The sequence below is a fragment of the Populus alba genome, chromosome 2, assembly GCF_005239225.2.
Source record: "Populus alba chromosome 2, ASM523922v2, whole genome shotgun sequence".
Taxonomy (NCBI): domain Eukaryota; kingdom Viridiplantae; phylum Streptophyta; class Magnoliopsida; order Malpighiales; family Salicaceae; genus Populus; species Populus alba.
Window position 1 is genome coordinate 6,086,716 of NC_133285.1, and position 280,303 is coordinate 6,367,018.

Below are 280,303 nucleotides of genomic sequence, written 5' to 3' on the forward strand. Positions count from 1 at the left end.
AACTACTGCTAAAGGAAGTTGTTGAAATGCAATAATTGACAAATTATGCTTACCCATTTTCAGAAATATAGCCGACCCAGAGCTCTGTTTTATCCCATGGCATATTAGGGTGGCCCCATTCTATCCACGCTATCCGTTCGCCTTTGGGGTCTATGCGTGGGAATGCATAGAAATCATTGCCACTTACTAATACTTTTGGCTCTGAAGTCAAAATATCCAAAAAAAGGTCATTTCCTCAACATACGGCCAAGAATCAAATAGTAAAACAGCTAATATTTCGAGAACAAAAGCATTTGGATAATTCTGAAAAACCAAGTTAAAAAAACAGAAAATTCTTACTCGAAGTCCATAAATCTTATTCCAACAAGTTTATACCTTGGATACTCTTGTCACTAAGGCCTACAGCAACAATTGTTGTGGTTGAATTTGTACTACTGACGCGACGATCTATCAAGAAAATCATAAATTAATCACAAAAATTATTTCCAATCCAAACCCTAAATAAACAGAGTTCATGAGGATCTATCTACCTTCCATCACAGTAACAAAACGATTGAAGCGTAAATCAAAGACCCCGTCAGCATAAGAAACCACGGGACCGCCATAGTCCGGTGTAAGCGGTACAGGAGAAGAATCTACTGCATGGACTATCAACAAATTGAAATAAAAAAAAAATGTGAAAAGTAGTAGTTGATGAGTAAGTAATAGCTCATTCGACCTTTGGATTTGATAGACTGCTTGTAAAGCCGTTGATCCTTGTAATTAGAGTAAATGACAGTATCTCCTGATATCGTGAATGCGCCGCCACCATACTCTTGAGCCGTTGTTCTCACCGCAAATTCTTTCGGTGTAATATCGGTGGGTTCTTCTCCCGGTTTGTCGGCTTCTCTCACAAGAACCGCTCGCCTGATCAATTACCATAATACCATCCAAAATCAAGTCACGAGACGAGAGAACTGAAAACAGTTAAGTATATTTTGTGTAAGGGTTACTAGTGTACCCAGATTCAGAGGGGCGGGATTCGACCCAGAAGAGGTGACCGTGGTCGTCAACGGCGATTCCGCCGAGTCGTTTGGAAGCGCCAGAGACGACGTCTGCGGTGATTGGGGACTTCCATGAGCCGTAAGGGGCAGTGATTTTGTCTTGTTTGGCTGTTGCATCAGCTACTTGTGTCGAAGAAGCCATGGTTTTGAAAGTAGGCCGCTGTAGCTGTCTTTTAGGAGAGAAGTTAGTGATGACTCTCCTTTGTGTGTAGTTTCTGTTGAAGAGGCTGAAAGAGTGAAAAGATGAAGAAGATAAACGAGTAAGAGTGAGTGACGACAGCTGAGAAAACCATTGACTAGCGAATGTCAAGCCCATAAATAAATAAATAAATAAATTGGACTCCTAGAAGTATACAGACTACAGAGGTTAGTATTATTTATAGCAATAAGTGGTTGGTTTACTTGATTGAGATTGGATCTCTCTTCCAACTTTTCCGTCATTCGTTCACCCTCTTGCTTCAATTCGCTGATAATAAAGTGGAGTCAGTCCCATTAGAGAAGCATTTCGAACTCGTCTCTTGCTTCCTTGCTGTGGACGCCATTTCTCTAATCAATCAAATCTCAGAAACAACAGTTGTGTGATCAGCCGAAACCACCATTTCTATTTCTCGTCACAGTCATAGCAGCGTCACCATTCAGTAAAGGGGTTTCAATCAAGTTGTGCCTATCATGGAACCGTGAGAAGAAAATGATCATTTCTCCCCTTCATTAAAATTAACTACAACAGGGAGATGCCCAGCCTAGCCATATGATGCATCCACTTAGGGTGTTCCATTTTTGTAATTCTCGATTAATTTTCTAAAAATGAGGGATAGCTTCTGGACCGCTATGGAGAGGTCAATAAATGTGTGGAAGCAATATGGAGACAAAAGTCTAGACAGAACTGGTTCAAAGTAAAATATAGAAACACTAGATTTTTGCATCTTGCAGCAAGCATTAGGAAAGGTCGAAATACCATTACAAGGATTAATCGTGATGGAATCAATCACTCTTCTCCACATGATATTGAAGTTGCTGCTGTTTCCTTTTTCTCAAGACTCTTCCCCAAAGCTCATGCTGAGAGGGTTATATAGGAGTTACGAGTTTCAAGTATCTTTCTTCAGATGAATCTAATTGGCTAGAACATGATGTTTGAAATTTGAATGGAGGAAGTAAGGCAAGCAGTGTGCGATTGCAATGGGTCTCTCCAGCACTTTTTACAGGAAAACTTGGAACTTCACATATTTGAGATGATCAGTGAACTCTCCAGAATGAGCAAACTTCTAAAAGGGGTCGATACTTATCATGTGGCGTTAGTTCCCGAAATCAAAACACCCAGCTAGATCTTCATAATATAGGTCAATTAAGTTTAGTACATGGCATACATAAGAGTGTTATTAAATTTGCTCTCCACTGTTAAAAGGCTGGACATGTCAAGTGTGATTATTATTAATCAAATAGTATTTTTAGTAAGAAGATGGTTTTATGATTGCCATTGAAGTGGTTCATGCGAGTAAAGAGAGGTGGTAGTGACGGGTACATTATGAAAGTTGAGGCTTTTGATTCTGTCATACAGAAATACTTTGAAAAAATGATGCCATGCATGGGTTTTGGCACAAAAAAACAGAGATGTCTTATACATGAATGCATTTGATTCTGTCATATCTTTCCATTTCCATTAATGGCTCTCCAGGTCACGAATTTGGAGTTGAGCATGAATTACATCAAGATGTTCACCCTCTCTATTTGATATAGCAGCAGAAGGATTGTTATTTCAAGGGCATTGATTATGGTAATAGAGACTATCTCACCCATTTACAATACACAAATGATACTCTTGTTTTTGTTCCAAATGACTGCAAATCTTTGATCCATATAGAGAGGATTTTGAGATGGTTTGAGCTAGCATCGAGGTTGCAAGTAAACTTCTCTAAAAGCTCCCTTGTAGGAATTAACCTGGATGATGATTTTACAACGGTATGGCTAATACAGTCTACTGTAAAAAGGGAGTATCAGGTAAATTACACATTCTTTTAGGAGCCAACCCCAGAAGAATATCCACCTGACAACCAGTGATCTCATGGATCCATGCAAGGCTAGGATTATGGAAAGAAAGGTTGATTGCGTATGAATTATATTCGTGACGAATTGTAACAAGTTTAGTGCTACAATAAAATTAATATTCTAATTCGGATGATTGGTTACAATGTATTAATAATAATGAAATGGATGTTAATGTAATTGTGAAATCAAAAATTAATATATGTTTTTTTTTGTCATTTTATTATAAATATTAATTTTAACCAAACACTTGGATATGTATTTTACTAAACAATAACTTTAATTATAATTTTAATCAAATATATATTTTAATAACATAAACTATAATTAAAAATCTTTTTTTAAAACTACAATAATACCAAACACGTTATAAGGAAACAGTAGTAAAATGGGGGCGGATCCCATAAGTTATATGACTTTACTGTTCTCCCAATTAAAAGAATAGCCCATCACTTCAAGCAAGGCTAAAGGGGAAACAACATGAGCCCGGGCCTCTACATTCCACACCTCCTCAAAGAAAAAGAAATTATTAACAAAATAAAATAAAATAAAATAAAAGCTCCATTCCAATTTCCATTGGGTCAGGCCGGGTTTCTCACCTTCTTCATCCCAGCCCACCTTGGACTGGGTCCGATTCAACTTTTGACAGGACAAGCTTTCTATTCTTCCTAGCACTCTAATATATTTATGTATAGTCAAATAGTTATCTACTATTGAATATAATAATTTAATGCTATATATATATATATAAAAGAAAAAAAATTATTTATGACAGACTGGGATTGATTAGGAAAAAACAAAGCTGAGAAAAAAAAACAGAGAGAAATAGTAAAAGAAGTGTGTTCTTGTTTTAGGATGTACGTGATTTAAAAAAAAAAATACATCAATATTACAACTATTTTTCATAAAATATTAAAACCATAATTTATAATAATTATTTTTATATTTAGTATCCGTAATAGCCTAATTATATAATATTAAATTTTATTTCATTTCATTTGAGTTAAAAAATATTATTATAAATTTACATAGTTAATTAAAAAAATCTTTATATTAAATTTATAAAAAAAAATTATAAAAATGTAAAAAAATATATAATCTTTTACATGGTTATAAAATACTTGTATATAAAATAAATAAAAAATGACATTATTCTGTCTTTTATTTTTTAAAAAAACAATAGCAAAACTTCTAAGTGAAAATTACAAAGAAGCTTTAAAGTATGTTTTATGAACAGGGTACAAATCTGAAAAATTAAAAAAATAATTTTTAAATTTTTTAAATAGAAAAATATTGTATTTGAACACATAGTTTAAAATTTTTAAAATTTAATTTCTTTAAAAAAATTAATCTCTTTTTAAATAGCCCCATAATTTGACCCTTGAATATAATGTTGTTTGAAAAAAATTATAAGTCTCCCATTAAAGCACGGCATCAGTGTTTCATGACCTCTTTTTATAAACAACGAGCAAGGGCCTCGTATGCTGCCAAGGTTCTACTCATAAATTATGTTTTTACTATTTGATTAATTTTAATTAAATTGTAAATGAATTAAAACTCAATTACATTTTTATTGATTGTGTTATGAGAAAAAAAAAAATTGTAAATTAAGTAAAAAAATATATAACTAATATGTACTATCAGCACCTTTTTAAAATTGCGACATGTATTAGAGGGCAATCGAAAAAAAAAATTATTAGGCTCTTCTTTTTTTTAAAAAAAAAATGAAGCATCCCTATCTTTTAACTGAAGTATAAACCTATCTTTCTACACTTGGATGGCCCATGGCTACTTGCAGATTGCATTTACGCACTGATTAGGCTCTTCTTTCTTGTTCAACGAACTTCAGATAATCACCACATACACTTTTATTACATGACAAACAAGAATTTTGGTGTTGACTTATTTGATTATGAGCTAGTTTAAAAACACGGGTCAAATTATATTTTTAATTTAATAAAAAAAAATTTAAAATTTAAATATTTTATAAGTTTTTGATTGTTTTGATATACTAATTTTAAAAATAAAAATAATATTATTTTAATATATTTTAATATAAAAATTATTTTATAAAACAATTATAACTGCAAGATCCAAACAAGCTTGAAGGGCTGAAGGGGCTCGAAGATAAGATGGAAAATCAATCACGCAATATCTTTATCTGTGCCACAATAATTAGAAGGCAACGACAAAGGCAGCTTAGATTGTACAACACTTCAATTAATTTCGAAGCTCTTTCTGTAACATGCATTTTCGAAAAAAAATAAAAATGATAGACTAAAAAGTTTCTAAAATTGATTATAAAAGATTTTCCAAGCCAAAAGCATCCAGTCCATCCCTTAGGGTTACGCACTGAATAGTTTTTAATAGTATTAAAGTCATCTTGATGGATGATCTGTACCATAAGATAAGTTAGGCTCATCAATGGAATTTTGACCTCTCCTTGATCCTTGCGCAATAATATGGACATGTAAGCCTACTTTGCTGGCTGCTCTTAATGTTGAGGATTTTTGTACTTTTGTCCAATCTGCTCATTGGATTGAAAATCCCAATTATGGGACCTATTTCAAAAATTACTTACAAAAACAATAAAATAAGCGCAAAAAAAAAAAGATAGACTTCTATTTTAAATTTTTTATTTTAATATATTTTTAAATAAAAAACATTTTAAATTGTCACTGTTATCACAATTCTAAACACACCCTTGATAATAAAACAGGATAAAAGTTTAGACTCTAAATTTTCAATTTATTATTCTCAATATGAAATCTAATAATATATGCATTCTAAAAAAGTTTACAGTGCTTTTTAACATGTTAAAAAATTACATATACCAAGTAATAATAGTAGAATCCTAAAATATTAAGAAAAATAAAATAATAAATCCAAAAAAAATAGCAAAACAAGATTTTTCAAGCCTAATTTTAAAAAAATTATATAAAGAATAATCAGTAAAGAAGGTTTCTCAATGCACTAGGCTTGAGAAATCTCCTACAAAACTTTTAACTTAAACTAATGATCAAATAAAAAATTATAACATCTTTTAACCACCATGTTAGTATAGCGCGACCAACTTTTTTTTTTATTTTAGACCTAGTCTTGTGTTACTAATCCATAAAATCATTTGCTAAGCCATTCATATAATTTATTTGCAATAGATCTTTATCTAGCCACAACAAATCTTTACCCAACTCCTTAAAACCTTCTATTTCAAGTAATTTGATTGCATTAATAAGTGTAAATAATGTTACGATAAATTTTATTGGAATAAACAAAATTAAGAATTTATCCATCCTAAAATAAAATCAAAATTCTCATCTAATTCATATTAACTCAAAAATCAAAACACATAAAATCAACATGTGCATAGTGTCAACCTCTAATTCTCACAAATTAAATAATAGTTGGATTTAATATAGGCAAATGATCAAAAGATTTTTTTAATAGCAAAATAAATATAATTAATTTTTAATTAAATAATTTTCTTTAGCTTATATTGGATGGATGGAAACCAATATTTATTTATAGAAAAGACCTGATTAAATCAAGATTTTTTACTTAATTAATATATTTTGAAGTTTACTTTCTCCATACCTCTGGGTGTAAAAAAAATATCTCCCATGCCCATAGGTTTATTTTCCTTTTCTTTTAATCCTTGAAATTCGGTTAACTGTTAACCTTAAAAGTGTTATCTCCCAAAATCAATTTTCATTTATTTTAGATTTAAGAATGTGATTGTGATTGTTTTTTAAAGTATTTTTTATTTAAAAATATATTTTAAAATATTACTTTTTAATTTTTAATATCAAAACATTAAAATAATCTAAAAACATAAAAAATATATTAATTTTAAATTTTTTAAAAAACATTTTAAAATACAAAAAAAAAAACCCGTTTTTTTTTTCCCGATCATTTCAAAGGACCCATCTAAGACACTAACTGGTACATATGGACAGTCCTGTTCATTAAAGATATACATGTACTTTAAAATTATATTATTTTCTATTAACTTTCTTGAAACTGTGTTTGTTTTTTTCTTAAAAAAAAAAAAAATCTTTAGCAAAGCTTGAAGAAGTGATGTTGATGCTATCAGAGAGGCACATGATTGAGCCACCATTACCAGAGTCCCTTTTATCATCTTTTGGGTTCTTTTCTTCTTCCCTTCCCGAACATTATGTGGTCCGATTTCTCTTATCTTATCGCATTCAATCCCCTTCTTCTTCTTCTTTTTCATCACTAAACCTGGTCACATCAAAGCTTTAATACTCATTTTCCCTTCTCTCTCAACTAACTTGGAGGTTCTCTGTTTTCCCTTCCCCACCTCGAAAAGATTCCAAGGACAATCCAGCCAAAGTGACCAACCACCTTCCTAACTCTTCTTTTTAGTTCCTACACCTCCCTCTATATGTATCTTGTAGTTTGTCAGTAGCTCAAAGCCCCAAACTCACCATCACCCTTTATTTTTCCTGAATTTTATAGCATATGCTATAGTAAGTCCAACGATGCCGCCAGTACATTCTAGCCCCTACTTCCAAATGGACAATCAAACCATATCATCATTGCTCCGGCACACTGCAGGCGAGAAACGATCAAAATCTAGTAGCAGGGGGCTTCTTAAAATGTTCAAGCTCTTCCCCATGTTAACCTCAGGCTGCAAGATGGTTGCACTATTAGGCAGACCTCGTAAAGCTTTACTCAAGGACAACGCCACGACAGGTACCATTTTTGGTTATCGTAAGGGTAGAGTTAGTCTAGCCATACAGGAAGATCCTCATTGTGTGCCGAGGTTTGTTATAGAGCTACCGATGCACTCAAGTCTATTTCACAAAGAAATGGCATCGGATATTGTAAGAATCGCTTTAGAGAGCGAGACCAGGATACATAAAAAGAAACTAATGGAGGAGTTTGTTTGGGCTGTGTACTGTAATGGAAGAAAGGTTGGGTACTCTATTAGGAGGAAGCAAATGTCTGATGATGAGCTTCATGTTATGCAACTTCTGAGAGGTGTTTCTATGGGTGCTGGTGTGCTTCCTTGCCCTAATAATGTGAAGGAATCAGCTGATGGGGAAATGACATACATAAGAGCCAGATTTGAGAGAGTGGTTGGATCTAAAGACTCTGAAGCTCTGTACATGATCAATCCTGATGGTGCAGCAGGACCAGAATTGAGTATTTTCTTTGTAAGGGCTCGTTAGAGAATTCGTTTGTGTGACATTCTAGCTAGGTGTTGTTTGTAAACTTAATTTTTCTAATCATAAGCACCACAAAATATATATATCCTGTTGATCTCTTTCCCTGTTCTATGCCTAGAGCATGCATATTGTTGTGGTCATGCAGTTTGATGGAGTTGAAAATCTAGATGAAAATTAACCACTCTGCCTGGAAATTTTTATATTTTGTCCGCATGCCTGCAGAGCCAATTTCACAGGCTCTCTGTTACTAGCGAATGTTCTGATACAACATGCCATGATTAAATTTCTACCTTGTAAAGTCTTAGAATTTGCCAGAACATAATGATGTATCTGAGGTATAGGTCTATCAAAAAAGGACCCACTTGATTCTATAAAACATGACAAGACATCCGAAGTACTTTCCACCCGGAGGTAGTGAGACCCAAGGAAGAGAATGGGTGCCTCTTCTCGGCCGGTCGGAGAAAACCAGTACAGGGGTGGAGTTGGACACGCTAGGTCAACTCAACCTCCCCCCAACAACCGCAAGGATAAATCGTATTAGTATTAAATGCACGCATGATTTTAGAGCACATAGAATCCATTGAACGAGGTGAAGAGTTGGTCTTGTCAAGTGGATGATGCCTTCGAGCATAGCATTTCACCTCAACAATGATCCACCGACTTTTAGAAGTCTCAATGATGATCTCTAATAATATGATGCAAGTAAATGGATCCTTGTTGCACTCGTCTCAATGCAAGTTGTGATGTTCAATCGTTATATAAACAGTTATGAACTCATAGGTAAGAGATTCCAAATCTTTGCAATATTTCTTCGACCTCTTCCTTCACATATAAGCTCTCTACAACTCCAAGCACAACCACGTTCAGCTTTTAAACCCTCATCCTCATACAAACTTAATCATTGGAGGGTCTCTCAATTCTTCAAGAAAGACTAGTTTTGCAGGCATGCCAATGCTTCAGGCATCTTTTCAGCAAAGGAATCTCCATATTAACTATGATGCGGAAGCTTACTCATGTATCTGAAATCCATAACCTCATCAAAGTAAAGCCTTGTAGACTTGTGGCAGTAGCTCCTTCAATAGAGAGATTAAATTATCAGAAACATTTCAGTTAGCTAGCTTGACAGGAAAAAAAAAAAAAAAAAAAACACAGAGTGAGAGACCAGAAAGGTGACTTTTCAGTTTTTACTCTTGGGATTTCAACATGAAAATTTTTCAATAACTCATGCAATAAGACTTCATGTCAAAACATAAATCTTCTTACTGCCATGCATATCTTTGAGGAAAGGTTATCCTTTTCATATCTTCAATCAAATATTCGTATCAGTAGAATTTAAAAAATGCCCCTTTCATGTTGTTGAGCTACAAAAGATAAAGAAATGCCTCTTAAACAAAATCTCACTTCGGCTAGCCGAGCAGGAAGACAATCAAATGAAGGAGGTTGCAGCAGTTAATTAGTTGCCCTGAAAAACTAGCCCTTTGGGCCTCTATCATTCTCACTTCCAGTACTGCTGAGGCCCATTTTCTCAAATTAGCTGGTGCCAGATGAAAGGGCCCGAATGAAGTCACCGACGAGCCCAATTATAAATGTTCTAGTTGTACCACACCTTATCCAACCATGCAAACGAATGGACCTCCCAGACCCCACCAGAACAAAATCCAGCCGTGCAGACGCCTTCCTTAATCTTCTTTTCCTGATTTCTTTTCTTGTTCAGGTAAAAATAATACACAAAGCGCCGACAATTTTACGGTGATAGGAAATAATTCGTAATATTTTACTAGGTATTCTTCTGAAAATAGGATTGATAAAATGAGATCAGAAAACTTGTAAAGATATTCTTCTTATTTTTTATAAGTCATTTATTTTTTTCTTTTTATATTTGTTTTATTTTAAATGAATCTAAAAAATTAATTAATATAATATCACTAATTATTTCATGATGATCATACAAATTTTAGAGTGACAACATGAAAATACAATAAAACAACCCTTTTCATTAAATTATAATTAAATAAAATTAAAGAGATTCATAACCGGGATACTCAATTGTTGAGCTATGTTCACTTATATTAATATATTGATAAAAGAAATTTTATTGTGATCAGGAATAGCTAGAGCCTAGTTGCATTCAATTGATTATTCTTCAGGCTCCCTTTAAAGAAAAAATAAATAAACTAGAAGAGATAAATTCTAGGTGGATATATTTTTATCACATTTAATGAATCATAAGTTTTATCCTCTCTTTCTTTAATATTTGTTTTTTTTTTCTCAAAATAAATCCATAAAGTAATTAATAATATGTCACTAATTAATTTCTAAATACCATAAAATTTTTTAATTAATGGTATTTTTCTAAAAAAAATTATTCTATAGTTTTAGGTTTTTCACCAAGTGAATAATCCTGGATGATTTAAAAACCACCAGAGCACATTAATCTAATATATTTATTTAGATGACTCTAATAAACAAAATTTAATACTTCCCTCAAAGTTTGAATCCTTCAAACTATATAACGAAGTATATGTTTTTATTCATTACATCAACCTTTTGAGATTTTACTTATTTTATCATGCTTATGACTTGTTTTAATACAAAATTTAAAATCCACTTATTACAATAACGAGTGTTGCTGAAATGAGTACGCGTCGATTAATGGTACCACATGCTAATTAATGTTGTTCACTTGTGCTGGGGCTCTATCATTTTATGTCGTATGTCGTGCGTGGATGCATTATGTACATCCCATGATATAGAGATAATTATTTTTGTTTAGTTTAATTTTTATTAAAAAAAATTAATTAAATTAAAATTTTTTTTTTTAAATCTAAAATAGTTCGAACCAACAGTTTTGATTCAGTTTTTAGGATAAAAACCAAGTTTAAACTGGTTTGGTTCAGTTTTTTTAGTTTTTTCCGAGTTTGGCTCGTTTTTTTCATGTTTGGGTTCGGTTTGATTTTTTTAGTTTCAGTTTATAAAACTGAAATTAAACCGGTTATTTTTTTTAAAATTTTAATTGATTTTTTTTTACGGTTTTTTTTTTTTCAGTATTCTTGATTTAGTCGGTTTTTTTTACTTTTCCCTTCTTTAATAAATAGTGATGAACATGTGCCTGTCTCAATGAAAAAAAGACAAGAAATCTAAAAAAAATAAAAAAAACGTTAATTGTTGTCTCTGAGGAACAAGAACTGTATCTTTATATAAAATTTCCTGATGCATAATAAACCTCCGTGAAAACAAAGAATTTAAGTATAAAATATAAGCAGCGAGATAAGGTAAGAGCATAAGGATGGCAACCTCATCAGTCATCTCATTATAATACTTATCATTCTAATTAATGTTTAACTCGTGCGAATGGATAACGACTAAATTATCGGCCCTCGGTTGGGTTTTTTTGTTTTTTGTTTTTCCAGTGTAAAAAATATTTCATTATAATATTTATCATTCTAACTAATGTTTAACTCATGTGAATGGAAGTACATGTAACCCAGGTACATAATAAATGATTCGAATGAATATGAAAAACAAGATAAAAAAAAAAAAAAAAACTTTCACAAGGCAAGGAACTTAGGCTAGCTTGACTTTGTCTCGTCTTCTCGGCTTGATTCTACATAGAGTAAGGGATTAAAAAAGTCCAAAAAAAAAAAAAATTAAAATTAAAATTCGAAGGAAAGCGGATTGAGCGAAGCAAACAAGAAGGAAGATCAACAAACTATAGGCAACGGCAATAGCTGACCAGTTTAAGGCCATGTTTGTTTTTCAAAAAGTAATTTTTAAAAAATTATTTTTCAAATTTTCCTGTGTTTGTTTGTTATTAGAAAAGTTAGTCAACAAAAAACACTTTTTAGTCAATGGAAAATACTTTCCGGTCAACGGAAAACACTTTTCAATCAATTTCAGTCAAAGAAAAATTTGACTTGGTTTTCAGGAAAGTGTTTTCCCTTTAGCTGTGTTTGTTTTCCGGAAATTGGTTTCCGGAAAATCACTTTCCAAACTTTCTTGTGTTTGTTTGCTAGTAGAAAAGTTGGTCAACGGAAAATACTTTCCAGTAAAAGAAAAATTTGGGGGGAAAACACTTTCCGGAAATTGTGAAAAAGTTAGAAATATCATTATTTGCTGATTATATTAAATTTAATCCTCAAACTTTTGATTGGTATATATATTTTGTTTTGAATATTTATTTTTCAATTTCATCTCTTAAAATTTTATTTTTATATTAACTTTGGTTCTTATTTTTATAATTGCTATTTGCTTTTTCCATATCATATTTTTATTAAAAAAATTATCTATCAAATTTAGTCCTCATTCTTTTGATTTTTACTTATTTTATTTGAAATAATTTATGAAATGTTGATTATTATTATTTTAATTTCTTCATCTTTCATTTTTTTAAAAAAAATTTAGATTTGATCTCTATTATTTTTATTATTATTTATTTTATTTGAGATAATTTATGAAATTATTTTTTTTTTTTTCAATTTCATTCTCATTCAACTTTTTAATTTGTAAGATTTGTTCCTCATTATTTTAATAAGCTATGTATGAATATAGGATATAATAAAAAAAATCATCATTATAAATACTTTTTAGATTTCATTTTTTTTATTGTAAGTGATTAAATATTTTATATATATTAGATAAACTTGAAAAAAAAATTAATTTCATTAATAAATTATTTTCCAGTTCATTTTCCATAACACAGTCAAACACTGGAAAGTGTTTTTCAATTTATTTTCCATAACACTGTCAAACATCAAAAAATACTTTTCCAGAATTCACTTTTCCAAAAAAAAATCATTTTCTTGCAAATAAACAGAGACTAAAAAAAGCACAAACTACCCCATCCAACTTGGTTTTGGGAATAAAAAACAAAATAAAAAAAACAATGACAATGCTAAACCGACCAAGAAATGGATTGGAAGGGAACATGTTGGACACCGCTGCCGTCAACAGATCAAGTGGCTCAGTTTTTTTCCTGATCAGATTGAAAATATGTCTTAACAAAAAATAAAAGCAGTCCACTTGCTAGTAGACAATTATAGAAGCGATGCGTCCGTCCTTGTTTTGTGATTTGCTGCTTGTAAACTATGGAAAGCAGTCGGTGAATGGGTATGATGCCAGCTGGAGTTTTTTTTATTAGGTTTAAAAGTATTTTTAAAAAAAATTAATTTTTTATATTTACTTCAAATTAATATATTTTAGTGTTTTTAAAATATTTTAATATATTAATATTAAAAATAATTTTTAAAAAATAAAAAAATATCATTAATATATATTAAATTGCTCAACTGCTTCTTCGTGAAATTAGATATCAGGTCCACTATTAAACTCCAAAATCCATTAATATTAACACATCGGTAGCTAGTTCTCGTCATGATTGTGACTCATTTCATATTTTGTGGTGGTAGTTTTAAATTAAATTTGTTTTTATGTTTAAAATTTATTTTTTAAAAATAATTTTTTATATTTTTAAATTATTTTAATACATTAATTTTTTCTTTAGGAGTAATTATAAAAGTTTCCATAATCATTTGAGAAGTTTGGTGCATGGAGTTCAGGGGTATCAACCCTTTTTGTTTCCAAAGTAAAACTACTGCATGCATTTAATAGTCACATAGTTTTTTTAGTATTTTAGTAGTTTGTTGCAAAATGTTATGGAAGTGGATTAAAAGTAGTTATAAGGGTTTGTTGTTTTGCCTAATAGAAAATATTCTACATGTAAAATGTTTTCTCATAAAAGTATTTTACATGTGAAATATTTTTTAGTATTTTTCAATGAAGTATTCTACATGTAAAATATTTTTTAGTGGTGATAGTAATGATAAATAAGATGGTGTTGAGATAATAATGATGGTGGAGAGATGACGGTGGTGATAATGGAAGAAGTACTGGTGAAAGTGGATGTTGTAATGGGAGAGGAGCTGGGGGCGAAATGAAGATAATGGTTGAAATAATCTGATAATATTGTAAGTGAATTATTATTAGTAGAATATTTTACGGAACTTTATATACTAAAAATATTCTTCATTGATTAGTTTTTTTGTAAAATATTTTACGAGAACTAAACATAAGAAAATACCTTATGAAAATATTTTATAAAAAAAACATAAAAAATACTGGAAATATTAACTTGTAAAATATTTTACACAAAATAAATGGACTCTAAATGTTGCAAATTCAAGTTTAAGTTTCCTTAAAAAGACAAATAATGTCTTGCAATTATATATGCTCTTTCAAATGAAACTGGCTCTTGTAAATAATAGAAGCCTTTGTTAAACTGGTATTATGACATTAAACAAAAGAAAAGTAAAAATTATTAATATGATCAGATAATTGATATATTTTCTCAAATATAAAGATGTTAAAATAATAAATAATTAGGAAAGATTAGAGTCAATTCATAAGAAAATTAATGATACAAAACCACAAATAATAAAAAGAAACAAAGTTAAAGAGATCTAAAAACATGATATTAATGTAAATATTTACTAGATATAAAATAATTGTTAAAATTAGAGGATCCATCATTGATATTTCAAATAAAGTATAGTCAAAACTCTTTCTATTAACTCAATTAGAAACCATGCATAAAAAAAGATTACAATCGAACGATTTATCATTAATAATTCATTTTAAATTATTAACATAATCATGTTAATTATCAATATAGTCTTCTAAAAACCTCTATTTGTATGAATAATTTTGAACTGACTCCTCTCTCTCTTTTTAAATAAAAATATCTATTTGAAAATTAATTTTTTATCTCTATCATTATGTTTAGTAGTATTAAAAAAATAATAGTGAATGGAATTCATTTTTTAATTAAAGAAAAAAAATTAACCTCTTGAAAACAGAATTTTTGTTTCAATTTAAAAGAGGGAAAAACACTTGTTGTAAATTATTTTTAAAAAATAAAAATATATTATTTTAAAATAAAAAATATATAAAAAAACCGTTAAACTCTGAAAAGTCAATATATTCGAACTTCAGTTCACATTGTGAAAAGGAAAACACTAACAATCGACATATTTTCAGCACGATCGATCTGGTGTTATATAACTATGATGAAAAAAAAAACACTGACAATAGAAAGGCACGGGGGAGAGAGCAAATAATGTGGCTGTGAGTGAGATACACGATGAAAGAGGGAAGAGTGGAGTTAGTAGCTTTTGTTGAATAAACAACAAAGTCAAAGGGATTCAACTGGAATCACGTGAGATTCGTACAGGCTGGTTGTGGGACCTTCCTACGTGGAAGTCATCTCTCGAAAACAAACCTCTATAATTTAGTCCTTGGTTGTAACACTAGCTCTTTTTGAGCGGTTCTCTTTATTCCAGTTACTGAGGTTACGGATTTGTACTTCGAGCGCGTTGGATTGTTTTTGTGTCTAAAAAAAAAAATATATATATATATATATATATATATTTTTTTTTTAAAAAATTTTTTAGATAGTTTAGTATATTAATATTAAAAATAAAATTTTAAAAATAATAAAATATTATTTTAATATATTTTTAAATAAAAAACAACAGCTGTCGTGATTACAATCCCTATTTTATCAGCTGTAAATGAAGCCACCTAGTCAAAAAGGTTTCGCCCCCACTTCCGTTTTAAAACGTTTGAATTGTGTTAAACAGCTCTGTCCTTCCTGTCATGTTCTAAACGCTCGCCTCTCTCTCTCTCTCTCTCTCTCTCAAATAATGCTGGTAAAGGAAAGGCATTGTGACTGAAAAACTGTCGAGTACGAGGCTGATTTTCTTAATTTTCCTTTTCTACACCGATAAAATATTGCCATGTCTCGCCCGAATCCCGAAACTGCCCCTCTACCTTCACCCTGAACTTATTTCGAATGGTGATTCTTACGTTTGAGGGTAAGAGGCAGTTTGGAAACGTGATTCACCTCTATTTTTAAAAAGTTTTAATTTATTTTTTGTTAAAATTAAGTGTGGTTTGTACCTTTTAAATCGTCTTGATGTGCTGATTTTTAAAATAATTTTTTAAAAATAAAAAAAATCATTGACATATATTTCGACACGAAAAATTATTTGAAAAACAACTATTATCATAGTGTTAAACACACTCTAACTCTAAACCCTGGATACAGTTATTGAAAGCTTTGGCATGGCGCGTGCTTACTACATTCACTCAAGATTACTGAATATTGTGGCATGTAGTTCAAGCATGAGTTTTAAAACCACTTGATTATTTTACTTTAAGTATTCTTTTTAATTTTTATTGTATATATATTAGTGTCTTGTTCTTTTTCTAATGCACATTTTGCAACTATAAAAGCTACTATAATATTGTTTAGAGTATTTTATAAAAAAATATTTTTTTATATATATTTTTAATTTTTTTTAATATAATATATCAAAAATAATTTTTAAAAATAAAAAAATATCTTTTAATAAAAGAAACACTTTAAAAAATCAAACTCCCGAGTACAATCCCCTACAAAAATTATAATCATGTGCTAGGAGTCCTTATTTTCTTGATTGACACCTGACTAATCCTTTGGAAGCCCAAAATGGTCAAATGACAGGGGGCAGACTACCCAGAATCGGACCTGCAACAAAATTTGGTCGAAGAAAGGAATTCTCGAAAACAAAATAAAAAAAGTAAAGCGCGCGCGACCGAGGGAACGCACTTGTCCCCGTCTAGAGTCCCCCCATCAACTTTACAAAGGCCAGTTTCCTGGAAGAACCCTCTCTACCTATTTCTATTTCTATTAAAAAAGGAAGCTAGCCCATTGGGCACCGGACCAAGTTCATTCATCTCTCTCTCTCTCCATTCCACCTTCTTTCCCACTCCATATATAAATGTCCTTATCCAACTCTCAAGACCAAGCCCTTAACCCAAACTCTCTCCTTTTCTTTGAAGCTCACTCTTTGTGATTTTAATCGATATGGAAACAATGAACATGTGCTCTACTTCTTCTTCAGACTCTTCCGCTTCGGAGTCTTCTTTCAATGGCAGTAAAGCACCAAGAAGTACCGATAAATCTGCTAGAATTAAAGGTCCATGGAGCGCAGAGGAAGACAGGATTTTGACTGGGCTTGTTGAGCGACATGGACCAAGAAACTGGTCCTTGATAAGCCGTTACATAAAGGGCAGGTCCGGGAAATCATGCAGGCTCCGGTGGTGCAATCAGCTAAGCCCAAATGTGGAGCACCGTCCATTCTCTCCAGCTGAAGATGAAGCAATCCTGGATGCTCATGCCAGATATGGTAACCGATGGGCCACTATTGCCAGGTTGCTTCCGGGTCGTACTGATAATGCGGTCAAGAACCACTGGAATTCCACGCTGAAGAGAAGGGCAAGACAACGCCAAAGTCAAATGAATTTGGAAGGCAACTTTGATAGTAATTATGGCAACAATAACGAATGCATTGATATTAATATGACATCAGGATCTATGGCAGATGGCATGGTGAGAGAGGAGGAGGATGCGCTGACCGCGTTGACTCTTGCGCCACCGGGGATTGGTGGTGAAGTTTGTGGTAGCAATGGTGGAATGGTGGTGGAGAGGATGGCGGAGAGTTTGCCGGCTGGATTTTGGGATGTGATGAGGGATGTTATTGCAAGGGAAGTGAGGGAGTATGTGAGTTCTACACTATAAATGTGAGAGTCCTTCAGGGTTTCATTGATTAGGAGTAAATTAATTAGAGAAGAGGTGAAACAATGCCTGCTGTTGTTATTTTGGTTAATTTACTCAACCATTAAGAGTTTACCACTATGGGTTTTTTCATGTAAAACTCTTGGATTAGATTACCTTCATAGATCTTTTGTCTGCCAAATCTTGGAATAAAATTGACCCCCTCCGTTCTCCGGTCATTATCGATGTTTTTTATATGTATCCAAGATTTCATTATTTTTTTTAATTCTTTTTTCCCCCCCGCGCTCTTCTCCTTGAAATTAATTTAATATATCTGTTCATCTTAAAAATTGTTTGTGCTAGTTTTCAATTTTTTTTAAAAAAATGTACTAATTTACAAAAAAAACATTCTTGTTTGCATATAAATTATTTATTTATTTGATTAAACACAACTAGAAACCGAATTGCAATGATAAAACTAAGAATATATTTTTTAGAAGGGATTGAAACTCAGAATCGCAATGATAAGTGTAGAGGACATTTGTAACTGCATTCGAGATGGTGTTTTTTATTTTAAAAAAATTATTATTATTATTTTAATGTATTGATTTTAAAAATCATTTTTAAACAATTTAAAAATTATTTAAATATATTTTTAAATAAAAAATAATTTAAAAAACAACAAAAAACACACTCTTATAAACTATAAGTCTCAGCCTCAGACGTTATTCGTTTTTGCTGATATTAAGCGTTAATGCTTTCTTGCTGGCAGATACATATACATACACAATTGCAAATTCAGCCTAGTCCATCACGAGAAATTCAAAATTGGAGAACAAACACATTAAAATTATACTATTTGCTCAGTGCAAGATCATTTCATAACCTTGATTATCACTGAAGGAGAATTAATTATTCCAGAAAAACTTGATAATTAAGGTAGATTTGGCTAATATATGCCTTGTTAGTAGTGTTCATGAACCTTGACAAACAGCTGGCCAGATATCTATCATCATTAATGGTCGCCACCATGCATCTTGTTTACTGTCGCAAGATATCTATCATCAAATTTATCGATTGTGGCATGCTCGTTTATTCTTTTATCTGATTAAGAAATATAATTAGTGCTCCAAATTGAAAGAAAATTACTCTCAAGGCTCAAGATCCAAGAGAATATTAGTAATGGCGCTGCTGCTTAGACATGGCATGACGAAAACGGGAGCATTGCTCTCATCCAAGTGTGAAAACTTCACAGGGTTGCTGTCCCACTTTATAGCAGCAACACTCTTGGATTTTTTATATTTGATCAGGGCTGCAAAGGCGTGCATGTTCTAAATGTGCAAAATACTAAACGACACTCCATAATCGATGCATGGTCCTTGGTCACATTACATCCCCTTCCTACGACCACTCGACTGGTCTTTCTCATGGAGCCCAGCCCTGGCCCTCTTATTTGGAGTGTGAATTATCAACTTGTATCTATGCATTGAATATGTACGTACTGGGGTCAAAAGAATGTTTCAGGACAATACCAAAACACCGACAAAATATCTCTTCAGTTTTTAAAGCCTGATTTTGTTAGAAATGCAATTATAGATGATATAGCAGACAAAAAAAAATTGTAGGTGATTTCTATTCCGTTAGTAATATAATCATTAATGAATTTACAAACAAAATTATCACATCAAGCAAAAAAATCTAACGACAATAATTCCCTCGATGAAGTCATTGATGATTATAGCATATTACCGACATAATAAACTTATAGTAAATTTATTGGTGATTATATTCATATTATCAACAAATTAATCCATTGGAGAATTAAATCTAATAGTGAAAAGCCCTGTAATTCTCTCCAACCCTTTGAGGGACTAAGTTTGTCGGTAATTTTATTGGTATTTAATATTTATTTGGTATTAAATCTAATTATTTAAAAAAAAAACAATACAATTACAAAGAATAAAACATAATTAAATTAAATTAAAAAAGTAAATTTTTATTATTAATTTAAAAAATAGTATTAAATATAATTTATCCATCTAGGTAATAGAAGTTAGAAGAGGAGAAAGAGGTGTATCTTCATCGAAACTAGAAGGGCTATGAGGTGGAGCACAAGTACCAGTGAGAGATGCCAACATCTACTCAACAACATTCAATTTATCCATAAGTTGGGTTGTCTTGCCCTAAGTAGAGTTGTCTTAGCACTAAGTTGGGTTGTCGTATCTTGAACATATTCTTGTATGATCACTTGGACGGTCAGTGATTCCTGGCTCGATCTGGATCGCAAGGCCTCAACAATTGAGACACTATGATTTGCTCGCACATCCTCAATCGTAGTTTTAGAGAAATTATAAACCTGATTTCTATCGGATCCACCTGTAAATCCAACCTCCAACTACAAATCTAGATTAAGTTCTGAATAAGTCGAAAGATCATCTTCGTATCTCTTATGTAATTAGATATTATATGTTTCTTGAAAAAAAAATCAGCAAATATAAAAAAGAATGATAACATAGAAAAATGTTTGAATCCAACTTACCATGAAACTTTTGGGTTTGGCTTTCCACAAGCTGCTACACAATAGCTTATAAAAAGAAGCTACTGTTAGTTAAACATTTTCGTATAATATAACAATTTTAAAAAAAATTATTATATAAAACAAAATTTTACCATCTGTTTTGCATGTGAAACAAATGGAATGGATCCATCGGTGTGTGGTTATAGAACCATGAATCTCCTTGGTCCAATTCTTTGAAGTGGATTGTGACAATCTCAAGAAATGTTTTGACATCACGTATTGGAGATAAGCATTCTTGATAACCTCTAAGATGTGCAGAGGTTTGAAATCACTAGTCAATTCCTTTCTCACATACTTACAATATATAACTCAACACTAATATCAAAATAATCTAGATAACCTCTAAGATGTGCAAACATTTAAAATTTAGTTTTTTTATTCAACTCAAGTATAGTGAATTAACCTCTTCGAATGATGTTGGTCTTACATGTATAAAATCGATAAGTCATCTAGCACTGTATCCACAACCAAGTGGTTCTATCTGTCAACATAGCTAGAAGCAAATGAATCTTTTCAAGTTTGAACTATGTCTGTTGTTAAACTTTTTTTTTTTTTTTAATAAAACCATTGGTTTTCCTGGGCCCAAACCCCATTTTCAAGCCATTTTTTGCTAAAAATAAAATAAAATAACACCCTTATAATATATATAAAAAAACTAATTTATCAAACTAAAAAACTCAAAAAAATCCATGAATACAAAATCAAACTAGTCAAGAATTTTCTTTTTTGGCTTCAATATGTTTTTTGAGGCAATATTGAGATTCAAAACAACCACTATCAAACTTTTATTGTCGAATGAAACTCGTTAACACCAAAATATATATTTTTTTGTGCCCTAAATTGATGGAAACCAATGACTTTATCTCTTTTCTCCGACATCTGGCGACTTTCTCTCATATCTCAAATTCAAGGACTAAAAAATAAGAAAAATAATTTTTTGGATCAAAATTGAGTTTTTAAAAATTATAGGAACTATGAAGGTTGAAAAGAGAAAGTAGAAGGATACAAATGAATTTTTAAATCAAAATTTAGATTGGTGATGAAATTTTTCAATAGTCTACACTTTGGTCACGTATGTTTTAATTTGTCCTAAACTCAACAAATGATACCTCAATTTAGACATAGAAGAGCACAATAAAAAAAATTAAGGAGTAGAAAATTTACTCCAATTAATGTTCGAGACGTTTCAATGTATGTGAGCGTGTGTATATCACAAACGACCAATCTAGAATCCATTTACGAAGAAACCCGATCTTATTAGAAATTCTTCCTCGTGCAAAAGTGAAAACATGAATAAGGTATCAAAATAATAATAATTCATAATATTAAGTTACCTTTTCTCGAATGCCATTTGTGCTCGCTAATAGAAAGGCCTTAGGAGGGAGCAGACCCCATTGGTGAATAGAGCTGGGCAATACAACCCTAGAAACTTGTATCTTACTAAGATTATTATAAAACCCAATATGGTTTGCCTATTCAAACCAGTGATGTATGATCAAATTAAACATATCAAATTTGATGGACTTGATAAATTAATTTTTAATTTGATATACCAAATCTAGATCTGATTTGATTTCAAAAAATTTCATTACTTTGAAATGATATATACTCATCCAAAAGTAATTTAGATATTATTCCAACTATTCAAACCAGTGCTATAACTATGCTCGGTAATTACTCCTGTGAAGAACGAGGAACAAAATGGATCTGATTGCACCTTGTTCGCCACCACTAGTGCGATTGCAAGTTAACCTTATTTGTTTTTGCATTTTAAAACCGTTTTTAAAAAAGTTTAAAAATTTTATTTTGCTTCAAATTAATATTTTTTTGGTGTTTTTAAATCATTTTGATGCACTGATGTCAAAAATAATTTTAAAAAAATAATAAAAAAAATATTATTTTAATACATTTATAAGTAAAAAGCACTTTACAAAGCAATCACAACTACACTTTCAAATACGCTAACAAAACACTTTCCTTTTTAGCATATGCACAAGCCTGGCTATTCTAGGATATGTCTAGGAACCCTCCATATGCTAGATCAATTAAACGTGTTTGAAAGTGTGGTTGCAATTGTTTTACTCGGAAATATATTAAAATAATATTTTTTTATTTTTTAAAATTAATGTATCAAAATGATCTAAAAATATATAAAAAATATTAATTTAAAAAAAATAAAAAAAAATAAATGTTTTTAAAAGCACTTTTAAAATACAAAAACAAACAGGATTTAAACCCTGCATTTTGATCAAAGGACATGATGCCAAACACACCCTTAACAACCCATGCACCATATTCTCTCTCGAGTGCCCGTTTGTCACATCGACAAGACACAATTTGACTCAAAACTGACCAGTCCCAACTGTTCCATCCACCTCATAGAAACCTGCAATCCTTGCGTGTAGTTGAGTTATGCATGTAAATTTCACCAGTTTTTACACGGTGTCCAAAACAGACACCACTGACTAAAGTTATCCACAGAAAATCATATAAGAAATTACATCGCATATGGGTACCAGCACAGTAAATTTCACTTTGTGTTATGAGGATCCATTCCTTGGTCGGATTGAAAGTCCATTGTTATAAGACTCGCAAAAAAAAGAAGTTTTTCAAGATTTTAAAAAAAGGTAATGATGTCATTTTGGAAAAAAAATCAAAACTACGTTTTTTACTTGGTTGACCTGTCAACTTCTGTGACAAGATTACAAGTAGCTTGAGATGTCGAAAAAGCAAGCACGGGCTAACTTAAAAACATTGTTGGAGTTCATGACCCCATCATCAGGCAAACCAAGAAAAGATACATGCTTTGAAAAGAGTACATGATACAATACAGCATGTATATGCTCAGAAGGCTTATATGAGGTTTCTTAAAATGTCTTTCGTATATACAAACTCCTAGGTCGATCATTATGTTGTATCTGGAATTTGATTACAGAATCTTATCGAATGTGGAAGAGGAGATTCTATGCTTGGGTACAGAATGATATGCTTGGGTCAATAAATCATATACCTACAATAATAGCAGTAAATCCCAGAATGCCACTGTAGGTAAGACAACAGGTACACAAACACATGGCAAAAAGGTCCCCGGACTCGCAGGATTATGCTGCCTGGCCCCTACAACACAACTAAGGAGCAGAACTAGCAAGGAAGTCGCTTCACATCCAGGAAATATCAGCGGTACAAGAAACAAACGTTTACCTTCTTAGCTGTTCTTGAACCATGTTCCAGGCCTCGGTACGAGTATCCGTGTAACAAACTTCCCTAGCCCATACATTCTGCATGGGATGCGGGGCCATCTCCATTTGCATAAGGTGCTCCTTTTCCAACTGATTAACAGCATTCAACTCCATCGCACTTGCTGTAACAGTCTGTCAATAGCAAAAGATGTGTTACAGTGTTATGGGAGCTCAAACCAAAATTTTTTAGAATCTTGCTCATATGACAATGTGAAGCCATCTTGTTTTTCTATATCCTATGAAACCATTGGAAAACTCCATATTTCAGGTTACTTTTGCCATATCCCATGGAAATATTGGAGAACTCAATATTTCAGGTTACTGGACAGCGATTAGATTGACATAGAACTAAACCAAAATTATTTAGTTCCGGATGATTCACTGTCCTGAACTCGAGATACAAAATATTTATTGTACTTTGGTGGTTTAATTTCTCCATGAATTCGTTTCAGATTCGGTTTAAACTTACCCAAAATGTTCCAAAGCAAGCATGGAAGATTATGAATTTCAGGAGGTTGTCATCTGAGCTGCTAAGGTCATCATCTGAACTGACAGAAACATTAAGATCTTGATATGAAGAATCTACCATTGAACCATGGTTTTTCACGACAATCCTGTGATGCTTCTTTAACATCTTTTCAAGATGATACATAGTGGTTTTCCAGGAACTGTTGGTAATCCCTACCCACTTTAATGTGCAGCCACTGCTTTCAAAAGCTCTCATCGGAAGTTCTTCATGCAGCCTTAACAAAGTTGCTGCTCTTTCAGCATTAGCCCAGCAATAACATGATGATGATCCATCATCTATACATGCAAAGAGAGGATAATATGATTGCATAGGAATTAGAAAGAAAAATGTCCAATGAAAAGACAAAAGACAGCTTGTAAATGATATCTTTTTGTATTCCATTGTGCATCTTTCACAAGTGCCTCAATATACACGCAGGGGGCTGTCTAATTCATGATAAATTAAAGCCCGACTACAATTAATTTAATAAACCATTTAGCCATCACATAGTTTTACAATTAACAATAGCTTTAATTCAATAATGCAAAAGGTGCTGCATAACAAGGCACATTGTGGATCCATTTAGTATGTGCTCTATTTTCTTGTTTCACAATAAAGAACTCCCAATTGAGGTTTGATTAAAGCTGTTTACAACACTGCAAACACAAATACAATGTTTTGACTTTTCAAGGTAGAGAGATGGCACAAGTTGTCCGCCCAAAGTGAGAGAAAAGTGATTAATACCATATAGTCATGATATAAATGCTTTATAAAGATGAGAAATAACTTACCCAACACAAAAGAAGCAAGTGGAATGTCAAGAAAATGTTGTGTGGAGTTAACTTTTGATGCCAAATATTTTCTGTTCTCCAGAACCAGGACATGAACAGCAACAACCTATCATAAACATGAGCAAATAAATCATGGTTACAAGTATTTCACACAATTAATGTTCACTTCTTCCTATCTGGCAATAACAAATTACAAAGGAAGGATGCAACAGATAAATTCATGAATCTAACAAAAATTACCCTGCAATAGAACTTCACAGGCTTGCTCTCTGTGCATTGATTCAATTCTGAAATCATAACAAACGAAACTTTGTCCAAAGAGGCAGCTGATGATCTGTACAACCACAAATCAGAAGAATTTTCCTGGGATGCTTCATTTGCAACCCTTATGGAATTGATCACTATAAATGAAGCAGGAGTCAGCATCAATCTATTTGTTCCCCTGAAAAAACAAGAAACAACAATTGATAATATGCTAACTTCTTACTGAACCATAAAGGACTGGTTTAGGAGCAGGTTTCGCAAAGAAGCTTAACATGAAGGGGAGACACGGTTCATAAATAACATTATTAAAGGGAAGAGCAAAGGATACTGAAGGATAGATCAGCCACTATGCAAACAACAGATCATACATGTCAAGTATAACAATAGCACAACTTTAAACATAATAACGTGAGTATGAACACAAATTGGTGTATGCATTATCATTATTACTCATGCAAGATCTGAAACTAATAACAATATACACATAGCCAAGAACTCTAATAAATACAGCTTTCAACAAAACTCCCTGACTGTAGATTGTAAAAACAGATATCTCAGGAACCCTATATTGCTCCATACCACATTGTACTGTAAAAAATGAGCCAATAATGTCATTTTGGACACTGAGCAAGCAATTATTCCCGGCCCCCAAACTAGGGCCCAGTTTGCAATTATACCTCTCTTTTCAAACCAGTAACTGCAAATGCTACTCTTTTACAGTTTTACACAAAGCGGTGAAACTTTCCCCTTGCCATCAACTTTAGATGCAATATCCAGTGCTTATCTGCACTTATTTTCTTATCACAGCACTTAAAATCTTAATCTTTTCGGTTTTTGACACAGAAGGATATGGAATGAAAATAGATACTCAAGAGGACTTTGAAGAAACTACGTTCTTACAACTACCCCTAAAGCAAAATTGTATAACAACCTCTTCCGATACCTGGAAGGTCCTTTTCTTTTCTTTTTTTCTTTTTTGGTAAAGCTATTATAACATCCTCCGATATACAAAGTTCAAGAAGCACTAGTTCAATGTTGAGAGCTGATGAGATCCATATTCCAAAAATTAAAAAAGAAATGTTACAAAAGTATTGCAATAACATCCGAATGAGGTACTATAAAATAGACCAATATAATTCAAGCATTACAGCTCATGACTTTTTTGGATTCCATACCTCAATTTAAGAACTCGATGAAATGTAGCATTTACACCAGCTCCAAATCCAACAGCATATGCATGTTTGCTCAAAGAACCAAAAATTCTCACCTATTACATGAATCCCATCATTAATAAAAAAATCTCTAATAGAAAAAAAAATAATACAGCAAGATGAAGCAGTTATATATAAATGAAAATTAAAAGTGGAGAATTAAATCAGAATACACAACTTCCAGGTTACGGAGACAGTCTGAAAGGAAATTACCATTTGCTTGTCTACTAAAACATGAACACAACAACTGCTTGGAATCCCCTGAAAGCATCCCATATGAGGAATGTCACTCACGGTTTCACAGCTTGAATGAGCATTGGCCAAATTGGAGTTTAAAGAATGAAGGGCAACAACATTGCCAAGCACAGATATTAAATTTCCTTCAGGGAAAACACAACAGGAATTGGAAGATGAGAAGGGTGTACTAGATGCAGACATTTTGGTCATAAAGTGAGGAGATCTACTAAAAGCCTCTTCTGGCATCACAACTGGCATGAAGCCTTCTTTCATTTTGTTAAGCTTCAGTACCAAAAGATGCATTGTATCAGCAGAGAGATGAAGCTGGACATCTGAGCATTCTGGAGAATTTCCAGTAGACCTCCTGAGAAGTAGCTCAACTTGATTTTTCATCAGAAACTCTTCATTGCTTAGAGAAGAATCACCAGGAGGAGCATCATCTAATGATTTATCATTTATAACATCATCAGAAGAGAATGAAAGGCTCCACAGACACATTCTGGAAGAGACACAAATTTTACCACCACCAGTATTGTTGTAGTCCTTAAGACAGCAAAAAGATTCTTCTTTATGGTGCTTTATTACATAGTAACCCCCAATCTGCAGCATCTGCAATTTAGATGAAAGTCAATGTAAATTGTCCTATATGGTAAGTAAAATAGCAAAACTATTTTATCATCCCTGCACTGGATGAATACCAAACACTGAAAATTTAGGGAAATGAAGAAAACAGAGGGGATCTGACACACCTGATACCTGAAAAAACTGTCAGAACTGAACTCCAGCAATATCTTCCTGCCACTTGGTTTATAATCAGCACCAATCTTTACCTTGCAATCTGTGCAGCACAACTTCCCTGAACTAACCAAGTTGTGACTGTTGGCATTTCTAGCAATGGCCAAACATGGAATTTCAGGACAACTCGGTTCTCCACATTTCCACTTAGTTGATTCCCTAAGAGAACCAGAGCAAGCGCTCAGCTCACTGCCAACATAGTTCTGATCATCAGCCAAAACTGAAACAAAAGCCTGGCTGGGCATGCAATCCATCTTACACTTCTTATTGGGTAAATATTCTTCGTTGTTTTCACCAATGTAATGTCTCCCGGCTTTGTTCAACCAAATCCTTGAAATCTCACCAGAATGTGCAATTGGATCCATGCCTGCAATAGACAGGTCCCAAGGCAGGACAACGGCCTCAACAAACACATTGGCCCTGTTTGGTATCACTGGATCACCTTGTAACTGTGGACATGAATGTAGAAAGATCAGAATTCTGTAACTGAACAAAGCAATGTAGTTATTAAACAAGCAAACAGAAACTCTTTTTTCTTTTTTACTTTTTTAACTTCTTGGACTCATACAGTGGAGGGAAAATTACTTGGAGCATGTTTTATAAGCCTTGATAATACTCTATTTCGCATATGCAGGCGTACCTTATGTAGAAAAGGATATTTGTGTGAGATCCAAATCAAGTGAAATCTTCCACTTTGAAGTTCCTGAAGATCTTCATTAAAGGGCATGGAAGGATAAAAGCAAAGATTTTTGCAGGTTGCATGGCTTAAGTGAAAATAGGAATATATTGCCAAGTTCATCTCTGTTGCCCGTGGCACATAATGAAAGATATGGCTGCATGAGAGAGACTCGTTGTTGAGCAACCCCAAATGATCCACAACTTTAGGCATGCCTTCCATAATGAGACTATAGTCAACAACCTGTAAAATGAAGCCAAAACAAAGTGACAAAAGATACTTGAAAAATCTATTTGAAAGACGAGTGCATATAATCTATAAACTTCAAATACATTAAGCGGACAAGATGATGGGAAAAGGTTTTGGAATCATCATTAGCTACACCTCATAGATGTTGTTGGTCTTCCAAGTGGATGGAAGGTCGGGTACCAGAACATCGATGCTTCCAGTCGCATCAACTAACTGCAACCTTCCAGAAGATTGAGAGATCTGGAGGATCAGTAAAAATATTTATAAAATCAAAAGGAGCTTATAACTTCATCCATATCAACTTGACAAAATTAGAAAAGATTGAGAAGAGCCCAAAAAGTGCAAGGGACAGCATCTAGACAAACAATGATGCACCTATAAACAAACACACATACACACTCAAACTGCATGTATAATTTAAAAACAAATACAAGAAGCTCATTTTGTGCACTCATCCACTTATTAAGATAACTTATTTTCTGTATAAATCTAATTGGCACTTATGGACAGCAGTGTTTTACTAGTCAATCTATATCAAAGACCACTTTTGCATATCCATCATCATTAAGCTAAGTTTTACAAAGTTAAGTTTAACCCTTTGTTTTCTCTAAACAAGCCTTTTGAACCTAGGTTGAGAATTGCAAAAATATCCAGCACCCATGCTACAATTTATCATAATTTGCTGGTTCTACCCTCACAATTATTATAAGTACCCTTTTTACAATATTGAAATAATAAAATCAACATAATATTGCCTAATCTTAAGTACATTCTTCTCCTATTTCTTACCAATCACCCATGCATCCTCTTCTTCATCAATAACCTGAACAATTACACTACAGATGTCCACCCATGCCTCATTTACATGTTTATCCATTAATATGTTAATACAGTGGGGGGGAAATGCCGTCCATGCTTGCTTCTGCATGTCAAAGCTGAATATTTGACCAGAATAGCACAAACAGTTGCACTAGTAAAGTCTACTACATGCTCTACATTGAAGTTACATCTCTAACCTTCAGACTTCCAAGTAAAAGAATGCCTATATCTTCACTCGAAAAATTCCTCCTCAATGGCAAACAATAAGATGTCCTTTCATGTGACACTAAGTTAAAGCGAGATTTTTCCTGTGAAGTATGACAGTCCTTTGATACTGTCCTCATCCACATGTTATCACAATGACTGAGCAAAATAGAGACAGGTGCCACCTGAAAAAAGTAGAAGGAAAATGAACCTTTGCTTTCATATGACCATGTTGGCTAAAAAATAATATGACCACTTCATACAGTCAGATCAAATCAGCCCTCAGATGAGCTGATGCAAGCTGTTGCAAAGATGTTTTGAATGGGGCTCAAAACTAAAAGCTTACCAATTTCAGGTTACCATGATATGGCTCACTACCACAGCCACATGATTCATGCCTGCATAATTCTGTCAGTACTCCAAGCTGCCAAGTTGAAAGGAAAAAAAACACTCATTACAAGGTAATATATGTATATATGTATGTATGTATAACAAAAAAGACTGGTATCAGTTTCATCTAACTGTGGATTTACCAATTTACCCGAGCTCGAAAAATTGATTCAGGTAAATGTGATCTAGCAAACATCTGAGCTAGCCCTTCCTTCTAATAACACCTTGCACCCATCCATGTCAAGTTAGCATATGATATCAAGGCTTATAAGCATGGATGTTAAAAGGAATGCACATGCACAGGAAACTCCAACCAGTTCTTTGACAGAAGCAAAACCTAGAGAGAGTAAATTACATGTTTTGATCCCAGAATCTCCTTTTCAGATAACATCCCAGCAAACTTCTTTCGAAAGCATGAAATAACAAGCAGTGTCCTGAAACTCAGCCATCATATGTAAAGTAAATCAATAAAAAATTTAATGCATTCCAATCATCCTGTAAAATATTGAATTTCCCAGGACCACGCTCAGATTCCATACCATAGTCTGGCAGAAAATGTCAAGGACTCAATGAACTTCCCCAGCTGACTCTGTGACTGGGCCACCATATGGCATCTGCAGTATACAATTGAATCGGTAACATAACATGTGGGCCAGGTTATAATGTTCTAAAGAAGTTACTACATGTTTTTCTACCACTCAGCGAGACAAACTTTCAAATATCAGGGCACATGCCAAAATTAATACAGAATCAGTTTCGGTCCATTATCAGAAATGGTACCGCTCAATTTCCATGAGAAGTAAGCATAAGCCCACAATAATCGTTAAGAGAAGTTCAAGAGACATAATTTAGTAGCCCATACCCAGTTTCCAATGGGGAGAACGATTCCACAGTAATGCTAGTTTTGAAGCAAGCCCCAAGTACGAGCATTTTTGTCCAAGAAAATTTTGGATTCACGAAATGGACATTCCTCGCTGATATCTAAAACAAAAACTAATGATGAGAAAAAAACCGGGTTGCCACTCTCATCAGTTAAAGTGATCAAACTTTAATTGTACTAAGTGAATTATTTTAGATAAAAAAAAAGGTAGAAAGTTTAGTTCACTTACAATCGCACCCTCTCTAAGACTATGTGGTGCAGTAACTAGCTGATCCGTTAATAAAAGCCACACTTCCTTGTCCAATTCAACAACCATCCCTTGCATATACACACCTCTAACAACTCCGGTATAAACACCACATTCCCCATTCCCTTGGATAGCATTTCTCGAGAACGGTGGCCATTTCTTCAACACTTTTGGCAATTGCAAAACAGAATATTCAGTAGTCACAAACATCAATTGAGACTCCTCTTTTCCTATAAAAACTAACTTCTTTTTCAACCCAGATAGCATAATCACAATACCTACAAGCTTCGTAATCACAGGATGCCAACACCACGAAGCACCACAAAAATACACAAAGGAAGGTTTTGTAAAAGAATGAGAATCGTTTCCTTGATCTATGCTATGCGAAAACTTAATTGATTCTGGAGAATTACATGTTTTACACTGACAAACCATAATTCGCGCAACAAACCCTCGAAGATTTTGTGATTTACCATCACCAATTGAACAAGGAACAATAAAAACAGGACTTATCGATTCAATTGGACCGTTAACGCTATAACGTGCCTTGGATTGATCTTCTTCATTGGAAGGCGAACCTGAAACTAATGGAAATAAATCGAAGGAACTCGAACTGCGAGATATTACACTGCTGGATGAATCTACAAAACTCCATTTGATAATCTCTAAGAAGCCACCATCACAGAAATGTTTCAAAGGAATGAAATTCCAAGCGAGAACTCGAATCCTCTTCCCGACTATATTGACACGGAAATCGAGAATATCACAGCAGACTGTGGATGAATCATCGGAAAATCGAAAGCAATTCCTGATTGGACATTTTAGGGTTTCGGTCGGGAGAGTTAAGGTTCCGAGTAAGATCACTGAGTGGTTCAAAGGAGTAAGAATTTTAGGGTTAGGGTTTGTGGAAGGTGGTGGCGGTTGAGATTGGGGTTTTTGGTTTGTTGAGTTTAGTTTGGATTTGAGAGAAGATGTAGCGGTGAATGGCTGAGCACGGAGAACTAGCTCTTTGACTGTGAGCACTGCAGCTGTTTCTTCCATGAATTTGCAATCGATTGATGAGTCAGGTTGAGTGAAGCTTAGCTGAGTGTGAGCGAAAAGGGGAATGTGAAGAACAGAGCGGGAACCAGAAAATCTTTTAAAAGGCTTTTCTTTTGCTGTCCGCTGAGATGGGGCCAGCAATGGGTTTGACTTTAGGGCCTATTGATATTGCTTTTGGTCACACCTTTTGGGCTCGTGAAAGAAGATACCTTTATGGCCCTGCAGATTTATTTAAGAATTTAAGCTGTTGATCCCTTTTTTTTTTTTTTTTCCTGTGATTCTGACTTACTATCCAAAATATTTTAATCTAAAAAAATATTAAAATTTTTATGTAGTTTTTTATAATTTTAATATAATGGTATTAAAAATAAAAAAATATTAGTTATTATTTAATATATTTTCAATAGAAAAAATAATTTTATACCACGTTATCGTACTAGGTGTCGCCTGTTTTTATTTAGGCACCCTTTCTTTAGCGTCCCTAGTGTTCCAAACAAAAGCTGAATTTAACTCGTGGGGTTTTTAATTTTTTCTTCTTTTTTTCCCTTTTCCTTCTTATTTTTAGCACTAAACTTGCAAAAAATAAAAGTTTTCAATCACCTTATTATTTTTTTATATCTGGTCCTTATATTGTTTTTTATGCATTTTATTTTAGATGATTTATAAAATTGAATATTTTTCAAGTTTATCCATTCAATTTTTTATCTTTTATATTTGGTCTTCATTTTCTTAATTGATATTTATTTTATTTGATATGATTTTTAAAAGTTTATTCTTTTTACTGTTTCATTATTTTTAGGGTTTTTTCTACCAATTTGATCCTCATTACTTAATTGCTATTTTTTTCCTTGAAAAATTTCTTAGATTAATTTTTTATTTATTTCATGCTCCAACGTTTAATTTGTTAGAAGTTAAGCTTTTAGATTGAACCCGGAACAAGGATTTCATGGGTTACGAGTTTTGAAGATTAGTCTAGTTTTAGAAAATAACTCAGGTTTACTTGGTTTTTTTTCTTCTTTTTTTCAAGATCATATTTTTTTAAAAAAAATTTCATCACTCCATGTTGACATAATTTAAGATTGAATTTTGTTATTTTCTTTATATTGGATTTTTCATTAATTTTGATAATAACCTGTGTTATCTTGAATCTTGTTATTTATCATTCTATGTTCAATTTATCTTCTTTTTTTTTAAATTTTGTTTTAAAATTAAATTATATTAATTTATTAAATATAAAAATGAGATGCCTATCTCATAATATTTTGATTAGTTTGCTTTCTAGTTCGTTAATCTAATGGCACGTGCGACCTCTCTTAGTATCAATATGAAGCCTTTTGCAATAGCCTTTAAATCGTCTTGATAATCTATTTCTAGTGGTTGAGCAATGTCCACATCAAAGCAATGGTAGGTCTTCAATGAGATTTTCTTTCTTCTCCTCTCAAGAATCATTGTTTATTACCTTTTCTGTTTGTGTTATTTACGATGTTTTTTAAAAAATCATATTATTAAAATAACCATGCTTATTAAACTGTATTAAGTCAATAATTTAGATCTCATCTTTTTTTACTTCTTTAAAAACACTAGCATGAACTTAATTTTTGTTCCTATTATGAAAAAAATTGATCCACCCACGGCGTAGCGATATCCACCTATCTAGTTAATAGAAAACTAAAAAGGGAATGTGTTTTTACTATGCACCACCTCACAAAATACTATTCATTGTAATAGTTTTTTTTTTTTGCCTTTGTTTTTTTTTCTTTCTAAATCTATGTTTTTCTTTAATTTATCCTTCAACATGTGATTTATTAAAAATCAAGCTTTATGATTTGTTTTTCATGTGGTTATTCTAATCTCATGATTCATGTTGTGAGTTTGGTAGGTTAACTCGATTAACTTTAGTTTTTTTTAAGTAGCCTTGTTTTCAATTTTATTTTTCAACACTGAGCTAATTGAAAATTTGATTTCATGATTTGTTTTATTTTGCTTGTTATAAGGTTATTCCAATCTCATGACTTGGTTCACAGGTTTTCCAGTTAACTAGAGTAGATTTTAATCATTTTATTGTGTTTTTTTTATTGATTTTTTTCCATATTCATCCTTAAACAATGAGTTTATTAATAATTAAATTTTATAATTTATCTTGTCTTGCTTCATGTGGGGTTATCATATTCTTATAACTCTGATCGCTAATTTGGCATGTAAACTTGTGTTGACTTAAGTCATTTTATTTTGTGGACTTTTTATAAGATTATACTGGTTTTATGATCTATTTTCTAAGTTTGGTTGGTTAACTTGCTTAACTCGAGATTTGTTTTTAATTAGTATTTTTCTTTTCAATTTCATCATTCAATATATGGTTGATTGAGAATTCAACTTCATGATTTGTTTTAATTTGCTTTCTATAGTGTTATCTTGGTTTCATAACTTGGATTGTGAGTTTGATAGGTTAATCTTGGTTGACTCAGGTCGTTTTTTTGTCCTTTTTTAAATTGAATTTCTTTCAGTTTTATCCTTAAACAACTGGTTTATTAGAAATTGAGCTTTATAATTTATTTCAATTTACTTTTTATGAGGTTATCTCAGTCTCATGATCCTGATCGCAAATTTGATAGGTTGACCTAGATTATTTTTTTGTTTATTTTCTATGAGGTTATTATAATTTCATGACCTAAGTTCTAGGTTTTGGTAGGTTTACCCGAGTTCATTCGGGTTGTTTTTTATGTTTTTTTTTCTTGATTTTTTTTTTCAATTTCATCATTCAACATTGAGTCGATTGAGAATTAAGCTTCTTAATTTATTTTAATTTACTTTATATAATATTATTCTGGTTTCATGACCTGAATTGTGAATTTTGCAAGTTAACTCAGGTTATCTTGAGTCTTTTTTTTTTTTAATTTTATCATTCAATATTTAGTTTATTGAGAATTTAACTTCATAATTTTTTTTATATAGGGTTATCACAGTTTTATAACTCAAATCAAGGATTTGACATGTTAATCATAGTCGATCCAATATGTTGTCATCTCAATATTGTTTTTAAAAAGTATCGTCTTAAATTCTTTTTATTCAAACTATTTTTTTACTGATTATCCAAGTTATTTTTAGACCTACAAAGCTAGGTAGTGTTTAAGATTATGATAATGATTATTTTTAAAATATTTGTCATTTGAAAATACATCAAAATAATATTTTTTTATTTTTAAAATTTATATTTGATAACGAACATAAAACGATTCAAAATCATTAAAAAAAAATTAATTTGAAGCTAAAATATTTTTTTTAAAAAAAAACACACAATTTTTAAACACAAAAAAACAAGTAACTTCAAAACAACCACACTTGATTTATTTATTTACTTTACTAGAAAAACATTAAGAATGACTCGATGTTTCTTTCTAGGTAAAAAAAAGAAAAAGAAAATCTATTTTTCCTTGTATTTAATTTCACACAAATAATTAATACATTTCGAGACCGTTTGTCTCTGCGTTGCTAACTGCGTTTTGGCAAATTTCAAACTTTTTTTTTTTTTTTACTAAAATTGAGTTCGGTTTGTACTTTTTAGATCGTTTTGATGTGCTGATGTCAAAAATGATTTTTAAAAAATGAAAAAAAATCATTGGCATGCTTTTCGGCACGAAAAGCTATTTGAAAAGCAACCGCTACCACACTGCCAAACACGCTCTTCATCTACACTTTGCCTTTTCTGTTACACTGTTGTACACTATTTCTACACACACCAGTTACCCTCTCTATTTATACACCACTAATTCTAACCATGAATGAGGAAAAAATTTCTTGGAGGTAAAATAATTAATTGAATCTCCAATCAAATCAAATGCCCAAATGACAATTTGAGTATCTATGGAGGACCCCTGCAGTCTTGCTTCCATGTCTCATGACAATCACCACTGCATAGTTCAGACGTTGGATTTCCCTTCCATGACTCCTTAAAAGCGCCAGAGGATGGTTGCTTGCTGCAACAGGTGCCGGATCGGCAGAAACACTAGAAGAAGAGATGAAATTATGTGAACCATGAACTAGTTGTGCTGTTGAGATGCAAGGGCGGGCTTCGAGTGCTGAACAAGGTGGGTGATGAGAAGTTGAAGCCCAGCTGAACGTGTACACATGGCTTTATTGACTGTTCTCTCTGTGGGTGTAAGATCACAGAAACAAAAATAATTATTAATCAATGAAAATAGCAACTAAAATTAGACAAATAAAACATCTTGCAAGTAGCAGTCGCAAGTTAACATACAACCTACTTCTTGGCCGTTGATGGTTCCTCATCCGCATGCCTGGGGAGGTTTGCAGCACGTCATTTTCTGCGGTGCGATCTCTCAAATTCTGTGAATAATCCTATGAAAGCACCACCCCAAACAATTAGCTTGAAAACTAATTATATGCACGCTTTTTGGGTACAATAAAATGCTCTTAGCTCCATTGATTAAAGAACAGGAGTTTGATACTCACCGTGAGGTTCACTGCAGGTGCTGCTGCTTCTGTGCTTGCCGGCACATTAAGATCACCTGAACCTGATCTGCACACGAAAGGATGCTCAAGTAGCGTCATGGCGGAGGGACGCTCTGCTGGATTTCTTCGAAAGCAACGACGAAGGAAGTCTTTTCCCTCTGGTGACAAGGTTTCTGGCATAGGTGGATCTTTATGCAAAATCTTGAACATAGCTTGAGCCTGATATTTTGCATTCATTGCATCAAAATTCTTAATCAGAACATTATGAAATCCTGGGTTGAACTTACATCTAACCAATCAAGAACTAACACGCAAACTAGAGAAACCATAATGTTTTGTGTGGTCTGATAAAAAAAACTCGGTCGATACCACCAAGGAAACAGAGGTGTTCTGGTCAAAGATTGAATACTGGGCATTTATTATTTGCAACTGGGCTTCTATTACCAGGCTCTCCTATGTATCTCGTCAAATCATGACATTAATGATGAAATATCTTATTCTTCAAAAAAGGATAGCTATTCTTCACTCCAAGCCATGTCAACCTTAGCAAGGAGAAACAGTGATGAGTGGTTTTCAGAGCCAATCCTTTCTCTCTGGATTACTTGAGAAATTAGTAGTCTTTTACTGAAGGTCACTTTAAAAGAGCAATGACAAAACAAAAGGCTTTGGAAGGTAATGCAACCCCGTCAATAGATCAAGCAATTGCTCTCCCAAGGCATAGGGCCAAATGCTGCAAGATCAAGTACCTTAAACGCATGCTCAAAAATGAGCGCAGATGGAAACATTCTTCAAAAACACTTAGCAATATTGAATAGAAAAGGAAATTTTAACCACAAAAGATTTTGTGATGAAAATGTTCTCTCCTTGTATTCCAAATTAAAAAAATAATAATAAAATAAATGAATATACACTTTGCGATATGACACTAGGTATCCGTCTAATTTTCAACAACCTAGGCAGTGAATAATAAGGGGGGAAAGGTGTAGTTATGAACTCACCCCCTGAAGGTCACCCCATGGAGGTTTGCCGGTAAACATCTCAATGATTGCGCAACCCAGACTCCATATATCAACAGCCAAAGCAAGTTCCGGGTTGCAATTTCGCATCATCACAGCTTTTATGACCTGAATAAAAGAATGAATTTGAAGAAAATGCATTGATAAGCCACACAAGCGCACACGGGTTGTGTATCTATAATAATTTCAACATGAAGTACCTCTGGAGCCATCCAGTGTGGACTGCCCTTTAAGGACAATTCATATGATAGTCCTGCGAGCTGTGCAACAACAAGAAGAGACAAAAACCCCATAATGAGAAAAGTACAGAGTTCGTAATAGAACCAAACAAAGTGTTCAAAGTTAATTCAGAACTCACATGTTTTGCCATCCCAAAATCTGTGAGCTTAACAACACCCGATGCATCAACAAGCAAATTTGCACCTTTAATGTCCCTGTAGAGCATAATTGTTCAAATCACTAAAGCTGCCCAGCAGAGAAAAGCCTCAACTTTATGACAGATACACATCATGCTTCCATACAATGTCCTTAATCCAACTATCACGTGCCATTTCTACTCTTTATAACGGTGTTGCTCTTTACAAGATTCTATTTTTTTTCACAATTTACTGAAAGACATTTGGCATAGTACGATACTGACGGTTAAAAGAGTTCATTTTTCCTCTTTGTCAAACATGAATCACCCACCTGTGGACCGTCTTTGTACTGTGCAAATAAGCCAGCCCGGAGAGAATATGGCGGGTGAAATTGCGGACTATGGATTCTGTCATGTGTCCACAGTGTTCATGGACATACTTATTGATCGATCCAGGATTAATATACTCCAAATATATGTAAAAATTATCATCAACCTGTGCACAGCAAAATGCTCTCCTTCAGTCATCAAACAAGAAGAAACTTTAAACTGATACATTATTACTGGGAACAAAGGAATACTCACGATCTCACTGCCATAATATTGCACTATATTTGGATGCTTTAGATCACGGAGAATTCTAATCTCCTGCAACACATGGCAATAGAATCCACCAATCAACTTGATTAAATTTCGTTTCTGCATTTGTCCTCAATATTTGCAATTATAAGGATGGATATGGTGAATTGAAATCGTTAAAATGCCTATAAGGAACACTAAGATAACCTGCTCCAACTGTTTTACACATTCAGCAGATTTTGGATCTTCAGGGATGATATTAACTTCCTTCATTGCACATGAGGCTCCAGTCACTCTGTCAAATAAAAGCAAGCAATTAACGCTCCACTGAAGAAGAAAGTCAAGAAACAAGCACAAAAGCTTCAAAACTACTAGCTTACCTGTTGGTTCCAATATAAACTCTTCCGTATGTACCAGATCCAATAAGTTTTCCTTTCACCCATTGATTTTTATTGAAAGGTTCATTTAGTTTTTCTAAGGTGTTATGGATGACAGTCGGTGGGGACGGAATGGAAAATTGTAGTGGTGCAGCTTTAGGAGGAAGAGGCAACGGATGAGCACTTGCATGACTGCTTTCAGGCCACTCATTGGAACTTCCCTGAAACAATTTATGATTTGATAGAAATGAACAAATATTTTTGGGGTTAAGGTAGGAACTTTGCAATGTTGGGCTATGAAATGGAGAACGTTCAGGACTAAAAACAGTTTTAACTGGTGGCACTTGTGAAGAATGGCTTGCAAGCCTACCGATGTCTGGAATCTCCAAAGTTGACTGAACCTGGTTTTCTCGACGAGCCACTAAAGTAGGTAAAGAGTCTCCGGTGTATGATCTTTGTGGGCTAACAGTCGCGGGACTTGGGAGTCCACTTGTCGGGGCACTTCTAGGAGAAGTAACCCCCCTGAACTTGTATTTAGCACCTTCAACGTTTACATCACTTGACAGTACCCTATTACAATCGCCTGAAGATTTAGTCGACTCGGTGGCAACACGAGAAGCAAAAAGATCCCTGGCATTCAATCTTAGTGGACTGGCAGAAGGACTTGAGAAACCACTTGTTGGGGCACTTCTGGCAGGGATTTTCAGTCTTATGTCACGATTAGTGCTTTCAACATTTGCGTGCCAAGAGAACCTCTGACGAAAATTGCTTGAACGTTTGGCAGACTTTATAGCAATGTGATCAGTGCTATTCCTGATGGTGTTCATAGCCAAATCAATAGGGAAGATCAACATAGTGAAATGCTTTTATATACGAAAAAGTTGCAATTCGACAATCAAACAACGTCACAATATTTAGGTTTCTAAAGATTGCCTCCAAATCCTAACCTCATCGCAAATATATAGATTACCCTACTGACATCATGCAGGGAACACAGAAACAGAACTTGATCACGTTACCTTGAAGTGATTTGATACCGTGCAAGTGAATTTTGACTTGCTATAGGAAATATATCATACCAAATGCACCCATTACATTCGATTTCATCTATCTCAATATCCATCTTTATATCATTTACTCAAATTTGTTGTCATGGATGAGCACATATTCAAAGGGCTGCTTAGCCTTATCCTTGCAGTCATGATCTGTAGTTTCATCACTTGTTTTGCGTTCTTGATTACAAGGGGGTGACTTGAATCCAAGATCTTTAGCTACAGGCTCATTATCAATCACTAAAAAATAAAAACAAAAGAAAGAGAACAGAGAACACAAATGTTTATCCTGCTTGTAACTGACGCAACTGCCTACAAGTGTTCATAATAAAAAAAAAAAACTGGCATCCAATTTAGAAATGAAAAAAAACATGTACAAAATGATCTTACCTCCCTAACACATGGCCCGGGCCTTCTTCCGATGCTCCGGGATGACCCAGGGTCAAAACCGAACCCAACGACTCCCGTTTCCTAGTGAAAAGGGATTCAGGTACTGGCAATGGATGCGGGACGGCCACCGAAGACCAGTGGTCCGCCCCGCCCGGAGACCACGACTTTTTGGCGGAATCAGGGTCAGCAGGCGGAGAATTTGGTCGGTTCGTGAGATTGAGATTCAAGCCAAGCTCCTGATCACTGACATGCCTAAGCTTCCTCTGCCGCTCAAGCTTCTTCTGCGTAAAAGATTGGCCACGGGTATTCCAGGAATTACCAGCAGTGCCATGGAAGTTGTTGCTGTCATCCTTTGGGGAAGAAACAGAGGGGTATGATGGCATTGAAGAAGAGGAGGAACAAGTTTTTGAAAAGAAATGCATTTCGGGGGTTTGGAGAGAAAGGAAATGAAAGTGTTTGAAAGCTTCATGTGAACGTACGGTTGTGGTAGTAATCGTCGCTAGCTGCAAGCCTTGGAAAGAGAGGAACTACTTAGGTTGTTTCGTTGTTGTTGCGACGCTTACTTCTTTGTTTTTTGGGTCAAGTTCTGCACTTGTTTTTTCAGTCAACTGCGAATATGAACGAGGATTTTGGAGGAGCGGAAATCTAAGCATCTGACTGATTTGCCGAGCTTCAAACTTCCTTTTGGCTTTTAAAGGTCAATTTGCTCCTTCTGTGTGCTTGGATTAAATCTTTTCTTTCCTTCCTTTTTTATCCACTTTGCAACAAGTTTTAACAGAACAACCTTCATACTGATATCGATATTTTCATAGCCAATTCCACGGTAAATAACCCAACTCATGTTTGTCAATGGTAATTGAGTTGAAGAAATGGGAGTGGTAAACACGAAATCTATGCAGGCGCGAAGGTCAATCTACGTGACTCTCGAAATGGACCATGAGAGAGATTGACCGGCTAGCGTTGATGGAGAGGAGAGATGGACTTCAAATTTATTTTACCTTATGAGAGTATTTCTTTCTTTCTTTAATTAAATTAAGGGTGACAACTTGCTATTTTTATCGTTATTTAATAAGATGAACTTGAGCCAAAAAATCTAGATGGTTGACAATATCTAGGATGCACCGTGAGCGTACGGCAAAATCACAAAGTTATTTTTCCAGGATTTGATTTTGTTAGTTCTACGAGTCATTGCTTTGCATTTCTTGGCAAACTACATATACGCCCTAAATTATTTGTGAGTTTTCGCTTTAGTTTCTTCAACCTACAACGATTATGGAAAAAAAAAATTGCTTTAGTTTTTGAAATAAATGGTCGCGTGACCATTTTCTTGGAATCCATTTGCGCTATTATTGTGGAGCTGGTAACAGCTAAGGCATTGGGCGTTTTGCATTGTAAAATTCTTGTTTTTTTTTTTTTTTTTTTATAATAAGAAATAAACAGCTCCTTTCTTCTCTTCGTAGGCAGAGACACAGACAAAATTGTAGATAAAACTTAACTTTGCACCGTCATTCCATCCGTTCTGCCTATTAAATGGAGGTTGTATTTGGAATAATAATTGTTTTTTAAAGTATTTTTTTATTTTGAAATATATTAAAATAATAGTATTTATTTATTTTTAAATTTTTATTTTTAACATTAATATCTAAAAACAACATAAGATTTTTTAAATAAAAAATATAATTTTTTAATAAAACGGATCTTATTCCAAACAGTACCTTGTAAAATGGAAGCCGGGATGCCAATTTATTGATTGCTTATGACGAGATATTGTTCCTTCCGACAACCTTAATCACGACGATTTTGCAGTTTTGGATATGTTAACGACAGCTTCCATAAAACAAGTGATCTGTGTGAGATTAATGGCAAACACAGTCAAAACTCAAAATTGAAAACGTATACCGAAGGGTCGAATTGCTGAAAGTTTCGGTGGTTGACCTGTGTCTCTGCCAAACCGTGTCAGTGGTTTACTAATTTTACGAGGAATTCTTTTGCCTCACGCAGCGGCAATTTCCTCTCGTACTAGTAGGGATGGTCAGATTCAGAGCTGTTCCAGGGGAGAGATAATTTTATCTTTACTTGTTTGGGTCCTTTACCAAACTAGCATAGTTTGGTAAAAGAATATAGCATAAGATAGGAAAGTATAGGATAAATAACATATTTTACTAAACCTTTAAGGAAAATCAAAGTTTTATTAATCAACCGATAATATAAATTATAGTTGTTTTGCAGCACATGCCTTATAGTACAGAATTTTTAACTTTTAGTGTAATTTAATTTCTTTTGCATGCCATAAACAGTATAAACAAGATTATTTTAAATAAGATTGAAACCGCTAATATAATATATTTTATATCAAGCTGAGGGTAGTGTGTGTATTTGAGATAGTAAATGATTAATTGAGAAATTAACTTTAATATTTTTCTAGATTTGATATTTTGAGTCTAATGAGTCAGATTACGAATTTAAAATGTTAATGTAATTTTTTTATTAAAAAACAAAACCTTATAATTCTCTTTAATTTTCTTATCAAGTTATTTAAATTACATGATTTAAGCTCAGGTACGATGGAATATCTCGAGTTAGCTCAATTCTAATTATCATGGTTAAATATTTATCATTATTGGTTTTTTATGTTTTTTTGTTTTACTTCATTTTAGAATCTAAACATTAAGTTTTACGTTCAACTCCGCTGTGAAGGGCACATGATCGAGGCTAGTTAATTACCTTTATAAAAGTACTGTAAATGTAATTATTAATTTAAAGTTACTGCAAAAAAAGTCTGGTTTCAAATATCAATAGTTTAGCTCTTGACATTATATTTGTAGTTGGTTGAATTTAAGTCGTTATATTTATCATTGAATAAGTGATGAAACAGTGATTCTTACTCTCTAGTAGGAAATCGGAGGCACCCAACTTCAATTTTGTGTAGTCGATATTGTCTTCTTCGAAAATTGATAAAATATTCCCTTGAAACAAGTTTGGATTGAGAAGAAGTAAAAGAGTTAAAGTTGAAAAGGACTTTGGCCCCGATTTTTATGTTTTTTAGCGGTGAGAAAAAAAAATAAAATTCCTATAACCTTACAAGAATCCTTCTCTTCACCTAAGACTATTCTTTGAAAAGAGACTGAAAATGATGAGACCGAGTCACTAGTTTTCAATAAAACTTAAAAGCTAGTGGATTTACTATTAGGTTATAAAACTATTGGATGTAAATGAATCTTTTAAAAGAAACTCAAATAAAATGGAGCCACATAAAGATACAAAGTTAGGCTTATAATTAAAGATTTAAGTATTATTTGCACAATGTTTTCTAAAAATTTATTTTTTTTTGTTAACAATTAATATTTTTGTATGTTTTGAATTGTTTAAGGCCCCGTATGTTTGCTTGAAGTAGTTTTCTTTTTGGAAAGTGAATTCTAGAAAAAATATTTTTCGATGTTTGGTATTGTAATGGAAAATAAATTGAAAAACACTTTCTAGTGTCTGGTTATATTATGGAAAAAAAGCTGGAAAATAATTTATTAATATTTTATTTTTCTCAAGTTTATTAAAATAATGAGGAACAAACCTTACAAATTAAAAAGTTGAATAAGAATGAAATTGAAAAAAATATAATTTCATAAATTATCTCAAATAAAATAAATAATAATCAAAATAATAGAGATCAAATCTAAAAAATTAAAAAAAATAAAAGATGAAGAAATTAAAATAATAATAATCAAAATTTCATAAATTATTTTAAATAAAATAAATAACAATCAAAAGAATGAGAACCAAATTTGATAGATAAAAAATTTCAATAAAAAAATGATAAGAAAAAAGCAAATAAAAATTATAAAAATAAGACTAAAGTTAACATAAAAATAAAATTTTAAGAAATGAAATTGAAAAATAAATATTCAAAACAAAATATATATATAGCAATCAAAAGTTCTGAGGATCAAATTTGATATAATCAACAAATAATGATATTTCTAAATTTTTCACAATTTCCGGAAAGTGTTTTCCGCCCAAATTTTTCAGGAAAACACTTTTCTGAAAACCAAGCCAAATTTTTCTTTTACTGGAAAGTGTTTTTTCGTTGACCAACTTTCCTAATGGTAAACAAACACAAGAAAGTTTAGAAAGTGATTTCCCGGAAACCATTTTCTGGAAAACAAACACAACTAAAAAAGAAAATATTTTCCTGAAAACCAAGCCAAATTTTTCTTTGACTGAAAAGTGTTTTCCATTAGCTAACTTTTCTAATGGCAAACAAACATAGGAAAGTTTGGAAAATGGTTTATGAAAAACTACTTTCCGGAAAACAAACATGGTCTTAATATGCTGATTTTAAAAATAATTTTAAAAAAATAAAAAAAATTATTTTAATATATTTTAACATAAAAAATACTTTAAAAAATAATTATAAATAAACTTTTAAATAAGCTAATGCTTATCTCAACTATTTTTACGAATTCTCTTAACTTACAAAAGTTGCATCCATAAGTTGACTGACAATGCCCACTGTTTGAGTTAATATATAATTTACATTCAAAGAAAATTTAAATCTTTTTTAAGAAAACGAGGTATTCGTACTTGTGTGTAAAAAAAATATATAAAAATAATATTTTTTCTGCAAGAAATTTATTATATTAGCATCAAAATATATTAACTGTAAAACGTGCTTCTGGTTTGACTATTATTCTGCGTGTTAAGGTTTTGGCAGCTAAAATTTCAAAGTTAGGTTTGAAATATATAATTAAATATAACACATTGTTTGGGTTTAAATGACTAGAATCGCGGTATAGTTAGAAATATAGTTATTATTATTTTTTAAAATATTTTTTATTTAGAAATATATTAAAATAACATATTTTTTATTTTTTAAAAAAATATTTTTAGCATCAACACATTAAAATAATTAAAAAATATATAAAAATATTAATTTAAAAAAAAAAATTAAATTTTTTTAAAAACACTTTTAAAATATAAAAACATGTAAGTTGACTTGGAACACGGTTGATTTGGGATTGAAATTAGACTGGTTAAAGAAAAAACAGGGGAAGAAAAATCCTAGAATGACCTGGTTGACTTGACAAGATCCAATTATAACCCGTAGATTTTTTTTTATTGTTATTAAAACAACATCATTTTAATTTTTTATAAAACAAATTAATCTAAATAATCTGATCAAAATCTGAAACTCAAATCTTAAACCAGACCGGGTCTAAAAATTATAATCTCATGCGTAGGAGGCACAAACCTCAGAATCAAAGCCAGGAGAAAAAAATTGTAGAAACTTATTTACACAGCGATTCCAGCCGTCCTGCCAAAATGTTGATTATATTTAAACTAAATAGAATATATAAAATGGTAGGATAATGTACTGATTGCTTCTAGTGAGACGAAACATTGTTCCTCTCAACAATCTTAATCTTAGTTATTTTATCTTTGACGATTTTCCAAACTATGTTAAATTGTTTGTTTACATATTTTGTGGATTTTGTACAACAAATTTCTAATTGTGCCTGGTGCAATTTTTTACTTTAACGTAGTTAAAATTTACTTATTTTTTTGGTTTTGAACATTCAACAAACTGTTTCTTTATTACAAATCATTAAATTTTATATAGAATTATTTAGATTTCAAAGATCAAACATTTTAATTTAATACATATTCAAGTTTATTCATTTACATTTTTTTTCCCCAAAACAATCCATTAGAATACATAGAAATACTGCAAGGTTATTTTATAGTACACGTGAAGAATAATCAATAAAAAAAAATGTCTCCATTAAAATCTATTTTCAAAATATTTTCCGTAGACATAAATAAATAAAACAAAGAGAGAAAAGAAAAGGAGGAAAGAACAACAGAACTGGGTTTAACCGAAAGCAACTTAAATTACGGTCTCGTGCAGGCCTACAATTGCCCATCAGTTCTCGCTAAATTAGGCCTTCAGCAAACCGGCCTTTAACCCCAAACCTCCAAAGGCCCTAAACCCTAGCCCGCCCTCTTTCTCCTCAAATTATAGGGTTTTGCAACCAGACTCTCCTCCTTCCAAACCCCTCCAAACTCCTCCCTCCAAGCCCCGCCAGAAAATCCTCTATTCACCGCCAAAAAAACCCCCATCTAGCAACAATACATCACCTAATACCTATAACCACACTCTGAATGCATGATTAAGCCGTGCCGTATCTGATTTTTAATAGGAACCTGTCCTGTCATTTCAAGTACTGTGGATCGGTACCCGATAATGGACACCGAATTTGGTTAGTTTTATCAGTACTGTGGATCGGTACCCGATAATTCTCAGAAATATGGGCGGTGACTTTGTCTGTTACACTCTGCTCTATGCAAGAAATCCACATGATTCAAATCGCTGGTTCAGGTCAGCTTAAAGAAGGCTCGTTATTAAGCATTTTTTTGCGTCCCTGCCACTAAGAGTTTTAGGTGTTTTTGAACAGGATTCAAGTGGAGACGTGGGACGATATGGCGAAATTGTGCTTTCAACATCTAAAGCCAAATGATCACACATATGTCTCGGGCCATTTGGAGTCTTACTTCAAGGTTAGCAATGGAAATCCAAGGTCCAGTTATAAGGTTCCCCATTTGAATTATAATAGTTTGCTTGGATATGTCATCTCAATTTTTGAAAACTGCGTGGAATTATTAATGATCTATCATCTATGCTTACTTATAGAAATAGAGGCTAGAGGCAGCTAGGTATTGATCGCGCTCAAGTAGCGGCTTGAAAAAAAAAAGACTTAAAAATGTAATATCTAAATTCTTGAAAACTTTTTAGCATTATTATAACACTTTATTTTTAGTTCAGATTTTAAATTAAATTACGTAATAATTGTTTTAATATGATTTTGTTCACTGGATATGTTAAAAATAATCAATCTAATATTAAAAAAAAATTAAAAAAAAAAAACACAATGGAATTAAAAACATTATATTAAGGAATAGACTTAAAAGAAAAACCAAAAGATAAAAAAAGAAAAGATAAAAAGCTTTTATTATATAATAAAAAATACAAAAATAATTTACCGTTAACACAATATTGAAAGATAAAATTAAAAAAAATCCAAAAAAAAATAAAATCCTTATATTAAAAAATAAAATATATAAAAAAACGGAAAAAAAACCTAAATAATTAGTAAAAAAAGTCACAAATTAAAAAAAAAAAACCCAAACAAGAAAGCCTAATGGAAGCTCGCGCACCGAACCCATGTCTTCTAGTTGTATTAAACTACTAATAATAAGGTAAAGATTGAGTAATGTACACTTAGATTTTTAAAAGGAACAACCATTATTAATTATTTTTTTTAATGATGATTATCATTTCTGGAAGATGGATATGTTTCGGATTGCTTCTCAAAGAATTAGTTTGAGATACTCTGTGCTCTTTTGCTCACTAATACTGAATTGATTTTATTAGCCATTATTGGAAACGTTTGTAAGTTTCTGAACCATACCAATAGGTTTTCTATTCTAAACACATTGACAAATCCACAGAGACACAAGCAAGCACAGTCACACACGTGTGCACTTGCTCACTCATTCCTACATGTGTGCGTGTAGAATGATTTAGTTTGCTTCTATAGATAATTGCGAATGGATTGCATTACATTGCACAACATGATCATCGGCCAGGCTACCAAAGCCCTGAGTAATCAAGGTTTGAAACGTGCCAAAACCAGGAGGAATCAGAGTCGGAAGCCTGTCGAAACCCTCCCTGAGGAATCAGAGTCAGGGAGAATCAGGTGCCTGCCAAAAATCCATGGAGCCACATTCAGGAGGTATCTGTTTTTTTTTTTTTAGTTTAACGTGGGTGTTTGAGCTAACTTGTGCGTACTTCGACTAATCCCACGGGCCCTGAAGTTAACGACCATGTAAGTCTCTAATGACTATTATATAAGCAACTACAGGGTTCGAACTTGAGACCATAGAGAAAGCAAACCTCTTGATTCCAAGTTCTTACCACTGGCCACCATCTAGATGGTTGGAGGTATCCGTTTTGCTGTTACCTGTTGAAGTTTATTTTCAATTAAGTGCCCATCTCTCGTTCACCTGGCTCCTGGACAATACGCTGTGTTGTAGGTGATGAATGGCTCATAGTTCAATTAACATAAGAGATGGTTTAGGTGGTTGTTTCTCAATATAGGACTTCCAAATCTTTGAAAGAGGAATGGGTATGGGGATGGAGACCCACTGCGGGAGAGCTCCGTGCTTGCATATTCCTTATACCTCTTGCCTCCTGATGTATATTAGGTAGGTACAAGGTTTTATGGTGGATAACATCAACCGACCATACTTACGAAGTCAACTTGAATTTCACTCGGTTTTCTATTTCACCGAACGTGGCTTTTTTCATATATGCCAGACACAACGGTCCCATCTAAATGGCTGTCTGCATTGTAATTAACGATTGATTAATAAAAGGTATTTGAGAGTACTATAATAGTTATTTTTTTTTTAAAATAATATATATTTTTATTTTTAAAAAAATAATTTCTGATATAAACATCAAAATATTACAAAATATTAAAAAAATTAAAAATCTCATTTAGAACATAATTCGAAACGACCTTCAATATAAGTTTGCTTGTACATGCTGCCATGAGAATTTTACAGTGTCAACCACACCGATTTGTCAAGGACTACCTAATTTGTGCCCTCTCCAAATATGAAGGCATTGATTGATTCATTGACTGTAAATTGTATCCAAACGAGAAAGCTCAACGAGGTGATGCAATGACTTGCCGGAGCCAGTGTGAAAATCCTTGCTCTGGTTTAGAATGCATGCACTCAAAGTCTCCGATCCCAAGCGGCGCTCAATGCTCTCAATCAAGTCATGGATCCTCCAGCCATGACTGGTAACTGCTAGTAATGGTTCTTTTGTAGTCTCTGGCCCCATAATTGAGAGTTTAATGCTTCTCAAGTTGACGAGGGCACAACAATCGTTTTCTGAGTCAAAAAAGCTTTTCACGTGGACTGGATTATTTGAACAATACCACGTATCTTGCACTTGTCAATTAATTTGATGATGATTTGCCTTTCAAAGCCTTCATTTCTATCCTGAAACCAATCGTCTTCTTGTTGGAATGAATGAGAGTCCATCTCACTTACGTGTCTTTTCTTGTTAGAATCACGTAGTTGGGTAAAGAAAATCATGGCATATCCTATAATTATTCTCTCCCATATTTCTTTTAAATAAAAATATTTTAAGCTTGGAACTTGTATATATCAATATTATATTGTGTTTAATTTTTATCAAATAAATAAAACTAATAAGATTCAAATTCGTAACCGCTTATTTATAAAACCTACTATACCATGTGAAATAAATAATTCAGTATAAAATTTAAATTTTAAATATAATTTATATTATTATTTAACCGGTGATATATACGTATACGAAGGAAAAATAAAATTTCACCTCAGCAGAACATGATGTAAGTTTGAAAACTTTCAATTCTAATTTCAAGCACACCCCATTATGACGACTCCGTCTTTAAGACGCAATAAATCTTGTAGTGGATAGAGAGAGAATGTATCAAGTATATAACACAACTCTGATTAAAACTAAAAGACTAAAACTAAAACTAAAATCACTCATTGTTTTACTGTGCATTATGAGAAAAATCACCGTTTATTCACACAATGATATCTTTTTTTATCTTTCAATTTTTTTTCAATCATTTTTTTCTCAATTAAATCATTTTATATTTTGTTAATTTCAAATTAGATTTTATGGTTTTTTTTGTGTTTTTTTTTTCAATTTTTCATGATCTTAAAAAAATCTCAGTATTAAATTTATTTTTCATTTTGCCAATAATAATTTGGTTTGATTATTTGTGAAGAGTTAAAAATAAAGGGATTAAAATTGAAAGTGTGGTAAAATGACAACTCTTTGTTTTAAAATATGACAGTTCTATTTTTTGGGTCCTTAATTTCTTCTCTTTTTTCGCTTTTTCTCTCTCAAAATTCATTCTTTTATATTGCGTTGATTGGTGATTCGACTTTATAATTTGGTTTGTATTGCTTTCTTTCAGGTTATTGCATTCTTTAAAAAAAAAATATTAATATTGGGTTGGATTTTTATTTTACAAAAAAGAATTTAATTTTATTGTTCGGGAAAAATAAAAAACGAAAGGACCAAAATTAAAAACTTGGTGAAATGACATGACTTTTTAAAAAATAATTATTGTATCGGCGCATTTAAGCTCAATATTCTTTCCAAAATCAAATTTGATCTTTTTAGTTTGAAAATCATAGGATTTGATCTAGAACTACATTTAAATTTCATTTTAGTCTCTATATGAGAGAAAAAGTCATTGGACTATAACAAATGAGATAAAAAGAGTTGGCTGTTTTGATTCTATTCATGAAAATGGTCAAATTTAGTATCAAAATGTTTCTCTTACTAGATGAGTGCTATTAAAATGTTTTTGTATTGTTTGAAAACATAGATCGAGGTTTAGAGAGGGTTTTTTTTGGTATGATTTTGTATTTTTAAGGAAACAATGAAGGGTTTTTTTATAAAAAAAATTAGGAGATTAGTTTCTTAAGGTTGTAAGAGTATTTGTTTTAGGTGCTTTTATATAAAAATATGTTATAGATTAGGTTTTAGAGAAAAAAAAAATGGCATAACCTAATTTTCCAACCACCTATATGATATTTGGATTATGGATAACATTGTTCACCTATTTTGAAACCTATTTTGAAACGGAAAAGAAAATTAATAGCTCACATGCATAGGTTTTGGTTGTCAAGCCCATATATTTGGGCTTATTTTTAAAGACCCATGCGCACTAGGCCCCATAGACTTAGACTTCTGGTTTTTTATTCCTTTTATTTAATTTCTTGTGAATTAAATAATTTTAATAAACACGTACACATAATTACTTATAAATTCTTAATTAGATTAATTAAGAATTTTTTAGATATTATTTTGTTGAATTTCATTTAATTTTTACAACTCATCATAATAAAAAAAATATTATTTTATTTGGGTTCTTTGCAAGGCCACTAATTTTTGTTCTTATATAATTAAATAAAAAATATTGTTAAAAAATAAACTTATTGAACTCAATCAATTTTAGAATCTAAAATATTGGTTTGACAAGTTAATCCTAATAGAACTGATATGTCTCCACTTCAATATTAAGAGAGAAAAAAATGATGTCTTGATTTTTTGTTTTGAAATCAAGTTATGTTGTTTTTAATATTTTAGGTTATTTTTAAATTTTTCAAGTCAGTTTAATCACATGAGGCCAACTTCTTTATAATTTAATTTGAAATCTAATCTATACATAGATTTGGGTTATAAAGTTTTAAGAATGACCAATCAATTAAGGTTAAATAACATTTCCAAATAGTTCCTTGCATTAACACTCAAGTGTTGTATTACTATCATGTTTTTTCTCTACGCTCGCAAGAAAATTATTAGGGTGATATTTTCTTTGAATAGAAACTTGTTTTTGGAATAACGAGAGAATGTTGTCCAAGGAAAAAGATGTTTTGGTGAAAGTTTTTTTTATAAAAAAAAACACAATAACGAGATAAAAAGATTTTAATTAGAGAGATATCTTTTTATTTTTATTTTAGATCATCTTGATTTTTTTTATATGTATTCTAGATGCCTTTTTTTTTTATTAAATACACGACATAGAAAAAAATGTTATATATATATATTATATTTAAAATTAAATATATAAATAACAAAAATAAGACTTTTACTAAAAAAATTATTTAATTTCAATATAATTTAAATCATTACTCTTCTTATAAAAATATTTGTGTTATTTGATTAAGTTAGAAAAATTAACGGACTTCTCATTGCCCATGGTTAAATATTTTTGTCTATGTCTATTTTTTAAATTCATAATTTAGTCTTTAGATACCATTAAAATCTATTTTTTAGCATTTATTGATGAGTAATTTTGTTAGATGTATGGATTAAATTTAAAGTTAATGATTAAGATTTTAATTGTTGTTTGAAAATATATTAACAATGATTAAATATATTTTTTTTATGTTAAAAGAATTTAACCTGAGTCGCAATGTATCACTACTCAATTATCTAGTGCACACTAGAACGAATCACTATAAAAAGTCCTTATTAAAGATTGATTAAATCCCTTTACTAAATAAACTTTCTTTTTTCTGTTCGGCAATATTGAGTTTCTTGGACCATCTAGTACATTCAGAGGAATTTGATAAATTTCTCTTAATTCTGGTTTTAAAGTTTGAACCTAGAAAATTAATGAATAAAACATGTTCATTTTCTTAAGATTCCCAACAATGTTTTTTAATATTGTCCCTTCTCGTGATAACATTAAGGAAAAATCACGAAGAACATTCTAGATTTATTGAGTTTTGATCCATTCTATTAATTTTCTTGTTAAATATTGACATGTGTAAAAAGTATAGAATTTTGTGCTAAAAGTTTTTTCAAAATAAAAGAAAATAATAAACAATTATAAAAAGGGGAAATATAAGGAAGAAACAAGAAAAATTGAAAATTCCTAACAATTCTCAAAACAAAATATTAGATTGAAAAATGAAAAAAGGAAATAGAAAAAGCTTTAGAAAAAAAAAGAAATTAATTATTTCAAGTAAAAAATTCTATATTTTTTATGGAACTCAGTTAGATTTTTACAGTATTTGTTAGGAAACTTCGCTATTCGGTTATTATTAGTTTTTATTTATTGAAAAACCTAACAAGTACAGAACTACATACTAGCGTAGAGTACTTTCCACTACAAGGCATCCGTGCTTTCATTGTTGACCAGTAAGTGAAAACATTGTGAACTCACATGGTGTTTATGTTTTTTTAGTCATTAAATTTTTTTATTTTAGTCATTAATTTTTTTTTAAAAAAATTATCATTTAATATTATATTAATTAATTAATTAGTAATTGTACTTGATGATTTGTTTTGTGTTATTTTTATTAAGTTTTTGTGATCTAAAAAAAACATAGCATTGAGTAGTTTTTTATTTTGCAAAGGACATTTGGTTTAGTTGTTTGCAAAAAAATAAAAAATGAGACCGCCAAAATTAAAAATGAGGTGTAATGGAAGCCTTTTATTTAAAAATAAAAAAACTTTTTGGTCCTTTATTTTTTTAGTCCAACCTTCAAGTGTGTTTTTTTAGTTTCATCCTTTTATATTACATTGATTAATATTTTTAGTTTGATGATTTGTTTTATATTGTTTTCTTTGGAGTAGTTGTTGTCTTACAAAAAAATATAATAACTTTGGGTTGATTCTCAATTTTACAAATAAGAATTCAGTTTTTTTGTTTGAGAGAAATAAAAATAAAGAGGCCAAATTAAAAGTTTGCTGAAATATATCCTTTTTCTAAAACAAATATTGTTGTCAGCACCTTTTATCCTTAATATATTGTGACCAAATTATTTTTAGATCCTTTTATTATGAAAATTATACAATTTTGTCTAAAATTTTATTTTATTCAAATTTTAATCTTTGGGTTCAAGAAAGGAAAGAAAAAGTTGCTAACAATGAAGGAGGAAGAAAATTGTTGGATGGCCATTAAAATAATGATCTTGGAGCTAACAAGTTTTACTTGACGAAATCTCATTAAAATCTTTTTTAATATTTATCTTGTTTGCATAGATAGATCAAGATAGAGAAATAATTTTGCCTTTTAATTATTTTTTTGAGTTTTTGAGTTAATAAATTAATTTTTAATGTCATAAAGGTGTTTATAAATAAAAATAAATTAAAAAATAGAATTTTAAGTCAGAAAAACAGGCTCTCAATTTTTACAATACTTTTATGTTAAATATTTTATTTTTAAGAAACATGTTTTTTTTAACATTTTTTTTTTGGAGAAAAGCTCAAGATCACTTTTAAGATATGGTATTTGGTATTGAAATTTCTAGTTTTAAATTATTTTTAATTTTTTTTGATGTATTATATTAAAAATAAAAAATTATTTTAATTTATTTTTAAATAAAAAATATTTTTAAAAACACTCTCTCCTCTCGTGTATTCTCAAGCAGTAAATCGCACGTAATAATAATCTGGCTGCCCTGCACTGACCCAGTCCTTCTCACATAAACAAACTTCTCAGTTCTCCCAGCGCAACCACAACTACAACCAGTGGCCATGGTGGTCACAGATCTCTTTTTAGGGGAGATAGCCACCGAACTCCTCAAACAGCTACTAACAATATCAAAAAAAGCCAGCCTATGCAAATCAAGTGCAGAATCTTTAATGGCAGGCATAAACGAACTCATCCCTATGATTCAAGAAATCAAATTATCCGGTGTTGAACTCCCTTCGAACCGCCAATTCCAACTCGACCATCTCTCTCGCACGCTCCATGAAGGCCTCGATCTCTCCAAGAAAGTCCTCAAATCAAACCGCTGGAACGTCTACAAAAACCTCCAGTTAGCAAGAAAGATGGAAAAGATGGAAAAGAAAATATACATGTTTATCAATGGACCTTTACAGGTTCATTTATTAGCTGACGTGCATCACATGAGGTTTGAAACAACAGAGAGGTTTGATAAGTTGGAGTGGTCAGCCAAGAAGTTAGAGGAGAGTATAGGGAATTTGAAGATCGGGGTGGGAGGTGGTGGTGGTGGTGGCTGGATGGAGGAAGCGGTGAAGAGATTGGAGGAGGAAGAGATGAAGTGGGAAGGTAGTTTTGGGAATAATTCCTTTTCGGGGTTAGGTGTTGAAGAAGGGAAGAGGAAGGTGAAAGAAATGGTCATCGTGAGGGAGAATTTAAATATTGTTGGGATTTGTGGGATTGGCGGGTCTGGAAAAACTACTTTGGCTAATGAAATCTGTAGAGATGATCAAGTTAGATGTAAGTTTTAATTAAAGAATCTCTCTTTCCTTTACTGTTTTATTTTATATTTTTCTTTTTCTTTCTTGCCGTTATCTGCTTGATTCGATCTGTATAGAGGTAAAAGGAAACACAGACTTCACAGAAAGGATACCTTTTCTTTGTTTTTACTTCCTTGTTTTAGTTTCTTTTGCTACTGGCTGCAGGAATTGGTGATTAGCATATGATCATTCTTTTATATTTAGACAAGAGGGGTTTTAGTTGACTTTGTCGATCTTGATTTCTTTCAGGTCACTTTGAGAACAGGATTTTGTTCTTGACAGTATCACAGTCTCCGAATGTGGAGAACCTGAGGGCGAAAATCTGGGGATTTATTACAGGGAATGATGGAATGGGTGGTATGGGCTATGATTCGGTCCCAAAATGGGATTTGCAATTTGAATGGAGAATCGGAGCCCCAATGTTGATTGTTCTTGATGATGTGTGGTCGCTCCCGGTGCTTGAGCAGCTCATTTTTAAAGTAGCTGGATGCAAAACTCTAGTGGTTTCTCGTTTCAAATTCCCGAAAGTTTGTAATGCTACTTACAACGTAGAATTATTGAGGAGAGAACAAGCAATCTCATTGTTCTGCCACTCTGCTTTTGGAAAGACATCTATTCCTCCTGCTGCTGATTCAAATTTGGTCAAGCAGGTAATATTCAATTCACCGTCTCCATTAGATACAACACAAGGTTTAGATTGAGTGACGGATCTTGAAATTGAGCAGTCGGTTACTTTCTTTGCCAATACTAATGAAAATTTGTTTGCTAGATTGTCGATGAGTGTAAAGGCCTGCCCTTGGCTCTCAAAGTGATTGGAGCTTCGTTAAGGGACCAACCTGAAATGTACTGGGAAAGTGCGAGGAAGAGGCTGTCAAGAGGGGAACCTATTTGCGAGTCTCATGAAAGCCAGTTGCTTGATAGGATGGCAATTAGTACCCAGTTCTTGTCTAAAAACGTCAGGGAATGTTTCTTGGATCTGGGATCCTTCCCCGAAGACAAGAAGATCCCTCTTGATGTTCTCATCAACATGTGGGTTGAGATTCATGATATCGACCCGGAAGAAGCATTTGCTATCCTTGTCGAGCTTTCGGATAAGAATCTTCTCACTCTGGTGAAGGATGCACGGTATGTTCATAAAGCCAGGTTCCTAAATTGATCTCTCATTTTAGAAGGGATGATCCTTCTTTCTAAACACCTTGATCGGTTAATATGCAGGGCTGGGGATTTGTATAGCAGTTACTATGAGATTTGTATTATGCAACATGATGTGTTACGGGACCTTGCTATTCATTTGAGCACTTGTGGAGACATGAATGAGCGCAAGCGATTACTGATGCCAAGAAGAGAAGCACAGCTTCCAAAAGAATGGGAGAGAAATGCGGACCGGCCATTCAATGCTCAAATTGTTTCGATCCATACAGGTATCTCCATTACTTTTCTGGGTTGCTTTGCTTTGTGTAAGGTGGTTAACCTATGCAACCTTAATTGAGATTGTGGTTTTAGTTTCATGTTTCCAATGCTTACTTCTATCTTGATTATGTTAAATAGGTGAAATGAAAGAAATGGATTGGTTCCGCATGGATTTTCCCAAGGCTGAAGTGCTCATCCTGAACTTTTCGGCAAATGACTTCTTCTTGCCTCCCTTCATCGATGACATGCCAAAGCTCAGGGCATTGGTAATGATAAATTACAGTACAAGCAATGCAACCATTGGCAACTTCTCCATTTTTTCAAGTTTAGCTCATTTGAGGAGCCTTTGGCTCGAGAAAGTATCCATCGGTAGATTATCTGAATCTACTGTTCCCTTGAAAAATTTGCAAAAAATATCTCTAATCCTGTGCAAGATAAACAAGAGCCTTGACGATTCTGTCATAGACTTATCCCAAATCTTCCCATCTCTCTCAGAGCTTACAATCGATCACTGTGAAGATTTAATCCAGTTGCCTTCCAGCATTTGTAGGATTCACACGCTCAAGAGTCTGAGCATCACCAATTGCCACAACCTAGAGAAATTACCTCCCAATCTGGGAAACTTAAAATCTCTACAAATTCTAAGGTTGTATGCTTGTCCAACACTGAAAATGCTTCCACCATGTGTATGTGACCTAATTTGGTTGAAGTTCTTGGACATCTCGCAATGTGTCAATCTTAAAGGTCTTCCTGAGTGGATCGGTAAGCTATCGAGGTTAGAGAAGATTGACATGAGAGAGTGCTCGCTAGTGAGGCTGCCAAATTCTGTTGCATCATTGGAGTCTCTGCGTAAAGTAATCTGCGAAGAAGATGTTTCTTGGTTGTGGAAGGAGATGAAGAAAGTGAATCTTGATGTCCAAGTTGCAGAAAAATGCTACAGTCTGGACTGGCTTGATGATTATTAATCAATTCCAAGTCATGCATTATGTGTATAGTTCTTTCTTTCAAGTATAAATCAATCATAGCTTTTGGTCGCTGGGGTTCTTTCTTTCAAGTATGAACGCTCTGCACATTGAGCACTACTTCCTTGTTGGAAAAGCGTTTACCATTCTTCAATCAATCGGCAATCAAGGACTGGTGGAGGCCCAGAAAAAAAAAAAGAAAAAGAAAAGTTAGGTCCCATGTCACCCAGCAACCTTTGCGATTGGTTGCTGGGGAGCACAAGTGGACAAGATGTACGAAGCAACTTTTCCACGTTAGGAGGATCATATCATTGGATTACCGAAAAACAATTGTACTCTGGGTCCCACTGGCTTAGGTGGAAAACGCGGGAAGAGATAGATAGATAAATGGTCTGAGTGCCGTGTGGACCCCATCAAAGCACTTGTATGGTCAAACAGCCACTTGGCCAATTTCTTGGCTTTCTTGCGACGTAGCTTCCTAGAACTTTACCTGATGATGGAGGCTACTATTTAAATTTAAGAAAATTTAAAATAAAAACAATTTCTTGACAACTGTCATCGACAGCAGCCACGATACAGCCACTATTCTTTTCTGCTTTAATAATATCATATTATCATTTTGTACGGCGGTTCAACTGGTTTTTTTTTATTAAATTAAAATATTTTTTTTTTAAATTAATTTTTTAGTATTTTTAAATTATTTTGATGTGTTTATATAAAAATTAAATATTTAAAAATAAAAAATATTTTAATGCATTTTCAAGCAAAAAATATTTTAAAAAATACTATCTGCTATACTCCAAAACAAGCATGAAAAATTAAAATGTAGGAATACTACAATTCATAAAAAGGAAAAAAATTTAGAAATGCTACACAAGCCTCAATTTTTTTGTACAGAAATTGTTTTTTTTTTTTTTTTTTTATTTTTCAAGTTAGGCTATACTGGAACAAATATATATCACAATTACATTACAAAATATACTAAAATTACTAGGAAAAATATTAGTTTATGGTAACATATTTTTTTTTCATTTTCATTCACAAACTTTTTCTCAATTATAACTTTATATGTCGAATTTTATGATAAACTTGTCAATTTATTTGGGGTAAGCAAAAGTGGATCAAAGTGTAAAATAAAGAGAACAAACATGGCCAATCAAATTCTTGAAATTGTTTTTAGTCCTCATACCTTTCCCTTTCCCTTTCTTTGTAGTCCCTATATTTTTTTAAAATTTTAATTTTGATTCAAAAAATTTATTTTCTTTATATTTCAATCCATGAGTTAGAGAATAAAGATACAAAGTCTCCTAAAACTGGAAAATAGAGAAAGTAATTAATGTGGCGAGTTTTAAAAGATAAAAGTCATTGTTTTCGGAGTCAACTAATTGCATTCAATGAGAATAATTTGATGGTGGCTGTTTTTATTTTTAAACATTCATAAAAAAAAAAAAAAGAGATCAAGTTCGGTTTGGATTTTTCTTATTCAGTTGGTTTTGGTTATTTTTTTAGTGTGTTTTGGTTTTTTTAGAGTCATTAGGCAGTTTAAAAAGGGTTTATGGTGTTTTTTTTTTTTTTATGTGTGTTTTGTAGGTTAATATCACTTGAAAAATAAAAGTTTTGTCTAAATTCTAGACAACAAACGACATATTTTCTGTTTATATTTTTTTGTCAAAAAAAGATTGTTCACCTCCTGAAAAAGAAAAAAAAGATACCCCTAGCATGCGAGCTTTAGATATGAGGCCCCTGCGCCAAGGTTTTTCTCTTTATTTTTTTATTGACGTATTTTTTTTTTTTTTTAATTTTTATAAGGTTTTCAAGCTTCTTATTTTTTTTAATGATTTGACAGATATTTTTATATAAAAAATGACATATAAGAGAAAATAAGGACAAAAGAATTTAAAATTTTATTTTATTTTATTAGATATTTGAATTTCTAATCAAGATTTATTTTTGGTTTTCTTTTTAAAAAAAGTTATAACAATACACAACCTAAAACATGTGCAATCAAATTAATAATGAAAGATATATTCAAATGATTAAAATATAATTATTTGTTTTAAAAAATAATGTTATAATATAGTAGTCAATATAGTCACTACATGAAATGCATTAGCAAAAGACTATTTAAAGTCATTTAAGAGTTTCAAAGACTTATAAAAATTAAATTATAAATAACTCTTAAGTCCATATTATTAAAAAAAAAAACCTTTTTCATTTGCTATTTATATAATATATTTTGATATTTAATGAATAATTAAAATTTTTTTTTTTCACATACATGTGTATCATGACTTTTTTTCCCTCTAATTTTAACATTTAATATTAAATTTTTATTGAGTTTTTTTTTTTAATTTTATCTTTCAATATTTATTTAATTTTAAATTGGTTTTTATAATTTTTATTACATAAACAAATAAAAACAAAATTATTGGAGCTTGTTGAGTGTATAATCTAAATTATAAATTTAACTTATTAACCTAAATTAATCTGAATTAACTTCATACATCCTAGTCTCAATTTTTTTTTTTTAAAGGTTCATATTTAACTCTTTTTAAATAAATTTTTTTGAGTTCAACCAGTAACCTCCTACATTCCTTTTTCTTCATTTTTTGGCATGTGTTAGTAAAATGGAGGGCTAAAATGACACACGGCCCTCCACCACCTAAGCTTGTTCGAATTACTTTCAAAGGAAGGGGATAAAATCTCAGATTGCCTTTTTATTGAAATTAAAAGGGTTGATTTGAACCAGAGGAATTACTCTGATGAGATGACAGACAGAGTCTGCTCCAATTAAACGCCTAAGCCTAAAAAGGAGATGTTAACATTATGAAAATGAAATAAGAGAAATAACAGGCAAATACTCAACAAGGCACCTGTGATCATGGCCAAGGATGAGAGAATTTTATGATGATGACAGTAACAAAATCAATGATCATCTTCACCAGTATAGGTATAATTCAACATAGTTTACAAGCACTTCTCTTCGTTCGTCGCAAGACTTTTTATCCACTGAAAATTTCGCTTCTACACTGCACAGACAATCCGTCTAGATTTCACAATGCTCCTTCCTCTAGGCTAGTAACCTGAGACGAAAACAAAACCTTGTCGTATCGAGATTAACGAAGAGAAAAGGAAAACTACTCCTCGATGGGTAATGTTTACAGTTCTTTGCAACAACTTAAAAGCCTCACCTCACCATGTATGCTAACACGGAATTTGCTTATGGTATATCTAATATACAAGGAAGCGAAGTTTATTCAGAGAAATCTGGTGGGCATCCACTCATTTATCCGAAGGGGCATACTGTAGAACTCGTCAGTTCTAACATCACCCTTTCTGCTCTGGAAAGGTTTCCACCATGGAATTCCTCGGTCATTGATGGTCTGCCTTGCTTCCAGTGTGCTATCGAGCAATGTCCCAACAATCATTGCTACCGTTGGAGGGGATGAGAAAAGTGTGTTCAATATGTCATTGAACTGCAAAATCAGTAAGAATTACATGTTATTCAGCCACTGTGAGTGAAGTCATGAAGCTCATCCTAATTACCCCCATTCATAAAGTCTGAAAGCATCCACAAACATGTTCCTTGTTGCATGCTGGTGGTATCCACTCCCCTTTATTACACACAGAATGCCCAGAAAACGTAGGAGACCGAAAGGAAAAGGCTTGTAGTGTTTTTATGTGACTTACCCATCCACCACCTGTTCTAACTGGTCCATGTCCATCCCCAGTGGTGTTACTGATAAAATATTGTGGTATCGATATCCCGAGGAACAAAGCCAGACCCAAAACGTAGTGGTTTCTCATGGAGTTATTGTTCGAAAACTGTATAAATGAAATACCGATTGCAGCTGCAGAGAAGAAAACCGGGAAGAAAAAAGTCCTCTCATCAAAGATAATATATGATGACAACAAACTAAAATTTCTAGACAGATAAGATCACTCACCAACAATCCCAAATAAAACACAGTATATAGCAGCAAATATCGGCAGAGGAATAGAAGCAAACAAGGCACCAAATTTGCCTGGGAGATGCAAGGTGTCAGAATAAACATGAATTAGGACGATTTCTTATGTAACTTAAGATGATAAATTGAAGACATACCAAATATGGAGAAAAAGAACATGAAAGCAGTTGAAATCTGCACCACTCTTCGGCTCCCTACGTGCGTGAGTCCAAGAAGCCCGACGTTTTCACTGAAATATTACTAGATCAGTCAATGAAACAGGCCTCTGCATTTTAAAAGTGATCATCAAACTGTGGCGTTTTCCCCTTCTAGTCACCACTCTACTGAGAAAAAGACGTTTTTTTTTTTTTTAAAGAATACTCAATCTCCCCAAGTGTTAGCTGCAATATGTAAGAAAAGCTAATTCTAAAGCAGTTAGGCTAAAGAGAGCACGAATATCAAAGCACCAATGAAGAAAGCCTTGCAAAACATAGGTTCAGCATCTGAGATGAGATTAATACGGTAAGTGAACTATAGAAGAAGGAAGTTTGTAATCTGAACGAGGACAGAAGCAGGACCTAGATTATCAATAACTAAGCTTAGATCAGAAGTAGCAAGCAGAAGGCTAAAAAAACATAATCCCTTACACTGATGCAGTGGTACCAACAGCTGCACCAAAAATTCCATCAAGCAACAAGCTCACACCCTATATTAAAAAAATCAACCATCAGGTGTTGATAACTAACTTTAAAAGGGATATATCTATATCTATCTATTTATATTTGAGAGAGAGAGAGAGAGAGAGGCACAGCTCTCAGTGACTTAACCTGCAGACCAATACTTCGGCTAAGAACATGAGCAGGAGGGTGTGTAGCACCCGCAAGCCGAGCTGCAGCAAAAAAGGTTCCAGTTGACTACATCAAAAGAGATGGAATGGTTAGGAAAATAAATACTTAAACAGGAAATTTCTCACGTCCATCAAAGAGATAGAGATCATGAAGAGTAAAGAAATTGGGAAATTCGTATTGAAAGCCCTGTAAGTTAATTAAAACCTCACAAAGGGCATCCAGAATTAATGGAAGGCAAAAAAGGTATTTCTGAAATGGTGAACGAACCTCTGCTGATGAAACAAGCGCTGCCCCAATCATCCCGAAGACATGACTTGCTCTGAATATAGGCGCCCCCCATTGAAAGGGGTATGGGACTCTAACCCTAAAAAAATACAGAGATGATCTTCAATAAACAAGGTAGTTTAACTTCTCTTTTTCTGATAAAATATCAATTCTACCTAACCAACAGAGATAAATAATCTAAACTAATACCATGGGGCAGATGACATAAGATACGATCGGTCTGTGCGGCAACTCTGTTTAGTTTGCTGCCCCGCATTGTTGTAAGCACCGGAAACAGTGAGGATAGCAGCAAAAGCCCAAATAATACCAACGCAGACGAGCAAGCCAAACCTCTCAATTGCAGGGTTGGCCCTGGGATGTAGATACTTCAAATACTGCAGCAAACATGAGGCTTTGTGATCTCCATATGGAGTGGTTTTTCATGTAATTAACTTGATATTCTGAAGGTGGCATATTACCTGACAAATTATTAGCAGAATCAGCATGGGCAGGCCAATCTCCACACAGTTGGCAAGCTTTATAGTACATAAAAAAGTCGTCGTTAGAATCAATCTATCACTTTCACCAACCAATATTCTTCATTTCAACAAGTGAACTTACTTGTGGAAAGCCCCTCATAAACAGACCAAGACCCACTACACAAACCACAGGCGCGACAGTAATGGGACTAAAGAGCCTGAGAATGTCGAATTAAAGAAGTAGAAACATTACAAAACAATATAATAAAAAGAGCCTGCTGAGTTTCTACACTAGAACTCGAGCCGCTACTGCTGAAAGGCCAAAAAAATGGTAAGCAAAGATGACTAGAACGAATTCCAACTCAAGATTATGATCAAGTTACCTTGTCAAATTACCCCATGCTTTGCTAAACCCGAGAATGATGTTGGCAAAGGAAGAAACAATCAACGATCCTTGTATGGTTCTCATAGTGTCTACAAATCTCTGCAATCGACCAAATCATCGCAACCGGAAAAAAAAAACAGCGATCAAGGAAATATTAGAATAAATCATGATTCAAGCTAAAAAAAGAGAGAGAAAGAAATCAACAATCTAATTCAACAAGCTCAATAACTCATACATCATGCTCATTCGAGAAGGTTTCATTATTGTAATCTCTCATGATTGATAAAACTGGCAGTACAAAAGCATACGAAGGACCCATCACCGTCGGAAGCCGTGTTCCAATGATTGTTTGAAGCAGTGTATTGATTCCTGACATAAACAGCAACGTTTGAATAACACGGGCAGTATCACCCTGTTCACGTTAACACCAAAACGAGATGGTAAATCATCAATAAATCACCAAAACCCTGTTCACTAAAAGACAACCAACTGCCAATCGATCTAATAAATCATCAATAAAACTCAGATGGTAAATAAAACGTACAGGGTCCCCGCCCATTCGAGGCACAAGATTACGTGCAATCAAGACCGTAGTTCCAAGCATCACAATATAGTGTTCGAAAGCCAGCAGACATGTCTCAGCTGTGAAATTCAATTTCTCGACTGGTTAGTTACAAGCAATAGATACTTGATTTCATTGATAAATATTTGCTTAGTTCACAGGACGACCACCAGGACTTAGATATAAAAGTAGTTAAAACCTTCAGAAAATTAAAGGAGAATCATGATCAAAGGTATAAAGATCAGCTAAAATTAGATGAATGGACAGATCGATGGTGGCATGGATAAACTAGAATATTTTATACTTCAGAAATTATACAACGAAGAGCATCAAACTTCAACAAATAAAAGGGGGGACTATGCTAACTTTTTTGCATAGCTCAATGATTATATTTAAATAATACTAATGATTAAACTAAAAGGCTATGTATGAATCACAAAAAGGCAAAAAGATAAAGAGAACTAACGCCAAGAGGGATTGGAGTGGATGCAGTACTGGAGCTGCTGGAGTTGCTCAGCAGGCGTCCAAGTAGGACCTCTTGACAAAGCAAATGATGGTGGAGGTGGTGCTGCTGCCGCCGCTTGTGGTGGCGGTGGCTGCTGGTGGTTATGAGCTGTTTCTCCCATCTTTTTACCTTTTTTTTTTTTCGCTTGCTCTTCACTCTCTCTTGCCCAGAGTGCCAACAACCGATCACTTAAAGGCTCACGCTCAGGCTCTTTCAATTCTATATTATTTTAGTAGCAATAAATCACCGACATAAACATGAGAGAAATTAAAAAACAAAAGAAAGAAAGTTCCTTCTGTGATCTTCCAAGAAAAGAAAACAAGTAGCAAAACGGAAAATAAATTAATATGCAGTCGTTTTTTTTTTAAAGGGGAAACTTTGGCTTACGTTAAGGTTGTCGTATTCCAATGAGCATACAAGTGCAGAGCAGGGGCCATAGATAACTTGAATAATAAAGTACAGGCAGCACGAGTACGTGCGGGACTTAATTTCTCTCCATTCTTCGATACATTCAAGAACATGCTTTCTCACTTCTTCGTAAGTTCTAACGAGCTTCTGCTCTTCCCATTTTAAGTAACATTCAACTTCATTGTATTTACCCTTTATACCCCTTTTGGTGATGCAAGTTAGTCAATATACCTCCCTCCCGATTTTCTTTTATTTTTTCAAACGTTTCTTCCCAGTAGATAACGTATATATATATTCCTAAACACAGACCCTGGTTTTTAAAACAGTAGCGTTCAACATTTTTAAACCAGCTTGGTCCAAAAGTTAGGTTTTCGTGAGGTCCATTGAAGTGTTGTTCGGTTGGAGTTCGATTCCATTAATAAAAGAGGTTGGATTTACTATGACAAGTTCTCACATGCTTAAGCGTCTTCAAGCTTTCTTCTGTACTCTCTCTGTAGACTAAGGTTGCTTAATCTTAAAGCTTGTCGTGCCCATTTCCACGAGTTACCCATTCCGTATCTATAAAGAAACCTTGCTTAATTTGTTCACTGGTAAACATATTTTAGACTGTTTCCTACGAGATCACCAATTTTCCATGTAAGTACATAGTCTAAAAACTAAAAGTATAAATCATGTCTTCAATAAAAATACTTTATACGCAATCTAATTAACATTGACATTAACAATTAACAAAAAGAATTAAAAGCAAAGAAGATTCATCGTGTACCGTCTCCCAGAACACTTGAACGCAATGTAATTTTTTTTTTTTTTCTGAAAAGCGCAGTCACCGCTAAAAGCAAGTATCTTGCACAAATAATCCTCGCCTCAGCAAATTTTGTTCAAGTGGTATTATTAAGAATGGGTTGGACGTTACTGTATCCCCCCCCCCCCCCGGGAGAAGGCAATTGTAAGACATTTTCCTGCTCGGTGCGCCATTCTGGAACAAAATCAGCGGCGGTGTCCTGAAGCGGCGGTTCCAAGGGTAATTTCGGAATAGAAACAGTGATATACGAGACAATGCGGCAGTTATGAGATTTAAAATTTCGCGCCAGCCATGTGAAGGCCACGCGGTTTGTGGGGACAACATGCCTAATTAATACGACCTCTTACTAGAATAGTACAGTCTGATAAGATTCTCCAAAAAAAAAAAAAACAAAGCAAAATGTCGATTAAAAATTTGAAGAAAAAAAAATTGCAATCGTCATGCCTCAACTGCCCATCAGTCCATCACCATCAGATTTAATTTATCACGAATATTTCAATTACATTATAAATAGTCTGTTCAAACTAAAAACAAGATTAGAATTAAATTAATTTGGTACAGAAAATTGACACGCTGCTAAAAAAATTATTTTCTTTCGAGAGGATTAAAGAAATAGTTGCATCCTCCTATAGTAGGTAGTATAAATTACTAGTTTTATGCTTGTGCAGGTCAAAAAGTAATATTTTGAAATGTATAAATTATTGTTAGAGTCGTTTTAAAAAAACATTCTTGATATCAGAGATAGATAAAAAGTTAGAACTGTTATTTACATAAAAAGCTATCATCCACCATCCACGTAACCAAAAGTAATTTTCTAGCATAGAGGCTACTAGGCATGATATCGTGCAGAAAAAGATTAGTTTTTTTAACTTGTTGAAGATCCCTGCAAGATGGAGTCATGTTACTGGCTGAATTAGTTGTTAAATGAGTAATAAATGATATAATGCTAGGGGCAGAGCATTCACTTACCTAATTTTAGGAGGGTGGAGGATAACGTCTCTTGTTTTTGTTTTTGTTATACTTGCCTTTTTGATAGTATTATGTGTAGAAGAGTATGATAATAGTTATTTTTTAAAAATATTTTTTATTTTAAAATATATTAAAATAATTTTTTTTTTTAAAAAAATTATTTTTGATATCAACACCTTAAAATAATCTGATAATATAAAAAAAATATTAATTTAAAGTTAATAAAAAAATAAATAAAAAAAATTTTTTAAAAAATGTTTATGAAATATAATGCCAAACATTACCCCCTAAATAAAATTGGTTATTCAAATGGGAAATGAGTTTTTTAAATTAACCCTTTTTTATTTGTAATAATAGGAATTTGATTTACTTTTTCTATGGAAGATACATTTGTAAAATAATATTTTATTGGTACAAAACCCATTTTAACAAGACTCAAGTCGTGAAGGGTCTTTAAAAATAGGTTTGGGCCTAGGTAATGGGTGTAGGCCCAAGCGCAAGATGTATGACTTGTCACTCTTGGGCCCGGGCAGTGCGTCTAGGCTTGAACACCAGTCTATCAGATCTGAATCTAGAGGACACCAGAACGGTTTAAGAGAAAGGAAGACCAGTGACAAGCCCCCTTTAATTTCTCTCCCCTGCACCTTCGATGTTGTTGATATCTGTGAAGCAATGTTTAATATGAAGCAGCAAAAATCGTGCCTTAAATTTAGATCAGAAACACGTGCCTCGAAAATGAAACCGAAAGTATCACAGTCAGCCCAGACTTGTGAGCATGGATTAAGGGAATATTTAATTAAAATCAAAAGTGCAGCACCCTTTTCTGCAGGCATCAAAAGAAAGGCCGGTTAAATTTCAAGCAATGCAAACAAAAGCTCGTGATCTTGCTGAAATATTGATGAGAAAATGCACGCAATTCGAAATCATCGAAAATTCCACTTAATCACTAAACCTTTTAGCAAGGTTTAAGCACATACTATTGTCAATTGAGATCATCTTTGCATCCTTGCTTGCTAGGTTACAACTTATCAGGCTCCCAGCAGTAGGAAAAGACGTATGAGGAGAGAAAACACAGGAAATCTTAAACCTTTAGAATCCTGAAATCACTCTACGTGTTGACGTGGAAAGTGGGAATCTAAGAAACCAGATTCAGTAGCCGCTTTCCCTACCAAAGGGTTTAGGGTTATACTGTCAGCTGACCGTGAGGCCAGACCAGAACCTTCATTGACCGCTTCAACAGCCCACAACACCACCATCAGCATTAAGGCATATCATATAACAGGTTAGAACAATAGTGTTCAAATAGTAATATAGATAGCACCCCTAACCTATGGTCAATTAGACTTTACCTAGGAATCAATCTGAGAAATTCTGAAATGATTTGAATAAGGAGTGCTGGTGCTTGTTGCTATTGCATTACACTTATTTACTACTGGCTATCTAACAAATACGTTAGAAAAACGGACACACTATCAATGGGTTATATGTTTTTGATACATAAACTAGAATATATGTATACAGATTTACAGCTAAAGAATAAGGTAAAAAGAAAACAAGGAGCAAACAAAAGAAGACACAGTGTAATTAACCCCCAAAGAATAGAAATACTGTCAACCTTGCTTCGAAAATCAACTTCATTAGCAGCAGCCTTACAAGAACTATCCGCAACCTTCTGAAAAAAAGGTTTGAGTGATAAAGGTTAATCCATCCATTGTTGTTCGTGAATTTGACTTGCAGTCCACCGCTAGCAGAGTGTTTCATACCCGACCTTCCCTTCCACCTGCAAGTACAATCCATTCCAAGCATTAACTTCACGCACGTTCCTCTACCCAATATAAACAATGTAAGAGTTGCCCTTATCACATGGAATCATGTCCAAATAGATTGATGTTTCTGTCCTAATTTGTCTTTATACAAGTTGATGTGGTTATCTACTGTAGTGTTTGGGAACGCGAGTTCCAAAAAAATTCAAAAGTATTTTTTTTATTAAATTTTAATGTGGTTTGTATTTTTTAAATCGTTTTGAAGTGTTGATGTCAAAAATAATTTTTAAAAAATAAAAAAAATCACTGGCATGTATTTCAACACAAAAAATTATTTGAAAAATAATAGCTACCACACTACCAAACAAGCTCAATATCATGTATATATAAAGTCTTATTGGTCTATTAACATTAATACTAAAATATTGTTTGATATTATAGCTGCGTATGAGATTTAGTTTAAGTAAGCTATGAAAATAATTCATCTTGATAAACAGTATTTCATTTTATTTTCCAAGATTCACCGAAAAATACATATTAAATTAAGCATTGTAGGATTCCAAACCTTAAAAGTGGATTTGTTTTTGTAGATTTTCAATACCACACCTTCAATTTCCAATGGAAGAACCACCCTATCTGCGATGACATAGAAGCTCTATTGTCTATAATGATTCTAGACCTGGGTCAAACAACACCGACTAGACTAAATCTTAGGCCTTGTTTGTTTCCCGGAAAGTAGTTTCCGGGAAACCATTTTCCAAATACTTTCCGGTCAACGGAAAACACTTTCCAGTCAATTTTAGTCAAAAAAAAAATTGACTTGGTTTTCAGGAAAGTGTTTTCCTTTTAGCTGTGTTTGTTTTCCGGAAAGTGGTTTCCGGGAAAACACTTTCCAAACTTTCTTGTGTTTGTTTGTCAGTAGGAAAGTTGGTCAATGGAAAACACTTTCCAGTAAAAGGAAAATTTGGCTTGGTTTTCAGGAAAGTGTTTTCCTGAAAAATTTGAGGGAAAACACTTTCCGGAAGTTGTGAAAAATTTAGAAATGTCATTATTTGCTGATTATATCAAATTTTATCCTCAAACTTTTGATTGCTATATATATTTTGTTTTGAATATTTATTTTTCAATTTCATCTCTTAAAATTTTATTTTTATATTAACTTTGATCCTTATTTTTATAATTGCTATTTGCTTTTTTCTTATCATTTTTTTATTGAAATTTTTTATTTATCAAATTTGATCCTCATTCTTTTGATTGTTACTTATTTTATTTGAAATAATTTATGAAATGTTGATTATTATTATTTTAATTTCTTCATTTTTCATTTTTTTTTAATTTTTTAGATTTGATCCCTATTATTTTGATTATTATTTGTTTTATTTGAGATAATTTATGAAATTATTTTTTTTCAATTTCATTCTCATTCAACTTTTAATTTGTAAGATTTGTTCCTCATTATTTTAATAAACTTGAGAAAAATAAAATATTAATATGTTATTTTCCAGCTCAGTTTCCATGACATAACCAAACACTGGAAAGTGTTTTCCAGTTCATTTTCCATAACACTACCAAACATCGGAAAATACTTTCCCGGAATTCACTTTCTAGAAATTCACTTTCCAAAAGGAATTCACTTTCCTGCAAACAAACGGAGCCTTAGTCATAAAGAAATGCTTTGATAGGCCCATGTCATTTTAGTTCGAGCTGGTAGATTCACCGAAGTTCATATATTTTTTTTTTTTGAAGTTTAGGTGGGTCTTCACATATTGTAAGAAAAGGAGAAAAAGGGCGGTTACCTTTTTATTTTTTTTAAGATTAATGTGTTTGAGTTAGTTTTTGAATTCTTTGATTAATTTTATGTACCTTAATATATATATATATATATATATATATATATATATATATTTTATTTTATTTTATTTTATTTTGAACAAAGGATACATTTCATTTGACATTATCATCGGGTGTTGTAGAGATTCCTAGGTATCAATTCCCCTCGGGCAATCCAACTCAGCTGGTCAACAGACACCGGGCAAAGTGTAACACGAGTTGCACCTGTGTTATGTTGGTGGTAGAAAAATAATAACTTTTCAGTTTAAAATATATTTTATTTAAAAATATATTAAGATAATATTTTTTTTATTTTTTAAAAATTAATTTTAATTTCATCATATTAAAATAATTTAAAAATATAAAACAATTTAAAACATGATTTAATTCAACTGCATTCTCAAATACTATTTAAATATATGATGAAGATCACTTGTGATAAGCCGATTCAAATGAGTTTTACTAAATTTTAATAATTTTTTTTTTAAAAAATAATTTGTAATATTTTTAATGTGCTATAGTAAAAATAATTTTAAAAAATAAAAAATATTATTTTGATAAATTTTTAAAATAAAAAAATATTTTAGAAAACAATTGCTATATGCCTAAACAACTTATAACTATTATATAATTTGTACCAAGCATTAAATGCACACATATTTCACTAGATTAGCAGAAATGACATTAAAGGTGTTTGTAATAACAATAGCTGTTACTTTTAAAATATTTTTTTAATTAAAAATATATTAAAATAATATTTTTTATTTTTAAAAATTTATTTTTAATATCAATATATTAAAATAATTTAAAAATACAAAAAAATAAATTAAAAAAATAATTATTTTATAAACACCACTTAAAAAATTAGAGGAAAAAAATTAAATTATGGCATGCTCACTTACGAAGACACATTTTAGACATCCAATGGAATGTTGCCATCAATTACAGTTATAAATTTGCGTTGAAATAAATGTTAGTAGGCTCCGTTTGCGAACATAGTTGAAATTACGTTCTATTATTTTATGTTTTTAAATTATTTTAATGTGTTAATTTTAAAAATAAAAAGTATTATTTTAATATATTTTTAATTAAAAAATATTTTAAACTCCAATTGGTATTTTCAATTTAAAGGGAAGTAGCGTTTTGACAGCCAAGGAAGGATTCTTGGCGTTGTAAATTTGAATAGATCTAAAAGGTTCTGCTATGTGTCTTTACGAGAAGGCCCATTTACCATTGCAAGGAAGGTCTATCATAGATTCCCAGGCCATCTCTTCGGGTTCGCGTTCTTAAAGTCCAAATGTGGCTCCTCTCTTTTGCAACTCTTTTTCGGCTGTTTATTTTATTTTTTAAATTTTGATGGGGAGACATGTATGGGGAAATAAGGTAGCACATTCAATCACTTTTAAATCTTTGATTTCACATCATCTGCAGGCTACAGTATTACCACCTCTCAAAGAAAAAAAAACTTCATTGAAATCAAATTTTTAACTGATCTAGCGTTAATTTGTTTAACTAATGATATGGTGATCTTCAGTTTTCATTACAAATTGAATTTCCAAGATTTTACTGTCTGGCTAGAGAAACGGAAGTAAACCGGCCGTCGTCACAAATTCACATTTAGAGATGACGAATTAACTGATGACAAGGGTAGAGAGGAAGATACCACTTCATAAGAGACAAAAAAAGAGCTCCGTGCCTAGCACATCACATATTTTCTAGCACACTTGATTAAACGATTGCGCAAAGAACAACAATATGCCGAAACTCCATTTTCATGGAAACGTTAATGTTTCTTTCCAAAAGACCCACATAACCAAATTATCAAACATATTAAATTGATGAGTTAATAAGATTTTTATAAATTGAAAAAATTCTAATCAAATAAAATGGATATAATAAATATACTAGATTTAAAGTATTTGAACTTAATTAATAGTCTGTCAAGTTCAAGGTAGTCCGAGTTTTGCAAGCATGTCAGACTTAAAAGGTTTGTACTTGTCATTCAGCCAACTCCAAGGTAGTGCGAGTTTGACAAATATATTGGGCTCAAAGAGTTTGGACTTGACAATCAATCAAATCCAAGATAACGCAGGTTTGCTAAACAAGCCAAATCCAAAGAAATTAAATTTAACAGTCAGTTACGTCTAAAATAGTTTGGGCCTATCAAACATGTCAGACCAAAAAAACTTAGGCTTGACATTCAATAAAGTTTAAGATAGCGCTAGTCTGTCAAACAAACTAAATCCAAAGGACTAGAGCTTGTTAGTCAGCTGAAAACAAAGGACTTTTTAGTCATTTTATTATCTGAAAATAATAAGGTCTAGTGATATAAATATTTCTTGAACCAACAAGGTAAATATTAATAATTTTTGTATTTTGTAAGATAAACTCTTATAGATTTCAGAGTATTAATCCACTTAAAACTAAAAAATAAATATTTTTGTTCCTTGAATTTTCTCTTTAAGATATTTATAGCTTTTCCTCTATATATTAACTTTGTTATGAAAAAGTTTTTAATTTTCTTTGATTAGAATTGTTTTTGTAAATATTCAAGCTTTTATAAAAAAAACAAAATTCAAATACTTTTTGAATATATTAATCATTATTCAAAACACTAAATAAACTGTTATTTTTATATTTTGATTTTTTAACATCATCATGAAGTCTTTAGTTTTGTTTGATTGAAATCCAGAAACAGTGATGAATCTGACCAAAATATCATATGAAAATGCTCCTTTGTCAAATAGTTGTTTTATTATTAGTTAGTATTTATTAGTTAATTCGCTTTGATTACTGTTATTCACAAGCCATCTACTTATGATCCTTTCTTTCTTTTTAGTCGGAATGTATCAAATCTTTCTTTTCTTTTTAATGAACCAAAGCTTTATTTTTCTTCAGTCGTCTTCTCTCCCCTAGTAGACATCCGGTTTGAACCATTAACGGATATCCTACGGTTATAACATGAAACATCCAGTCCCCCATCAATTATAGGGCATTTGGATCTATCCGAAAGCACTGGAGAAAGGCCCTAATCCTTGACGAACAACAACGGCTACTGGCATGCCTTGGAAGCAAAATTAATTTTGAGAGACCATGAATGTGATAATACATGAACCGCATTACCATTATTTGTAAATCCCCGAAATCAGATATTCTGATCTGGTACCGGCCGGTAAGCTGTGATGCGAATTCAACATCGAGTTGGTAGGTGTTGTATATATGAATGTTGTCTGTATGAATATTTAATAAACTTATGGGGCCATAATATGCCATCATAAAAATTGGATTAAAGAAAGACACAGAAGACGACAATTAAGAAACAGAAACTTCTGTTGCTGCTGGCTAACGAATATAGTACACCACCTCTACATGACATGAACTCCTGTACAAATCACGGACTTTTTTAGGGTATAAACACAGAAATATATGTTAGGCAGCTCTCTTGTGAGTTGTTTTAGGCGAAATAGGAGGTCAGCAGAGTTATCAACACCAATAGACATGCATGCATGTGACGGGGGCTGAGGGGCTTAATTTATTATGACGATGTTGAAATGCTGTAAGCGTCACTTAAGCACGCCGGCTTTGCAAGCTCAAGTGCTTGAAAAATAGCCTCAATTTCAATTTTTATTTCCCTAACTAACTCATCAATGTAGTCGCAGCCAATATTCATCTTTATTATGTTCTTAAACCAATTATTCAACTCTCTCCCTACCTACAGGTACAAAACAGCAAATTATGGATCAGAGGCATTAAACAATACATGTTGTCAGCTAATAACATAGTCTCAAAGTACAGGAAGAGAGAGGGAGGTATCATAAGAAACAAAACCGACCCAAAATGTTATTCAAACTACTAGATGCCGATGCCTTTTGATTCCTTTTTGTTCTTCATGTCAGTCAGTAGGATTCAACTCGTCTTTATATATATATATATATATATATATATATATATATATTGTCCAGAGTTTGGTTTTAGATCATACCCTCTCTCAGAGGCGACATTTCCTTCCCAAAAAGAGATTCAACAAAATGGTATTGTCTGCAGAATTATTTCAAGTACTGTTCTACACCACCTTTCTTCAATGACCCAAGAGCCAACGAATTGTCTTTCTAATGGCGGATTAAACCGTCTAGTTCATTTACTCTTTGATTCCTTTCACTTACAATATTCTATAGCATTGCATATTGCACACTCTTAGGCAACTAATAAAGGTTTTGTGATATCCTCTGCAGGACGTCTCCAGAGATATTAAAGTCGAGCCCAAGCGAGACAGAAGGCGAGGAGGAAACAGAGCGGCACTGTTTGTGTTCGGTAAGAATGTTAATTACTTACTACGTGCGTGCGTGTGTAACTCGGGTAGTAATAAGTGGATTTGCTTCCCTCATCTCATCCATCTGAAGCATATTGGTGAGCTAATTAATGTTAGTTCTGGTGCATTTGTGCAGCTGCGGAGGGACTAGAGAACATGGCATTCGTCTCTATGGCCGTCAGCCTGGTGACTTACTTCTATGGGTACATGAACTTCAGCTTAACAAAATCTGCCACAACACTTACCAACTTCATGGGTACTTCATTTTTAGTGGCGCTGTTTGGAGGGTTCATTTGCGACACCTATATGACAAGATTCAAGGCTTGTGTCTTGTTTGGATGCGTCGAGTTTATGGTATGTCTAAATAATTATGCTATCATTAGAAAATTATGAACGGCAAAAATTCTCATTAAGAATCATGAATTATTGTGTATTATTTGGCCATTTTATTGGAAAATGGGCATGCATGCATGTACTACGATTTCCGAACTTCTTGAAAGAATACGATCAACCACTTCTACCAAATATATATATATAGACACACACACACACACACACAGACTATACGGCGCACATGTCTTTTAATGAAATTAATGTGTAGATTCTAAAAAAACTTATTTGCGACGCAAGAGTTTATTTTTTTTATTTTTGGATCAATTATTTTAGTATTATTTTAATTACTAGAACTAAAGTTATATTTTACAATACAAATATTTTGTAAATTTTATTAAGTTAATGTAAAGAGTTCAAAATAATTAAAAAAATATATTTATTTTTTTAAAACAATCAAAACTTATGTCTTCATATGAGTTAATGCTCTTATATATAAATAAAGGAAATAATAAAAAAATTTAGTAACTTTAAATATTTAAAGTAAATTTATTTTTTATAAACTAATCAATGTAATCCAATAACCAATAATATGAATATTTATCTCTTAACTTGAAAATTTCTAGAAACATTTCTCTCTCTCTAATGGTTTCACACACACATATTTGGCTAAAAAAAAACATGTGATGGTTTTATGATCGTCACTAAAGCATAAGATGTCGGTCAGATATAAAAATCTTTTTTTTTTTTACATCAAGATGGATATATTTTGTGAGCTTCAGCTAAATTTAAAGGCCTGAGTTGGAATGAGAGAGAGAGGTCATCACCCTTTGTACAATGATGATGATTTTGTGTAGAATCTGTACCATTGTTCAAAGATTTTTATAAAGGTAGTACTTAGGATAAAAATGTTGTGTTTTCCAGGGATATGGCCTCCTAACAGTCCAAGCTCACTTCCACCATCTAAGACCAAGTCCTTGCAAAGGTGTTTCACCAGACCAATGTGATCAGGGTGCAGATGGGAGCCAAGCTGCAATACTTTTCGCCGGTCTGTACCTTATTGCGTTTGGTACTAGTGGTGTCAAAGCTTCTTTGCCATCATTAGGAGCTGATCAATTCGACGAGAACGACCCTAAGGAGGCATCTCAATTGTCTAGTTTTTTCAACTGGTTCTTGTTTAGCATCACCATTGGAGCTATACTAGGAGTCACTATTATTGTATGGATAAGTACTAACCAAGGGTGGGATTTGGGTTTTGGTGTGTGTGCTATAGCAGTCCTTCTTGCTATTATCTTTGCAAGCATGGGCAAGTCCTTGTATCGCCACAATGTGCCCAAGGGAAGCCCCCTCACAAGCTTTGCGCAGGTAACTAATAACTTCGTAAAGAGCTTGTATTGGTACTATAGTACCTTCCCACTGATCATTAGTCTTGGTATGTTAGATAAAATGATTTCCCATCTAATTTGCTCATAAATGTAGGTATTTGTGGCTGCAATCCGGAACCGAGGCCTTCCAATACCAGAGAAGGCAGAAGAATTGCATGAAATTCCTGACAAAGATGCAGGGGTGAAACGAGAAGTTCTTCCATGGACTGATCAATTCAGGTAAATGATATAAAATTGACACCTCTGTTGCAACGAATCATAACCATAAACGAATATTAAAGTACATAAATTCCTGTTAAATTCCAGGTTCTTGGACCGGGCAGCAATCGCAAAGACTGCTAACGATGCGTCAACATCAATCAGCCATGGACCCTGGAGGCTATGCACAGTGACACAAGTTGAAGAAACAAAGATCCTAATCCGCATGCTTCCAATTATACTCAGCACTGTTTTCATGAACACATGCTTGGCTCAGCTCCAGACTTTTTCGGTCCAGCAGAGCATCACAATGGACACACGTGTGTTTGGCTTCCAAGTGCCTGGCCCCTCACTACCAGTAATCCCCCTGCTATTCATGTTTGCTCTAATCCCCATATACGAACGCGTTTTCGTACCTCTTGCTCGAAAAATCACAGGGATTCCAACTGGAATTCGACAGCTCCAGCGCGTTGGAGTCGGTCTAGTGCTCTCAGCAATCTCCATGGCAGTTGCTGGAATTGTGGAAACAAGTCGTAAATCGGTGGCTGTTGAACACAACATGGTTGACTCAACTGAGCCGTTGCCAATGAGTTTCTTATGGCTTGGGTTCCAATATGCCATTTTTGGAGCAGCTGATATGTTCACATTGGTGGGGCTGCTAGAATTTTTCTACGCAGAGAGCTCGGCTGGTATGAAATCGCTGAGCACAGCAATCTCATGGTGTTCGCTGGCATTTGGCTACTTCTCGAGCACAGTGGTGGTAGAGGTGGTAAACAAAGCTACTGGTGGATGGCTGGCTAATAACAATTTGAATAGAGACAAGTTGAACTACTTTTACTGGCTATTAGCAGGGATGAGCATAGTGAATTTTGGAGTTTACTTGGCTTGTGCATCCTGGTATAGATATAAGAAAAAGGGGGAAGTGAATCAAATAGAAAACGGTGGTGGAGGCGATGCCAAGGGAAAAGCTCAGATGGTATGAATTTATTACAGAAAAAAAGAAGACAAAACTAAAATAAAAAAGAGTCATGTTTGTGTATCATTTTCTCTTTTGCATGGTGGCTGTAATCAGTCTAAAATTGATAATTCTGACATAAGACTATCTAGTTATTTTGCGTCTTTGCTAGGCATAACCAGGGTCTATCGACCACCCGGCAGTAACAGGTCACTTACATAGAACATGCCACCACCCGTTTGGATTATATGTTAGCACCAACAACTCTAAAGAACGAGAAAAAAAAAAAGGAAACATTGGGGGAATTTGGTGACCATACCGATTTCTAGATAAGTTACAAACTCTTGGTTTTCTTTACTGATGTTCTCTCTTTTTTTCCACCCGTTTCTTCTAATTCTTCCTCTCTCTTTTTTTAAATTGTTTTTTATTCTGTATTATGGACCAGGCCACTTAAATTTTTAGCCCAACATGAACAACAACCTTTTCATTGGACTACAAATAGTCCGAAACTTATGTAGCCCAATCGAAGTGTGACACAACAAAAGACGCTAAATGCTAGGGGAAACATAATTCTAAGCCTCTATCACATTTTGTGATGATCCTAGGGCATTAAAGAAAATAAAATCCTTAATTTCTTCTTCTAAACCCTGATTATTATTATTATTATTATTATTTTTTGGGGGGGGGAGCATAAAAAGCAAGAAAGTACTTATTTTTTTTATTCTGGATCAACCCATATCAAAGTTCTTCAAAGACTTATGATAATATAGGAGTTTATTTATATATTATTTGACTGATTATTTTTTAATTAAGCACTTTTCTTAATAAAATCAATAAAGTAAATGATACAATAGCATTTTAAAAAAATGTAGAATAATTAAAATTTTAAATTTGATTTGCATTGATAAAATATAATATAATATAATATACAGTTTAAAAAAACTTACTCCCTTTTGATTTTAGTTTCGAGATAGAAATTTTTTAAATTCAGTAGTTTTGAATCAATAAAATAAAATCTAAAAACTGATATCAAGTTGAAAAAAATAAAATGTTATGAAAATTATACAAAATTTACATTAAATATTTGTATGGGTACGAGATCTGTTAATATTTTTGTTGAAAAACACGTGATCATACTACTATGATAACATATAAATAATCGACGTTTCTGTATTATAGAACACATGCATGCCTGGTTTATGATATCAAGTTCTGGAAATCAGAACAATTCTTGCGTTTCTATATATCATGTATACTTGGACAGCACTGTTCGAAAATGCAAGTGCAAAATGATTGCTGTATCCAAAGGGTCAGAAGGTCTTCAAAGGAAATTATTCATGCCATAATTGACTCTGCACTTCAAGATGATTGTGTAGGTTTGTCAGGAAAAATAACAAAAAGCATAAAGTGAGATGGAACTAAAACATAATTATTAAGTTAAATTATCCTATTGAGATTTAAATTAATCTATTAATTGCTACACAGGATGGTTACAATTGCAAGGGGAAAACGTCTATTTATTTTGTATTTTAAAAGTATTTTTAAAAAGGTTTGAAATTTTTTTATGTTTTATTAATTTTAAATTAATATATTTTTAGTATTTTTAAATTATTTTGATATGTTATGTCAAAAATAATTTTTAAAAAATAAAAAAATATCATTAATATATATTTTAACAAAATTATTTATAAAGCAATTATAATTATCCTACCAAACAAGTTTGAAGCGAAGAACTCGCAGCGAGCACAGCCAGGAAGGAGATTAGACTTGGCGTTTGCACATGCCAATCAAGTGGCTTTCATTTTATGATGACAAACATCGTATGATAACGCCTGATGATAATTAAAAAGACAGGACCTGTTTGTGTTTTTTTTTCGGTGGGATATGATAAGCTTGTACCCTAAAAATTCAAATATATTCAAGGGTAAATTACTTGATTGGGCCCATCTACCTACATCGAAAATCTTGTAGCCCTCCCTCTTATTCAATCTTAATCATTTCTTCCAGGTGACAACCGGCAATATGCATACCAACCTTTGACTTGAGCAACCCATCTGATTGATTGCACCTTTTCCTTCAATTCATCGGAGGACTTTCTGAAAATGCTACTGTTATTTTTAAGGTTCTAATTATGCCATTCAACAATTCTGCGAGCAAATTCTGCTATTTAAGGTTGTAATTACTCTCACTTTCTATAATTTTGAAAATGCAGCTTTGTTGAAAAACCACAAGCCACTTTTATTTTAATCTGTTAAGAAACTGTCATTCTAGTATTTCCTGCTAAAAACTTCTTTTTCTTCTTTATTCTAAATAAGAATGGACCCATGAAAAAAAAAAAAAAAAAGTAAGATTTGTCCCTAGAATTGTTACCTCTAAAGAAGAGTTCTGGTTTCAAACTAGAACCAAGAAAAAAATCAAAAGACATGGGTCCATCAGACCAGACCTAAGAACTAGAGGGTATAAAACCTTTAGTAAATGAAGGGTAGCTCTTCTACAAGAATTCTTCTCCTAATGCTGTCAGAGAACCTCAAGGGAGAGAAAGGTTATCTCAAACCCCCGAGGTTAAAGCCCCTGTCACTAAAGAAGTGAAGGACATAAAGTTTATTAAAGATAAACAGACAAGAGAGTACACAACTTAAATACATACCAATATTAAGCATATCGGCCAGCCAATCTGATGCAAACCTCGTGATCATGCAACCTATTACAAGATTGACAACAAATCCTGAAAAGCTGAAACATATCTGATAGAAGTGTGAGACAATAAAAACATATCTTAAGGCACCAACACAATTGAAATAAGAATCTGTACCCTACAAATATCCTTTCATGAATGAAAGTATAAGGAAGACATCATGAAATTAGTTAATATTCAATAACAATTTAGTTCATTAGAGAAAAAAATAATGTGAGAGTCTCCCACAAAAGTTGAATAAATTTGACAACAATATTATTGTCCAATCTTCATATTTTGTCCTTATAAATAATATTTATACTCTTAAAAATAAAAACTTTAATGTTAATGGGTCAAATATGCACCCAAATTAAATAAAGTTCAAATTAATTAAAATAAGGTTAAAAGGAAATAAAAATAAATAAAGCAATAGTCTAAAGTTATTTTTCACTCTTTGACACATATTAGAGTGAAAAATACCTACAAGAAATAATTGTTGAAGAATATTTGTTGAACAAAAGCCTAATGGCTTATAAAATAGAAATTAATTTATGACCAATTAATTCATCTTGTTTGATATGAAATCCTTGTAAAATAAGTAATACAAAGGTTGCCACATAAGTTCCTAATAACATTAAATACTCCTTATAGTTAATAGAATCCTTAACTCTTACAAAAACAACATCTTCTCTATTTTCGCACTTTGTTGGCAGCTTCTATGCCTAAGTTTAAATACTTCATTCTCTCTCATACAAATGAATTAATTGGTCTACCATATATTGTTAGAATGGTACAGATGTCTAGTCCACAACTCAATTGGAATTGCATCCAAAATCCTCTTATAATTTCAAATAAGACATGAAAACTATACAAAGATCCAAATTGATAGATTTGAACCTTTTTTAACCCAAGCCTCCTGACCTAGTCCAATGAACTTCTCTTTAATCCATTTTATTTTAAGCCTTATAATAGACTTAATAGACACTCCTAATGGATTTTTCTATGTCATAACCTGGATCGCATCATAACTTTAGGCTCTGCCCAGGGTCATTTTAAAAAATCCAACTCCCTTTTACATGTATATGTTAGGGTACACCTTCCTTCTCTAAGAATATTAGATACTATCAATTAGGTCAAGACCAACTGTACCCCTAACGGGTGAATAATCTTATTCTCTTTCAATAAGTTTCTTAAACTCATCGAAATTGAGCTTATGATTAATATCTTCAGGACTTATTACCATCTTATTGTTGGTTTCAATGGTAGCAACAACATGTATTGGTTTTTTACCTTTATTAATAGATTTACGGGAGTCATGAAGGGAATTTTGTAGGGAAAACCTATTTATGTCAAAAAATAGAGTGGTAAGTAACTAATAATGAGGTACAATGGGTTAGTGAGCCCTATAGGTAAGATGCAACAGATGTGAAGTTGTTTTTAGTATTGGAAGGTACATTCCCCTGATGTTAGCAGTAGACATCGGGGGTTATAAAAAAAAAAAACAATTGAAATCTTGTGGCCCAATAGAATGCCTGGAAAGATCATCAGTTTTACAACAATTTAGGCTTTGTGAGATGGTGAGTTTAGAGATATCGGGTTTGGTAGCCTGCTAGATCCATAGGTGCTTAGATTTAACGCGTAGTCTGAACTAAAATATGTTATATTTGATAAATTTCCAAATTCACATATACTTATACTGAGTATGTAGTCAAATAAAAAAATATTAAATTTAACAGTTTATGAGACCCATATATAAATGTACTGAACATATAATTGACTCCAGAAATATGTTGTTACCATCATGTCTTTAATTCTTTTTTAAATATGGATTTTTTTTAAAAAAATAGCATGTATAAAACACCCCTCTTTAAATTAAAAACGAACAAAAGGGGACGGAACCAAAAAACGAAGAGCCGAAGGAAAAAAGAATTGCCTATTTCGGGTGTATTTTACCAGGTACTTCAATGGTGGTGGCGACCCACTAAACAGGAAACAGTTTCCAGTTTCTTGGATAAACTGATTGGCCAATTTCTCGAAAGACGAGAAAAAAGCCAGAGCCCAGACATTCTTCGAAACCGAAACTCAGTTTTCATGCGTTATGATCAGATACTTCAGTTACTTATTCACGACTATCAATAACAGACGCTAATAAATAAAATTAACTACCAAGATTCATGCATTCAGATTTAAAAAAAGAAAATTTTTTCTATTTTCTTCAATAAAGAACCCAAAAGCTTTACAAAGCCGTTAATAAGAAGAAAGCACTCCCCAAGAGGTACACTTTGAACTGATTCTTCTTCAATACCTTAACCCTATAGTCTATACGGTCTTGCTCAGTAAAAAAACAAAAAAAAAAAAACCCCAAGGACATCAAACCATTATCAGTTCAAACCTTTCTCTGCCGGAGAAGAAATAACAAGACCAGGCCAAGAACCAAAGTAATTCTCACCATCAGTTGCAAACCCACCTTGACTACCCCCTCCTTCAACATGATCACCCTGCAGTTGCCAAGTATTGCACCCAGAAGTACAACCCCCTATGGTTCCACCGTTAACAGAAACATTTTCCATTCCAGGAAAGGACCAAAACCCTCTTGCACCAAATCCAAGACCCACTTCACAAGGCCCCAATCCAAATCCTGATCCGTAACCGTACCCGCCAAGACCATTGAACCCATGTTGATCATTAGAGCTTATAAGCGAGATGAAGTTTCCATTTTCAGCTAACCCCTCATTCAGATTTATGCCCGCTGGCATCTCAGTCTTCACAGCAGCTGCACCAGAGTCTGTAGTCGAGGATACAGCCACGGGTAATGATTCGGGCTCATGGATGGCGGTAAAAGCAGTCAAAGTTGCAGGATTTGAGGCAGTGGAGTTGGAAGATGAGGTAGATGGTGAAGAATTATTAGAAGATGAGCGAGAGCGCTTGGAGTTCTTGCGTGAACCACCACCAACAGGCACATCACGGAGGGTCCCACCTTTTGTCCAGTAACGTCGGCATGACTTGCAGAAATAGCGAGGTTGAGAGAGGTTATAGTTGTTGAAGTAGCAAAACTTGGTGATGGTGGAGTTACACCTTGGACAGGGCAGTGGCTCAGTCGATTTTGGTGGTGGGGGTGCAGTCCCCATGGTGTTTTGGGCTTCGTTTGGGTGTGTCTGGCTTATTTCTGATGGCATTCTTGGTCTATCTGTGGTTTTTCTTTTTCTTTGCAAGAGAGAAATGCTTGAAATGTTCTCAAGACACGAGGGCTTTTCTTTGTTAAGTAAGGGCCGATGTTCTAGGTTTTAATTCTACAGTTGGTGGGTTCTGCACAGTGTACGAAGTTCTTGACGGCTTGATGCGTGATTTCGCGTGGGTCGTCTGTTTCTTTTAAATAATAGTTTTTTCTTCTTCTTTTTGGCGTGAGAGATTTGGTGTGAGAGATTTTGAATGGTTTCGGTGTTTCTTTTGACGTGTTGGGATCTTACTTGGCAGGAAATGGGTTATTGCGGGGCATCATTATGATGTAGAAATCAAGATTGCTTCTCTGCCTTTTGATTTCTTGATTGAGCCAGCGTAGGGAAGGGCTCTGGTAGTAATTAAATCTTAAAAGGGGTCCCAATTCTTCTCTAATTGTGTTTTATTAGAGTGATGCTACTAATCAACTGTCTATCCATTAGCTCCAATCCCACTAAAGACACCTAAGATAGATAGATTAATTTCATAACCCATCCCCCAATCTTCTCTCTGCTCTCTCATGTTACGGATGAAGTGTTGTTGTATATTTGATAATATAATGGAAAGGGGTTTCTTTTTAAATACCTTCTTAAGAAATCATTGATTTAAAATCTTGGACAATTTGTTTAAAAACATGTAAACACAACGAAAACGGTGAAGCTGCGTGGAATGTCCTATTGGGAAAGGCGTGATTGTCGAAGATAGATAGAGAGAGTGCAGAACATTAGAATAAACGAAGACCGAAACCCATCATTGATGTCGGGCAGCGTGGGGAGCAGTAACCGGGCTTGCCTGCTCCTTTTCCTTCTGATTTCGTGGTACCAAATCCAGATTCTCTCCTGATCATTAACACTTTCCCCGTGCCTGATTTCTCGGTTACCGTGATATCTGCTCCTTCGATCTTGCTTTCCCTCCTCCCCTCTCCATCTACTGTGCTCTACACAAATTTGCATCGTTTTTTGTATCCGCATGTGTCAATTTCATGGATTATTTCTTTCAACTTAGGTAAATGTTTTTTTGAGCCACTGCTTTTTTTATCCGTGCACTCATAACACAGTCCTGATAACTTAGCTTGTGTTGTTTCTGTAACATGAGCCTGGCCACCTTTTTTGCTCCTTTTTTTTTTTTGGATAGAAATGAGGGGCAGGCTAGCTGACCATAGTAGCCTTCATAGGACAGTATGAATTCATACATTGCAATTTCACTGAGTGACCAACACGGTAGCCGCTTGAGCCTCCGGTCTGTCAGCAGCAGTGAGCCGAATAAAGTGACCGAGTCAAAGAACATATATCTCTTTCCTTGTCTCCATCAAAATTACCTCAACAATACAAACCCAGAGTTAGCCACCGTTTTCTCTTTGCATACTTGTTTTGACGATCGCCCAAACACATATAATTAATGGGTCCTCGTTGGAAAAAAGGAAGCAATCCATTCCGACATGATCCAATTTTCCTTTTGAGTTTGTTTTAATCGCAGTGATGAGCATCTTGCGTGGCTGTTCTTAGTTCACCCATTTTCTTATTCTGACGATTATCAAGTTTGCAATTATTTTGTCAGAAGAAATAAAGGGTGGAGCGTAGAAAACAGTTTTGATCCTGTAGCTTATGGCTTGATCAGATGGTCGAACTCCTCGAAAGCTCTCTCGGGAGAAGCTATAGGCTGCAAACTACCGACGAAAAACGTGTTTAAAACTGTGATGAAGATTATCAATGCATCAAAACAATTTTTTTTAGAAAAAAATAAGAACACAGTGCAGCCGCACATATGAACATTTAATGAATGCCGGTCATGCCATGTAAATTCGAAGACCAGCTGGGGGTCGCTGGTCCCCACTAAATATCAGGAACGTTCGCAGAAATGATATGATTTCTTTGGGATAAAGATAGAAACTGAAGAAACGTGGAAGCTAATGTTTTCAAACCTATAAGATTCCCGAGTGCTTCCAAGTCACCTGGTGGACCTGCTTCGTTGAATTTATACAATTTTTATTGTTTTTCATTTCCACATATACGTGTTTTTTTTGCTATGTAATGAAATGAAAGCATTCGTTTATCACGTACATAAACTGTCTTTTCCCTCAGGGGGGGTCAGGTCGGGAGGAAAAATGATGTACCTGGGTCACCATGCAACTTGCTCGGGCTATTCAAATTTACCTTCTTGTGTATTTTTATACGCGGTTGCTTTTTAAATAGTTTTTCGTGTCGAAAAGCATGCTAATAATGTTTTTTTATTTTTTAAAAATTATTTTTGACATCAACACATCAAAACGATCTAAAAAGTACAAACCGCACTTAATTTTAACCAAAAAAAATTTTGAATTTTTTCAAAAAACAAGTTACACCTCAATCCCAAACAGCCTCTATGGATTTGCGTTTATGGATATATTCATCACAGCCGTACACCATGGAATCTCTCTGTCATGATTCTTTTTATGTTTTAAAAATGTTTTTTTAATATTTAATTTAATTTTTTAATTATTTTGATATATTAATATAAAAAATAAATTTTAAAAAAATATTATTTTAATTTATTTCTTAAAAAAATTATTTTAAAAAGGCAATAATATACTGCTATAATATGAAAAGAATTTAAATAAGGGGTGCAAGCCACGCCTATCAATAGCCGGTGGGGGCGGTTTGACTTACTGACCATGTTGTCGTTTTGGATCCAAAGAGTGGCTCCACCAAAGCCATTGAGGAGATAGCCAGAGCACTAATTAATGAGGTATGACATCTAATTAATGAATTTTTGGATTATATTGACAAACTTGAATTTTAAAAAAATAATTTGAAAGGGCAAACGTTCAATTTAGCGTCCGTTTGATATTGAGATTCAACTTGTTTTTTAAAAAATTTCAAAAAAATTTGATTTACTAAAATTGAGTGTGATTTATACTTTTTAGATCGTTTTGATATGTTAATCAAAAATAATTTTTAAAAAATAAAAAAACATTATTATCATGTTTTTTGACATAAAAAATTATTTAAAAAGTAATCGCTATCTTATTTCCAAACACTCTCTTATTCAGATATATCTCTGATGTGGTAGAGTTCGGAGGCATTAATCTTGATTGTTTTGAAGGTATGGACTCTTTGGAAAGATGGGAGATTTACAGTGAAATCTTGGACCACTTTCATTGATAGGATTGAGTATAATGGATCATGCTCTTTTCAAACACAGGTTTGGAAATCTGTAGCTCTTGCAAAGATTCAAACTTTTATTTGGTTGGACATTCAACATAAACTATGTACAAAATCTTTTTTATGCAGTCGCCATCTCTTATCTTTGGATCAGTCCTTTTGTCTATTTTGTACAAAATTTATAGAAACCTCATATCATATATTGATTCACAATCAATTTGCATGGAATTTATAGACCAAATTTTTTTATGATGGGGGATCGATTGGTGTGTTCTACACACATTTGATGAGCTGCTGCATCAATGACCAATGATTATTAAAGGCAAGTTTCAAATGAAGTCATTGCAGCTACTCTCTTTTGGCATTTCTCAAAACATCTGGTTAACCAGAAATAATTTGATTTTCTATTACTTATATTTTTCTGTGACACTCATTGATTATCTGCTTGGTTAAAAAATTTAAATCTTATTTTTCTTACACAAATAATGATCTTCATATCAATATTGCTGACTACATTTGAAGCTGGACAAATATTAAAAGATAACATTGAATGTTTGTATGGTACCATGTTGTAGGATCTATTTTGTTTGTTTTTTTTTTTTTTTTTTGGTACTTCTTTATAAAAAACTTTATTGAATTTAATAAAGTTACTCTCATCATTTACCCACACTTGATTGAATTTTTTTTACTTTAACATTCAAAACACTAGGTAGAAATGACATTGCGTGAGCAATGCATCATTTAATTCTATACCCTATTCACTTAACTTTCAAACTATTTGTTTTTGTAGTTGGGTAATTGATTTTGCAATTAAATATTCAATTTTAGTTAACAAAAACAACTATATAGATTTTCATGGTTCGTTGAAAACTTAATTTTGAATATTAATTAAGAAAATATTATAATTTATATATTTTTTTAAAATCTATTTTTTAAAATTATAATTGCAAAAACGATGACAATATCAAACATACATGAAGTGACATTGCAGGGGCTACCAAAATCGCGATTTAAAAGCATGGTCATATCACAAGAGTAATGCATATGATTTATGTACATGTATAATCTAAATGCGTTTTTGTTTGCTCTGCTCGCCTGGGCCATCATAGGAGTACGCTTTGAGTGAAATTTGTAAACGCTTAAAACTTAAAAGTTGTATATTACATCTCAAATTTCTACACTGGTCCTCTCATTCTACTTCACATGCCAAAACCTCCAAGGGCCTTTACTTTTGAAAAAATAAAAAATAAATTAAAAATTTTTTTTAACTCACCCAACAATTTTACTTCTGAATCAACAGTTTGAACATAACATATTATGCGATTGGCTAAGGTGATAATTTTGGGGCCGTAAATTACTTGTTCAATCGTATCGATGCTTAAGTGGATGCATTGGCCGGGAATTCTGAAAGAGGGAGTGATTCTTCAAGTGGGCCATTAGGCCGGTAAGCAACGAAACTCCTTTGGGCTTTGGGGTGAGTGATTAGCCTTAATCCAGATTCCAGAGTTAAACTGTCATGTCATCTTCTTCTTTTCTTTTTATATTGTTTTACAAAGCTGATTTGGTTGCTATCGTTACGACTTACGAGGGAGTAACTCGTATTTGGGATTGTGCTATTGGTTACTGTTTAAATTTAAAGTAATTTTTATTTTAAAATATTTTAAAATGATATGTTTTCATATTGTCTTAAAAAATTAAATTTTAAAAGAATACAGTTTCATCTACGTTGTCAAGCACGTCAGAGAGTCGGGATTATTCTATCGCCATAATAAATATACAATAAAATAACCACGTGCTATACGAGTAGAGAAAACGGTAGTAACTGAGAAAACACAGCTTCGCTTTGCAGGAAACAAAATTGTGCAAGTGATGAAGAACATAACCCACAGCAGCATGTTTAGAAGCAAAATATTTAACTGCATCGTCATATGATGTTACATTCAGCTCCACAAGCTACATTAAAAAGAAAATGAAAAAAGACATCTTTTTATTCTTACTAGCATCATAGGATAGCCATTACAAACACGCTTCAAGGAGTCCACAGGTATTTTTCACGTACCAGCACATAAAGCACAAAGGAGTGAATTGAAGGGCTTCAATTCTCCCAAGTCCCTACACATTTCTTGTTTTTATCATGACCTGCAGCGGCTGAAGCTTGCGAGTGGTGAGTCCAACAGTATCAACACTTTCTTCCTCTCCATCTTGAAGTCTCCATTCAAATTCTTGTACTACTCTGCCAATCGTGGCAGATGCTATCAAGGACGCTTGAAGAGCACCTGCGCATGTCCTCTTTCCTGCTCCAAACGCCATTGTCTTGTGCAAGTCCATGGGATCATATTTGCCGTCAAGGAATCTCTCAGGCTTCCACTCTTCAGGGTTTTCCCACCGCTTCTTGTCCATGTTACATCCATAAATGTTAATAGCGATCTGCATGCAACATGTTAAGTTAATTTTGTAAACCAGAGTTCATAGAAAGGAGTACAGTCTCTTGGACAAACTGACCAACCTCACTTCCAGCTGGAACATAGTAGCCCCCTATCTGTGTATCTTCATGAGCATATCTCAAGGGTATAACAGGAGCAGGACTGTACTTTCGAATAGTTTCATGGAAAACAGCATTTAAGTATGGAAGTTGGGACAGGTGTTCCTCTTTAAGCTTCTCAGACCCACAGACATTTTGGATTTCATGATAGAGCCGATCCTGTCGTTTCAAGAGAGAGTCATTACAAGGTTTAACAAACAAGTGTCCGCAGATGAAATGTGCAAATTAGTGATTGAGACAACCTGGCATTTTGGGTTCTTCGCTAGTTCATGCATGGCCCATTCTGTAGTGACCATAGTTGTATCTGATGTCTCAATAATTGTCTCCCAAACCAGCATACCAATTTGCTTCTCCGTAAGTGTAGTTTTGCCTTCCGATAATAAGAAGTCAATATAACAATTTATTTCCTGTTCCACATGTAAAAAAAAAGTTAACAAAACTGTGAATATTCTAAAAGAAATTTGCAATCGAAGGTTACCTCTCCAGATGCAATTCGTTTCTTCTGCTCTTGCACAAGGGCATTCATCACCGATTGCCTGCGAAATTTCATTCGCTCGATTTTCATTTCAAAACCCTTATTAGGAATCCATCTCAAATATGGAAAGAAATCTCTCCAGTCAACATCAATTGCACCCTCCATGGGATCAAGCACCAGAACATTGAAAATCTCCTCTCTTGATAAAGTGGCCTGAAGCTCATCTACATATAGAGATTCCATATCTTTTCCTAAAGCCTGAAAAATTCATTGCATTTTCTCAGTTCATGGACTAGATTTTATTGTTTCACACGCAGTTGGAATACTAGCCTCGTTTATACTTGGATAATCTACCGACACAGGATAATCAAGAACTCACTTCTTTCATTGACAATCCAAAAAGTTCAGACTCAAATATTTCCCTGAAATCCACAGCTTGTTGAGGATTGGTCTTTATATGATCAAGCAATTGACTTGAAACATTTTCTACCAGGGTATCCCTGTGACCCCGGTGTCGTCTCTGAAAATCAAATGGATAATATATAATAATTATCAACTATTATTTTTACAGAAAAATAAAATGAGCAGGCGCGAAAACACATGGAGATATTAAATGTCAAGGTGGCCAACCTGAGCACCAGCTCCGAGTACATTTGTAAGTATATACCGCTTCACCATCTTGTGAAAGTCGCCATAATCACTTGTTGCAACCATAGATTTATTATCTGTAAGAACTTCCAAGGCCTTTGATAGTTTTCTTGTTGATATGGACGAATATCTAGTCACCATGGCCTGAGATATTCATGAAGTTAAGTACCCTATTTGCTTGTGACTCAGGTGTTAGTTTTATTTTTACTTTTATTTTTTTGATCATCTTATAATTTTTCAAAACACATGTTTGAAAGTAAATTAGCAATTGATCTGAAAAAGTTGAACAAAATTCGCAATTCGGTGTGGATAGTCAGACCAAGACCAAAGTTTGGGCTGGGGGCTAAAGTTTTTGGGCTTTTCTTCATAGTTATCTGAAATCATAAGAGAACCGTTTAATATTATATTAGCAGTTATTTTTTAAGATATTTAATGAAAATACATTAAAATAAAATTTAATTTTTTAAAAAATATATTTTTAATATTAAAATATCAAAATAATATTTAATAATTAAAAAATTAATTTAAAATAAAAAAAAACTAAAAGAATATCAAGTTTTTTTAAAACAAAAAAAATATTTTTAATAGTTATCAATGATGATTAGATTTTTATAATGTTTGGAATCCGGTTGAAATTATTTTTCTTACATATTAAAAAAATTATAACCTTTTTTATATTTTATCGTTTTAATATGATAGGCTAAAAATATTTATTTAAAAAATTATTTTAATATCAAGCAAAATAACACTTTAAACCCTAACAAACCCTAAGAGTTAAAGAATTTGCTCCTAAACACGCACTATAAAAATATCGGCACACAAAAAAGCAGATTTGACCCCCTGCCAATTTTCCGGTCTGTAGATTAACTTTTCACTCATGGAATGCGAGGCTGAGTTGTAAGCGAAGGAAGGTTGAGTTTGATTGATGTGGACCGGGTTAAACTGCCTCAATTGTTGTTTTTGTATTTGGACTATAAACAAAGCGACAGCAATATATCTATATGCGAAGTGGATTGGTTCTGACAGTGAGTAAAGTTCGGTTTGGTGCTTGGTACCGGAGTAGATGATATCCACAGATAAAAGAATTGAAAATGAAGAAAACGAAGGCTGAAAATCACACCTCCTTGGCAACTTCAGTTGAGTTGAGAACAATCACAGTAGAAGCACCGGTCTTAATGGAATAGATTGGCCCATAAGCCTCAGCCCACCTTAAGAACGTCTTGTGTGGTTTCTTCTCCTTCAGTTGCAGCAGATTCCCTACGACTGGCCATCCAGGCACCACTGCATCCATTTAAAATTATTATCAGAAATGAGAAACCCCATTTTGATTTCTTGTTTCTGGAAGAGAGAAACGCGTACCTGGTAAGGGAAGGAGGTTGGAGTTTCCTTTCTTTTGATTGGAGATGAACTTGTTGATGAAGAACACTGAAAAGAGGAGGCCACCCACGGCAGCAGGAGTGGCGTAGGGGATCGCTTGAAAAGCCGGAAGAATTGAAGTTGCAGCATCCATTGCTCTTGCACAAAAAAGAAAAGGATTGAGAAAGGAGGAGTCTCGTTGCTGTGGAGCACACCCCTTTGGCTTCTGATTAGACCACGCTATATATTAGTGGCCATAATGATGCCAGATTAAATTAATCATACATTCCCCTTACTGGAAACAGTAGCCTTCATTATACATATTGGAGTCAGTGCACCGTGCACACATTGAGAGATATTATGAAAATGTATTTTGGATTATAAGATGGAAAAATGTTTGTTTTCATGGGCAGTGCCACGTTTTTTTTAGGCTTCTTGTCTTGTTGTAACTACCCGCCCGCTTTTTTGTTTTTTGCTTAGAATTATACTAAATCAATATTTTTTACAATTTATTTTTAACAAGTTACATTGGAACAATGTAAGAATATAATAAAAATTAATTTAAAAAAAAAATATTGATTTATTAGTTATATTATTTTAATATTTTACTTAGAGCAATGTAAAAATAATATATGTCCTCGTCAGTTTCGAATAATTAACAGCAAGTGTTTTTGATCGACTTTGATTTATTAGTTATATTAACATAAAATGTCGAGAATTTAATTTATTGCAAGTTTGCAGAAAGCGTGGGCTGTTTTTTGCACCATCTGTTTCATTTCTGGGATTTCGGCCCTGCATCGGAGCGTTTTATTTATCAGGGAACTCATAATTCTGTTGCTTTTTTAGCCCATGCCTTTCCTTATAAATCATATATTATCATTACTATAAACGCATAATTTATAGTTTTATATTCTATCTCATTAAAAGTGAATTCTGTCTTATCCTTCCTTTCACCATTATGGGACATGGTTTTATCAAAAGAATTGCAATCTCTGTAGCCTACTGTCCGTCCTTCTGATAATTCGAAGCGCCTAGATGCAACAGCCATAGGCCCATAACTACGAAAAATCATGCAAAAACAGGTCATCAAATATAACGATGCTTAAGCTTGAGACATGATGGTATTTTATTGTAATTTTCCAGACTCGAAACAAGGCCTGGAATCACATAAATCTAGAAGCCGTCTAGAATCTCTCATGCATTGATTTTTCGGAGGAGGATTGTTTTTTCGGCAACACGGGCAAGAATATGGTGTTTTTCTCGAACCAAGGAAGAAAATCATTCGGATTAGAGCCATATCGGTCGAGCCATTCATTATGTTAACATAACTGCACGCTCCTGACATATTTAAAGGCGAGTTCCGTATCCAGGACCTGGGACAAAATTATCATTGATTTATATATTTATTTCAGGCTTGGATGATTGAATGTAGTCTGTATATATTAAAAAAGAAAAAAAAAACAAGTGTTTTATTTCACTTAATTAAAAAACAAAGCATCTTGTATACCAAAGTATTGATAGGGATACGTGCCGGGTTTGAACCCATCACCATCACAAATCATTGATTTTTATAAGAAAAATAATTTAAAAAAATAACTACTTTGATTTTTTTTAATTTTTTTGAAAAACAAGATAAGGATTCAGAGAATGTGTTTTCAAGAAAATAAATTTTATTTTTTTATTAATAAACATATTTTCTTTAATTTCCTATTTCTTGTAAGATTTTTTTTCTGAAAAACTGAAATAAAAAATCATAAGTCAACAGCACCTCGAAAATGAAAACATAGAGGGGGTAAATAGAATTTTTAGTCTTCTTCAATTTGGGGCTGTATTCTTGAAATTAAAAAAAAAAACATTATTACAATCCAAGGGTAGTTACGATTGGCCCTATGACAGGCGCCAGGTTCTTGTTGTCGTTTTCGAGGAATCAGGTCGTCAGTGAACTATACAATATACTGTCGTTTCTTTTCTTCACAGCTAAGAAAAATCACAAGTTGATTCCTTCAAGTCGCAAAAGGATTGCAGAATATTAGATTTTGGCTGTGTATGGGATTGTGGTTCGCGCGTGCTCTTAACTGTGTGTGGGAGGCGCATGCCGTGCCTGCCCGTGAATAAACCTGTCTTTTTATAATGTTTTAAGTGTTATTTATTCTTGTGTTTTAAAAATATTTTTAAAAAAAAATTAAATTTTTTTAATTTTATTTTAAATTAATTTTTTTTAATATTTTCAAATCATTTTGATATATTAATATCAAAAATAATTTTTAAAAAAATAAAAAATTATATATTTTAATGCATTTTAAATAAAAAATGCTTTGAAAAACAACCGCAACCACACTCTCAAACATGACCACGGTGTCAATTTTTTTTTATAAAATGCATGACAACAATGGATGAATAGTTTGTTGGTGGTGATTTTTATTTTATTTTATTTTGAAAAAAATATATATTGGTTTTATTTGTTTTTGGTATTTTAGTTTTAATCTTTATTTAGTTTTTAATTTTTATTCTTAACTATTTTATAAAAATTTTGTTTATTTTCGATTTAGTTCTTCAATTACAATTTATCATATGTTATTTTTTCAACTCCATCTTTATTCTTTTTATTTTTCTCTCGGTTATTTTGTTAAAGTTTTTTTAGTTTTAAATTTTATTATTTAATCAAAGTTTATGGTGTATTATTTTTTTTCAATTTGATCCCTAGTCTTTTGATTTTATTTTCTTTTGTTAATGTTATTTATTTTTTTAATTTAACTCTCCAATCAAAAAAAAAAATTGTTGCCCTTGAATTTACATTTTATTTTAATTTTCACTCTTATTTTTTTAATTATAATTTTTTTCTAGATCCTTTTATGCAAATATTTTTTTTTTAATTTTATTATTTAATATTTGATTTGTTGAGAATTGAACTTTGTGATTTTTTTTTATTTAAGATGTTTTTGATCTAAGAACACATGTTATAAATTTAAAAAATAAACGCGATTCAATATTTTTTCTTGGCTCATTTTTTTATTTCATTGTGCAATATTATTTTTTTAATTTAATCCAATCCCATATGAAATTATCTATTACACATAAAAAAAACATCACAACGACAATTTTTTAGCTAAGGTAAAAAAGGAGAAGAAATGAAGAGAAGTTTTTCAGCTCTCATCCCTCCTGTAAACGCTGACTACTTATAAAGAAGGGAAAAAGTGTTTTCTTTTAATTACAAAAATATCACTTACTTTTTTTTAATTCCCCCAATCACGGAACTTTTCATGCACAATTTTATTTTCAATTAATCCAAGATTAATGATACTCTTTCAAGATCTTAAAATTTCCCCTGGATCTAATTCACCATTTTTTGTTTGAATTTACATGATCAAGTTAGTATCATGGGCGCGTAAATTTATACATTAACTTATTCACAGTTCTAATCTATTTTTTTCTGGATTTTCACCCTAAATTACCCCAAATTTTTTTTCAGTAATTATTTTCCCGTTTGGAAGTTACTGGTTTACAATATCTCTTTTCCCTCGTCACTTGTAGATCAGTGGTGCACCTTCACGCTATTTGAGATTGGAGATCTGCTCTGTTGAAGTTTTGGCCTCCTCCTCTCTTTTTACTGGTACGTCGAACCTTTCCCTCTCTAAAGACTTGGCCACTGCTGGAAGAAAAAAAAGGTTCTCTCGTGGAGAAACAGCTGCTGCTTCGGGTGATGCTCACCGTTATTGGAGTCGTCAGTGGCATTGATGGCAATTGTGGTGGTTGAAAAAGATTGAAGCTCGGCAACTGGTGTAGGTGTGTGTTGACAGCTATGAGGGACACCGCTGCTGGGAGGAGGTGGTGGCGCTGCTGGTAACACCGATGGAGAGGATTGGCTTCAGAAGGCTATTGTTTTTTTCTTTCTCTGATGGTGACAGTGAGGACCAAGAATGGGATCACGTAGGTTTTTTTTTTCCGTGCTTTAAAGGAGAAGGAGAGATCTGTTCCTGGAAAGGCAGAACCCGGATGGCTGACTCGCTACAGGGAGGGTATCGTCAGCATCGTTCCAATGCCAGAACGCCTTTACACTTGTTAGGTAGGCAGAGGAGGGCTCGCCGTTTAATGAGTCTGTCTTCTCTTTCTAACGCATCACTATGCTATCAATGTCCAAGTTTGGATTTATACGAGATGGTATGCTTCGAGCTTTATGAGTTTATTAAAATGTTATAATTATAAATTAATATAAGATAAATAATAAAAATTAAAAGTATAATAGATTTAATATTTTATGATAGAAAAAAATATATATATTGGTAATAAAAAAAAACTTAGAGATTAAAAAAAATGATTTATAAAAAATACAATATTTTCACCATGTTATTTAACTTTTATGTTAATAAAAAGTAAAAAAAAAATTACAAAGCTAAATTTTTTATCAACTTAATATTAAAAAAAAATCGATATAGATATTTTTAAAATGAAAAAAAATTATGAGAAAAAAACGTTGTAGCAATTGATAATGTTTTTGTGAGGAACATTATAGTGTTTTTCCAAATACAATTGATAAAGATAATTTTAGAAAGAGTCATAAAAAAAAACTATTTAGAAAAAATATTGTAGCAATCTATAGTGTTTTGTGAGGAAAACAACAACGCTTTTCTCATAGGATTTAGTTTCACTGTAATTATAATTTTTTAACCAACTCAATATTAAAAAAAAATAAAAAAAAATAATTTTGGAAAAAAAATATGTGGGAAAACACTGCAACAATTCATGGTGTTTTAAAGAAAAAAAAATTCAAAGCTAGATTCTCAATCAACTCAATATTAAAAAAATAAAATCGACATAGATAAATTTTTTTAAAAAATAAAATAAAAAAAACACAAAAAAACAGGGATAAAGAAACAATGTAGGAAACAATGTAATAATTCACAGTGTTCTGTGATGAAAGCTACAATGCTTCCCCACATGATTTAGCCCTATTTGTAATAACTTATAATTGTAATTCTCAACTAGCTCAGTATTAAAAAAATAAAATTGACAAAGACAATTTTTAAAAAATCACAACAAAAAAAAACTATGTGGAGAGACAATTATAACAATCTACAATGTTTTGCGAGGGAAATTACAGTGCTTTCCTTACATAATTAAATTTTATTACAAAGTTAAATTATAACCAACTCAATATTAAAAAAAAAAACATTGACAAATATAATTTTAAAAACAAAATATTACAAAAAAATACATATAAGAAACCGGAAAAAAAAACATGTGAGGAAAAGCTGTATTAATCCATAGTGTTTTGTGGACAAAGTTACAGTATTTTCCTCACATGATTTAGACTTACTTGTAATTATAATTCTTAACCAGCTTAATATCAAAAAATTAAAAATTGACAAAGACAATTAAAAAAAAAACTATATGGAAAAAGCATTGTAGCAATTTACAGTAATTTGCAAGGAAATATACAGTGCTTCCCTCACATATTGTAACTGTAATTCTTAACCAGCTCAATATTAAAAAATAAAATAAAAAAGACAATTTTGAAGAAAATCATAAAAAAACAAAAAAAAAAAAAACATGTGGAAAATATTATAGCAATTAACAATGTTTTAAAGAAAAAATTACAAAACTAAATTCTCTATCAACTCAATATTAAAAAAATAAATTCAACAAATAAAATTTTAAAAAATAAAAAAATAAAATAGAAAAACTATGTGAAAAAACACAGTAATAATTTATCGTATTTTAAAAGAAAAAAAAATTACAAAATGAAATTTTTAACCAGCTCAATATTAAAAAAATTAGATGGAAAGATAATTTTAGAGAAAAAAAAAACAAAAAGGTTACAAGAAACAGAAAAAAACAAAAAAAATAGAAAAAGAAAAGATGTTTTTGGATTATTATTGTAATACATAGAATATAAGATGTGGATGAATAGTGAATTTCCACACCCTTTAACCTATTACTATGTACAACTGTAGTCTTAAAAGTTAAAAGTTGAAATCATCCATTGGTTGCTTCTTAAAAAAATTTGAATAAATTTTCAAAAATTAATTTTTTTTTGAACACTGAATCAATTTTTATTACTCAGATAAGTTTCTTTCTGGATATTTATTTACATTTGAATGGCAGGACTGTGGAGAATTTGTTTCTAATCGATACCTAAGGTTTTAAATTAAATAAGAAACTTATCACGTCCCTTTTGTAAAATATCTCCATTTCTTACTAAAAAGTAAAGTCACCTTAATGAAAAAGGAGCTTTTTAAAAAAAAAATACTTAAAATAACTTAATTAAAAAATTAATTTCCAAACTAGAAAGGTTAGGTAGTTCTAGCAGGTCAAATCTATGCGACTTATGACTGACACGTACTGTGCATCTCAAGGCAATTTTTTCTCTCTCTTTTACTAGCTCATTTCTTCATTTAGATGGTATTTGGCAATGCTTGTGCGGCTGCGGTTCGTAAAAAAGCAGTAAAATACCCGTTTGGTTAACCACAAACCGCAGTTTAATTTGACGTGGGTCCCATTAGAAACTGAATTTCAAAAGCAAAAAATGAAAAGCAATTATCTTTTGCTTTTCATGCGTTTATGCTCTCTCTCATCACCGACGATTTCCAATTGCTTTCCCAACTGTTCTCCCCTGTCCCTCATCAATTTGCAATTAATCTTCCCAACGGTAAAAAAAAAACCCAAAAATTTCACTGAAAGCAGTGTTGCAGATCGACGCCCACTCTTTCATGCGGTTTCAATTGTTTCACCTCTCTCTCACCACCAAACTTTCCTAAATTTCAGTCAACCTCCAACGGATTACGGTTGCAGACAAACCATCCAATTTGATGAACTAAAAAACCCCAATGGATTACGGTTGCAGATCAATTAAAAACCCAATTTTCCTCCCCAAACTATTCTCCTCTCTCTTCTCTTGCTACAACCCCGTTTCTATTTGCCCTAACCACCAACGCCAGACAAGCTTCTTCCCCTCTGTCCATTCAAACACAACCCGTCACCGATTCGTCCCTCCTTTGTTGCAATTGCAGAAAAAAACCAAGAGATTGGTCCCGGGAAAGGTCCACGAGCGACATACCAGGTACTGTCCGTTCCCTTTGTCAATTTTGTTTATGTTTCTCAAAATCTAATTTCTATAATGGGTATTTCATTTTGCAGACCACAGCTGCAACACCGCTGCAACACCGTTGGGGATTGAAGCACAAAAACGCAGAGACTGAGGTAAGTTCCTTCCTCATCTCCATCTCCATTTTCGGTTTTTTAGATGAAAAATTTCATTGCTGATGCATGCTCGATTACAAATTTTTGATTTGTAACTCTTTATAAAATGGAGTTCTACCATCATTTGATGGTTCTATCAATTTCAAACTTCCAGTCCGAAGAGTTCTTTTTATTTCATTTTGTATTTATGCATGTTGTAAACTGGGAAAATTCCTTTGGTATGAGAACAGATTCGGTAAAATATTCCTTTGGTCTCAGAAGAGTTCTTTTTCTTTTATACAGAGGAATTAATGATAGTTTTCAGATGAGGTTTTAGTGTTCGGTTTTTCGCTTTGTCTATGAGATAATTTGCCACCCTTCTTTATCTTCAATGATTTAATCAGCAACGACCCATTCACTGTGTCTGATGGTGAAGATTCGTGCAAGTCTTGCTGCTTTGATTTCTTTCTAGAATCACCCATATTGATCTCTCATGTGTGAGAACTGAAAATATCATTACAAATGTTTGAATTTATTTTTTTTCAATCTTGAGAGGCAAATGACGAATCTTTTCAATTGTTGAATGCTCAGACTCTTGTTCTTATGATTTATATGCTTGAATAGGAAGATATGATGCTCTCTATCTTTCTGCTTTTATGTCTTCAAGTCTTAGCTTTCATTGGTTTTTTCTAATTACTGTGCTGCCAGCCAATGATGCAAACACTGATTTTCACTGAAAGCAGGTCTATCAATCTGCCTAAACTGTTGTTAATTCATGAACTAGGATGGTCTGAGGCTTGAATGGTTTTAGTTTTTTTTTGTTAATTCACTGATTTTCTAATTACTGTTTGAATGATGCAAACACTGATTTTCACTGAAAGCAGGTCTATCCATCAGTGGTCTGCTTAACCGGTAAAAAAAAATAATTTTATGTGTGTTTGCTTTATATTTAAAGTAACTTTTTAAAGCTGTTTTGAACAGAAATTTTTTGATCACCAAAAGAGCTAGACTGAGGTAAGTTCCTGCCTTATCTCCATCTCCATCTTTTTTTGTTTTAGATGTAAAATTGCATGTTTGTGTACCTGCATGATCAATTACCGTGTGTTCTTCAATTGACAATTATTGTAATGAGTTCCTATTAGCATGTCGTGTAGGACTACTTTTATTTATAATTGTGTAGTCAAAATCAAAATTTTGAGTTTAGTTTTGTGTGTTTGCATGCTACGAAAGAAAGCTGGTTTCTTTGAATGTAGAAATAAATTCTGTTTTGTTTGTTTTTTCCCTTTATTTTTGTCTTCCAAACAACATGATGGCAATGAAGTGTTGCTTGATCATTCAAATATTATGGCTGAAACTGAGTTTTATGATCAGTTGAAAATTAATGGGTTGCAATTACATTTCATTACAAATTAACATGAACATTCTCATTAAGATACATGCACGGTTAATGTTTGTTGCCAAACACAACTTTTGTAAATGTTGAACATTGAGTGCTTTATTATTGTTTTAGTCCACATATTAATGTGCCACAATTTAATTGATATCATTTATTGATTTCAAACTTTTGTTAAATATGTTAAAAGATATCATGGAAGGTCTTGAATCTTCTGATAAGGCTACTTGGACAAAGGAAATGTTGCATATATTTTGTGATATATGCATTAAGGCAATTGATATGGGAATGAGACCTAATACTCATTTCGATAAACCGGGGTGGAAATTTCTTATAACATCATTCCAAGAACAAACTGGGCATGCATTTACTAAAACACAATTGAAAAACAAATGGGATGGATGCAAAAAGGATTGGAGGATATGGAATAAGCTGGTTTCTGAAACTGGTGTTGGCTGGAATAGTGAATTAGGCACAATTGCAGCTAGTGATGAGTGGTGGAAACAAAAAATTCAGGTACATTCCTTGTCATCCTAACAATTTCTTTTATTATTGTCAAATTCCAGCCCTAAAATTTTACTAGTCTTGATCCTTCATTACTTTATTTAATTTATATGCAGGAAATTAGAGGAGCCAAAAAATTCAGACATGTCGGTATTGAGCCGTCTTTGAAGAATAAATTTGACCGGATGTATTCCAACATTGTCGCAACTGGAGCGTTTGCATGGGCTCCTTCATCAGGTGTACCTGCTGGCAGTGGTGTTGATCCTGGTACAAGTAATGCCGACATTGCTGATGATGGTTTGGAAGAGGGCAGCGGTGATTCGGAGGAAGACGTGATTCCAGATTTCCAGACTGACATGGCTCGAATGGTTGGAGGGATAAATATGTCTAGCAGCAGCAATACAAAAAGCGGCGACAAAAGAAAACAACGTGATCAATATGATGTGCGAGGTAGAAAGAAGAAAACCTCTGGAATTGGTGTTCAGTTGCTGACAAGGTGCAATCATCTACTTGAGAGTATGTCGACTAATAGTGATTCGACGTCTGTTAATATGGATCGCGAAGGCTGTAGTATTCCCGAGGTCATGGCTGAGCTGCACTCAATTCCTGGAGTTTCAATTGAAACTGATTTTCATGACTTCGCTACGGATTATCTCAGTCTAAGAAGGAAAAGAGAAATGTGGTCCAGTATGGGCGATAAGCAACAGAAGTTGCGATGGTTGCAGCGAATGTATGAACGAAGTAAACGTGCTTAGCTGACATGGTATGATTTAAGTATCTTAACTGTTAATCAATTAAGTATGTTCAAGTGCTTACGATATTTATATATGTTTTGTTTTATTGTTGCAGAGTAATGGGATGCCGGTTTTTAAAAGAGTAGTTTTCATTTGCTGAAGTTTGTTCGAGGCATTGTATTTGCGGTAATTTATGTACTGTTATATTTATTAAACTACTTTATGGAGTTAACAGAATTGTATGACAAATTGCTGGTTGTAATGTTGTATTTTATCAATAAATTACAATGTTTAATGGTTAATGTTAATTGGTTGACTTTTTAATTGAATTGGTTGGTAATTAACCTTAACTGTTTTGTTAACTGTATATTTGTATTTGCTGCCGTGAGGTCTGCTAGGAATAATAACACATGCTACTGTGATTCTTTCCTTAGCTGTACTTTTTTTAATTTGGTTATGTGTGCTGCTGCTGCTGGGCATTTATGAGTGCTGAAGGAGGGAACATTTGATGACATTTGTTGCATTGTTTACCCCTTTAGGATTCATTGTCCAAATGGGAGAGGGGGGGGATAAAAATGAACCAAGGCAAATAAAAAATGACAGATTGTTTATAATTTACCTGTATTGTTGATCCTTCTTTCTTTGCTGTCATGAGGTTTCATAATATATGATGCTGTGTATCTTTGATTTGCAGTAATTTTTTCAATTGTTTAGCTAGAGATTGACGTGTTGCAGGTGGTTTTTGCCTTGGCTGTAATTGTTTCCATTGGGTAGCTACTGTTAGCTTATGAGGTCTGAAAAAGCAACACCTTTTGCAGTTACTGTTTGTGTTTTTTTCATTGTTGCCGTGTGGGTTGATGGGAGTAATGTTGTTGCTTTTTCTTCCTTTTCTTTGTTGCTGGTTTTCCTACTGGTGCAGTGACTTGTAGCTCTGTTTTTTTTCCTTTAAACATGTCAGGATAGTGTACAGATATGAGCTGTAAAAGTAACATTATATGCTACTTTTACAGCACATGCATACATGTGAATGTACTGATTTTGAAAGCTGAAAAATTGTAAACTTTTACAGCACCTTTTATAGCTACTGTTAGCTTGTGAGGTCTGAAAAAGCAACACCTTTTGCAGTTAATGTTTGTGTTTTTTTCATTGTTGCCGTGTGGGCTGACAGGAGTAATGTTGTTGCTTTTTCTTCCTTTTCTTTGTTGTTGGTTTTCCTACTGGTTCAGTGACTTGTAGCTCTGTTTTTTTTCCTTTAAACATGTAAGGATGGTGTACAGATATCACATGCATACATGTGAATGTACTGATTTTGAAAGCTGAAAAATTGTAAACTATACGTAGAGAGGATTGAAATTTTCTATATAAAGAGGAATGTTTACATCATATTTTTTCAATGACATAGCTTTCTTCATAACAAGCTTTCAAACCTTTCAATTGCACCAAATACAACAAGCAAGTCGAATACTTATTTTTTGCTGGCTTTACAGGTACGGAAAAAAACTTATGTCGCACCAACTCTATAACTCTATGAAAGTTTTTTTATTGAATGTTATTTAATTATTTAAAGTTTTTTATTAATGAACATATAATTTTTTTTCTTGTTTATATGTAATTGAAGTTATGGATGATCCACGATTTAATGACATATTTAATGAAGATTTCGCTGGTAATTATGATGATGTAATGAACCGGATTGTAGACCAAATTAATTATCCTAGTTGTGGAGTTAGTGGTGCTTCGGTTGATGGTGCCGGAGATGATAGTAATGGAAACGACTCCGACGACAGTAATGACGACGACGATGATGATGCCGACGTTGATGGTGATAGTGATGATGACGATGCATTTATTATAAGGAGGCATATTGATAGGAAAAAAATTGAATTTATGCACAGATGGCGCTATAAACGCGTATTATATTAATTATATGTATAAAGAACCATGTATGGTTTCCTATAACACAGGGATGCGTTGGTTGACGGAGGTTTTAAGAGGTCATTGGAAACGAAGTGTTAACATGTTCAGGATGGACGCAACAACTTTGTTGAGTTTGTGCACCGACTTGGAAACGCACCACGGCTTAAAACCGTCAAGAAGAATGAGCGTTATTGAAAAGGTGGCAATGTTTCTATTTACAATAGCAGTTGGGGCGTCAAATAGACAAGTGCAAGAAAGATTCCAGCATTCAGGTGAAAATATTAGTCGATGTTTTACAGAAGTGCTTAAATCATTACGTTTGTTTGTTGTGGAAGTCATAAAACCAGTAGATCCACAATTTACGAGCACACCAAGAGAAATTGCTATGAATCCAAGATTTATGCCACATTTCAAGGTAAGATTAATTTTTTTTTATATATAATTAAGTAGTTTAATTAAGTTGTTCAGAGGAGTATGAAATATATTATAAAAGTTTATATGAGTACTATAAATGTTTTTGTAGCATGTAGAATTGTGTCGGTGCAATTGATGGAACACATGTTCGTGCCTGCATACCAGCTGCAAATCAAATTCCATTTATTGAAAGAAAAGGTGTACCAACACAAAATGTAATGGCCGCTTGTAGTTTCGACATGCAATTCATGTTCGTGTGGGCAGGATGGGAAGGCAGTGCACACGATACTCGTATTTTTTTGGAGGCTATTGACAATAGCAATATCAACTTTCCAAAACCTCCAGAAGGTTGTGATTTTGACTAAATTGAAGATTGGGTAATTGAAGGAATATAATTATTTTTTTAAGTTTTGTTTAAAATTACAATGTTATTTTTTTCAGGAAAATACTATTTGGTTGATGTTGGATATCCAAACGAGTATGGATATTTAGGTCCCTACAAAGGCGAGAGGTATCACTTCCAAGAATTTAGACGTCGTGGAGAACCAAGTGGTCGGAAAGAAGTGTTTAATCATGCACACTCGTCACTACGTAACGTGATCGAACGTTCTTTTGGGGTATGGAAACAGAGGTGGAAAATTTTGCAAAACATGCCTGCTTATCCATACAAAACACAAGTTGAGATTGTAGTTGCATCAATGGCACTACATAATTATATTAGAAGGAGATCGCAAGATGATGCAGTTTTTTCTGAGTATGATCGCAACCCCAATTTGATTCCAGATGACTCTTTGCCTGATACTGTTCAGGCTTCGGCCGTTCAAGGCTCACAGAGGCCTTCACGTATGGATTTTGTACGCGATGGAATTGCAAATAGTTTGATGGAACAATAAAAAAGTACATTAATGTATAACGATTTTTCATTTTGTTATGTAATCATAATTACATAACACCTATGTTTTGGAATTATATATATGTGTCTATATATGTCCTTTTAATTAATTCCAATCAAATATAAAACACAAACCATAATAACAAAACACAAGAAATTTTTTTTTTTAACCATAATTTTTACCAAACACAAAATTGCTTTTTTTCCACCACAATTGTTGAACCACAGTTTTATAACCAAACACCAAAAACTGTTTTTTTTCAAACCACAACTTCAACCACAGTTTTAACCAAACACCATTTTTTAAAAAAATCAACCTCACAAAAAGTACTTTTTATGAAACTGCTTTTTACAAACCGCAACCACAAAAGCTACCACAATACCAAACACACTCTTAATTACTAAGTTTTAATATTTAGATAATTTTAATTTTATTATCATGATCATTTCATTCGTTGTTTGTTTTTATGCAATAACAACAACAACTAAAATTAGTGTTTGTTTTTATGCAATAACAACTAAAATTAATTTTTTTTCCCAACTTAAATAAAAATAAGTTTAATGGATAAAATGATCATAAATATAGAATTAAAGTTAACTAAATATTAAAATTTAAGGACCAAATGACAGTTTATACAGAAGAAAGAAGAGAAAATGGTACGGCACAGTAACTGAAATAGAAAAGAGAAAAGATAAAAAAAAAAAGCAATGAAAAATAGAACGAGACACTTAAATATTGGACTGATAAGGAGAATATTTTTATAATTATCAAAAAATTCTTGATAATTTAAATTTATAATTATATATATAAAAAATAAATCTAAAATTAATTCTAGGCACATGAGCCGCGAGGGTGTATGGAAACGCAGTGTAAATCGTGTTCCATCAAAATTTAATTTTTTTTATTAACAATTATTTTTTGTATATTTTAAATTGTTTTGATGGGCTAATTTTAAAAATTATTTTTTAAAAATAAAATAAAAATATTATTTTAATATATTTAATATAAAAATATTTAAAAAAAACAATCTTAATCATACTTAAAAAAAAAAAAAAAAAAACAACTACTCGGCAGAGCATGTAACACAGCTATTAGAAACAAAAAAAAAAACAAAAATTGAACTTGCTAGTGTGTACACTTGTTGGCAAGTTGTACATGTAAGTTGGGAGGCCTGCGTGATTATTACATGTACAACTCATCGAACTATTTTATTTTAGGAGTTATTTTTTCAATTGTTATTTTAGTTTTTTTATTATGCTATTTTTTTAAAAAAAATCAATGAATAAAAAAGAAATGAAAAGGCAATCGGTTTTTGTTTGAATTTTTCTTCACTTCTTTAAAAAAAATTATCTTTTGACAAGAAATCATTTTCTTTTCCCGTAATGCTTTTACTTTTTTCTGATGAATTATGGTAAAAGTTAGGAGAAGGTTTTTTTTTTTTTTTTTTGAAAAAAGAGTCCGTAAAGTTACCTTTTACGGAAAAAAAACACTAATAATCACTCACAAAAATAATTATTACTAGCAAAGCAGCACTAGTGGTTGGTGTCCCTGTCGGAAAGTTAATTATCCATAATTTTCTGTTTCTGCTTCATTTATAATTCATTTCTCTGGTACTCCTCTGCTTTCCTTCCGTTCTTCTATTATTTTGGTGGGTCCTCTCCTCTCCACTCTTCTTTTCTTTGGGAAAGTTTTGGACTTTTTTGGAACTCCTTGATATCTTGTATTACGTTTGCAAAAATGTGTTCTTGAATTCACTCACGCCTTGTGTTAAATCTTGATTTTAGAGCTCAACGATTATTAGCATAAATGGGAGAAGAGACGTGCAAGGAATGCAGGAGCTGGGAAGAGAAAATATATTGGACCCATTTCCAGTGCGTACAGTTCTCTCAGTTCCTCCACTCTGGATTTGATCAACGCCTGGTATGCTGCTTTGCTTCAGTCTTTCCGGGTTGTGCTTTGTTTCGTAACTAGAGGGTGATCTCATAATCTTGTTTACATTGCAAGCTACTCTATAAATTATACCTCTTTGATTTGGTGAAACTAGTTCCACTAACAATCATGGTCAAATTTTTATTTTAGATTCCCCCCCTTTTCTTCTGGACTTTTTAACTTCCATGTAGATCAAGAGATATATACTTTTGCTCATAAAAAAAATGATTTGCATTTATTTATCAAGGTGTTTTAAAATGATGCATAATGAATTGATAGATTACTGGAAGAAGCAGAATCGACAATGCAACCAACTAATAGATTTTTTTTTTTTGGAGGTTGAGAGATTGAAATCAGCTCGCATATTTATTGTTACTTTGCATCCATCAATTTTCCTTAAAGGTGGAGGTTCTAATTGTTTATGGAATTGTAGGCTATCCCTGAAATATTTGCTAGACATCTGAGAAAGAAGTTGCCTGATACTGTGAATCTTAAAGGTCCTAGTGGGGCTGCTTGGGAAGTTGGACTAACAACCTACAATAATACCCTATTCTTCAATCATGGTTGGCAAGAATTTGTCAAGGACCATGCTCTTGAAGAGAATGATTTCTTGATCTTTAAGTACAATGGGGAGTCGGACTTCGATGTCTTAATGTTCGATATGCAGAGCATGTGTGAGAAGGTTGCTCCATACTTCGTCAAAAAATATGAATCTGCAGAACGTGGCAATGGCTGTCGAACAAAAAGAAAAACTGTTAAAAGTTCTGTTGAAGTTGTTTATGCCTCTCCTAAGGGTGTAGTTGGAGGCTCTCAACCTGAGGAATTTAAAGACAATGATACTGATGCAATACCAGTTGGGCAACCCATTGTTTCCCGAGTTACTGACAAGAAAATCTGTAGGGGAATCAAGTCAACTGAGGCCACAGAAGAGGATGTTGCTGGAGGTTCCCAACAGGAGGAGTGTACATATAATGGTTCTGACACGATACCACCACTAAGGCAGCCTATTATCTCCTCAGTTGGTAAGAAGAAAATTTCAAGGGAAATTAAGTCAATCAGGCCTGTTCAATACTGGCGTGTTGTCAAAAGTAGAGGACCTTCTACTCGTGAGGAAATAGAGACTGAACCTGGTAGGTTTCTTTACATTTTTGTTCTTAAGAAGAGTGCTTCTACTATATCTTCTGCTTTAGAGCTCCCCTCTAGGCCTCTTTCTTTCTGTCTTCTGCAGAGCATGTTCGAGGTCTATCTGTTTGCTTATTTGTATTGCCATTTGATGGAAACATTCTGGTCCATCTTGTTATTTATTTTCAGGGTGCGTGTCCACTAACATGTGGTCCTGACGTGCTTAATGAAGTGTATTCCTGCTAGATGCACGAAACTGTTAGATTGATGAGATTTTATTGTTCCAATAGTTCCAGTTCATGAATATTTCAGATGTTCAGTCCCCTGGCCAACCAGAGGATACTGTGCACCATGCAAGGAAAGGAAGGAAAGTAGCAGAGGAAGAGAAAAGGAATGCAATGCAATTGGCTGCAAGAACCGTAACCGAGAATGGTTTCCTTATACTCATGAAGCCCACACATGTGTATGGGAGATTCTTTATGGTAAACATTTCTTTCTTGACTTGTATCGTACCTTCTACCATTTATTGCCTTTTGTTTTTCCTTTGTAATTCATATGCTCTTTTTTTTCCTTCTATGTTTTGAGTCTCATAATGTTAATTGCTGCAACAGCTGGCATTGCATAGAAAACGCAGAATTTTGATCTTGTTTATTATATTTTGTGTTGCTTCATGCAGGCAATTCCTTCAGCGTGGCTAGCTACACATCTTCCCGTTAAAGGAAATCAAGATGTGATTCTACGTTTTAAAGATCAAGCATGGCACACCAGATTCTTCTATCACAAGTCTCGTAATAACGGAGGGCTGACTGCTGGGTGGAAGAAATTTGCCTTGGACAACAATTTGCATGAATTTGATGTGTGCGTATTTGAACCTCTGGACCTGGTAAACTACCCAATTATCCTGAATGTCAGCATCTTTCGTGTCGTCGAAGAAGCAAGTCCAATTACCTCACAAGAGGACGACAAAAAATCGCAGGGCCATGCATGATCGCACAATTCGTTTGGACTGTTTTATGCTAACTATTTTCTTATCAACCTAAGTATTCCAGACTAATGGATTTAGCTTTGGCTGTTGAAAGTTTGCTGTATGAACTTGACTAGATGAGGTTGTGATATATTGTATGTAAATACAAATGGTGAGGTTTTCTTAATGTTTAATTCGGTGGATTCCATGCTTGTATAATATTGCAGTGGCTGGCTTGCTTTCTCCATCAATGAAGGCCCCAGCTCTGTAATACAGAGCCAATTTCTGGCTGGAAGTCAACAAACGGACCTGGCGATCAACTGGGCTAATCGGAGGCCACGTTTATGGCCCTTTTCTTTATTTATTTTTCTCCATCTCTTTCTGTTTTCAATGGCCACGTTTATTAATTTTGTATTGTATATGATAATACAATTTACCAACGGAAAAACTATAATGATGAGCACAAACGGAAAATAAACCCTCGAAAAATTTATAGCTGGGTTAATTTCCTAGAAAGGATCGGATCATTATTGATGAATAAATTATTTTTAAAATATAATCTGTAGCATTTTAAAAAATAAAAACTGAAATATTACATAATACAACTAAAAGACTTGAAAAACATTGTAGTGATTTTGTCCATAACTAAAAGAATTGAAAACTATCATGGAACTTCATTGTTCATATGAACAATGAATTTTTTTTTTATTCAATTCTCTTTTGATTTTTTTATTATTTATTTTGTCCTTTTTAAAAAAAATCATTTGAATTGTTTATAGACATATCAAATTAATTAAGTCATGTCAGAGCAACTTCTATACAATTTAATTTTAAATTTAAGTTAAGCAAGCAATCAAGTTGAGAGGTTTATTTCCTGTTAATTTTATCATTTTTTCTCTCTCATTTTAATCCTCATAATTGTTTTTATCGAGCGATGGGATTGCCTTTAGACCGATTAAGTCAATTGTGTTATATTGGGACAATTTTCACATGGTTTAATTTTGAACTTGAGTTAGTTAAGAAGTTAGATCGAGAGCTTTTTTTATGTTAATTTCATTTTTTTTTCTCAATTTTATTCTTAGATAGTTTTTACCAATTGGACGGATTATATTTGAACTGATTAAGTCGACTAGGTCACATTAGGTCAACTCTCACATAATTTAATTTTAAATTCGAGTTAGAAATAAATATTTTTTAGTTAATTCTATTTTATTTTTATTTTCCTATTATTTATTATAATGCTTTTCTATTTTTTTTTCTATTTGAAGAAATATTTTTTCTAATTTATTTTTTATATTCAATATTACAACAGTTTTTTAGTTTTTTCTATATAAAAGATTGTAATAGTCTTTTGACAAGTACAAACATGAATAATTACAAATTAAAAAATTTAAGTGTTTCTTTATAGAGATGACAATTTAATCTGAAGTTGATAAATATAGACTTGATTTGACCTAAATAGGTAAATATTTTTTTAGATAGTTACTTATTATATGGATAATGGATAGGATATTGATATTATCAAAGTGGGCATTAACTAGACTTGTTCTGGTAGCTATCTATCGGTGTTCTCGGTGTAGGAAATGTCACTGGTTAATCCAGCGCCTTGCTAAGCATCCATCTTCTAAGCTTGCCTTCCTAATGGAAAATCATACAAGTTGCTTGCTCGCGTTCACTTTTTTTCCTGTATGTGCTTCTCCTATTGTTTAACTGACACCGGCAGTTTTTGTATTTTGAAATATTTTTCTTCAGTATTTTCAAGGTTTTCTTATCGTTTATTTTGAAATTTGTTTCTATTTATTTTATCAAACCTCCTCATTCATTTTCGCCATTTTACCAGTTATAATGTTCTCAAGACTCAAGTCCTTTGTTTTTTCTTTAATACATGTTAGATGTATGGTTAATGAATGGAGTGTCTCTGTGTTACTAGATGCGTAGAATTGTGTGGTTGATGGAATTTCTTGCCTCTTAAATTTTTATGGTTCATAAACGAGTCAGATGTTGAGCATATACCTATCAACTCGCCATATGGATCAAGTAGAAGGATGGTAACAGAGGAAGACAAACTCAATGCATTGCGGTTAGCACAAACAGCACAATCCAACGAGGGCTTCGTTGTGGTTATGAAATTAACCAACACATGTATACAGGAAATTTTACATGGTACAAATATCTTCCTTTGTTATCATGTGTTTGAATTTCTTGCTATTTCATCTCAATGTCCCTGTTTTCTTTGTATCCAGAGGTAACTGTAAATTGTTTCCAGTGTCAGGATTGATAGGCAGCTTTGAAGTTAGGTCTTATTATACTTACGATGCTGCTTCATTCAGGTAATCCCTTCAGGATGGGCGAATAGACATTTCAGAACTCTGGAAAAGAAAGACGTGATTCTTCGCATGAAAGAAAATACGTGGAACACCAAATTTTTATATTGTAAATCTAAGAACAGCGGAGGGCTTTCTTCTGGGTGGAGGAATTTTGCTTTGGATAACAAATTACAGGAGTTTGACGTGTGCCTTTTTGAACCTAGCAGCGCAGTGAACAATTCTATTGTCTTCGATGTTAATATCTTTCGTGTTCTCTAGCGACCTTGAAGGTCATTTGTGAATCATCAAGGGAGGAAGCTAGGCACACTGGTCATCTGGGATGAAAACTACCCAAATCTTTTTATGATTTGAGTTGTTGACTAATGTAGAGATTTAGCTAAACTTCCGAGTGTTGTAAACTATATATAACAATTGCTGACTCGTGTCCGAGTTGGCGTAAGGCTATTACAACTCATCGCTGTCTGCCATGCCTCCTCGGTTCTTTCTATCATCTATGACCATTGTACATAGATCGATCGCTTTTGTTCTGTTGAATCCATGGAGGACCTTTGATGACCAATATGTTCAGCGTATGATGGGGGGAAAGGTAACTTTGCCTTCTGGTTAGATTCCCGTTTATGTGTTTTCCAGTAATTAAGGGGGGAAAAAGAACATCTGGTTAGCTTTGCCACGCTCTTCTTTCATTCTAGAACACAATTGACACGTATTTTTGCCCAGGTATCAGATGAGCTCAGTCACGATAGCTTGATAAGAAAGAATGATTGGTTGCATGGGCCCTTGTCCATGTTCACTACGGTGTTTTGCAAGTTTATATACCGAATTTAGGGGAAAGGGGCCGAGGGCTACTTATTTAAACAAGAAATGGTGCCCAGTGACGAGCTCTTTCATGGGCTTGTGTGGTCTATAGCATACAAACGTTAGCATTTGCTTCGCTCTAGTTCCACTTTCTCCTCGTGGCTCCTAACCATAGTATTTCTCACCTTATCCAAATTCATCCCTTTACAAAAACGCTCCTTCTTGCCTCTCTCTTCTTGCTTGCGAGCTTCTCCAATCCAAGATATAGGCAATCCCATTAACCCCCTCCTTCAATTTCAACATTTTATCTGGCAATTCTGATTCAAAGCAGTAGGCTTATTAAATTCGAAAGCTGTGTCACTTCCAATTTGTGCTCATTTCAGACACGGCAACAGCAGCTGCCGCCCTTGCTCCTGCAACGATAACCGGTGCAGTCATGAACTTTGGCAGCAAGATTCCCAGGAGAACGAACAAGGTGGTTGACATTGTAGGAATGAATCCCTATGGAGGTCTAAAAGCCAGCAACAGTGTCCTTGCTCTGAGCATGCCGGTCTCCATCGAGCAGTGCTTTGCAAAAGTGGTTGGCTCGTTGAGAGCAGCATCAAACACGCACGGAAGAGGTGGAGGTGCACTCTCCTCTAAATGCAGTGATGCGGGTGAGATATTCAGGATTGCTGCAATCATGAACGGCCTTGTTTTGGTTGGGTTTGCTGTTGGATTTGTACTCCTCCGAACTGAAGCGTGGGTTGAGGAAAATGCGCGAGTGTATTGTTTAAGATGTGTATCAAACCACTCCTTTACCCGAGATAAAAAAAAAAAAGAAAAAAAAAGGTGCAACTTGTCAGGTTAGGAACAAGTAACAAGCTTACAAAAGACAATCAATTACCCGATAATGCAAGTTTTGTTATCATTCTGAACACTTGTCAAGGCGAAAGTTCAATTTCACCGTTTTGAGCTCCTGAAATAAATGAATGCCAAGGCTTCAAACCTTCCTGTTGAGTCATTAGGACAAGCAAGTCTCAGGACAATATAGAGCAACTAATTCCGTGGTGTTAGGAATCACTCTAGAGTCAGATGGCAGGAGGAAAAAGACCAAGTCCAGTGCAAGTCAAAATTGTTTCTCAATAATTTCTAAAGGTTATATAGAAGAGACTGCAATTTAAAAGCCACACAACAGCCTCTTGAGGCAACAATTGGCGGTGATAACTAACAGCAATATGATCAAGCGAATTCTTTCAATATGCTTCAAGAGCTTTTTCTTCAGCCAACTATCTGCTGTTAGAGAAGCTACTGGACTGCCTCAAGAAGAGGGTCTTTGACATGCAGAAAAGAGTTGCCAGCTAATAAAAGCCATCATCAGAGAGGTGAACAGTTCAAAGCCTACCACCTTAGGAAAATGCCACCCCAATCCTCTTCTCAAGTAGCTGCAAAAGCCATAATTTAGCAAGACGGATGAAAGAATAAGCTCAGTGCAGGTTGTTATTCCAGACACAGAAGAATGAAACCATAAACATACAAAATCCATGATGCTCTTTCAGCTATATCTTTGGGGTTGTAATGAAATGCAATTTCATTACACATGCAAAGAGAACACAGTTTCCAAGAACAACTTTTACAAGGTTTTAAGAAACAATTGACACAAACACCTAGTGTTCAGCCTCTCTGATTTTTGATACCCTCCAATCGTAGGGTAACTCTTGAATCTAATGCATTTTTCTAAATTGCTATATAGCTCAAATATCACGTGCACACACAAACATGACCTTTTGACATTATGCAAAGAACGAAGGATGAGTAGCAAACCTTGTGATGGATGGCATGGTTGCCACAATTCCCGCACATGCATATATGATGGGAATCAAAGTCTTGGGTTTATTTTTCCGAAGCCACATCAGAGATCCCAAAGCAGCAAGAGATATACTCAACACCTGAAATTCACAGATGAGAAGAAAAATCCACTACAAATACCATACATGTATAATCCCAATTTTTTTTATGACTTGAAGTTTCAAATTAATCTAAGCAAATTATATGACGAGCAGTAACAGAGATTAGCAAGAAAACAAACATACCAAGTTTGCGTTTGCTTCAAGGCCTTGCAGAATGTAATCCCATGTGAATTCTAGTCCTCTAGATCCCACCCATAGAGGTGCCAGTCTATGTAAAACAGAATCAGCAAAAGCCCATCCTGCAAATGGGGAAGCTTATAAAGATTAAGCTCGCATAACTAAGGCCAAGTGAAAAGAAAACCATGAGGATGGATTTATGAGACCAACCACTCCTTTTTGCATGCGAGCATGAATAGAAGAGATTATGAAGATTTGCAGCATTTATAAATACAATACCGTTAATTTTCTTCTTTATCATTTACAGCAGCACAAACCAGTTGTAGTTTCTATATTTTTTATGTTAAAAAAAAAAAAAACACAAGTGGTTTGGGAAAATTCCGAAGGATCAGGATCAACAAGAGGAAAAGGGTCAAGAAAAGGACAAATGTCCATGAAGAAATCAGGGAAACAGTTGAAACTAACACACAATAACAATAAAATAAAAAAAGCGCCCTAACTCAGCTGCTATTTTTTGAACTATGGTTTTCTGCACCCTGTTTTCTTAAGGAAGTATACCACAAGTTGAGGCCACAAGTTTCTGAAGAAATTATAAAAGAATCTGTTGCAAGATTCCGGAGAAGGAATTCAGTATCAATTCAAAGCAGTAACTCAGCTTAATTTTGAAGGGAAAAGAATGTTGCCATTCAAATGATATGACTTAGACAAGTTAAACTCACCAAGTCCAACAGCTTGAAATTTATGATTTTGGGAGATGTTCCTATGAGTCAATTGGGTCAAGGCAAAGTAAAGCCCAGCAACATCTATAAATCCAATAAGTGCTTTCAGTAGTTCCTGCATATTGGCGGTGTTAGCGACAGGTGATTCCCAAATCAGAATACACGTCTTATCAGAAAGCAGGAGAAACTTTAAGAGCAAGCAGTCAAGCACAACTAGCGTGAAAAGAAAATAAGTTTGCATGTTAGTCATCTCAAGAGCGAAATTTAACGATATGATGGATTTAAAACAAGAAATTATAAAAGAAGGCCAGTAAAACGATATTAAATGCTACATCATTCTCCATTCTCTGTTTTTTTTTTTTTTTTTTTCATCGCTCCAGGAAAGTTTTTATTTTTCATACACAAAACTTGATAAGCAGTCTCACAAGCATATCTTTGGTGATCGTAAACAACACAATCAGTTTTCATTACCTTCATATCTAAGCATTTTATTTCCTCTTTAACACTCTCTAGCCTTCTTTTACATCAAAATTCAGCTAATCAAGGACAAATATAAATTGCTCCATCTCAACTTCAAAATTGTTAAAAACTAATCTTTGCATAATAAAAGAGCACCTGATACGGATCAAAGCTATCATTCTCAGACACCTTAAGAAAGGTTGCCAAGCAAACCAGCTGCCAAAATACATAAAAAAAAAAAAAAATCTTAGCTAAAAGATCCCAACATTGAATTAAAATTAATAAAATCCATAATTAAAGGACTCTACAAACCTTAACTAAAGCAGTTCCAAGATAAACAAGAGCAGCTTTAACAGAAGTACCAAGCGTGTCGTACTCAGACCTGTAAACATTTAATTTTACCAAAAAATTATTTAAAATAAATCAGAAATTATAATGGGTTTTCTGCAAGATGATTATTGGAATTTAAAAAGACTCTTTTGAGAGGGGAGAGTACAAGGGAGTGGCGGAGTAATAGACGGCGTGAGGGCCGAAGGTGAGAATCGCGCAGTTGAAGAAGTGAAACAGTGTCATCTCTCTATCAACTTCTGTCTCTCTTCGACTTCGGGTTGTGAGATCCAAAAAAGGAATCGAAATCTGGAACAGAGGAGGAAGAACATGAAAATACCACTCAGAGCCCGGCTTGGTTGAGGTAGAAAGGAAAGGGCCTAATTGTTGGGCTTTTTTATTCGACTGATGTTGGGCCTGGATTTTTCTTCAAGGAAGAAAGCTGCCCTTAAGTCTTATTAACACCAAAAAAGAAAAGCCGGCCTTTCTTGAATAATGCGTGTGAAAATTGCCAGCATTTTCAAGAAAAACAAATTATTTAAAAACATATTCTGTATCATAATTCAAAACACTCTTTAAAGATTTTATCTGAAATTTATCTATGTATTTGAATATTAAAAACACATGAGCTAGAACTTCATATTTTTTTCTTTCATCTTTAAGATGATGATGTATGAAAAATTATTCAATTTGCTTATTATTTCAAAAAGTTTGTTTTGTGTTGCTCATACCAGCTATTTTTTATTTTTTTGCTCTCTCATTAATTTTTATATTTGTTCAAAAATCTTATATAACCTAATAATAACAAAAAGAAATCTTTGTGAAAATACAGAATAGCCTCTTGAAGTCAATTTTAATTTTTTTGCTTCTAATGATATTTTGATTGTTTAGCTATGTGTTTTGTTTGTTTATCTGTTAATTTAATAATGAATAAAGATTATTGTTAAAAGATTTAAATAGTGAGTTTTAATTTTTTATTTTTATGGGAAAAACAAAACTGTAAAAAAACACTGTTTTAATGTTTTTATTCACATTCTAGAGTAAAAATCCCTCGTGTTAATTCTGCAATCCCCAACAACTGATTGCAGTCACATGATCTACTCTGAATGTGGGTCCTGTGAAATTAATCAGGTGCAATATATTTCAATTTGCAGTGATATCGATCCAAAACTTCATCAAGAGGGTTGCTGAATTCATAGAAGCAATATTAAATCCCGATCGTACACCACCAATAATTTATAAGGAAGAACACAACTTTCATCACAGAGCGAATTATGCACCAGACATAACCTCTCAACACTTTGTTTTTTTAGAGATTGGCTCCTTGACTCTTACAGCATACGGCCTCTATGATTAAATATTCAAGGCTCCACTGCTCTCAGTTCTTGGGGGGGGAAAGAACTGTACATGTACCATCTTCTTCCAACAAATTGATGTCAGAGAGAGAAGGGACTGGTCTGGTCTGGTTAATAATGTTTGCAGTAGGAGTTCGGGACTGGTAACTGGTCTGGTTAATAATGGTGTTTGCAGGAGGAGTTCGGGACTGGTCACTGGTCTGGTTTATAATGTTTGCAGGAGTTCGGGACCTATCCGGCGCCTTCAGTTCACTCAGCCCAGTGAGTATATGTAGCTAGGGGCTAGCCTTCAACGTAGTCAATGTCTTGTGGCAGTGAGAATGTAAAATTTGCCCGTTGTTCCCATCTCTCCAACGAAATTTCATTTTCATTTATGCACAAAGAAAAAAAAGGAATTTCCTCTCTATGCTCTCGTGCCAGCTAAGATCCGATATGCATTATATGGCTTGACCGATTTTGTAGCTGCTGCATGTAGATTTTCACTTGAAGCAGAAGGGCAGTCAATCTGTGGCTAACAAGGACAATGTTGATTGGATTGGGGAAAATATGATTCATTGAATATATTTTATACATGCTGATTAATTTCACCTTCGCTTATTCTTTTCTTTTGTTTTTCCCCGCTCCTTTTATGTAACCAGTCAATTTAGTTCATGCAGATATCTAATTACATCAATCCCCCCGGGTTAAATTGATTTTTTTTAATGTAAAAAAAATATTAATACTTTGCTAATATTTTTTTTATAAAAAAAAATGATGTGAAGACTGATTCAATATGATATAGTAAATTTGATAAATTTAAAAGAAATTTAGATAACTAGTAAATACATAATTTGTCTCAAAATAAATATTCAAGATAAGATTTTTTATATAAATACCTAAACATCAACATATTAAATTGATTAAGGTCAATTTAGGTTAATTAGCTAATGAGTTATGAGATCATAATAATTTCATAAAAAAATAAAATAAATAATAAAATCACGATAATCTCATAAAAAAATTAATATTAAAAAAATAAAATTAAAAAAAAAATCAATTAAACAAAGTACTCAAACAATATATTTCCTTGGAATCTAGCTAATTAATTTATTTGTGACTGAATATTCAAAGTAGAGACAAATATACTTGATGGACACACACATACACTCACACACACAGTTGTATTTATGTCCTTGGTTAATTAGTAAAAGGATGAAGTTTTCAGTCTCGAGACATGAGATTGTTGGACTTATTTAGTTGGTTCAATTTTCTACAAAAATAGACAAGAATATAGGTTAGTACTAGGCTGTCTGACTTCATCCAACTTTAAATCAATTTATTGCAGGTAAATTGACACCTTTGAATTTCATCATATATATAAAAATACATAAATATTGTCTACTGATTACTTGGAGGTGGATGTCTGCCGTGGTCACTGAAAGTCTGAAAGAGCCATTGTACGTGAACTGTTGACCCTCTTCTCTGGTGGCGAATGGGTACCAGTGAACGTTACTCTTTTGCGATACAAAATGATCAGCGATACCCATTAATTTAAATTCACCAATAAATAACTTGTTGAGTGTTAGCTTTTGAATTGGAATTTTGACCATGTAGTAGTTGCGAGTTTCGAATATTGCCAGCCGTCTTAATTCTTTCCTATTTTCATGATCTTTTTATCTTGATCTGATAAAACTTTCTTATTTGATTAGGTAATAGTAACTAGAAATTAAAGAGACAAGGAAATTCTACCGAACCTGCTGCAGAACGATACGGTGGTGGGAATTGGTAAAGCCATGTTTATTCCATGCATGTAGCTGTGCTCGTCAGCCTAAACGGCGTTGATTTCGGTGATTCCATCCTTTCTTTTCTTTATCTTTCTCTTCGATACTCAAAGAGCGAGAGAAGGTGAAAAACCAAATTTCAAAGCAACACATGCCTGTATTCTGATCTCACGAATCACCATGAAGAAGCTAATATTCTTCCGAAAAGGTATACAGTTATTTTAATCGTATCAACAGACAAAAGATGGACATAAATGTACTGGTGCTGCATGATCATGATTCGATTTATAATTGAAGTCAGCATTATTTTGTGCTCAAACCCAAGAGTGGATTCTACTGGGTTGCTGTCCAAGAATGCTCATTAGGTCACTGATCATATAACACTCGACAGTTTTAATTATTAAAAAAAAAAAAGGGAATTGTTTTAACAAATAGCTACTTAATTATCGTTTAGTTTAATTTGTTGGCCTAATTTCAAAGATGGGATTTTCTGTGTAAACAGCTAGCTTGTTACACAATATTGCATATGATTAATTTACCAGTAATATGGTAAGAAATATTAAAGTTAACAAGCATATATTTACATGTAGATTGATCAGGTGATAAGCAAAAGCAATTTATGCACGCGAGCACACCCATATGCCTCCTTGCTTGGTCTGCCCTGACAAACCCCTACAACCATGTAAAAATAATTTAAAAGGATGGTATATGAGGAGCTAGGTGTCTTAATTTACGAATTGCTGGCCATGGGAACTCGCTACCCTAAAATTTAGCTTAATTTTGTTGCAACGTGGAAAAGAATGGAGTCCTTTTCTAGGAAAGATATTAAATTAATTAATGCTCAAGCTTTCAAATATATATTTAAAAGAGAGAGAGAGAGAGAGAGAGGAATAGTTCTTACAAGACAAACACATGGGATATGGAATATAGCCGTAGCATTTGTCAACATTACAAGTGACCCATAGAGACATGTTGACCGGATATTACCATACTATTGCACAAACTGGTTATTATTATTAAGTAATCTAAAGACAGAGAGAGAATTTATTAGCCTTAATAAACTAAGACGATATATACAAAAAATTTCATTTCCCGGAGAATCTAGAGCGCATCAGGCGCTATGGCTTCGAAATCTATAATTAAGAAAAGATTAACATTTTCTGGTCATCATCTAGTTGTTATTGCAATCAACTCGTATAAACAAACAAATAAAAAGCAAAGCATGGGTTTTCGAGCATAATGAAATAGAGAATGCAGCATAAATTTTAAACGGGGGGTTGGACAAAGGTAAAGAAAGAACAAGAGAAGAGAGTAAATAACCTAGACAAGGTCACGTCCACAAGTCACGTGATGGGAACCCCGTGTTGACGCCGAGGAATATGGTATGTTTTCCTTTGATATATAGTATATTTCTTCTATGGAAGGGGAGGGGCTTCACAAGTGGGTTTAGCCGAGGAATACTTGGACATGGAGAGGGAATAATGGAGATGGGATAAATAAGATTACAGATTAGACGAATAACTACTCGGTGATCATGATTTAAGTACCTTTTTTTTAATATATTATTTTTAATATTAGCATATTAAAATTATTTGAAAATATAAAAAAAATATTAATTTAAAATTAAAAAAAAAATTCAAAATCACTTTTAAAATGCAATATCAAATACAAACTAAATACCAAAGCTTAGCCTGCACGGCCACATACTAGCCTTAGGATTTGTTGTCATGTAATTAAATCATGCTTAAAATTTAATAGCTAATCTATGTATGTGTGTAGCAGAAAGCATTTTTAAATTAAAAAAAACCAACCAAATTAAAAAAAAAAATTTTTTTTCTATATATATTCGGGAGTAAATTTAATTGGAAACTGGTTCAAACTTATCAGTTTCAATTTGATTAGTTTGGTTTTTTAAAGAAAAAAACTAGCAAAATCTTTAGGATTTCTTTTAGGCTTATTACAGCCAAATCCAATTGTCTAACTTGTATAATCCAAAAATAGTAAATTAGAAACTTTGATGAATCAAATTTTCAAATTCAAACCACATTCATCTTAAACTAGATTTCATTGAGGGAAATTGACAGTGACTAGTTTATAAGGATTTAAGATGTTGTGTTCAGCTGAGAAGATGGAAAAGAATAGTTTGGGGCTGTATTGTTGGGTTTTGTGGAGGGAGATCAAGAGAGGCAGAAAACAAGGAGATCAAGGGAAGAGAAAAGAAGTTTTTATCTTGTGATGGAAGTAAGTTTGGTTAGATTTCTAGTGAAGAAGATGTGTTAGTGGAGGGAGAACGAGAGGGGGGTGACTTTGAATGGTTTAAGAGTTATGGTTTATGCATGGGAGGAGAGAAGAGAAGTTTATATACATATTTGCCTTTTATAGTTGGATTTTATTTTGGTTAAATCAGTTTAGTTCGGTTTGGTTTAATTGGTTTCACGCTTTTAAAACTAAAAATAACTAGATTGAATTTTATTTTTTTGGTTTTTTAATCAATTCATTTAGTTGTTTTTTTTTAGTTTATTTTTTTTTATTTTCTTGTTTGATTGATTATTTAATTTTTTTGCTCATCGCTGTATATATGTGTGTGGTTAATTGGATAAAAGATTTCTTAACCTTTTGGTCAAGCTCAATTAAATCCATGACCTTTTTAATTTTCTAATCTTAATCTCTTAAAATAACAAGTAAATACAATGTATTGTCTTCCTGACATTTGTCAAGTATTTGTCAATTGAACCTCGTTATGTGTCTTGTTATGTAACATACACGCTATTTATATATCCATCCATATTTTTCTCAAAAACAATTAAGATAAGGTTAGGTTTGTCAATTGTATCCGATTTTTTTAAAATATAAAAATTAACTTAAGTTTTAAAACATATTCCCTTTTTCAAAACAAGTTCAAAATTGATAACAAATTAATTCCAAATAATTGATTATAAATTAACCATTTTTTTGCTCCGAATTGAGACGTCGTTGCAATTCATTTATTTCAAACTTTTCGTGTCTAAATAAAAACTACCAATTACATCACAATCAAACTCAACAAAAGAAACTTAAAAAATTCTTAGAGGACCAGAATCAACTCTACCTAATCCAATAGCTGATGAATTAAACCACGAAGAAGAAAATGGATACATGAATAGTTAGGGACATAGTTAGACATTGATTTAAAGTTAAAGGACAATTTTGCCCATAAACAATAAGTGGAATGAAAATAATTATATAAAGAAATTAAGGCATGACCAAATAATATTTAACTCCCCTAACTAAAAACACTTGCAAAAAATTTATCAACTTGAACCAAATTCTGTCAAATTCTCATAAAATACCATGTCAAAAAAATATTTAAACCTATCCTTTTCACCTTAACAAGAAACATTGATTGGTCAAAGACTAATAGCTAAGAATATGTTTGGTACGAGGGTAAAGGGAAGAAAAAATTGCAAGGATAATTCTTAACCTCGTATATTTTTGTGACATTTTTAAAAAAGGGTAACATTTAATCTAAAAAGTAGGGTTAAATGTTAATCTCATAAGAGGAGCAAAGGATTTTTGAAGATTTTTTTTCTTTTACATTATTTGAAACCTTTTTTGATAATTCTATTTTGTTTAAAAATTAACTTGATTAGATTTATATTGGAATCCACTTTCATCTTTATTTTTTTCAACTCTGACCACATATTGTTAACACTTCTTTCCTTAATATATATATGTAACCATTCAACACTTCAACTTTAGGTTTCACTCTGTTTATATTTTCCCTTAAAAAACAACGTAAGTTGAAAACTAATCAAGTAACTATGAATTCTAGTATTCTCAACATAACGGGAGAAATTTGACCAGAGATTTTCAGGGGGGCATTAATTGGAGAAATAAAAGCGCGTGGGGTATCAACTTTTTTGAAATTTAAAGGGAAAGTGGGTCAGAGAGAGTTTTGCATGTGGGTCTACGACCCTGGTGTCGCCGGACACCCCAGCCAATCTGACACCCTTCTTCTCTTATAATTCCTCTTGCTATTTTCAATTTTCAATTTTCAATCCCCACCCTATATATTTCTCTGCTTGAAAAGAGGTTTGCACGTGTACAGCTCGATCTTGATCGACAATTTGCTACGTGCGCACCAAGACTTGAAGAGACCGATGGGAGTTTTCCTCCTCGTGGCCTATCTTGTGTCCTCTGTAAAATGGAAGTTGGAGAAAGGAGACACGCACTTGATTGACTTGACTAGAGCTGGCAAAATAATGGTCGGTTCAGGCCAAGAGAATTAAAATTGGGTTGGAACTGCTATATTAATTAGATCAGCAAAATATTCTCAACTTGCCAGAAGTCTTTGCAGGTGGACGCTGCTATTTTTATTCTTTTTTTAGAGATCCATCGTGCTAATCTTTACTGTGTCATGATCATAGATTACATTGATTATTTAATCTTCGTAAATTCCCAATTAAGTCCAAGAAAAGAACATCTAGTGCTTAAATTCCCTTGATATCGACACCCTTTTAGCTCTTAACTAGATTTTTTTCTTAATTATTAATTGAACAAGATTAATGCATAGGATACGTTGCATGGAAGAGGCCAACAACTGCAGCATTTGAACAGGTGTGTATATATATATATATATATATATATATTAATCTGGGCCTGCCAGTCATCAATCCTCGTTCATAAAATAAAAGGGGGGTAGTCAAATTAATTGAAGCAAAAGGCATATGAAAATCACAAAAGAAAATATATAAAAAGAAATGTTATGTAAGAACATAAGGAGGGAGCAGCTCTAGCTAGGGAATCTAAAAGAGTCATGATCCATCAACGTATAGAGATTGTGAGTGCTAGAAAAAATAATTTATGATCAATATTTAGACTCACACAATTCCCTTCTAATATTCCCATGGAACGATTCCTGTTTTGTTTTCTCAAATCCCATCCATTTTTCTCTGCAAAACACCAGGCACCATTAATTAATATATGATCCCCTGCAAAACTACTCTTATTTTCGTTGTCCATTATAAAACAGATAAAGGGTCCCCTCTCCCGGCCGGCTCCCTCTGAAGAAATGTTGCTGACCCTTCTGCGTCCTTAAATTTTATACAGCTCTCTCTTTTTACATACTTTTCATCTAGACCATCATCCCCAGAAAGACTGCATCACTTTCTCTTTTCGAGCATTTTTTTAAAAAAAATCTCTTTCACTAGCTACCACTCTCAAACTTTGCAATTCCTTTAATTCCCTCACTATTTATATTTCTTTCTATGATCTTCTATATATTGATCAACCCTAGATGGATCCTACTAAAAGAAAGCTAGCCTGTTCATAATTTCTCTCTTCTTTACATTTATATATATCCCCCTCTCAACACCCGTGCGAATCATAAGGTACTCATGAGATAATCATTATATAATCACAACGATTCGTTTGTTTTTCAGCTATATACCCCCCATAGCGCTCTTCCTTCAAAGTTTTCTCCCATTCACTTGCTTTCCATTTTACCTTCCTTATTTTTCCTATTTTGATCAACTTCTTTTGTCATATCTCTTTCCTTCTTTCTCCCTTGCTACTCCCAAACCTGACTGAATTAGATCTCCGTCTTCTTCGTGCCCTTAAGTTCCAAACACATGATGAGAGCTGCATCTCCTTTTCCTGATCTTTCATTGCAGATAAGCCCACCAGCAGTGCTGGAAGCTAAAGAAACGGGCGATGGCGGAGGACTAGCAAGAGAAGCCCTCTGCAGGGATAGGAGCTCAGCTACAGATTCTGGTAGTAGTGGAAGCGATTTAAGCCATGAAAATGGTTTTTTCAATCAAGACAGGATCGCTTACAATCTTGGTCCTAGCCAACCAACTTTGAGCTTAGGGTTTGATATGGCAGATTTAAGTTCTCCATCATTTCAACTACCAAGAAATCTTAATCACCTCCACCACCACAACCCTCAAATCTATGGGCGTGATTTCAAGAGAAGTGCAAGAATGATTAGTGGAGTGAAAAGAAGCAAGAGGGCTCCTAGAATGAGATGGACCACAACTCTCCATGCCCATTTTGTCCATGCTGTCCAGCTTCTTGGTGGCCATGAAAGTAATACTCCAAAACAATCTAAGATATTTCTCAAAAACTTGCACCACCCACTAGTTCATTTCTATATCTGAAGTTTGTTTTTAGAGGTTTTCTCTTCTTATTTGACAACAACAGGAGATTATTTGTTAATATAAAAGAGAAGAAAGTTTAAACTTTTCTCTTTGAAAATATTTATTGTTACAGGAGCAACACCTAAATCAGTCTTAGAGTTGATGAATGTGAAGGATCTTACCCTAGCTCACGTGAAGAGTCACTTGCAGGTGGGATTACTGTGTTCAATCTGCATTGCTTTGAGTTTGTTAATTTTAGGAGGTTTTCAAGATTTTTCAACTTATTTTTGCACTTTTAACGTTTCATATCTCTATGTATTGCTGTGACTTGCTTGTAGTGGGGAGGGAAATTACAAGGGGTAAGGACAAAAGAGCATCTCTAAAGTAATCTTAATAATGTGGACTTTTTCTCATTTTTCCTCTGGGTGTTCATGCAGATGTATAGAACAGTGAAGAGCACTGACAAAGGGTCAGGTAAATTATAATGTCCCCATACGAATTGAACTCAATATTTAATCTTTTCCATAATTGTCTTTCCTAGAGAGAGTTTGCGATTCAAGTGTGGCCAAAAACTCTATCATTGATTTACTTTTTTCAACTAATTAAAGCCAAAATAAATAATAATGTTGGGATCGAACTGACTGAATGTATTAGTCCATATATGAATTATTTTGCTTAGTGTCCGATAAAGCAGGAGCAATGACTCGATTTATGATGATTACAGGTCAAGGGCAGACAGATACGGGTTTGAACCAAAGGGCAAGGGTTCTTGAGGTGGATGCTGCAGGTTTATCGAGTGGAAAAGCTGATGCCAGCAACCCTTCTCATTCTCTCAATAACCCACCACCACCATCACCACTACCTTCTGTACAAAAAAAGCAAAGGTGTGACCTGTGATTCTCGTTTCTTCTTATCTCTTTATTCTTTTTGTCATTATAAGGTGAATCTTATCCTCTCAAGAAAATTTTATTTTTTTAAAAAATGGCAAAGTACAATTCTATCTTCAATGAATGCATTAAGCCAATGCAAACATATATTCATGCACGAATTCACACAGATGCCTTTGGCGATGGACTTCAATTTGGTCCAACATGTTCTGTCTTAGTTATCTGTGTAGATGATAGGTTTCAATAATTGAGTGATGTCTCTCTCTATATATATCTTAATGAAGTTCGCCAGGGGTTTCTAGGATAAGTGTGGTGATTTAATTACGTACGTGTACCTTTCATATATATCAGTAATGTGCCCTAGCATGCTCTTCATCCGTTAGATTATGAATGTAGCTTAATCCCAATGTACGGGGAAGTCAAGGACTTGGTTCCAATCTCAATCTTATTTTATTCCAAGGGTTATTTGGTTTGGTCTCCAGTGCACAACTCAGAACCTCAAATATATAGTTATGATAACATTTTTAGTCGATCGAGTCATTAATGTTTCTTCGTTGGCTGGATTCCCTTGTCTTATTCCTGTGGACAATCAATTAAAAACCAGAAGACTGAGTTTTGATCCCCATATTTGAATCTTTAATATGGATCTCCTGTGTTTCCATGCTTTTCTTCTTTCTTAACAACGCTATTAATTTTGTTTTTCTCTGTGCCGGTTAGCTACAATTAAGTTTTTTCCATAGCCTTATAAATAAGATCTCATGATAGAAGAGACAAAAAAAAGAAAGGAAAATGGAAAATTAATCTTGATGTGTGTGTGTGTGTGTGTATACATAGAGAGAGAGAGAGAGAGAGAGAGAGAGAGCTGCTTCTCAACCAGCTGCAACTTTCACATCTTTTGATTCGAAAGCTTTTAGTGTGTATTGTATTCAACTTTGGAACATTTTTTCCTTTTTTTGTTGCACATCAAAATCTTCCCAGGCGAGCGAGCCTTGACTAGTTATATATGTACCTAAAACTAAATCGATTAACTGGAAAGAAAAGAAAGGACACGCACCCTTTTACCTCTGAATACTTGTTTGAACATATTGATCGTTAGTACTAAAAATAATTAATTAATATTGATTTCGTGATGATTATTTGTGAACAGAAATCCAAGGTCATTATCGATGGCGGGAGATGAGAAAGATAGATCAAGTCTTGACTCTCTTACTTATTCTGATTTCAACGCACGTGATCATCAATCCAAGGTATATATGTGCTTTATCATTACAAGCAAAAATACATGGAGCGCTATATGTAGCGTATATCCATTATTCTTCTAAAACCTGATTATATGATCCGTTTCTATCCTTAATTAGGAAGACGGACAGAAGGCAACCCTCCACATGGCTGCTAATATGAAGGAGAGGTTGGACTCTAGCTCCTTGTCTTCTTCTTCAGATATGTTGCTTAACCTAGAGTTCACCCTTGGAAGGCCAAGTTGGCATTTGAACTATGATGAATCTTCAAATGAGTTAACCCTTCTCAAGTGTTAAACAGGCTAACAAACTATAAATTTATGATTTATCTAATTAATCCTCTTTTTAGTGGACGACATATCTTCTAATCTTTATGCGTCCTCCATGTTTCTTGGATTTTGTCTCAAATGTGAAAGGGTGAAAAGAAAAAAGACAGCTTAATCATAACGCTGCAGTCAAAGAATACAAGCCGTAGTTAATTAATCGTGATTACGAGTTTTCTTTTCAATGGGATGCGCCTCAAAGAAACTTGAGTTATAAAGTAGTACGTAGTAGCTTTCACCGTCCCTCTTACAGTTTGTTCATAACACCTGCTAGTCGAAGTTCCAAAGTTCAACTGTTGGGGATGTCTCCTTAAGAGCTTAGTTCGATAAACTTGTCGAAACAGCTGATACATATTATAATCTGGGCAGCAGTCTAGTTAAGTGGTCCTTATCTGGCCATGCCCATAGAAGGTCTGGACTGACAAGTTACTCTGTGAAGAGAGATCATCCACTACGTTGAATTCAATGTTCCCTAACTCATTTATTTGAGCTAAAGAGTTGTTTTCGTAAGCCAGTGCCCATGAATCTGATCGAGTATTATACCGCTGAGATAATTCAGTAATTTCTCTATTTAACCTCGAGTTAACTTAATCATGTCCAGCAATACACAACATATTAAATTGGACCGGCTATTTATATATATTGTGATTGAGAGGTGGGTTATACCTTCCTATACAATTATATATCTTGAAATTAATCTGGATTTCTTAATATTCCTGGCTAATTAGTGTTTTACGAGCCTTCTTGTCATCCATACCTGCTGGATCTTGACCTTTTCTTTATGGAAGTACCGAAAACTCCTAGGACCCAATAAAATCTGTCGTAGTCATTGCCATCTTCGAACGATGATGATATTTACTGTGTGAAAAGAGGGAGACATTAAATAAACCTACTTTGCATTCGCACGTGCTAAATGTTTTGGCTTCCTTGAACTCGAGCTTCTATGTAATTACAGAATATATATTCAACATCAGATTTTAAGTCTGGATTGCCGTTTGGAAATTTGATTGAACTATCAAGGAACCAGAGCTTCAAAGTGTACGTGCATGTGCTGGTATATAATTAAATGTTTTTTTCTCGGGGAACAATTTTAGAACTTGAAGAATTAAGTTGGGTGATAAAATAGAATATTTGCATTGATGTGAGAAAGGGAAAAAAGAAGAAGAAGAAGATCCCGCGTATATCATATCCAATCACACTCTTTTTTATATGTGAATGATTTATTTAAAATTGATCCAAAAAATACATATTTAAATACGATAAACTAGTTAGCCCAACTTTTGTTCATGAAAAAAAACCCTACTTGATAGTGGACAATTAATGATCCGCCAATGAATTTGTATTCAATTTTATATTTATACCATTAAGCTATCTCATTTAATCTAAAATGGCTCGTTTGGGATAGGATTAAAACTGTATTTTTTAAAATTTTAATTTTTTTATTTAAAATTAATTAATTTATATTTATTTATTGTTTTGATGTACTAATGTTAATAATAAAATTTTAAAATAAAAAAAATATTATTTTATATATTTTTAAATAAAAAACAATTGTTATTACATTTTAAAAACTGCTATATCTTTTAAAGCTTTAAGCCTCAGTTTCAATAATATATATATATTGCAGTGTCTTATTGCAATCCACAATGATTGATGCCTTGTCCGTTTTGAGGCTAAGAACTTGGAACCTTCTCGTTGGCTTCTTACTGAGTCATCCATGGGCACGGTGCACGTCTCCCAGTTTGGACCAGAAAAGGTTGTGGTCTTCCCAAATTTCCACCACTCCAACTTCACATTTATTACTCTTAGCAGTCTGAAATTGAGTAATTTGCGGCAAGAGGACCACCACGCCGATAATAATGTGGCTGTGGCTGTGGCTGTGGTCGTGGTCGTGGATCTGCAACGCCATTGTAGTTTGTTCTTCACTTGTAACACTCTCTGGCCCATGATTCACTGACTCTTATGGGTTGATTTATATGAATATTATAGACTGACACAGGGGCCCGACCACCCTCTTTCCTATTTCCAGCCTTTCTGATCTCGACCAACTGCACTTAAATTGTCCTGCCCTGGTACCACCGCGCTGCCTAGTAAACAAAAGACTACGGGGGTGTTTTGTTTACTACTTCTGAACACCGGGCCACGTACACAACGCAATTAAACATAGAGTCCATTGCCGTCAAGATTGTGACTCGGTGGACGCGGCAACAAACAGAGCAATTCAGGGTGACGGCAATGCAACTAATCATGTCACCGGCGAAGAAGAAGAAAGCGTGGGTATCGTACAGCAATTATAAAAGTGTTGTCTCTTGCTTGAAAATCATTTGGGGTTCAGAAACAAATATCGGAGACAATTCAGACATTTAAGCATTCTCCACACCCCTCATCATTACATGATATCTTGTAATAGATTTTGGGACACTTATATTTGTCCCCCCCCATCAGCTTAATTTACTCGCCAGTCCATGCTTCTTGATTTTTGCTTTTTCTATAATATAATTTTGAAAATTGGGACCACCAAACCAGCAAACTGAGGAATATGAAAATTACTGTGATTGAATTTATTGCATTTTTTTTCAATCATGTTTATAAGTTAGATTAGTAAAATGCCATGAAGGAACTTTCGATTGGAAAAAATGCCCCTATTCATCTGTTGCAAGTATCTGTGTGTTTTGTAGTCTGTGCAGTGGCTAGATAAAAAGCATAGCCGCATGACCCTTGCATATCAGTCACGTTTTCCAACAAGCTCTCACTCCCCAGGTAGTGCCTATACATGCTGTGAGGAATCTGAATCCATTGAACATTGACAATGGACCTTCTGTTTAGCATCATCTACCATGATTCCTTAATCGAATATACTAAATAAAGGCCATTTTAGGTTAATAATTATTATAATATCTTATATCAGTGAATGAGGAAGTGGTAGCTGGTCTTATTAAGAGTGTTGGTTACTAACTTGTCATATACATTTTGGGACGTCAGACTCAGGTGTTGGCTCGCGTCACCATGAACACAATCGTGAGAGCAGTAAGCCCAAAGCAAATAATATATGGCAAGTTGGGCAGGGCTATTGCATTTGGTATCAAAACCGACCTCATTGACTGTCTGGTTGTGTCGACGGGGTCGTCAGACTCTTTAAAAGGGATTGATTGTAATATCCTACATTGATAGGTGAGGGGGTGATAGATAACCTTATTAAAAGTGTTAGTTGTTAACTTGTTCTACGTGTTTTGAGGCGTCCGGCTCAGATGTTGGTTTGTGTCACCAGGAATAAAACTGTGAGAACAGTAAGACTCAAAACGGATAATATATGACAAGTTGAGCTGGGCTGTTAAAATATAGTGCCTGGAATAGAGTATTTTCCAATTGAATCATATTAAATAATTATTTTTTAAGTAAGCTGACATGTCAAGGTCTATAAATTCCATAGATTATGAAGTAAAATAGAATAAATTTTCAGACTCAATAATTATCACTATTCAACAATTCATTTTTATATACAATTTTTTTTTTTTTATGTTTTCTCATGCATTTAGACATAAATATTGAAGATTTCTTTATCCCGTGAAAAACTTATTTTCGGGCGAGTTTTCAACTGCCAGTGAAGCCCAACAACCAGCCCTAGATACAAAAGCTCAGTGCCAAAGCCTAGGCACAAAATCATAGCTCATGAAAAGTTTTCGTATGAAGTGTTTTCACGACTAGGAATAACATATTATACTCACTGCAACGATTTACGAGGCCAAGTTTTTAGCAAAATGGTTTGAGTCAATGGGCTATAGCCTACGGTATAACACTCTTCCAGGCCCTAGCCTGGGTCACGAGAGCAGTTATTTTGACAGTTGGCTCTTTCTTTATTGATCAACTAGCTTGGTACCCGCGCGAAGCCGCGGGTCATTTTTTTTGTATAAAAAATATTAAAAAAACAAAAATTTAAAAATCTTGAGTTTTTTTTGCAAGGCCATACACAAAGAATTTTGAGTTTGGCTACAACGTCTGACCTAGAAGTAATATTTATAATATTAATAATAAAATTAAACTTGCATGACCCAAGTTTAAGTGAGCCTGATTGCAACACTTGACTCAAGAATATTGGATGTGAGTCTGGCTATAAGGTCGTGTCATAAAAGTGTGATAATTAAATAGACTAATTAAAAAAAACAAAGAAAAAAAATTAACAGGAAGGAAAAAACTAATGAAGAAAAAGAAAAAAAAATGAATTAATTGGGTTAACCCTTTAAACCAGGTTATGCCGTAAAACCTTGGATTCGCGTAATGAAAGTTTGACTGGGCTAACTCATCAAATCAAGTTAACATGTCAAGCCCAGGATATGTATCATGAAAGTATAAAAGTCTAATAATTAAATAGAAATAAAATTAACTTTAACAAACTAAACTAAATAAAAAAAATAACTCTTCAAATCAAGTCAACCCATCAAACCCGAGATCCGTATCATGAAAATCTGATAACTAAATAAAAATTTTTTAACATTAACAAACCAAATAAAAAAAAAATTCATAAAAAAATTAAAAAGAAAAAAACAAAGCTAATATTGTAGTAATCCATAGTGTTTTTTTTTTTTTTTGAAAAAAACTACAAAGCTAAGTTTTCAACCAGATCAATATAAAAAAAACGACAAAGATTATTTTTTTTTAAAATCAATTTTGGGTAAAATAAATGAAAAAAAAAACATGTAAAAAAAAGAAAACAAAAGCGAAAAAAAAAAAAGCACGTTGGGAAAGCTACAGTGTTTTTTTTTAAAAAAAGAACATGTGGAGAAAGCTAAAGCTAGATTATCATTCAGCTCAATATTGAAAAAATAAATTCGATAAATATAATTTTTTAAAAAAAATATATAGGGAAACACTGCAGCAAAACAAAAACTATATAGGGGAAACACTATAGCAATCCATATTATTTAAAAAAAAAAACTATAAAGCTAAATTGTCAACCAACTTAATATAAAAAAAAAAATCTAAAAAGATCATGTTGAAAAAAAAAATCATAAAAAGAAAAAAAAACCAATGTATGAGAATATTATAGCAATCCATAATTTTTAAAGAAAAAAACTATATAGTTAAATTTTTAACCAGCTTAATATTTAAAAAAATTAGTAAAGATAATTTTTAAAAAAATAAGAAAAAAAAAGAAAAAACAAAGACAAATAAGTTAATTTTGGGTAAAAAAAAAAGAAAAAAAAACATGTAACAAAAAAAAAAAAGAAACAAAAGCAAAAAAAAATAAAAAAAAGAAGCTACAGTTAAAAAAACTGCTACAGGAAAAAAAGAAAAAAAAAACTGCCTTCTGCAAAAATAAAAATAAAAATCACAGTTGCTACAGTGATTTTCCCACACGTTTTAGAGTTCTTTAATAATTCAATTGTCCTAAAGAAGACAGATCTTGACATTTGTATTTTAAAAGTATTTTTTTAAAAAAAATTATTTTTTATTTTAATTATTTTTTTATATTTTTATATCATTTTGATGTGCTAATATTGAAAATAATTTTTAAAAAATAAAATAATATTATTTTAATATATTTTAAGAAAAAACATTTTAAAAACAAATAGTTGCTCCACATGAGGCAGGCCATTGAGGATTGCACAGCTGATGGTTACCATGTTCCAGAAGGAACAGGGCATCTTGTTAATCTATCAGGATGAGTGTAGGCAATGAATGATTGGGAACGGCCATGGATGTTTGGGAGAAATTAATGATGGATGGAGATCGCGTGGACCAAATATATTTGGTATTATTTCTGATGAGTCCCCACATATAATTACGTTCTCATGACATTTATTCGGTTCGATGATAACTTCAAAGTGTGATTATAACTGTCTTTCGATTGATTTCGTTTACATCAATTCTTGAGTCTACAATGCCGAGGAATTAAGGAAAATTCAATAATCTTTTCAATTCCAGTCTTCAAGTTCTGTTTGGACAGTGATACACAACTGCTGAAGACGGCCGCATTTACCGATCCATCACTCAAGGAATTCCAAGACTTAAAAAAGGACATCAGCCATGGCCCACCCACGAGGAGATAACTTACGGGGTGTTCTTGGTGCCCGGAATTTTGGGAAATTTTGATTTTTTTTTATTTTTTATTTTAAATTATATTTTTTTATTTTTAAATTATTTTTATATATCAATATCAAACGAGGGTTCTATGATTAATAGAAGGACTAGCTAGCTAGAATATCATAACTACGATCACATGGCGCTTGTGTGACGTGTCATCGAGTACTGAATACGGTGGCACACATGATTGGTCGTCATCACAGTCCCTTGACCGTCCGATTCTGATCACATATCAGGGATGTCTTCCAGCTCGCAATTGACCCTCCTTCCGAGGGGTTCCCTGGCTTTCTTTCAAAGCTGGTGACCTCACAAATCAACGAAGGTTTCATAAAAAGGAAAACTTGACAAGACAGAGCTGCAGCTGCCATGCATTTCTAGCAAAGACTAATGCCCCTACTCTCTTGTCGTTTAACTCCAAAGTAACCCAGGCCGGCTTGAGTTCAACCTCAATCGGACAGGTTTCAGGCATCCTCAATTCAGTTATGCCTCCAATTTTGTCTCCTTTAAAGTCTTAATATCAAGGGCCTGGGAAAAATAATAAGCATTAGACTCAATTGGTCCACATAATCGTCCATTATTGGCTTTTCTCATGCACGTAGGGACATCAATCAGTCAAGTATTTCGTCGGTTAACCTCCTTGTGAATACTTTACTTGTACAGAAATAATATCTTTCTCAATGATATTTATTCAATTAAAAAAACTAATAACAGTTCAACCGCGTGAAATCAAGATTCACTTGTTATTTGAATATATATATATTTGTACGCATGCATCTATTAAAAAAAAAGACTATGCACAGCAGGGCTCAAAACTATTTTTTTCCCTGTCCTCTCCTTCTCTTTTTATATCTCTTATCTGTCTCTTTTGCTTTCTTCCAAGCCAGTCACGCACCTCTATATATTTTTTTAAGTACAACTGAGAAATTCTTTCTTTGCAATACACGCACACGCATAATTTTTCTACACGCATAATTAAACTTTATATTACTATTTTCATCCATTCTTCCCTAACTCTCACTTACATACTCCTTAACTAAAATGATATCAATCCCATGATCGTGAGCATAACATAGAAGAGTATAATGCTGTTAAAAAAAAGAGAGATTAATTTCTAAAGAATATTTTTAACAATTTCGGAAGAAAAAGATACAATCTAAACAAATAAAAAACGGTTCTTATAATACATTTTATAAGATAAGATAATTTTTAGAAATTATATCTTCATTCTCCTTGAATCTTTTAAATAAAAAACAATAATATTTCTTCAAGTATCCATAAAAATCTTCACAGATCTCCATGTCTTCATATATTTCCATTAAGATCCTTTAGGTCTCCATGGCCACATGTCTCCAAAAAAAAAAAAATGAGACATCCTTCTCTAATCTCTGTTACTGTTTATTGAATATTTTTTTTTAAAAAAATACATTTCAACATGCATACATGTACCATCTTGCTTTCACACTCTTATTTATTTATTTATTTATTATTATTATTATTATTATTAGACTATTTCTCTTAAATAAGAACACATAAAAAACTAAACTCATCTCTCTCGTGCATAAACATTGACAATAATTTACATGAAGAGATCTCATACGTGAAAATCTAATAAAAACCATAAATATCAAGCACATGTCTCTTATTTAGACACAACCACAATAAACATTCTTATATAATCCTGGCAAAAATAAGGTAACATTTATATGGTAAGTATTTTTTTTATTTTTATTAAAGTCTTCCAAACATATATTTTAAAAGGCTTAAAAGGGAGGCAAGTGATGGTGCAAAAAAAATAAACCATATATTTTTTTTAAAATAAAATTCTACCTAGCTCGAACCCGCTTCTCTCTCCTTGTTTATTTTTTTCTCTTTATTCTTTCACCTCTTTCTCTCTTTTTTTTCCTTCCAAATAAGACACACACCTTTATGTATTTTCTTTAAGTGCAATTAACAATTTCTCTATGCAACACACGCACACACACCTACACACATAATTTTTCTGTGCAAACAAACTTCAACTTTATTTTTCTTTTGAATTATATCATAATCTCTTCACACCTCTACAAAAATAAGCATCAAAGTATCTTTTATTCTTATAAGGAACTGATTTATCAAAAACAATCCAACCCAGGATATAATTAACAAAAAAAGACGTAATTTTTATGTGAAGTTTTTCACAACTTCATCAGAATCAATTATACAATAGAGAAGTAAATACAAGTTTTCTTTTCTTTTAATAACCATCAAATTAATGGATTTTTGTTGCTAAAAGTTCATAAATTTATATTATTGAATATTTAAAAAAAAAGTACTTTCTTTTTAGTTTGATAGTAAAAACATATATTTAGACAAATTCCTACATTAATTAATATTAATTTTTTAATGACTCAAACTCCAGGCAGGCATAATTAAAGAACTCTAAAACGCGTGGGAAAAGTACTGTAGCTTTCCCACGGTTTTCCCTGCCAAGGCATATTGCCTCTGCCACCATAATTGTTTTCGTTTTTTTTTCTGTCAACAACATCATAATTGTAGTTTCTATAATGCTTTCAACAATTAGGCTGCCGTTGTTTTCTTTCCCTAAATTTGGGTCTGCTTTTTATTCTATCAAGGGAATATTGAATTGTGTCACATCTTATCATGTTTAAAATATTAAAAAAGCTAAGAGAATTTCAGTCTTTTGAATCACTTCAGGCTCCATTTAGATGAAGTCAAGCTGGCCAAGCATCATCTCCGTTTTCATTGTTTCCTTTTCCATTTTGGTTGCCATTTCTGTTATCCCCAGCCAAAACCCAGACTATCAATCAACATCAACTGGACTAGCAATCAACATTCACCGTTGTTTTTCTACGTTCTCCAGTGGCTGAAGTCGATCACCAACACCTCCACCGTCGACCACCAGCAGCTCCACCGTTGACCACTACCCTCACGACAGTCCAGCAACAGCAGCGAGTACCTCCCCTAGACCAGGTTGCTTCTTCTTCTCTTCTTGCTTTTGCAGGCAAATCATGCATGAATACTGTGAAAAAAAAAAAATGGCTGAAGTCGATCACCAACACCTCCACCGTCGACCACCAGCAGCTCCACCGTTGACCACTACCCTCACGACAGTCCAGCAACAGCAGCGAGTACCTCCCCTAGACCAGGTTGCTTCTTCTTCTCTTCTTGCTTTTGCAGGCAAATCATGCATGAATACTGTGAAAAAAAAAAAAAAAAAAACCCTGTAGAATACATGAGTTATTAATTACCTGCAATCTGCTTTGCCAAAGGAAATAGCCATTTGGTTAATTATTAATTTGTAATAATGATTAACAATTGCTTGCATATATTTGGTGTGTGTTTTTTTTTTTAACCCTTTTGAAATCCGGCTCAGTCTAAGATCATGTTATCCAAAAGAGGGGCTTCTCTGTTTTCTCTTTTTTTCCTGGTTCCGGCAGATGGTGTCGGACTGCAAAGGAAGCAGACTTGGTTAATTATTAATCCGGCAAAATCAGTTCTCAAGCTCGGTTCCTTCTCCTCCTTCTGCGTCGGCCTTCTATTTCCTTAAAATCTTCTCCGCCGGTGGAGATCTGTCTTCACCTGAAACAAAAGAAAAAGACAAACCCAAACAGCAGTTGTTTTTAATTAATTTGTTTACAAGTCTGTTCTTGGTTCTTTCTTAGAGCTGGCGGCGGTGAGAAATGAAGAACGGGCGGCTACGGTTGAAGAAGGACACCGTTGGTCTGTCGCCGGTCTGTTTGGTTGAAGAAGGAGGCGGCTGTGCAGGGGGGCCGGTCTGTTTGGTTAAGACTGAGAGGGAAAATGGAAGCTGGCAGTCGTGAGGTAGATCGGAGGGAGAGAGGTTGTTGTGGTCGGCTTTGTAAGGGAGAGGGGGCTGTGAGCGGGTGAAGTGAGAAGAAACCGAAAATGAAAAGGTTGGGGGTGCTGCAGAGAAGATGGAAATAACGAAGTGGAGATGACGGGTCGCCAAGCCAATGAATGTTGAGAAAGATTTTTCATCTTTAAATGAAGCTAAGCGCAAATCTGGTCTCCACGAAAAAAACAACGGGTTACGGGCTCATCTCATATGTCCGATTCAGGCATCTATTGACGTGGAAAATAACGTAGAAAATAATATGGGGGGACGTGGAACCGGACAACATATTTTTTGCTCTCGGTTTGTTGCCGAGTAGCATGAACGCCTTTCCACGTGTTTGTCTGGACGTGGTCTCATCAAATGTTATTTTACTATGCACATAGATGCAACATTATAGGTAGATGCATGTGAATTCCACTTCCCCGTAATAGAATTAATGTCCTCTGCTATTATTTTTTATGTTGGATAGAGCAAGGAGAGCAATTGGCTTACTTTTTTTTTTTTTGGGCTTACCCAAACGATTACAAACTTGGTATTTTGAGCTTCCACCCTTCTTGGGCTGTCCAGTGATATCCTAACACACACTGCTATGTATTTTATGTTTTTTATTTACTAATTTAAATATGAAATGGTTCATGGTGAAATGGAAGCATAATTGCAGTGGTCTGAACAGCTCCTCCTCCTTTGCCATATTAAAAATATTTTTCTTTGTTTATTTTGATTTATAATTTTATATATTCAATGATTTTAATGTATGTTATAAAATAAATGTTTAATGAAATATATTTGGTCATCAACCTTCAAATTTAGTTCATTTACTAGAAAACATTTTTAACTCATAATTCATAAAATATTTCATAAGTAATAACTTATTTCAAATATTATTTTCATATCATCATAATTATCATCTCATTATCTAACCCTTTACCATTAAAAATAAAATTTTTAAAAATAAAAAATATTATTTTAATATAATATAATTTTAAAAGAAACACTTTAAAAAACAATTGTTACCATAATATTAAACAGGTTCTCTAACAAGTTCAATTCTTTTCAATCAAATAATCATCACTATTATAATATAATATGATGGTTAAAATTTTATAATTATTTTTTAATTAAAAAAATATCAAAATAATATTTTTTATAATATCCCGAGAAGGTACTTCAATTTAACATTTTCAAAATTTTAAAGTTTTAAAAATAATATATTCATTTTACTATGCTATCAAAATATTAAAAAATAGAAACACCCATGAATCCTTAGTTTTAAAATTTTACTTTTAAGAATATTTAAATATGAAGTATGAACATTATCTAAAGCCACCGTTTAGACAAGAAAAACGTCATTTCCAGAAAACACGTAATGTCAAGACAGCTCAGATTCCCGAACACGCTGCCCAAGCGCGCACTCGCCGGGAAGACTAGAGGTCAAGTCGTCGTCGTCCCCACCAACATGGTTATTATTGCCCGAGCATCAAGAAGAGGATTGGCCCCATCCCCCGTCCCTTCCTCTCTCCTTCAAGACTTCTTCTTCTTCTTCTTCACAATATATATATATTATATATATATATATATAATATATATATATATATATATATATATATATATTATTCTAGACTTTTTGCTATTCTAGATGCAAAATGCTTAGGCGGACATGATTGCTATTTTAATTTTAAAAAGATTGATATTAACCCTGCTGTGAATCGCATGCGGGACATAAGTGTTTCCTGTGTAAAGAAAATATATAATAAAAAAAGTTGAAGAGAAAATAACAAAAGATCCTAAAACTACTAAATTGCTAATACGCCAGGCCAAGGAAATAGCTAATCCATTTGAAATATTAAAAAAGTTATAATACAAATAACACTTATTATTGGGAGGCAAAAAAGGTCCTCGACACGCGCGAACACTTGGACTCAATGCATGGAATGTTTCTTCTGTAAGTGTAGTAGGTAGTTCTTATTTTTTTTATTAAAAAATTAATATAATATTTATATTTTTTAAAAAACTATTTATGATATGAAGACATTATTTATACCAAAAATTAATATTTATATTTTTTTAAAAACTATTTATATAAAAATTAATATTTTGTAACATTATATTAATAAAAAAAAAAATATATTTTTTATTAATATAATGTTAAAAAAAATAAGAGGATTATTTATAAAAACTATTTATAAATATTAAAAACTGTCATGTCTGGCCGGAGTTGAAAAGAATAGTTGCCGTAATTTAAGCATGGGGAAATTATTTATTTCTTCCAATGTTCAATTGTTTATGTTCAAAAAAATTTTTTATATTTTTTATTAATATAATGTTAAAAAAAATAAGAGGATTATTTATAAAAACTATTTATAAATATTAAAAACTCTCATGTCTGGCCGGAGTTGAAAAGAATAGTTGCCGTAATTTAAGCATGGGGAAATTATTTATTTCTTCCAATGTTCAATTGTTTATGTTCAAAAAAAATTTTATATTTTTTATTAATATAATGTTAAAAAAAATAAGAGGATTATTTATAAAAACTATTTATAAATATTAAAAACTGTCATGTCTGGCCGGAGTTGAAAAGAATAGTTTGCCGTAATTTAAGCATGGGGAAATTATTTATTTCTTCCAATGTTCAATTGTTTATGTTCAAACAAAACCGACGGCCGGTGATCCCTTTTTCCTTAGATATATATGTTGTTTGTCTTTTTGGTATAAATAATGTTTTTATATATAAATTTTTTTAATATTTGGACATTTTGCTTGATTGGAGTTCATGAGATGAAGACAAAATGAACTCCAAATTCACATGAAATTAAAAAAGCAAGCTTCCTTTTCTGGGAAACAAATGCTATTATTATACATACAAGTCTCCTCCCTCAAAGCCACCTTATGTTAGAGCCTCTCTAATAGATTGCAGAAATTATTGCTATTAGTTTTTTGCAGCTTATACCATTTTGTGCTGGTTTCCTTATCTTTTTTTCTTTTTGTTTTTTGGAGCATTTGATGGAGTTGCGATACTAATTTCTTTTACTTAAATATGTTGCCTCATCTTTTATTTTTATTTTTGTTTGTTCTTTCATGCCTAATTCTCCAGATCTTATACCCTATGTCTGTTTATTTTTATCCTTACACATATTAATCAAAATTTAACTTTGTTTTTCAGGTCTTTTGAAAGGGCTCCTTTTATTTATCATTAGTATTTTCTCAGGTTTATTTTGTGCCTCTCTTATTTACTTTATCCATTTGTATTTCCTTGCATGCTTAATCATGGTTATGATATTTCTATGTTTAGCAACACATAATGTCTTTTTTTAATTGCTTGATATTTTATTGTTATATCTTCATCCTTTCTTGAACCAAGGAGTTGTGTTTTTAGCTAAGCCTACCCTATCATCATGTCTTATGATATATCAAATATTTTAGTCTAATATCATTCCTTCACCTTGCAAGCCAGTTAATCTTTCGTCAACACGTAATTTCATAATTTTTTTTAATTATCCCTATGTTTACATTGTTTCTTTAGAAAGTGCATGTCATTAGCATTTTCTCTATCCCTGTGTTTTCCTTCACTTAGCGATGATCCTGTACTAATCATAGTTTTTTTGTGTTTTTCTTTCATTTACCTTGGCGTCCAATTATCTATCTATATGTATAAAGTATAAAATATTTACCTCTGGATGTTTTTGTTATGCTTGCATTTAACTATCTCCACTTAACTTTTACAACTAACTTTATGAATCTGCTATCTATTCCTATATAACATGTGCAAAAAAATATATTACACACTTTAACACCCGCAGCATCGCGCGGGTATCAAGGCTAGTATATTTATATAACCTGTGTGGTGGCTTCAATAATAACATTCAACCTAATGAAATGAAACAAATTTTCTTAATCAATTCCTTACATTATTAATAAATAAAAAAATTATGATGATGTTTGAGAGAGTAGTAATAATTATTTTTTAAAATGCTTTTTATTTAAAAATATATTAAAATAATTTTTTTATTTTTTAAATTATCTTTGACATGCATTAACACATTAAAAAAATTTAGCTATAAATAAAAAAAATAAAAAATTTAAATTTAAAAAAATATAATTTTAATCATATTTTCAAACGCTAGCTACTACTATTTATTATCTTCTTTATCGAAGACAACGCTACGTTCATTTTATTTCTAAAAAACACATTAAGTTCATTTTTACAAGAAAAGGAAAATCCGGGCCTTAACTTCTTGATAACTACAGTCAACTAACCACAGTTCGTAAATCCCAAAACTGCCCTTCACTTTAGACCGTTTAAGAAACCACTCCCTTCTTACGCGATCGTCACATATAAAACCTAAGCGAGCCAAAATTTCACTGTCAAATTCACGCCAAAAGGTTCCTGAATTTTGCCGGCATCATCAACTCGACGGCGTGATGTTTCAGGAGAAAACTGAACAACAACAGAGCCAGCAACGCGCCACGAACACAGTGGCAGACCAAGTGGTGATCGCAGTGAAAGCAGAGAAAGTGATGTCCAAGTCTGCATTGGCTTGGGCTCTCACTCACGTTGTCCATCCTGGAGATTGCATAACGTTGCTTGCTGTCTTTACAAACGAAAAATCCGGTAATACAGATTCTCAACTGCTGAAAAATCTCCTTTTGTTATCAACTTTCTTGTTTTGAATTGTGGATTATTTATCGTGTCTGATGTGCGTAGGGGAAAAATTCTGGAACTTTCCGAGGTTGTCAGGAGATTGTGGGAGCAATCAACTTGAGAGGTTGCCGGATCGTGTTTGCGAAATATCTGAGAATTGTTCTCAGATGGTGCTTCAGTTTCATAACCAAATCGAGGTTAGCTTGAATTTACCCATTTGTCCACTTGCCTGCTTCCCTTCTTCTTCTTTTTGTCTGTTTGGTATTCCTTTCTCTTAAATTTGTAAATTATTTTTCCTCCTTGGTTAATTATGCCATTGTAGAGACCCATATTCTATGAATCTCTCGTAAAGGAAATAAAAAATGCATGTAATCATGTTTCTAGGAGTCTGGAGTGGTGTGAGAGAATAGAAGGTTGGTGTGGATCCCAAACAGGCCTTGCGGTGTGTTGTCAAATGCACACAAATTGAGTTAATGACGGGAATAGCATGTGCTTGGAAATGCTAGTTCTGGAGATCAATTAAGGACCCCCCTGATCATGTGCTATATTTGGACTTGGGTGCGTTTTTACTTATTTGTTTATTTATAAATTATTAGTCATAGTGCCCCATATCGCCATGCTTTGGGGAACATTTTGTACACCCCATGTGAGAATTGAAGGTACTTGAAGCAATAAATTAGTAATAAAACTTGGAGTCCTTTATTTTGGATCCAGAAATTCCAGGAGTGATACAAAATGCTACTGATTGTCACAGTCGTGTTAAAAAGGTGAAAAGAAGTCCACATAGATAAAGAAAAAAATATATTAAGTGTTAGATTCGAGGACAGTGATGTTAAAAAGGTGAAAAATTCCAAACAGGTAAAGGAAAATCTTAAAGATCGAGTTTTTGATTCGAGGATAAAGCACCTTCATATAATGAGGATTATAGCTATATGCATGAAGTCGTTAAGGTAGCTAATGTTGTTTTGTTGATCGTAGGTTGGAGTAAGGATTAAGGTGGTATCAAGTACACCCGGCAGTGTCGTGGCAGCTGAAGCAAGGCGCAATGGAGCCAACTGGGTTGTACTGGACAAGTAATTACACATCAAAAAAGTATTTTCTTATATCTGAGCTACCACTATAGTAATTGGTTGGTCAGTGATCAATGTTCATGCTGGTAACAAGTTACTTGTTTTCTAATTTGGCATGTGGTAACGGTGGAGAGTTTTAAATACCAAGAACTTTTATAATTTCTAAGTTACAGTAATCTTCCTGCTTTGGTTGACTTGGGATGCATGCTTGATGAGTTTCTGTAGCGTTGTTGACATGTTGCTGGTGTCGCATATTGACATCCATGTGAACTTCCACTCTGTTAAATATTTGCGGTTCAACTTCTCGTTTAAATTTACTGGTGTTTTTCAGCATAATGATAACAACAACAACAACAATATCGATAAATATTTATGATATTTATGGTGTTGATGGTGTTTTGTTATTCACCTCTGAGCATATTGAGAGATTTAAAATTAAAGGCTGATTAATATCGTGTCTTATTCTGCTAGAACAGAAAACTCAGGCAAGAGCTGAAGCACTGCATAGAGGAACTTCATTGCAACATTGTTGTAATGAAAGGTTCTAAAGCAAAAGTCCTTAGGCTTAACTTGGGAAGCTCGAATGAAATCCAAACCCCATACTATTCTGCTGCTTCTTCACCAGGAATGGACGTCGGAAAGCTGCTGGGACACAGGATGAAGCATTCTACTCCAGTGAGCAGCCCTGAAGAACAAAGTACTTCCTACTCAAGAACCAGAGAAGATTCATCGTCATTAAGCAATGATACAGAAATGCCGCCTTTTCTTGTTTATGAAAAAAATCCTCTTTTTGTAGGACTGAATAATGAAAAATACACATCAAAAAATAATCAAATCAACTACGATGACCAGCTTAGATCTATGTACTCAGATGGGGAAAGAATCATTTCTTTATCAACAGACCCAATATCAGCTGTAACCAGTGATCAGAAGAGTGTATTTTGGATTCCCCAAAACCACATTGTTGATGAGAAGGCCCCCATGACCCGGAATTGCAAAAATACTTGCGAAATTAAACCCCCAACTTCAAGAACTCTTCTTGATAAGTTTGTGCAATATGATCAAGATGCTCAGGCTGGGAGGCTCGACCATAGCCATCAAAAAGAGACTGTAAGCTCAGGTATCAGACATGCAGTTTCTTTAGGTAGAAGTTCTTCAGTCCCCCCTCCTTTATGTTCTTTGTGCCAACACAAGGCACCCACTTTTGGAAAACCTCCAAGACAGTTCTCTTATGAGGAGCTGGAGGAAGCTACAGAAGGATTCTCGGATATGAATTTCTTGGCTGAAGGTGGTTTTAGCAATGTTTACAGGGGGATGTTAAGGGATGGGCAGGTAGTTGCAGTGAAGCTCTTAAAGTATGGTGGCTCTCAAGCAGATGCTGATTTCTGCAGGGAAGTGAGGGTATTGAGCTGTGCACAACACAGGAACGTTGTGTTGTTAATTGGGTTTTGCATTGATGGCAAGAAGAGAGTATTGGTTTATGAGTACATATGCAATAGGTCACTGGACTTCCATTTACACGGTAGTCACCTTTTTTGTCTTTGTTTGCATCAAGAATAGGGCGCTTCTTTTGATCGTTTTCTTGATTTTTGTGCTCTCAATATATTCTGGCTTCTGAATTTGGCTCAGTAAAAGGATTAACACTTTGACTGAACTTCTGTGATTTCAGGAAACAAAAGACCACCTCTAGATTGGAACCTAAGGATGAAAATAGCAATCGGGACAGCAAGAGGTTTACGGTATCTTCATGAAGATTGCAGAGTGGGTTGTGTGGTGCACAGAGACATGAGGCCTAATAATATCCTCGTAACCCATGATTTTGAACCTATGGTACTAAATTTAATTTTTGTTTCTTAGAAGCATGAGCTTTCATTCTTTAAGTTACAAGGATCATGATCACATCTTCAAGTGTCCCTGATTATAATTTGTACGATCCATGCCCTGCTTGTGTGAAAACAAAAATCCATGCTTGCACAAATGGAATGCCCAAAACCTTGGCTTTTAAAATACAATTCCGAAAAAGAACATGCCCAAAAAAACTATGTCTTAATTTCAATGGAGATTCTTTCTTGTAGAAAATCTATTTTGTTTTTTGAAGCAAATTAGATCTCATTTATGTTCAGTGCTTTATCACGTGATCAGCTGATTGATTATCATGAGCATGCCAACACTGATGGAATATGCACGGTGCTGTTTTGTTTAGGTTGCTGATTTTGGGCTAGCTAGGTGGCACGCTGAATGTAATATCAGTAGCGAAGGGCGAGTGAATAGAACTTCAGGGTACTTATCTAACCTGCTTTCTCCTCATGTTCATTGCTGTTGAATTTTGAATGTATGCATAAACAGGAAAGATTACATCATGACTTGCCAAAACCCAGGTATCTTGCACCAGAGTATATCAATAGTGGAAAGATTACTCCGACAGTTGATGTATTTGCATTTGGAGTGGTTTTATTAGAGCTAATGACAGGTCAAAGAATCAGCAAGTTGCAATTTTACAAGGGACAGAATTTTTTATCTGACTTGATCCACCCTGTCTCTGCATTAGAACCATGTCATGCCTTGGAAAATATTTATCAATTACTGGATCCATGTTTGGCCTCAGAGCAACTCCCTGTCTTTGCCTTTCAACTACAAGCTGTGGGCCTAGCCACTTCCTTGTGCCTCCGACAAGATCCAGAGACCAGACCTCCAATGTCAAAGGTACGATCTCCTTACCGGTATTTCTAATCTATTTATGACATATTTGGTGCCTTATGCTCTCAACGGCACCTAGAGCATTCTCTGAAGTGAAGGATAACTACATGTTTTTCATACTTGGGAATTACCAGGTCCTTAGAATACTTGAGGGGGGAGATTTGGCAGTTCCTCTGAGCTTGGACTTGAATTCAGTTGGCAATAGAAGTGGCCGTCTGCATGGTGTGAGTTCGAACACACAGCCTGACGGAAGGAGGGGTCATTCTCGTAAGCTTTCTCACTGAAAATTGATGTTGCAGTAGTTAGCACCAACCTAAATGTATAATGATATGGGCTTTGGGGTTAGGTGATCTTCTGTTAAATGTATAGCTGAGCACAGTTCGGATCTTCCATAGGTGAGCTGTTTTCCTATTTTCTAACGTAAATGGTGACATGATTCTTCTTTTACTTCCCGGTGATCCAATTGTCTTATGAACGTCATCGTTCTCCAGAAATTTGTCATGGAGTGTCTTTCGTACGTTTATTACTGATTTAACTAGTATCTGGACAATAAATTTTAAATTGATGAAATTAGAAGAGGTAATAGCACTAGTGCACTATCGTTCACATGCATGTGTTTCTAGAGATGGCAAATATGAACTTAATCTGTGAACCCGACCCAAACCTGTCCAAAAAATTAGAGTTATGGATCTAGCGTTTTCAATCCAAAACCTGACATTATCCGAACTCAACTTGACACTTATAATTAGTTAGGGTACTTGGTTCCAATTTTCTTTTTTATATCAATTATTTTGATTTTAAAATTGTGTTCTACCATAATTAGTTTCTTGGATTTCTCTACATCCATTCAATTGAAAAACATTTAAAGAAATTATTATGTCCGTCAAAATAATTAATAATTATTTTTTTAGCATAATTTTTTCATGTACGAGTACAAGTTTAAAAGTTTAACTTTGTTAAATTATATAATGATGGAATTCAAATGAAGACAAAAGGATTTAAAAAGTTGAGGGATAAGAGGTTCACTTTCCTACAAAAATATTGCTAGGAGATTATTGTTGGAAGATTTAAAGCATTAGGCGTCACTTGTTATTTTTCTTTTCGCCTTCATATGAATTATTTCATTAAGACAAATTTACTTTTCATCATGCAATGAACTAGTTTATAATTATTTTATGGTGTTAAGATTTAGATGTATTCTTCGATTAATTTAACATTTTGTAATTAATGTCCTTTTATTTTATTAAATTCAGTTAATTATTTATCATATATAAATCTGTAGGTGTTCACAATATAAACGTATAAATGTTATCTTATAAAAATAGTTGATTATTTTATTTTATTTTATTTTTAAATCAAATCCATGGGTTGATCCAAACTCATATGAACCAGATGGATTTAGGGTAAAGGTTAGATGCAAATTGATTTCTTGTTGTGAACCTGAGGCAGAGTAACCAGAGGAGATTGTCATCGATGATTCCATCAGTTCTTTCCTTCAAATATACTCCAAAAAACAACTTTCAGCCTGTGGCATAAAAAGGAAGGAAGAAAGTCTCTGGTGTGGATAATTCATATGAAATCAGCCATCAGGTAGCAGACCCATGATTAAAACCATAGATTATTCATCAAAAAAATTTTATCTATCAGTAAAATAATTACTGATTAAGTGGCTTGTTTACATATTGTTGTTTGAAAGTATGGTAATAGTTATTGTTTTTTTTAAGAAATACATTCAAATAATATATATATTTTTTATTTTTTAAAATTTATTTTTAATATCATGATTCAAAAAAAAATTTAAAAAATAATTTTTATTTCAAGAATTTTCAAAAACATTTTTTAACCGCGACAGACAATCATACTCATAATAGTAGCATCATGTTGTTAACCTGTTTTATAATACAGAATATCTGGTAGGGATTGAAGTTCGGTTTGCGAGGTTACTAAATTATAAAACACTTGAGCTTCGAACCTTATTTGATCGAACAGCCTGACAAATTATGATCACCGTGCAAGCATCCCCACTTGTTTTTTCAATTTGCGAATGCAAATCAGACGAACAACTTTATTTTATAAAATGTGCTTGTCAATAGTCAGACAGTCATTCATTTAATCCACAACAGTCTTACAATTTCGACACAATACTACTGGATAAATACAGCCAAACTCCTCTTCCTCTCAGATGACCAGCCGCAAACCCCAGCATGGCTATCCGCAACCCCGGACCTCCATTTTCAATCAAACCCAACAAGGAAAGAATGGAATCGATTCTTTGTTTCACTAACTCACAGTGTTTAATAATTAGTTTAATCTTGATTACATCTTGCCATTAAAGTTCAAGGATCTGGAGATTACTCCCCCCTGTTCTTATCAGCTCTGCTGCTTCCATCAGATGGCAATGAATCTGCATCAGAACCAATATGTTGCTGATATTGCTGCTGCTGTTGCATCATGGCCATTTGATACATATCAGGTGCCATCTCAGCCACACTCCAAACCTTCACAGACTTGTCCAGACTCCCGCTGGACACAACCCACCGTTGGTCACCGTCTTTGGATTTCTCATGATCCACCTCCACCGCCAGGCACTTCACAGGTCCAGTATGCCCTGTCAGCACAGATATGCATGCGTGAAGCTTGCCATCCCTTCTCCACACGCATATGGTCTTGTCAGCTGATCCACTAAAGACCAGATTCCCCGCGGCTGCGAGGCACAGAACAGCAAGTTTGTGGCCCTTAAGTGCCCCACCATGGGATAACTGCTTCTCGCATTCCCAATAATTCACCATTCCATCACTGGACCCACAGTACACAACCGCACCAGAGGTGTTCACGGCCAATGATGTAACCGCACTCTCTTGTTTCAACAATGTTTGAACAGGAGAATGCTTTGTCGTTTTGCCTTGTTGCTCTCGTTTCCACACCTTCACCGTTCCATCAGCTGAGCCTGTGAACACCAAGCCTTCTACACTCGCCACGACAGAATTAACAGCATCATCGTGGGCATTGATTGATTCAAGACATCTAGAGTCTGAGATTCTCCATACCTTGAAAGTCCGGTCCCAGGAAGCAGAATACAAAAGGGTTTTGTCCTCGCTCAGGGTCAAACATGAAATGGCATCACAATGCTTGATCCAAAGAGCAGAACGGTTTCGAACTTGGACGTATGCGCTTGGTCTGATAGAGCTCTTGAGTATTTCCTTTAATGTAGGCAATGTTCCTGATCTCTTGTGTATTTTTGGATTCTTTGGGATAACCTTCCATACTCGTATCTTGCCATCCTGGTGACCGGTGAAAATCTTCTCACCAGCAATTATTATGGCTTTCACCAAACCGCTGCTCGATTTGAATCCAGAGAACTCCTTCAAGTTCTTCCACACACGAATGTTCTTGCTATCAGAACCTGTATAAAGAAGATCCTTGGTTGCAGCCAAGGAATAAATGTGACCTTCTTCTCGAACAAGCGAACCAATTAGCCCATTTTGAGGAAAGTTCTCTTCAAATGACCACGGAAAATTGGAACCACCACCGGTGTGGTTCCATGGTGACATGGTCATAGGAGACCCCTCACAGCTCATCCTGTTAGGGTCAAAACTGGCAGGACCTGTTAAGGAAGCACTGCTATTTCGATAGCCGAAAACTTCATCACGGGGTATTGGCGCTGCTGTTGCTGAAAGGTTTGGATCAGAATGCATCATGTTACCGAATTTCGATCTCGGCATATGGTTTCCTGTGTCAACAAACTTTGTGCCTATTTCTTCTTCATCTGCCATTCTCGAGCCTATTCCTCCGTTCATCATTCTTCCTCGATCTAAAGAGGGTCAAAAACAAAGGAGAAATGAGAAATTGATAGGAAAATTAAAAAAAAAATGGTGCTAGTAACATGAGAGAAACTGAAGACGGGAGAGAAGAGAGGGAGTCCTTGGATGCATAAATAGATGGAAAATTAACGGTAGAAAAGATATGGGACTTGGGATCTTGACACGTGTTCACGTTCAGCTTTGTGACTGCTTGAAGAGAGAGATTTGGGTTCCTTTGCTAATGATAAACAGGGATTGTTAATCTCATTAGTTGGGATTGGCTGTTTTATTATGTGGTGGATGCTTTAATTGCTATTTTCGGACAGCATTTGGATAGTTTTTTTTTTTTTTTAAATAATAATAACTAGAGCCCAGTAAGATTTTGTGAGGGTTTTTATTTATTTATTTTAATGATGGCAATACTTGAGAATATATATGCTTACTATAAACGTTTTCTGGTTGGATCAAATTTGCTATATCAGGCAGAGCTTGACGAGGTTAGATTTGTTGTAATTGAAACAAAACTTGTATCAGTTTAATTTGCAATTCCTGCCACTAATATTTGCTTTCCCAGGGTGGCGTTTACTAACAAAACAAACACTAATTAAGGAATAAATATTACTTAGGGTTTGGTTGTTATCATACGGAGAGCATTTGGTTGTGATGTCAACGTGATCACCATCAAATATAAACTCTCCTCGTAAGGAGTTCATACACACCTCATTTGTCTCACTCACTTACACACACACACATATCAATATTTTATTTTTTAAAGATATAATTTTATTAAGAACTTGGTCTTTTTTTCATCAAATTAATATGGAAAAATAAATTGCTCAAAATAAACAATAAATTATTTTATAGTTTAGTTTTTTTCATTTCATCAAATTAATATAGAAAATCGATTACAAAAAATAAATAATAAATTATTTTATACAATTTAATAATTTATAACAATTAAAAAAGAAATTTATTAGAGTAATTTATTATTTTTTAACCGAATAAAATTAATTAATTAGTTAATTAAAGAATGATTCATATTAAAAAAGTATAAAATATAATTTTTTTTTTATTGAACTAGTTTTTTAACATTATGAAAGAAAAGGATTATCATTATTGGAAAAATAATATAATTATTAAAATATCCATAATATAGAGAAATAAAAATTGGATATGTTTTTAAAGAAATTAAATTTAATGATGAAGAGGTGGAATGATAACAAAAAAATTATTTATGTTGAAATTATTATCTTTTATTTTAACTATACGTGAATACAAATATTTTATTTGACATATAATTAGTTTAATTATTTATTTTATTATCAAATATATTTAGTGAAATGATTTAATGATTGACTAAATCATAATTTAGTTATACTATTCTCTTTGTAATGTGAGTTGAGAAACATTAAAAAAATTAATGTTTCATATAAATAAAAATAAAAATAAAAATAAAAATAATCTTTATTTATTGTTACAAATATTATAAATTTGATAATATTACATATATCAAGTATAAAACAAATATTTTATTTTGTCTTGTATGTCATTAATTAATTAAATAAATTACATAGACTATTTACTTTAATTTATATATTATTATCAATTACAACTTTATCTCTCTTCTAATTTGTGCTGTATTTGTATCTTGTATCTAGAGACGTCCTGCCTTAAATATTCTCCAAGTACCACTTCTTTCTTTCTTTCAGATAGATATCTGAATATCAAAACACAAACCACTTTTCCACGAGGAAGAAAGTTATGCATGTGGATTGCTTAATGTTTTTCCTACTTTCTTATTTTCCAACCAGTCTAGCTTGGAAGGTTCGTATTCGTCACTTCTGTTCTAAACTAAAGACAACATGCGTAGATTTGGCCCTGTTTATTCGTCACTAGATGAGCTGCTCTTCTCTGGATGAGTTGTTTGTCTTCTCAACATTGGGCTTTGGCCCTGTTTATTGTAAAAAAAAAACCTGCTTTAGCAACACTGTTTGGCATTCCGTTCCAAATGGTGTTTTGCCTAAATTTAATTTATTTTTTTTGTTAAAATTGAGTTTGGTTTGTACTTTTTGGATCGTTTTGATGTGCTGATGTCAAAAATAATTTTTAAAAAATAAAAAAACATCATTGGCATGTATTTTGACACGAAAAGCTATTTGAAAAGCAACCGCTACCACACTGCCAAACACGCTATATTGGTACTGTTTGCTAGTTGAGAAAGGGGGGTAGCTGGTGCATACCCTATTAATTGTTAAAACACTCGCTGCTTTCTAGTTTCTTGTAAGGGCCCATTTACTTGAGAATTTAATGTAATAATCATCCATAATTGTGTGTGCAATTCTGGGTAAACTGAAAACTACTTGGCAGGCTACAGCTCTAGATCAGTCGTCATTGTTCATTATTTCACTTCTGATACTCTTTCTCTTCGTCTGGACTTCACTCTACATCTGTATTTAATTATATATCTACTGAGAAAGTACATCTCTAGTTTAGTCCTTCATCAGATATAAGCCTGTTCTGGCAGAAAAAGTAAGAGTTGATATAGTATAACAAGACACGATGTAGTTCATTAAATTGCTTCGTGTAATTGTATAGTAACAAGACACGATGTAGTAAAATGCAAATTCCTCTTCTTCTTCTTCTTCTTTTCTCTTGCTTTGATATATATTATTTCTTCTCAAATGGGTTCAACTCTGTCAGTACTTGAGACAAAATTAGATTTTTTTTAAAGAAGATTTACTTGGTTTCAGTCTTATTTATGATTTTGGTACGTGGATTAAGATTTTTCTTTGAGAAAATTATATAAATTATTATCGATCCTATTCATTTTATATATATAAAATACAGAAATAAAATTGAGCTATAATAAATAAAATTATATAAATTCTTTTTTAATCAATAATTAAGCATTCCTATACTTGGCGCGCACCAGATCTTTAAAATTAAAAGCATCCACTTCAAAGCCTTTTTTTTTTTCCTGCAGGGCTGAGGCACAAAGGGGTGCTTTGTATAACTTAATTCAAAGAAACTGTCTTTCAATCAAATCACTATAAAAATAGCTACGGAATAAAATTAAAAAATCATTTCTATGTTAATCACTTCTTTTAGTTTATTTATTTTTCTTTATAATATCTTTTACTCTCTTTTTTTTCTTTCCGTATTAAAATAATAATAAAAAATACCTTTTTATAATATTTAATATATTTGGAAGTGCTTTTCAAAAACGTTTTTAAAAAAAAATAAAATAAAAATTAAATTAATATATTTTTGATGTTTTTAAATTATTTTGATATACTGATTTTAAAAATAATTTTAAAAAAATAAAAAAATTATTATTAATATATTTAAAAATCATTTTTAAAAAAAAAAAACAATAATCACACTTCCAAATATATTATATCAAGAAAATCAAGAAGTGCTGTGCATTGTTCGAGGAATATGAGCTCTCATGCGAATACATTAAAGGCTTCCTGCCGAAGCTCATCTCTGAATATTTGTTATCCCTTAGCTAAGGGGAAACGACAAAACCCCCACGTGAGACAGAACGGATAAGAAAAGACCCAATCAGATGTAAGAAATTCCTGACCATTTTAAAAGCATCGAGCCGAGTCATTCTGTCACCGCCTTCCATCAGAAAAACCAAGACCATTTCCCAAGGCAGGCAACCTCGAACCAGCCAAACCGACCAAGTCTCTGTCCGTGGGATTGTGGTTCTACAATATTTTTCTAAATTTTTTAAAGTTTTAAATTAATATTATTTTATTTAAAATAAAAAATATTTGGAAAAAAAAACGTCTCCTCGTTTTCAAACGGGTTCTAAACCCCTCCTTGCCCTTCTATAAATAGAGCACGCCAGTTGATCCATAACTCACGAGTGACTCCCACCTGTCTCAAATCTCGCTACGATTCTCTCTCCAATTTTACTGGCAAACTTTTATTTTTCTTAATTTATCGCAATGTCTTCTTTGGTGTCTAAATCCCAATCTTCTCTCTCAAAACCTGAAGATATCAATAGCAACACCAGCACCACGAAAGACCAGGAAATACTTAACTCCGTGACTAGCTTTATCCATCTAAAACCAGCACACTCCACTGAAACTCGAGATAAAGCGGAGGTTTTGCAGCGGATACGACAACGCAAGCGAGTGAACAAGGTGCGAGATAGGCTGCAAGGTCTTCTTGGATGGTTGTCTTCGTCGAAAAGTGAGAATGAAGTCTCTGTCAAGTGGGTGGATGATGCTTTTGCTGCCCCATGATGATCTCAATTTCCAACTACTTAAATTAAATAGCTACTTCAGGTTTTACAGTGCAGGAAGCGATGCCCTCTGAGGGAAGAATCGCGGGGAAATAGCCGTGTTTTGCGTGTTGATAACTAGAGTGAGGCAAATCAAAGATTAAAGTGCTGTTAATTTGTACATGTACGGTTTTTCTTTTTCCCTGGAGATTTATCTTATTCTTATTCCATAATTAGAGGTCGGGCTTGCGCAGAGCATGTTACAATTTAGACTTTAGAGATTAGCTTCGTTTTGAGAAACGACAATTTACAAGGCTCGTTACGCCTCCATGCTTTCCATTATCCAGGAGGGGGGGGGGGGGCAAAACAGACAGACAGACAGACATGGGAGGGGAGGAGGGAGGGTCCATACTCCTTAACATAATGATGCATATAAGGCGGGAGACGCCATTATTTAGGAGGATTTAACTTTTAAGACTTAAAATATTTGGGCTAATTCTTTTGAGGATCTATGGACTTTATATAAAAGTTATAACCAGAGATGCAAATCCAAGTTGCTGACAATTCACTTCGCAAAATTGTGAGAATCCTGCTTTAATGAAGCATTGGATGCAATTATACGTGCTTATCTATGAACACTATTTATATTTATAGATATTAGATAAAGTATATGTGATGCGCAGCAGAGTTATGTTGTTGCAGGTCAAGTTAATTTTTTATCAATGTAAAAAGAAATTAACGTGATTTCAATGTTTTAAAAAAAATAAAGAATTTAATAACTAAAAAAAATTAATTTTACCTTGTTAAATCATTTATTCTTGTAAGGACTGCCGAGTTGTGTAAAAATACTAAATTACCCCTAGATGCATGCCACAAAACTTAAAAAGTTAAGGGTAAAACTGTAATTTAATTGTCTGAAAGGCGCAATGAAACACAGACCTATTTTAACTTTAGATATGATAAATAGATTGAAAGATGATGATTTAAGGATCTCTCTGTGTTTTATTTCAAAGAAGATACCAAACACTAAGTCATGCGACATGTAGTTTGCACCTTGTTTTTTCCAACTCAACGTGCAGTTGAACTTTACCCATTTACACTTTTGTATGAAAAATGGATTGGGCTAGTGAGCCTGCATAAATCACTAACATGGGCTGGGTCCCATGCTCTGCTTTGTTTTTGTTCTGTTTCAAGGCCAGAGAGAGCGTTCCCGCTTACATTTCCAATTCAGACCCCATCGAGTAAGTTTAAATGCTAATTTGTTGCATACGCTTTGCACATCTGACCGCAGCTGGTCAATTTTCATTTTTATCCTAATTCAGTCCTTATATTTATATTTTGCAATACGTTTTGTCCTAGAGTTACAAAAAGTGGTAATTGTATCCATTAGTTCTCAAATATTGATTCCAAGGCATATTGAGAGAATCGGCTAGCCATTTCATATTTTACCCAATAATATTAAGATTATGAGGTAAAGGATGACTAGCATAAATAACGTTAATTTAATTCTCACTTCAACATGAAGTGCAGTTCCGCGTTTCAAGATCTTGATTTGTTTTAATATATTAAAAACAACTCCAATTTAATTTTTATAATTCATGGACATGAAAATTTTAACACGCTAATACTAGATGCGGGGTATGTAATATTTTAGAATTCAGAATTATTTATTTATTAATAATTAGAGGATAAGTGTATTATACATATATTATAGTATGATTTAATTTTTTTTATATGAAAAGCCCTAAGAAATATTTTATCAATGCTCAAGATGTAAATCAAAGTTATATATATATATATATATATATATATATATATATATATATATATATATATATATATAGAGAGAGAGAGAGAGAGAGAGAGAGAGAGAGAGAGAGAGAGAGAGAGAGAGCTATAATATTTAGTTTATCATATCATATGTTAAATATATTTTTTTTTTAAAAAAAAAGGAGCCTAGAATTCGTATGAGTTTAAATATAGGAGAGGCATAAGGTACTTCAATTTGCTGTTTGTGATCACCTCACAACCAATGATTCTTGGGTAGAAATTCAACTTCAAGGTAGAAAGCTTGGAGCAAAAACCCACGTGCAAAGTTCGCATCAATTATGGATGTGCAATGATTCCGTGTCATATTATTAGAGACAGGTAATTGTTAATAAGGGCCTCATTTGTTCTTGGGAATAACAAGCCCTTGATAAAAAATATTAAGTGCTGTGAATTTATAAATTTTAAAATGTAAAATTTAATTTATAAAAAAATTAAAAGCAAATTACAAAGATGGATAAATTACATGGGTTTTTTTTCTTGTAATTAATCTTTTTTTTTTTCAGGTTTGACGTGTTGATTTGTAGCCATGTTTGTTTTCCTGGAAAGTAGTTTTCCGGGAAATTATTTTTTAAACTTTCATGTGTTTGTTTGTCACTGGAAAAGTTGGTCAACGGAAAATACTTTCTAGTTAACGGAAAATACTTTCTAGTCAATTTCAGTCAAAGAAAATTTTGACTTGGTTTTCAGGAAAATGTTTTCCCTTTAGCTGTGTTTGTTTTCCAGAAAGTGGTTTCCGGGAAATCACTTTCCAAACTTTCTTGTGTTTGTTTGCCAAGTATGAAAGTTGGTCAATGGAAAACACTTTCCAGTAAAAGGAAAATTTGGCTTGATTTTCAGGAAAGTGTTTTCCTGAAAAATTTGAGGGGAAAACACTTTCCGGAAATTGTGAAAAATTTAAAAATGTCATTATTTGCTGATTATATCAAATTTGATTCTTAAACTTTTAATTGCTATATATATATTTTGTTTTGAATATTTATTTTTCAATTTCATCTCTTAAAATTTTATTTTTATATTAACTTTGGTCTTTATTTTTATAATTGCTATTTACTTTTTCCTTATCATATTTTTATTGAAATTTTTTATCTATCAAATTTGGTCCTTATTCTTTTGATTGTTACTTATTTTATTTTAAATAATTTATGAAATGTTGATTATTATTATTTTAATTTCTTCATCTTTCATTTTTTTTTAATTTTTTAGATTTGATCTCTATTATTTTGATTATTATTTATTTTATTTGAGATAATTTATGAAATTATATATTTTTTTTTCAATTTCATTCTCATTCAACTTTTAATCTGTAAGATTTGTTCCTCATTATTTTAATAAACTTGAGAAAAATAAAATATTAATAAGTTATTTTCTAGCTCATTTTTCCATGACATAACCAAACACTGGAAAATGTTTTCCAATTCATTTTTCATTACACTACCAAACATCGGAAAATACTTTCTTGGAATTCACTTTTCCTTAGAATTCACTTTCCAAAAGAAAACTACTTCCAGCAAACAAACGGAGCCTAGATTAATTCAATTTATTTTGGAACATGGGCTTTCAACTTGACAATGGGCTTTAAATCTTAATCTTCTTCCTTTTCAATTGTACTCTATTGGCCCGTGTCAATTTAAGTGAGAAACTGAGTTTTATTTTAGTATACGAATCACTTAAGTTGGGATGGATTATCCGATTATAAAACCTTTGCGTAAAAATTCTTACGACTTAGGGTTTTTTTTAAAAAAAAACATTCTCATCTTAAGAAAAATTTGAGTGGTGAATCTACTTTAAAAACATCTTTTCTTTGTGATCATCTAAATTAAGATAATCTTATTATTTATTTTATATATTTCAAAATTAAAAAGAAAACCTTCAAAAAATAAAATCCAAGATATAAAGCATCATTCATGATAAGCAACGGAGCCTCCCTTTTTAATTTATTATTTATAGCATCAAATGGTTTATTTAGAAATGTAGTATTTGAACATAAATAAAAATAATATTTAAAAATTATTTTTAACATAAAAAATAAGGAAACAAATGAATCCAATAAAATCAAACATTTGACCAGGCATATTGACCAAGTAAAACAAACATATATATATATATTTTTTAATTTAAGAGTATAAAGACGTTGCTGAATCATGTGTAATAATAGATTAGATCCTACTTGCCCAATTGTTTTTAACATAAAAAATAAGGAAACAAATGAATCCAATAAAATCAAACATTTGACCAGGCATATTGACCAAGTAAAAAAAACATATATATTTTTTTAATTTAAGAGTATAAAGACGTTGCTGAATCATGTGTAATAATAGATTAGATCCTACTTGCCCAATTGTTTCTGTCCGTCCTTGAGTTATTATTATTGTTTTCTTATTTTATGATATTAATAAATAAAAAACAATCAATTGCATATCAATCTTTGCTTCAATGGGCAGCAAGCATCTAGGTCAGTTTAATTAATCTATAGCCGTTAATAGATGGGATCAGTTATTGGTCATCATCACATTTGAAAATCCAACCAAGCAGGGCCCGGTTTACGGGAAACATATTCAATCATTGCCAAGCATAGCGGCCCACATCATCTGACACCGCTCCCTGTAAAGTCAAATCCAAGCACCGTAACCTTTGTCTTCTTTTCCGTCGAGTAGCTTAATTTATCAATTATTTTAGCATATTTTTTTTAAAATATATTTCTAATATTAATATATTAAAACATTTTAAAATTTTAAAAATATTCTAAAATATTTTTTAACCGCAAAAAAAAAAAAAAACACAATCTTGTAATTAACTTAAACCACATCCAAAAACAAGAAATTACCAAGACATGGTTATACAGGCTTAAATTATAGCATATCGCACTTTTCGCGCATGGAAGTGCTGCTACCCCAATTTCAGGCTTTGGCCACACTCACTAGTAATGACTTTTTTTTTTTTATTATTATTATTGTCTTCGTGGTGGTGGTAACGTTTATAAAGCAAGCACTGATGAAACTATTAACTATCCGATTACGACAAATGAAAGGATCAAAGTTTTCTCGAGGAATTGAAGTGACAGATTATTACTCAACAACAATAATTATTGTTCGAATGGAGCAAAACAAGGCTGATTTACATCAAATTTGTCCCTTTTTAGTGTTGTCTTCTCGTATGGAATTAATTCTGCACTTGCGAGCTTCTGGTTTTCAAGGTTTCCTGGTTTGCGAATTCATATCCTTCGATCGCCTGATCCTTTACATCTGAAAATCTACAAGTCCATCCCTTAGCTCTTGTTGATTTTTTGTTTTATAAACCTCCAATGTGTTGGCGTCTCTCTAGGCATTTAGCTTGCCACTTGGTACGCTTGAGACGCAGAGAAAACCAAAAGATGTGTTCAATGTGATAGCAATCAACAAGAATAAAAGGACTGAGCTTAAGGTCTCAAGACATGCAGGACTAAATTATAATTTCATTAAGAACCCAGTGCCTAAAGAATAATTCACTCTAGGGAAAACGGTATCGTAAAAGAAAAATGGCACAAGTGGAGAATAGAATGATGTCAGGTTAGGTTGTCATAATACTCGTTGAACTTTCGAGCCCGAGCGGAAAAATAATCGATTATATGGCATTATGAATCAATGGTATAATTACGAAAAAAATCAGATATATTCAAAAGTGGACGGGTCAATTTGTTTGTTTTTCTTTTAATATAAATATTCATAATGCCATATAATCTCGATTAATTTCTTAAATTTTAAAATATTTAAGAATAGTTTTGTTTTTTCTTTTCAAAAATCAACTCCCAACCTTCCAATATTTTTTCTTTCCTTTTGCCTTTCTCTTCTCTTCTCACTTTCCTTTCTTTTATCCACTCATCGTTGCGTCATCTACCTTAGAAAAGAAGCACTGGTTTCTAAAAAATCAAAAACCGATTTCAGTATTATATTGTAATTGCTTCTTATCTTTTTTGTTTATCTTCCACCTCCCTCCCTCTATTTTCTTTTCTTTCCTCCCTTACTTGACTGGAGAAGAGGTATTATAGGTGGGAATTGGATGGTTGTTGGGGTGATGAGGTGGAGTAGAAAGACCTCAAAATCTAGGGTTTGAAAGGGTTGATTTTTAGGACAAAAGGCTTTGTGTTTGCATGTATTTGAACCTGATCGGGGATCAATTTAGGGAACTAAAACTGGATTTTTCAAATCTTGATTGGGGTTGGTATGAGGTAATACAAGTGATTTTGTAAATTTTATAAACTCCAAACAAAATGAATGGAATGAAATTGAAACATTTTGGCTATAATCTTACTGAAAAATCTAAAATGACTTAAAATCCTAAGCGAAATGAAATTTATTTCATTTTATTTTGTTTTTAAAAATGATATGATGTATATTTATTCAATTAAAATGGAACTAAATGGATAACCTTGCCTTAGATCCACATGGTACGGCTAACGGTCAAGAAAGAATTATTATGTTGATCACATGGACCCACATTTACACCCATCCTATAATGGAAGTTTTCTAAACTTTATGGCTAATTAATCAACATAGTAAAATATGTTTTAGAAACAATTAGGTTTAGAAAAAGGAAAGGAATGCAAAATCTTATTGGTAGCATTTCATTAAAGACACATATTTGAATTATATACAATGTTACAAATCTTTATAATCTTTTTTTTTTTTTTTTCATGTTAGGTATTCAAGTCAGCTTACATGCATCTCGACTAATCCCCATAAATCTTGAATTAGAGTTAACAACCAGATAAGCTTCTAGTAGCTATTAATATCAGTAACCTCAATACTTGAATCTAAGACCACATAAAAATAAACAAATCTTGATAATTTTAATTGCTATCCTCCTCTAAAAATAATAGTTTTTTTTTTCCTTTAAAGGCCTTGGATTATAGGACAATTGACATTTAATGCTTAATTTAATATTCTTAATCTCAATTTGCTAACAATTTATCTGGCTTAACGCATTTTTTATTTAATTTTTCTTGAACAACTTCTTTTACATCCAAAAACAAAGTTAACACAATGATTTGCAACAAGTAGCGGATATGAAGATGAAGAATATACACACACAAATCACTAATGATTTATCTTTTTTTAGTCCTTAAAAAAGAGGAAAAAAGATGGTTTTTCTAAACTTGAAGCTAAACGTATACTTTGGTCCTCTAACTTTTCAAATTATAAATTTTTAGTCCCTAACAATTTATGAAATTCAATTTTGATCCCAAATTCTTATTTATTGGTCCCTGATTTGAGAGAAGAGAGAAAAAAGTGACTGAATTCCAATAATAGAGGAAAAAAGTCTCAGTTGAAACTAATTTTGACAATGAAAATGGATGATTTTGGTATCAATGAGTTTTTTTTATTGAAAAAAATTTATATTAGGTGTTTTTTTTCCCTTTAAACTTGTCTGAAATAATAAATCTAAACATTATTTTTTTTTATTTCAGGTTGATTGTGAATTTTAGAGCCAATTTCTAGTTTGTTCAAAGTTATAGATATGTTTTGCAAGGTGTTTAGGATTTTTTTTTTTTAATCAAAAAATAGTTGAAAATAAGTTTTTTTTGGCTGAAATAGACCAACCCAATCTTTTGGCGATCGGATATCATTGGAACCTAGGCTAAATAGGTGATGTGTCACTTGTTAATTTTTTTTCAAAGTATTAATTAACGAATCACTTATTTTCCGTCCTTTAATTTTTTTTTTTTTAAATAAGGCTAGATGCGTGGGCTGCTCCAAGCCCACACACTTAAGGCTTTTTATAGATGCTTAGGAGCTCTGGGCCTTCGTAACATGAGAGATTGAGCTTTTTTTTAATTTTTCTTTTTTTAATTTTTTTTATCCATTACAATTGCATTTTCTTTAAAAAAAATTGTATATTTTCCTTAAAAAAAATCCATGCATCAGGCAAAATACCAAACAAGATAGATTAAACCGTTGAAGTATGTTTTGGTCGTTCGCTAATGGAAAGTGTTTCGTTCGGGAGTGTTATCAGAAGTACGAGAAAGGGACAAATAAACAGAAATGTGAAAAGAAGAAAACTCTTTTTTTCTTTCTTTGTTTTTTTCTTTCTTCGTATCTCTTCACGCATAGATTCCTTACTGTCATCCATTTCTTTCTAAATTCGTGTTAGTCAGTATCAAACCTTTAAGTCCTTGAACAGCTAGCGTAACTCGATCCTCCCCACTATTTCTTTCTTTCTAAACCAGCTTCAGGTGATTACTTTCTTTGACGCCTGCACAATAAAATTATGATCCTTCGACAACTCACTATCCTCTTCTTAGCAATCTTTGCTATTTCATTAATCGAAGCTCATGCTTCCATCAAGTTCAGATGCAACAGAACATGCGGCACCAACCATCTTCCATACCCTTTTGGATTCTCTCCCGATTGTGATATCCATTTAAATTGTAGCCCAAATGGTGAAATGCTTATCAATGAGTTTCCAGTCCAGATTGTAGGCCAAAATTCAATAAAGATCGTTCTTGAACCCAAATGTAACCGTCCTCTCCAAGCCCTCGACAATCTTTTTACCAAAAACTATGCTCCAAAATCAACAAACGCAATTCTTTTACACAACTGTACCTCTGCAGTTTCGCCATGCAATATACCTTCTATAAACGTGCAGACTCATTTCGAGTCGCTTAAATGTTCAAATAACAGCAGCTTAAGTTGTTTCTCTAAGGAGGTTACAGCAAACGGTTTCTTTGATTATAACATGGCCAATATTAGCCAGTGCCGGTATCTTTTGTCATCAATATCGGCAGAGTCTTTCACTGGTTCTGGTGTTTCCTTAGATATTCAGATGATGGAGCTATGGTGGTGGCTTCAGGGGGACTGCCGTTATTGCTCTAAGGATGCCATTTGTACTCAAGTTGAATCGCCTGCAGGGTCAGGATTTCGGTGCCAGTGCAGAGACGGGCTAATTGGTGATGGATATCTTGCCGGGGTTGGCTGCCGGAAAGGTCAGTTTTGGTTGCCAGAACGTACGAATTACCATATTAATTTACCATATACAGTATGCCTTTTCTTTTTTCCTAGCTGCCTAAGGTCAAAGTTTAGCTCGCCGATCACATCATATGGTCCACTACTCTTGTTAAAATAATAGTGATTATAACTAAATGTTCTCAACATTTTTTTTTTTTTTTGATTGAAAAGGTCATGTGTGTATAAACATTAAGGAGGTGTTTAAATTAGGAGTAATTAAGAAGTCATTAAATAAAATGAGTTTATGCTCATTCATCGAAATGGAGTTATCAGCTTGAACGTATAATTTTTCTTGTTTGCTATGCCTTCTTCGGAGTTCAAAGAAAGAACATAATCAAACAAAGGTATCTTTTAGTGTTTAGCAAGACGAGTCTTGTTCAATTGATCCAGCTAGAGTCAAACACAAAATTCTGGTCTCTTGACCAGAGTGGGCGTGCTAACAGTACATAGCTGTTGCTTATGCTAAGCTATGAGCACTAACAGGATTTATCTCATAGTTGAGACTTGAGAGTGATATGATTACCAATGCCCCTGGCAAAAAGTACTTGTTAGTGGCCCCAATGGTATATTGACTCTTTAGCATTGATATACCCAAGTCAAGTCGTTAAAACCTAAAGCGAAATGTCAATGACAACAACCTTGAATGCATTAAATAGGTATGGCTCCTGGAAATTGTTTGGAGTTTCATAGCGATACTTTCTGCATTACTAAGGTGGTTTTCTCGATTTCAAAGCCTCTGCAGGTTGCAATCGTGCAAAGTATTTGTCTGGCCAATGTGGAGGAGGGTCTGGAGTTGCTGTTTTACTAGGAGGTAATTAATTCTTTTTATCACCTGTAACTGAACTAGAAAGAACAATTCACTAATATTCAATGTGATGAAAAGAATGTTTAGGCTCTAGCAGGGAGTGCATGCAAATTATCTTCTGCAAATGCTGAATTTAGGGAAACTTTGTTTTATCACAACTTAAATTGCTGTCCTAAATTTGGAAATTCTTTCTCAGGCGTTGTAGCCGGAGTAGGGGTCAGTCTGGGTCTATTTTGCTGTCTCATACGGAGGAATTCCGCGTCGAAAGCCAAAAGCTTCAGAAAACTCCACCTAGCTGAAGCTGCAGACATCAACATTCCCATCTATCCCTACAAAGAAATAGAGAAGGCCACAAACAGTTTCGCTGAGAAACAAAGGATTGGAACTGGGGCTTATGGAACTGTCTATGCCGGTAAACTCAACAGTGATTCATGGGTTGCCTTTAAGAGGATCAAACATGGAGATATGGACAACATTGAGCAAGTGATGAACGAAATCAAGCTCATTTCTTCTGTGAGTCACCCGAATTTAGTCCGCCTCTTAGGTTGCTCCATAGAAAATGGTGAGCAAATTCTTGTCTATGAATTCATGCCCAATGGGACATTGTGCCAGCATTTACAAAGAGAGAGAGGCGATGGACTTGACTGGCCTGTTCGCCTCGCTATTGCTACAGATACTGCTAAAGCTATAGCCCATCTCCACTCTGCTATGGATCCCCCGATATATCACAGAGATATCAAGTCGAGCAACATACTCTTAGACTTCCACTTCAGGTCCAAAGTTGCAGATTTTGGTCTTTCCAGGCATGGCATGACTGAAATATCACACATCTCTACTGCCCCGCAAGGAACTCCAGGCTACCTTGATCCTCAGTACCATCAAAACTTCCATCTTTCGGACAAAAGTGACGTTTATAGCTTTGGTGTTGTTCTCGTTGAGATCATAACAGCGAAGAAGGTGGTGGACTTTTCCAGGCCTCAGAATGAAGTGAATTTGGCTGCTCTTGCCACTGATAGGATTGGCAGGGGGAGATTGGATGAGATCATCGATCCTTTCCTTGATTTACATAGTGATGCTTGGACCTTTTCTTCAGTGCATAAAGTGGCAGAAGTGGCATTTAGGTGCCTCGCATTTCATAAAGACATGAGGCCTTCAATGATGGAAGTTGCAGCAGAACTAGAGCAAATAGTGCTTAGTAGATGGGCTTCTTCAGAGGAAGCAAATTGCGCAATCTCATTAGATTTTTCCCCTTGCTCTTCTTCATCTAATGTCAGCGACAAGCCTCTGAACTCCACAGTCAAAAAAACAGAAACAGAGAGAAGAGGTTTGTCTGTGCTGCAGACACAGACCAGTAAAAAGTCAACGGAAAGGGCCAATCTTAATTCACCTGTTTCTGTCCAAGATCCATGGTTAAGTGAAAAAAGCTCACCTTCTTCAAGCAATTTGCTAAATAACGTTATAGTTAAGTGATTTGAAATGGGAAGTCTAGGTTCGTTTCTTCCTATGATACCATCAATGTACACTTTTGTAAGCTCGTTTCGTTCAAACAGTTTTGTCCCTTAATTTGTTCACCTTTAGGCCTGTTTCTCCAAGACCGAGCTTTGCTTAAATCACAAGACAGTAGTCCGCCATGGTCCCCTTTTAATCATGCAAAGCGCAGTCAACACTTGCCAGACAGCTGTCTTATGGTAGCTTAGATTAGATGTCGAATGTCAACGCGCCTGGGCTTGTGGTACCATCTCAACCATCCAATGTCCAGCAGCTATTGGACGGCTGTTCGGTTTTTCTTCCCTTTATTACTTAAAAAAAAAAATATTTTTTAAAAACACAGCAAACAATAATCATTTTTAAAATAGATTGAAACTTGATAATATTTTATTATATTAATCATATAACAAATAAATTATTGATAATTAACATGTTCATTTCTTTTTTAGCGTTGTCGATTTTATACCTATTATTTCTTATTTTATGATATTTTCCTTTTCTTATAAGATTTTATAGCTAGCAATTCATATGTTTTTCAAATATTTCAATTGAATAATTAATTGGTTTTAATTAATATTATATAAAGAATATAATTAAACTCGATTACTGTACCACACTACATGATGCATGGGTCAAACTAAAAAATATCTAGGTATTGGTTAAAGTGTCTTTTAAGAAAAAAAATAGATCTTAACCATGAATTAAAAAAAAAAATTTTTATCTAATATTGAGATGGAAAAACATTTGGTTTACTTGAGTTAACATGGGTTGACCTATGAAATTCACAAGGATAATCTTGAAAAAAACAAATTAAAAAGTTTAATATTGAATTAATTCAATATCAATGGACATGATTATTAAAAAAAAATAGCATTTACTTCAAAAAAAAAAAAGTGAACTCCAATCAATAAAATAAACTCGCGATGCACGTCATGCATGTCATTGGATTTAATAATTTTTTATCTCATAAATTATTTTTATTTAATTATATAACAATAGATCGCATGATAATTTATTTGTATAAAATATTTATTTTATAAATAAGAAAACATGAGAGCAACATGGTGTTAATATAGTAAAAGTACATCATTGATAAAAAAATGATGAAATTGTAATTTAAAAAAAAATTGAAGGGGTAGTAAAAGCATTAAACTAAAAAATAAAAATAATACTTTGAATGCTACGAATTAATCCGCTAAACTTGTGACCCAACTCATGAACTCGATAGGGTTTAACAACTCTTTTATCAATTTTTTTTAACCCAAATATAAAATAACAAAAAACAAAAGGAGGTCATCCATGTGGGCTTTTCGGCTTGTGCGCTTGGGCCTATCTTTAGTTTTTTGTATTTGTCTTTCCTATTTAAAAGAAAAAAACAGAGAGAAAAAGAGAGAAAAGTAGATGATAGATTGTCTATTTTAACAGATTTCAACGACCTTTAATCTCCAGAAAACAAGGCTCCAATTTTATGGATAAAAAAGCCACCTTTAAACCTATTTTGACCTAAACTACCTTAACAATACCCAAAACACCTCGATAAGCCTATCCATGGCCTCATAAAAAACCAAAAAAATACCTCAAAAAACAAAAATTACCCTTGAACCCAAAACCATTCTTGTGGTTAGATCTGCCTCCTCGAGTAGGGAGAAGGAAAAAAAACACTTAGGTAAAACTATTATCATGAAATGGAACCAATTTGACATCAATTCAATCTTTTTGATGGTTGAAATCATCGTTAACGATGATTTTCCTTCTCTAAACTAGAATTTAATCTCACTCTCTCCTTTGACAAAAAAAAATGAAAATGATGGAAACGAGTTTTTGTATTAAAATTATATTTTGAATAACTAAAAGAATCAATCACCCATAAACCTAAAAACATAAGGATGAAAATATATCTTTATATAAAATTTGAAGCCACCATTCATTTATTTTATTTGTTATTTTCACCTTGATTTTCTAATTTTCAATCCAACTCTTTCTTTTAAAAAGCACGTAATTGGGCGCTAAATTTAGCTTAAAAAAAGCTGAATTGTGCCAAAAAAAAAAATCAAGTATCAGATTGAAAATTTTTAAAATTTAATTATCACAGTCCATAATGATTTGTGAGATGACCAATCCGTTTTGGCAACTGTAGTGTTTTCACACGTGAATTAGTTTATGGTAAAACAGCCAGCCACGTCATAGTGTTCCAGGGACGTAAACATTTGTAGTGGATTGCATCAGCACTTCCTCAGCCCCATCGGGCCAACCAACATCCGGCTCCCATCCTCAGGCGACATGGTGCCGCCCATGCACTTTAGAACGATCACATGGTTCGATTGTTTTTATTATTATTATTTGAAAAGGAAGATCGTGATCCGCTAGAGCCAACCAAAATAAAAGGCACGTCAAATCTTGGTGCAATAAAATAAGAGACAGCAGCATCTCCTCCGGGTCTATTGCAAACAAAAACAGCGTTGTTTTTTTGGATAGACAAGCAGGCCATCTCAAATAAACAAACCATCTACAGTTGCCTGGCCCTATTTTGGATCTAATAAAAAAGTTTCGATTTTCAAAATCTTTTGCGTGTTTAAATTTGTTTCCTTCTAAAATCTCAATTTATCCTTCTAGGCTGCACGATGAGAAATTATTTTCGTATTTTTTATAATTCAAGGGTTTTTGTTTTGTAAGATTCATGTGGAACCGTCAAAGCGTGCAAAATGAGACCTTGAATCTCATCCAGCCCACCAGTTGAAAATGATCTTTAATTCGACCCTTTTTTTAACCCATTTTCCCAGACCTGGAAACATTTGATAAAGGAGAACCAGCCCGTTCCAGGAAGAAGAACGATTCCACCAAATCACCGTCCAGATATTAACTAACAGAACAATATTTTTATAATTTTATTCTTTCCATAAAAAAAAAAAAACTTAACATTAATCGTCAAAGACATTAGATATTCACACAAGATTTATTAGTTATTATTAAATTCATTAAAAATAAAATACTTTTTTTTTCATTTAAAAAATTATTGAAACAATCAACAAGCTCTTGAGAGCAAAAATATCAACACAGTTTTTTTTATGCCAAGTGTCCTTTTTAATATTGTTACAATTTTTTTTTTTATTATTATCATGTTAGCAATATAATATTTGATATATTTTTTTTTTTTAATTTATTTCATATTTTTTTGATTTTTTTTCAAAACGATCCATTCATTTTTTGTTGAACTTTTATTTTTTCTTTTCAATTTATCACCGGATCTTTTATTATTTATTTTTTGGATTCTCTTGTTATGGGTAATTTTTTTTTTTTTTTCTTTTCACTCTCATCATTATTTATTATTTTTTTTCAACTAATTCTTTGATTTTTTTTCATCTCTTTTGTTGAATTTATTTCTTTTTAATTTTATTTTCAATAAATTTTTTTTTTCAATTTTGATCTATTCTCTTGTTAAATTGATTTTTATTTTCAATCTCATCCTTTAATTCGATTTTGATCCATATTTTTTTAAATTTTTTTGTATAATTGAACTTCTTTTTTCAATTTTATCCTTCAATATTTAATTGAGAATTAAGCATCATAGTTCATGCTGATATGATTTTCAATCTAATGACTATGGTCACGAGTTCAAAGGTTTACGCTTAACATTATTTGTTTTTTTTTTACTTATTTTATTTTTTTACTTTCATCTTTCGACAATGCTTTATTTTTTCTAAAAAAAAGTTTTTTTATTTTTTTTTTCTAATGAGTCATGACACGGGACATGGTTTGGCGGGATAATCCGGGTTAGTTTAGCGCTGATCACAGGGTTAAATATTTGTTATGCTATCTCGAGTTGATCTAGGCTAATTTTTTTAGGTCTTTTTTTTATTGAATTTTGTTTGTTCTCTTTTGAAAAAAAAAAATTTACAAGTTATCATAATTATTATTTTTTAATTTAATTATCGATTATCATTTGTCTATTTTTTAGTTAAAATAAAGTTAATTTATTTGACCCACTCAAGTCTATATCTCAAAATCAATTTTTTATTTTATTTTAAAACGTGTTTATTGTACTTGAATATTATTTTTATTAAAAAAAATAATTTTACCCCAGCATAGCACGCCCACACCTAGTAATCATTCACCATCTGCATCACCATGTCCCAAGTTATAAAACGTGATTACTTTTCAATATCTCCACTAGGTGTGGCCATGGGCTACAGATGGAGCACATGCATAAATGAAGACCACCCAGTCGCAACTTCCAGGATGTTGTCATGTACAATTGAATTTGAATACAAGATTTGCATGGTGGGAATTAATCTGACATGGGATTCAGACAGAGATATGCTTTTTTGGCAGGTTCCATGGCGATTAATGCTTTGCTGCTTGGAGATTTCTGGTTTAAATCTCAGGAAAGCTTACATGGGATCGATTTAAAAAGAAAGAAAGAATGGCTGCTATTCATATGATTCACGATTGAAAGTGAGAAAAAAATAAAAACTATACTCTAATGGATGTTCTCCGATCCAAGAAAAGTGTTGCTGGAGATTTTTACATGTTTTCACTTCCTTCTTTATTCCAACACAGTCTTTTAGATTTAGTTGGCAGATAAGAATGTCTTTCATGACTTTTAATATTTTGTCACAGTGGGAGATACAATTCAAGTCTTCATTCCTCCATGCCCGAAAAACGTGTACCATTTAAACTTCAATCTAATCGATTTTCAAAGCCTTCTAGAGTTACTTCGAGCATCCTGCGTTTAAGATTGTTGACGAACGCCAAAAGCAACCACCACCGCGACAATAAAACTTTGAAAAGCAAGAATTACGACAATAAAAATGCACGGAAAAGTCATTTGAAGACAGGAGTCGTTGAATTTCAATCTCAAAATCAAACTGGCGGTTTAAAATGAAGAATGATGTTCTGAGTTTCCATATGAATACTTGTCCCCATCACTGCCACGCCAACTACACTAGCTACATAAATACAAACCATCAAATAACATGAAGTCTCTGTCCAGCGCACAGAAAAGCAAGTAGCAGCCCCAGAAAGCAGTTGGTAAGGACCACTTCCTCCACCAGATCACCACCGGCACTATACACTTGAAGATATTTTTCTCCAACAATAAGATGCTGCTTCATTTCATTATTATTGCTCACCATATGGTACACTGTTATATCACTTTTTTCCAATTAAATTAGCTAAGAAAAGGACCTCGACATCACGACATTGATGTCTCGGAAAGCATAGGGTAACTTGACCCCCCCGAAAAACTATCATACACTTCAAGAACTCGTCTCCCAAAACTACCCTCACAAGACACAAGAATCTCCAATTATCTAAAAACTTGCCCTCCTCAAGGAAGTAACCGTCACAGCTGCTCCCAGGGGCGACGTACCAACCTCTATCTCGAATGAATCGTACCTCAAGAACAGCTCCACCACAAACAGCCTAGACACGAGTACCACAAAATCTTTCCCTGCACACTGTTTATTTCCCAACGTCGGCTCCTCTGTCTCTGGCCCGTTGGACCACAGCACGTGCTCCAACATCTTCTCTCCCTCCCCCATAAACCTGTCAGCAACAAACTCCTCGGCTTGGGTAAATATTTTCGGGTCTTTGGTAGCGAATGGTTGGAACCCGAATAACATCTCCCCTTCTTTGACTTCAAAAGCAGCGTCGTGGCTTTCAATTATCAGATCACGCTTTGCTCTACCGAACTGTAGCGAGACTGGTGGTTCAATTCGGAGTGCTTCATAGACTACTGATTTCATCAATGGCATCTCTTCCATGCCCCGCATTGTAATACTTCCATCGTTGGATCTGACCACTGATCTGATCTCTTCGGCTAATCGAGCGTGGAGTTTGGTCCCGGCACGGCCTAGCCATTTCATCATGTTTGGAAATAAAATCCTCATCCCACCGAATGAATTAAAGCATGTGGTGAAAAGAAGATTATGGCATGCCTCCTCACGTGAAATTCCTAAATTTTCTGCTTCGTCGAGCAGGAAGCCTGACGAAGCGTAGAAGAAATCGTAAAGACGCTGGTAGCTTTTTTTAATTAGTGACGGTGGTAGACGGAAGGAATGGATGGTAAGATCTTCAAGATATTTTGGAAGACCGAGTTTGAGAACTGGACCAAGGTTGAAGAGCACCCATTTTGCAACTAGACCGGGTCCGTCAAGGCCAAGTGTGGTCTCTGCCGGATCAGTACCAAACCAAGACCTAGCCAAGAAGTTAAAAGCTGCTTGATCATTAGCTTCACCGAAACTAGCTTTCCCTCCGAGAGCCAAGTTTTTTTCAAGACTCGTAAAGAGTTCTGTGTAACTGGCGTTGAATTCAGGGATTACGTGATCACGGCGTGACTTGAGGAGATAGAACATGAGTTGTTTCAGTTTGGCGTGTTTTGGTTCGGACGGGTCAAGATAGGACAGAACTCGGTAGCCACCAGTGAGTTCTGTTGAAGGCATGAAAGTACCTGTAAAAAGATCTTTCTTTTCAACTTTTGTCACGTCAAATAGAACCGGAAAGCTTTTTCCGTCAAGTAAAACCACGACTTGTGGATTTGGAGCAATAAAAGGACCGGGCGGCATGTTAGCTCTAAACACCGTTGATCGGTATTTTTGAATTTTGGATTTGAAATACTCGTCTCTGCCTTGGTTATAGAAATAATCCAAGCGATCTTTAAAGGGACCAATAAGAGGGAGCCCATGATCACCAGGGATTTTGCGGATGGGGAGTTTGGTTGGTTCAGATGGTGAAACAGTAGCGGGTGGACCTGGAACTGATGGGTTTTCTGATATTGATGCTCTGATCGGACGGACAGAGAAGCGACGAGTGGAGGGCTTGGGACTAGACGGTTTTTTTAGTGACTGGAATTGGGTTTGAAGGGAAGGGAAAGCTAAGGAAGAGGAAGCCATGTTTGGGATTTGATTAATCTACCTGGCTATTGCAATGCAAGTATGCGTTGGAGCAGAATATTATAGAAAAACAAAAGGAGTGATGAGGTCCAAGTGGGGGGAGTCAAGGCTCTCTCTCTCTCTCTCTCTCTCTCTCTCTCTCTATATATATATATATATATATAGTAGGGGGTTTTCTGACTGGTTGCGGGTGGTCCTTCCATGAAAACCCCAAGCCTGAAAATTTGTGCCTTGATAAGAGTCGTGAAAGGCATGCATTAATTGTCATACTTTATATCTAATTTACTTTTTCGTTTGCATGTTTTTTTCTTCATGGATGCGAGTTGTTGATGTACATGGAGAAAGTTTTTCAAGGAAATATGCATAAATGTAAATTGACAGGAAGAAATGAACTGTCATTTCATTAGCTTTTTTTTTTTTCTTCACATTACCAGTCTATGTATTTCATCATTTCTTTACTGAAATATCTTTTTTTCTTTTGATAAATCCAATTTTGATGAATGTTGGCATCACTTTCTTTCTCCACTCATTTCGCTTTCATTGTTGCATTCCTTTTGTTATATTTATTATGCATTAACAAAAATTGAAAGATGAGCTGAATTCATTGCTGTTCACTTGTACACTGTTTTCGTTTTTTTAAAAAAAAAAATTATATTCTTTAATATTAAATTTATTTGGAGACTGTGATGTTATAATTTGTATTGTTTTAAAACTTGATCCAACTAGACCAGTCAACCAGGGAATTAGCTCAATTTAGGATGAAAAAAAAATAAAAAAAAAAAACAAAAACACGCCTAACTCGATAAAAAACTCTTGTTGACTTTATTCTTTTTTTTTCTTGTTAAAACAACATGATTTTGATACTTAAAAAAAATAATAATAATAAGGTCAACCTTTATAATACTTGATCTTAATTTTGCTCTAAGTTGATTATGAAATTGGGTTTTAAAATTATGATGGTTTGCTTTTATTTTTTTTAGAAAGCTATTCTTGTCTTATAACTTGGCTCGTAGGTTTGATAGGTTAACTTAAACTGACTCAGTTTCTTTAGAATAGTTTTTTAATTCATTGTTTTTTTAATTTTACGTTTCAACATTATATTAATTGAAATTTAACCTTTATAATTTTTTAATTTGTTTTTGTATGAGATTATCATGTCTCACACCATCTTTAATTGAGTCACATGCTTATTTCATGATCAATCTTTATTAAGCCATGAAACACACTCACCGTATCCCAAAATTCAAACCCTTCCTATTCTTTATAATACAACTAGAAACACTTTCAAATTCTCTGTGAAAGCATGACACCATTATGATCCATACAAATTTAAAGAATATTTTCACTTTTTTGAGTCTCTCTTCCTCGAATAGTTTAGTCTGTGTGATATTATTTATTTGGCATGCAAGTTTTTATTTTATTTTATTTTATCATAGAAAAAACTGCAATTTCAGTGTTTAATGTTGGATTATATATTTGCTTGAGTGTCTTACTTTTTATTAACAAAACATAGGATGTGAGTAAATTATGGTACTTATACCCACAAAAATTCATTTAGAATAATATTTTTTTAAAAAATAATTCACTCTTCAAACATCTATTATTCTTCTTTCTACTTTTCAATTTTATTCTTTAAATTTAGATTATTTCGGGAATTATATTTTATAATTTTTTTTATATTCTTTATGTTAGTTTATATATTAGCTTTATAGATTTTTTTTTTGACTTTCAATATTATATTTATTAGAAGTGTGGTTTTGTAATTGTTTTTCATTGTTTTCTATGAATTTATCTCAATCTCATTATCCAAATTGCGAGTTTAATATGGCAACTCAAGTTTACTCGGGTTGGGGTTTTTTTTTGCAACTTTTTCGAATTGATTTTTTTTTTCTATTTTTCAATATTGGATTGATTGAGAGTTAGGCTTTGTGATTTATTTTAGTTTGCTTTTTATGAGGTTATCATCTTCTTATGACTTGAGTCAAAGGTATTGCGGCTTAACCCTAGTTGACTCAAGTTGTTTTTTTTTTTAATCATTTTTTTTTATCTTTCAGAATTGGGTTGGCTGAGAATTGAGATTCACATTTTGTTTTAATTTATTTTCTATTAGGTTATCCTAGTTCTCATGACCCGGGTTATGATTTGATAGGTTGACTTGATTTTTTTTTAATTAATTTTTTTTTTAGTTTCAATTTTTAACATTGAATTTATTGGAAATTGAGTTTTATAGTTTATTTTAATTTATATTATATAAGGTTAACATGATATCAATAAATCAAAGATGGTGAATAAAAATTATTCTAAAAAGAGACGGACAAATAATAATGAAAAAAAAAATATATAAAGCATTTATCGTAAATCAAAAGAAGTGATCATGTCCACATCAAGATAACAAAAGAGGAGATGTGCTTGAAAAGTCTAGTAACAAACTCGGTGCAAATTGAAAAGGAGAGATTGTGATTAGAGAGATGAGAGGATAAATAAGGAATTAAGAATGGAAAGAGAGAATAAAATGGATGAATTAAGGGTAAAAGAAAATGAGAGAGTGGAGGTAAATATACAAGATTACTAGTTTAGTGGTGTGTGTGTGTGTGTGTGTGTGTGTGTGTGTGGAGAGAGAGAGAGATTAAGCCAATTCTTATTTAATTCGTTACACAGATGGTCATTCTTCTTGTGTTTTTTGTAATATATACGTGAAATGATTTTTTTTTTTCAAGAGTCTTATAGATCTTATTAGATAAATCTTGAGTTATTTAGGGTTTATATGTAAATTACTTGAAGATCATATATATATATATATATATATTTTTTTTTACTTTAAATAATCACTTTAATATTGAGTTGTTAAAATCATAAATCATACAAGTATTTATTATTTAACAATAATTCACATAAACTATCAATGAGAAATCTCATAAACCCTTTAGAAAAGAGAGATTATTATATTTTATAGTGATAACTCTTTTCTTTTGTGTTTTAAGTGTTTTTGTATTGTACTATACTCACCTTAGAAAATAAAAGGACAACAATTTTATTTTTAGAGAAATCTAAAAACTTTATAAATAATAAAATATCAATTTGCCCCTTAAATAATATCACATATATTATTTTAAGATAATTTTAGAAATCTAGTCAATTAAGTCCATTCTTATTTTCTATGTCTATAATTATAATTCCATTGTATTAATTACATTCTAGTTCTTCATTTCTATATTTTTTTTTACAATCAAATCATATTTGATTAATAATCTCATTTTAATTTATGATTAATATTTTTTTTATGTGTGTAATTCATTAGATCTCATAATAAGTTGTCTAAAATATAAATCATAGTTCTAAATAAAATAATATTAAATAATTTAATTTATTATAATTTAATCATTAATAAATAATCATTCAACTTTAATTTTGCAAGGAGAAACACATGATGTTGGCAGTGACGAGGGTCAATTTATCATTATTGTCATTTGTCAATGCCTGGTTTTACCAAAGAATGGTGAGGTTGACAACATGCTGTATGAACGTCGAGAGCCGTAGAGCGATTTTTTTTTTATATTTATTGGATAATTTTAATAAAAAAAACCAGTTCAACTTGTTTTTAATTTCAAAATCTAGTAAAAAGGCCTGAATCCAACAAAACAAAATCAAAATAGATCAATAAAAAAGTATTATAAACTATATATTTATTATAAATTAAAGACCTATTTGAGTCAAAATTCATCAAAAATAGCCCAACCAAATGTTCATTAATTTAAATTATTCTTATTAAATTTTAACTTGTATAAAAATAAATGGAATCAATTGATTTAATTTTTTATTTTAGCCTGGTTCAGTTTAAAATTTTGATTTTTTTATTCGGTTATCAAATTGAATTGTTTTAACCCAATATTATTTATTAGTACCATAAAATTAGTATTTTTGAGGTCTATATATATATATATATATATAGGGGCTGGGGTTTTCTGGTCTTCTGAGACCTGGGAATACAAGCTTATTTCTCAAGGCAATTTTGGCATTAAATGCACTTTGGATATATCGTGGGCCTTGGTCCATCATTTTCTTTAAAAGGGCGTCGAAGAAAGAAATGGCAATTCAAATGGAAAGCCTTGGGTGAGGTGGGCTCAATGACGGGGGAAGTGTTTTATATAATTTTTTTAGTTTTTCATTTTCCATAACAGCAGAAAACACGTTTATTGACAGTAATTTCGGAATATCCTTTTCAAATGAAAAAAATATGACCCCTCTTTTATAATGTCTTAGTTTCGATGATAGTGACCTTCCGAGTCCTTGGTTTGGTTTGTCTTTCGTTGTTGATTACTGTTCTTTCGAGGATCTTTCCTTGTAGACATGGAGCCGACAACTATGGACATTTTGTAATGAATGCCATATATTAGTTTCAATTCCATATATATATATATATATATATATATATATATTATGAAGGGTGCCTAAGGAATGGGTAAGGATTGTAGCAGCCCTGACATATTGCCCGATATGTTTTTGTTGTTTCTTCCAAAAGAATAAGTTGCCTGTCCTTTTAGCAGTAACTGTAGCTCCTGAGTAAATTTTCCTTTTTGACTCAACACATTGTTAACCTAGGAGTAACGATGGTGTGAGGTTGGATTAATGAGTATATCTTGAAGAAAAGTTTGCATGGCAATATCACTCCTCCAAGTCTTCTTTACCTCATCCATAATAGCAGTAGAGATGGTTGAGGCTGCTAGTGCATATAGTTCACTACTAGGAATCCTTCAAAGAGCAATACACCTGCAACATTAATTGTCTTTGCCCTTTATTTAATTTCATAGTTAAAACCTAATATATAGTTTAGTTAGCCATAGATGTTGGGATGGAAAGGTGATTTTTTTGTCTAATAACAAAACTAGTAGAATGAATAATTTGTCTTTAAAATTTTATTACTCTTTACTTTGTATAAAAAAATGTTTTGCAATAAATCTTTTAAGATTTCAATAACACTAAATTGTTCAGATACATTTTTAAATAAGGTCTATAAAAATAAAAAAAAATAAACTCATGTATTTTTTAACAAAACCAAATATATGCTCTAGATTGAGACAAAGCTTAAAATTAGAGGATGAAATATGAAAATTTGAGATGAGAAAAAGTATGGAAATCATGGAAAATAGTGCATAAAACTTTTTCTACACCTCTTTTTGTGTAGTAAATTTTGAAACCAACACTGATAAAAAATTAATTCTGATAAATTTTATAATAAATTTTTTTCATTATTTGTTATAATACTAAAATTAAACTTGATAATTTTGGTTTTATCGAGTTGGAAAAAAATGTCCAAAAATCTATTCAGGTTATGAAGAGTTATTTTGAAAAACAATAAAGAAACTAATTAGACTTAATTTACAAGCTAGATAAGATAATGAGCTAGAAAAAATAATTTTTCATGGATCATTAGCAAAAAATAATTTTTTGTAGCTCAAACATATTCACGTGAATTTAGATCCACAACTCATTTTATTTAGATCTTCTCCCTCTAAAAGTTTAGGTATTTTTTTAAAGGAAAACCAAAGCTTTAAACAACAAAGGATAAAAACTAAAAATATGAGGTGAGGAAGTCTACGAGAATCATGAAAAAAATATGCAGAAAACTCTTCCTACAACTCTTTTTTTTATAGTGAGTCTTGAAATTAAAATTAATGAGAATTGATTTTAGTAATTACTAGAAAAAATTTATTTCATTATCTACTTTAATTATCCATCACAAACCAGAATGAAACCTAGCAATTTTGATTTTAAAGAGCTAGAAAAACTATCCAAAACATCATCCAGGAAACAGTTCTGGAAAAAACTGAAGAAATTAATCACTTAATTCATGGGTTGGACAAGACAATAGAGTAGAAATTTTTTTTTTCTTCATGGATCATTGGCAAAAAATAATTTCTTATAGCATAAACACCTGCATGTAGGTTTAAATCCAAAACTTATTTTGCTTAAATGTTATTTCTCTAAAAGTTTTGGTGTTTTTTAAGGCTCATTTTTAATTTTTCACCTTTGCACCGTATAAATAACAAGCAAAGTTTTTTTTTTTTTTTTTTTTCCTATATGTAATATGAGTTTTTAGAGGGTTTTTTTTTTTTTTTTTTTTGAAAATATGATAACTCAAAATTTTCTTAGATCAATTTTTTTTATCTATAATTTATTTAAATTATATAAATATTCAAAGTTAAAAAGTTTATGTTGAAAATTAAATTACTAAAAGTAAATAAACTGTAGTTTTAATTTGGCATGAAAAATGCCTCATTGACAATGTTTTAACAATTTTTTCCCAGCATGGAGTGCTTGTACCCGCCTTCCTCAGCAGTTTAGACTTCCAACCAGCTAGTCGACAATGAATGTTCTCTAAAATATGCTTAAACGACTCCTTGCTCCTCTTGACATCCAAAGGCACATCCAGAATTGGCAAATTTATGAAGCACTAACATCAACTTGCATAGTTAGCCCGTTATTGGCGTCATATTTTTTGTTTTGGTCGTGGGGGAATTTAAGGATGCGTGTTTAACTGGATTCTTACAATTGAATAACGACTACTATGCTAATCATGCTCTCCTCAGGGAGCAATGTTCTTGGCTGCTGCCCTGGTTCTTCCAGCCCAAAGTATAAGACCACCACCATAACCTAATTACCCCAATTCCTAATTCTCTCCCTGTATCTCTCTCCGCTCCGAATTCTCCAATACTTTCTCTTTGCATTCCAAATTCTCTGCTCTCTCTCTCTCTCTCTCTCTCTCTCTCTATTACTGGTTTCTTTATTTCATCTTCTTTACTTCAAGAATGGATGATATCCCTGACGCTGCGGCTAGGCTTATCTCGATCATCAATCGTGGATCATCCGCCTTAAAAAATGCCCACTTTGATAAAGCTGCTAGATACTTCAAGAAGGCTTGTGATGCCAGGTGAGATTTCTTTTGTTTGTGTTTCTTGTTACTCTTTTAGGTTTCTTTATGCCTTTCTGATATGCCTTTTGTTGTTCATTGCCTGGTTTCCTAGTTGTACTTGTTTTCTTGTTGTTTGTTTGCTGAGAAAGTGTGTTTTAGATTCTGGGTTTTCGTGCTTCTTGTCCGTAAGTTTTCTACTAATCCAAACTTCTTGTTTTGGTTAAAATGATTGGGCTGGAATTACTGTAGTCTTGTATAGAAAAGAAGGATTCTTCTGAATACAAACCTTTGATTTTACTAATGTTAAACCGATATCTAGGATTGAAGTGCGTTTGGTCTTTGATGTGCACTGTTTCCTCAATATTTCATTGAGTTTTATGCAAGATCACAATCCTGGGAAAGAATTTTAAGAGAATAGCCTCATTCTTATACTGTATAGTGTTTCTAAAATTTGGGTATCCATAATTCTTTTTCGTGTTTGTGTTTCCTGCTAGTGAATCGAAAATCGTCTTCACGAATTAATTTGTGTTTATTCTTTCTTTATTCAGCGTTCAACTCCAAGGTGAACGTACTTTGGAACGCTCCCTTTTGCACCATTTATATGGTGTTTCCTTGCTCTACGAAATTCCATTTCAGGGAGATGATGATCCGTTGGAATTTTTACCGAGGGAAGCTGATTACTATCTTGCTAAGGATAGACCTTATAGTTCTCATAGCAAGTTATACAGCGGTTAGTAATTCCCTCGTAAAAAATACTATTTTATTCCTTCTCAATCGTTTTGCCAGTTAAGACCCTATCAGGTTTCCATTACAGAGGTGTACATGTAAATGGAGGACGACCTCTCCATGTATAAAATTGATAAATAGCCACAAAGGGCTAATTGCTTGAGGCTTTTAGCAATTGATTGTGACTTGACAGAAAAGGATAAGAGTCCACGCATGTTGCAAAATTCCCACATTGAATCTCTGTTAGAATCACATAATGCTTACAATCCTATTGTTGCTATGAAAGCTCATGTCAGATTCTTTTCATTGAAACAACAAGGCAACTTCTCTGATTATGTATACTGTGCCTGGAACCACTTATTCCTTAATTTTATCTCTTTTCATGGTGGAAGGTACTGTCAGCCAAGAGGACTATGCAAATCAGATGGAAGCTGCACAGAAAGAACTAAAGATTGCATGGTCAATTCTGGAAAATGAATCAAACTGCTTAAAAGAGAAAGCTAATACACTCTGCGCCCTTGGGGAGGTTGCATTGAGAAGGGGTTGGCTCGTTTCTCCTGCTTTTAACAAGAAGTTACACATAAATCTTTTATCTTCCATGCAAAAGAACATGTTGGTTGTATCTCATTGTCTACGCTGCATTTTGTAGGGGAACCCAATCCTGAGCGTTATTATATCCAAGCATCATCCTTTTTTGAGAGTTTGGAAGGAGAAATTCATAAACAGCGAATAGTCCATATGTATCCATTACTGGTCTGGTGTTGGATCTCATAGTTTGAAAAACCCATACCTGTCTTATCACTACTGTTTACGTCTATTTCCAATTCCAAACCTGCACTACAAATTATTACACACATCCGTACATCAGGATTCAGAAATGTCAAAATATGCATCTGCCTTGAGGGTAGCGACAAGATTACAGCCATTGAATATGGCGAGAAGGCTCTGTCATCCTATCAGACTCAACTGAAGCGGTTAATATCTGAAACACAGAGCTCATCCAAATCTGTAGAAACACAAACTTCCTCTGATTCGGAATCGTCTTCAGTCACGCAAATTGATCCTTCTATTCAGAAAAAGACAAATGAAAGGAGCATGCTGATTAAAATTTTAAGTAAGCTGCAATTCAAGGTGATTTCTTATGTTTGATAACTTATCTATTCTTTCTCATTACAAAAAGAAAAGGAAAAAAAATAAAATCCTCCAGAATGTAATCCAGGAGCTTACTCCTTTTTTTTTCCTCTTTTTTTTTTTTTGCAGCTTGATGATCTGAAGGCAGGTTCATCCACCTCACCAAACCTGGAAGGAACTTCAGTGGCTCCAGCTGGTCATAGAGATGGAAAAGAAAAATTGTCCCAATTAATACGAGTCCTGAGAATTGATAAGCAGTTTGATAACTGAGAACTGATCAGCCAACCGATTCTCTGCCAAGAATCTGATATGGGTGATGGTTTCATAGATTACCCCTGTGAACAATGTCGTCTTACCTCTTCTTAACGCCAAGAACATTGTTGTTTTGGCTATAGGATTTCACCTGTTACTCGGAACTTTTTCGATACGGCTGTTCGTTAATACATTTTTTTGGTGATCTAGTTAAGTGTATAATTTTTCACTCGTTGGAAAAGGAAAGAAACAAAAACTATAATATAAAATATGTTTCGGAATTATGTATAAATCATTAGATTCTCTAATAAATTGATTTAACTATAAATCATAATCATAAATAAAATAAAATAAATTAATTTATTATCTATTCAATAATTAATTAATTTATATTTGAAGATCAAATACAATGTCTAATAATTTGTTATGATTTTTTAATATTAAAAAAGTTATAAGTGGTACGATTTAGATTTTTTAATTATTAGTTTTTCAATATAATTATTGTCCTTTCATCATCAATGTTCTAATTTAAATATTATAGCATTATGTATATTTACTATATTAAATTATGTTTGTTTTTAACACTGTATTGAATTGTTTTTTAAATAATATTTGAAACTCTTTTTAAATCTCATTTTACTTTTCATAGGGATTTATAATTAATATTATTTGAGATTATATAAAATATTTTCTCTAATTCATATAGAATAATAAATCATTTCATTATTACTTAAATACATTTATATAATTTATGTTATATTTAATATTTACTTATTTATTACCTTTAATTACAACAATATGTAGCAGAATCAAAATATAACATTTTTTTTATAAGATAACAAAAATTTACTGTAAAATTATATCTTTAGACCTGTATTATTGATCCAAATCTTTTCATATTAGCTTTGCACTTTTGGTGAAACTCTATATATAATACACTTTGTTATCCATACCATTTAAAATATAGTTCTTGCACTTGAATTACTATGATTTCATGTGTCCATGGCTGCCACAGTAGTGGAATCAAATTCATCATCAAATAACTTAGGGGTATCTTTAGTTAAGAATTTTATCAAGTTTCAAGATGGTCACATAAAATAATATTTATTATTATTATTTTTTAAATTTCAAATTATATTAAACTTTTAAAGTTTCTCACCATACACCATATAAAATGATGATGAAATCCTTCTTACCAGAATAATACTTGTTGTAGCAACAGTTGCAAGAACAATTATCTTTTAAGTAGAAATTATAATTATTTTTGCTAAAAATAACAACAGTCAAATATATATCTTTCTAAAAAATTTTTGGCCTAGAACTTGCAAATAAAAATTATAAAATAACAACAAAATTGTAGTATTAAATTTATAAATTAAACAACAACGAAATATATTAAACTAAACAATTAAACATATAAGTTCATTTGACCTCAAGGTTGTTGGGAAATTATTTAGTAAAACCAATTAAACATATTTGCAAGATAATAAAAACATGAACACAAAATATTAAAAAGAAAGATAAGGATAGAGTATTTATTTGTAGAATTGTAGATATGAATTAAAACCAAAACGGGAAAGAAAATTGTTTCCAAGGATTGTATTCTCTGTATTTAAAACTAAATTGTCTGTCAATATGTGTAAACAATATTAGTGCAACTTGCCTTCCATTATGTCAATAACAATCCCTCGAAAAGATATACTCCCAATCAAGGCCTAAAAAGTAGAAAACTGTCTCAAACATTTTCTCAGCTACAGTGAAATTTTCTTTGCAACAAAGAAACCTAAAGCTAAAGGAAAGAGGGCACAAGAGCAAACAGTGCAAAGAGAGGGCAAAAAAATTGATTTCTCCTGTCACTCAGAACTTTGATAATTAAGTCTGTTGATTAATTCAACTTTTGCAGAATTTAGAATCTGTTTGGTGTATGATTTTTCTCTTATTGGAAAAGGAAAGAAACAAAATCAGGTACAATTATTAAGAAGCGTTGCATCTAAAAGTATCACCTCCTTCAAATTCAACTAGCAAATGCTCTGAATTTTTCTCAAAACAATCAGTAAAGAAATTATCTATGCGGTCTAATGATTGATGTTGTAAAGTAGGACGAGAACTGAAGACAAAATAAGCCAGCAGGATGTTTAAAGTGGATGGGATCATGAGACAAGTTTATGCCATGAGATTGCGGGTGAAAGACGTGCAGGAGCACAGCAGTTTGTGGTTGACGGGGAGCGTGGTGAGAGCAAGTTGATACAGATGCAAATATTCTATTCTAATCATATATATATATATATATATATTTTTTTTTTTTGCGTTATAAATTGTAACTTGAACACTGTCTGGAATAGAACTGAACTTGTGGCCTCAAGACAAAGAAAACCCCAAGTTGTTGTCGTCACCCATGTCAAGATCATGAATGGCTTATGAAATACAAGAGGGTCTCTATTTGGGTCAATAGAGCATGTAATGAACCAATTTGAAGCGAAATTATGCTTCTTTATCCCTAAAATCATAGAGAATAAATATTTAGGCTCTGGGAAAAGTTTGAAGATTTGGGAGCAGTTACCAGCCTTGAAATGATGCAACCTCTTATTGTCTCTCACAATAATCTACCCGTCCTCCATTTTGGAATCTTGATGAAATTATGACAGTCCCCGCAAATCCTTGGGTTTTTCATTATCCTTAAAGAGGTCCCAGGAGGAGTATTGATACGCCCATAAGCAATGGCTATCCTTTCAATGTGGTAGAACAAGGACTTCTCCTTCGCCTCTTGGTCAAGATCATGAAACACAAACCTTGTGTCCGGCAAATATCCAGCATCCTTTACCTCTTTACTCAAAGACCTCAACTTTTCATATGCCTTGATCCCGTCCGAAGTCGCTCTTTTATAATTTATTTTAAAGCTGTCCTTTGCCCTTCTGGTGATACAGAATAACCCAGTTGCCCTTGTGTTCTGGCTTTCGAGTGCTTCTGTAGAGTCTCCCAAACTCTGGTGTTTGAGTCAATTGGTGTATTTGCAACTAACTCCTTTGCACTCCGCTATCTTTCCTGATCTTCCAAGAAGATCAACCATAGCTTCATAATGCTCTTCTGCGAGAATGATCCCGTAACCCCTGCTCATTGACTCAAAATGTTTATGTCCTTCCTTCTCTGCCCCTAAGCACATGCAAGCCATTAAAATAACAACAAAGCTAGACCCATATGGCCTAATCTCATCTTCTTCCATCTGGGAAAAGATTTCAAGAGCATTTCTCCTTCGTAATTCTCTGTCAAACCCGACAGCATCTTGTTCCAAGAATCCAAATTTCGTGCTCCCATTTGCTCAAATATCTCTCTTGCCCCATTTGCATCGCCCAGTTTACAGTACATGTCCGCCAGATTATTCAGGACAACACTGGTCTTAGGCTTTGACGAAGACTTCATAACATACTCATCTACCCTTTTCCCTGGTTCCAGCAATTTTAAATCAGCACAAACTTGTATCAACTTTACAATATCAAGCGAGTCTGCATAACCTCCATTCCCCTCCTTTTCATACATGATTTCAAAAGCTGCCTCCACTTTCCCTTATTTGCATAATTGCTTAAATTCTGGTTTCACCTGATTATCTCCTTGAACACTAGCAACTTCTCGCTAATAAATTCTTGAAACCACTGCTAAATCTTTATTCTTTGTCACTTGGAAACTCCTACTGCTAACACTCAATTGCACAAGAAACGAGCTTGAGGGGATCAGGAGAACGTTTGGTCACAGCTCTAATACTCGGCTGTAACAAGAAACTCATAGAACTAGCCATTACATGAGAAATGGGAAAAACTGAAAATATATTTCTTTGGGTTTTTGGTTTTCAAATTCCTTTTGAGCTTTTATTGGCTAATTCCACCATGAAAGTATGCGTTATAATTTGGAGAAATGCACAAACTCTGCAAAGATACCCATGCCTTATCCACAATGGAGCAGCCCCATCCCAGAAACATCTTGCTGAAGCTCCACATGAATATTGCTCTCCAAAAGGGGACCCGGGGGCCTGGATAAGACATGGAACAAAAAAACGGAAATTTGTATCATTTATGTCTCTTACAATCTCATGACGTGAAAGATGGAGTAAATGAAAAACGGAAATTTGTATCATTTATATCTCTTACAATCTCAAGATGCTATTTATGGTTTACATCTAGAAATAACCGTGTATACAGATTGATACATGCATCATCTTCTAGTGTTGATTGATTTTGATATCCAGCTCCATGCAAATGCAGCGCCAATTTTTTTTCCCCTCATACTACCATAGGTAATTATTGGCATTGTCTCAAGGCATGAGCCTAGGATTGTGGTTAGGCATCATAAAGGTAACACGGTTAAACTTCAAGGACAAACCTCTCACACCATCAGAAAGTCCTACAGTTTTTTAACTCAGAATGGGTCCAGTGAAATAAAATCTCTTTGCTAACTCGGATTTCACAGTCAGAGGTTCCCTATCTTGATCATTGATCAAACAAGGATAAATGCAAACACGCTATATCAACAGCCTTCCATTCCTTGAATCACAAAGACATTGAAAAACACACGAGAAATTGCTCATCAATGCACCTTTTTCTTTGCTTAAATATCACAGACCGGATTCAAGTTAATTCCTTTTCCTGCTATAAGCTTTCTGGTTTCTTCACCAAAAACTCCAAACTTCTTTGTTGGATCTTAAGCTGAAAAACTTCTGAAAACTCCCTGATCAAGGATTGGCTAGTAATATCAATCAGTTGTGAATAATCAAAATGATGTGCCTTTGCATTTGAGCAGGATTCTTCCAGTAACCCCTTTATGCTTCCAACCTTCCGGTTCCTGATCCCACATGGAACTATCAAATTAAAAGGTGCCAAATCTGTAGTGACATTCAGTGCTAAACCATGATAAGCTATCCACTGAGATACTTTTATACCAATTGCAGCCAGTTTCTGATCTCCTGCATTAGAATTTCAAAAAGAAAAATCAGGAGAAAAATAAACACCAGCCCCGCCCTCCCCCCACACACCAAGTTCAAAGATTCTCTTTCATTCTGTAATTTTACATATTGCATACAGTGTCTAAAAGCATTCATTAGCTGTTACAGTATCTGTATTACACCTAATAATATTATAGGAGAAACAAATGACTGAAATGAGTGTTAAGGAATCTCCTTAACAAGTTACAAGAAGGGATTGAGAGATCGAAGAAATTAGAGATTGAGAGAGTGTTCTGCAATTCCTTATAGAAAAGACGATTCATTCTTTACTTGCTCACTAAGTTCTACAATGTCTGTAATTATTTTTCTCCATGCTAACTAACTAATTGTTCCCAACTACCTAACAGTTCAACTAACAACTTCCACAACTAACTCTTCTTGCTTAACTAATTTCCATCACATGGGAATTATTAACAGCACATGCTGAATTACTACAGCTATTTACAAACGCATGATCATTTACCCTTCTGCTACGACTGCTAGTCTGCTATTTTACTAGAGCTGACATTTCTTCATGTTATTGAAACAATGAGCTAGCTAATATCTGTTCTCATTGAGCTCTACTAAGAAAGCATATGCCTACAAACCTTCAAAAAGCAATATACAGACAATATGAGATGCGTACATTGTTTCAAGCTCAAGCAGACCTGGATAACTGTAATTTGACCAGCGTAACAACTAATACAAAATGCAAATGAAGGATAAAGAAGCATACCAACCCAAACTCCAGTTAAACCCTCAATCCTGGAAGCCTTGATAGAAAATGTTGAGGAAAGAACACGAATGACCACCTCCTCAAGTTCCCTGAGGTACCAATGAAGATCCATCTTGTGATTTCGAAGATTGATAATTGGGTACATAGTTAGCTACAATGCAACACCCATGCATTACCAGTCAGGCTTCAATATTATGAATTCGGTGACCGTCTAGTCAAATTAAATTGATTGACATGCTTAATCAAAGCTCGAAAAATTAACCCACATAGTCAATATGGTAAACAACATCGCACAATCATACATGTTACACAAAGCATTGCTAGCCACAATTATAGAGCGTTGGTTTCATAATATCAGCCAAGTACCTGGCCAGGCCCGTGATAGGTAACTTCTCCACCTCGTTCAGTACGATAAACCTCAAAAGGAGCATTCTTTATGTCAAAATTCAGGTATTCTATAGAGCTACCAGTACCCATTGTATACACAGGTTGATGCTGCAAAACAATCAGTGTATCTGGGCATTCTTCATTCCTTTCAATCAACCCGGTTTTCTCTCTAACAATCACTTTCTGCCAATTCCAAGCATCTCGATATGGGACTAGCTCTTTATGCAAATCAAAACACTCGCACCTGAAAAGATCTCCAAACTTAGCCTGTGAATGGGTTTCTCTGAAATGAAGGAAAGATGATTGTTAAAATGCGCGAGAAAAGACAGAGCAGCTTACATTTTGTCACCTTTGTGAGATACTGAGGTAAACTCTTGGCCTTTTTGAGACGAAACAAGATTCAAAGGGATGATTTTGCGGGATTGAGATTGGTGCCTGGTTGTTGGGCATATTGGGAATGAACCAAAATTTGAAGTTGTTGCTGCCTGGATGATCATCACTTATTTTTAGAACAGAGGAGAAATTATATTGAAGACAAAGTTTGGATTAATGAATGTTTTCAGCACACAAAATCCCGGGGTAGCGAAGAAACCAAAGATGAAAATGATTGTTTGGAAAGGTTGATGGCATTTCCGTGTGCTTGAAAGTTTTAAACAAACGATGGCTTCGTTTTTATTCCCGAACTCTCCAAAATCGTTTCTTATTCCGACTAGAGCCCGAAATGTTTAATGGGCCGACTGGTCGGCTAAAGAACAAAATGATTTTTTAAAATGTTTTTTTTTTTTTTTTTAAATAAAAGATTTGGATCCATCATTCCGACTCCTGATTCGAGTCTTGTACCGAGCTGACCTCAGATTGGAGTTTAAAACTATAGTTTAAAGGTGATTGTTTTTCTCTCTTTCCCAGTTAGCAATTAAAAAAAAAAAAAACTCATTCATAAATTTCAAAAGCTGATAATATTGTTGTTTTGCTCGTCCTTGCAGTCCCTCCCAATAAGGGTTGAAATGCAGTCAGTTTCAGTGGCAAAGTCTAAAATTGGGCATGCCATTGTGATGATACTTCAAGCAGGATTGTTGGAGAAATTTGTTAATGTACCTTCGGCTACTAGCTTGGATGTTGCCTGTTTTGCTGGAGCGGTCCTGATATCCTCAGCTTGGATATTGCCACTCCCAAGGCTGTCTTGGTGCTATGGAAGAGAGGTAGCTAAAAGGACAGATGCTACCTTTTTTTATATTATTATTATTATCTTAACCCATTCTTTTATATGTGCTGCTACTTGCTCATAGAAAAAACATAAGCGATCCCTAACTCAATTCCCAAAACAAGAAGATGCATTCTCCTAGAAATAATAATAAAAATATAGTGTTCATTTTGGCTTCAAAGGTTGATATGAAACGGGAAAATAGAGGGTTATATAGCAAATTGTAGACGACAATCTAGAATATTATAATCTTACAGAATCTCATTCATTAACACTAACATTATCTATATCAGACGGAACACACATCTTGCAACTTCTGATGGAGGAGGGATTAGCGTAGGTACAGCGATCACAATGCCAACAATCTTCAACTTCATCCTCCAAGCCCTTGGCCCCGGGGGAGTACACATCAGATAGGCCATTCTCCAATGCTCTAACAAGCTTCTCGAAGTAATTCCCTGTCACGGTGGTCAGTCCAACTAGCTTTGTTCGGAATTCGCTGAATTTCTTTGATAGGCCATCAACATCAAGAAACTCCTTCAGCTCGTTCTCCACGCAATTATGAAGCTTTTCCAGGGTCGACTCTGCCTCCCCTTGCAAGTACTCAAAAAACTGTTTTTTAGCAGGCTCGTTGTCAGGCAGGTAGTATCCATATGAATAACTCCATTCCAGTGCTCGCCTACATTCAACTACCTGTAGCCACGCCTTTGATATGAACTCGAAATGGGCCTCTGGTATGTCTTGTGACACACTCAGCTTCTTGAACTCTTCATCTTTCACTCTTTGATGATCTGCAAGTGCCTTCACCTTCGATTTTCGATTGGCATCCCAACGTTCAAAATAATGAGTATATTTCTCTAACGATTCCTTTGCCAATTTTTTCCTCTTGTCATCTGTATCAGTTCTTTCCATGTATCGGTTGCAATTCATATGGCCTTTCCATGGACCCAAACATAACCAACAAAATTCGTAGCGGCAAACCCTGCATGTCATGTGCATACACCCATGATTTTTTTCAATTGGTCTCTTGCAATTGGGACAGGGCTTGCAATAAGCTAGTATGTAATTTACATTTTCCGATTCTGAGCTGTTCTTCAAAATCCACCTTTTCACAGTGTCACAGTCCATTGGACGGTGGCATTCCTCCTTGCAATTCCAGCAAAAACTAGTAAAACAATGGCAAGTGACATCAAAGATTCCATCAGCACCAGAAAATTCAATAGCATACTCACAGGCTGGGCCAGGACACCACTTTGTCGTCCTATTATCTTCAACATAAGATCTAAGAAGGAAATCAGAATACTTCTTCCTATCTTCTTCAGATGATAATGAATCGATCATGTCTTGACCGATAGCAGCATGACAAGAGGGCTCGGGACACCTCAACATCAAACACCCAGCGCCATCATTGTTAATTGATGTGCTAATATAGATAGACCAACAAATTTCACAATAAAGATGCCCACAGTCAGCATATCTGATTCTATCACTGGTGTGGGATTCAAAACAAATCCCACAAATGATAATTTTCCTCTTATTGGAGACAATATCAGAACCTATCACAGGTTTCACGAACAACCCGACTTTTTCACGGACTGCAGACTCATCAGTAAACCATGCATCATTGACTTTACTAACAGACCAGTTATAATTACGGAGTAAGATACTTGCCTCAGTTTTGGGTACAGAGAGGACGGCAGAGACTTGAGCGACATCATGCTCCATGCGTTGACGAAGCTCTGTTGTGTTCAGGATTTTGCAGTCCTGTTGCTTCTGCTTGAGGAGGTCAATTTCATCCTCTCTTATATCCTCCAAAAGGGCATCAGCAGCACCATCATCACCACCAACAAGATCATCATCAGATAAGAAAAAAGGATCCTCGTTATCATCGAACCCATCACTGTAGTAATTGATTTTTGACTCCAACTTGATGCTTTCGCTTGAAGGGTGGATGTCGTCCATGGCTAGAGAACTGGTGAGAGAGAGAATATTAAGAGCCTCAAAACTACTCTACCATGTATAAAAAACAAAACCCTAAACTAATTACAGTAATTACGGTGGTTCCATGGTCATATTCGTCCTTTTCCTGTTAATTTTTCTCCACAGGCTACGTCCTACAGAATTTTTTTTTCTTTCTTTCCCAGAGGGTCCCATCCCATCCTTGGAATTTCTTTTCCTAGAAGAAGTCGTCCCGTCCCTCCATAGTCATTCTTTATTGCCTTCCTTGCGAGAAAATCTTCTATGAAAAGCTAAAAAAAGAGCCCAACGTCACATCCCACGTAACAAAAGTTCTCGGCAAGAGAAATTATATTATTGGACTTTAAACACAACTTCGTCGTATTATCTGTCCGCCTTCCCAATCAATTACCTTTTGATACAACTGATGTTAGTGGACTATGGTGCTTTGTGCTTCGTCTTACCCCCTTTTCAAAAAGCATAAACACAAATGGCCTTTGGTAATGCCTTCCACATCTTCAAGTATCAAAACCTTATAACAGCATCGATAGATAGACAAACAAACAGATAAATAAAATTGTTGTCTTTTCAATTCCAAGTGAAAATACACCAAGGACAAAAGCAAACAAGTTCTTTATTTTTATGATATCTGCAATCAAAGCTTTGGCTTTGAAATGTTGTGAACCAGTTTCTTATAATATTCATGGCAAAATCTTCGGATAGGAATCCCTCACTCTGTAAGAGATAGTCCATAAATGAGTTCCCCATAAGTAAAATCCTTTTGATTGATTGATGTGTTGAAGAAAATAACTAACAAATTTAGTATTATTGGATTGGTTGCTACAAAATAGGAAATAAAATACTCTACCACATAATAAATGAAATGGGCCGAATTTCTTTTATTACTAATTGATTGGTTTTCCCTTTTCTTTTCTTTTTTTTTCTTAAAAAACAATTGGAGTCTTTCCTTTTTTTTAAAAAAAAAAAAAAAACTAACCTTCCTAATTAACATAATGCGTATATATACATAGATAATAAATTGTTCTGCGAGGGTGTACTTTTTATTAATTTTTTATGTTGATATTTAATTTTTTTTAACTTCAACCCAAAAAAAAAGATTGATAAAGAATTTACGCTAAGATAGACAAAAAAAAAAATATATTTTCTATAGTGAAAACGAAAAACATATTAACATAGCAAAGATATTTAACTGTTCTTTTTATAAATACTTTATACATAATTATAAAACTAAATTATTGAATTTCTATAGGGTGCAAAGTTATAATCACTTTCACTTTGCAAAGTATAATAATATTTACTCCAATAACAATTTATAATATTGCTTAAATCAATAATACAAAATTCTTTTAAAAGTGGTCATAGTATTTAATATAATATTATATTCAAATTTAGTTGCAAAATGCAAAAGGAATATAATTATTGGAATAAAATAGAAAAAAAGTATATTCAAGATAGAAAGAAGTTATTGTGTAGAAAAAATAATTTCACGTAGTAACTATATATATAGTTGTGCATATTTGTTCTAAACAAATCTTAATAAAGGAATATGTAGATAAATATTAGATATAACATGATCCTAAAAATTATATAAGTAAATTAGAAAATAGATGTTGTGATGAAAAGGGTGTTATTGTATGTGCAATAAAAGAGAATCACAAGAAGATTCAATAGAATCTTCAATACTTCCCCTCAAGTTAGAGTATGCAAATTCGTAATAACCAAATTGCCTAACAAGCCATTGAATTGTTCTTATCCGAGTGCTTTAGAATGAATGTCAACAAGTTGGTACGAGGAGGAAATATGAGTTGTATCCAAGTGTTTTGCTTGAAATCATGAACAAAATACAATCAACTTCAATGTATTTGATTCTTTTATGAAAAACTAGATTGTCAACAATATGAAGAGATGTTTTGTTATCACAATAGAGATGAGCAAGAGGTAGGGAAATACTAAGGTTAGGTAATAAATAACAAAGTTAAACAATCTCATTTGTAGTTAAAGTCATTGATTAGTATTGAGCTTTATCTGAATATTGATATACAATTGGTTGTTTCTTGAATTTTTATGAAATATGAGAATTTCTTAGCAAGATAAGAATCTAGTGATGGATCACTGAGTAGTTGAATAGTTTATCAAATCAGAGTCGCAATATACTTCTAATTAAAAAGGACTTGAGTGAGAAAGATAAATGCCTTGTCTTGGTGTTGTCATTAGATATCTTAGAACCCGTATGACTACATTAAGATAAGGTCTACAAGGATCTTGAAGAAATTGACTAAGAACTTACACCAATTAAGACAAATTTTTCCTAGTAATAGTAAGCTAAAACAAGCACCCCACAAGACAACAATATTTAGTAGGGTCAACAATAGGAGAATCAAAATCCGCTACTAAATAATGCTTTTATTCCATGAGAAAAAGGGAGTAGTTTGGCTACCAACATTCTTGTTTTTTGAAGGATATATAAGGTATATTTATGTTGGCTAATGACAATACCTTTTGGTGAGCAAGCTACTCCAAGATCGAGAAAGTACTTATAAGATCCAAGGTTTTTTTTTATGTGGAATTGCCCATAAAGATAATGTTTAAGTTCAACAATACAAGAAGAGTTGTTTCCTGCAATGATAACATCATCATCATAGATGAGTACACCAGTAAAATTATCCAGAAGTAAAGAGAAAATGGTCAACATTAGATTGCTAGAAACCAATAAAAAGTATTGGAGATATGAAATTTTTAAACCATTGTCGAGATGTTTGTTTGAGTCTATATAAGGAATTGCAAAGCTTACAAACTTGAGTATCACTTGAATGATAGAATCATTGAGGGATTATCATATAAATTTATTCATCTAGATCACCATATAAGAAGGCATTATACATGTCTAATTGGTGCAAATCCCATCTCTGAATGGCAATTACTGTAAACAAACAACAAATTATGGTGAGTTTGGAAATGGTAGAAAAAGTATATATGTAACTTATTCCTTCAACTTGAGCGAATCCTTTAATGAGTAAATGAGACTTGAGTTACTCTATGGTACCATTTGCTTTATATTTAATTTTACACACCTATTTTGAGTCAATTGCTCGTTTATTTGGAGGCAAATATTCAAAAGTCCAAGTTTGGTTACTTTCTAATGCTTTGATTATTTTTTTTCAAAGCTTTTTTTCATTGAGCATATTTAACTACACAAGATAAAAAAGAAGGCTCATATATGGAAAATATGGTTGATATATAAGTTTTGTGTGGAGACAATAAACTATAATAAAAGAAACAACATTGAAAAGAGGATATAAGATACTTAAATTTATAGTTGAAAGTGGTTTGATATTCAGTTTTAAAGGAGTTCAAATATCTTAAACAAAACCTTCAAGTTTTGTAGAGATTTAGCATGAGCATTGGTTCAAGTGGAGGTGCATGATTTAAAGTTAAAGATTAAATATTATTCTTTTCTACCAAAGGTATTTGTATGTTGTGAATTATTCACATGGCTAATGGGTTCTATATGGAAATCATACAATGAAAGAGACAAGACAGCTTGGGTATTATTGAGAGGTTTATGGTTTTCATAAGAAAATACTTGTTCATGAAATAACACATAATGAAAATAAAGAATGTTTTATTTTTAACTAATAAACCTTATATATGCATTACCTATAGAATAGCCAAGGAATATATATCTTAATATATGAGCAGTAAATTTATCACAAAGTGCAGAATGATTGTGAGCATAGCATAAAGAACTAAAAACATGATGTTCATACTTAGGTGTCTTGCCAAAAAAATACCTCATAAGAGGTCTTACCAAATAAGAGAAGAGGTGGGGTGAGGTTTATCAAGTAAACTATGGTAAGAACATATTCCCCCCTGGAACATGAGTGGATGATGATATCGGAAGTGTAAAGCCCTACCCCATTTTATTAAGGTGTATAGACACAGGATGTCTGCAACTCAATTCCATTTAAGAAATAATTTTTTTTTATAATATTAGAGGTAAATTCACTTCCATTTTAACTTTTGAACAACATAATTAAATTGAGTTTCATCATATTGTAAAACAAAGTAAGGTAGACAAAAGTTTCAGGTTTGTTTCTCATAAGATATACATAGGTACATTTACAAAAACCATCAATTATAGTCAAGAAATTATATGCTCCACTTAAAAAGGGTATGGCATAATAACCCTATATATCACAATGGATTAAAGCAAAACAATAAGAGGTTTTATTACCACTTAAAAAGAAAAGTAAATGAGTTTTCTTAGACTTATGACAAACATCACAAATAAGATTAAATGGTAATTAAAGTCTAAGCCAACAATTCACTTTAAATGTGGAACAGAAACATGACCGAGACCCATATGCTAAAGGTTTGTAGATGTATTATTTCATGTTAAACATGCTAAAGAGTTCTTAAAAAAACATTAGTAGACTCCATCTTGAAGTTTAGCCAAGCCAATTACTTTCCTAGTTTTCAGGTCCTTAAAACACAAAACTCAAGAAAAAAAATAATAACACAACTCGAGTTTTTGGCAATTTTTCCAATAGGTTACATATGAGGTTTTGAACATAAAAAAACTTTTAAAAAGGTTTGAGATTAGGTAGCAAGGTTGTGCTACCAACATGAGTAATGGGTAATCCATTTCCATTAAAAATCTTAATTGGTGTTCGATTGCGAACTGGTTATATATTATCTAATAGAGTTTTTTTATCAAACCATATGATTAAAGGCTCCATTGTCAATAATCCAAGTATAAGTTGAAGAGTTTTTCTTACTAGCATGATTAGCTAAACTCAAGGAATTGCTATTAAGAAATTGCATTATCTGGATCCATAGTGAGTCTAAATATAGGTGAAAAACATGTCTCACTTGATGTAGAAATATTATTTGGCATGACAATATAGGCTAAATTGTTCTTACTTGATGATGTCTTCATATATTTTGTATGTTCATTCCTTTTATTTTGCTCTATCTCGCGACTTTATTTTCAAGTTAGTGGATATACCAGTTTGTAACATTTTTTTTTTGTATGACATGTATAATTACAATGCTCGCATTACAACTTTCATTTATCTTTAACGTGTCCTGAATTTATTTTCAAGGTCAATAGCTTCTATGTTTGAGGCACGTCTTATCAAAGAAATAGTCTCAGTTTTAAAGTTTTTATTTAATCCAAGAAAAAAAATTGATGTTGCCACCTTTTGCTATTTTGTCAAATAGCTGAAGTTCATCCTTAGTAAGGTTCATGGACTCATGTGGTAATACCCACCCTAATGTCCTACCAAAACTTTTTTGTTCTCTGTGTACACGACGCTATCATGAAAGTCACAGGGTAATTAAAGACCCGGGATATACCACAACTTTCATTGAATTGCACTTTTTTCAAATAGAAAAATCTAGAGAGTATAAGGTTTGGTTTTGCAAGTGTTCCATCAACAAAAAAGATTTTTTTTTTCTTAGCATGAATAGCGTTTTTCATTACTCTTCTCCATGTAGGATATATATTTCTATTAAGAACACATGTAACAAATATAGTGTCTGAATTGTCTAAAAGATGCAAGTAACAATGAGAGTTAGTATTAATAAAAGTTTGTGTTTGGAAATCAACAAAGGTTTGTGACTAATTTTCTCTCCCTCTTAGAAGTGTGTATATATAAAAGCAAGACTAATGAAAGTGTGTATGTATATTTTCTTCTCTGCACCAATAACTTTTTATGGTATCAGAGCCTAATAATGATATAAAGCAGTGACACCACCACACTCCAAACTATGGGAGAAAAAAATATTTGTGTGTGTTATATATATAACATGATTTTAGAAATTATATATGTAAAAAAAGAAAGAGACATTATGAAGAGGAAAGTGTTATGGCATGTACAATTAAAGAGAATCAAGAGAAAATTCAATAGAAATTTTCAATAGAAAGTGGTAATGTTTTGCACGAAATATTCAACTTAAAACAATGCTATAAATTATACTTAAATTAAATAAAAATATTTTAATTAGATCAATTGAATGTATAAGTGCATAATTTATTAACTACTATCTTAGTACAGTAAATTTCATTAAAATATCTTTCAAAATTGGAAGTTCTATCACTTAATATTCAACAAAAACAAAAATAAATCAGTTCCTAAAACTTTAATTCGTTTGGTTATCTTCGTAAAATGAAAGAATTTATTTGTTTTTTATTTGGATTAGAGCAACACAAGGAAAAGAATCAGTATACATCTTGCCAAATCAACAGGCTGGTTCGGATTGGAGAACAGAATTCTGCCTGTTAAAGTCTTGTCTGCAGAAAAAGGAACTTTTAGGCTATCTTAATAAGAATAGCTTAGAGCCCATTTGGTATTGTGCCTGGAAGGCATCTATAATGCTGTTAATGGTACAGAAAATTGCCTGCTAAAAGATGTCATTCAAGTTGTGTAATCAGGAACATTTGGGATAAATTGCTGGAAGAAGCTCTTCAAGACCCCCTAACTTAAGAATTTATGTTACTGATATTGATGTAAAGTCGAATATGCTGTTGCTTTTTGAGCTTGGTTTTTCTGCAGATGTTATTCTTTAGCTCTGCTTTTCTGTATTCAAAACTTGTTCCTTGTATCAGTAGGGAAATTCCATGGAGGATATCAGATGGAATTATTGCCGAAAACTCAAATGCAAGCATTGTATAAATTTCCAACTCAGTATGGACAGAAACCTATCCAAAACGAACTCTTAATGGATAACCATCAACCGAAGCAAGGCATATAGCAGTACGCATGAGCACGATCAAGAACAACACAGCCAACCATTTAAGAAATGGATTGCGTAAAACCACTAGCAATGGCAACATAAGAGAATGAAATTAGTTATACCCCAACCTTCACAGGAAGCGAGAAAGAGGACGTTGAGTCTGTAACTTGAACAACTTCATACCAATAATTAAACAGAATTTTATAAAATGGGAGAGATGTTTCCAAGTAGAAAACTAAAATTGAAGGAAATTGTTGCAAAGAAACAGGTCAAAGTAGTAGAACAAAAATAGTAAGACGGGAATAAAAATCTAAATATGCCAGCCCCTGCTGCTACACATAGGAGATGTAAGAAAAAGAGCAAGTTGTATTATTTCACTGGGTTTCAGCGCACATCTGGCATGTGGTTGCGGTCCTGGGATTGGCATATGTGCAGTGCTGACAAGTCCAAGCTCCTCGATCACATGCCTCGCATGTCTCTGCTGAACCCGGATTCATGTAAGAACAAAACTCACAAGACCATTCACCCTGAGGTGTCAAATTGTCAGCAGTTCTCCTCTTTGTTTGAGTTGTAATCTCAGGTGCAGCACCCATTGTTTTTTTGGGTGCTTTTGTATTGTTTGGATTTGCAGAAGTCCTTGTTATAGCTGTGTAGAGATTCGAGGACCTGTCTTCAGGAGTTGTCATTCTGTTGCAGGTCTCGCCTGCTGGAACTTTTAGTCTTCTGCAGATCGAGGTTTTTTGTTGCTTCGAGGAGCTAGCCACGTCTGATAGTCCATTCTCTAATGCTGTAACCAAATTCTTAAAGTAATTTTTGGTCACTCCTGTCAGCTGGATTAAATTCAACCGAAAGTCATCGAAACTGTCAGAAAGTTCATCAGGATCAATAAATATCTTAAGTTCCCTCTCTGCACAATCATGAAACCTTTCTAAACTGGATTCCGCCTGCCCTTGCAAGTACTCGAATAATTTTGCCTTGGCATCGTCATCGTCCGCTAGGTAATACCCGTATGCATAGGTCCATTTCAGCACCCGTCGACATTCAACTATCTGCTGCCAGGCCTCGGTCAAGAATTCAAGCTGAGTCTCAGGTTGGCCATAGAGTTTCGAGATCTCCTTTAGATGATTGTTCCGCACCTTTCCCAAGTCTGTCAAAGCAATTTGCCTCGACTTTTCATTGGCTGCCCAGCGATCATAATAATGTTGGTATTTAAGCAACTCTTGCCGCAATGGACTGGTTTCCTCAGGCTGAGGATTTCCAACATACCTATTGCAAGAACCACCATAACCATGAACAGACCAGTCTTTAAGGCATATCCAGCAAAACATATGATAACAAGGAGTTGTGCATGACATGCGCATGCATCCCGCATTCTTCTCAATCGGTCTCTGGCACATGGGACAAGGCTTGGTATAAGCTTTCTTCCACGTCTCATTTTGAGAGTCTGAACTGTTCTTCAAATTCCATTTTTCCACAGTATCACATCCTACTGGTCGATGTCTTTCCTCACAACAATTAAAGCAAAATGAATGAGAGCACACGCAAGTAACATCAAAGTCTCCATCGCAGCCGACAAAATCAATAGCATAATCACAACCTGGAGCAGGACACCACTTTCTCCTCTTGTTGCTTTCTACATAAGACCTAGCAAGGTAACGATAGTACTTTTTCCTATCTTCTTCGAACCCCAATTCGTTAATAACATCATCACCAACAGCAGCAGCACATGTTGGTTCAGGACACCTTAGAACCAAACATCCAGGACCATCATTGATGTTTGTGTGAATGTAAAGTCCCCAGCATTCAGAACAAAAAGGGTGACCACAAGTGACAGATTTAATGAAATCTTGACTATAAGATTCAAAACAGATCCCACAAGTCAGATCATCATAACTGACTTGTTTTTCTTCCGGCTTCTCCAGCAACAAGCCTACCTTTTTACGGACTCCGAATTCGTCAACAAACCACGCATCATGTACTTTACAAACATTCCAATTGTAGTGACGAAGTAGAAGACTTGCCTCGAGTTTCGATATTGAGAGTACATCAGATAACCCTGTGATCTCATGCTCGATACATCGGCAAATATCGGCCTCTTTCAAGACGGTGAAGCTTGTTTCACTGGAGTCAGTATCGTCATCACTGGAGTAATCCGTGGGTGAGTAGTCATCGATATCATCAAACTCGTTCATGTCAGCCATGTTGACAGAAACTCTGAGACCGCAAAGCTTTGTTCAACAGGGGATTTGTACAGGGTATATCCTCTACCAGGAGTAAAAGCCGTCTGTATTCTGCAGGGCGTAAGTCAGCTGTTTATCTTTATACAAATAACCTAGGAGAACCCGAAACCAGGACGGAGAGAGGGTTTTGTTTAGTCTCCTATTATTACTAAGTCGTTAGACTAGCGTGTGCAAATTGCAAAACTGAAAGACTAAGTCTCCTCTTTGAATATATATATATATAACAAAAAAGGAATAGTGATGGGTTTTTTTATTAATAATAAACCCAATTTATATGTAAATATCAATCAATTTATATTTTGATAAATAACTTTAATAGGGTAATTTAATTATTTAGATTCTCGTCTAATTACATCAACGGAAACAACCCGGAACATCTCCCATGTTTGGGCCTATATTCAATTAAACCCAAACTCACTCGTTTTTTTTTTTCTTTTTTAGTTGTTTAAAGATTGCAGTACCCCCGCATTTCATGATTTTTTGAAAGTTATTTTTTATTTAAAATTATTTATTTAAAATATTTTCAGATTGTTTTGAAATCAAAAATAACTTTTTTAAAATAAAAAAATTATTTTAATATATTTCAAAATAAAAAACAATTTAAAAAAACAACTAACCACCCACCAAACTAGGAAGTTTTCCAAAGGAATGAGGCTGTCTCTTTGCATCATATACTGGGAAAGGGAGGCTAAATGGCTGTCTAATTTCCCACCCGTTATGGTTGGCGTTTCGACTTGTGACCAAAGAAATGAAATTCAAGATAGAGAAGTAACATTACAAGGAGTCAGACTCATGTCTCCAAATTGGATCCTTTTACAGTGCACCAGGAACAAAGTTCCTCTCAACCCGGTTCAATTACAGACTCCCAGTTCAACTCAAGACTCTGAAATTGGCGAATGAATCGAATATAGGGAAAACTTCGGGAAAAACAAAAAGAATGATTACTGTATGTTAGCATAGACCTATTTAAGAAGTTAAAAATTATACAGCAGAACACTCTTTACAAAGTTCACATGGACGCCAGAAGCTCTCTCATTTCTGACACGGAAGGGATGCTTTCATTGGGATAGATCTTGGCAACTAGTTGTACACAACTCTCATACTTGTCCAAGAAATCCTTCTGTCAAATTAAGATAAAAGGTACTTTAACCTTTCAGCTAATATTTTGAGGCAAAACAAAGTTTTAATTGCTTCACCATGAAGCAGAGCACAAACTGTTTGCAACAAGGGGAAGAAAAAAAAGACTCATGTAGCCCAGCATCAACTAGTTGCAGAATGAGGAATGATCTTCAAAGGTAAGGAAAGGAAAGAAAATAGAAGGACCAATAGCGTTCCCCTGTTTGGATGTGCAAGGGAAACACAGCAGATGAGAAGGGAATGCGGGAGTTCATAAATATAAGATCAATTACTATATTATAAAACTATTCTTAACGCGGGGAACAATTCCTCTTTAATTTCATGCTAAAGGTATTTGTTTCATTGAAGAATCTTAACAACCCTCAACAACCGCAGTGGGAGATTGATGATTTCTACTATTTGAGGGTTTTCTACCCTCAAAGTGCCCACCTTCCTCTATCAAAAATGAGAATCAAAAAAGGTTTGGGGGTTCTAAACCCACCTTTCCCTTCCATTACCCCCAAAACCCCTAAAGAATTTAAATTGAGTTTCCATTTTTAGGTTAATAAATGCTTTGCCCGTGACTCAAATTCCTTGGCAGGTTACTTCATGCTTTGCTCATAACTCAAATTCTTTGTTGATCAAGAAATTTGCAATGTTCAAACACCCATTACTTACCAACTAACTTTCAAGAAACATTCAAGACAGAATCCTGATATTAAGGAAGTGAATTACCTTGCACTTATCCCACAAAGAAGGCAACAGTTCTTCTGAAGTTAAGTTCTTCTGTAACCTCTTATACATTGCACTAATAGACTTGTCAACCTGTTGCAGAACAACCATGTTATTACAACACTAGCTTTGAAACCAGACTCCGGAGACAAACAGACTATTGTGAATGCATTAACGACTTACCCCAGATAAAGTAGATTTTAACATCTTCCGGAGATCCATTTTTGACAATCCAAGCTGGAAAGGGATCTAAAAGGAACAAAATAAAAGGCAACGACATTTCAGTGTTTAAACAATTTGAACTGACACTTCATAAACCTTAGAGAAATATTGACAGTGATGTGAAAGTATGACTTCTAGCAGTTCTTTGCTGGCATCATGTTAATATCAATCGCATCCATATAACTGGCAAAAAAAACAGCAATTCTTAAGCTAACCAGCCTAGACTTGTAGAATTGCACACCAATATTTGATTATGGCTGCAGGGCACACAGGTTGCCCAACAAACAAGGCAAAAAGAAAAGGAGAAAAGATTTAAAAAGTCATGGTTTCATTCTGTTTATCATTGTTTTGATGAATGAATTAGTATCTTCTATCTTAATGCGAATCATGTAAAAAATACAAACAAAGAAACAAAGAAAAGAAAAGGAGGTATCACACTATATCCTATCTTCAATAGAAGTTCATAACAAACTCTGGGAAGCTAATATGGTGGGGTGTTCTTCTAATCAACAACCATGGATGTCATTTGATCATCCCAAACTAACCTCTTCTGGTGTTATGGTGAACATCAAATCCTCAATCTTGCGAGTAAACTGGAAAAGTTTTTCAAATTGCTGCAGAAAGCAAACTTAATGAGGAAAAGAACCTTCAAAATATTAAGGTTAAACTCATCGAGAGTTCAGCAAATATTTGCAACCAGAAAGACCACATTGCAATAATAGACCCACAAAAAAGAACCCGGAATAGGATTGCTTACATAGAGAATAATCATGCTGATATGACGTGTACAAGCTTGTTCATAAGCTTCGCTTGCCTGGTGATAAAATTTGGCTAAAGTTGGCACAACATTGGCAAGGTCATACAAGCTGCAAGCAACTGTTTCTAATCAGCAGGCTTGTTGATGAAGAAGAAATATTTTTTTTTTTTCCCAGAATCAGGATTATTCAAAGAACTTGGGGAAGATTCCAAGATATGAGAGGAAAGACAAAAAAGAATACCTATTTTGAAATGCAGCATAGTTTTCTAAAAGGAAAACATCTGCATATTTTGGATCTGTTTGTGCAATTTTCTCCAAAGTCACAAACATTATGCTAACCTGTCAAATAACCTCCCAGATGTAAAACTCACTTGTACTAAATAGGGGGGCAATAAAAAATTATACCAAACTGTCTGACAAAAAGCAAAAAAAAAAAAAAAACCGTTTAAGAAAAGACTACTCACAAATTTTGTGTGCGCTTGATCAACCAAATCCCTAGATTGTCCCTGGATATACTGCTCCATACGAGTTGCAAGAGTTGCAAATCTATGCAAGACAAGGTTGAGTCATTTCATAAGATGCAAAATCAAACTTTGACCAATGTTACATACACAGTTCATAAAGCATGGAACAAAAGAGCTTGTCATTGCACGTAATGCATAAACTTGCAAAATTATTGCCAAGTTTAGGTATTATTAGTTTAATATTAGTTTAAAATACAGCTCCAGTTGTCAATCATAAACCTAAGCAGGCAAGCATATCCTATCTCAAACTCAGTAAAATATGCAAGTCAATTATAGCCATATGCAAGTCAATTATAGCCACTGGCAAGAGGTAAGTGTCATACTTGAGTAGTGAACACAGAAGCTATGAGCAAAATAAAAACAGTTCTTATCAGATTGTCAAGTGGAACAACTATCATTAAAGTAGTGTATTCTGATCATTTCACAGCAAATGTTAGCTCGATGGTCCGTGTCTGTTAGTGTGCACATTTATAATCTTCTTAGGACATATTATACACTTGCATCTTAACTTGACTGAAAAGATGCAAGTTCACCCAGAACAACATGAGTCAAGTTCACCCAGATCTGAATTACCTTGAGATGTAGGATAAAACCCCCATCTGCCGCACATTACGCTCATTTCTTTCAATTTGGTGGCAAGCTTCATCAACAAACTGCAATATAGATATCCAGGTAAACAAGCTAGTTCAAGAAGCTTGGAATATGTATGGATATCACTTAGTTTATGTTAAATGTTAAGCACATACACGAGTGAATTGCACAGAAATTCTGGACTCTAGGTCACCAAGCAAGAGACGCACAAATCCTGCAGCATCAGCTTTCTGACCAGAGAGATAGCGCTCTGTAATCCCATGCATTGATATGCAGCGCAGAGGATCTATCTTGTATGCCCAATCAACCACAGCATAAAAATCTTCCTAAAAATTCATAACCCTCCACAAGTTAGCACTGAGAGATTATAGTAGTATTGAAAATTAAGTGATGCACTCAAATACACCTAGCTAATAAACAATAAAATAACAATAAAAAGAGGATGAGGGGAGGATGCTGTGAAACACCAAATAACAATAAGAAAAGTTTGAGCAGCACATACATGCATTCATTCAAAAAATACACATGCATATTCAAGGGTATAGATCTAAAACATGTGTAAGTATGCATGCAAGAATGCATACACGCATATAAGGAACAATGCAATGTAGACATTACTTGGATTCCATTAAGCAAATCCTGAAGAGATTCATTTAGTGCTGCCAGATCTGCAGAATTTTTACCTACAAAATCACATTTTAACTTCTAGAAATGAAAGTGGTTCCATATCAAACATCTATACAAATTGAAATGGAATAAGTGATCTAAGAAGCATTACCAGCTTTGCCATCATTCTCATCAATGTCCATGATACCCAAATCATCATTGTCATTGGCATCATTGTAACCACCTTTATTACCATTAGCTACACCTCCTGGGGGAACAAGTGCAGGAACCTCGAAGCACATGAAGTGTGCAAAAAAAGAACTCTGCAGTTTGAGTCACAAAGCAACATATCAATCATAGAAGAAGCAATAACATTAACAATTTCCAGCATATGCATGCAGAAAATTTAACCTCATCTACAAGGAGTGGGATAAATATTGTCAGCATTTTGGCATAAGCCTCAGAAACTGCAGATGTATCTGCATTATGTGAACTATGACTTGAGCCTGCAGAAGCTTCCAACCAGACAGTTGGATTTCTTGATGCTTTTGTACTGGCACGGAGCTCATTAGCAAATTCACGAGCCTGCAAATGAATGAGATAACTCTTAAAACTATATATTTGAAATACAATGCAAACAAAAATAATAATAACAAAAAAATATATAATAACAGAACAAACTAAGTGAAAATGGCACCACTAAAAACAAATAAAATCATAAACAGTGAAGTAAAAACTACATGTTTGGTCAACGAAAAGACTGTGGCCTGACCTCCCGACGAAGAAGCAGATTAAGGGAGCTACAATATGCTTTCCTCAAAGGACCCAAGCAATTCTTATCAAGACTCTGACAACAGAAACAGGGAATTATTAGTTAAAGAAAAAATTTGAGAGACTGAACACATGTAAACTTTTGAGATTTATGACAAAGGTTTGTAATAAACCTTTAGATGCTGTAGAAGGCGAGCGTATGTCCTGCATTTGTACCTTAAGTCAGCATGGTCAGGCCTCTTTAACTGTCCACGCTGTTTCATGCAAAGTACACAAGCAAATATTAGAATTCCAAGACCCAATACTTGTCCTTGTAATCTGTATGAAAACAACAGAAAGCTGAAAGTACTTGTGAAAAGTAACTCTTGTCACTTATCATGAAATCCACCAAACTTGCAAAGTAGTTCCTCAAGAACTCAGAAGCTCTCCTGACAAACATAGTTTTTAATTTTTCAAGTTCTGTGCACTTTTCTTTAACCTGTAAGAACATAATCCACTGTTTTAGAAAGAGACAATACACTAAATATACTCACGTTAACAGATAACTCCATCATCTAGCTCCATCCTAAAATCTGAATTCAGAAGATATATATATATATATATCCAACTGATTAGAGTCATTCAATTCATGTTCTTGGGCTTTCATAGGAAAACATAAAGATCATGTCATTGACAATTGAAAAGAGAATTGTCATGTATGGGTACCATGTATTCAGGATACCATTTAGACATTGATGACTAATCAGCAAAAAAAAAATAATGGAAAAAAAGCCATACATCTATATGCATAACTGAATATTCTCTCACAATCATTTTAATTATCATTTTGTAGGTAGAAAAAATCAGGGAGAAGAAAGTGGCACAGAGCATACAGCACGCATATTTGCATAGCTTGGATCCAAATTAGGTACTTGAAGTCCACGTAAAGCACCAGTTAACCACTCACATGCTTCAATGTTTTGAAGCATGTGAGCCTCATCAAATGAACCTCCTGTTAGACATGCAGCATACTACAACCAACATAGCGTGATTAGAGGATGGGAAATTTCAACACATTGCCATAAAAGTGATAAGTTGACATGAAAGTGACAAAAAACATACTTCAGAAGGGACCCGCAGTCGTTCAAGTAGCTTATCAAGTTCTTCAATGAGTGATACATTATTTACAGACTGCATCTCCAATTTGTTATTGCGGGTTTCTATCTGGATATCATAAAATGAATAATCATACAGCTGCAGAGAAAGATGTAATGCATGTGTTTGAATATATGTATAGATCCATAATGTATGTCATACTAGGAAATTTGAGATATTCATTTGAACCAGACTTGCAAAAGTAATGAAAACATTAAGATGCAAGTTGAAAACTTTCTTCTTACAGCCTACACATTTTTTTCCTAATATACCAACATGGCATGTACAACAAAAATGTGGGGAATCAGGAGAAATGCCATAGCAACCCTAATTAGGAACAGTTCAATGTCAGCAAGCACTTACTGATTCAATGCCTTCTCTCATATGTCTAAGTTTCACGTTGAAAATGCCTAACCACTCATCCATGTCATCAACACAACATGTTGCAGCTTCAAGCCCTTGCAACACCTGAAAGGGCCAAATATCAATTCAGACTAGCAAGAGCTGCCACTATTACACAACTCCACAGGATGTGGCGAAGCACACAATGGACTAATGAACAAGCTTAATCTTCAGAAAGTATAATACACATCAAGAGGTAAAGTGAAAAAAACCTCTGCTAGAGAGAAACTGCAATAAACCCATACACAAAATCACAGCCTTTGTGGAGCTACCTCTTCTATTAAAGGTTCACTTTCTAAAATGGCATGCACATTTGCAGCTTCCAGAGCAAGAAGCTCACGCTTCAACCTTTCTGAAAACACCTCTGCTTCACCAATACCCATTAAATAACTGCATGGTATTGTATAATTGAAGGAATCAAATGGGTTAAAAAAAAAACAAAAGGTGGCACAAAAGAGTTACAATTGTTTGTCATTATTTTCATACAGGAGATGTCTTCAATTCCAAGAAAAAAAATCATGTTTAGCATTAACAAAAAAAAGGGACAGGCAGACTTTCACAGTAACCTTAAATGAGAATGCTATTTTGGTTGTGTTGTGAGATCAAGGAGGATTATTATGAAAAAATTATAGGTAGCTTCAACACAAACAGAAGTCAAATGGATGGGGGTCATAGCCAGCATGGGCCATTTATTGCACAGTAACAAGCAATTTTCTGATGTAAATCAAGTTTGGATTTTTTAAATGAAAACTTTGGAAGTTTTTCAAACAAATGAAAACTCTAGGGATGGATCCCCTCCCTGTGTAATGAAACTTTCAAGAGTGAAAGTGTAGCCTGTAAATCATGGGTAAATTAAAGGATGTTTGCATATAAGTCAGAAACCAAGGCACCTCAATGAAAAATATTCAGACAAACAGACTGAAAACATGCTGTTTATATTCCTTTTCTCCTTTTGCTAAAACCTTTTCGAGAATAGTGCTATTTAGCCAAAAATATGTGTCAACTCTCAACCTGACTGAAAAGCTTTGCAGTAATGAAAGGAAAGACTTACTTGCCAAGAAGAGCCTCCATGTCCTCCTCCTCCGCTTGGGAGACAAGTTCTCTTTCAACAGTCACTTTCAAGTCACTTTCTGTGGCAGTAGCTGCAACAGGCACTCCATCTTGCTGATTCATTTGCTTGGGAACTGTGGGTGTATTTTCCTTTTTTGAAGTAATAAATCATAATTAGTTAGAGAACAAAGTCATGCACCATGATCTAAGATAACCAAGCACTTCATTAACTGAGTTCAGGCTGCATACTGTTGAGACCAGCGTGGACTTCAATTCAATCTCACCAAAGAACACCCAAAATGTGAAATATTGTTATCCCAATTTGATTATAGATTATGGCATTCAAAACACAGTTTCCAGAAGGTTGATTCACAGAAAAATGACTAGCAGCATTACTGATTCAATGAACAAGAAAACTGAAAAGTGCACTTCAAGTAGGATAATCATATACAATGATAAAATTCTATAATACTCAAGATGGAGAAGTAGCCAATCATAACTCTTAAAACAGATAAATAGAGAAGTAGAAAACCATCAATCACACCTTAGCCCAAAGTGCCATCTCCACAACATCTATGCCAACAACTTTTGGAAGACGGCCGAGGACATCTTTGCAGATGTTTAAGATGCAAAATAAAAGGCGGTTCCTACAACAAAAAAAAAGAAAAGAAAAAGAAATGTGCTAGCTAGTTAGAAAAATAAGTTCGAAAAAAATCAGTATTAATCTTGAATTGTTTAATCATTCCTCCTTAAGTGTTAAAAAAAAAAAAAAAAAAAAAAAAAAAAAACAGAGAGAGAGCAGAAGATGAAGTGGGTGATGAAACAACATTGCTTACCTATCATCAATATTGCGCATAGTCCATTGCGGTGGAGTAACACTCTGGCTTCTAAGGTTATCAAATCCCTGTAAGAAGTTCAGTCAGAAAAGGAAAATAAAAAAGTTTCTCATTGTCTCCAGAAGTGCTTCTTTAATCCAGATAGTGGGTAAACAAGAAGCACTGATGCAATAAATGCTGAAGCATACCAGAGTAAACGAGCATCCACTGGGATCATTAGCAATAACCTCCACTTTGGAAAGATGATTGAGTTTGTATAACTTTGCTGGCTGCATAATCAAGTGAATACACGAGCTTAAGACATGCATTTAAGGTTTTGAATTAAATCAGTAAAGATGGCATCACATACAACATTTCTATGTGAGAAGTTAAATTAATTTCTGATCCAAAACAGAATAGGGTTCACAAATTTATATCACCTCAACCCAACAGCATAAGAAATGTAAAACAGACAATTTTTTTTCTTAAAAGTGAACATTACCTCAAGTACTCCTCCAGTTGAATATTTTAGCACTCGAAGAAAGGCTGTCGTCCTCTGACCCTTAGATTTTGCTGCAACAAAAAAACAGTCGCTTTCAATTCCACAACAGCTAAATGAAATTAAAATGAGAGAAAGTGGGGATTGGCTTTGGCTTACTGGAGAGAGCGAGAACCCTAGGTTTGGCCATGTGACGTCCTAATTTCCCAGATTTGCCCCAGATCCCATGGCTCTTGGCAACACGGATCGACAATACGATCTTCTGTTCTGTGCCTTCAATTGCTGCCTCGCAGGCTCTCCTTAGCTCCTCGTCATCTGCGCTCGATTTCGCCATTTCTCCCCTCCCCTCTTCTCGTTGATTTTACTTTCTTTCACTTGCTTAGCTCGCCACCCGGAGATTTTCCCGCTGATTAATTATTGTTTTGTTTTTAACACTAAGAAGAAGAAGAATTAATTGTGTTTGTTCTTCACACTCTAGGCATGGTACTACAGTTCTGTTCTCGCCTACTTTAGTGTTGGGTCCCATCACCAAGTCCCTTTGGGTTGGGCTTAGGTCCGACTGGGATAGATAAATTCCCTTGAGATATTTTTTAGGCGGATTTGATTGAATCCGATGTTTTGGGGTGGCGGAGCTGTGATGGATAGTGGACGTCCGTCAACAGACAACTCTTATTAATATTTACTAGTTCCGATCAACAGTCGATGTTAGATAAGCATTCCATTCATCCATTCTGTTTGCAAATGTGACTGAAAATGGTCAATTGATCATTATTTCTCCAATGCCTATGGAATTGCATCTTCTCTACCAAGCAAAAAAAAAAAAAAAAAACGTTTACATTTGACTTGTTAGAATACCATTCTAACGACTCTGCCTCATCCTGGAATATTTGTATGAGATCGATCTGGAAACCTAAGCTGAAGCTGAAGCTTCACATGGTATGTTCCACCGACGTCAGCGGGCTGTGGATCAGTCTGTGCAAAAACAGCGAGACCTCGAGCAAATGCGAATGACCCAGTTCCACCAACCACCGTGAGTTCTTCTCTGTCTTTATGCTCTACATGCTTGGCCTGCACACTGAGGCTGCCTGAGTAATCAGGTGTATCAAATGTGAGGTAGATAATATTGAAACCTGAATACGCAAAATGTTCTATTGGAATTATGAAGCCTTGAGCTTTTCCTATGACCCGTGAAGTGTTTTCAAGCCCTTCTGTGAGCTTACGATGAAAGACGAATGCTCCAGCTTCGGATCTTACCGCTGGCTGAACGTCAGAACTCGAGATTTGAGGTTGCTGGATGTACAATGACAGGGCCAGCCAAGGCCTTGTCGAGTTATCTGAATGATTTTTATCATGAGGGACTGGTGAGATCAAAGCCAGGAGGAGGACTGTCAGTAATGCTAAAGAAACTGCAGTGCAGAGTATGATCCGACACCGCATCATGCACGCAACCTTCTTGGCTCTTTGAAATATGTTAGCCTTGAATGTGCTCTTAAGAGGACCTGTCTGAAGCATGCCTTGATTTGGAAGATGCAGCTCCTTATCACAGATTTTGTAGCCACCTAATCCACATCTTCAGACCCGTTCCTAATCCAACATACCATGAATGTCGAGAGTACCAACTCCATTTGCGAGCTAACCAATACCTTTAAATATAATTAAAGAGCTAACATATTTCTGCTGGCTACGTTTTGATGAAGATTGTAAATTTTAATCTCCTAGCTTTTACCAGCTCAATGCACACAATCGAGTATATTCACTCTGGAGTTGAAGAAATGCGCAATGACAGAAGGAATGGTATTGCCATATGGATAAAGAACGAGTACACAAATTGTATACAATGCATGTTATTATCTTATCTAAAGGTTCGAATCTTGTGTATAAAAAGAAATTCTTATAAATAAAATTAATTATTAACACACTAAATTACATGCTTAAATCAACGTAGTCACAATGAAACATATTCATTGATTTTGCTTTGGTTTTTTTTTTTTCTTCATCGACTCAATCTTTTTTTTTTAGTTTTTTTTTATTTTTAATTTCATCCTTATATGTTATTTTAAAAATTATGATATATGATTTTTTTATTATTATTTTTTTGTTAGATTAAATATTAATCTCGTGAATTTAATTTTTTTTTTCACATTTCTAACCTTAAATATTAGATCTATTAAAAATAAAGTTTCATATTTCTTCTTTGTTAATTTTTATAGATACTTCTCAATCTCATAATTTAAATTGAAAATTTAATAAATTAACTCAAGATTGATTTATCTTTTTTTTATATTTTTTTTATGAAGTTATCTCAATCTCATTATCCAACTTTCAACATTCATTCTTTAATATTTAATATTAGATTGATTAGAAATTAGGGTTAGAAATTTTTTTTCAAATTTATTTATATTATGTTATTTTGATCTCATGAATCATTTTATAATTTAATATTTTTTAACTTGGACTGCATAATTGTTTTTAATTTTTTTTTTATGGAGTTGTTCTAATCTCATGACTTAGTATTTTTATTAGTTTCACCCTCCAATAATTTTATTTTTTTAAGTTATTCTATTTTTATGTTCAAATCACAAGTTCATAATTAAAATCATAAATTTAAACATATTAATCCAGATTAAATTCAATTTATCTTAAATTGAAATTATGGTAGAATATGGGCAATAGCTACTATAAAAAATAAAAAGAAACAAAGTAGAATAATAATGAAGAATCTTAAGCCATTATAAAAAGAATGATCAGGTTTGTTGTTATTTTTATTGATTGATACTTTCCTAAAATGAGAATTTTTGTTTTTTTAATGATAAGTTTATTTCTTACATCAATCTATCAAAACAATCCAAAATTATTTTATCTGCTTAACACCTTAAATACCAATTCAAAATTAAAAATACTTATTTAAAAAAAATAATACTGTTAAGATGTTTTTTTTTTAAATGGTTATTTTAAGGTAGTGTTTGGCTGTGCGTTTCAACCTGCATTTTGCTAAATTTAAAAAAAAAAAAATTAAAAATAGTTTGTATTTTTTAAATCATTTTGATGTACTAATGTTAAAAATAACTTTTAAAAATTAAAAAAGTATCATTAATATATATTTTAACATAAAAAACTATTTGAAAAGCAATCGCTACTTGGCAGAGCTAATTTTTTTCAATAACTGTTTTTAACGTAGGAAAACAATGATTACAGACGACACTGCACCCCAGAAGAACTTCCATTGAATGGTGTGCCAAGCGATACTGGTAAGTCCACATTCCCGTACAGGATTCTTGCCTCGAAGAAATAGCGTCTAGGGGAAGCTGACCACGGTCAATTCCACAAAAGTTATCCGTTTTACAGGGACCTTTGAGTCATTTCCTTGAGCATCGAGTCTCCATCCTCCTGGATGCACACAAGTTACAAACAAAAAACAAAAGGCTTGAAAGCAAGAAGACAAATAACTATACAAGGCAAAATGGGTTCACGGGGTGACCAGCTGTTCGTCATTTGCGTGTGCCCCCACTCCTTTCCAATCTCCTTGACAAAACACAATTCCAGTTTCTTGAGAGTTCAAACAATTAAAGTGCTGCAAACATGCACACTTGCAGCATCCAATAAGATACAAGGAAATAAAAAATGACCTGTCATTGAGCAAGCCTTATGACAGAATGTTTGGGAGGGAAAATAGCTAAGCAAACACAGTATCTCTACCTGCCAAGTAAACGCAGCAACTGTACAAGAAAAAGAAGAGCAGAGAGAGAGGGAGCTTACGAACCAACTAATCGACTCCTTTCTCAAGATTGAATAGTAATTAAATTAAAACTGAAACTGGCTAAGAACCAGAGATAAGAATTTGGAAGGCTCAACTATCATTCACTTGTATTTGGAAAATCACCATTACTTGAAAACAATTGGGCTAAAAGCTTATATTGTTAACAAGCACTCTGTAAGAGAATATGAGACTCAACCACCATCTAGTGGTTCATAAGAATCAGAAAGTGAAGCAGCACAATCCAGCTGTTAAATATCACTATAGCTAGATGCTTCATCCATGTCCATCTGTTCTAGCTAGATGCTTCATCAATGTTCATCTATTCCAACAAACACCAGAGCCAAAAAAAATTAAAAAAGAATAGAATAAACAAAATATCAAGGGCAAATTTATTCAATGTGAAACTGACTTCCAGCGAAAAAGCTCACAACCTAGAAAGAAGATTTATTAGAATAAAAAAGCAGACCAAGAGGTTAGCATCACGAAGAGGAAAATGAACTGCAGTCAAGAAACCCAACCAAAACCTACTCGACCCTGATTAACTAGGGGCTTGAAAGGCGCCTTCTGCAAGAAGACCAGAGAACAATACGATGAATGCAGAGCACAATGTAGCATTCTGCACAAATTTGCATGCCCATAACTGCAAATGAGAATGACACTGTTGTTTAATTCCAAAACCAAACAGATCTTAGAAGGCATTGAAAATTGTTCCACCATGCATCTCTATTATCTAAACTTTAATGACTGCTTTATACCCTTTAATCAATCCCACCAACCAAGGAACAGCACTTTCTTTGAAATGCACTCTAGCCTGCAGGATACTGCAGTTAAAGAGAGTGCAAGGCTTGATAACGGGAAAAGCTTGCTTTTTTCCTCTCTTAACAGGAAAAGGAAGCAACAAGCATCTTATACATGAAAACCCCACTTCCATAGCCTTTCGAGGTTCTTCAAGCTTATATTTTAAACTCAGAAGCTAAGCAAATTCAAATAAAAATCTCCAGATATAACTGTTTCTCTCGAAAACTCACCCAGGAGGGAGTTGAACTTTGGAATCAAGACACAAATGCTGCTGCATCGATGCATCAAGCACTCATATGATGTTGATGCAACAAAGATAAATTATAAGTTGATAGCATCACCTGAAAGCCTTGCTGATTTACATAGAACCAGCTTTTACGTGTGAAGCAATTGCAGGAAGACAAATTCAGCTTTTATGTCTCTACTAGACTAAATGAACCAATGTAATAGAGTATTTTTTTTCTAAAAAGCAAGGAAAGTTTATTCTAAATTCCAATAAAATATAGTTAGAGAATCAAGTTATTAACAAAGCAAAAGAGGAGATGGAATAGCTATATGATGCATGCCGCGTGAGCAAATGCAATTGTATCATCATATGCATCTCTCCTCCTTACCCCGGGCTTGAGACCGGCTGTGAGCCATGCATAGTGCCCACAGGCGGAGTTACATGCATACAACCACACACAGAGCAGCATGCATAGAAAAGCAAACTCTAGCAAACAACCAAAGACCCATAATAAAAGAAACGAAATCAATCCAGCCCAACAATGAAGCAATAAAATAAAACCCTGCAAGGTGCCCTTCAAATAATACTGAGCAGCATAATTCTTCACTCTCTAGCTCGCCCCATAATCATACTTGGACAAAAATAAATGGTGGCACCACCACAATCCGAACAGAACCAAAATTCAAGCACACTGCAAACCCCAAGCATATGCATCAAGATTATCATACAAAACACATCATAAAAAGCAGCAGCCATGGACAATCAGCAATTTTGACCCCAACAGCTTCATTTCCGACACTCACGACGTGGGAGATAGCCAACAGATTCCAAGAGTCATATAACCATCTGGTGAGGAAACAGATTTGCATGAATGACTAACACTTTTGCTTGACTAACAAACTGGTAACCATCCCTTGCAATCAAAAGCAATCTTGGTTGCTTTTGATTGCAAGGCCCAGAGATAAAATTCAGTAACCATAGCTATTACCACATAAGCAACCACTTTAGCAGGACTTCAGCGAAACTACAAAGATCCCCCTAACCCAAGTAAAGTGCACCAAATTGATAAGAATTTTGAAGACAAAATCACGTGCCAGTTCCTGAAAAGGACATGTCAAAGCTACTCCACGTAATATTGGGAAAAGGTATCCATCAAAAACTCCAACAGTTGAGTAAACACCACCAATTTATGCAAAGACAATAGGACATACGAATTAACCCTCTAGAAGCCAGTCCTAGAAAAAACAATAGGCAGCTGATAAAAATTTCAGTCTCGTGTGTTCTGCTTTTAAGCTGGATCTCCTTCTTATTCTGGAAGCAGCGAGAAAGTCCTTTTCCTTGCCTTTTACCTTTCGTATTCAGAACTGACAATCGGAAGAAAAAAATGAGATCTTTGTTGTCTAATAGAACAAACACTAATACCTTAATCAAGTTGGTCAAGATTCAATCTGTATATCAAAGTTCTTCTCTGATTGCTCAAGACATCTCTTTTCAACTGAGCAACAAAAGAAGATCATTTATAGTTCACTTTTTAGTAAAATAGAAGGAACAAACACCATATCCAGGAACCAAGAAGACAGCACAACAAAATTGTATGCAGAAAGTAAAGGCTGTATTCAGAAAGTAAGGCTGCCTCGTGCATCAAATATCTTTGGCCAGTAAGTGCAGAAAGAACCAACTACTTCTAGTACAGAACAGACCAAAATAACTTTGCAAGAATATCCGAGACTAGACCACCATCTACCAATCCCAAAAATCACCAAACAAAGCACCATACTGTATCCAAACAATTTATGAGAGGAAAAAGGCCAGTGTTGCATACCACAAGCTTCATTCTGTGTTTAATCTGTTCTCTCACAAAGCTCGTTCACCAAGAAACATAAGCATAAGAACAAGAAATTCTTCCTACACTTTCATACAAGTACTTGCAGGTATCCCAATAAGAAGCTGATCAGTCAACCACAATCAACATCGAAGCACAAGCAATTTTGGAGGAAAGAATATATAGCCTGAAGAAAATTCATATAGGAACATAAAGCAATGCCAGGAATAAAGGACTCTAAATTCACCTAAATTCACTTGAGCTTTGTCCAGACTGCAAAACAGAAGGCCAAGTAAATTTGACAGAAAAATAGAAGGAAAAAAAAAAGAGCAACCAGAACTCACTTGTCAGTAAGATCAAAAGCAACATACTTCCTTGTATATGTAAAACCCCGAAAAAGCATACATAAAACCAATCTGAGCCTATCAAATTTGTAACACTTAAAGGACTCCTGCAAAAATGAGTAAACAAACTCAAACGCTATGTTCAAAATTTTAATCTGTGAGATGAATGCGGGGAAAAAAATCCTCATGAATTGTAGTCTTACTCGATGCAATTATTTATGGAACTGTATAAAAAAAGAAAAAAAAAACATGGATGAATATCAGTTCAGAAGTTGAACAAAAAACCAGGCATAACCTAAAGAACAGGGAAAAGCTTAGATGTGTTGTGAGAAGTTGAAACAGAAGATTTTAATTAAAGTTAATTAAGACATGAAAATTGAAGTACATTGCAAGTTCTTGCGAAATTCCTCAACTTCAAAAACATTTGTGATGAACAAAAAAAAGAAAATATACAAAAAAGAAATGATGCAAGGATAAAGTTAATATGGAAAGGAATAACATGTCAAGATATAGGTTCAATTTTTTTTTCCATAATATGCCATAGAAAACCTCTACTTAACTAATAATTACCCGGCTTCTATTGGTTCATACTTTGCTGATAGCACTTGACAGGATCTCTTTGAAAAAAAATGGACAAACAGACCTCCATCTGAGAGTATAAAAAATCAAAATGACAATAAAGAAGCAGTTGGTGCTTTGCTAGTTGTGAACCCTATCATCATTTGATTGCGAAACAAATAATGTAAATCTTGTAGACACCAGGATAAACACAATCAAAGCACGGTCGAAAAAGCTGTTGTAGATAATACAAATAGCAACAACAACAATCAAAAGCCAGAAGAGCACTCCTTGGTGGATCTTGGCTGGTATTCATTTAATTAAGAGAACCCAATAGATCCTACAAAAAATGCAAACAGACTTGGACTCCATTTTTTTAACAAGTCAAATTCAAAATGGTAATTAAAATGCAAAAACAATTGTGAACAAATATTTTAGGAAATTGCAGCTTCTCAAAGCAAAATAAGAAAGGAACAAAGTTAGAATTATCTAGCTGGAAAAATTGTGGGAGACAGAAAAGAAGAAACCTCAAAAACAATGCCCAAAGGAGAACTGCTGTAGTAAGTCAAGCATGAAAATGATCTCCCATTCAACATTTAAAGAGACGCTACAGAAACAAAGTACAGCTCCTTAACTCTTCATAGAAGCACGAATTCTAGAGAAACCAACAAAATGATTAATTGACTATTTGGTGTCGTATAAGTCATCAAAACATCATTAAATTACCCATATCATAAAACAATCCATCAGCTGCAGTCCATGTATATTACTAAATGATACCCTGAAAAAGAAATACAACCAAATCTTAAGCTGAAAACTACAACTCAAAGGAAAAAACACATGCTGGCACCACAATTAGAGGAAGCGTGAATAATATAAATAGTTTTAATGTCACTCACTGTTCACTCCTAGCATAAATTCATTTTAAAATGACAGTAATATTTCAGCTGAAATTGCAAATAGTAATGATAAAAGAAAGAAAAAAGAGCAAGAAAAAGCATGACTAGAGTGCGGAAAAGAGTAAAAAAAGCATCAACAAATTATTCCAGCATGGAACACCCTCCTATTACTCCTAGCTCCTATGGAACAAGCAGAAATCACATGGAACAAGGAAAGATAGACCAGACACTCACAATTTTGATGCCTTGACAAAAAAAACACAAAATAGGTACTCCCTTAGTTAATTGGAGTCCAAGTATGTTCATTGATAAATTTGGAAAGATCCTAGAAAAACTTCCAATTCAAGGTCAAACACCAAGTTACATAAACTATCTCAGATCAAAATGGAAGATGGCTAACGATAGGAAGAAAGCAAAGGCACTAGATTGATAAGTCTGACTGACTACTGGACTCTCAATGAGTACTCAAGACAGCAAACCAAAAACTTCGTTCACTACAAATTTGCGAGCATCAAACAAAAGACTCCAAAAGTTAAAAATCCCTGCTCCTGAAATAACACACAAACTTAAGACTAAAATATAACAAGCAAGTAACTATATGGAACAATACCTGGCTTAAATCTGGTTCATTCGTTCCTTAACAAACAAGAATAATAATGGGAAAAAAAAATAAAGGAGCTGACATCAGTCATGGTTATGTAGAATCAAGGGCAAAATATGGATTAAAACGTAAAACAAAATTATGAGAAACTAAGTGCATTGTTCTTGAAAACATCATCTAGAAACATCTGCACAAAACAAAATTAAAATTAATGAACTTATAAATGTTGAGAGAGAAAGAGAGTTCAATGAAAAGGGAAAGAAGGAATGTCTCAAGAGAAGAAAGAGTATGAAATAATTGCCCCTACTAGTAAAGCGTAGACTTGAAGCTGGTACAGCCAGTAAAAAAACCACTGCAGTTAAAATTCCTGGTTCAATTTAAGGGCATAAGATCCTCAAGGACCACACAACTAAAAAAACAAAACCTATTTCTATCAAAGAAGTGGAAACTAAGTGAGACGAAAATACAGAGTTAAAACAGGACGGCAGGTTCCAAAGCATCAAGTAATAAAGACACCCATTCTTCAACTTCAAGCTCCTGGAAAGACACACAATCACTGTCTTAGACTAAGCACTAAAAATGTTAAAGCAAGACGAGATAAAAAGATGATAAAGGAAAAGAGGAGGTAATGAATTAAACACTCCCAAAAAGTTGCAGCCCACATATATTCCATGATAAATTGGAGGGTTCCTAGAAAAACATGTGAGCACATGTCACACACAAGTTATAATTTAGGAAATTAAACTTATCGAAAATAAATTAATAAATAAAAAAGAAACACTTGTTTTGATCTAAAATCAGAAGGTAAAGCTGAAAGAAAGGAAACACTTGGTGTAAACTTGATGCAAACATAACCATCTAGAGAAGTATCTGCACAAAATAAGCAATTGCTGAGTGAGACTGTCAGAAGCTGAAAAGGAAATGGAGATAAAAGAGCAAACAAAACAGCTGTATTGGTAGAGTAATGGAGCTGGTAGAAGGTAAAAATAAACCTCTACCAAAATCCCAACAAGCTTCATTAGAGTAGTTGATAGACTCCTGAAAGCACACATAATTGAACTCAGACTCTAGCTATATAGCAATTATAGATTATATAGGACAGACAAAAAGGAATTGAGAAAAACTTAATCACCAATGCATTTTATCAAAAGCATCATTTACACAGATCTTATTGCTTCAAGTCTGTGACCCTGAAAACCAAAGCTTAGAACATGCACCCTAAATCTTTCTAATGCAAATATAAGAAAATTATAACTAGAATCAAAACTGTAGACCAATAATGCATTAAACCTCCCAAGGTAATCCTAGTCTTACATGTTAGTTGAAAATTGCCTGATCCTGGAAAAACATGCAAAACAAAAAGGCAGTGAAAAATCATTGATCAAAATGAGAAATCAAAGTTAATGGTGCTTGGTACATTACTCTTGAGAACTGATCAGCTACAGAGTATCAGCAAAGAGTGAAAACAAAATGAAGCTGCCCCAGCAAAGCCAAGTTAATTTTGAACATGCCCGCCCAAACATTCCTAACAGAGAAGACCAAAACATACAGCCAGACTATTTTCCATTCAAAAACAAAAAGGTTAATGGAAGCCAAAAACAAACAGCATCTATTTCAAACCCTACCTCCATTAAAGAAGTAGAAACTGTATAGTACAAATAAAGAGACTGCAGGTTCCAAAGCATCACGAAATTAAGACCATTGTTCAAATTCACACTCCTGGAAAAACACATGGTCAGTATCTTAGACTAAACACTCAAAATGTTAAAGGAAGAGATAAAGGCAGAAAAAGGAAAGGAGTAGGAAATGAGTTGAACACTCCAAAAAAATTGCAGTCCACATATGTTCCTTGATGAATTTGAAGGGTTCCTAGAAGGGAAAAAAAAAAAAAAAGCACAAGCAGAGGTCACACACAAGTTATAAATTTTAAGATTTAAGAAAGTTAGAAAGGCCAACGAAAAATCATTGATCAAAATGAGAAATCAAAGTTAAAGATGCTTGGTGCATCACTGTTGAGAACTGATCAATACAGAGCATATGGACAGAATCAAAATAAATTGAAGTTTCCCAATAAATGCCAAGTTAATTCCCAGCATACCAGCACAAACACTCCTAACAGCACAGAACAAAACATATAGCACATACTATTTCCCATTCAAAAACAAAAAGGGTCTTGGGAGCCACAAAAAATCAGCATCTAACTAAAAGCCTGCTTATGATAAAGAAGTAAAAACTGGGTAAAATACAAAGAGACTGTCAGTTCCAAAGCACCATGTAGGACAAATTGTTGTTCAAATTCAGACTTTTAAAAAGACACAAAGTCAGTATCTTAGACTAAGCACTCAAAATGTTAAAACAAGGCAGAGACACAAAGTCAGTATCTTAGACTAAGCACTCAAAATGTTAAAGCAAGGCAGAAAAAAGAATTTAACACTGCCAAAAATTGCTGTCCATGTATGTTCCTTGATGAATTGAAGGGTCCCTAGAAAAAAAATGAAAGCAAAGGTCACACACAAGTTATAATTAGGAAAGTATACTCATTGACTAGAATGAAAAAGAGAATTTAAGAAACATTTTTTTATCTAAAATCAGAAGCCAAAGTTAAGAGACACTTGGTGTAATCTTGATGAAAATGTAACCATCTAGAGAAGAATCTGCACAAAATAAGCTATTGGTGAGAGAGAGACAGAGTTGTCAGAAGTTTAAAACGATATGGAGATAAAAGAACAAAGCCAAAGTTAAGAGACACTTGGTGGAATCTTGATGAAAATGTATTGGTGAAGTTTGATGGTAGAAGGTAACAATAAAACACAGACAAAAGCCCACAAAACTCAACAAGCTTCCTCAGAGAAGTTGATATGCTCCTGAAAGCACACACAATTTAACTGATAATCTAGCTGTTTAACAATTATAGATTATATAAGACATAAAAAAGAATTAAGAGAACTTTATCTCCAATGCAAGTATCAAAAGCATCCTTTACACAAATCTTATTGCTCCAAGTCTGTGACCCTGAAAACCAAAGCTTAGAATAAGCATACTAGGGCATCCTATTGACATGTAAATATAACAAGCATCGAAATTCAAGAGTAGGCAATGGATCAAACCTCCCAAGGTAATCCTAATCTTACATGTTAGTTGAAAACCATCTGATCATGGGAAAAACATAAAAAACAAAAGGATAGTGAAAATTCATAGATCAAAATGAGAAATCAAAGTTAAAGTTAAAGATGCTTGGTGAATTACTGTTGAGAACTGATCAGCTACAGAGCATATGCACAAAGTCGAAATAAAATGAAGCTGCCCAAGAAAAGCCAAGTTAATTCCCATCATGCTCACCCAAACACTCCTAACAACACATAACCAAACATAGAGCACATACTATTTTCCATTCAAATTAAAAATGGTCCTGGGAGCCACAAAAAAACAGCAACAAACTAAGACCCTACCTCCAATAAAGAAGTAGAAACTGGGTAAAATACAAACAAAGAGACTGCTGGTTCCAAAGCATCAATTAGGACAGGCCGTTGTTTGAATTCATACTTCTGGAAACACACAAAGTCAGTATCTTAGACTAAGCACTCAAAATGTTCGAACCAAGATAGACACGCAGAAAAAGGAAAAGAGTAGGAAATGAATTTAACACTCCCGAAAAATTGCTGTCCACATATGTTCCTTGATGAATTGGAGGATTCCTAGAAAAAAAGCGCAAGCAAAGGTCACACACAAGTTATAAATTAGGAAATTAAACTTGTTGACTAGAATGAAAAGAGAACTTAAGAAACCCTTGTTTTGATCTAAAATCAGAAGCCAACTCAGAAGGCAAAGTTAGGAAACACTTGGTGTAATCTTGAAAACATAACCATCTAGGGAAGAATCTGCACAAAATAAGCTATTGGTGAGAGAGAGAGTTGTCAGAAGTTGAAAAGTATATGGCTATAAAAGAGCAAACAAAAAAGCTGTATTGGTGAATTTAGTAATGGAGTTGGTAGAAGGTTGTATAAACCACTGCTAAAAGCCCAACAAAACTCAACAAGCTTCCTCGGAGAAGTTGATAAGACTCCTGAAAAGCACATACAATTGAGCTCAGACTCTAGTTGTTTAACAGTTATGGATTATATAAGACGGACAAAAAGAAATTAAGAGAAACTTCAACTCCAATACAAGTATTAAATGAATCCTTTACACAGATCTTATTGCTCCAAGTCAGTGACCCTGAAAACCAAAGCTTAGAATAAGCATCCTAGGGCGTCCTATTGACACACATAAATATGACAAGCAATGTTGATGAAAACATAACCATAAAAAAAGCTATTGGATAGAGAGACAGAGCGAGAGTTGTCAGAAGTTGAGAACTGATCAGCTACAGAGCATTATTCAAAATGAGAAACCAAAGTTAAAGATGCTTGGTGCATTACTGTAGAGAACTGATCAGCTACAGAGCACCTGCACAGAGTCAAAACAAAATGAAGCTGCCCAAGGAATGCCAAGTTAATTCCCATCCACACTCCTAGCACCACAGAAGCAAACATACAACATATACTATTTTCCATTAAAAAACAAGAAGGGTCCTGGGAGCACACAAAAACATCATCTAACTAAAACCCTACCTCCAATAAAGTAGTAGATGCTAGGTAAAATACAAACAAAGAGACTGCCGGTTCCAAAGTATCACGTAGGACAGAATGTTGTTCGAATTCATACTTCTGGAAAGACACAAAGTCAGCATCTTAGACTAAGCACTCAAATGTTAAAGCAGGTAAGAAAATAAAAGTGTAGGTGATGAATTAAACACTCCCAAAAAATTGCAGGCCACACATGTTCCACGATGAATTGGAGGGTTCCTAGAAAAAAAGCATAATCAAAGGTCACACACAAGTTATAAATTAGGAAATTCAACTTGTTGACTAGAATGAAAAGGAGAAGTTAAGAAACCCTTGTTTTGATAAAAAAAAATCGGAAGCCAAAAGAAGGCAAGGTTAGGAAACACTTGGTGTAATCTTGATGGAAACATAACCATCTATTGAAGTATCTGCACAAAATAAGCTATTGGTGAGAGAGAGAATTTTCAGAGGATTAAAATGATATGGCAATAAAAGAGCAAACAAAACAGCTGCATTGGTGAAGTTGGTAATGGTGTTGGTAGAAGGTGACAATAAACCACTGCTAAGAGCCCAGCAAAACTCAACAAGCTTCCTCGGAGAAGGTGATAAGACTCCTGAAAGCACAAAATTGAACTCAGACCCTAGCTATTTAACAATTATAGATTATATATGATGGACAAAAGGTAATTAAGAGAAACTTGATCCCCCGAGCAAGTATCGAAAGCATCCTATACACAGATCTTATTGCTCCAAGTCCTTGACCCTGAAATCCAAAGCTTAGAATAAGCACCCTGGTCTGTCCTATTTCCACGTGGAAAAATATTACAAGCATCGAAATTGAAGAGCAGGCAATGCATCAAACCTCCCTCCCAATGTAATTCCAGTCGAACCTCCCTCCCAAAATCAAAAAATTAGGAATCAAAGTTAAAGATGTTCGGTCCATTACTGTTGTGAACTGATTAGCTAAAGAACATCAGCACAGAGTGAATTAAAATCGAAGCAGCCCAAGCAATGCCAAGTTAATTCCAATCATGCCCGCCCAAACATTCTTTAGAGCGCTAGAAAAGCAGAGACGATATTTTTAATACAGAAACTAGCACAAACAAACAGCATCTAAAGTCAAGTGCTGAGGAATAAGAATTATGACCAGCTGCAAGGGCTATGATCAGCACAGGTGAGCAGAGTACTTTAGCGAAGACAGGTTAAAGTAAGTCAGAATAGCGCAAACTGAGGTCAGAGTGAAGAAACCAAACCAGCCAGACTAGAATTTCTCACATAACCAGTACCCGAGCACTGTCATAAGTAAGGTCCAAAAAAACTGCCGTGAATGAGAATAGGAAAATATTCATAAATAGACACCTCGATTAGCCTCATACCAGAATTAATTCACTGTTAATCAAGCATTCTCTCTTAAACATGAAATGGAGACCCGAAACAACACCGCAAGGCAGAACTAGAACAATTGCGGGAAGCATGAAATCCAGGGTAAGGATAGAATTTTTATCCCGCAACTCCTTGTCGAAACTGTTATCCAGATCTCTATCTGCAAAACTCATTGCATGATATACTCTCCAAATCATATATACATATCAAATCAATTTCAATCCTGAAAGTGACAGAATCCATGGGAATTTAAATAATTAATCCAAGAGGCCATAACAAGAATTAAAGGCAATTACAACCACAGAAGCGAATCCAAACTCACGATCTAAAAATATTCGATAGCAATTTGAAGATCGAGAAACCCTAATCACGTAGATCACGAGAACGAATCATAATTTATCGATCGTAGAAAGAAGAAAGAAACGAAGAAGAGGAGAAGGTTACCCCCAAAACCTGAAACCAAAAGAGGTGGGATGGAGAGACCCAGCCGATAACCAGGCTTAGCAGACAAGGAACGTGAGGGTAAGGGCCTCTATTTATAAGTAAAAACATGGAGATTAATGGTCTGGATTAATTTTTTATTTTCCAGATCTACGATCAATATTTATTCTTATGTTAAAGACGATTAAGTTGACCGCCCACTTGCTTTGTTTTTTCGTAGTCCACCGACAAACTTTCTAGGTTTGAGACTTCAAACGCGCTCCGAACCTATAAAGAAATGCTATTTGAGAGGGGAAAAAATGTTCTAGATGCACACGTTATTGAAAACAATCGATGGATAACAATCGCCACGTCACCATCTATCTTTCAACATTTATTTTTTATTATCATGCATCTTTTTCGTTGGCTATCCAACTTTTTACGCGTTTAGGGTTGCGGTGCCGTGTAGGTATTTTTTAAAATTATTTTTTGTTTTAAAATTAATTTTTTTATATTAATTTATTAAATTCATCATAAAATATTAAAAAATTATTAATTTAATATTTTTTTATATTAAATACACTCAAACACAACAATAAATAATCTTTTAACTTGGACTCTCAGCCCATTACTTCCAGCAATAGCTAAGTTTTTTATATTATTTTACTGTATATATAATTAGTTAAGTACTTTAATACATTTTTTTAATTATTTTATTATAAATTCAAATCTTAACCTAGTCAGTTAAGGCGGTGAAAATCTATGGGTTGAGAGGTTGGGTGTCATCCATTAGCTTGGTTTGTTATGCACGCATAGGTGGATAAGTGCTAGGCCTAGCTCTTTTGTTTGAATTTTTTTTTTATTTTTTTATTTGTTTTCTTTACACTTTTAAAAAAATTTGTTGAATTCATTTACTTTTTAGAGCGTGTTTGACAAGCGGTTGCTTTTCAAATAAAATACATGCAAATGAGGTTTTTTCATTTTTTAAAAATCATTTTTGATATCAGGCACATCAAAACGATTACAACCGTGAATTTTCAAAACGCCGGTTTGGCAGCAATGTTCTTAGTTTTAACTTAATTATTAAATAATATTATAATTTTTTATTTGAATTTTAATAATTTTTTCAATTGTTATTATATATTTGATCTAAAAATAATAATACTAATAAAAAATTATTTATGAAAAATTGATTGAAATCATATGTTTATTATTAAAATATTTACATAGATTTGAAACATGATTTTATTATATTTATGATTTTTTTAACTTTTAGCCACATAAAATATAGACATACTATTAAATATTATTTTTAACTTGTTTTAATAATTATAAAAAAAATGAAAAAAAAAAACAATGTTTTAGTTAAAAATATTGTGTTGGCAAATATAAACAAGAGGTATTTGGTAGAAAAGGTTTTATGTTTCATGATTATTGGTATTGCAAAACAATTTCTAATACCCAAAAATGTTTTTTACATTTACAAAAATCATGTCTCTTCACAGTGTAACACCGGCATATAAACTAGTTTATATCAATTTTCTTGTTGCCCCAAGCCACAATCTTGACCCGAGTCATGAATTCCACCATGTTCAATTAATTATTTTTTTTATTATATAATAGAAATAAATAAAAACCTTTTTCGAAATCATTCAAATATTAAATAATAAAATTAAAAAATAAAATCAATAAAAGTTCAACATTTAATGATGAAATTTTAAAAAATTCAAATAGTAAAAAAAAAAAAAAAAACCTAGACGTGTGGTTTTAAATGGCCCAGCATGCTTAGGTCTTTTAAAAAAAAAACACATTGTACACGGCCAAGCAGGCCTAACATGCCTATGCCAGTTCTTTTTCTTTTTCTTTCTGTCATCCACTCTTTTTCTAAAAAACAAAATTAAACATGTGACTGGGCACTAAAGCAGATTTTGATCACCATAATGGTGGTTGGGAAATTAGAAAAAAGGTTTTATGGGTCTAAAATCCTATTTTTTTATATATCTTCATCTAAAAACATATTCAAAACCCCTTTAAACCATCCTCAAGCCTTAAAACACTTAAAAACAACCAAATACAAAATCTAAACCAAACTTAATCTACTTTCTCAGGACATTTAAAGAAAAAACTATCATCATCAAACTATTCTTGTTGAATGAAACCTGTTGGAATGTAGAACAGCGAGTTTAGTCATCGAAAAATAGTCTAAACAATGATTGCATCTCTCTTCATCATTTTCAAGCAACTTTCTTTTTCATTTCTCAAAGTTATGGAGTGCAAGAATAAATCAAATAAAATTTTAGATCAAAATAAAAATTTGTGGAGAATTTGAGATTGAGTTTTTTTTCTTCGTGTTTTGTATTTCAGTTATTTGTCTTTTAATTTGTTATTTTCTCTCTCTTCACTCATATCTTGACAACCCTCACTTTCCCCTCTCCAACTCAATGTTTAAAATGCAAAGAAAATAAAGTTTTAGAAAAAATGCAAAAACCTCATCAAACAGGATTAGCACTAAGAAAAAATGAAAAAAAAAACTTTAAGAATAGAAAAAGTTAAAAACATGCCACAACTATAATATTAGGAAAAAGGATGAGATATTGTTTCAAAGTTAATTTTAGTCTTCATAGTTTTAACTATGTCAAATCAATAAAAATGAGTTTAATTTTACCAAATCAAGCATGAATTTAATGCCAATAATCTTTTTTTCAATATTACGAGAAACCCTTATAAAGTCAACTGAAACCTTTCATGGCCTCAAATTAGATACAGATTAGTTAAAAACCTATCAACCCAAATAAAATAAAAATTCCAAGCCTAGATCTACTTTTTTAGGCAAGATAAAAGTCGAATGATACCTAAAAGGAGCTCTTTTTATTGAATAAAACCTTTTGACACAAAGATCAATTTTTTTATGGCTGGAATCGAGTCAATTAGTACTTTCTCTCTTCTCAGTCATATCTTGAAAACCGTCATTTTCCGCTCTCCGACTCATGGTTTTAAATACATAAGAAAATGAAGTGTTAGATTAAAATGTAAAAACCTCATCAAATAAGGATTAACTGAGAAAAATTGAAAAAAAAATACTTTAGGAACCAAAAAATCTAAGAACACACCTCTACTATAATATTAAAAAGAGAATGAGAATTTGTTTCAAAGTCAATTTTGGTCTTCATAGTTTTAATTATGTTCAATCAAGAAAAATGAGTTTAAATTTGTCAAATTGAGCATTAATTTAATGCCGAAACCTTTTTTCAGCATTGCGAGAAATCCTTATAAAGTCAATCAAAACCATTTATGACCTTAAATTAGCTAAAAATTGGTTAAAAAACAAAAAAATCAACATAAATAAAAGAACTTTTCCAGCCTAGATCTACTTTCTTATGTAAGGTGAAAGCCAAATTACACTTTAAAGGAACAAATTTCATGAAATGAAACTTATTTGATTCTAATATAAGATCAATATTTTTTGTGGTTAGAATTAGATTAACTAATATCTCATCTCTCTTCTTTTATTTTTCGATAACTCCCTCTTTCCTCTCTCTAACCCTAGGGTTTAAAATGTAAATAAAATGAAGTATTGAACAAAATATAAAAACCTCATTAAACAAGAATTAGAATGAAAGAAAATAATAAAACAAAACTTCAAGGACCAATAAAGCTAAAAAGTAATATTTTAAAAAGTATGGGAATTCATTTCAAATTCATTATTGATCCTTATATTTTTAATTATGTTTAATTAAGGAAAATTAATTTTTTTTTCAAATCGAGTAAAAATTTTATTCCATGATCTTTTTTCAACATTGCAAGAAACCCTTACAAAGTCAAACGAAAGAAATTATTAATCCCAATCTTAAAAAAACTAAATTTGGAAGGATGGCATTAAAAATTTTAAAAAAAAGCTAAAATGAGAGGAAAAAAAAAAAACCATTCCAATCCACATGTTTTCGGCGTGCTGAGGAGTAGTTTATTGCTTGCACCTTAATGTGTATTATTTTACATGGCTATGTAATTTTTATGGAAAGAATTAAGAAAAGTAGACACGCATGTATACGGGCAATATGCTGAAGTTAAGAAAGGGCCTGCGAGAGAACAAGATTTTAAGGCCCAGCGCACAAATTGGCAAGTCTACAATAACGAGGCTCAATAAAGTCTCTTATTTAGTGATTAAGCAAGCAAAGCAGTTAAGCTTGATGCGCACCTTAAATATTTATTAGTAGATTAAAATCTAGGACCAACGATAATCGGAAAAGATGTAGAATCCGTTGCTCAGGATGGAATGTGGAAACCGAAGCTTTTAAGGGATTTCAGTTTCGAACAGTTGTTTCTTTTTAAAATATTTTTTAATTAGAAATATATTAAAATAATATATATTTTTATTTTTAAAAAATTATTTTTAACATATTAAAAAAATTCAAAATTTTAAAACATGACATTCCAGACGCATTCTCAAAAGAACCCTTCATCTCATCGGAAAACACAAGAACAGTTAATGGTCACCAACAATTCAGCAAATCATGTGAAAGGGAATAATCTTATGATTTTTTGACGCAATAAAATCTGATATTTGAGTAAAAAAAGGTGATCAAAGTACTCACTCTATGAACTTTTGATGCATTTAAACATCAGGTTTATTTTTATTTCCCAATCTCTCCTGTGACGACATCCTGCTACTCATTAATGGCGATGCTAGATGACTTCCTTAAGGAAGCAACTGTGGCAAATCACTCATTAATGGCGATGCTAGATGACTTCCTTAAGGAAGCAACTGTGGCAAATCCTTCTTCTGTACCAGACTCGTCCTTCAATGAAAATGCACAAGCACCTCGAGCCAATGACGAAGAAAAATCTGCTTCCACGCTCCCGCGGACAGGGTTGGTAGACAAAATCCACCACTATCTATTCTACTGCCATTTCCAACCTAAGATGAATGATTCATGTTCGAAAGACCTCCAAATGAAAAACAAAAATCACCAAAAATAAATTCCTTGTACTTTCACCCAAAAATAATACAGTATCTGACGCTGAAATACGTTGACATAAATGACCCAGCTACAAGAACATGTACAAACAAAGGCAGATCTGAGGAGATGCAAGCAATCATTTCCAATCTCAACGTTTGGAAAATTGTGGTGCCTTGCGAGCTTTCTTGAGACCAACCTTCTTCCTCTCAACTATTCTCGAGTCTCTGGTTAGAAGCCCTTCCCTTTTCAAAGGGATTCTATGGTTCTGACTCACCTTTAGCAATGCACGAGCAACGCCAAGGGAGATTGCCTGAGCCTGACCAGAGAGGCCACCTCCATGAGCCTTGACAAACACATCGTAGCTGCTCTCGTACCCCAGAGTTACCAGTGGAACTTTCACATACTGAAGCCACAATGGATTACCTTGGAGATATTCCTTTACAGAAATAGAAAGCCCATAAAAAAAATGTATAAAACGCAGGGGGGGGGGGAAACGTGGCAAAAAAGTGGCATAATCACATCAATACTCAGAGAACTCAAAAGGCCAGATTATTGCATTATAAGTACATGCGGTAGGGCTGCAATGTGTGTAAACTGCCATCCTCATTTGTGACTTTGGAACTTTGGTATCTACTGTATCACTTAGAATTGGGAAGAAAGCATGATAATTGAGCCGCCCCTCATTGAAAAGTATTCGCTCGAAAGGTCTACTACTTTGATTGAACACACAAGTCCCTAGATTTGCAGTCACCGAGGTGCATGTTTTTACTATTGGGAGCACTTGTACATCCAAAAAAATGTAATGCAACTTCCGTCAGCCCGCTTCAAGGGACCAGAACTACATCATTGGCGAAGGCTACTCTCAAGCAAAATGAAAACTAAATCACGGAAAGGTATAGCCTTTCCTTTTCCATTCAAAAACCAATAGCCAAAAAGAGGACTAGGAGTTGATCTTTTGAGAAATAGGCACCCAGTATGGTAACAACGAACATGAAACACTCATTCTTCCATCAAATAATTAAGAAGGCAAGCATAAAATCCAGTCATAGCTCATAAAACAGCTTGTGCCATGTAATTTTTCCACATAACAAGTACTTTTCAGATAACAACTACGGAAATTTTAAGATAAAATCCGCAAAACCCATTTCAGTGTTGCTGCAATCACTTAGGAAGCATAAAATAAAATGAGAATATCAAGAACAATCAACCACCCAAAAAACCACGGTTCCCATAAAGGTGAAAGAAAATGGAAGAAAAGATGGAGAATCGGCATTTACCTTTGCGTCGCGATAATTGATTACAACTTTGCCAGTGCCTTCTTGAAGAACAACACGAGCAATAGCGCATTTTCGGCGACCAGTGCCATGAATAGGTTGAGCTGCGAAACCACCAGGGAGTCTCGATTTCACTAATTTCTTGAGGTCCGTGGTAGTTGTTTCGGGAGAGGCAACGGTGGCGGTGGCACGGAGAGTAAAGGGCTGCTTGTTGGAGTTGGAGTAGGGGGAGAGTGAGAGAGAAAGAGATTTGGACCGAGAAAATGAAAGGGTGTTTGGTTTTTGGGAAATTTGAGAGGAAAATGAGAGTGAAGAGAGGGATGATGCGAGAGAGGAGATTGAGATTGACATTTTTTCGGTTTCAAAGCAAACAGAAAAGATTAGTGCTTTTATTTTAGTAGACTTTGAGATTGAGAGGGAAAGAAAGGAAAGATGGGAAGTACGTTTAGCGGGTGGAGCTGGGGAAGGAAGGGGATAATGTTTCCTCAATTGACGATAATGCCCATAGTTCTACGATGAAGGATTTTGTAATAAAAAAACTGATGATGTCGTGGCGTTAAAACAACCATTACATCAAAAACTTAAGTTCCCCATATATAATTTCTATAATTTTTTAATATATTATTAAATAAAATTTTAAAATATAATTTATATAATTATTTAATATAAGCAAAAATATTTTGGGTTTAAAATTTATAAAAACACATAATATTCTAAACTTAATTTTTATTAAATAAAATGAGATGGTAAAATTAATATTCAAAGCTTTTATATAATACATATTAAAAAACTATTTCATGTAAAAATTTAAATCGAGATAATATAATGACTTGGATGAATTTACAAAATGACAAGTCATTCACACCATGAATCTCTTTCGCTACCTTGTTATTGAAAAGATGCATGAGATTCCTTTGACAATGTTTCAGAAATCAACTTGGTATTAGAAGGTAGAACTCTGAAGACACTCCCAACTCACTGAAGCTAAACCAATTCATCGACGACATTCAAACGTGTCACAAGTACAGCAAAGTCAAAGATCAAGACATTCATGGATACAACAGAAAAATTATTTGTCTGCACATTCCACTTGAGGTGACACCAGCTAGTTTACTTTGTCGGAGGTCACTCACTTCTAGCTGCATCAGTTTCTGAAATGGTTCGGACTGCTTAGGAAAGAGTTAGTTTAAGTCATGGCAGAAGGTGTTTCTTGCCCGTCATTGGTCTGTGCTAAAGCAACAATACCTGGTGTCAACCTTGTGAAGTTGGAACTCGCATTCAGATCAGTGGTCTGCAGCTGACCCTCCCCGTCTCTTAACACGACAATATAGTAACAAGCAATGTTTATAAAGGCAACAGGAGATTACCATCCAGCTCCAACAGCAACACCTTAAGGAACGAAAAACAGGCATGGAAATGTAACGAATAAGCGAATCTTATACCTTTGGGGTTTTACTCATGGTCATCTACCAAATATCTATGTTCTTTAGTGCTTACCGGATAAGGCAGGTTGTAGACTGTTTACAAGTACTGTCACTCCAGGCAAGATACCTGGTTTTCTAGTCTCTTCTGCAACAGCTTTACTGTTGGTGAAGAGGTAAGGGAGATGGTCCCTCGTTGCATCATATGCTTGCCCACATAGTGTCTCCAATACACTCCCCATTCCCAACTATACACTCAACATAAAAATTAACGATATATCAAGAAGATTTCTGTGCTTTTTCAAAGTATAAAGCAAAGTATTGGTGGCTAAGGCAAGAAAATGTACCATGACCCCAAATCCTAGACCAGCAATAACATAATTCTCAACAGAAACAGCAGCAAGATCAACCTCATTGACGAGACCCGCAAAGGTTTGAGTGAGTGCAACAAGCGAGTTTTGACATATGGTAGTAAGAATTGCTGGTCCTGCAAGCTTCCATAACCTCTTTGATTCTTGCCCGAACTCATTAACAATGCTAAAAAGTTTTTGCTCATGATGCCCAGTATTGTTCTGGCTAGGTAGAAGTGGAGTGATATCCGTGGCCATAACTTCTTTAGCTACTAATACACTTTAGCTATGGTTATCTGGCTGTGTTATGATTACAAGGTTGGTTGTGTGAGAGAGTTTCGACAAACTGTAGTAGCAGCACTGGCCCTTTCTTGGGACTAACGATGTCCTGCTTCCCTCTCAACTGGATTTTGGTAGTGATTGGTTGGAGCTGCGACCATGAACTAAGAACCATACTTGACCGTGACTCCATATTCTTGATTGAAGGAAATTAAATGAGGAAATGCATAAAGTAAAACGAGTCCTGTTAATATTAGATTAGGACCTAAAGTTAAGGTAGCATGAATAACGTGCGACTCACCAAGATTCTTCGTTGGCTTGGAACATCTTTGTAACTCACATGATTTGTACAGCATGCAGTACTGTCCAAAATGTAGAAAGAAAGAAACTTTAAGGTGTTGGTTCAATAAAATGAGATTTCTATTTTCAATGTTTTAGACAATAATGGAAAGCAAATTTTCATCTTGAAGAGCCCATACCATACTTTCTCAAGGTTTATGAGCGACAACAAGCCCCATGCCTGGCTTCTCCTTTGATTGAATTCTATTTAGAGCGTTGAAAGAGAGCATTCTGCTTAGATTTGAGACGGGTGGCCTTAATTAGGAGGGCAGAGTTAGAGAAGTAAAGGATATGTTCCTCTGGATATCCTGGTTTCAGAGATGGCCATCAACACAAAAGAGAGATACTCTTTAAGTTGAAAGGCCAATATCAGCACAGCACATTGTCAAAACAATCACATCCCAACTGCCGAACATAAAAACACCGCTGGACAATAAAAGAGCTCGTGCAACCAGCTAACCATAAAATGGCTGCAAGAACCAAGCATATGATTTCAGATTAACTATATAGTGACAAATTTCTAAATTCTAATTGTAACTGGCCATTTTTTTAATCACACAAAAATGAATTGTGCAGACACAAAAAAGGTTAGTTTCTATTTACATTTACATGGGAAGCATTTTACAGCGCAGCAGTGCCTGCCCAAAACGCAGTCCATGGTTATAGCTCCAGATGAAAGACTTCTGCTTGGATTGAGGCTCGCCGAAGATGCAGCAATTGTTTTACCAACTCCCATCCTTCCTCCTTGGAAACAGGCTTAATGGTCATCTTCTCAAGCACAGGAGAGTTTGAAAGCAGAAATTTAATGCAATCAAGTTCAGATCTAATGCCAGAGATGCCAACTATTTTCACCAGTCGCAATTGGCCAAATAAACACTTCCAATGGTCATCGTCCCAGAAATCACTTACTGGTCCCACAACAGCTTGTTCCTCTGGGTGAGCCTACATGGAAATCAGTTACACTTCCAATAATATCCCCATGTAGTGGTATAAGATATAAATTGACCAGGCAATTTTTTTCCCTCCCCTTCCTCTCTTTCTTTGTTTTAAGAAAAAAAAAATCGTGATGCAATCAATATAAAATTTCACATAAGCATATCGAAGGTCATTTACCAATATCTCTATTTCTTGCAAATTGGGGCAGCTTCTCAACAGACATAAGGCAGCTGAATTCTCTTCATAGTCATTGAAATTTAAGCGTATAGAAAGGTAGTTCAGATCAATGCATGGCTTTGGCAACTTGCTTGGAACTTTGCCAATAGCCAAATACTGGAGAAAAGAAATGAGACAAAATGATGAAATAACCTAGAAATCTTATAATAAGGATAATAAGGCAGCACATAGCATATTTCCACTAGCCCTTTCAATTTTCCAATAGCTACAGTGGTATTAGAAAAAAAAGGATCACCAAGAAATACATGAGTTGTTAAATGAAATCCAAAATTATCAAATCTTCAGCATTATAAGTATTGAAAACAAAGACACAAATTGATGCAGTTCAAAAACAATGAAATTACTTCAGATAATCTGTATAATTCAATCAATCAATTTGTTAAAATTTCAAGGGAGATTGATGTACTATAGATAATGTTGGTGGAGATATTACCTTAAGAAAGTAACTCTGAATCTCAAGTCTTCGAACATGGGGCAGATTAACAAAAAACCTGAGCAATTTACTAGAACTCCCATAAGACACATTCTGGTCATTTTTGACATTTACATACAATCCAATGGAAACCAGAGCCAGTACAAAAGTATTCTCAAAACTAACATCATCAAAAAGACCTTCGACGTCAAAAAATTGAAGATTAGGTGCATTGATGTTAAGATGAGTAAAACCATCAAAGTTAATCAACGTCAACCTCTCAAGCATAGCACAGCTAGAAATCAGTTTCTCAAACACCTCCTGTGCCAGGGTAACATGCTGAAGGTCAAGATTCTTCAAATTCCGGAATCCTTTGAAAGCCAAAGGAGGTTTTAGCAAACAATTAAATAATTCTAAATAAACCAAGTTCTTAAATGAGAACAAGCAAGAAGGCAACTTATACTGCTGGCCTTTCCATATCTCAAGTACAAATTCTTTGGTAGAACCTCTCGATAAATGAAGAATCCATCGATCAATATCGCTGACACCTAATAGATCGCAGTGAGATAGTTTGAACTTGTAAATTGGACCATTGTGAAGTAAAAGTATATGATCGATGATATTGACAAGCTTGTTCTTAATTGTAGTTTGATCTTGGGAAGAGATTGAGATGCCTTGAGAATCAAACACAATATGAGGAATTTGAGACCATTTGTACCTCCACTTTCTTTTTAAAGCACTAGTTCTCACTGCATCCCTAATTGGCAAAAGTGATAGAATTTGGCCTAAAACATGCCCAGGTAAGCTGCTGATCCTGTCCAGCTCTGTGTCTATTTCACATGGGAATTTGGGTGGTTCTCTTTGCATCTAATATATTTGAAAAAGAAAACAAATTCAGAACTCAGGCATCGAGAAACGGCGAATGTTAACGAGAATATTATACAATCACAAGGACAGGAGCAACGTACAACATTACTCATGCTAAGCTAGATTTTCTCAAGGACAATGCTCAACCCAACAAAATGTGATTCACCAACGAAAGAAGGATGAGAGCTATTATGGGTTTTCTTAGGGTTTAAAATCTTGGAGGCAAAATAAATGATAAATTGAGATAAAGAACAGAATTTGTTTTTTGTTTTTGTTTTTGTTTTTGTTTTTTTTTATGAGTGTAAAACGGAAACGGTTTATGTTGCATAATAATAAATTGAATGGAATAATTTTGATGACTTAACTGGAGGAGGAGGAGGAGGAGCAGCAGCAGCAATTTCAATAGAACTGGAACAGAGAGAACAGAGATGCAAGTAACAGTGCTAAGCTCTTGGTGCGGAAAACCTAACGACTACGCAATACAAAGCTTACTTGGATAACTGAAAAAAGTAAGAATCAATCCATTGCCGGGATATAATGGGGCTGTTTGTTTTTTTCTGTTGAAACCGTGATATTTTTTGGAAAGATGCTTTAATCTTTTAATGTTATTATATATATATATATATATATATTAAAAATATTATTTTTATATATATTTTTAAAAATAATACTTTAAAAAATAATCACAAAAATACTTTAAAAAACTATAAAAAATAAAAATGCTTGTGTGAAAGTCAAGTATATCCCACTAGATGACACAATAGATACATACCTCCTCCAAAAGCAACAACATCTAAATTATACATTATATATTGTATTATACATTATACATTCTATTCACAGTAATTTTTCCATTTTAGATCCCTTAATTCTTTTAACATTTCCATTCATTAAACTTTTTTTTTTTATTTCATACTTACAAGTTGTTTTGGCATGATTTTAGGTGTTGAGATTTATTTTGATTTGCATGCTATCACATATTTAGTATATTATAGAATATTTCAATATTAAATTAATAATATATTTTATGAAATATAATTTTAGATTATTTTAAAAAAATTTAAAATACTGATGATCAAAATTAATATAAAAAAAAATAATACATTTTCTACTTACATTGTTCAAAAAACAACAAAAAGTTTAATTTGTTCTTTCAAGTTTTATCATATGATAATTTAGTCTTTTTTTTTAACTTTTTCATTTTAGTTATAAGACTTTATTTATTTTACATTTTAGTCCTATCATTGTAAAGTGAGAAAGAAAGTCACCAAAAAAGAAAGAGCAAAGAAAAAGCTTTGGATGATCAAATCCTAATCACCAATAACTATGACTCGGCATTTGATAATTTAACATTTCATTTTAGTTATGAAACTTTATTTAATTTACATTTTAGCCCTTGACTATTGTGAAATGAGAGAAGACACTAAAAGAACAAAAGAAGAGAGAAAGCTTTTGGATAATTATATTTCGACCACCAATACTACACACGTCTTCTTTTTAAGAAAAGCATGCAAGCTTGGTCTTCCAAGCTCAAGCATACTTGAATTTTTTAATTTTGGATTAAGTATTTGACCAGTTTTTTCGTTCTAGTTACACCTACCCTTTTTATATTTTAAATAGCCTTTAAATTTTTTTATTTGATTGTTTATTTTTAAGTTTATAATAACATTCTCTTAAAATAAATTTATTGCAATGATATTTAAATAATTATTTGATTTTTCCATAGTTTTTAAAATAATATTAGAGATTCTGATGGTAATATTAATAACTACTTTCTGAATAATTATATATAAATCTAATATGCAAAATTCTTAAGAGTATTTTCTTATGAATACCTTGTGCAAATAAAATATTTATTTTCTTACTTTCTTATTGATACTTTTTTCATAATTTTTCTCAAATTTACCATTCTTTTTTTTTTTTGATATATTTCACCTAAAATTATTGATTCATGATTTTTTTTTTATTGAAAGCTTGTAAGTTTATGATAAGTTTTTTTATTTCAGAATTTTTTTTTCTAATAAAAAAGATATGTGTTTGTCAAAAAAAGAAAAACACATCAAAAACTAGTTTATGTTGAAAGCATTGTTATCTTGAGTTTTATTGTTGCATGTTTATAGATTTAAATATGTATGCATTCTAGGGTTTTCTTGGATAATTTCTTATGTTTTATATACTTTTATTTTTTATTATAATAAACTAAATATTTTTTCTCATTAACCTAATATATATTTATAAACTTTGAACTACAAGAAGAAGATCGCTTGGATCCTTCGTCTGTTCCACTATTCGTATCTGATTTCAGTGTGTTTCATTGACCGAAACAAAGATGGTGGACTGATCAGATTCTAGACTTTTTTCATCAATAGAATTATCTGTATTGACGGGATCACTTCCATTAGAAGAAGATGGCTTAAAAACCGAGTCCATTTCATTACTCGAAGATGAATTCAGTATCTCATTGATTGGAACACCATTGTCTTGAGAATCCATCACCAGAAGCTCCATGGTAGATAGATCAGAATCCAAACTGTTTTTGGCAGGCTTATCTGCACTGGAAGGACTTTCCTGATAAAAAAAGATAGGAAAAACCTTAACTATTTCACCACTCATTGATGAACTCAATGTTTCGTTGACTGAAACACCGACGTCTTTGGAATTTGTTACGTACAGGGAGCACACTATGGGAGACCGATCAGAATCCAAACTGCTTTTGGAAGACTAATTGGAAGCAAACCTGCTATCTGCGTTGACATGACTTTCCTTGGAGGAAGACGGCATGGAAACCTTCTCTGCTTCGATTTTCATTGACGAATTTGGTGCTTCGCTGGCTGAAACACCGCAATCCATTTTCATTGATAAGGCCCTTTCTTCACGAAGCTTCGGGTTTTTTTTCTTTAATTTTAAAATTCCACAAGAGGAGAGAAGGAAGAAGAGGAAATGAAAGGTTCCTTTTAGTTTAAGCAGGAAAAAAATAATAGACCTAAAAAAAACAAGAACAAGAAGTTAAAGAACAGAAAGAGAGATCGTAGACAGCAAAGTTAATGCAATAATATGCTGAAAAGGTTGCGTATTCATCAACTTTCACTGGACCAATAAGCAGATGTGACATATCACAAATACATCAAAACTCTGGATAAGTTTACACGTACGTTTCTTTGACAGATTTTCTTCATCTGTAGCCGTTATAACATATGAATTATGAAAAGAAAATTCATGACAAATGTGAACTTCCAAGAGTTGAACAATAAAAGAAACTGTCTTATTCTTACAACGTACAGGACATGAAGAATCCCATAAAAGAAACAATTGGTTTACATGTTATGCAATAGTACAATACATAAGAACATCATTTCATCATAACCATAAATTCTTCAAAGCTAAGAACACCATCCCCATTAAGGTCAAACTTGTTTATCATCACTTCGCATTCATCGATTGATCTCGACTCTCCAAGTCTACCAAGCATTGTTTTCAGGTCCTTGGCTCTGATAAACCCACAATTATCTATATCATACAAGTGAAAAGCCTCTCTCAAATCTTGCAACTTCTCTTCTTCTCCTCCAGCTTCCATTAGCCTAACAAGATCCTCCAATCCCAACAAGCCATCCCCGTCTGAGTCCAACGACTCCACAGCAAGTTCTGCCTCCTTCATGAGGAAATCTCCTCCAATCAAACTTAGACGATGACTTAACTCAGATGGTGAGACCTTCCCATCACCATCTTCATCAAGGCGGCGAAAAACAACTTCAAATTCTCCAGCGTTAACCATGTTAGAATCTCGACCTAAGATGACAAAGAAGAGATTAACTTGTTTTGCAAGCAAATGACAGATATCTTGCTTCTTGAATTATGATACAAAATGGAGGATTAAACATTCCTATTTATAAATTTGAAGGCCGTGTTCCGCTTACAAGGTCTTTGGAGCGACCGTCTCCATCACCCGAGGAAGAAGTTGCATTAACGAATTTTTAAATACAACAAGAGAAAGTTCAAACTAGAGAAAGTGGTGAAAATAGAATAAGAAGGCCGTGGCTGCATTAATTTAGTATTTTACAGGCAAGGAGGAGGAACCTGACTGCACACGGAGAATTCACTGCGTAGAAGAATAATGGGTATTGGTCAACATCTGCCTTGACAATTTCTGTTTTACTGCATAGGTACTTCGGTCTAATTTCTTAACACTAGAGTTTCAAGTAACATGTGTTCGATTCACGAGGCCAATAAACCAGAATAATTACTAACATCAGAGGTGGAAATGCAAGTCCAAAGTCACCATATCCGGCCAATTCTTAAACGGGTCATGGCCGAAACGGGTCGATCGGAAACAATCTGTCGACCATATAGAGAAAAATATAAAATTACGTTACAGGAAAAGTCCTTGCATATTTCTTGCAAGTGTCAGGTGACTGCTTAAAGTTATCATAGAAATAATTACCAAGGTGGTTAAGGAGACTCCCTCAACTTCTCGAAGTAAAGATACATTCTAAAAAAAATTATTCATTTAAATGCATATTCTTAAAATCATATGAGAAAATGATTTAATCTCAATAGTATATATAAACTAACTAAATTATCAACTAAAAAACATTACCATAAAATTCATTTGAAATTCCCCAAATTCAAAATACCATTCAAGACGAGGTACCTATCCTCTTGTTTAGTATAATTCTAAGATATAATAATTAATCATGGGGATCGATCAAGTACGTTTGTTTTGTTGAGTTTTTTTCTTTTCAAAAATGTGTATAGCGGGTATATATATCTTTAATTAAATAATTTAAATAAAAATTTAATCTCAATTAACACACAAATTAATTCACCCAATAAGAGAGAAAGTTATCTTATTAAAGAACTCTAAAAGGCGTGGGAAAGCACTGTAGCTTCCCCACGCCTTTTAATTATACCTAATATTATAATAATAATAATAATTACATTATAATTATAATTATATTATATTATAATATATATTATATAATTATAATTATATTATAATATTATAATTTTTTTTTTCTCTTTTGTAGTAGTTTTTTTTTCCGTTTTTTTTTCTGCTTTTTTTTTTTTCTGTAGTCTTTTTTTTTTTGCTTTTGTTTTTTTTTTTCTAGAGCTTTCTTTTTCCCACTTTTGTTTGTTCTTCATTTTTTTTACATGTTTTTTTTATCCAAAATTGACTTTTTTTTTAATTTTTTTTCAAAATTATCTTTACTAATTTTTTAAATATTAAGCTGGTTGAAAATTTAACTATGTAGCTTTTTTTAAAAAAAACATTGTAGATTGCTATAATATTCTCATACATTGTTTTTTTTTTTATGATTTATTTATTCTTTTTTTTTAAATGATCTTTGTAAATCCATGTAGAGAAACACTACAGCAATCTAGTGTTTTAAAGAAAAAAAAATTAAAAAAAAATTATCAATCAGCTCAATAGTAAAAAAATAAAATGGTCTTTGTCATTTTTATTGTTTTTGATATTGAGCTGTTAAAAATTACAACTGTAAATTTTCTCATAAAACACTATAGATTGTTATAGTGTTTTTCATGAATGTTTTTTTTCCTTTCGTTTTTTTTTTATATTTGTCAAAATTATCTTTATTGATTTTTTTTTTAATATTGAGTTGGTTGAGAATTATAGTTATATATTTCCTTACAAAACACTATAGATTGCTATAGTGTTTTCTTAAATGATTTTAATATTTAGCTGGTTGAAAATTTAGCTTTAACTTTCCCCACATGTTTTGTTTCCATTTTTTTATTATTTGTTTTTTGCTTTTTTTTCTTCCAAAATTGTCGTCATCTTTTTTTCATTTTTTGGTGTTTTTTTTAATTGTTTTTGTTGATTTTGTTTTTTTTTTTTTTTTAATATTGAGCTGGTTGAGAATATAGTTTTGTAGTTTTTTCCTTTAAAATATTGTGGATGGTAACAATATTTTTTTATATTATTTTTTTTCACAAATCCACAATAATGCACAAGCATGCCACAAGCCCGTGGCATCACGCGGGCATGGCACGCCTTTTACTAATATATTTACTTATTAATATATTATATAATTATAATTATTATATTATAATTATAATTATAATTATAAATATTATTATATTGTATTGTATTGTATTGTATTGTATAACTATTTTTTTCCTTTTTTTATTTTTGTTTGATTTTTTTTATTTAGTTATCAGATTTTCATGATACGGATCTCGGGTTTGATGGGTTAGCCTGATTTGACAAGTTATTTTTTTCATTTAGTTTAGTTTGTTAAAGTTAATTTTCTTTCTATTTAATTATCATACTTTCATACTTTCATGACACATGTCCTAGGCTTGACGGGTTAACTTGGTTTGATGGGTTAATCTAGTTAATTCAGGGTAAACCCATCACTTGTTTTTCTATTTAGTTATCAAATTTTCATGATGTGAATCCCAGGTTTTACGAGATAACCTGGTTTAAAAGGTTAACCTAATTAATTCAATTTTTTTTCTTTTTCTTCATTAGTTTTTTCCTTTCTGTTGATTTTTTTCTTTGTTTTTTTTTAATCAATCTATTTAATTATCACACTTTTATGACACGACCTTATATCTAGACCCACATCCAATATTCTTGGGTCCGGTGTTGCAGCCAGGCTCACTTAAACTTGGGTCATGCAAGTTTAATTTTATTATAAATATTATAAATATTACTTTTAGGTCAGGCGTTGCAGCCAAATCCAAGTTTCTTGGGTATAACTTTGTAAAAAAACCTAAGATTTTTAAATTTTTATTTGTTTTAATATTTTTTATGCAAAAAAAATAACCCGTGGCATCGCGCGGGTCAAGTGTCTAGTCTACTATAAACCCCGTTATCTAGCATTATTGTTACTATAATGGGAAATATACACATATAGTATGATTACCGAATTAGAAAGGTTATTTTGATCTCTTCTAGGAAATTTGGAAGAACGTAAAAGACTTATTAATTTATGCTCTTTGATAGAAACAATCAAGGGCTTGACTTACTATTTCTTGTCAAAGAATCGGTGGGAGGAAAGATCACGCAGCCATTTGGATTACAGGATTTTCATCCCTATCCATTAATTACTATATATACAGACCTTGAAATCGTCTCTAACTACATTTGTTTATAATGGAAATTTGTTTTGACCTTTATTTCATTTATATAATATACAGGGCCCTGTCTTCCCTTCACATACGTCGTACGGTCAATTCTATCTACTAATGTAGAAATTTCCAGCAGGTTCCAGCCAATGAACTACGCTTAATTGCAGGATATAGCAAATAAAAGATCTATTCTGGGAATTAATTAAGCCTGAGATATATATATATATATATATATATATATATATATATATATATATATATGGTTGCTAAATCAATTGCACCTCACAAGTCTTTTTGAATTATTCACGTGAAGCAAAGCTAGATTATGTAATATGTTGTCAATTTCCTTTCTGTTTTTTTGACTTGCTCAAAACGAGAGATTCCAATATCGTGTTGGCAACTGTCTCTTTGATTCACCATTTCCCAACATTTATTTAATTTGTACCTACCATTGTCCGAAAACTAGATGAGTTTTTGTGTTTGCTTCCAAGAAAGGCCAGCGTTTAATTATAATTTTTTTGAGTGCAAATTAAGTTGTTCTTCTCTTTTCAATCAAACATTACAAGGAAGTTTCTTAATTAAGTTATTTTCGACACAAACCCTACAAGGAAGTTTCTAAACACTCAACTTGAAATGCTTTTCTTACAATTGGATAAAGAAATTCTCTGAAACAGTTTCCATGTTTTGAATACTGTATAAAATAATCCATATCGGATAAATGGAGATTTCGAAAATCCAGTTTTCAGCGAATGGCTTTGGCTTTTAACACAAGACACCCGAGAAACCATAGATTACGATAGTTGTTCAACATGCTGGGAAGATTAGCAATGATCAATGTGACTTCAACAGAAGATTAGATAAAGGATATCGTTTTTGTGCCTAAAACTAGCCTAATTAAGTAAGGTTTTACACTTTTTTCTTAATTCATCACAAACATTTATACATCAAATTTTTTTAAAATTGTTTTTCTTTTATCTTACAAGGAAATCCTGAAAACATGATTCAGAAATATCATATAATTACCTTACACATCTAAAAAACTTGAACTCTGTGATAGTGCTTTACTGTTCTGTGAAGAGTGAAGCATCTCACTTCTTTTTCTTTTCTTCTTCTTCTTCTTCTTCTTTTTTTTTTTTTAAATTAATCCTTATAATTTTTTTATTTGGTGTTTTATTTATTTTTTTTTACAAATTAGTCCTTAAACTTTTCTTTTCTTTTTTATTTGATTTTTTGGGCCTAATTGTACGAGAAAAATTTTCATTTAATTAGAAACTAAGTACCATACTAAAAATTTTCAAACCCTAAATATTTTTTGTTGAATGATTTGAATTGTATAATTAATCTTTGTGAATTGTGGTGAATACTTGAGGTGATTCGTGTTATTGCATGGTAACCCCAGGGTGGCCATCAAGGATTTATTGTTGTGGTGTTGAATATCAAAGACCTAACAATATATTTTGGTTTAAAAATTTTAAATATTTTATTTGCGTTATTATATAAGTTGTCTTGTATTATGAGAACTCAACCCATGATAGATGTCATTCTTAACTTTTATCTTTGATAATTGACTATCAAATATTTGAATTGGCAAGTACAAATGTGTGAAATATATTTCTTGATGTTGCAATCTCAACTTGAAAATTTTATATGTATATAATTTTGTTTGTTATGATGTATAAGTTCTACATATTTATATGTGTTCATACTATAAAAAGATTTAAACTGGATCAACATGATTTTATATAGAATCGTAAGTCAAGAGTGAGTAATAGCTTTTATATCCATTTAATCCTTGCAGGTTCAATAATTATCAACAATTAATCATTCATAATCTAAATAGGGATCAAACTGTCCTCAAGTCTAAATTCAAAGTCATTCTTTTAGTTTAGATTTTAGAACAAAATATGTCATTTTAAACACTCTTGAACACAATAAATACCTTTTATTTTTCTAACAAGCAACAACACAACTTACTTTAATTAATTGTTATCTTTCCTATTACATAACCAATATATTATTTAGAACCTCTAAAAGATCAGTTGATGATGACTCTTTTTCTCTAATTTTACTTCTTTTTACTTTTAGCTCACCTCGATATCCCTTGCAAAAGCTATCTGGTGTTCCCTTTCTTTTCCATTCTGTTTTTCAAAAAAAAAATAAAAGAAATGGCCATGAATGTCAATTGTGTAGAAAATATATGGATGTTATTGGATAGTATTTGATTCCTATCCCAAAACCAAAGGGGAGGATGACATACAAGCCCAGGTGTGAAAACCCCAGTGCGCCTAGGCTGAAGAAGGCAAATGAGTTTCTTTTTATCTTCTTTGATGAGTTTCATTGTTTTTAAGGAGACCCGCTAAAATCCGATGACTGCGCTGGGCACTAAGGAATTTTGATTTTTTTTACTATTTCTTAGTGAAAAAATTCATGAAAGTACTCCTTATAAACCCTCTAAACACGATTATAAACTTAGAAAAACCAATTTTAACCAGGAAATCAACATAAAAATCAATGGCATCCGAATGGTGTTCATCGCTTGCCATCTTTCCGGTACAAGCCCAATTTCACCAATACGTTCCTCATATCAATTTATTCTAAGCCAAGTACACCCATGGGCCGAACCCTATACATGCTCAAACTTCTTTTTTTCCCTTATAATAATTTTATACTTACTGTTGATGATTTATGTCACCTGGTGATCAATATATCATTTTACCATTTGCTTGAAGTTTTTGTTGGCAATGTATTGAACACTTTAATATGATTGGCAATGTATTGAAGTCTTTAATACGATTGGTTTATTCCACTTAATTATGAACAGATCAATCTAATAATTTCTCCCATTCTAAAATCTAGTGACTGTGCTGGGTAGAAAACACAGGCATGTTAAGTTTATCAGAAAAAATTGTTACACATTGCATGATTGATCACAACGCAGTTGCTCACCAGCAAAGATCAACTCTTACAAGACGCAGAAAGAGGACAGGTTTTTGATGGATACTGCGAAGGTCACCGAATTTTTCTCACTGTAGTTGTTTCTTTGACTTTATAGTTTTTGATTAGTACATAAATTTTGTTATCTTGGATGTTTCAACTACTCAGGTGCGAATCCCATCACGGACAGACCGGATCTTGTTCAAGATTCAGTGCAAGTTTGCTTTCTCACGAGCCGGTTGATGATATTCAGAGTTCAGAATCTTCAGATCATAAGCCAGCAGAAATCAGTTGTAATTCTTCTCTTTTCTCTGTCATATCAGCTCGTTTATTTCAGTGTCACCCCAAATGCTGAAGTTCAAAAATTAATTTCAAATAATCATTGATATGTTTTTACAAACCCAGTATCTCAATCTCACAGCAAAAAATTATAAAAAATTCTTATAATTTGTACAATGTAAAGATGAAAAAGTTAAAATGGGACCTGTAAAGTGTTAAAGCTTTTAAAAGGATTAACTTTAAGACTAAGTATGCTTTGAGCTTAAGCCATGTGAGTGCATGCTTAGCTCGGCTATTGGTTCTAGGTCTACAGTCCTAGGCTAGGATTCAGTACCATAGCTTGAAAGCGAGATATTTTTCACAATAGGCAATAACTCTTCTGCCTTTTTCTTCTATGTTTTTTGTTCTATATACTGAGTCAGCTTTCTAAGTTCGTGGACATGATCTGCATCTCTTTTCACATCCAAGTATTTCAATGAGTAAATATATTAAATAAACTATTTTGTATTAACTTACAAGTAATTTTTTTAAAATTGTTTATTTGATTGTAATTTTTCAACATTAAATCTACAAATTAACCAGGTAAAAATACTTCTTTTACAAAATAATTACTATTACGTTAACAAACAAATTGCATTTAAAAATGCCCGTGCTTTCAAAATCATCGACGGACCAAATTGAGCCCTAAATATTACTTTATTACTCGTGTATGATTTCAAAAAGGGATTTTAATATGTTTAACCTAGAGCCATCATTGCCGACATTGACAAAATTGACATAAAGACATGTCAAATTGGATCACCTGCCTGACCAAATATGAAGAGTACTGACCCACTTGACCTTTTGTCCTAAGGAGAGGAGAAATGCACAAGATGAACTTAATAATCCGCGCTCTAGACAGCGGGGTGATGGTTCAAAAAACAAAAATAAAAACAAAAACAAAAACAAAAACAAAAGTAAAAATACAGGGAAGTTAAAAATTCAATTTATAATAAATAAAGAATTTTTAAAATATTAATATCATGACACACTATCATATAGGATCAATCAAGGTAAACCATGTTTAACTTGTGAAAATCTTGATATGAGATATTAGCCGGTAACAACACCATGAAATCCAAATCAAAATAAATTAAAAACTCAAAATCAAATTAACCAAATATTAAAGGTCTAAAATGAAAAAAACATTCAATAAAAAAACATAAAACTAACTCGAGAGAACCTCTAACGGTGTTTTACGCTATGACGCGTCTCAGGCAAGTTTTTTTAAAGAAGAAATGAAAATTCAAGACTTGATAATTGACCTAACTAGATCCATTAAATCGGGTTAATTTAATAATACAATAAAAAAAAAACAATAGATGATGAATAACAATAAAAAAACCCTAACTCATATTTAATTATATTTTTTTGCTTTTAAGGGTAACCATGTAATTTTATTATGAATAAAATTATAGAAAGTTTGAGATACCCCCGAACATATATAAAATGACAAATAAACCTAGCAAAAATATCGTTCTACCCCTAAAACATAGGCTTGAGTGTTTTGTTTTGGACAAAAATGTAACTCAACTATTATAATCCACGATAAATCAACGCCATTGTATAATAGTTTTACCACGGGGTTTAAGTTCTTTTAATGGGTATTGTTTTTCTATATATTTTTCCACCAGATAGGTGGCATACGCTACATCATGGCTGATCCAAATTGTTTTCACTGCAAAAAATATATTAAGGCAATATAAGTGTTTTAAAAAAAAAAAAAACCGAGACCTAGGTTACTGACTTGACCGAGTTTACTAAGATCGTATGATTTCAAAAATGAATTAAAAAAATGCAACAAAAAAAATAGACAAAAAAATTTGATAATGAATAAAAAAAAAACAATTAAAGCCTTTGACCTAGCTGTGATACTAAGACAACCATGTTCAAAAGAAAGCTAAATAAAATAACAAATCTCAATTATCAAATAACTCAATGTCAAAAGATGCAATTGAATTTTTTTTAAAAAAAAAACAATAAAAAAAATATAAATTAACCTGGGTTAACCTATTAATCCCATGACCATGGGTATAGGACCGAAATAACATCGTAGATAGGAAAACAAAAAAGAAGAAGTATGAAGACCAATTCTTAATAAATCAAATCTTGAAGGATGAGATTGTAAAAAAATTATGAAAAAACATAGAAAAAAGAGTGAAGGTAACCTGTGTTAATATTTGAAATTTATGACCCTTATCATGAGTCCGAGATTAATGCTATAGAAAGCAAACCCTAAAAAATAATGAAGTAAAACTCTCAAGGAGAAAAAGACAATAATAAAGGATCTAAAACAAAATAAATATCAATTAAAAGAATGAGGATAAAATCTGATATAAAAATAAATCAAAATCAAATATGAAGGGATGAAATTGAAAACACAATTCAATTAGAAAAAAGGATAAAAAAAAATAAATAGCAATTAAAAAAAATAAGGAACACATTTGGTACAAAAATGAAATGAAACTAAGTGATGAAGTATTAAATTGAAGAAAAAAAAGTTATAAAAAAAATAAATAGGAAATTAAATAGCAATAAAAAGAATAAGGATCAAATTGGAAAATGAATTTTTTTTTGAAAGACACATAAATAATAATTAAAAGAATGAAGACTAAGTTGATACAAAATCCAAATAAAACCAAGTGATCAGGAACTAAATGGAAGAAACAAATTAATAAAAAAAAGATAAAACAGAAATCAAACAGAAATTAAAAGAATAAAGACTAAATTAGACATGAAAAAAATTAAAAAACACCATTATATTTTACCACTGAAAAGAGGGAAAAATGGGGAGGAGAAGGAAAAAGTGCATTGGAGCCACACACCAACATGCGTTCATCCACCATGAAGATCTCAATAAGTTGTTCCAAACATGGTGTTTTGTTTTGTCAGAGAAGCTTGCACGCGATGCCCGAGGGGCCTAGATTCCTTCCACTTATTAGCGCGTGTGTTAGACACGGCACCAACTTTTTTTTTTTTTTTTATTTATCAAAATTCCATATTGTCCCCATATGTAAATAAAAAATAAGAATACTATTCATCCAGCAATGACAAATTGATACCATGAAAAAAATAATTTTACCCTTGAAAATAAGTTATACGAGTTTCACTATTGAAAATAAGATTGTCATTTCACTGTGCAAATCACACGAAGAAATGTGAGACCCTCTGAAGTGAAATACTTAGCCTTGATAAGCAATATAAAGGTTCTCCTTTCATATATTTGATAATCCAGAAAAAAAAAATGCAAACAAAATGGACGCTAGCTTTCGTTGTTTTGACCTAGGAGATTTTTTTTTACTACAAAGAAGAGGCTTGAACACAAGACCTCCTAATTTGGGGAAGGGGAATCCTACTTCCAGGTAATCTACTTGCTAATTGGCTATCATCCATGAAGAGATTGCATGTAAAAAAGAAAGAAAGAGCTATTACTGCTTTCGAAGAAATAAAAAAGTAGAGTTCTTGCCTTTTGTTTTGAGAAGACTATCGTTGTTGTTTATGAGATTTTGATGGGCATAGAATTACAATTTTTTAAAACATCGTGTTAATACTTGATCTTCGATTAACTCCCTACATTTACATGAAACAACTAGTTTGATTTCTATTTATTATGAAGCCTTTTTTTCCCTCAACACAGAAAATTAATATGAGAGTTATTAATGTTTTTTTGCCTTAATTAAAAAGTTTATCAGTGTATTTTATTAAATAAATTGAGAATTTTATAACAATAACAAATTTGTTTACTACAAAGAAATACCGAGTCAAAAAATTGAGATAAAAATATTATTTTTTAGAAAAAAATTAAATATTTATTTTAGTTTGAAATTAGATCCCTATAATTTTAATTGATTTGAATAAATAAAATTAAAATTTATTTTATTAAATTAAGCATTAATTCAATATTAAATTTTATCATTAACATTACGAGAGTTCCATATAAAATTAATCAAGGAAAATATCAAACCAAATCTTAAATCAATTTAAAAAGATTAAGTTGAGAACAAAAAATTAAATGAAAAAAAGTTTAAAAAGAAAAAGAAGACAACATTGAGGTTGTTTATTACAACTTACCGTGAATTGTGCTTTTCTTTTAATTTATGTTTTGATCTCACATGTTCATTATTTTAAATATAATTTAATGATTTATTAAGCATTAATTTAACGAACTAAATGATTAAATGGAAAGCAAAATGATCTAATAAAAAAAGAATGCAAACACATTTTTTTTCATATAAAAGTATTTTCACCCCAGAATTTTTAATATTTATTTTTATAGTAGTGGTGAAAAGAACCACCAGTTACTCTCTCACGTGAGTTAATATTATCTTTACACGTACTTATACTTTTATGAAGAACATATAAAAAAATAACTATCTGAGAAAATCTAACTGTCAAAATAAAAACAGATTCCATCTGAAAAAAAACAGATTCCCCTTCTTCTACTTTATTTTTACGCCACACCCCTGGCACCGCCCTTGACATGTCGAAATATAATATCTTTTCTCACCTTTTTTTTTTTACTTTAATAAAGAAAACATATTTTTTTTTGCTTTTTTGGAAAGAAGAAGAAGAAGTATTTTTTTACCACTTGCTCCCCCCCCCCCCCCCCCCCAACAATGTCAACCTATTGTTATGGAACTTCAAGGTTTGGCAAAACTGTAAGCCATTGGAAGTCGAGTCACCGAGACAATGTAAGCCAACTAAAAAAAGAAAAATCTTAAATATATTATATGATTTTTATATACATTGTTTTAGTTGGGTCTTCTTGTTGAAGAGTAAGCATAGACCCCACATGCAAATATATGTCCGGCAAAATCAAATCGTAGTGGTTAATTTTGAATCTTTTGTCAGATTATCCCAATTGGGTTTCGACGATTCTTCGTCCATCATCGCTCTCTTTTGTGTTATTAACAAAAATCTATATAAACTCAACTCGTTTTATTTCTTTGTACGAATTTGACTTTGAAATTGCGTACAGTTCAAGCAGTTCTCAATTCTTAGCGTATTTGTCTTTCATATTCCTTGACACCGTATACCATCTCGAATTCCTTCTCTAAATTCCTAATCTTTTGTACATAACTATTTTCTGTTCATTGGTTTTCTTATAGATTATATTCTTTTGTACACAAAAGAGACAGAGAGAGATATAAAGGGTGGTGTCAGCAGCAGGAAAACACCTTTTCTTTTTGACACTGCCAATTTTGTAGCTTTATGAGCAAATTGGGATCTAATCTGATCTGGGTTTTTCTGCTTCAGCTGTTTTTTTGTTAGTGGTGAGTCATTCTTCCACTATTTGATTCTTTCTATACCATACCTTTTCCTTTCTCTTTAGAACCTGAAATCAAAAGGTTATGTGTCATGAGTTTGATGGGCATGTTGAGCTGGAAGAATCATTCTTTTTATCTCCCTCTTTCTCTCTTATGTTGATTTGAGCTTGTGGCCATTGGAGATTCTTGATGTTCATTTACATATTTTGTAGCTGAAACTTTCTGGGGCATTACAATGCCTGGTTGGTGATTTTGCTCGATATAATTTATTCATGTTTTTGCATTGGTTGTTGAATAGGAAAGCAATATAGTTACAGAGTTGGTTATCTTAGTACTGGAATTAAGTTTCCTGGAAACATTAATCACTGGGTTGCAGGGATGCGTCGCTGTCCTAGTCGTATTGAATATATTAGTGTTGCTTGCAATGTAGAATGTAAACCAAGTTTGGAACTTTCATATCAAGTTGGAAATTGCTTGCAAGCTTACCCTTTTCTTCCCTCTATCTTATGAACAATTCATAATAAAGAAAGAGAAACATAGAATTTTTGCAGTTTCGTGTCATGCCAGTATAATTTTGTGAATGCCTCTTGATTGCTAAGCCCACTGCATTTTGTGATATATATTTGGTTCCTTTGGTTTACTTATTGCTTTCTTTTGCAGTTAAGAAATTTGTTGATGATGACCAGATAACCATACACGTTATGGGTTGGCTTAGCAAGATTTTTAAAGGGTCCAATCATAATATTTCAGAAGGGCATTACTATGGAAATTATGGACAGGATGCTAGCTATAATGCACCTTCTACGTCAGGGGTATTCACCAATTTGATTTAATGTTTCTTGCTAAACCATTTCTAATTGCAAGAGGAGATGCATATAAAAATACTTCTCTTTTACTGGCATCTTTTAGCTTTTACCTCAACTATTACATATTAAGTGTTAGTAGCCTTGATTGAAATTTTGTGTAAGCTAAGTCTAATCCCTGATCTGCCCTTCTTGCTTTGACATTTTTCAGTTTGGATATTAAATGTAGGAAGCATATTTGGAGCAGGAAAATGAGGAGGATATTGATCGTGCTATTGCGTTATCCCTTTTAGAGGACAATCACAATGTAAAAAATGTCGCAGGTGAGTAATATCACAGTCTGATGCTATCAGCAATACTTGATGGTTCTCTCACTACACTCCAACTGTTATTTCTGTACTTTGTTTTGATCCATCTTCAGGATTCCTTTGCCAATAACTCTTATTTTCTGAATTGATTTATATATTTTCTCTACATCTTTGCTATTTTGTCAACGTCATTTTAGAATCAATATCGCCTTTTCAGCTCTGTTCTATCATATTGCTTCATTCTCTGTATATATTATGATCCAATACTCCAGAGCTTAATGATATATTTCTCAAATTAATGGATAGATGTTGAGATTCAATTGAAAGAAGATGAACAACTTGCCAAAGCTTTACAAGAAAGTTTAAGCGTTGAATCTCCTCCTCGATATGGAAATGGAATTCCTCGGTATGGAAATGGAATTCCATATCAAGGAAATGCATATCAGCCATATCCTATCCACTTTCCAATGGGATTCAGGTATCTTATTTCTATAGCTGATTAATTCTGATCCTTAATTCTTTGACACCACCATTCAACTTTTTTTTTTTCCAACAATGTACTTCTTTGGGCACTAGAATATGTGAAGAATTTCTTAATTCTTGATTAGGGTATGCGCTGGTTGCAATACAGAGATTGGCCAAGGAAAATTTCTAAATTGCCTCAATGCATTTTGGCATCCAGAATGTTTCCGTTGTCATGCTTGCGGCCTACCAATTTCTGATTACGAGGTGTAAACTGAAATTCCTTATTATCTGCTAATATATATTAGTCAATTGTTGATTCTATGGAGCCCATCATTGCTTTTTATACCTTGAATTGTTATTTTAGTGGAGTGCAATTGCTAACTTTATTTGCATTCTTTCATTATAGTTCTCGATGACTGGAAATTACCCTTATCATAAATCTTGCTACAAAGAGCGTTACCATCCAAAGTGTGAAGTCTGTAAGCTCTTTGTAAGTAGCTTTCCCAGAAACTTTTTGTTTATTCATCTTCTTTAAGTTGTGTATTTCATCCATTGATACTTGAACTGTCATTATCATCCTAAGAATTTTCTTCCTACCCTTTTCTTTTATCGTAAATGAAACTTCTCTGCTAATTTAATAAATCAGAACTACTTATGAATGCTCTTGAATGTCAAGCCAAAGGATACTCATTAGAACATTTTTTTTTAAAAAAAAACCCATACTTCATTTTTTTACAAAATAATTGATGTTTAGTGTTCGTGGATGATGTTTTGCATCTTATCCTCATATTTCAACAAATTCAGTACAAAGTTTTCCGATTATGCATGTATACTGTGAATGAGAATTTGCTGAGGTCATGCTACAAGATGGAGGGGGAGAGACAGAATTTGCAGAGGTTACAGAACCAGAAAGTGTTATCATATTAAAAATTATTGTGATATATCATTTTTTTATACTGATAAAATCGCTATTTGTAAATGTACTGCTCTTAGAATTTCAGATATATTACCCATTTACAATTAGGGTTGCTTTTCTGAATATATATCTTTTGACAGATTCCAACAAACCCTGCTGGTCTTATTGAATATAGGGCTCATCCTTTTTGGATCCAGAAGTACTGCCCATCTCATGAACATGATGGTACTCCTCGGTGTTGCAGCTGTGAGCGAATGGAGGTAAATCTGGATGAATTCTTTGTGCTTAAAAAACTGTCTTTTTAAGCTTTCTAATGATAATCCTGGTGAACTGGTTTTCTGAAAATAAAATAAAATTAATAAAGGATAATGTTTCTTATCATCACATGCAGCCACAAGACACGGGATATGTTGCCCTTAATGATGGTCGGAAGCTCTGTCTTGAGTGCCTGGACTCTGCAGTCATGGATACCAAGCATTGCCAACCCCTTTATCTTGATATACAAGAATTTTATGAACGTTTAAATATGAAGGTGGAGCAGCACGTTCCACTACTATTGGTTGAAAGACAAGCACTAAATGAAGCCCGGGATGGAGAAAAGAATGTAAGGGCAGATGCATTGAAAAGATTTATATCACCCATTTGATGCTTTTCTTAGGAAATAATTGGCGAGCTTGACATTTAAGCTACTATCAACTTATTGTTAACCTTTTTTTCTAAGGTAGTTCTGGCTATGTGAAAAATCAAGCTATTAATAATGATATTCTGATATATCGAGTCATAAAAACACCCGTTACACTATCAGGATAGTTGACATCCAGTGCTTCTAGAAGGGATTCTTGGCTCCATCCTCAGCAATGACAGTTTTACCTCTAAAATAAAATATTAAAGTAAAGAGAAAAGGGAAACACAAACAATCAATTGTCCTTCTGTCTACATCTCATCGAGATATCATTTTGAACATTACTGAATGAGTAAAAAATTGAGAAATTAATTGTTCCATGGATTTTAGTATTGGAGTTCCTTCTCAAGCAATACTTCTGCAATCTAATTCTTTTAAGTTGGTTTTGTAATTTCTAACTCTTGAACAGGGACATTACCACATGCCAGAGACTAGAGGACTTTGCCTTTCTGAGGAACAAACCATTAGCACTGTAAGAAAATTTTGGAATCTTTCATTTGCATTTTGTAATGGACTGATTCATTTTTGATTCTTTAGTTGGCACTCAGAATTTTATATTGCAATGGCCATGGATCATCAGGTATCAAAGCAGCCAAGGTTTGGAGCAGGGAACCGAGCCATGGGTATGATGACAGAGCCTTACAAACTGACACGTCGTTGTGAGGTTACTGCAATTCTGATTTTGTATGGCCTCCCAAGGTATATCTTTAGATCACTTCTCTATTACTTTTTTATCTGAGGGACCTGTGTAATACCGAAGAACCAGCAGATAGTAGGAAATAAAAATGAATGTTCATTGTTTGTATGCAGTATCCACAATTTATAACAATGAGATGCAGTGAGGAACAAGAAAATAACGCATCTTCATTTCTTTGATATGCTGCGTGGATATATTCTTGAAGATGTTTTTTATGCGCTAGTTCTGTATTGTAAAACAAGGTGTTTTATGCTTGTATTGAAATCTTAACCAATACAGGTTACTTACTGGGTCAATCCTAGCTCATGAGATGATGCATGCATGGATGCGGCTGCAAGGTGCTTTTACATCCTGTGCTCTGTACAGTCATTTTTTTTATATATATATTTCATATACTGACATCAAGATTTGAGATTTGACCTTCAAATGATGGATTATTTTTGTTGTAGCTTGCATAAGAAAATGTAAACTGATAGTTTCTCTTAAGCAATTGCTTCTTTTAACGTATTTAAGTCTGTTTTTTTTTAGATTCTGACGTTTTCTGTTTTCCTGAAGGTTTCCAAACTCTCAGTCAAGATGTGGAAGAGGGTATTTGTCAGGTGCTTGCACACATGTGGTTGGATTCAGAGCTCACACCCACTTCAGGAAGCAATATCGCATCATCCTCTGCATCCAGGACAACAAAAAATGGTACAAGATCTCAATTTGAGAGAAAGCTTGGGGATTTTTTCAAGCATCAAATTGAATCAGATACTTCCCCGGTTTATGGAGATGGATTTAGAGCTGGTCAGCAAGCAGTGCAAAAATATGGTCTCGAAAGAACGCTTGATCATATACGAATGACAGGGAAGTTTCCATATTGAAGTTCTAAACTAGAAGCAGTCCTTGCACAATATGACGCCCCATGTTGAATCTCACACCTTGGTGCATGGAGATGGATAAAGAGCCAACTAGAAAGCAGTGGACAAATAGGGCCTTTGAAGGACAGCAGACCTTATTAAGATGATAGGGAGGTTTCCGTATTAAATTCTTGAACAGTGAGTTCTCACAATACTTTTCTATCCATAGTTAAAGCTAGGCCTTTTCCATTATGAGCCCAGGGCTGAAGCACATAAGCGTTGATTCTACAGAGAGGAGCTTCACGAGAGCTGAATTTTATGTTTTGTAGGCTGTAGAGACATTGATTTTTTGTTTTTTGGTTAATTAATAATCTCATGATGGAATTCCATTCATTCATCTGTCTTCACTTTGGAACTCTGAAATGAGAAAAGCAATTACGGGAACAATTACCTTCATTTTGTACGTGTTAAAAAAGAACTGGTGGGGATACAATTACAGATAAAAACCCTACATGCTAATAACTGTTATTTTGAAACGGCTCCTGCTGTCCAATTAGTTTCACCTGTTGATGGACGCCATAGTTGGGCTGCTTCATCAACTGAGCAAAAAATTAATGATTATGATTTCAATACATTTGCCTGAATTTTCAACAGAATTGATACCACTTCCTCCATATTTGGCCTCCTTACTGGTTCTTTCATCAAGCAGGCGACGCTTACTTTAGTCAAGCATAAGACGAAGTCTGTCCCACAAATTCCTTTTAGACCAGGATCAACATAGAAATCTAGCTCCGCTTCAGGGTTTTCCCTCTCCATGATAGAAACTATTGCCGTTGAAAGAAGGCTTTCCTTTCCATCCTGTGTAAAAACAGCATCTTTCCCTGTGATTGGTTCCAGCAGAATGACTCCAAAAGCATAAACATCGATCTTGGGAGTCACTTGTCCTACCCCAACATACTCGGGCGCCAAGTAGTCCCCACAACATGTTTTGTCAAGGCAGCACTTGTTTTCCTTGTTGCATCTCTTGCAAGACTGAAATTTGAAATCTTGGCCCTTGGATTGCCGTTTAAAAGAACATTGCTGCTTTTAATGTCCTGGTGCACGGTGCACATAAGCAGGTTCGGTGAAGCTGTGGAGATAGTAAAGTCCATTAGCAACATCCAGAGCAATCTGAATTCTCTGTCCAATTTCCACTTTCCTTGGACTCTTTCTAGAATAGTAATTTTCTTAGGGACCCATTTCCCATATACTCCAAAACATTTCAAAACTTGGACTCTTTCTAGAATAGCTTTCTTTACCTTTTCAAATTCGAAGACTTTCAAAACTTGCTCATAGCTTGCAATTTTGGCACGAAGGTCTTCTCGCACTACCAGTTTTCTTTCTCTACAACTCTCAGTAACCAAAGTCTCTTCTCTTGTTGCAAGAGAGGATGACGATAGCTGTAATGATAATGACGGCTAGCAAAGAGCAAGCCCAGCAGACTCATAAAGTTTTTTATTTGATCTTCTATTTCTAGGACTCAAAGCTGACGGGGGAGAAGTGTCTGTGTTGTTGTGAATTACAGTTTGTGAACTTTTAGGTTAGAGTAGGCAGAAGATTTAGAATTGTCGTGTCAGAAAAAAGAGTCAGATTTTTCCCATACCATACTCTTCGTGCTTGCATTGAATCTGTTAGCAATATCGGGAATTTTATCATCTGAGCTAAGAGGGTAAGCTACTAGATAATTTGTTCCTCTGATCATTTGATTTGTTGTCGGGCAAGCACATCGAAATGGCACTTGCAGTTGCTCACCGGCAACAAATGATATTCACCATGTGTATTCCTGCGCTTAAGCGCAGCGCAAGTAGATAATCCCTCATATAAGTGTCATTCGCTATAACATAATAGGTTCCACGAGTAGTCGTGGCCTGAATTGTAGTGTTGGCCTGATAATATTGGCCAAAACAAGAACAGTTTACCGGAACAATAACCTCTTTGTTGGTAGGGAACTCCGACAGCCTTGTAACGTAGTTGATTCTAGCCAGCTCTTCTTCGTTTGCCGACGTGAGGACTGAGATTGCAGGCACCGAGTGAAGAGAAGGTTGAGATTTGAAGATCAGAAAGGCCTGGCAAGATTGGCTCTGGCCATTGCAGCTGTAAGGAAATGGAGAGGATGGTCCTGTCTCATCACTGGCGTTGCAGTCTAATGCTGAATTCTTCGAGTAGTTTTGTTGAGCTTTGGCTTGTGAAGTGAGAAAGCTGAGTGCGAGCAAACTAAACAAGTTAATCATGGTGAACATTTTTTAGGTGAGGAAACAATGATGAGTAGACAAGAAATTCAGAATTATGAGAATGATGAAGAAGATGGATTGTTGCTTGCTAGAAGTATCAAAATAAGCGCGTTAAGAATTTTTTTTAAAAAAAATTCCTTGAAATTGTCAGGTTTCGTCGACTTACTATATAGCAACATTCTGGATTTAATATATTTTACTATATTAAAAATATTTTTTATATATAAAAAAATTAAGATCATAAAAAAAAAAACTCCAAACAAAAAAAATAAAATTTAACCATAAAAATAAACAATTAAATTATTCAAAAAATTATTTATTCTAAAAAAAAATCAAGGGCTGTTTAACAAATAGGCTAGACATGTATGGGCATGGAAGATGAGCCTGCTCTCTTCAACTAAAGGAAAAAAATTCAAGCATTTGTGGCTCTTGAAGGCTAGTCCAATGCACCTAACATATTTTTTAATGGGTGGCAACATGTCATATGTTCTAATTTTTTTTTTTTATATATAGAATGGACTACTCGTAGTTAATTTAAGAATACGATACATCATCTTCTAATATAGATTTCAACATAGTTGAAAAGTCAGATTCAAGTTTTAAGATAATTAAAACTCTATTTTTAACTTTTTTTCATTTATATTTAGTAAAAATCTTATTAAACTCAATATTAACTCAAAAGCACTCTCAAGTTGATCTAAAACTCAGTATTAAACTTAAAAAATAAATGATTTATTTTTTCTAGTAAGATGAAAAATCCAAACAATTCTATGATTCTTTTTATAAAAAAATTATATTTACATGAAGATCAATTTTTTTTGGTGATCAAAATGTACCCAACCAACTCTTTCTCTCTCCTACCATTTTTTCAATAAATTTATCTCTCATCTCACAATACTTTGGGAGTGAAATGTGAAAAAAAAAGTTTAGGATTGAAACTTAAAATCCTAAGACTCCGAGGACCAAATAATGTGTAAATTGAAACTCGAGGGATCAAATTAAAGTTTTTAATGCCTTTGGAACATTGGGATTTGTTTTTTTTTGTTGTTTATTTTGGCCTTTATTTTTTTAATTTTTTTTTTTACTAGAGCCTAAAATTCTATTTCGTAACATTGATCATTAATGTATTATTAAAATATTTCTTTGAGATTGCAAAGAAATAAAGTTAAATAATCAAAATGAAAAAAAAAATACTATGAAAATGAGTAATGTAGTCCACAGTGTTTTGAGTCTAGGTGAATGGTGAGTAATTTTATTCAAATACTCTAACTCTTTTAATGTTTTTAGCTAGTTATCTTACTCATGTTTTAAATCAATATTTTTTTAGAAAAAATTTGTAACCATTATATCAAATGGTATGATGTATTGTTGAGAATACGATATTCTCATAAAAAATGAGAGTAGTAAATTATATAGATTAATTTCTAATAAATGCAATATTAAAGAACTAAATAAAAAAATAATGGAAAAAGAAAGAAAGAAAGAAACTACACTCTCCGGTGAATAATTCTTTGAAAGGAGAGCTAGAAGGACTCCAACAATTCTTGCAAGTTTTTGTCAGCGCGCGCGCGCGCACACACACACACGAAGCAACTATCTATGCGTCACCAACTATATCATTGAATACACTGACTTGTCTATTAATGCTCAGATTGCAGACTTCAACATTGCTACATGAAAATGTTAACATGCACTTTAACTCTCTATTGATTCTGTATCAGATGGCCCAAAATCATTTTTTACCATTAATTCTTTTGTTAAGAATCTTGAGTTTATCTTGTTTATAATCGAGCATGCCAAGGGGGTATTCTGATGTTGATCAGCTTCCACGAGAACGTAGGGGAGAAGTGGGGATTTGCGTCGTGATCTTTATCAAAGAATGCGTTCTTGCAGGTAATTGCTAACCTATTTTAATGAATCGTGTTTACTTTATCTGTTTGCAGTAGCAGGAATCCAAGTCACAGTGTTCTTGGTCTTATGAACAGGTGATGGATTGGATGCTGCAGATAAGAAGCACAAGCATTCTACCATTAAAGCCCGAAATTACTATATATTTGTTTGTGGGTTCTGTCAGTTGTCGATAGACCTGCAACTGTGCGTTCATATTCTGGCCAAGCAAGGTTCATGTAAGAAAATCGCTAGACATTGCTAACGTTACAGCTGAAAAAACAACAGATGCACACTACGCAACACATTGTTGCAAGGTGTTGAGTTTGTTTTAAATTATGAGCCAAAGCGACAAAAGAAATACATGAAGAGCACCGAAGGGTCAATGACAAGCAATGTTGAACTCTATTGAACTTGGTTCAACATTGCTTGTCACCTTGGTTGATATAAAGATTTATACTTTCATTATTGAACCCCACAATTACTCTATAATTAAAAGCCTTAACCCCACAATTACATCAATTAAAATCCAAATTATGCCTATAGTAGAGACAATAAGATGGCTAATATATGATGAATATACTGGTTATTACCAGTGAAATTGTGAATGATAGCAAACGCACATGCTTGATGAGCACGTGCGTGTATGGGCAAGATTTATTAATATCTACTCCAATAATTAAAAAGAGGAAAATCCTATTTGGGAAAGTGGAGAGAACGGGCCACGATGGTAATGCTGGCAAGCACAACGGGCTCCTCGCAAACGCGTTGTCATAAACAAAACGACGACATGATTTATAATTTTTCATGGATTAAAAAATGATTTCTCGTTTTTTCCTCTGAATTAATTAAGTTATAAATATTTTCTCTTCTGGTATATTATAACTAGGATCCACGCTGTCCATTTTGCAAGCAATCCACGACAACTTGGAGAATGGAGACCCGAAAAGGTAACACCGGTGTAGGGTCCACGTGGCTACCCTTCATCGTATGCCGTAAAAAGGCTCGTCTACTTCAAGAACGCCACGCGTCACATAAGCGAAAACCGCCAAGATCCAGCTATTTGTGACTTTCCCTAGCCTTTCTTTTCAACCGACACTTTAGTGTTTGACAAATTATTATTGGTTTAAAATATAAAAAGAAAAAGAAAAAAGAGAAATTCTTACAGAGTGGCGTTTTGAAAGTTCTCCCTCCGGAGACCACATTATTATAATTGAACTGTGAAAGTTCTTTTTTAAGATGTATTTTGCTTGCTATTATATTAAAATAATTTTATTTATTTTTAAAATTTTTATTTTTGATATTATCGTATAAGAAGATTTAAAAATAATAAAAAAAAATTTAATTTAAAATAAACAAATTATTTTTTTTAAAATCAATTCAATCTTCTCAGATGGGATAAAAACTCTGTCAAATAAGTGAACTGTTGTGACAAAAGCATTTGCCCTGTATTTCTACCAGGCAATTATCGTGAATAGCTGGCGAGTGTGTGATTTAAAATAAGCCTAGTTGTTAAATTTTTAATTGAGTCAGGCTGAACGATATGGAAAGGAACCTGATCTTGAATTTTTTTTTTTTTTTTGGAATTTAGCACTAATGAAAATTACACATTTTGCTACTCGCCAAAATTTTGGCCAACCCAGTTTTTCCCAGCCTTTCAAGTCCATGTCACAAAACCCACCTCAATAATTCACAATTCAAAAACACAATTTTAAACTCATCTTCCCAATATAATTAAAAAATCAACAAGCTTCACAATCGCAATCCATCAGGATTAGCAATTAACAACTCATAATTAAATATAATAAGAGTTCATATAATGTTTGAAGGGAGCCATTGAAGGAACTCATTAAAGGAACTTATTAGGAAAATCCATTGGAGGAATCCATTATGGGTGGAGTCTGTATGTAGAAAATTTCTAAGCGGTCGAGAGAAACCCATAAGAGGTGTTATTGCACTAGGAAGATCGAACTAATTTACTCCTTGAAGAGTGATATTATTGCATTAAAAAGATTATATGTCAATCTTTTAGAGAGTGGTGTTATTACACTTAGAAAATCCCATACCCCCTGGATATTGATCTAGGAAGATCTTATACCCATCCTTTAAAGGGTAGTGCTATTGCACTAAGAAGACCTCATACCAATTCTTTAAAGAATAAATGTTATTGCACTAGGGATATCTCATGTCATTGTAGATGTATTTGTAAGCGTTGTTGTGGGTGTACTCGCTAGCATAGAAACGCGAGGCATTTTTAGGTGCTGTTATAGGTGTACTTGCTGGCATAGCCACTAGTATAGCCATAGATATAGCGATGGCATAGACACAGCTAGTTTAGCATTTTGTTAGCTAAAAGACTTTGGAGAAATAGGAATAAACTGGCATTTTATTTAATTTTCATAGAAGGTGTCAATGATAAGATCCTAAAAACTTCAAGTAGCTTAAGAGCAAGACTTATATGTTGGATAATTAGTTTTTTTTTTGTACTAGTAATCTCATCTATTCTCACTAGCCAAGATGATCAATAGTTTATACTTGCAAAAGGTTCTTTTATGTATATTTTAGGACTCTCAAATACTTAAGTAATTAAAATTCTTAAATACTTAAGTAAGTATTTCTTAGAAAGAGAAATAACAATGATATTTTATAAAGATAGACTCTAAAAATATATGTGCTAAAAATATTGAGAATGAAGTGATTTTGTGGAGCTTAAAGCTTGAAGGATTTATATGATATTTATAGCTCATGAGTCTTATTCTTTTATAAAGAGCAAGTGCTAAAGAGTTATTTCATCCATGTGATAATTTGAGTTGTATTCCACTCAAAATAATGTATATTGAATTAGTATAAAATATAAATGAACTCGCATGGAGGTCCTAAAAAATTACTGAGGAAGTGTTGGGCTTAAACGAGTTGCCTAAGCTTGTTAGGGTTGTAAAATAGGCCCACGCTTGCTGCCTGGGCCCATGGTCATTTGAGGGTTTTGAGCCCATTTACTTACAACCCAAAAGGGATCCATTAAAGTTAGTTAGATGAAACTATATTATGTTTTTTTAGCTACAATTTTCATTAGTAAGTTGAAGGATAAATATGAGTTTTTGTTTGTTTATTTGTGGCAAAACAACTTTTTTTTGTAGGGAAAAATATCATACACTAACTTCTCGAAGATTAACTAACTTCGTAGCGTTATTCGCATACTTAGGGTTCTTAGATACAATATTCTCTTTGGATCCAAGTCTTTTTTTCAATACATTTGGTTCTTGGATACAATGTTAACTTTTTGTCAAGGTTCTATTAAATCTGATTTTTTGCTTTCTAGATTGTTATTTATTTCATTGGGGTTGCTTAATCATATAATCAAGAAATTCGCATCATGAAATATTGTATCACTTTAGTTTTTAAATCCTTCATGGAAAGTGTTTAATAATTTTTTAAATCGAAAAACACTTTTCTCCATTTAAAATTTATGTTTTCTTTTGATCGAAAAATGAATTTCATTGATCTGTTTATTATAATATGGCCAAACACTTAAAAAAACAACTTAGGAAAATGCTTTTAAGAAAAAAAAACACTTTTATACAAATAAACAAGTTAGTGTAAAGTTGAGATTCATGAACGATTTTTAAACATGTTTCTACGTTTACATTTATATGATAGAAAATTATACAATTTTTAGTATATATAATCTTTCTATTAGTAATAAGCATTAAAAATATATTATAATAAAAGTAAGCTTGCTAAGAACTCATTTAGTATTATGATAATAATAATTTTTTAAAGTGTTTTTTATTTGAAATCGGAAATGTATTGAAATATTTTTTTTTTTTTTTTAAAAAAATTTATTTGTGACATTAATACATTAAAATAATATGAAAACATAAAAAAATTTAAAGTAAAAAAAATTAAATTTATTTAAAAATATTTTTAAAATATAAAAATAAACAGGAGTAACTTCTTTAGCTTCAATTTTTTTCAGAAAACGAAAAACGATTCCTTTCATTTATCACGACAGTAGTGATGTGATGCTTCCAGCCATGAAAATCCTTTATGGTGCTCGCAAGCGAGGAAGAAGGATGTCACGGTTCAATCAAATTCTACAAATCAACCATTGGCAAAAGGTCATTATCTTAATTGATTGAGGATCAGGAAATAATTCCAATAGTATTTCCTGATTAAATTATGGCATAGAACACAGAAATAACTGAAACACACTTTATTTACAGAACACTTTAACTCTTATTAAACAGAATATTGATTAATGAAACCAACCAAAACAGCTCTTTCACTATACAATTTGATTACAGTTAATCACAAATCCGAGAGGGGACATTCATGAATCCTTCTCTGTTTTTTTTTTTTTTTTATTGGGTGCAAATCTGGATGCATATCCTCCTTATTCTTACTGCACAATTGAAACGTCTGTTCTGTTTAATACATATATAGTTTCTTAGTTGATGTATAGACCTCTGTATAATTTCTACAAGAACATACCTAATCACTCTTGAATTCACAGTAACATGGCCTTTTGTCGGAGACATGCTCAGATTTTTGTCTCTTAAAACTCTTCAAGATCTCTCCTGGCACTAACATCTTCGAATCCATGAGAGCATAATTGAAGAAACACGGTAGTGACTCACGTTCTTTCAATGATCTTTTCAACAATCCAAGGCAAATGGAGTCTGCAAGAGATCATAAGGTGCCCAAAGAGCATCCAAAGGACATGGCCGATTCGCGTCAAGTCTAGCCCATGGCTTCCCTTTACCACTCCAATGTAAAAGACTAGCAGGACCGGGATGCAAATCTCTACAAAGTCCTTTGAAATTATCCCCACCAAGCCCATGTTGATTCCAGCGGTGATCAACTGGCACTATATCGCCTGCAAAAACTAGCATGAATGGTGGCAGTGAACCCAACTCGTAAATTCTTATTCTCTTCTGTAGTTCCATCCATTCTTCAATCTTTGTTGTATAATCTCCTTCCCTCCATCGATCAAGATCGATTACCATGACACCAGTGTTAAAGTAGCAAGGTTTTCTATCCGCGAATGTTAGTGATAAAGAAGGATTGGACCAGAAAGTCGGAGTGAAATATGAAGTGAAATTTGCATTGCAGTATTCAGGTGCTGCAAGAACTGATTGTTCACCAAGCGGGGTAGCTGCTAGCTTGGCAATGTCATCGACAAGAACCAGGTCCGAGTCAAGGTATACAACTCGTCGGACGCACAGAGGTATGATATTGGCTAAGTAGCTGCGAGCGTAATTCAGAGGGCAATCGAGAGCTGAACGGATTGATGTAGAGATGAGTCTCGACACCGACGAATCGTCGAAAGTATAGACACGGAAATTGAGGTAAGGGAAGGAGGATGAGATGGTGGCGCGTAAGAGTGACGTGTTCGCTGAGGCAGAGGCGACGAAATGGAAAGCTATGTTTTGGGGACAGGAAGTGTGTTGCAAAACTGAGAGAACTGCTGCCATGGATCCGCGGATGTAGGCTGTGTCTAATGTCATTGCCACGTGGACGGCGTGCCCGGAGCAGAAGATGGTTTTATCACCATCTGATTCTGAGTCGGAGTCTCTTCCATCTTGGTCAATTGAATGGCAATCAGGGGAGTTGTAAAACTGGGGGGCTTCTTTGAATTGTTGAGTGATAGTAGCAGTGGTTAGCGAGAGAAAGAGGAAGAGTAGTGTGAGTTTGTGGATCAGTCTAGGCATAAGCATGCTGTGTTTTCAATTTTCAGATTTTTTTGAAGCTGAGAAAGGGAAATTATAGGTGTTGAGTTTATATGCAGGTGGGAATGGAATGGGACATGTAGCTCTTGGCTATGGAGTTTAATTATTGCTTTTGAAGAACTAAAACATGCTCTTGGCTTGGGTATATAGTGCCTGTGCTGCTGCAGGGGAGCTTGGTCAAGAATTTTCTAAGAGGGACTTGCTTGCTTTCATATTGGCTTTAGAAGGGGGTTTTTAGCTTGACCTTTTGGCAATGGGTCGTTTATGTGGTCCTATATCCCTTTCAGCATTTACTATCTGCTTCTTGCTTCCTTTTCTTCCAAAAAAAAAAAAAAAAATTCTAAAATTTGCTTGCTTCTTGTGAATTTGGAAATGACAGCATGCATTTTCAGCAAAATCAGTGGCGCTTTTGGTCCATAAAATCTTGTGATCCATGAAATCTTACGAAAGGAATTAATTAGATATCTTTAGTTTAAAAGTCTTTTTTTTTTTTAAATATATTATTTTAATAAATTTATAAAAAAACAACAACCAATAACCTCGAATTCCCCTCTAAATCATCTAAATCTTAGGGGGATTAAATTCCTATCTTTTTCTTTTTTTTTTTAATTTCAGGGCAAGTTAATGCCTTGCACAACTCCACGTATGGGGCTACCATCAACAGAGAAAGAGAGGAAAAGGGAAGAATAATGCTAATTGAGAAGAAAATGTTTTGTTATTCATCGATTCTTTATTATCTTTTCTTGCTTCTCTCTTTTTCAAGAAAAGCAGTCCACATGATAATTAAGACCAGTCCTTGTCTTCCCAACTAAAAATATGCATAGCAATGGTTATGGCTGTATCGTTGATGCTTCATCATCGTCACCTCTCTCTGCAGATGTGTTCAACCATCACATTCTAAGAAAACTGTGTCTGAGCAAACCCTCAAGACTTTGGACAGAGTCTTCAAATGCAAACTTAGTTGATAAAATGTGTGCTTTGTTATTACGGCCCTCGTACGTAAGCATTGGATTTTGTGTTGTCAAATCCCAGCTTCTTAATTCATTACAACCTCGAAACACTCTGCATCCAATGGATTAATTTGTTAGAACGATCTTTTACAAGACCCCCGTGATTTCATTTATATATATATATAAAGGCTTCAGCATCATATATAATTGTGATTTTGATATTCTAAATTAAGTTGGCCATACATCAAACCTTGAATAAAATAGACCCCCCAAATAATAATAATAAAAACATTGAGGATGGGACTGGAAACTTGAACTATCATTTGTTTACGTGGGATGCTTATGATAGAGCAAATTTACAGGTCCAGATGTTTTAAATTTTTTTTGTACAAGTCGAACAAATTTACTAACAAAAATGGATATATTTTTTAACATTATATTAGGTCATTAGTAAACATTATCTTCTTACAGCTAAGATTCCATGAAACGTCAGTTTTTTTGAATGACACCAATTATATATATATATATATATATATATATATATATATATATATATATATATATATAGGGGCAGAGCTGAAATGATAAAACAGGGAGGGCCAAAACTCAAAATATAATATATTATTAGAAATTTTATCTATTTAAATTAAAAATATATTATATTATACTATATACTATATTTAAACATTAAAAATACAAAACTTCAAAATATTTTGCAGGGTCCGGGCCCTTGCCCGCCTCCCCCTAATTCCGCCTCTATATATGTATATATTATTTCAGCCCATGGATCGTAGATTTTTTTTATTAAAATCTCTCCGTACATATTAGTCATTAATATTACATGAAAGTAATGTGTTTTTCTAAACAGAATCACTAAAAAAATCATATTTTTCATCAAATAATAATCTAGATCAGCTTGCATGTATCTCAATTAATCTTACAGGTCCTAAAGTTAACGACCATGTAAATTTCTAGTGATCTTGAGGTTTATAAGACTCGAATTAGCGACCTCTAGGAAGCAAATATAGGACCTGACCAGTTAAACTACACCCCTTAAAGTTTTTAAATGATATTTATATTGCATTGGTGGAATTTGATTTTTTGATGATGGTTGGTGATTATTTTTTTTGACATTTTATTAAAAAAAAAAAGTGCAAACCCATGTGCTATTTAATAAAAATTAGATAGAATGTAATGAAAGAGTTTTCTATCAAAACATGTCATACATATAGTGTACGAGTCGAAATCAGAAAAAAAAAAATAGGAGGTTGCCAAAAAAAACAAACTACAAATCAGGGAGTGTTTTTCAAAATAGCCTCTCTTTTTATTCACGAAAGGGTTGTGGATGGATGTAGATTATTTGCATCACCAACCATCGTATCCAAGTTCTAGTTCTCCTGGTTCTACGTCTCTTTTACTTTAAGGTGATGCATGTCTTGAACTATTTATATATTATTCCTAATTAATTATAGATACAAAAAAGAAAAGGGCACTTAAGCTAGCTAGCGAAGTAATACCATCAGCCTTAATCCTAATCTAGCGAGAATAATGGATTGTATATGAGTGTGTGTTCCCCAGCAAAAAGATCCAATATTGTTTTTGAATCGTATAATGAAGACGGTCCCCATTCCTGAGCTCTAAAGTTTTGATAGCTTTAATCGGACATGCTTAGGAAATTATGAAACTCGAGACCAACTCACAGGGATCTTAACATTTAACACTTGGATGTCTCCTTTACGAGTAGTATGCAATTATTGTAAACTCTCATCAACTAATTCGAGTTCTTAAATTCTATAGAGGACGTCGAGGTGATGGAGGAGAGCTTAGATCTCGTTTTGCAAAAGCGGCAGCTAGCTGTAAGGCATGAATTACACAAGACAAGTGCACAAGTTCATGCTATGTATGGTCATGTCATAATCACAGAATGAATATGCGTTAATAAATTTAATGAAACCATCCTGAACAGAGGAGAAATCCCCACTCTTCCCATCATCACCAGCTCTAGCATGCACCAGCAACTGCCAGGCTCGGAGCTTTATATATTAGGGTTGGAGCTGCAACAGGCAAGATTAAAAATCTCCATAGAATGAATTATTTTTTAATACTTATTAGTTTGAGTCGTTTTAAGATCATTACATGTTTATATTGTCATTAACTTTAGAATGCGTGAGATCAAGTTGACCAGAATATCTAAGTTTAAGATTAAAAAAAAAAATCTTCCTAAAATGACATGAACAGCCAATTTTACTGCTAAACATCTTAGGTTCTTTTGATGGAGGATTGTGTGAATTATAGGCGACGTAAAGGCAAGGCAGAAGAAAGATTGTATAAATCTTCTTTCTCTAATGGCCACCGACACCAGACCCACTACCACAAACGTGTGCGGGTGATGAGGCAGTCAATAATAGTTGAATTAAATGAGGAGCACATGCTTTGTGCCCTTGTCTACCTCAATAAGTCGTCTTAATTATTATATCGCCAGTCTATTATTTTTAGGTTTTACTTCTTACGTACATAATTGGATTGATAAATTCATCTTTTTTCTAATCGGAAAGTGCAAAGGATTTTGGATTATACATTGAGGTGATACTCTATCTACTATGACAAGGTTTATTATAGTAGTATCTTCTGTTTTTTTGTTTTACCTAATTATAAAAAAAAAATTACTTGGTTAGTGAAATAATCCTTACTTTTTATAATGGATGTTATATATAATTTTGTTTCAAATCTTAATTTTATAAAAAAACTAATATAATATTACTTTTATTTATAAAGACTTACTTTTCATTTATTTTATATATAAAAATCAATCTTATAACAGTTTTAATTAAATATATATGTTTTAAAATCTTCTTTTTATTATATATATATATTTTTAAAGCAATAGCAAAAGTTATCAAATTGCAAAACACACAAAACAAGAACAGTTAGTCATAATCAATGGCTACATCAATAACTCCAAACAACGCTACATTACCACAAAAATATTTGCAATGGATAAGAATTAAACAATCATAATAAATATAAAAATAAATTATATTAGATGTCTTTTTCTTTTCAAGATATAGCCTACCAAAAACCATGGTTATATCTGGCTTTGGCCAGACCTAGGATATTTTTACTGAGGCATGCTTTGTGCTGACATGTACTAGTCCAAAGCATTTAAAAATTTAATAAAATTAAACTTATATTTTTTAAATTTAATAATTTTAATAAAAAAAATATATAAAAATATATTAATAAAATCTTGAATCACGAGTAAAGAGAAGTGATAAAGAAAATCAAATATAAATCAAAGAAATGAAGCGTCATTATGTATAGTGCAGAAGAAACGCTACTTATATAATAATGGAGAAAACTGCAGTTATCAAGTCTAACCAAATATATTACAATAAATAAAATAAATAAACAAACAACTCATTGGCCTAGGCATTTTATTGTTTCATTTACCGTGGATTCACAGTTTCGCTTCTTCTTCTTTTTTTTCCATTCTTTGATTTTTTTTTTCTATGACCATAGTTTTTTTTTTTTTTTTTTTTTTCCAATCAGGTTTGTTCTCAGTTGGTTGGATTGAAATTCGGGCTGGATATTTGATTATCTTAATGATGATTGTTTTTCTTTTACTTTGGATTGACACTTGATTTTTTGACAGAATATTGTATAATATCGATGGATTATCCTGTGATATTTAAAAACTACTTCTATTAAAAAAAAAAAAAAAAAACCTTTATCAATGGAATCACGGATGATAACTGATTTTTTAAAAAACTTATCGTCAATAAAAAGTCTTAATTTCAGAAAACTTATCTTAATTAAAAAGTTTGGTCATTTCATACTAATACTAGGTTATCTTATTATTAAGTTGACTCGTCTGAGCCTCAATTTATTCTCGTATAATAACCTAGATGATTAAAAATTAAGAGCTCAAACCTAATTATAAAGAACCAACGGTCGATATAGTATAACCATTTATTGTGTTTAATATATCATAAACTTGATTTCTATCAGGTCCACTAAATGATTTAACATTTAATCATAAATCTAGATCGAGTTCCGGATAAAATGAAGGATCATCCTCATAAATCTCTTGTAATATAGTGTTATTAGTTTCATGAAAAAAAAAATAGTCAGCAAATTTTTTAAAAAATAATAACTTAAGAAAAAAATTGTTGAAATCAAACTTCCCATAAACTTTTGAGCTCGGCAATTCACGAGCTATAGCATCTTTTTTTTAGAGTCCTTGTTTCACGTACGAGTTTCAACAAAAAAGTTATGTCAATCTTAGATCACATATAAGAATTGTAGATTGCAAAAAAAAGTTATTGTTAGTTAAATATTTTTATATAAAACAATAATTTTAAGAAAAAAATTTGTAATAAAACAGAATCTTATCATTCGCTCCACGTGCAAAACAAATGCAATAGATCCGTTGATATGCATTTTAATTGAACTATGAATCTCCTTATTTTGGTTTTTCATACTATATCGGGACTACCACATGAAACACTCAAACATTACTTGCTAGATATAAGCTTTCCATATCACCTCTAAGACATGCAGAAATATGAAATCCCTCCATATAGTCACATTTTCCTAGCCTAAAGACCTATTTCTTCTTTATATTTCTTTGTTTTTTTTTTTGCGCCTTATATCAAAAATTATGTAATATATATTGTAAAAATAAATTATCGGTTAAGATAAAAAAAAATAAAATTTTATAAAATCTGAAAAAAAAAATTAGAACATTTTGACAAATTTTCCTTTGGCTCAAGAAACCATTAAGCTAAGATTTGAAGGCATGATGATCTTTTTACCATGATTCAATGTTTTCAAATGGTATAGGGGTAGATTAGTCTTCTTAATTCTTTAGAGTAATTAAATTACTTAAATACTCGGAAACAAAAAAAAAAGGATGGCTTAAGCCTAGAGGCCTCTATGTTTTATTATTATTATTATTATTATTATTATTAGAGGGAAAGTTTTGTTAATTTTGAACCTTGAAGTAATTAAATAATTTAACTTTAATAAAAAAAAATAAAAAAAAATAAACATAGAGGCCCTTAGGCTTAAGCCATCTTCTTCTTTTTTTTTTTTTTTTTGTTTCCGGGGTATTTAAATAAAAGGAAAACAAAACTTTGATGGAGTGTGCCACAAAAACGTCAACATGTGGGTGGCGTATGTAGTGTTTTCTAGTCACCGAACACCTCATTTCCTGTTGATATTTAAAAGGTCTTGGCATCTCCTCCGCAATGGAGCAGTGTGTGCGCCAAATGTACCTCGGGTTGGTGTTTGACAACTATTTTCTTTTTTAACCTTTCTTCTTTCTATTTACATTGAATTCCACATCAACTCCTTTAAAATTTTAAACCAATCTCTTCAATTATTTTTCATTAACATCTGGTCCATGTCCTATCAATTACCATTTTTTTTTATTTTAAATAATTTATAAAATTAGAATTTTTTTTTCAATTTCAACCCTTTCTATTTTTTTTTTATCTTTCAAATCTGGTTTATATTTTTTTTATTGCTATTTATTTTTTTAATTATTTTTTTTATAATTTCATCCTCGCTAGTTTTTTTTCTATCAAATTTGATCCTGTTCTTTTTATGTTATTTTTTTTTTACTTTGACAAGTTTTTTTTTTAAATAATTTCAATTTCATCCCCTTTTAATTTTCTTATCTTTCAAATTTTGTTCTTAATTTTTTTGTTGCGAATTTGAAATCTTAGTTCAAGTTTAAAAAGCTCACCTATAATTGCTTGATTTTTTTTTTGAAGCTTATGTTTTTCAAAGCTCATCATTCAATGTGATTGCTTGGTTTTTTTTCAAAAAAAAGTTTATATTTTTTAAATCTCATCATTCAATATTTATATAATAAGCAATTAGCAATTAGGCTCTGTTTGGTCTTTTTATTTGTTGTTTTTTAGGTTTTTTGTTCTCTACTTAAAAACTTTTTTAAAACATGTTTGCATTGCTTGACCCTTTTTTTTTAACAGATAATAAAAATGTTCTGGCCCAAAGTAAAATTGGTGGTGGTGAAAATAATTTTTTTTTTTTTTTTTAACTTTTCATGAAATAAGTCCTAAATGAACGACCACTTCGTAATAAAAATTCTCCCAAACGCAAAAGTCTGAATTCAACATGCAATTGTCTAAAGTAAATCACAAAGCTGTCTTTGTAAAATTACAAAACCATAGGGTTCTTGTTGTCATTTAACCAAACCTACTGTTTGCAGCTAATGAGGTCTTTTCGTGGATGGTGAAAGTGGAATCTTTGTATCCAGCAATCAAGACAAAGTAAAACCTGATGAGACTTGCATACTATCGAGATAGCAATGAGTTATCATCATAACCCTAAAACCTTCTTAGCTCTCTGTGCATTTAATGAAGGCTCCAAAAATCAACAGGATGCAAGCATAAACCTGTAAATAGATTGGCAAATAAACACTCAAAATCCTCCATAATACCACATCAGGGAAACTATCAAACTTCAACAATCTTCTGATATCCCTAAACTCAAACGTAAACATCGGCGTGCAAAGTCTGAATAGAGTAGCTCATCCCAAGTGCAAGTCCAGTCAACTTCCCTCGACAAAACCTGCATGCATCATAACCACAATCGCCCTTTAAAACGTCGGAAAAGCTCTCTTCTTTCTCTTCCTTTAAAATTCACAAATCACAGTAACATCGATCTATACTTAATCCTTTTGCAGATATTCCAGGTACTGAAAGCATTGCTGGATTATAGAGCACTGCACTTTCTCTGAGTAAAATCAAATAACATCCATTCACTTAATAAACACAATTCACAGGAAACTAGCAAGCAAGAATCCGGTAGCATTGTTAAACTCTACAACTGGGGCCTTGCAAACAAAACAAGAACAGGGATGCTGCCAAACTCAGCAAATCATCCACAAGGCTGTCTGTACTTGTAATATGCTTATATTAAATAAGCATTAAAGAAAATTTCCTGAGTACGCTACACAAATGAGACTCGAAATAAATGTTTCATAAACAACGCAGTATGAAGTGAAATTTATAAAATACCCCTGGATTTGAAGTTATTTCTTGAACTAGCAGACACTCATGTCAGTGAAATGCAAGAAATTCTAGGTGATTGAACCGGATGAGGCTCAGTCAGTCAAGGAAAATTGGAAAAGAAGTGGATAAAAACTGAAATCACTTAGCTGAGGAGCAAAATTTTGAAATCAAGCGCAGATTTGTGGCTCAGAGCAGACATATTGATCTTGATATGACTAGCTGCAAGAGAATGTAGCATGGATAAGCAAACATACAGTATCACAAGAGGACTCAAGCCCTATGGAAAAGAAGAGATAAAAACATTACAGCAACATCGTTTTACTCCTAAATCTTGCAGTAAGAAAAACACGTTGGTTGAGTTCCGTGCACTTATAACACACAAAAGAAGCTACATGATACTGGTTATGGACAATTTCCTCAATATGAGAAAAGGGAGAAAGGAAAAGAAAAACACAAAATGCACTAACAGATTTACAAAGACTTGGATATGGACAGCCATAAGCATCTGTTAGCAGTTTAAGCTCCGAAAGAAGACTAGCTCTTATTGCCAAATAAGAGCAAGGAAAACACATAAACCAATAAACAAAAGCAGCCTCTTCAGGTAATAATCCTGCTGTCCTTGACCATGGTGCTGACGATATCCATGTGGATGGCCGCCATGAAATGAATTAAACCCATAAGGAAAGCCAGCAGGACCATACATGGCAGCATCAGGAAATCCATGCACTTGAAGGTTAAAAAGTGAAGGGATAAGACCACCAAAAGCAGCAGAAAATGTGAAATTCCCAAGCCTGGCAGTTGCCATTGGTGCAAAACCTCCCAACCCTCCCATAAATCCAAACCCATGCTGGCCAAAATGATTTGGTTCTGGGGGAGGAGCAGTTTCAGGTCGCTGCCCAGCAGGACGGTTGGGAATATTAACACCAGGAATGGACTTTGATCTCGGGTCAGTCGATGTTTTCCCTCTGCCATACAAAGGAACTAACTTCTCCTCTTCCACTAGAGCCTTACAAACCGGACATTCCCGGGATTTTGAGTGAAAGTGAAGCCATTTGTAGAGACAAGGCCAGCAGAAAAGATGGCCACACAAAGTTACAATCGGATCCTGAGCTAAGTCAAAGCAAATATTGCATTCAAAATTACCAGCATCACCATTTCCATTGTTGCTAGTAAATGAAGAGTTATGTGGAGCCCTACTAGTCGATTCCCCAAACCCACTTGCCATCTATCAAAACCCAGCCAAGTCCCTACAAATCACATTAAAAAAAAAAAAAAACATTAATCAATACCGTGCCAGCTCTTAAAATCCCCCAAAAGCACAATTTTCACAAATTTGAAACCTTAATAGAGCAAAATCACGATGCCGAAGTAAATGAACAAATCATGAATGGTAAAGGGCTATATTCACAAACGATAAAAGGTGAAATTTTTTTTAGAAGGTCAGGAGGGTTTTGTTTCGCAATTCCAGATTTTCAAGCAATTGGCAATTTTACCATGGCGTCAATTTCAATTAACCAGACAACAAGTTAAATATAATTCAAGCCTCCAGATTAGATTCATGACAAGAAAATGAAATCTAATAAACTAAAAACACCAAATCCTCAGATATCTCTGTCTCTTAATATAATAATTCCGGGTCGCAATAAAGAACATCTAGATCCAGACTAATACAATAATTCTAGAAGATCGACACATTCACAAATCAACAAAAGTGCAAAAGGGGAAATCTGATCGGAAGAGATTAAGAGACAGAGAAATTACTGACCTTTTTGGATAGAGATGCGTATCGATTGAGTCAAAATGGAAAATGCCAGAGACCACGCAAATAAAAATATAAAAACAAAACGTAAAAAAAAATCATTTTGACTGTAAAAGAAAGAAAGAAATCTGATTTTTCATTTTATTTCCTTTTCTTCTACGCCAAAATTTTGCCCCTGTTTTGGCCCCGGTGATGCTGCATTTGATCCATCTACTTTTAGTTTATTTTATTTGGTCCCTTCCTATATTTTATTTGGTCCTTTCCTATATTTGTTTTTTAATCTTACTGTCATCTCTCTACCCTTTGTTTTATACACACACTAGCCATCTAAATCTTGGTTACGTCATTTCATTTCGAGAGTTGTATGAAAACTGATTGGGAAAAATGTCGGTGCTTATCCTTAAAGATTGAAATGTTATTGATGAAGTAGTTGGTAAATTTTAATGATATGTTAACCAGAAATATCATTTGGTCGAGAAAGGAAGTGCTTGGTTGCATAGAAAATAATTCATGTTTGCACTGATGATCATTTGTTAGAAAATATGATGCCTTCCTGCTTCAAATTTTGTTTCTCTATATATTTTTTAATAAAAAAACATATAACCTATTTGTTTTTTTTTTTAAAAAATATTTTTGAAAAAATTTGAATTTTTTTTATTTTTTTATTAATTTTAAATTAATATATTTTTAGTGTTTTTTAAATTATTTTAATGTGTTAATATTAAAAATAATAATAAAAAAAAACTATTTATATATATTTTAATATAAAAAATTATTTAAAAAACAATTATAATTACATTCTCAAAATCTATACATACAAGTTACAACCTCATATTTTGACTCGTCGTAGCTTAAAAAAGACACGTCTAAAAAAGGAAGAAAAGGTGTGGGGGTTAGCCATTTCGGCCACGGCCCAAACGGTGGGTGGGTGTGGGTGTTTTGAAATTATACACCTTCATTGCTATCACATAATTAGCAGAAATGAAAAAAAAAAACTTGCTTGTTTTGTACATGTGATGTCACCTTTTGTTTGTTTGTATCGTGATACAACATACATATATAATATACATACATACATACATACATACATATATATATATATATATGTATATGTATGTATGTGTGTGTGTTTTTATGGCAATTGGAAATTGTTAGGTAAAATATCAATATATAATTTATATTATTTTTTAATATATTTTTTCAAGTAAGTTTTTTGACTTAAAATTCGCATAACTTTACATTATTTTTTGTTTAATTTTTATCAAAAAAAAAAAAAATGAGATTCGAACTCGTAACCGTTTAATCATGAAAACTTTGATACCATATCAAAAAACAATCTCAATTCAAAGTTTAAACTATTAAAAAATATAATTTATATTATTTTTTAATAATAAGTGATCATAAAAAAAAACTAGAAAATAATTCTTGATTCTCTTGGAGACATCAGGAAAGGATACACATTCAATTATTCAGCTTTTTTATATTATCTTGCCCTGGGAAACTGAGGAACGTTTTTCTTTTAACTCCTCTTAAAAAGCGAAAATCAGGTTTCGATCTCATGCATTTTACTTTATTTGTTTTTTTTTAATATGAGATTGTGGTGAAATGTATTTTTAATAGATTTTGTATTTTTTAACCTTTAAATTTATTTTTTTAATAGTTTTAATAGGTTGATGGTAGAAATAAAATTTTAAAAATAAAAAAATATTATTTTAATATTTATAAATAAAAAATATTTTTAAAAACAATATTTCAAGCGTTCATCCTCTTATTCATTTATATTTTACATTCCATCCATCTTCTCTCCCAAACAGAGCGTAAAGAATAAGGCTATGCTGAAGTATGCAGGGCCGCCATTATAGAAACTTCAAATAAATCCCATCTCGGAAGCAAATTGGACAATTATAGAAACCGAAATTCGTAACCTGGTTAGCTCACAGCAATCTGATTGGACAATTTAACTACCCCTGGTTGAAGCAAGACACCAAATTCCTTGCTTTGATAGAGAGAGGGAGGGGGGGTAGGAACAGAATCATTTTTTAAAAAGTTTGATTTTTTTACTGCCATTCTTTCTTTCTTTCTTTTGTTTAATTAAAATAAAAACATCTTGTTCAATCCAAAGAGCCATCCGATAGTAGTCATATCATTAATCTACATGTACCTAAAATAATTAAAAATTAATTCAAAGAGCTTTCTTTTTATGTTCCAAAACTAAGCTCAATGAGCTGGACCACCACCACCGATCCCTAATAGCTAGCTAGTTAATAATTATAAACAAGTGCGATGTGATGTGATACCTTCTGTTTCCGAATCTAGATTCCAAAATCCTTCCTGTTCTATTGCCTTTGGCTTCCTATTGTTGCCTTGTAAGAATATGCCTACGCTTTTCTTCTTTCTTTCGTCTTCTCGCTAACAACTCATTCTTTGAGCCCAAACTCTTTGAGCTCTCTGTTCTCTCTACAGATACACAGGTAACTCGTCTTTCAATTCAGCTCTCCTTCATTTCACAGATCGTTTTAGAATTATGCTGCTGTTTCTATACATGTGTATATATTTGAGGCATGAATTGATGGAGCTTGTGAATTTTAGATTCCATGTTAATTGTGAATCACGTGTATTAGGAATGTGAATCTATCGGTTTTGTGTTTATGTTGAGAGAGTGGGTGCTTGCTTGCTTAAGCTTCAATAGCTTAACCAAAAAGGCATCTTTAATTGCTCGTTTATGGAAATCAGGAATAATGGAGTTGGTAACACAACGTTAAAATAATTGTCTGTGCTAGCTAGTTGTAGTTTTAACTGACGATCAATGGTTTTGTTGAACTGGAACAATAGATTGATGGCCCAAATTAACTCATGGATGGAAAACAGTGAGGATTTTAGGTAATTCGAATTTCAGTGTTGACCATTATTCCTTACGCATGGCCACTTTTTTTATGATATTAATGGTTTTTTCTATGGTCCCGAAATAATAAATTTGGAATCAATACCTAATTAAAATATGACTGTCATGAATCAGGTAAACTATTATAACAGGTTAATGCTACTGGTTTGAATCATGCTTGAAAACATTTAACAAAACAGCACCAATAGTGTGCTAGTGCTAGTGTCTTAATGTTTTTTGTTTTCTTGGTGATGTGAAAATGGGCTGTTTGTTCTAGTTGAGGGACTGCCTCAACTTGATATTGTCTGTCATTGTGCAGCCAAAGAATTTCTATTTCACTGACATCCAAGAGCCTCGCTAACTGTGGTTTATTCGCATGAGAAGGTTTTTATTGAAGAAAGTATGCATCATTGTTCAGCTTCTCGTGACTTTACCTTGGATTAGCCCGAGAACTGGAGTTCTTGTGTTGCAACTCCAGTTGGCTGTTTGACAATGAGAAGCACCATGGTGTTGTGTGCTTGTGCATTTTTTCTAGATTCTGTTATCATTTGGATATTTAGCTTGTTCTTTGTAAAATGATGAGGTTAAGGGATATTTCATTTGACTCTCGAGGCACATTGTATTGCAGCTGGCTTTGGGAGGCAGGTGGTTTTAATTGAAAGTGGAAGGAAATGGAAGAAACTTGCAAGCCTCTCGAAACCGATGATAGACTAAAGCACCACCCTTTAACTCCTTTTAGGTTGATAAGGGGTCTTATATGTTTGTTGGTGTATCTTTCTACTGCTTTTATGTTTCTAGTATATTTTGCACCTGTTGTGGCTGTCCTGATGCGCCTTTTCAGCATCCACTATAGTAGAAAAACAACCTCCTTCCTCTTTGCTATTTGGTTAGCTTTGTGGCCCTTTCTATTCGAAAAGATAAATGGGACCAAAGTTGTATTTTCTGGAGATGTAGTTCCACCAAAAGAACGTGTTTTGATAATTGCTAATCACAGAACTGAGGTTGATTGGATGTACTTGTGGGATCTGGCATTGCGGAAGGGGTGTCTGGGCTACATCAAGTACATTCTCAAGAGCAGCTTGATGAAACTACCTGTCTTTGGTTGGGGATTCCATATTTTGGAGTTCATTTCAGTTGAGAGGAATTGGGAAGTTGATGAACCTATCATGCGTCAAATGCTTTCGACTTTCAAAGATCCTCAAGATCCCTTGTGGCTAGCACTTTTCCCTGAAGGAACTGATTTTAGGTACTGCGTTTCTCCCCTTTAATCTCTTTGATTATTCAATGTGCAGGCATGTTTACCCGAATTATCAAGCTTAATTTTTTTAAAAGAAAAACATGTCAGCATCAAGACTGACTTTCCTATTCTGGCTACTAACTAAAATCAGATATCTCACATAGAGTAATTGATGGGCTCTCCTGTTTTTAATTTTTGGCAGTGAACAGAAATGCCAGAGGAGCCAAAAGTTTGCCAATGAAGTTGGACTTCCTGTGCTTAAGAATGTGCTACTTCCTAAAACAAGGGGTTTTTGCGTATGCTTGGAAGTCCTACGGGGTTCCTTGGATGCAGGTTCTTTTTTAGTAATTTCATTCCTGTCAGTGCGATGATCATATGCATTTGATAATATTATTTGTGTTTAATCCTCTCAAGCAGAAAAATATACATATTCGATTCCATACTGTTTTAGAAAGTAGCCTGTCTCGCTATCAGTAGATCACTGCTGCCAAGTATTATGGTATTAGTGCTGGAATTCTTGCAAGTTCATCCCAACATCACAATCTCTGTTTGCATGAAGAGAACGATTCTGTTTTTCCCCTTCTTTTTATTGCTCCTTCTGACATTTATTATATACTTGTCATGTTTCCTATGTTTGCAGTTTATGATGTGAGTATTGCGTATAAGCACCAACTGCCTACCTTTCTGGACAACGTATTTGGTACTGATCCCTCAGAAGTTCACATTCATGTTCAGCGTATCCCAGCCAGGGAGATCCCAGCTTCTGATTCTGAGGCTGCTACGTGGTTAATGGATAGGTTCCAGCTCAAGGATCGTTTGCTCTCAGACTTCAAAGCTCACGGCCATTTCCCTAACGAAGGAACAGAACAAGAACTTTCTACACTGAGATGCTTGGTAAATTTTACTGTGGTAATTTCATTGACTGCATTGTTCATTTACCTTACATTTTTTTCATCCATTTGGTTTAAAACATATGTGAGTTTAGCTTGCGCCTGCCTTGCTTCAGCTACTCACTTTAATTTTCGGCCATTACCAGTTACGAAATTGTTATAGCATTGCTTAGTGCAAGAAATGAATAGTTTTGCTATAGAAGACGGTCAAAATTACAGTTAAGGTCTCTTGTGAACATAGAAGCAATATGATCAAATGTTCCATTTCAGTATTCTGTTCTGATTTATTATTTGGGCAACATGACAGAACTGTTTACTGACTGGGTTTTTAAAGAATGCAAGATCACCGCCAAAATGTTTTGACTTGACGCATAGAAATGCTTCATCACTTGAATACCACGAAAACCATGGCATTATGCAATGTAAAATGGTAAAGATGGAGCATAGCGACCCTTGTTACTAGGCTGGGTTAGCTGTCAACTCTAGTACGCACTAAGAGTCAGCTCTCAAGTCCTTTTTATCTGTTGTGTACTCCACTTCATACACCTACATTCCTTGTTGTCAGCTCTCAACCAGGTTATGTTCTCTCTCTACAACTCATAAAATCAAACCACACCTTTTGTACTAGAATTCTCAGAATAGGATCTCATCTCAGCGACAACCGCCCTAATCTGAAGTTCCTCGCTTGCGGCTTCTGTGCTGTAAAGAATCAGCCCTTATCAGCTCAAGCGCCCACCGAGAGTCAGCTCTCAAGTTCTTCTATGGGTTGCGTAACTCAACCTCGTAGACCCGGGTTCTCTCTGCTTCCTAGGCGTCAGCTCTCAGCAAGTTATGTTCCCTTTCTATATCTCATACCTTACCTTTTCTACTGGATTTCTCAGAATAGGATTTCATCTCAGCGACAACCATCCTACTCGAAGTTGCTAGCTTGAAGCTTCTGTGCTTAAGGAATCACCAATTGGGTTGGACTCGTAACATCTTGGATTCGCACCGAAGTGTGGATTCAAGTCGCTGTCTTCCATCGAGGTCCAGTAAGAATTAGGAAAGCCCTGATCGCAAGAGACCAGCCCATCAAAACTTTTCTTTTTGTTTCGTCGTGACTGGTTGAAGTGAGGGGTTTAGAAAAGAA

The 280,303-nt window shown here is 33.3% G+C and overlaps 32 protein-coding genes, 3 long non-coding RNA genes, 1 other non-coding gene and 2 pseudogenes across 68 annotated transcripts in view; 18 read left to right on the forward strand and 20 right to left on the reverse strand.

Annotated features, from left to right (window-relative positions):
- LOC118028071 (dipeptidyl-peptidase 5) overlaps positions 1–1,749 on the reverse strand; it is a 7,756-nt gene extending 6,007 nt beyond the window's left edge. Inside the window, exons 1-6 of one of the 2 annotated variants that reach the window (XM_035031593.2) lie at positions 1,446–1,749; positions 1,001–1,270; positions 719–906; positions 531–647; positions 376–447; positions 54–201 (exon numbers count right to left, since the gene is read on the reverse strand). In XM_035031593.2, coding sequence (XP_034887484.1) covers positions 54–201; positions 376–447; positions 531–647; positions 719–906; positions 1,001–1,185 — 710 coding nt within the window. In that variant the 5' untranslated portion in view covers positions 1,186–1,270; positions 1,446–1,749. Of the gene's footprint in view, positions 1–53; positions 202–375; positions 448–530; positions 648–718; positions 907–1,000; positions 1,386–1,445 lie in introns of those variants that run through there. The other variant, XM_035031591.2, reaches the window with a different exon arrangement.
- Positions 1,750–7,181: 5,432 nt separating this feature from the next.
- On the forward strand, positions 7,182–8,384 carry LOC118028119 (protein MIZU-KUSSEI 1). The gene has a single exon (XM_035031654.2). The coding sequence runs from the start codon at positions 7,586–7,588 to the stop codon at positions 8,276–8,278; it is 693 nt and encodes a 230-aa protein (XP_034887545.1). The 5' UTR covers positions 7,182–7,585; the 3' UTR covers positions 8,279–8,384.
- An 8,664-nt stretch (positions 8,385–17,048) lies between these two features.
- Positions 17,049–18,106, forward strand: LOC118028124 (transcription factor MYB73). Its single transcript, XM_035031657.2, has one exon. The coding sequence runs from the start codon at positions 17,178–17,180 to the stop codon at positions 17,889–17,891; it is 714 nt and encodes a 237-aa protein (XP_034887548.1). The 5' UTR covers positions 17,049–17,177; the 3' UTR covers positions 17,892–18,106.
- A 5,117-nt stretch (positions 18,107–23,223) lies between these two features.
- On the reverse strand, positions 23,224–32,110 carry LOC118028074 (CST complex subunit CTC1). The gene is made up of 16 exons (XM_035031598.2): positions 30,938–32,110; positions 30,691–30,809; positions 30,368–30,442; positions 30,184–30,262; positions 29,980–30,042; positions 29,785–29,862; positions 29,432–29,623; positions 28,551–28,655; positions 28,131–28,409; positions 27,445–27,939; positions 26,672–27,304; positions 26,423–26,514; positions 25,224–25,425; positions 24,984–25,089; positions 24,154–24,488; positions 23,224–23,816 (listed from the first exon to the last, which is right to left on the reverse strand). Exons 1-16 carry the CDS (start codon positions 31,994–31,996, stop codon positions 23,643–23,645), a joined length of 4,086 nt encoding a protein of 1,361 aa, XP_034887489.1. The 5' UTR covers positions 31,997–32,110; the 3' UTR covers positions 23,224–23,642.
- A 3,502-nt stretch (positions 32,111–35,612) lies between these two features.
- On the reverse strand, positions 35,613–41,166 carry LOC118028082 (mitogen-activated protein kinase kinase kinase 5). Of its 3 annotated transcripts, none has more exons than XM_035031605.2 (11): positions 40,236–41,166; positions 38,797–39,606; positions 38,624–38,711; positions 38,423–38,485; positions 38,170–38,333; positions 37,841–37,916; positions 37,683–37,742; positions 37,465–37,590; positions 36,467–36,685; positions 36,252–36,352; positions 35,613–36,143 (listed from the first exon to the last, which is right to left on the reverse strand). In XM_035031605.2, exons 1-11 carry the CDS (start codon positions 40,655–40,657, stop codon positions 36,128–36,130), a joined length of 2,145 nt encoding a protein of 714 aa, XP_034887496.1. In that variant the 5' UTR covers positions 40,658–41,166; the 3' UTR covers positions 35,613–36,127. The 3 variants fall into 3 exon arrangements, with proteins under 3 accessions (XP_034887496.1, XP_034887495.1, XP_034887497.1); XM_035031604.2 differs by having other exon boundaries at positions 36,259–36,352; positions 40,236–41,164; XM_035031606.2 differs by having other exon boundaries at positions 36,255–36,352; positions 40,236–41,161.
- A 4,996-nt stretch (positions 41,167–46,162) lies between these two features.
- LOC118028120 (uncharacterized) lies at positions 46,163–48,686 on the forward strand. Its single transcript, XR_012169133.1, has 2 exons — positions 46,163–46,608; positions 46,685–48,686. It is a non-coding gene; the product is annotated as an uncharacterized lncRNA (long non-coding RNA).
- Positions 48,687–54,256: 5,570 nt separating this feature from the next.
- On the forward strand, positions 54,257–57,533 carry LOC118028117 (probable disease resistance protein At4g33300). The gene is made up of 5 exons (XM_035031651.2): positions 54,257–55,069; positions 55,339–55,739; positions 55,859–56,214; positions 56,305–56,510; positions 56,638–57,533. Exons 1-5 carry the CDS (start codon positions 54,361–54,363, stop codon positions 57,462–57,464), a joined length of 2,499 nt encoding a protein of 832 aa, XP_034887542.1. The 5' UTR covers positions 54,257–54,360; the 3' UTR covers positions 57,465–57,533.
- Positions 57,534–60,149: 2,616 nt separating this feature from the next.
- On the reverse strand, positions 60,150–65,006 carry LOC118028116 (nucleobase-ascorbate transporter 3). Of its 2 annotated transcripts, XM_073407404.1 has the most exons (16): positions 64,839–64,998; positions 64,413–64,670; positions 63,929–64,026; positions 63,620–63,796; positions 63,383–63,483; positions 63,142–63,217; positions 63,000–63,056; positions 62,731–62,915; positions 62,524–62,620; positions 62,236–62,322; positions 62,056–62,114; positions 61,567–61,658; positions 61,409–61,486; positions 61,152–61,312; positions 60,653–60,937; positions 60,150–60,544 (listed from the first exon to the last, which is right to left on the reverse strand). In XM_073407404.1, the coding sequence occupies exons 2-15, from the start codon at positions 64,570–64,572 to the stop codon at positions 60,719–60,721; spliced, it is 1,647 nt and encodes a 548-aa protein (XP_073263505.1). In that variant the 5' UTR covers positions 64,573–64,670; positions 64,839–64,998; the 3' UTR covers positions 60,150–60,544; positions 60,653–60,718. The 2 variants fall into 2 exon arrangements, with proteins under 2 accessions (XP_073263505.1, XP_073263506.1); XM_073407405.1 differs by lacking the exon at positions 62,056–62,114 and having other exon boundaries at positions 62,236–62,297; positions 64,839–65,006.
- A 9,245-nt stretch (positions 65,007–74,251) lies between these two features.
- LOC118028115 (protein NRT1/ PTR FAMILY 4.5) lies at positions 74,252–77,502 on the forward strand. The gene is made up of 6 exons (XM_035031648.2): positions 74,252–74,278; positions 74,456–74,534; positions 74,669–74,886; positions 75,787–76,227; positions 76,342–76,466; positions 76,554–77,502. Exons 1-6 carry the CDS (start codon positions 74,252–74,254, stop codon positions 77,425–77,427), a joined length of 1,764 nt encoding a protein of 587 aa, XP_034887539.2. The 3' UTR covers positions 77,428–77,502.
- A 4,757-nt stretch (positions 77,503–82,259) lies between these two features.
- Positions 82,260–83,537, reverse strand: LOC118028114 (dof zinc finger protein DOF5.8). The gene has a single exon (XM_035031647.2). It carries the CDS (start codon positions 83,248–83,250, stop codon positions 82,456–82,458), a length of 795 nt encoding a protein of 264 aa, XP_034887538.1. The 5' UTR covers positions 83,251–83,537; the 3' UTR covers positions 82,260–82,455.
- Positions 83,538–88,324: 4,787 nt separating this feature from the next.
- On the reverse strand, positions 88,325–91,723 carry LOC118028112 (ent-kaurene oxidase, chloroplastic). The gene is made up of 8 exons (XM_035031646.2): positions 91,455–91,723; positions 91,216–91,376; positions 90,078–90,239; positions 89,827–89,967; positions 89,451–89,705; positions 89,215–89,379; positions 88,937–89,131; positions 88,325–88,857 (listed from the first exon to the last, which is right to left on the reverse strand). The coding sequence occupies exons 1-8, from the start codon at positions 91,603–91,605 to the stop codon at positions 88,543–88,545; spliced, it is 1,545 nt and encodes a 514-aa protein (XP_034887537.1). The 5' UTR covers positions 91,606–91,723; the 3' UTR covers positions 88,325–88,542.
- Positions 91,724–99,193: 7,470 nt separating this feature from the next.
- LOC118028131 (small nucleolar RNA snoR64a) lies at positions 99,194–99,264 on the forward strand (annotated as a pseudogene).
- A 70-nt stretch (positions 99,265–99,334) lies between these two features.
- LOC118028132 (small nucleolar RNA snoR20a) lies at positions 99,335–99,424 on the forward strand. The gene has a single exon (XR_004683981.1). It is a non-coding gene; the product is annotated as a small nucleolar RNA snoR20a (small nucleolar RNA).
- A 791-nt stretch (positions 99,425–100,215) lies between these two features.
- LOC118028129 (uncharacterized) lies at positions 100,216–101,279 on the forward strand. Its single transcript, XM_035031663.1, has 2 exons — positions 100,216–100,536; positions 100,641–101,279. Exons 1-2 carry the CDS (start codon positions 100,216–100,218, stop codon positions 101,277–101,279), a joined length of 960 nt encoding a protein of 319 aa, XP_034887554.1.
- A 4,730-nt stretch (positions 101,280–106,009) lies between these two features.
- Positions 106,010–108,691, forward strand: LOC118028111 (B3 domain-containing protein REM16). The gene is made up of 5 exons (XM_035031645.2): positions 106,010–106,130; positions 106,267–106,402; positions 106,845–107,541; positions 107,846–108,015; positions 108,210–108,691. The coding sequence occupies exons 2-5, from the start codon at positions 106,289–106,291 to the stop codon at positions 108,519–108,521; spliced, it is 1,293 nt and encodes a 430-aa protein (XP_034887536.1). The 5' UTR covers positions 106,010–106,130; positions 106,267–106,288; the 3' UTR covers positions 108,522–108,691.
- Positions 108,692–110,031: 1,340 nt separating this feature from the next.
- Positions 110,032–111,485, forward strand: LOC140955241 (uncharacterized). Its single transcript, XR_012169059.1, has 3 exons — positions 110,032–110,183; positions 110,496–110,660; positions 110,828–111,485. It is a non-coding gene; the product is annotated as an uncharacterized lncRNA (long non-coding RNA).
- A 200-nt stretch (positions 111,486–111,685) lies between these two features.
- Positions 111,686–112,581, forward strand: LOC118028127 (uncharacterized). The gene is made up of 3 exons (XM_035031661.1): positions 111,686–111,740; positions 112,003–112,384; positions 112,548–112,581. The coding sequence occupies exons 1-3, from the start codon at positions 111,686–111,688 to the stop codon at positions 112,579–112,581; spliced, it is 471 nt and encodes a 156-aa protein (XP_034887552.1).
- Positions 112,582–112,721: 140 nt separating this feature from the next.
- LOC118028110 (uncharacterized) lies at positions 112,722–115,530 on the reverse strand. The gene is made up of 7 exons (XM_035031643.2): positions 115,360–115,530; positions 115,176–115,245; positions 115,020–115,079; positions 114,405–114,519; positions 113,692–113,807; positions 113,423–113,547; positions 112,722–113,043 (listed from the first exon to the last, which is right to left on the reverse strand). Exons 1-7 carry the CDS (start codon positions 115,434–115,436, stop codon positions 112,920–112,922), a joined length of 687 nt encoding a protein of 228 aa, XP_034887534.1. The 5' UTR covers positions 115,437–115,530; the 3' UTR covers positions 112,722–112,919.
- Positions 115,531–123,135: 7,605 nt separating this feature from the next.
- On the forward strand, positions 123,136–126,894 carry LOC118028109 (probable transcription factor KAN4). The gene is made up of 6 exons (XM_035031641.2): positions 123,136–124,371; positions 124,555–124,631; positions 124,859–124,895; positions 125,146–125,305; positions 126,456–126,555; positions 126,667–126,894. The coding sequence occupies exons 1-6, from the start codon at positions 123,915–123,917 to the stop codon at positions 126,841–126,843; spliced, it is 1,008 nt and encodes a 335-aa protein (XP_034887532.1). The 5' UTR covers positions 123,136–123,914; the 3' UTR covers positions 126,844–126,894.
- Positions 126,895–135,568: 8,674 nt separating this feature from the next.
- LOC118028108 (uncharacterized) lies at positions 135,569–137,478 on the forward strand. The gene is made up of 2 exons (XR_004683975.2): positions 135,569–136,096; positions 136,613–137,478. It is a non-coding gene; the product is annotated as an uncharacterized lncRNA (long non-coding RNA).
- Positions 137,479–140,970: 3,492 nt separating this feature from the next.
- Positions 140,971–145,659, forward strand: LOC118028107 (inactive protein kinase SELMODRAFT_444075). Of its 5 annotated transcripts, none has more exons than XM_073407734.1 (8): positions 140,971–141,418; positions 141,512–141,642; positions 142,424–142,518; positions 142,992–144,037; positions 144,185–144,345; positions 144,719–144,795; positions 144,894–145,218; positions 145,347–145,659. In XM_073407734.1, the coding sequence occupies exons 1-8, from the start codon at positions 141,226–141,228 to the stop codon at positions 145,494–145,496; spliced, it is 2,178 nt and encodes a 725-aa protein (XP_073263835.1). In that variant the 5' UTR covers positions 140,971–141,225; the 3' UTR covers positions 145,497–145,659. The 5 variants fall into 5 exon arrangements, with proteins under 5 accessions (XP_073263835.1, XP_034887527.1, XP_034887530.1 ...); XM_035031636.2 differs by having other exon boundaries at positions 140,971–141,415; positions 141,509–141,642; XM_035031639.2 differs by lacking the exon at positions 140,971–141,418 and adding an exon at positions 141,830–142,003 and having other exon boundaries at positions 141,508–141,642; positions 142,424–142,537.
- Positions 145,660–147,042: 1,383 nt separating this feature from the next.
- On the reverse strand, positions 147,043–149,272 carry LOC118028105 (protein JINGUBANG). Its single transcript, XM_035031635.2, has one exon. It carries the CDS (start codon positions 149,010–149,012, stop codon positions 147,564–147,566), a length of 1,449 nt encoding a protein of 482 aa, XP_034887526.1. The 5' UTR covers positions 149,013–149,272; the 3' UTR covers positions 147,043–147,563.
- Positions 149,273–161,078: 11,806 nt separating this feature from the next.
- On the forward strand, positions 161,079–164,509 carry LOC118028104 (wall-associated receptor kinase-like 14). 2 transcript variants are annotated; one of them, XM_035031633.2, is made up of 3 exons: positions 161,079–162,034; positions 162,790–162,867; positions 163,058–164,509. In XM_035031633.2, exons 1-3 carry the CDS (start codon positions 161,320–161,322, stop codon positions 164,329–164,331), a joined length of 2,067 nt encoding a protein of 688 aa, XP_034887524.1. In that variant the 5' UTR covers positions 161,079–161,319; the 3' UTR covers positions 164,332–164,509. The 2 variants fall into 2 exon arrangements, with proteins under 2 accessions (XP_034887524.1, XP_034887525.1); XM_035031634.2 differs by having other exon boundaries at positions 162,799–162,867.
- Positions 164,510–169,158: 4,649 nt separating this feature from the next.
- LOC118028103 (allene oxide synthase 1, chloroplastic) lies at positions 169,159–171,367 on the reverse strand. Its single transcript, XM_035031632.2, has one exon. It carries the CDS (start codon positions 171,237–171,239, stop codon positions 169,659–169,661), a length of 1,581 nt encoding a protein of 526 aa, XP_034887523.1. The 5' UTR covers positions 171,240–171,367; the 3' UTR covers positions 169,159–169,658.
- Positions 171,368–177,583: 6,216 nt separating this feature from the next.
- On the forward strand, positions 177,584–180,487 carry LOC118028102 (uncharacterized). 2 transcript variants are annotated; one of them, XM_035031631.2, is made up of 6 exons: positions 177,584–178,167; positions 178,698–178,879; positions 179,268–179,417; positions 179,525–179,615; positions 179,751–179,989; positions 180,136–180,265. In XM_035031631.2, exons 1-6 carry the CDS (start codon positions 178,046–178,048, stop codon positions 180,138–180,140), a joined length of 789 nt encoding a protein of 262 aa, XP_034887522.1. In that variant the 5' UTR covers positions 177,584–178,045; the 3' UTR covers positions 180,141–180,265. The 2 variants fall into 2 exon arrangements, with proteins under 2 accessions (XP_034887522.1, XP_034887521.1); XM_035031630.2 differs by having other exon boundaries at positions 177,590–178,167; positions 179,751–180,006; positions 180,136–180,487.
- A 2,107-nt stretch (positions 180,488–182,594) lies between these two features.
- Positions 182,595–187,082, reverse strand: LOC118028101 (octanoyltransferase LIP2p, chloroplastic). Of its 3 annotated transcripts, none has more exons than XR_004683974.2 (5): positions 186,690–187,082; positions 186,330–186,594; positions 185,964–186,114; positions 184,843–185,209; positions 182,595–184,279 (listed from the first exon to the last, which is right to left on the reverse strand). XR_004683974.2 is itself a non-coding variant. In XM_035031629.2 (4 exons), the coding sequence occupies exons 1-4, from the start codon at positions 186,845–186,847 to the stop codon at positions 184,896–184,898; spliced, it is 888 nt and encodes a 295-aa protein (XP_034887520.1). In that variant the 5' UTR covers positions 186,848–187,081; the 3' UTR covers positions 184,358–184,895. The 3 variants fall into 3 exon arrangements, 1 of the variants encoding a protein (XP_034887520.1); XR_004683973.2 differs by having other exon boundaries at positions 184,398–185,209; positions 186,690–187,081; XM_035031629.2 differs by lacking the exon at positions 182,595–184,279 and having other exon boundaries at positions 184,358–185,209; positions 186,690–187,081.
- Positions 182,852–183,792, reverse strand: LOC118028126 (pentatricopeptide repeat-containing protein At2g15690, mitochondrial). Its single transcript, XM_035031659.1, has 3 exons — positions 183,528–183,792; positions 183,278–183,408; positions 182,852–183,241 (listed from the first exon to the last, which is right to left on the reverse strand). The coding sequence occupies exons 1-3, from the start codon at positions 183,790–183,792 to the stop codon at positions 182,852–182,854; spliced, it is 786 nt and encodes a 261-aa protein (XP_034887550.1).
- A 614-nt stretch (positions 187,083–187,696) lies between the features above and the next one.
- LOC118028100 (probable E3 ubiquitin-protein ligase ARI8) lies at positions 187,697–189,727 on the reverse strand. Its single transcript, XM_035031626.2, has one exon. The coding sequence runs from the start codon at positions 189,511–189,513 to the stop codon at positions 187,813–187,815; it is 1,701 nt and encodes a 566-aa protein (XP_034887517.1). The 5' UTR covers positions 189,514–189,727; the 3' UTR covers positions 187,697–187,812.
- Positions 189,728–196,446: 6,719 nt separating this feature from the next.
- On the reverse strand, positions 196,447–199,113 carry LOC118028098 (probable E3 ubiquitin-protein ligase ARI8). Its single transcript, XM_035031624.2, has one exon. It carries the CDS (start codon positions 198,465–198,467, stop codon positions 196,641–196,643), a length of 1,827 nt encoding a protein of 608 aa, XP_034887515.1. The 5' UTR covers positions 198,468–199,113; the 3' UTR covers positions 196,447–196,640.
- A 127-nt stretch (positions 199,114–199,240) lies between these two features.
- LOC118028096 (exocyst complex component SEC3A) lies at positions 199,241–208,209 on the reverse strand. 4 transcript variants are annotated; one of them, XM_035031622.2, is made up of 25 exons: positions 207,885–208,206; positions 207,729–207,799; positions 207,436–207,516; positions 207,248–207,315; positions 206,956–207,058; positions 206,413–206,561; positions 205,634–205,751; positions 205,323–205,427; positions 204,927–205,028; positions 204,698–204,835; positions 204,175–204,303; positions 203,999–204,079; positions 203,827–203,901; positions 203,466–203,639; positions 203,227–203,377; positions 203,067–203,131; positions 202,604–202,774; positions 202,431–202,510; positions 201,798–201,879; positions 201,575–201,672; positions 201,334–201,442; positions 201,122–201,190; positions 200,538–200,603; positions 200,358–200,447; positions 199,241–199,626 (listed from the first exon to the last, which is right to left on the reverse strand). In XM_035031622.2, exons 1-25 carry the CDS (start codon positions 208,057–208,059, stop codon positions 199,516–199,518), a joined length of 2,661 nt encoding a protein of 886 aa, XP_034887513.1. In that variant the 5' UTR covers positions 208,060–208,206; the 3' UTR covers positions 199,241–199,515. The 4 variants fall into 4 exon arrangements, 3 of the variants coding, with proteins under 3 accessions (XP_034887513.1, XP_073263568.1, XP_034887514.1); XM_035031623.2 differs by lacking the exon at positions 199,241–199,626 and adding an exon at positions 199,646–199,842 and having other exon boundaries at positions 207,885–208,209; XM_073407467.1 differs by lacking the exon at positions 204,698–204,835.
- Positions 208,210–208,546: 337 nt separating this feature from the next.
- LOC118028099 (dirigent protein 8) lies at positions 208,547–209,656 on the reverse strand. Its single transcript, XM_035031625.2, has one exon. The coding sequence runs from the start codon at positions 209,235–209,237 to the stop codon at positions 208,599–208,601; it is 639 nt and encodes a 212-aa protein (XP_034887516.1). The 5' UTR covers positions 209,238–209,656; the 3' UTR covers positions 208,547–208,598.
- Positions 209,657–228,101: 18,445 nt separating this feature from the next.
- On the reverse strand, positions 228,102–229,868 carry LOC118028094 (small ribosomal subunit protein uS9c). The gene is made up of 2 exons (XM_035031621.2): positions 229,373–229,868; positions 228,102–228,531 (listed from the first exon to the last, which is right to left on the reverse strand). Exons 1-2 carry the CDS (start codon positions 229,718–229,720, stop codon positions 228,244–228,246), a joined length of 636 nt encoding a protein of 211 aa, XP_034887512.1. The 5' UTR covers positions 229,721–229,868; the 3' UTR covers positions 228,102–228,243.
- A 335-nt stretch (positions 229,869–230,203) lies between these two features.
- LOC118028092 (F-box/FBD/LRR-repeat protein At1g13570) lies at positions 230,204–234,759 on the reverse strand. Of its 10 annotated transcripts, none has more exons than XR_004683957.2 (8): positions 234,312–234,759; positions 233,365–234,210; positions 232,872–233,027; positions 232,362–232,700; positions 231,904–232,228; positions 231,721–231,781; positions 230,867–231,583; positions 230,204–230,758 (listed from the first exon to the last, which is right to left on the reverse strand). XR_004683957.2 is itself a non-coding variant. In XM_035031618.2 (4 exons), the coding sequence occupies exons 1-4, from the start codon at positions 234,321–234,323 to the stop codon at positions 232,419–232,421; spliced, it is 1,296 nt and encodes a 431-aa protein (XP_034887509.1). In that variant the 5' UTR covers positions 234,324–234,759; the 3' UTR covers positions 232,230–232,418. The 10 variants fall into 10 exon arrangements, 1 of the variants encoding a protein (XP_034887509.1); XR_004683955.2 differs by having other exon boundaries at positions 230,867–231,615; XR_004683952.2 differs by having other exon boundaries at positions 231,899–232,228.
- A 14,633-nt stretch (positions 234,760–249,392) lies between these two features.
- On the forward strand, positions 249,393–254,924 carry LOC118028089 (protein DA1). 4 transcript variants are annotated; one of them, XM_073407781.1, is made up of 13 exons: positions 249,400–249,556; positions 249,663–249,827; positions 250,482–250,633; positions 250,854–250,947; positions 251,239–251,410; positions 251,541–251,661; positions 251,804–251,887; positions 252,454–252,573; positions 252,705–252,917; positions 253,405–253,467; positions 253,576–253,694; positions 253,972–254,030; positions 254,248–254,924. In XM_073407781.1, the coding sequence occupies exons 3-13, from the start codon at positions 250,523–250,525 to the stop codon at positions 254,553–254,555; spliced, it is 1,464 nt and encodes a 487-aa protein (XP_073263882.1). In that variant the 5' UTR covers positions 249,400–249,556; positions 249,663–249,827; positions 250,482–250,522; the 3' UTR covers positions 254,556–254,924. The 4 variants fall into 4 exon arrangements, with proteins under 4 accessions (XP_034887507.1, XP_073263882.1, XP_073263883.1 ...); XM_073407782.1 differs by having other exon boundaries at positions 249,486–249,502; XM_035031616.2 differs by having other exon boundaries at positions 249,393–249,827.
- Positions 254,925–254,997: 73 nt separating this feature from the next.
- Positions 254,998–256,838, reverse strand: LOC118028090 (lysM domain receptor-like kinase 4; annotated as a pseudogene).
- A 6,086-nt stretch (positions 256,839–262,924) lies between these two features.
- Positions 262,925–264,654, reverse strand: LOC118028088 (probable galacturonosyltransferase-like 1). Its single transcript, XM_035031614.2, has one exon. The coding sequence runs from the start codon at positions 264,403–264,405 to the stop codon at positions 263,344–263,346; it is 1,062 nt and encodes a 353-aa protein (XP_034887505.1). The 5' UTR covers positions 264,406–264,654; the 3' UTR covers positions 262,925–263,343.
- A 7,114-nt stretch (positions 264,655–271,768) lies between these two features.
- On the reverse strand, positions 271,769–274,402 carry LOC118028087 (uncharacterized). Of its 5 annotated transcripts, XR_004683949.2 has the most exons (4): positions 274,173–274,401; positions 272,714–273,654; positions 272,065–272,626; positions 271,769–271,964 (listed from the first exon to the last, which is right to left on the reverse strand). XR_004683949.2 is itself a non-coding variant. In XM_035031612.2 (2 exons), exon 2 carries the CDS (start codon positions 273,630–273,632, stop codon positions 272,949–272,951), a length of 684 nt encoding a protein of 227 aa, XP_034887503.1. In that variant the 5' UTR covers positions 273,633–273,654; positions 274,173–274,401; the 3' UTR covers positions 272,690–272,948. The 5 variants fall into 5 exon arrangements, 1 of the variants encoding a protein (XP_034887503.1); XR_012169253.1 differs by lacking the exon at positions 272,065–272,626 and having other exon boundaries at positions 272,875–273,654; positions 274,173–274,402; XR_004683950.2 differs by having other exon boundaries at positions 271,769–272,626; positions 272,875–273,654; positions 274,173–274,402.
- A 1,739-nt stretch (positions 274,403–276,141) lies between these two features.
- On the forward strand, positions 276,142–279,443 carry LOC118028085 (probable 1-acyl-sn-glycerol-3-phosphate acyltransferase 4). 2 transcript variants are annotated; one of them, XM_035031610.2, is made up of 5 exons: positions 276,142–276,637; positions 277,367–277,447; positions 277,676–278,293; positions 278,487–278,617; positions 278,925–279,443. In XM_035031610.2, exons 3-5 carry the CDS (start codon positions 277,719–277,721, stop codon positions 279,335–279,337), a joined length of 1,119 nt encoding a protein of 372 aa, XP_034887501.1. In that variant the 5' UTR covers positions 276,142–276,637; positions 277,367–277,447; positions 277,676–277,718; the 3' UTR covers positions 279,338–279,443. The 2 variants fall into 2 exon arrangements, with proteins under 2 accessions (XP_034887501.1, XP_034887500.1); XM_035031609.2 differs by lacking the exon at positions 277,367–277,447 and having other exon boundaries at positions 276,145–276,637.
- Positions 279,444–280,303: the final 860 nt, after the last annotated feature.

What these genes read in the sequence shown, in the direction of transcription:
- LOC118028082 (XM_035031604.2), bottom strand. Translation starts at nt 40,657, where the DNA reads ATGCATTTCTTTTCAAAAACTTGTTCCTCCTCTTCTTCAATGCCATCA. An exon ending in GTTTATATTGGAACCAACAG is followed by an intron (nt 38,712 to 38,796) that starts GTAAGCTAGTAG and finishes TTTATTTGACAG; the next exon opens with AGTGACTGGAGCCTCATGTG. An exon ending in AGTACAAAGACGGTCCACAG is followed by an intron (nt 37,917 to 38,169) that starts GTGGGTGATTCA and finishes TATGCTCTACAG; the next exon opens with GGACATTAAAGGTGCAAATT.
- LOC118028096 (XM_035031622.2), bottom strand. Translation starts at nt 208,059, where the DNA reads ATGGCGAAATCGAGCGCAGATGACGAGGAGCTAAGGAGAGCCTGCGAG. An exon ending in GTTTTATCCTACATCTCAAG is followed by an intron (nt 201,880 to 202,430) that starts GTAATTCAGATC and finishes TGTCTTGCATAG; the next exon opens with ATTTGCAACTCTTGCAACTC. An exon ending in TAAAATCTACTTTATCTGGG is followed by an intron (nt 200,448 to 200,537) that starts GTAAGTCGTTAA and finishes GTTCTGCAACAG; the next exon opens with GTTGACAAGTCTATTAGTGC.
- LOC118028111 (XM_035031645.2), top strand. Translation starts at nt 106,289, where the DNA reads ATGGGAGAAGAGACGTGCAAGGAATGCAGGAGCTGGGAAGAGAAAATA. An exon ending in GGAAATAGAGACTGAACCTG is followed by an intron (nt 107,542 to 107,845) that starts GTAGGTTTCTTT and finishes TGAATATTTCAG; the next exon opens with ATGTTCAGTCCCCTGGCCAA. An exon ending in TGTATGGGAGATTCTTTATG is followed by an intron (nt 108,016 to 108,209) that starts GTAAACATTTCT and finishes TGCTTCATGCAG; the next exon opens with GCAATTCCTTCAGCGTGGCT.
- LOC118028116 (XM_073407404.1), bottom strand. Translation starts at nt 64,572, where the DNA reads ATGGGAGAAACAGCTCATAACCACCAGCAGCCACCGCCACCACAAGCG. An exon ending in CTTATGTCATCTGCCCCATG is followed by an intron (nt 62,621 to 62,730) that starts GTATTAGTTTAG and finishes GTATTTTTTTAG; the next exon opens with GGTTAGAGTCCCATACCCCT. An exon ending in GTTCTTTTTCTCCATATTTG is followed by an intron (nt 61,487 to 61,566) that starts GTATGTCTTCAA and finishes TGCATCTCCCAG; the next exon opens with GCAAATTTGGTGCCTTGTTT.
- LOC118028102 (XM_035031630.2), top strand. Translation starts at nt 178,046, where the DNA reads ATGGATGATATCCCTGACGCTGCGGCTAGGCTTATCTCGATCATCAAT. An exon ending in GGAGGTTGCATTGAGAAGGG is followed by an intron (nt 179,418 to 179,524) that starts GTTGGCTCGTTT and finishes TGCATTTTGTAG; the next exon opens with GGGAACCCAATCCTGAGCGT. An exon ending in AAACAGCGAATAGTCCATAT is followed by an intron (nt 179,616 to 179,750) that starts GTATCCATTACT and finishes ATCAGGATTCAG; the next exon opens with AAATGTCAAAATATGCATCT.
- LOC118028088 (XM_035031614.2), bottom strand. Translation starts at nt 264,405, where the DNA reads ATGCTTATGCCTAGACTGATCCACAAACTCACACTACTCTTCCTCTTT.
- LOC118028109 (XM_035031641.2), top strand. Translation starts at nt 123,915, where the DNA reads ATGATGAGAGCTGCATCTCCTTTTCCTGATCTTTCATTGCAGATAAGC. An exon ending in GCTTCTTGGTGGCCATGAAA is followed by an intron (nt 124,372 to 124,554) that starts GTAATACTCCAA and finishes TTATTGTTACAG; the next exon opens with GAGCAACACCTAAATCAGTC. An exon ending in GAGCACTGACAAAGGGTCAG is followed by an intron (nt 124,896 to 125,145) that starts GTAAATTATAAT and finishes TGATGATTACAG; the next exon opens with GTCAAGGGCAGACAGATACG.
- LOC118028094 (XM_035031621.2), bottom strand. Translation starts at nt 229,720, where the DNA reads ATGTCAATCTCAATCTCCTCTCTCGCATCATCCCTCTCTTCACTCTCA. An exon ending in TCAATTATCGCGACGCAAAG is followed by an intron (nt 228,532 to 229,372) that starts GTAAATGCCGAT and finishes ATTTCTGTAAAG; the next exon opens with GAATATCTCCAAGGTAATCC.
- LOC118028110 (XM_035031643.2), bottom strand. Translation starts at nt 115,436, where the DNA reads ATGACACTGTTTCACTTCTTCAACTGCGCGATTCTCACCTTCGGCCCT. An exon ending in TTGGAACTGCTTTAGTTAAG is followed by an intron (nt 115,080 to 115,175) that starts GTTTGTAGAGTC and finishes GTATTTTGGCAG; the next exon opens with CTGGTTTGCTTGGCAACCTT. An exon ending in ATTTCAAGCTGTTGGACTTG is followed by an intron (nt 113,808 to 114,404) that starts GTGAGTTTAACT and finishes CCCCATTTGCAG; the next exon opens with GATGGGCTTTTGCTGATTCT.
- LOC118028119 (XM_035031654.2), top strand. Translation starts at nt 7,586, where the DNA reads ATGCCGCCAGTACATTCTAGCCCCTACTTCCAAATGGACAATCAAACC.
- LOC118028129 (XM_035031663.1), top strand. Translation starts at nt 100,216, where the DNA reads ATGGAAGGTCTTGAATCTTCTGATAAGGCTACTTGGACAAAGGAAATG. An exon ending in GGTGGAAACAAAAAATTCAG is followed by an intron (nt 100,537 to 100,640) that starts GTACATTCCTTG and finishes ATTTATATGCAG; the next exon opens with GAAATTAGAGGAGCCAAAAA.
- LOC118028114 (XM_035031647.2), bottom strand. Translation starts at nt 83,250, where the DNA reads ATGCCATCAGAAATAAGCCAGACACACCCAAACGAAGCCCAAAACACC.
- LOC118028124 (XM_035031657.2), top strand. Translation starts at nt 17,178, where the DNA reads ATGGAAACAATGAACATGTGCTCTACTTCTTCTTCAGACTCTTCCGCT.
- LOC118028092 (XM_035031618.2), bottom strand. An exon ending in TTCAGAGTTACTTTCTTAAG is followed by an intron (nt 233,028 to 233,364) that starts GTAATATCTCCA and finishes TCTTTTCTCCAG; the next exon opens with TATTTGGCTATTGGCAAAGT. An exon ending in TGCAAGAAATAGAGATATTG is followed by an intron (nt 232,701 to 232,871) that starts GTAAATGACCTT and finishes ATTTCCATGTAG; the next exon opens with GCTCACCCAGAGGAACAAGC.
- LOC118028085 (XM_035031610.2), top strand. Translation starts at nt 277,719, where the DNA reads ATGGAAGAAACTTGCAAGCCTCTCGAAACCGATGATAGACTAAAGCAC. An exon ending in CCTGAAGGAACTGATTTTAG is followed by an intron (nt 278,294 to 278,486) that starts GTACTGCGTTTC and finishes AATTTTTGGCAG; the next exon opens with TGAACAGAAATGCCAGAGGA. An exon ending in ACGGGGTTCCTTGGATGCAG is followed by an intron (nt 278,618 to 278,924) that starts GTTCTTTTTTAG and finishes CTATGTTTGCAG; the next exon opens with TTTATGATGTGAGTATTGCG.
- LOC118028104 (XM_035031633.2), top strand. Translation starts at nt 161,320, where the DNA reads ATGATCCTTCGACAACTCACTATCCTCTTCTTAGCAATCTTTGCTATT. An exon ending in CGGGGTTGGCTGCCGGAAAG is followed by an intron (nt 162,035 to 162,789) that starts GTCAGTTTTGGT and finishes TCGATTTCAAAG; the next exon opens with CCTCTGCAGGTTGCAATCGT. An exon ending in AGTTGCTGTTTTACTAGGAG is followed by an intron (nt 162,868 to 163,057) that starts GTAATTAATTCT and finishes ATTCTTTCTCAG; the next exon opens with GCGTTGTAGCCGGAGTAGGG.
- LOC118028117 (XM_035031651.2), top strand. Translation starts at nt 54,361, where the DNA reads ATGGTGGTCACAGATCTCTTTTTAGGGGAGATAGCCACCGAACTCCTC. An exon ending in ATTCAAATTTGGTCAAGCAG is followed by an intron (nt 55,740 to 55,858) that starts GTAATATTCAAT and finishes TTTGTTTGCTAG; the next exon opens with ATTGTCGATGAGTGTAAAGG. An exon ending in AATTGTTTCGATCCATACAG is followed by an intron (nt 56,511 to 56,637) that starts GTATCTCCATTA and finishes TATGTTAAATAG; the next exon opens with GTGAAATGAAAGAAATGGAT.
- LOC118028074 (XM_035031598.2), bottom strand. Translation starts at nt 31,996, where the DNA reads ATGGAAGAAACAGCTGCAGTGCTCACAGTCAAAGAGCTAGTTCTCCGT. An exon ending in GTCTTAGAGAGGGTGCGATT is followed by an intron (nt 30,810 to 30,937) that starts GTAAGTGAACTA and finishes TTTTTGTTTTAG; the next exon opens with ATATCAGCGAGGAATGTCCA. An exon ending in CTGTGAAGTTCTATTGCAGG is followed by an intron (nt 25,090 to 25,223) that starts GTAATTTTTGTT and finishes TGTTTATGATAG; the next exon opens with GTTGTTGCTGTTCATGTCCT.
- LOC118028107 (XM_073407734.1), top strand. Translation starts at nt 141,226, where the DNA reads ATGTTTCAGGAGAAAACTGAACAACAACAGAGCCAGCAACGCGCCACG. An exon ending in AGTTTCATAACCAAATCGAG is followed by an intron (nt 141,643 to 142,423) that starts GTTAGCTTGAAT and finishes TGTTGATCGTAG; the next exon opens with GTTGGAGTAAGGATTAAGGT. An exon ending in CCAGACCTCCAATGTCAAAG is followed by an intron (nt 145,219 to 145,346) that starts GTACGATCTCCT and finishes GGGAATTACCAG; the next exon opens with GTCCTTAGAATACTTGAGGG.
- LOC118028101 (XM_035031629.2), bottom strand. Translation starts at nt 186,847, where the DNA reads ATGATCATCCAGGCAGCAACAACTTCAAATTTTGGTTCATTCCCAATA. An exon ending in CCTATCACGGGCCTGGCCAG is followed by an intron (nt 186,115 to 186,329) that starts GTACTTGGCTGA and finishes GTTGCATTGTAG; the next exon opens with CTAACTATGTACCCAATTAT. An exon ending in TTTAACTGGAGTTTGGGTTG is followed by an intron (nt 185,210 to 185,963) that starts GTATGCTTCTTT and finishes ATTCTAATGCAG; the next exon opens with GAGATCAGAAACTGGCTGCA.
- LOC118028115 (XM_035031648.2), top strand. Translation starts at nt 74,252, where the DNA reads ATGGTATTGTCTGCAGAATTATTTCAA. An exon ending in TTGGATGCGTCGAGTTTATG is followed by an intron (nt 74,887 to 75,786) that starts GTATGTCTAAAT and finishes TGTGTTTTCCAG; the next exon opens with GGATATGGCCTCCTAACAGT. An exon ending in CCCTCACAAGCTTTGCGCAG is followed by an intron (nt 76,228 to 76,341) that starts GTAACTAATAAC and finishes TCATAAATGTAG; the next exon opens with GTATTTGTGGCTGCAATCCG.
- LOC118028087 (XM_035031612.2), bottom strand. Translation starts at nt 273,632, where the DNA reads ATGGCAAGTGGGTTTGGGGAATCGACTAGTAGGGCTCCACATAACTCT.
- LOC118028105 (XM_035031635.2), bottom strand. Translation starts at nt 149,012, where the DNA reads ATGATGAACGGAGGAATAGGCTCGAGAATGGCAGATGAAGAAGAAATA.
- LOC118028098 (XM_035031624.2), bottom strand. Translation starts at nt 198,467, where the DNA reads ATGGCTGACATGAACGAGTTTGATGATATCGATGACTACTCACCCACG.
- LOC118028100 (XM_035031626.2), bottom strand. Translation starts at nt 189,513, where the DNA reads ATGGACGACATCCACCCTTCAAGCGAAAGCATCAAGTTGGAGTCAAAA.
- LOC118028127 (XM_035031661.1), top strand. Translation starts at nt 111,686, where the DNA reads ATGGTGCCCAGTGACGAGCTCTTTCATGGGCTTGTGTGGTCTATAGCA. An exon ending in GTGGTCTATAGCATACAAAC is followed by an intron (nt 111,741 to 112,002) that starts GTTAGCATTTGC and finishes TGCTCATTTCAG; the next exon opens with ACACGGCAACAGCAGCTGCC. An exon ending in GTTGAGGAAAATGCGCGAGT is followed by an intron (nt 112,385 to 112,547) that starts GTATTGTTTAAG and finishes ACACTTGTCAAG; the next exon opens with GCGAAAGTTCAATTTCACCG.
- LOC118028099 (XM_035031625.2), bottom strand. Translation starts at nt 209,237, where the DNA reads ATGCTTCAGACAGGTCCTCTTAAGAGCACATTCAAGGCTAACATATTT.
- LOC118028126 (XM_035031659.1), bottom strand. Translation starts at nt 183,792, where the DNA reads ATGTATGAAAAGGAGGGGAATGGAGGTTATGCAGACTCGCTTGATATT. An exon ending in TTGGAACAAGATGCTGTCGG is followed by an intron (nt 183,409 to 183,527) that starts GTTTGACAGAGA and finishes GCATGTGCTTAG; the next exon opens with GGGCAGAGAAGGAAGGACAT. An exon ending in AGATAGCGGAGTGCAAAGGA is followed by an intron (nt 183,242 to 183,277) that starts GTTAGTTGCAAA and finishes CTCAAACACCAG; the next exon opens with AGTTTGGGAGACTCTACAGA.
- LOC118028089 (XM_035031615.2), top strand. An exon ending in CCCGGGATGGAGAAAAGAAT is followed by an intron (nt 252,918 to 253,404) that starts GTAAGGGCAGAT and finishes ACTCTTGAACAG; the next exon opens with GGACATTACCACATGCCAGA. An exon ending in TGCATGGATGCGGCTGCAAG is followed by an intron (nt 254,031 to 254,247) that starts GTGCTTTTACAT and finishes GTTTTCCTGAAG; the next exon opens with GTTTCCAAACTCTCAGTCAA.
- LOC118028103 (XM_035031632.2), bottom strand. Translation starts at nt 171,239, where the DNA reads ATGGCTTCCTCTTCCTTAGCTTTCCCTTCCCTTCAAACCCAATTCCAG.
- LOC118028112 (XM_035031646.2), bottom strand. Translation starts at nt 91,605, where the DNA reads ATGGATGCTGCAACTTCAATTCTTCCGGCTTTTCAAGCGATCCCCTAC. An exon ending in CAACTGAAGTTGCCAAGGAG is followed by an intron (nt 90,240 to 91,215) that starts GTGTGATTTTCA and finishes TGAATATCTCAG; the next exon opens with GCCATGGTGACTAGATATTC. An exon ending in CGAAGAACCCAAAATGCCAG is followed by an intron (nt 89,132 to 89,214) that starts GTTGTCTCAATC and finishes TTGAAACGACAG; the next exon opens with GATCGGCTCTATCATGAAAT.